The 288358-nt window shown below is 44.7% G+C and overlaps 3 protein-coding genes across 7 annotated transcripts in view; 2 read left to right on the forward strand and 1 right to left on the reverse strand.

Annotated features, from left to right (window-relative positions):
- Positions 1–53178: 53178 nt before the first annotated feature.
- On the reverse strand, positions 53179–108870 carry LOC148474285 (uncharacterized). Of its 3 annotated transcripts, none has more exons than XM_088458831.1 (8): positions 108805–108870; positions 106542–106791; positions 97333–97498; positions 74233–74424; positions 74031–74109; positions 73814–73911; positions 73557–73713; positions 53179–54443 (listed from the first exon to the last, which is right to left on the reverse strand). In XM_088458831.1, the coding sequence occupies exons 3-8, from the start codon at positions 97408–97410 to the stop codon at positions 53791–53793; spliced, it is 1257 nt and encodes a 418-aa protein (XP_088314957.1). In that variant the 5' UTR covers positions 97411–97498; positions 106542–106791; positions 108805–108870; the 3' UTR covers positions 53179–53790. The 3 variants fall into 3 exon arrangements, with proteins under 3 accessions (XP_088314957.1, XP_088314958.1, XP_088314956.1); XM_088458832.1 differs by having other exon boundaries at positions 53179–54440; positions 108665–108864; XM_088458830.1 differs by having other exon boundaries at positions 108665–108864.
- A 74-nt stretch (positions 108871–108944) lies between these two features.
- On the forward strand, positions 108945–170412 carry LOC148474286 (uncharacterized). Of its 2 annotated transcripts, XM_088458829.1 has the most exons (11): positions 108945–109064; positions 110965–111009; positions 123412–123559; positions 134195–134353; positions 134476–134554; positions 134695–134792; positions 134967–135051; positions 151406–151503; positions 151656–151919; positions 163267–163378; positions 166308–170412. In XM_088458829.1, the coding sequence occupies exons 3-11, from the start codon at positions 123482–123484 to the stop codon at positions 167030–167032; spliced, it is 1698 nt and encodes a 565-aa protein (XP_088314955.1). In that variant the 5' UTR covers positions 108945–109064; positions 110965–111009; positions 123412–123481; the 3' UTR covers positions 167033–170412. The 2 variants fall into 2 exon arrangements, with proteins under 2 accessions (XP_088314955.1, XP_088314954.1); XM_088458828.1 differs by lacking the exon at positions 110965–111009.
- Positions 170413–203848: 33436 nt separating this feature from the next.
- Positions 203849–288358, forward strand: part of RTN4RL2 (reticulon 4 receptor like 2) — an 87485-nt gene continuing 2975 nt past the window's right edge. The window contains exons 1-2 of one of the 2 annotated variants that reach the window (XM_088458802.1): positions 203849–203910; positions 211356–211852. In XM_088458802.1, coding sequence (XP_088314928.1) covers positions 203880–203910; positions 211356–211852 — 528 coding nt within the window. In that variant the 5' untranslated portion in view covers positions 203849–203879. Of the gene's footprint in view, positions 203911–211355; positions 211853–286761; positions 287026–288358 lie in introns of those variants that run through there. The other variant, XR_015872903.1, reaches the window with a different exon arrangement.

The following is a 288358-nucleotide window of genomic DNA, read 5'->3' on the forward strand; positions in this document are numbered from 1 at the left end:
TCATAGCAGAAATTGGGGCCATAATCATTGAAAATGCTTTGATAAACTTTCTGTAATAATTGGCAAAGCCTAAAAATCTCTGAATAGACTTTAATGAAGTGGGCAAAACCCAATCTTGTGTAGCTTTCAGCTTCTCCGGGTCCATCTGAAGTTCAGAACCAGAGATAATATACCCCAAAAAGGGTATAACCGGGACCTCAAAAACACACTTAGAGATCTTACCATAAAGCTTATTAGCTTGAAGATGACTTAGTACCTCTTTGACATGAATACGATGATCAGAAAGATTCCTGGAAAAAATTAAAATGTCATCAAGATTAACAATAACAAACTGATAAAGTATATCTCGGCAAATTTCGTTCACAAACTCCTGGAAAACTGCGGGGGCATTACATAAGCCAAAAGGCATAACGAGGTTCTCATAATGACCATCTCATGTATTAAACGCAGTTTTCCACTCATCTCCTTCTTTAATTCTAATCAAATTATAAGCTCCCTTTAAGTCAAGTTTAGTAAACTGTCGAGACACCTTGACTCTGTCGAACAGCTCTGTAATAAGAGGCAAAGGATATTTATTTTTTACTGTGATCTCATTTAGACCTCGAAAGTCGATACATGGATTAAGTCCACCATCTTTTTTCTTTACAAAAAAGACGAGGAAGGCCTGATGAACCCCTTCCTCAGGTTGTCTTGCACATACTCTGACATGGCTTGAGTTTCAGGGACAAAGAGAGGGTATACTCAACCTTTGGGTGGCACTTTACCAGGAATAAGTTCATTAGGACAATGCGGTGGAAGTACATCTGCCACCTGTTCAGAAAAGACATCAGCAAACTCATGATAAGGCTGTGGGAGAGAAGGTGGGACATCTACTTTTACTTCAGCCAATTGTACAACAGGGATCAAACAATTTAGTTTGCATTTAGGACTCCAAGAAAGGATTTGAGTACAAGTCCAATCAATATGAGGGTTATAAAGAGTTAACCATGGTAAACCAAGAACTATATCATACATAGAAGAAGGTAATACCAACAACTCTAAACTTTCTTTATACAAAGCTCCAACCCTCAGCTTCATAGACTTTGTTTGATGCGTTTCATATCCATTAGTTATTCTAGTCCCATTCACTGCAGAGAGGGAAAGAAAACGGGATAATCTAACAACAGGAATCTGCAACTCTTGAACCAATGAAGACGAAATAAAGTTGCCAGCTGCTCCAGAATCTACCAAGTCAGAAAACACTTGACACGAATAACCAAAATCAGGAATACAAACGGAGATTAAACAATCCTTTTTGGGGAAATACATTGAGAGAACCCCTAGTTTGACTTCCCCTCCATCAACTAGGGATGACCGTTTCTCGGTCTTATTGGACATTTAGCCAAAAAATTTTCAGAGGACGCACAGTACAAACACAAATTAGAATGCCTCCTACGTTGCTTCTCTACTTCAGATAACTTATATTTATTAATTTGCATAGGTTCATCAGTTGTACCATGAGAGGAACGAGACTGGGGAAGAGAAATTTTAGTATGCTCAGTACGACTCCTCTGAACCCCTCATTCTCGCATGCGCAAATCAATTTTAATAGTCAATTAAATCAACTCATTCAAATTCTCAGGAAGATCCTGAGTCACTAACTCATCTTTAAGTTTCTCAGAAAAAACATTCCAATAGGCTGCTCTTAATGCTTCATTATTCCACTTAAGTTCTGCCACTATAGTTTGAAAATGAACCACATACTGACCAACTGGAGATGTTCCCTGTTTCAATCGCAAAATGTCCACAGACACGGCCACTGATCTTCCAGGTTCATCAAATATCCTCTTAAAAGTATAAACAAAAGCTTGGTAATTAGACATTAAAGCATAATTTCTCTCCCATAAAGGAGAGGCCCATTCGAGAGCAGTACCAGACAATAATGATATTATATAAGCCACTTTAATATGAGGGGTGGAAAAACTTTGTGGTAATAACTCAAAATGAATCTCACATTGGTTGAGAAATCCTCTGCAGGTTTCTGGATTACCGTCATAAGAGGTTGGAGTCGGTAGACGTAAATGAGAAGCAGAAACCACTGATGTATTCGTAGCAGGTATATTAAATTTATCCAAACGTGTAGAAAAATCCTGCTAAACTTGAACTTGTGTATTTTCCTGTACTTCCAGATGGGCGGTCAAATCCTGGAGCACATGTACCCCAGTAGCCTGTTCCAGATCCGGATTCATTTTTAGTTCTGTGCAAACTGTCACGGCTATAGACACTTGAGACTCCTGGGAAGAGTCAGGTTACTAGGTAGTATGAACTGAGGTGGTTTTAGGATTGACCTTTTCATGAAATATCACTAGCATGAAATAAAAGTAGATAGAATTTATTCAAGAACAAAACTGTATGGAAAAGTTCCATATTAAATCTCAATAACACAAGGTTCTTGACATGCACTAATAGGTGCAGGGATATGCCCCTGTAAGAAACAAAGTTTGAAGTACACACTGAACTGGTGTGGGGTGAAACCCCAAGTCCAACATGAGGCTAGGGCCTCAGGATATAATGGAGGTCAATAACAGGGTTGAGCCCTGTATTGCAACGGAGGTCCGGAACAGGGTTGAGCCCTGAGATGTAACAAGATCTGGAATGAGGTTAAGCCCTAAGAAGTAATGAAGATCCGGAACAGGGTTGAGCCCTGAGACGTGATGAAGGTCCAGAGCAGGGTTGAGCCCTGCGGCGTAATGAAAGTCCAGAGCAGGGTTGAGCCTTGCGACATAATGAAGGTCTGGAGCAGGGTTGATCCCTGCGACAGGATGAAGGTCCGGGGCAGAGTTGAGCCCTGCGGTGTAATGAAGGTCCGGAGCAGGGTTGAGCCCTGCAGCGTAATGAAGGTCCGGAGCAGGGTTGAGAACTGCGACGTGATGGGGTTCCGATGAGGATAGACTGTAACAGTGCAGTTGACAACTGTAGAAGAAGTAACCCCAGTGTCCGTATGTGTTAATTATAACAAGTAAACCAAATAGTGTAGCGTAGAATGGAATAGCAGTAATAGAGCAGGATAACAACGGAAAGACAATGGCAATGCTGAGCTCTGTAGTGGGGATCTGGCAGGAGTCCAAGGAAGACCTGAAAGTAACATTGCACAGACAATGAGGCATAGTTAGTAACAGGCTTTATACCAGAGGTTTGTGATCCATAGGAAGTTCAGAACATGTGACCTGAATAGAATCAGGTTTGGAATAATAAGCAATCAAGGAATCCAACAACCTGATGACATCTAAGAAACAGAAGTCCTGACAAGCGTAGTCCTATATGTCATCCGCGGCATACATGAACCGCCGCCAATGAGGAGGTACTTCCGGCGGAAATACATGCGTTTCAGACGTGGAACGCATAATACGGAAACTCCGAGATTAAATTTTTTTTTTATTAAACAACCACTATACTGAGGTGGTATTGTGAAAATGTATAAAGACCATGCAGGATGTATGGGTATGCAATATAAGATAAGGCGTGAGCTGTACTTTTGTTTCTGATTTTATTTCTGTGGACCTCACTAATTGCCCCTAATTGAGAAGGAGGGACAATTGAGGGGATTAAGCTGGCCTCCTAGCCCCAGTAATGTACACCTTGATAAAGACTGAGGTCGAAACGCATTGGTGAATGGGCTAGGAAACACATACACTTGGAGCTTCATTCCCTGCTAGCGTGGCAGTCCGGATCTGTTCTCACTTTCTCACGGGATTGCATTCTGGGTCTAATTCAGACCCGCTTACGAGCGCTGAGCGCTCGCAAGCGGGTCGATGTTGGCCAAGTGCACATGTGCACGACGAGGGCGGCTCCGTCGTGCGCATGCATGAGACCCGAATAACGACGGCCAAGCAGTCATTATGGGTTTCGCAACAAAGGGGGCGTGCTGTCGATGGTGAGTGACAGCACACCCCCTTTGGTGGGCATGCCGGGGGCGTTGCTGCCCAGACGGAGGTGTTCCCATGGGAACGCCTACCGTCTGGGGCCGGCCCCACTGATATCACTAGTGATGTCAGTGGGAGTGCTTTTGGCTCTGATAGAGCCAAAAGCACTCCAGGGCTTGCAGCAACGAGACCCTACCGCAAGGGTCTCGTCGCAAGCCCAATGGCCATCATTTTGGCCGCTCGCTAGAGCCAGGAGGCCGCTCTTAAAATCAGAGGGACGGCCCTGATTCAGAGCGAGCGCTCTGTCAGAGCATCCGGCTCTGAATCAGGGCCTCTGGGCCTGATGCAGACCCGCTCGCGAGCGAAGCGGGTCGATGGTGGCTGAATGCGCATGCACACGACGTCACTGGCAGCTCCATGTTGTGTGTTTATTATGTGTAGTTAGAACCATGAACATTTAAATATTAGATGCTATGAAATTGTCTGTACGGGTGTCTGTATCTCTGGGCCAAACGGGACCTAACCAATATTAAGGACTGACTCTGAAGAGCTACATAATATCACTTACAATTACTCAGTTAACTGTCTATTTAAATCACCAATGTCAATGTTATGTATGACACATGCAGCAAGAATTATATAATATTCTAAGTAGCTGATTTATGTTAAATGGGTTAGAATGCTACAAGTTAGACTATTTCTGTCTTCCTAATTATAAGAATCTATAAATTGATACTGTGATATTAACAACTATTGCACAATTGCAAGATACATTGTGCTGATAATACATCTTATATAGTTATAGCACAACTAGCAATAGTGAGAAAAAATATATTTTTGCATATCATTTGAGATCTGTTACAAAACTAGAATTAAGAATATTCTCTACCTATTCATAAACGTAACTAATAATAGAGAGTTACATGCACTATCGCGGACTGAGCAATAATCGGTTATATTTAACCATCAATTGAATAAATCTGATTTAGGTGCCACAACATATTGGCAATTTGGTATAGGTATTTAAACCAATTATATTGATATGGTGGTGGGATTTTCCAGTCTCAAACTATATATCTTTCTCACATTATACCAATAAGAGTATCAACAGTAAGATACTATAATTATTATATGAGAATTTAATTTCGATACCCCATCAAGAGGAAGAAAATATCTGATAATCCAGACATCATAGCATCCAAAAGGAGTAGGAAATAAATATTACTATTATTATCCCTAATTAGAGAGACATTTAATTATACTCTACACAATAACACGTCAGTGGATCTGCCATTTTAATATATATGTATGTGTTGTTTGATATCAATCTTTTAACCTTATATTTCACTGTATATTCCCCCCCAATAGGGGATAACTATTTTAGGTAGTAACCAATAAAAGTTATATTTTAATTCTCTATTTACCTTATCTGTGCGCCCATTATTATCAACTCCTTTTCTCTTTTTTAAACACAAGTTTAAATTTAGTTGATTAGGGCTGCACCCCCGTGATTAATGATATATTGAACCAACATTATATAGGGGTTATCCAATCAATTTATTGATAGAGTGCAGATATATCTCTTTTCCTCTTCTACCTTCCCTTTGAATAACAAACACAATTGCAGATTCACAGGACAGGTGAGTTAGCACTCTCCCTCTTCAGCAAACTCAGTAATAATATATGCTGGCTGTGTCAGGACCTGCTTCACCATGATAATGGGTGAAGCAGGTCCGAACATTTACCGCCAGTTAGCGGCCTGTCATATCTCTCCCATGGTCTTCCACATTTATAAGTTCATTATTTAAGGTTTTTGGTATTACCTTCTTAAATTTACACTAGCCTGGAAATTTGATTTGAACAAACCATTGCATTCTCCTCAATGGGAGAGAGTTTCTAATTACACCCAGGTATTCACACAAGTCATATTGGCCCTGGAGACTAAATATAAAGTGTCTTAATGTCCTCAGTAGAATGTTTGCTTCTCTGCTGGATTGGTTGTTGACTCTGGGATTAATCTCCTGGGGTTGGCTACGGGATGCTGGCACTCGGGATCTCGGTGGTAAGAATCCCGAAGCCGGCATCCCAACCAGATTACCATCCCGACAGCAGTATACTACCTAACCCTACCCCTCCCTCCCCAGTGTCTAAACCTAACCTACCCCATATTGCCTAAACCTAACCTCCCCTACCTGCACCTTAAACTTAGCCCTCCCCCCTTAATGCCTAACCCTAACCCTCCCCCCTAACCCTGGTACTTACCTTTGGTATCCCGGTGGTCGGGATGCAGGCTTCAGGAATGCAATAAGTGTAGGTGTTCCAGCATGAGCATTGCGAATGCCGGAATCCCAGCTGACAGGATCCTGAATGTATTCTCTCTCCTAGGATTCCCAGGCACATTTGTGGTGAATCGGATATGTTTCCCATCGATGGCTCCCGTGCAGTTAGCGAAATTCCAACACCTTTCAAATTCTTCAGTGATGGTTTTCCACTCATCCACAGTTGTAGGAAACTGGAAAATGCTGAAAATATTGGTTAAAACATTAACATAAATTTTTTGATGATTATTTCTCTACAGACTTCCTCCCAAGAACTGGATTTGGCAGGGACTTCTGACTTGAGTCTGATTGAAGAAAGTGAGGGGGATGTATCACTTCCTCCATACCCACCAGCATCTACTACCCTCAGAAAAAAAGACATCAGCAGGGAAGCAGTGTCGGACTGGGGCATAAAAGGCCCACAGGGGAATGCAATGGCAGGGGCCCGCCGAAGGGGCGTGACCAACCTTTTGCAGGTGTGGCCATCAATTGGAGTGGTGTGGTCATCCCCATTAAATAATATCAATAATCTGTGACACTTAATTTAATTCCAATAATCCCTGCCCCCTTTATAAAAATATCAATAATCGGTGACCCTTTTATTATAGTAGCCAGGGGCGGATTGGGATAGAAAACCTACTTAGGAAGTTTATGGGCGCAGTGGGGGCAGGATCCCTCCTGATAGGGCCTGATTCTGTGATTCTGTCGGACCCAGTTGCGCCTTCCTTGCGCATTTTGCTGTAGTTATGTCTGCGACTTTATGCGAATGGTGCTACAATGCCCTTCCCTGGTGAACATCCATGCATCCGAATATGTAAGGACTGAGACGCCCAATTACAGTGTCTACAGACGCTGCAATCGTGCATGTTTAGACGCCACCATCAGTCGCACCATTGAAACTTTCACCCTATGGTAGGTACAGATCATCCATCTGAGTATGGACTTCAGTGTGAGCAATTCAGCATCTCTACGCAACCACTTTCAATAGCACGCCCGTGTCACTCCAATAACACGCCAATGTCTCTCCCATAACGCACCCGCGTCACTCCAATAACGCGCCTGCGTCACTCCAATAACACGTCCATGTCACTCCAATAACTCGCCCTTGTCACTACAATAACTCGCCCATACTATGTGACATCTGCATCTGATTAGCCAACTGCCTAGGAAGACCCAACACATTTCTAATACACTTCTGGGTGCATCTGTCCGAATTTGTACTGCAACTATGTATGAGCACCATCGGGACGCAAGCACTGATTAAAAATCACATAAAAAGAAAACACTTTAGTCTCCACAGGAAAAAAAACAAACACATCGGCCTCAATAAGAAGAAAATAAAACACAATGGCCCCGAACAGGTTAAAAAAATAAAACACATTGTCCCACATAGGAAAAAAAACTAACATTAGCCGCTGGCAGGAAAAAAAAAAACGCATTGGTGTGGACACTGTGGGGAATAATATTAATACTGGGGACAGGAAAGGTGTGGGGAGAGAGGTCCTCACACACTGCTACAGCTGCAGCAGGCAAGGGAGAAAGAGCAGCCACGCAGAGCTGAAGAGAAAGGGAAGGAGGCGGGGAGAGGAGATTATCAGGGGTATTCAATATGGAACGGAAACCTCGCTGTCGAAGATTAAGTTGCATATCGGAGATTTTCCTGGGATAAAGTATCGGGCGCGCGCCCGCTTTATCCCCGTATTCAATATGAAAACTACGAAAACAGGACCCGGCGAAGTAGGATCGGCGAAAAAAAATTTTTTTACCTGGAATAAATTGTAGGACCCCCCTAAAGCTGTAAAAACATGGGGGATCACTATGGGTACCCCCGTTTTAGCCTGCAAATGAAAGTCGGGGTTTTTAATAGCTGCGGCAGGTGTTTTTTTCCCGACATTGAAGAAGTGATGCAGAAGAGCACTTAGGTTATTTTTTTCGTTTTTTTTAAGTGGTCCCATCAAATTTGGGGTACATGAAAATGGGTACTAGCATATTTTTAAGTCCCTAAAGTCTTTTTTTTTAAATTCTGCAAATATGCACCTGCCGCTAATAGCCTATTCTAGAATACACCTGCCGCATACTTGCAGAATAGCCCTGAACCTATTTCCCTAGGTTTAAACAATTTTTTTTTAAAAAATGTTTCACCCCAATTTTTTAATTCATTTTTTGGGGTGTCCCTATTTTTTTTTTTTACTTTTTTTGACAGTTATTTTTAAAATGTCATTCCCAGGGGTGCAGGCTATTTTTTTTAAGCCTGCACCCCTAAACCCCAATTCTGCACTTTTTTTCGCCACCTATTCAGTGGTGAAAAGTTATCCCCGTTTTTTTTCAAAGACTTTTCGAACCTGCGAAAAGTCTTTGAAATTGAATACGGTGTAAAACCAAAACCTGCGAAAATTACGTCATCGGTGCGAAAACATCGCAAAAACTGAGTTTTCGCTCCATATTGAATACCCCTGTTAGGCTCACATATTGAACTTTTCCCTATTGGCTACCCTGCTTCCAGGTGCTGTCCTGTACTGTCCCGGGGTAGGCTAGTTAGCCTATCACCCTTAGTCAGAGCCACATTACGCAGCAGCTGCTCCCGGCTAGCGGCGCCAGGAAGTGCTAGCTATCTGGAGCATATGACTGCTTCCAGTTTGTGTTCCATAGTGGAACGCAAGTACTGGAAGTGCTGCTCCAGCCAACAGTGTGAGCCAAACCGAGCCAGGCCTGCCTGGCCGCAGTCAGTGACAGTGTGTGCCGGGCCAGCCGAGGAGACTATGGGACTGGCCTTACGGGAACTTACCTGCTGTCCCAATCCGCCCCTCATACTAACAATTACTGGTACCTCTTTTATTAGACTAACAATAATAATAGTTTACATATACACACACACTGTATGTGTATATATATATATATATATATATATATATATATGCTGTGTGTGTGTGTCTGTGTATATATATATATATATATATATATATACACACACACATACATAGTGTACACATACATAGTGTACATAAACAATCCTATACATAGAATACATTTATCTATGCATACACAAATACCTATACATAGAATACCTATACATACATAGACCTGGTATACACATACATGCATGCTTACACACATACATTACATATACATAGTATACACATACATACATATACAGTGTAAATTATGTATACATAGTACATAGAATAGGATGCTGGCAGGGAGAGGGTTACAAGACAAGAGGGGTCTGTTACATTCCAGAGATAAGGCTTCCAGGCATTCCAATGCAGAGAAACGGGACACGTGTAGATATGTGTACTGGGTGGTTACACTTACTAACATTTTTAATGTCCATCTATATTACCTGCAGCCATTTACTGCAGACAGGAAACAATCCATGCTGCATAGTATACAGCAGTCCCTAGCCAACCTCACACCCACAGTAGTGACTGTCAAAGTGCAGGTAACTCTGTGCAGGGAGAAGGATGACACCGCAGCCGCACTTGCAGGAAGAGTAGTGGAGAGAGAGGAGAGGGGGGGGGGGTCGTGTCTAGGAGAGACAAACATACCTTATAGGTGGCTGGTCCTGGGGGAGGGGCAGCAACTAACACCAGCCGGGTCTCTACAGTCAAGACTATAAAAAAATCCTCCTTGTGAGCAGCACGGGATGCCCGGCCATAGAGGATGTGAGACAGCCCAGTGCATGGGGGGAGCGATCAGCAGCTGGGTCAGTTAACATAACAGCCTTGCAGAGCCTGCTATAATAAACCCTGCCAATGACCTGCGCTAGGCCCCGCCCTCTCGCAAAAGAGGGCGTGGCTATGAAACAGCCGGGCCCACCGGGGATATCCCCGAATCCCCGGCACCCCAGTCCAAGCCTGCAGGGAAGAAAGCAGCCGTTGGACCACACAGCTTTTACAGATTTTACAACCTATAAAAGTTTTATTTTATTATTTTATACAATTATCAACAAGGTTTATCTTTCCCAATAGCTACTCTATGGTACATGGTGGTAATGACACTGATTGGACATGGTCACTAAACACATGGCGTAAGGACAGATTGTTGGAGGCCGAGGCTACAATGTGTATTTGTGCCATATGTTTCTAGGACTATTCAAATCAGCATCAGACCCACCATCTATCATAAAGCAGCATAGCTTTTGTGACTGATAAAACTTGTTTATAATTGCCTTTTAAATTATATATGCATTGTAACACGACCGGATTACGACCTCTCCTGGGGTAGATGGACTTCCTCTTCACACACACAGCAGCCGGAAAAATAGTACACCAGTCTGGGGTCTCATACTAGCTGGTCGGTACCAGTAGGTAGTTTTCACCAAGTGTTTCTGTCTGAGCCAGCCAGTCTGCTTGCTCTCCCAGGTATGAGACACTAGTTTACAATCACACACAGCCTATATCAGCCAGTTCCAGGTGCAGACCCTAATGAGCCTGCTATCAGGCCAAAAAGGCCAAAACCTGGAGTGGCCTGTGGATGGAGCCCTCTCTCTCCTCACATCCACACCCCCTAGACCCAAAGCGGCTTTTGAAAAAGCCGACACTCAAATCTACTTCACTGCAGACTTTTCTCCTGGGGGTTTTTAGAACACATAGGTCAAAAACCTAGGACAAATGTATCTACCACTGACAACTTTAACAGTGTTCCTATCACATATCCCTCCCTTTATTTCGACCAGTGGGGTGGAACAACTGAAGCCCCCAAGCAATGAACGCATGACAACGTGTCTGCATTGGCCAGCTGGCTTCCTGGCCTGTGTTCTACCGAAAATTTAAAGGTTTGTAGCGCCAAGAACCATCTCGTTATTCTTGCATTACTGTCCTTGTTTTCTGACATCCATTTCAGAGGGGCATGGTCAGTAATCAGTTTGAACTTTCTTCCCACCAAATAGTACCTGAGAGTTTCAAATGCCCATTTTATGGCCAAAGCTTCCTTCTCCACTGTGGCATAGTTTCTCTCATGTATATTTGATTTCCTGCTTAGGTAAAAATTAAGGTGTTCCTCACCCTCTTTGCTTTGGGACAGGACCGCTCCGATGCTTACACCGGACGCATCCGTTTTGTACCACAAACTCTTTGTCAAAATCAGGGGTCACCAGAACAGCTTGGGTACATAAGGCTATTTTTAATTCTTGGAAAGCTTTCTCTGCTTCAGGACCCCATTCCATCATGATTTTTTGTTTGCCCTTGGTAAGGTCAGTAAGTGGGACCACAGTGGTGGCAAAACTGGGTATGAACATCCTATAGTATTCAGTGATCCCTAAGAAGGCTCTCACCTGCTTCTTATTGAGGGGTCGTGGCCAGTTTTGTATTGCCTCAATCTTATTGAGCTGTGGTTTTATCAAACCTCTGCCAATGGTGTATCCCAGATATTTTACTTCCTCCATCCCTAGACAACACTTTTTCGGATTAGCTGTCAAACCTGCTTTAAAGAAGGAGTCTAGCACTGCTTGTACTCTGGGTAAGTGAGACTGCCAATCAGGACTATATATGACCACATCATCCAGATAAGCCGCAGCATATCGTCTATGGGGTCTTAGAATCCGATCCATCATTCTTTGAAAGGTAGCAGGCGCCCCATGTAGCCCAAAGGGTAACATCTTGTAATGAAACAACCCTTCTGGTGCAGAAAAAGCTGTTTTTTCTTTGGCGTTTTCGGTTAATGGCACTTGCCAATACCCTTTGGTTAGGTCTAGAGTGGTTAAATATCTTGCTGTCCCCAGCCTTTCAATTAGTTCATCCACCCTTGGCATCGGGTAGGCATCGAATTTTGAAATACTGTTCAGCTTTCGGAAGTCATTACAAAAATGCACACTCCCATCGGGCTTTGGAATCAGCACAATGGAACTGGACCACTCACTATGTGATTCTTCAATTACCCCCAATTCTAATATTTTTTTAATTTCTTTGACACAGACTCTCTTTGTGCTTCGGGCAACCTATAGGGCTTTAGGTTAACTTTAATCCCCGGGTCAGTGACTATGTCATGTTTGACGACCGTGGTTTTTCCTGGCAGGTCAGAAAATAGTACCCTATTTCTGATTAAAAAATTCCTTGACCTCCTGCTGTTTACTGGCTGACAGGGTTTTTGCCACTGTCACTTCGAGTACCATGGGACCTGGGTTCACTGGAGGGGCTTGGATGGCTGACAGTGCTGCTCTATCCTTCCAGGGTGTTATCGGGTTCACATTTATTTTATTTATTTGTTTACAGTTTCTTATATAGCGCAGCATATTCCATTGTGCTTTACAATTGTCAACATTAATTGAACAAAACTGGGTAATAAGAGACAGATATGTAGGTAGGAAGGCCCTGCTCGCAAGCTTACAATCTATAGGGAAATAGGCATTTATACACAAGGATAGGTGCTATATATTACATTTTGGTCCAGCCAGAATGCACAGTTTCTTGGTGGACTGCATGATCCATTCAGCCTGGAAAGTCGGCCAAATGTCATGAGGATGTGAGAGAAAGACGATGTGTGAGGTTGTGTGTGGACTGTGAAAGGGGTTGTAATTAGATATGGAAGCTATGAGGGTTATGTGGGTGGTTCTGGGACCTGATAAGCTTGCCTGAAGAGGTGAGTTTTCAGGGATCACTTGAAGGATTGGAGACTAGAGGAAAGTCGTATTGTGCATGGTAAGGCATTCCATAGAGTGGGTGCAGCCCAAAGAAAGTCCTGTAACTGTGAGTGGGAGCAAGTAATGCATGGGGATGAGAGCCGCAGATCTTGTGCTGAGCGGAGTGGTCGGGTAGGGAGATATTTTGAGATGAGTGAAGAGATGTATGTTGGTGTGGTTTGGTTAATAGCCTTATGTGTAAGTAAGAGTATTTTGTATTGAATACGGTAACCAATGGAGGGACTGACAGAGCGGGGCAGCAGAAGATGAACGTTTGCCAAGGAAGATAAGCCTTGCAGCTGCATTCATAATTGATTGTAATGGCAATAGCCTGTTTTTGGGAAGACCAGTAAGGAAGCTATTGCAATAGTCAATGTGGGAAATAATAAGTGCATGGATTTGAGATTTTGCAGTGTCTTGTGTGAGATATGGTCGAATTTTGGATATGTTTTTTAGATGTATGTAACATGATTTTGAGACAGATTGAATGTGGGGAACAAAGGACAGTTCAGGGTCAAGGATGACACCAAGGCAGCGAGCTTGTGGGGCAAGGTGGATTGTCGACTTATCAACAGTGATAGAGAGATCAGGTTGGTAACTGTTATTGGCCGGTGGAAATATAATTAATTCTGTTTTAGAAATATTAAGTTTCAGGTGGCGAGATGACATTGAAGATGAAATTGCAGAAAGACATTCAGTGACACGGACCAGTACAGTTGGTGATAAATCTGGGGAAGATAGGTAGATTTGAGTATCATCCGCATACAGATGGTACTGAAATCCAAAAGAGTTGATTAGTTTGCCAAGAGAGGAGGTATAGATTGAGAATAACAGAGGCCCTAAGACAGAGCCTTGTGGTACTCCAACTGATAGAGGTAGCGAAGAGGAGGCAGAATCAGAAAAATTAACAGTAAAAGAGCGATCAGATAGGTAGGAAGAGAACCAAGAAAGAGCAGTGTCGTTAAGACCTAGGGATTGTAATGTTTGTATGAGAAGAGAGTGGTCAACAGTGTCAAAAGCAGCAGAGAGATCTAGAAGAATTAGGAGTGAGTAATGGCCTTTAGCCTTGGCAGTGACCAGATCATTTACTACCTTAGTCAGTGCTGTCTCTGTGGAGTGTTGGGAATGGAAGCCGGACTGAAGTGGGTCCAATAAGTTGTGTGAGTTAAGAAAGTGTGTGAGGCGGGTGTAGACAAGTCTCTCAAGTAGCTTGGATGGACATGGGAGCTAGGAGATAGGACGGTAATTTGAGAGAGTGTTGGGGTCAGAGTTTTGTTTTTTCAGAATAGGAGTGATCACTGCATGCTTGAACAGTGATGGAAAGTTGCCAGTAGAGAGAGAGTGATTACAGATTTTAGTTAGGGTTGGGATAAGCACAGGAGACAGAGCTTTATTGATTTGTGAAGGTATAGGATCTAGAGGAGAGGTAATAGAGTAGGAGGTTGAGAAGAGGGAAGATATCTTTGTTTGTGAGATCAAATGAAGAGAATGTGCCAGAGGATTCAGGTAGCGAATTGCGCAGGTCACTAGCTGAGGAAGAGCATACCATTTAATTTCGGATCTCATCAATCTTGTCCCTAAAATAGGAAGCAAAATCTTGCACACAGATAGTAGCGTGGTTTGGGTGAGGGAGGGGTAAGAAGCAGCTTAAATGTATTAAAAAGTCGCTTGGGGTTAGAGGCTTGAGTAGAGATAAGAGATTGGATATATGTTTGTTTGGCAGTGTCCAGAGCAGTACGATAAGAGTTGTAGAAAGTCTTATATATGAGGAAGTCAGTTGGAGTATGAGACTTTCGCCACTGACGTTCTACTTTACGTGAGAGTTTTTGTAGATGCCTTGTAAAGTTAGAACTCCATGGTTGACGTCTAAGTCTACGTGGTGTGTGATGGGTAGCTGGAGTTACTTCATTGAGGGCTTTTTCTAGAATCTGGTTTAAGTGTGATGCAGCAGTCTCAGGAGAAGTGAATGTAGAAATTGGTGAGAGTCGTTGTTGTAGAGAGGTAGATAGTTGTTGAAAGTTAATAGCATTAATATTTCTGCGGGTTTTAGGAGGTTTGGTTGATTTCACTGACGTTGAGGTTGCTGTAATGGAGGAGAGTGTGCAGGTGATAAGGTTGTGATCTGAGAGGGAAAGGAGCTTTAGTGAAATCAGAGACTGAGCATAGTCGGCTGAATACAAGATCAAGGTAGTGGCCCTCCTTATGAGTAGCAGGGTCAGTCCATTGGGAGAGGCCAAGAGAGGAGGTTAGAGAGAGTAGTTTGGAGGCATGAGGAGATTGTGGACTGTCAATGGGGATATTAAAATCACCCATAATAATGGTGGAGATGTCAGAGGATAGGAAGTGAGGGAGCCAGGCAGAAAAATGTTCCAGAAATTGTTGAGGTGGCCCAGGTGGGCGATAGATAACAGCAACTAGCAGAGAGAAAGGGGTGAAAGTCCTGATACAATGTACTTCAAATGGTGTAAATGTGCGTGAAGGTACCTGTGGGAGAACTGTGTATGTAAAAGATTGGGAGAGTAATAGTCCTACCCAACCTCCTTTACAGTTACCAAGCCTGGAGGTGTGTGAGAAGTGTAGGTTACCATAAGTGCAGCAGGGGAGACAGTGTCTGATTGTATGAGCCATGTTTCTGTTATCGCCAGAAGGTTGAGGTAAGTTGAAATAAAGAGGTCATGGATGGATGTTAGTTTGTTGCTGACAGAGCGTGCATTCCATAAGGCACATTTTAGTGACTTGGAGGGTGAAGGGAGGCACACAATGTTTATGAGGTTAGCTGGATTTATAGCTCATTGTGGGTGTGGCATGTGTGTTCACATGATATATCTGTTCTGGTTTTCTTTTCCCCGGCTGGTAAACTTTATAGTTGACCTGTCCCACTTTTTCTAAGATCTCAAAGGGCCCTTGCCACTTTCTACAATGGGAACCAACACTCTGGGCCTGATTCAGACCTGCTCGCGAGCGCTGAGCGCTCGCAAGCAGGTCGATGTTGCCCAAGTGCACATGCACACGACGGAGGTGGCTCCGTCGCGCGCATGTGCGAGACCCGAATAATGATGGCCAAGCCGTCATTATGGGTCTCGCACCAAAGGAGGCGTGCTGTCGATGGTGATTGACAGCACGCCCCCTTTGGTGGGTGTGCCGGGGGCGTGGCTGCCCAGACGGAGGCGTTTACATGGGAACGCCTACCATCTGGGGCCGGCCCCACTGACATCACTAGTGATGTCAGTGGGAGTGCTTTGGCTCTGATAGAGCCAAAAGCACTCCAGGGCTTGCGGCAGACGAGACCCTACCTTAGGGTCTCGTCGCAAGCCCGATGGTCGCAATGGTCTTGACCATCGCGCCCATCATTTTAGCCGCTCGCTATAGCTGTGGGTGGTCACCCACAGCTATGTGAGTGGCCAGGAGGACGCTCCAAAAAGTAAGAGGGCCGGCCCTGATTCAGAGCGAGCATTCTGTCAGAGCGTCCGGCTCTGAATCAGGGCCTCTGTCCCCAGGAGCAAAGTTTCTTAACCGTGCATTGCGGTTATATACCCTCTGCTGTGCTAGTTGGGCCTGTTCCAAGTACTCCTTAACCATCGGCACTACAGCTTGCATCTGGGAAACATGTTCAATCACTGTTTTATAAGGACTGGACTGCCCTTCCCACGTCTCCTTGGAAAACGTTTAGTAACCCTCTTGGATGTCTCCCATATAACAAGTCGAATGGTGAAAACCTGGTGGAGGATTGGGGAACCTCTCTTATGGCCAACAGCAGATAAGGCAACAAATAATCCCAATCTTTACCACCTTTGTCGACTACTTTCCTTAACATATGATTTAAGGTTTTGTTAAACCTCTCGACCAAACCATCGGTTTGGGGGTGATAAACCGAGGTCCTTAACTGGTTAAACAGGCAGCACAACTCCTTCATAACTTTTGACATGAACGGGGTACCCTGGTCAGTGAGTATCTCCTTAGGTATTCCCAACCTGCTAAAATCATGGACCAGCTCTCTAGCAATGTACTTGGTTGACGTATTGCGTAGCGGTATCGCTTCCGGGTATCTGGTAGCGTAGTCCAGAATTACCAGAATATATTGATATCCCCGGGCAGACTTCAACAAGGGTCCCACCAATTCCATAGCTATTCTTTCAAATGCTAGCTCTATAATTGGTAGTGGGACCAGAGGACTTTTGAAATGTGGTCTGGGAGCATGATACTGGCATTCAGGGCAGGAGGCGCAAAAGTCAGATACGTCTTTATGGACACCGGGCCAAAAAAAACCTCTGCACGATTCGCTCAGTGGTTTTCTTTACCCCTAGGTGGCCTGCCGTTATATGACCATGGGCCAGATCTAACACCGTTCTACTATAAGCTTTGGGGACTATTAATTGTTCCACAATCTCCTCCCCTTTCTTAGTCATCTGATACAACAGACCCTGACATATTACCATGTGAAGATACGTCAAGGGACTATCGGAATCTACGGGTTTACCATTGACCACCTTGACATTCTCCCTGGGTTTCACCAGAGTATGGTCATTTAACTGCTCTAAGGCAAAGACCTCTCTTCTGATCTCTAAATCTGGCAGATGATCATTGGGCTCTACAACACTAGGCGAGCCACCATCATGCTCCGCATTCTCTAGTTCGCCAATCATACTAGAAAATGGCAACATCTCTGACTCTGCCACTAAATCAGTCACCCTTTCAGACGAGGCAGGGTGATTTACCACTGTGCAAAACCGGCTTTCCCACAACTTCCAGAAGTGAGCAAAGTCTCTTCCCAATATCACATCATACATTAAGCCTGGTACCAAACCTACAGAGACTACTGCGGAACCACATGGTGTCTCAATGTTCCCTACGACAGTAATATAATACAGAGTATCCCCATGTATGCATGTCACACCAACAGTTTTTCCCTTATGCTTCAAAGGGTTCACTAGCTCAGTTCTCAAAAGTGTAACCAGGCTACCAGAGTCTAACAGAGCCTCTACTCGGTTGCCTTCCACACTGAGTACACACATGTGTTTATCTGTTTCAGCCTGCTGGTCAGCAGTATAGGCTGGCTGTGCAAAGAAAGACCCCCTGCAGTTGACAGAAGCAGTATCACATTGCATGGGCTCAGAGGTAAGTGAACAATTAGCTGCTATATGGCCGAAGCCACCACATCGGAAACATTGAGTCACATTAATGTCTAGTCTTTTGCGGAGTAGGAACCTTCCTGGAAGGCCTGTCTTCAGGTTCCCCACCCTCAGTCTTAGGCACATTCCACCGCCCAGCACCCTTCTCCCAGGAACAGTCTTACCATTGTTGATGGGATTTCGCCGGTGCGCCATTGGGGCTTGGTGGGGCAGACTCATCAGCTTTTCAGCCACCACGTACCTCTCCACCAGTTCGACTAACTGGTCTGTGGACTTAGGGTCGGCATGGCTCACCCACTTGCCCAAGGATGCAGGTAGGGATTGCAGATACCGGACCATCACGACTTGTTCAACGATTTGTGGTAGCTGTCAGTGATTCGGAACACTACAGTACAGCGTGTTCCTATAGGAATCAAGGCTGTAGAAGAATGTCTAATAAAGTTTTAAATCATTAAGTGTGTCGAGTCCTGTACTTTTTTTATATCAATATTTCAGCTTTTAATGAGGTGAAATAAATATTCACTAATGCTCCCCAAACATTCACTCCCAGCATTGCATATAGACCGAGCAATTGAAGTTCAGTATTGTCATCAAAGCCTACTAAACTCAATACATTGTCCACAACTTCATACCACCTGGCATTTCTATGCTACTTTCTGCCACTGTACTGCTGATGTACTGTGTTCTCAAAAAAGGGGTGTGCAGCGCTGCATACAGTATGCCATCTAGTGCCCTGCTAGTAGCGCTATACTGTGACGCATTGAGTCGCATAGTACTGTGCATGCCCAGTGTGGTCGGGAGTCACACACAGTGCATCCCAGACTTAGATACTGTAGTGATTTAATGACTTCAGAAACTAGTAGTGGGCTCTGTTTGAAAGAGGGGTCTCTGGATTACAAAATGACTGTGCATTGTAAGATGCACACTTGTGGCAATGTCGGCTCTGTGGTAGCATGCCCAGTGGAGCCCCTCCATACACAATGTAGCGCCCTGCTAGTCACGCTATGCTGTGACGTATTGAGTCTCATAGTACTGTGCATGCCCAGTGGAGCTGATCAGGAGTGAGACAGTGTATCAGCACTATTCTGATGCACTGCGAGCAACACAACAGGTGTGACTGTGCGCTACAGGTTTGGTGATCTGCTTGCAAGAGTGGGCATCCCGGGTTTGAAACTTGGTAAGGGGCATTTTTTTTTTTTAAATCTTCACTACAGGACTTGATGTGTGAGTTCTGTAATCTCTATAAATACATATAGGTATAAATAAATGCATGTATATACATATATACATACATACTACAGTATACAGTATTGAGGGCACTACTGTACATATGGTACTGAACTGTAAAGTAGCTCCACAATGCTTTGGCCAGTGGACCCAGTGAAAAGCTTCCCCTGGTTGTGGCATTACTTTCCCACTAGAATGAGCTTAGTGCTGGTTATGGATAATACAGGGGACCCCTACACTTTTTGTCCCCCGTATATCCAAAACCAGGACCAGCTCTGAAGAGTCTGAGGCTGGTTGTGCTTTAAGGAAGGGGGGGTTAAAGGGCAGGCATGCATATATTGTGTTTATACTTACTGTACACTTATATACTATACATTTCTTTTATCACAGATGCATGGACAGATCTCACTGATCCATCTATGCATCTGTGTCTTATTGACATTTTGTTATCATACCGTAGCAGCTTGCAACACGGAACGCACTAATCCGGGCATGCATCTGTGATCTGTTTTTTTCACCGATATTTGGAGCATGGATCTCCCTGAATTGTGCTGCAAGCATCTTCTGCTATTGCGTATGATCTAATATAAAAATTGTTAGATTGTGCACGATAGATCTTACTGTACTGTATGTCACGTACTGACTTATAGTACAGTAAGATTAATTATTGTTCACTACCTTTGAGGTACTGTGTCGAACTCACTTCATTATTTACAACAACCCCAACTGTACAGTACTGTACCTTGCAATGACAGATGCACGTATTTGGCCTCAGACGCACTTAAAGACTGAAATAATTACACACAAACACCAATTTTAAAAATTAGTGACAATTCTTTTACTAAACATAAAAACAACATAATATAGTGTATGCAGTTAATCACACTTTTTTAATACATGCTTTTAGATAAGATATGAAAACAAAATGGATTTGCCAATGGTCACTGCATGATGCCAACTAGAAAAAGTAAACAAAAATGATTATTGTAAGTACTATAGGTCAAACAATACAGTAGTGTACAGTAAATTAAAAAGACATTCACTGTTGTAGTTTAACAGTATAAAACAATGGTACCCAAACTGTGCGCTGTGGCACCCTGGGGTGCCTTGGGACACTTGCAGGGGTGCCAGGTTGGTGGTCCATCACCAAATCAAATTATTTATGGTCAATGTAATGTAAATATGTGGACAAACATAAGCATAAAACCTGTCCACAACCACATAACTGAACCTAAGGATGACAGGTAAGCACAATTTACTTAATTTTACTACATTTCTCAATAACAAACTTTTGGTTTAGGGGTGCCATGAAAACAACGCTGATACTCTAGGGTGCCGTGGATCAAAAAAGTTTGGGAACCACTGGTATACAATATAGATCTACTACAGAATACATTACTGCAGTTTTTTCAGTAAGTCTTTACTCAACAACTGTATTACACTATGACATTAGCATGCATTTGTAAGAGGGGTGCGGTGCAGTGCCTGCTGCCGTGTAGGTGTACTTCTGTAGCTTGCATCGTACCCTCTCACCTTCAGGCCGTATGTTACTCCAAGCTGGACACGGAACAACTATGTAGGAGGAAGGAGATGACGTAAAAACTGTCCTTCCTCAATGCCGACCGATATGCCCTACCGGACCGAGGACTATACAAAAAGATTTGGGTTTTAAGTGAGAATCATCACTGGAACTTTTGGCCTCAGATCCCGGGTTTCACCTATAAGTGCTTGCGCACCAGATAAAGACTCAACCTCTCACTGGAGTGCAAGGTCCACTGTACGCCCTGAAGAAAGGAGGGTAGGCAGAGATGAAGACAGTAAAAGACAGACACACAGGTTCTCACCGGAGATACTCTTGTTCTTTGTCCTGCTCGATACTACACACAGGCCCCTGTAGGAATGAGAATACGCCATGCAGGGCCCTTTCCTGCTCTAACAGTGTGTCACACTAATCCACCTATCCACATTAATATTGTCCCTACCTCACTGGTCTAACAAATTATGTGTGTGGTGTAACACAATCTGCAATCTGGTAATAGGGCTACATCAAACTACTCTGCACGGCGATACACAAAACAATTCAAAGACAGTTAGATCATACAAAAGTGACCATGGATTAACACAACCTTTTTGGTGGGAACCTGAAAGCTCTTAGTGACCTGGGCCTAATACTCAGGTCACTAATTGGAGGCAATTAACTTCTATTGGGCCTAATGTCCCCTATGTAGCCTGGGCCTAGTGCCCACCTATCAGTGGCACAGGCCTAATGCCTGACTTTACCCCCACGAGGGCCTAGTGTCTAACACATGATGGTCTAGGTAGGGGTTAATGTAGGCCTCACAGAGGGCCTACCTGTTACGGTGGAAGAGGCTGCGGGGGGAGGGGACTTCTTTAGCTCTTTTTCTTTCCACCCCCACAGTCCTCTCCGTTCCTCAGCTTCTTTCTTCTGCCGCTGGCCCGTCCTCTGGCCAGTGGGACCGCCTCTTCCTCTCTTCATCCAGGCACCGTCGATCTTCCCTCTTGATTACGGCATCTTCTGGCCTCTTCCACAGCAGGAATGATGGTGCAGTCTCCAAGTTGTAATCCTCAGGGTCGTTGTAATCCTCAGGGTCAATTTCATCCGGCGTGACCATTTCCAGATCATACTGTACTGCCTGGTCATGTTTTTTCCTGGTAGGCTGGGTAGCGCCCTCTTGCCATTCTTCTTTAGTTTGCCGGATGGCTTCTATCATTGCTTCTGCAATTGTGTCCTTCTTTCAAAGTGTAAATTTTTCCTCCAGATGACACACTTTTAAAAAAAAATCTTCACTACAGGATTAAACAGAAATCACTTGGTGGTCTGTGAGTTCTGTCATTTATACAAACACATACAGGTATCTGTGTTCACCAAAAGACGCACATACAGCATTGCATAAATACCAAGCAATTGAAGTTCAATATTCTTAAGCAAGTCTACTCAGGTACAGTAGACTCTCCTCAACTTCCCACCACCTGCCATTTCTATGCTACCCTATGCCACCCAGCTGTATTTTACATGAAACTGCAATGCACTAGACATTGTATTGTACACATTGCAGCGACGTACTGCATCATGCCGTCCTGATGCTTACTCATTCCTGACAAAGTGGTGGATCATTACAGGCCATGCAGCAGGGGAGAGCTTTTGATTTTAGTCCGTTGGTGGGACAGGGCGCTTGCCAATAATTGGGAGAAACGGTGGGTGTATATGAATGCCTGCCATGATATCCTGTATAAATACTGGTGGCACTGGACGCTTTGCTCCCTGCAAAGGATATGGAGTGATCTCATGAGCAGGTGTCCCTATACAGTATGCACATTACTCTCATTATATACAGTAGCCAAACTGAATATTTATTTAGAAGTATAAATTAAAAGAAAATATTTAAAATTAAAATACCCCTTCCACCCCTCAAAAAAATAACAACCAGTACCAGGCTTTGGGGATCCAGTCTTGGTTGTGCTAAATTCAGAGCCAGTCCTGGTTGCCATAATATAGGGGTCAAAAAAACATATTTACCAGAACCAGCACTAAACTTTTTCTGGGGGGGTAATGCCACAGCCACGGGGGCCCTTTCACCGGGTCCCCCAGCTGAAGCATTACCCCTAACTGCTAGTCAGCCCAGGCTGGGGATCCCTGGGCATCCCCTCTCCAGGACACCCCGGTCCTAGGCTGATAGTCCAGGGCATTATGGGCCCGCTGGTACTTGTAGTTCCACAGCAAAACACGCCACGGCCACGGGGGCCCTTTCACCGGGTCCCCCAGCTGAAGCATTACCCCTAACTGCTAGTCAGCCCAGGCTGGGGATCCCTGGGCACCCCCTCTCCAGGACACCCCGGGCCTAGGCTGATAGCCCAGGGCATTATGGGCCCGCTGGTACCTGTAGTTCCACAGCAAAACAAATATTAAATAAACACAAGACACATACACCATAGAAAGTAAAAGTTTATTTAAACATACAGTACATGCACATACATGTACACACTATCTCACATACTGTACTCACCTATGTATTCCTGAAGCCAGCACTTCCTCTTCTCCATGTAGAATCCATAAGGTACCTGTAAAAAAAACACACCTACCTCCTCGTAATGCATGCGCAGATTATTACACGCCTCTCACATGCACTGTAGCAGTACACGTCCACTTTAACTCTGTGCTCATACTGTACTGTACAGAAGGTGTTGCTTTAACAATCTCCCTGAAATGCTTTTTCACACCTTAAAGTACAGTAGTGTTCATTCTGACACCCTTGGCCCAGAGTTGCCTACCCTCCCGATTCCTGCGGGAGACTCCCGCTTCACTGCGGAGCCTCCTGCTGTCCTGGAAAATTTAATCAAACTCCCAGATTCCCCACTGCCAAGTCGGGAAGCCGACTGCGCATGCATGAAGTGATGTTGGCGGGGCCTGGAGGAGAGGGCACCGCAGACGTATTCTTTGGTGCTATAGTATAGCCTGTTTGGGATTTCCAAACTCTCCCTTTGTTGCTAGGTCCCACACAGGATGATCTCTAATATGTCATGTGACAGGAAAGGCTGTGCGAGTGGAGAGACTCAGGGCAGCAGCAGTTCTTCCTGTCTGGAAGGGAGTGTGAGTGAAAGTAGGCAGGACGTGTCTGGATGTACTTTTTGCTGTGCCAAATGCATACTTGCCTACCCTCCCGATTTGGTCGGGAGCCTCCCAAAAATCAGGTGCCGCTCCCGACCTCCTGGGAAGGCAGGCAATTCTCCCGGCCCCGGCGATGTGAACTGTCCCAGTGCATCCTATAGCGGCCTGCACGCCTCAATGTTTACAAGAAGGATGTGGTTTATTGTAAACCTATTAGTAGACAGGAGCTAGTCATTGGAATCTCCTTATTTTCCTCTGTACAAAGCTTCACACGAGAAGTTATTGGGGCATTCCAATGTTAGAATGTGGAGAGGCCAGCTGAAAGGACAATCCAAAGCACAGGTTGTATGGAAAAGGCTAAAACAGTGTAATGCCACTCACAGTCATATTTGAACTTTGATTTTCTGGCTCACCAGTTACCACTATGTATTAACTCAACCACTGAATAAACCAGGACTTAACAAAATGTAGATTCTACATGTCATAGAGCAAGTCAGGTCCTTTCTGTGAGTTGCCTACCCTCCCGTATTAAGGTGGGAGCTCCCGCTACCCCGTAAAGTAGGCTGAATCCCCGCGTTCCTACTGCCCGTATAAAAATCCAGATGCACATGCTCGAGTCCGGAGGTGAAGGGGTCAGGGCCTGTGCTCGACTGTGTCTAGACACGGGCGTAATCACCAAGGGTCACAGATGCAGGGAGTCAGGAGTGCAGTTGCTACGGGGCCCGGAGATGCCTCCCCCCTGCACCCAGCTTACTCACCCGCCAAATACAGACAGAGAGACAGATGCTCCCTGCATTCCCTGGCCAGCCAGTAATAACGGAGGGTGGAGGAGCCAATGCTGGAGGAGTGAAGAGCTGCATGAGACTATGGGCCTGATTCAGACACGGTCGCAAGCCCTGAGCGCTCACAACCGGGTCGATGGTGGCCCAGAGCGCACGCGCACGATGGAGCCGGCTCCATCATACGCATGTGCGAGACCCGGATAGCGACGGGCAATCCGTCGCTCCGGGTCTTGCACCAAAGGGGGCGTGCTGTCGATGTTGAGTGACAGCATGCCCCGTTGGTGGGCGGGCCGGGGGTGGCTGCCCAGACAGAGGCGTTCCCATGGGAATGCCTACTGTTTGGGGGCGGCCCCACTGACATCACAAGTTATATCAGTGGGAGAGATTTCGGCTCTGTTTGAGCCGAAAGCTCTCTGGGGCTTGCGGCCACGAGACCCTACCACAAGGGTCTTGTCGCAAGCCCGATGTTCGCGATGGTCTTGACCATCGCGACCATCATCCTGGCCGCTTGCATTAGCTGTGGGTGGCAACCCACAGCAATGCGAGCGGCCAGGGGGCCGCTCCAAAAAAAAGAAGATGCCCTGATTCAGAGCGAGTGCTCTGTCAGGGAGCGTCCGGCTTTGAATCAGGGCCTATGTGTGTTAAGGTGCGTACACACTAGATGATATTTTGCCCGATTTTTACACTCCGGAACGACAAATCGTGTAAAATATGTCCACTCACGATCACTATGCTGATGTGCATCCCCATGGGTCGTACATCGCATCTTCAGATCTTGCCTACAGCAGGAAAGAACTGCGAATCTTGTTAACAAGATTCAGGTCATTGGTCAGATCATTTGTCAGATTGGACAGTTTATGCACGATATTGTTTGTCTGGCAGTGCAGGGGAGTTCATGGGAAATCGTTGACAACATCGCATCTTGTGCGAGTCGTCTAGTATGTATGCATCTTTAGAGCTCACTGTAGCTCATGCAAAATCTATCAATGTCAGTGCTGCGGGACAGGAGAAGGGGAGGAAGGGTGGGAGAGATCTATTAATGTAAATGTGACAGGGGGGAGATCGAGTGTTAATGTGAATGTGGCAGGGCAGATAACTTAATGTCAGTGGGGGAGCTAGGGTGTCAGTTTATAGGAATATATACGCCCATAGGTGGAGCTAGACACGCCCTTTAGGTGTTACAGTATGAGGTGTTCTGGTAAAGATTTGTACTGTACAGTATGGTTTTTTTGTTTCCAAACTGTTTAGAGGGAAACTGATGGTAGTGTTATTTGTCCACATGGGAGTGTGCATGTACTTGGACTCTGGCCCTGATTCAGAGCCGGATGCTCTGACAGAGCACTTGCTCTGAATCAGGGACATCCCTCTTAATTTTTAGAGCGGCCTCTTGGCCGCTCGTATAGCTGTGGGTGACCACCCACAGCTATAGCGAGCGGCCAGGAAGATGGTCGCGATGGTCAAGACCATCGCGACCATCAGGCTTTCGTCGAGACCCTTGTGGTAGGGTCTCGTTGCCGCAAGCCCTGGAGTGCTTTCGGCTCTATCAGAGCCGAGAGCACTCCCACTGACATCACTTGTGATGTCAGTGGGGCCGGCCCCAGATGGTAGGTGTTCCCATGGGAACACCTCCGTCTGGGCAGCCACGCCCCCGGCACGCCCACCAAAGGGGGCGTGCTGTCACTCACCATCGACAGCATGCCCCCTTTGTAGCAAGATCCAGAGTGACGGCTTGCCCATCGCTATCTGGGTCTCACGCATGCGCACGACGGAGCCGCCTCCGTCGTCCGCATGCGCACTGGGCCAACATCGACCCACTTGCGAGTGCTCAGCGCTCGTGAGTGGGTCTGAATCAGGCCCTCTGTTAAAATCGGCCAGTTTAAAAGGAAAACTGATGGTACAGTGGGCCTGATTCAGACCCGCTCGCGAGCGCATAGCGCTTGCAAGCAGGTCGATGGTGGGGTACTGCGCATGCACAAGCCCCAGAGCTGTTTATCGACAGCTCGCCCCGTTTTGTAGGCGGAGCGGGGGGGTGGCTACACAAATGGAGGCGTTACCAAAGGAAGCTCTCTGGGGCTTGCAACAGACAAGACCCTACCACAAGGGTATTGTCGCAAGCCCCGATGGTCGCGATGGTTGTGACCATCACCTGGCCGCCGGCAAAAGGCCAGGAGGCCGCACCAAAAAAAAAAAAAGCCCCGATTCTTAAAGAGCTTCCGGCTCTGAATCAGGCCCAGTGTTCTTTTTCCACAGTGCAGACACCACCACGGGAAGAGGAGGAGGAGGAGGAGGAGGATGAAGTTGAGAGTGGTAATGATTACAACAAATATAGACACAGTAGTGTACTGTTACTGCCTTTTTTATTTTTTTGTATAATATTTTTTTTTCTTATACACACAGATGTCCTAGTCATTGATGAGGAGTAAGAGGAGGAGCCTGCCAGGAGACAGTTAGTATTCTTGTACAGTACAATACTTCTCTTGATTTTAATAATGTACATGCAGCCCAAGCAGCATGGCCTCCCGTCCCACCCCCTTCGTCGTTCCTCGCTGCCGGCATCAGCAAGTGTGCATACACTTGATGATGCAGGCATCACTGCTGGGCCCATGGCTCATGATATCGGCTCACACATCGGCTAGTAACCATAAGCCATATAGTACAGTAAGCGGATACTGTTAATAAAGTATAATAATAGTAATAGCACTGTCAGGCTGAATTTATTGACACTTTTCCACATTGTTTTGAGGCAAAATAACATTGTTTTTTTTTTCCACAGTTCCAGAAACCAAAGGGTTTTTTTTTCAGTACTGTACAGTATGTTTCGGTGACCTATCTTAAGGGGCTTACACACTAGATGATTTTGATGAACGATAACAATATCGTTCAATGATTTACTGTACAGTTTTGTTCATATAGTCTAGTGTGTATGCAGTAAATGACCAATGAAGCGTGCTCACTCCCTCGGGTCATCAACGATATCCCCAGTAGTCTGTACATGCAGCCCAATCTGGGGATATTGTTAATTATGCCATGCTGGCGATGCAACATGGCCTCCCCTCCCACCCCCATCATCATTCCTCGCTGCCAGCATCAGCAAGTGTATATACACATGATGATGCCAGCACCGCTGCTGGGCCTGTGGCTCATGATATCGGCTCATGCACACCTCATCTAGTGTCCATGAGCCATACTGTACAGTAAGTGAATACTGTCAATAAAGTATAGCAATAGTACTTTCAGGCTGTATTTATTGACATTTTTCAACATTGTTTTTAGGCAAAATTACATTGTGTTTTTTTTCCACAGTTCCAGAAACCAAAGGGGTCCCCCCCCAACCCCAGCCCAGGAGGCCACAGCAGGCTCCAGCCACTCATTTAGTTTTAGTAAGTACTGTCCGCTACATTGGCTTCTTTCTTACTACTTGTTTTCCTTTTCACAGAGTCTCTCTCCCTACTGTACGCCAAAGACCCATCTCCATCCTCTTCTCCTTACACAGTGATTCTTTATGTACTTGTGGTTTTTTTTTTAGTTCTGTACTGTACAGTATGTTTCAGTCACCTTGTCTTATACTGTCAAAATAGTGTAATAATACTACAGTAATTATATTGTTGGGCTTTATTTATTGACATTTTTCAAATAGTTTGATGACAAAATGACATTGTGTTTTCTTTTCACAGTTCCAGAAATGGAAGAGGAGGAGGAGGAGACCCAGCCCCATGAGGCAGCAGCTGGCCCCAGCCACCCCTTTAGGATTTGTAAGTACTGTACACTACATTGTCTTCTATCTCTCTACTTTTTTCCTTTTCACAGTGTCTCTCTCCCTCCTGTACTCAAAGACCCATCTCCAACCTCTTCTCCTTACACACTAATTCTTTCTGTACTTGTGTTTTTCTTCAGTACTGTACTGTACAGTACTGTAATAATACCTGTAGTAATACTACTATAGTAATAGTACTGTTATGCAGTACTGTATGGGTCTTTTTTTTTCAGAATCAAACTGACTGCCAATTTTTTTTTTACAGTTACTCCGCCACTTGAGTTCAGGGACCCCCCTTTAGGTAAGAAAGTGGTGACAGTTAAGCTGGCTAAACATTGTACTTCGGTGGGTCTGTACCAGCTACAGTCTACTGTATATCTCTAAACAACACTGTCCACAGACATACAGTACTGCATCAGCTGTACAGCACAGTGAATGTCTGATATACAGTACTGAATAGATTCTGCAGAAATACTTTGTACACTTGCTACATACGAGTTGTGAAATCTAGGACCCTGATACAATTATAGTATGTCTTTGGGGGACAAATTCTGCACAGGTATTGTACTGTAGATTCCATTGCCTGTATCTGTACAGCCTCACCCTTGACTGTGTCTCTCAGCTTCACCTCACATGTCTTTCTGTCTGTTTTCCTACCCCCTGTGTCTTTCAGCTTTCCATTTTGCCTGTCAGCTTACCCCTCCCCCTCTGGCTATGCTTCCTCATGTTTATCAGTTTCCCCCTTGCCCCGTATTTCCCAGGGGTGTGGGGCAGAGGGGGCAGTTGCCCCTCCATAATTTCTGTTGGGTGGTTAAATACTGTGTTTTGCATGGGGATGAGTGAAATGGAAATTTGGTTGAAGAGTTACTGTATTAGAACTAGAGATGTGTGCCGACCCCCGTGTTTTGGTTTTGGATCAGTATCTCCTCTGGTTTTGGATCTGGATTGGTTTTGTGAAAACCTCCCTTCTGTGTTTTGTTTTTTGTTTTGGATCTGGATTTTTTATTTAAAAATCATAAAAACAGCTAAAATCATATAAAATGGGCCTGTTTTTGTTCCTACAGTATTATTAACCTCAATAACATTAATTTCCACTAGTTTCTAGTCAATTTTGACCACCTCGCAGCTCACAATATTGATTTTTTTCATCTAGTTAAGGGCAAAATAGTTGCATCCAGCTAGTTGGCTCAAAACTGAGTAATAAATAGAGTTAAGGACTGTGCAAAGATGATGGTTGGGTTACCCCTTGAGGATTGAAGAATTTATAGGTGATAATTGATACAGTCAGTGACTGAAGGAATTGATAGTTGATAATTGTTGCAGCCACTGGCTGAAGTAAGAATTGATAGTTGATAGTTTTCGCAGTCACTGGCTGAAGTAAGAATAGTTTATACTTCATAATTGGTACAGCCACTGGTTGAAGTAAGAATAGTTGCTACTTGATAATCGGTGCAGCCACTGGAAGAAGTAAGAAAAGTTGATACCTGATAATTGGTGCCGCCACTGGCTAAAGAATTGATAGTTGGTGCAGCCACTGGCTGAAGTAAGAATTGATAGTTGATACTTAGTTGGCGTAGCCACTGGCTGAAGTAAGAATAGTTGATACGTGATAATTGGTGCAGCCACTGGCTGAAGTAAGAAGAGTTGATACTTGATAATTGGTGCAGTCATTGGCTGAAGCAAGAATTGATAGTTGATAGTTAATTGTTGATGCAGCCTCTGGGCTGAGTAGTACTGGAATACAGAGCTATGATTAGGAACCAGTCCTGCAACAGCCTTGAGGGCTGGAACTCTTGGCAAGTTGCAGCCATTACAGCCTTGAGAGTTGGTGAGTGAGAACAGGTGGCCTTTGCACCGTGAAGCAGGATGTGGCCTATGGACCATCCTTGAGGGCTGATAACTCTTGGCAGGATGTGGCCTTTGGGCTCTGCAGCAGGATGTTGCCTTTGGGCCATGTAGCAGCCTTGAGGGCTGAGAACCCTTGGCTGAATGTCACTGTTGTGTGACTTGTGCTGCCGAGTTGACACAAGCAGCAGTTGGTTCAGAATTTTCTTTTAAAAAAATGAAAGGGGCATGCATCCCACCCACTCTTATGTTGTATATATGAAACAGGACATTCACAGTTTAACAAACCAATCACTTCAGCGACTGGGACTGCCACTTGTGGCTGAAATGATTAGTTTGTATGGACCACCCACAAAACAAGCTGCCAATGCACAGTGGAAATTGGTGGCAATGATACCATACACAAACTGGCTTTACAACATAGGTAAGATCAGATGTCGTCATCGTCATCCCCATCAGTGTATACATCCTCTTCTTCACACAATATTAATTTGTCCCTGCTGGAATCCTCCATTACAGACGCTTCTGTAGTTTTTTTTACTTAATTGCTGGTAAAGGTTTTCCTCATGGAATTTGTAATTCATTTTGATGTACATCATCTTTTCCACATTCTGGAGAAGTAATCTCCTACGCCGATCACTGACAAGGTTTCCGGCTGTGCTGAAAACTCTTTCAGAGTACACACTGGAGGGTGGGAAATTTAAGTACAGCAAAGTCAGTTTGTGTAAGGGACTCCAAATTGCCTCTTTTTCCTGCCAGTAGTGAAATGGACTGAGTGACATGCCTATTTGGATGCGATCCCTAAAAAAATCATCCACCATTCTCTGAATGGTGACCGTATCAGACAAAGTCATGGTAGACATGTCACTCATTGTAGGCAGTTCTTTCAGACACAACCAGATGTCATTAGATTTTGCTGACTGATCTGCATCACCTGGCAGCTGCAGAAACTGAAGGAAGAGATGATGCCATGTCACGTGCTGCTTGAGCTGACAATTTTTTCACCAACAGCTCTTTACATCTTTTCAAATTTATGTCCGTCGGAAAGAAAGACACAAGGTATGACTTAAACCTAGGATTAAGTATGGTCGCCAAAATATAGTGATCTGATCTCAAGAGATTGACGACTTTTGGATCCTGGCAAAGTGAATGAAGGGCTTGATCTATCAGATTTTTTTACGTGGCCTGACTTAAGCCCTGGGGCAATGGCCTTCATAGATGACATTGACAGCCTTGCATCGTCATCATGACTGCTGCCGACAGCTACAAGACTGGTATGTGGATACTGCTCTCCTGTCATGTGACTGTCCTACATACTCATTGCGGTCTTACAGCAGTGTCACCAAGCAATTATAACGCAGCTACATTGCGGCTAATGCACACAACCACACACAGAAAAAAAAATCAGACTGGGGGTGAAGAGCACCCCTGAAAGAGGCAGCAGCCGCTTGATAAATGACACAGGCATCACCCCTGTGCACCTACATTGCTGATAAGTGTGGCTAATGTGCACACACACACGCAGAAATAAAATACTTTATATTTTACAAACTGGGGGGAAGCACCCCTGAATGAGGCAGCAGCCCCTTGATAAATGACACAGGCAGCATGCCAGCGCACCTATGTTGCTGATAAGTGTGGCTAACGCGCACACACAGAATTTTTTTTTTACACACTGGAGGTGAAGAGCACCCCTGATGGATAGAGCACCCCCTGAACACAGCAGTACAGCCAGCCAGCCCCTATGGACAACAGCCAGCACCTATGGACAGAACAACAGCCAGCCAGCGCCGCCCCCTATTGTCATTATGCAGCCAGCCCTTGAGTGACAACAGTAGCCAGCCCCTATGCACAGTGTCAGCAACAGCACAGCACAGCGATCTCATTCACATCCCCCTCCCTCTTCACTCTCCACAGCCAGAATGAAAATTGGCGGAGATCAAGGGACCTTTTATACAATTCAAAATCCATGAGAATCCGACAGCGGGATGATGACGTTTTGCCTTGTTTTGAGATCCGAGGCAGGCGGGAAGTTCAGGTGGGTTCGGATCTCTGAAATCCGAACCCATTCATCTATAATTAGAACTAGCCAACTTTAGTTGTTTTTTCTGTAATTTACTGTACCTTTTTAAAAAAAAAATAAAACAGACCAAGCTACCCAGAGACAACGGGCTGATTGCCAGGGACCCCCGCTGCTTAATAGAGGTACGGTACAGTAATAATAATTGTAATGATTTTTATTTTATATACAGTATTGTAGCACTCTTTCTCCAGCAGGGCTCAAGGTGCTTAACACACAAAGCGCACACTGTGGATTAGGTACTGTACACTAATACAGAAGTAAAAAAATAAACTAGAGTGCACAATACAGTAGACGTCAAGCAGATATGATACAGACATTTTGGGTATTAACTTCCATTGACTGTACTCCACATTCCACCCACAGTGGGATTACAGTACCTTGGGTGGAATATTGTAGATTAAGCCTAAAAGAGATGACACGAAATACTGTAGGTGGTTGCAGCATCTTATTGCTAGGAGTAGAGTCCCAAAATACATAAGTCAGGTCCATGTAGTTTTTTTTATGCCATTACGAGAGTGCCAGGTGAGACAGCCATGTTGTGCGCAATGAAAAATTACTTACAATATAAGCTGTATCGATAGATCCATGTGAAGTACTGTATATCCTATTTAGGTACATTAGGTACTGTAAAGTACTAGTGAAAGACTTAATTCTGTACTTTTTACTGTACCCTATTACTGTTCTAAAAACACTACTTTTTTTTTCTCACAGAGCAACTCAGATGGCTGGTCATTCGACTGCAGGTGGCGGTTTTAAGGATTTTATATTTAATTTTATATATTTAATTTTCTTAATTTTTTTTGGTTTCATTAAAGTTTTATTGTTTTGAAACTGTTTTGCATATTTATTTCATTAGTATTAATGCAGTACTTGCATGAAGTTTATATTTATAAATATACTATAATATAAATAATAACTATACAGTAAATATAAATAGCTGTATAGTGTGTGTACATGTGTGTGTGCAGGGATGCAGTCTATAGACCGGTGGACAAGAAGCCCAGCACGGGACTTAAGATAGGCGCCGAAATACCGAACGCCAAATGACACCAGCCCGATCTAGGTAAGTCCGGGTTGCCTTTAGCATTTGCCGCTGGGGGGGCTAGGTTAGGGTTATGCACCCCCCTGGAAGGTCAGGTTTAGGGTGTGGTAAGGAGAGTTAAAGTAGGTTTAGCCAATAGAGGGGGATGATGGGATTATGCACCACTAAGGAAGGGTTAGGTGGGGGAGAGGGGCAGGGATAGGGTACAGTACTTACCTTCTCCATTCTGGCTGCTGGCGTTGGGATACTTCATACCCATTGCGTGTGTGCATGTATGTTTTAATAAACTAACTTTCTATGGTGTGTGTGTCTCTTGTGTTTATTTTAATATTTCTTTTGCTGTGGGACTACAGGCACCAGTGGGCCTGTAATGCCCCGCACGCTGGTACTTGTGGTTCTCCAAGTACCAGCATTTGGGGGAAGCTTGCTGGGACCTGTAGTTTCACAGCAAGACAATATTTGTAACTGTTAAAAATATAAAAAATAATCCCATTCCAGGTCTCAAACCTGACATGCCTACTCTGCAAAGTGGTGCCGCAAGTGTGCGTCTTACAACGCACAGTCATTTTGTACTCCAGGGACCCCTCTGTGACTCAGACCCCACTACTAACCCCCAGTATCTAAGTCTGGGACAGTGCCGCAAGTGTGCGCCTTCTTTCTGGGTTGATTTCTAGTTCAGTGATGGTTTTATGCACCACTGTTAAGACAACACTACAAATTGCTAAAACATGCCATTGCGTATTCTGCAGTACCGCAGCAACTGACACACTCATAGCGGCACATTAGTTGTTCTAGCAGATGGCGGATGGTGTCCTTGGCAATTGTCACCATTCCTCGCCTTTTCAGGACACAAGGGCATACATTGAGCTGACTGCTTAAATGGCTAACAAAGCGTCCTTTATTATGGTAATGAAAGGCTCTTGCTTGCTTTGGGGGAAGGAACCTGATGCACTGTGTGTGACTCCTGACCGGCTCAAATGGGCATGTGCAGTACTATGAGACTTCATACGCCACAACATGGCATGACTAGCAGGGCGCTACATGGCGTATGGAGCAGCTCAACTGGGCATGCATCGGAGATCCCAGCCACCACAGCGCCGCCGACATGCCAACAGTGCCGCAAGTGTGCATCTTAAAAATTACACAGTCAGTTTGTAATCCAGGGACCCCTGCTTTCACTCAGACCCCACTACTAGAGACATGCATTCACTACAGTATCTCAGCACGATGAAAGTGTGTGGCTTAACACACACAGTCAGTTTGTAATCCAGAGACCCCTCTTTCAAACAGAGGGCCTGATTCAGAGCCGGACGCTATTTGCGAACGGTCATTCAGAAAAAGGGGCCGGCTATTTAAATTGAGCGCTCGCTGATTGCGGTCTGTTGACGCCTCTATGTCTGGGTGAGCGAACGAAACATGTGCTCGCTATTTTGTAAAGACGCCCCCTGGCCGTTCGCATCATACGTCATCTCCGCTATTTATTAGATTAATCGAGTACATCGAAAGGCGTCTGAACTGCTCGCAGTGCTTGTGGTAGGTTTTACTTCCCCGCAATCACTTCGAGCAGTTCAGGCTAAAAGACAAGTGACGTGGTCGATGACGCTGCTTTGTTAATTATGCACTCCCATTAAACGCCCGTTTTGACCGTTTGGCACGCCTGCGTTCGGATCTCCACTCCCCGTTTTTAAGCACCTTCCCCTGTTACCACCCACAAACGCCTTATTCTGTCACTCAAATTAGCAGGCCCTCGCTGTTTTGCGGGCGCACGATTTCCGACCGCAATGACTGGTTGGCGCATGTGCATTATGACCCATACGCAGATGTGCGAACATCGCTCGGAGTGAACGAGCGGCCGCTTACGAGCGGCTCTGAATCAGGCCCAGAGCCCACTACTAGTTTCTAAAGTCTATAATCTAAATCTGGGATGCACTATGTGTGACTCCCGACCAGCTCTACTGGCATGCCAAGTACTATGAGACTCCATATACTCCATAGCGCGACTAGCAGGGCACTACAGAGTGCCGTACACCACTTTCTCGAGCGCACAGTGCATCAGCAGTACAGTGGCATAAAGTAGCATAGATAAGCCAGGTGGTATGAAGTTGTGGACAATGTATTGAGTTTAGTTGGCTTTGATAAAAATACCTGTATAAATTAAAATACTCATACACCACCAAGTGCTGTAGTGAAGATTTTTTTTTAAAAAAGTCCCTTACCAGGTCTCAAACCCGTGACGCCCACGCTTGCAATGTGGTCACCCATACCACTAGCCCATACACACCAGTCGTGTCGAAATCTGCACCTGTTGTGTACAGCACACTGCATCAGCCTAGTGCTGATGCACTGTGTCACTCCCGACCGGCTCCACTGGGCATGCACAGTTCTATGAGACTCTAAACACCATAGCGCAACTAGCAGGGCGCTACGTGGATACTGTATGGAGCACCGTACACTACTTTCTTGAGCACACAGTGCATCATCAGTACAGTGGCATAAAGTAGCATAGAAATGCCAAGTGGTATGAAGTTGTGGACAATTTATTGAGTTCAGTTAGCTTTGATAAAAAATACTGAACTTCAATTGCTCGGTCTATATGCAATGCTGGGAGTGCGTCTTTTGGGTCAACTGAGATACCTGTATAAATTACAGAACTCACACAACAAAGCGATTTATTTTTTAATCCTGTAGTGAAGATTTAAAAAAAAAAAATTTCTATTTCAGGACTCGAACCCCATACATGCACTTTGCAAGGCGCTCATCAAACCACTAGCCCACACATGCTAGCCATATCAAGAACCGCACCTGTCGTGTATGTTATGTGATGTCTGATAATTACAGCAGGCAATGTATACAATGCCAATAGCGGGCTCATCCTTTGTGCACTCCACCCACCCGCTGCTGTTTTCAAAATATTATACTAGTACATATATACACAGTACCCCACCATTAGAGAATAATTAATCCCGTCTCATTGAAAGCTGTGCGTGCGTCTAATTAATGTACACAGTAGTATCGGTTATACCGTCATAAGAACACGGCAATTACACTACTGTAAAGCTGTAAAGCTACTGTATGTACAGTATGTGTACTGATTTGCATCCCGTTCTAAGAGCTTATGTGATATTAAAAAGATTGGTTGTGCGAACATGCAATATGCAAATACACTTGGTGAATGTGATATCTATCCAAATTAACAGTATGGTATTCAGTACAAATGACATCAGTGGAGCACTCGCCACCCAGCGGCTAAGCAGTGTATTAAATGCCATACTGTATCTTTCATTGTAGAATACCACGGTACGCTAAAGTACAGCCATCATGTAACGTTCCATGGCGCGACACAGAGGCCTGAATGGTGCTCTATGAGCAACAAACTAGCTGGGCCCATCTGTATCACGAGAGTTTATGAAGGAATCATCACAAAATTTGGAATTCTAAGGTAACTTTTCCTCCCGAATCCAATAACCAAACCACATTGCTTTATATGCCTTACGTTTCGAGTTACGGCAAAAATGCAAGATTTTAGAACAAAAGTAAAACCGCTAGGTTAAATCAACATTAGATACCCCTCTTTTTTTTTTTTTTTTTTTTTTTTTAGGTGCTTAACAAAAAGGTATACATACTGTAAAAACCACAAAAAAAATCAGCATGGACAAAAAAAATAATGAATTTGACTTTCGATTACTGTTTTACCACATACATAATCCACACAAGAACCATGTTGTTAAAAACCATACCAAAAGAGTGACCAAAACTGATGGGAAGGAGATTCCCTTTCCAAACCGAAACTGAAACTTTACAGCGAAAGAGAGAGACAGAAAGAAATATAGTCAATCATGGCAGAAGCTCCTCCAAAGTGCACATTTGGTCATCTTTTAAATACGGACTGCCATAATACTATGTACTCAAAGACTACTGGATTACATTACTGGGACCACTTTACAGATGAAGAAAAAGAACTTGATTCTGAGAGCTGCAGTTTCAAATGCAGTAACCAGTGATTCTGGAACCTCAGTCTGCTACCATCATGAAAAGGTACTGCTGTTAAAGTATGAAGAATTTCAGAAAACTTGCTGTAATCCTTTCTTGTCTCACAAAAAAGGAGCCAGAAAAGGCTTAAGAGTTGTGTCACTGAAGTGGGCCAAAGAACATGGTGAATATCAACTTCATGCTGTTATAAAGCCAGGACAGAAACTGTGCCCAAAATGCAGATATGCCAACAGAAGAAGCTGAATCCCCGGTGACGAGTTTAACGCAAGCTGTAGAAACAGATGAGCTGAATGAAAGTATTACAAAGCTTTGATGTACACCAGTGAAATTGCATGGGGTAAAGAGAAGCCACCGATAGGCATACCGTAAAAGAAATAAAGAGCAGGCAAGTAATTTGATTCAAGAGAACGTTACTCAAATATTGTCTCTTCCTAGCACATCACTAGAATCACCCTAGAATGTAGGCAAATGTTCAGGTTGTGATGGTTTACAGAGTCTGATATATGAATTAAAGCAAAAGTGTAATGAAGCCACGACAAGAAGTAATAAAAATATTAACTCTGGCACCAAACAGCTGGACAATTAAGCAGTCGCAGAAGAACTTATATGTCACAGAATACCTGGTAAGTGGTAATACAATCAAGAAAACTTAAAGCAACCCATGGCATACTGGCAGAACCTGAAAAAATATAGAGGGAAAGCCCTTTCTGTACAAATCGTTCATCAGGTACAGCAGTTTTACCAAGATGATGAACATTTTCAGATGTGCCCTGGAAAGTGTTTGTTTCTGTAAATGTTCCAGGAGGAAAAATAATTCACAAACAGAAAACGCTACTCCTAGGAGGCTACTCCTAGTAAGAGCTTTATCTTGCTTTCAAAGACCTTTTTCCAGACTTTCGAGTTGGAATGTCTAAGTTTTGTTTCTTATGACCTCCGTGGTGTGTTAGTGTTGCTTCAAGAAGAATGCATTCTGTATGTGTTTGTGAAACTCACCAAAACATAAAATTGTTTGCTGCTCTACCACTAAAGATGTACTACAGAAACGTAACTGAAATCCTTGTCTGTTCTCAGTCTCAAAAACTTGTATGCCTCATCGATGTGACAAACGCCCACGTCTGGATGCACTATCAGAAAATAGTTGAAAATCTTTTTGATGAAAGTGACATGGATGATGATGACACAATTGTTTACAAGCAGTGGGTCCACACTGACCCTAGTAAATTGGTTACAATCACTAGTACTGTGGAACGATTCCGTGAAGTTATTTGGAGTGCTGTTGATGATGCAATAGCCCATTTGTACACAGCAAAGTCCAAGGCTGAATACCTACACCAGCTGAAGGAAACCATACAACCAGAAACAGAAGCTATTGTTTTCCTAGATTTTGCAGAAAATTATTAATTCGTGTGTCAGGATGCAATTCAAGGATTCCACTGGGACACTTCACAAGCAACACTCCACCCATTTACTGTATATTTTAGGCAAGATGATCGTGACACTTTAAACTGTGCAAGTCTATGCGCTATAAGTGATACCCGTGACCATGTAGCCATAACTGTGCATGCCTTCATTAAGGTAGTTATGAAACACTTAACAGAACTATTACCAAATCTTGAGTATGTTCACTACTTTAGTGATGGTGCTAGTGCACAATACAAGAACTGCAAAAACTTTTTGTACTTATGTTTCCATAAGGATGACTTCAACATTCAAGCAGAATGGAATTTTTTTGCCACATCTCATTGGAAGAGTATATGTGATGGCATTGGAGAGACAGTTAAACATCTAGCCACCAGCACCAGTCTGCAAGCTGTGGAAACCCATGACATCGTGACACCTTTGGACCTGTATAACTGGGCAAATGAAAATGTACATGGCATAAGGTTTTTCTACGTGTCACAAAGTAAAATACAAGACTGCAAAACCAAACTGCATATCCGTCTAGAAACAGCAAAGACTGTGGCAGGAACACGTACTCATCACAGATTTTGGCTTATTATTAATGATGAGCTACACATATACCACTTGTCATCAGACGACATAAAGACAGCAGGAACCAGGGATAGTGTCACTATGACTGCAGTCACAAAACATGTAGACAAATGTGATCTGCAACCTGGAACATACATAGCAGCAGAGTATGATAAGATCTGGTACATTGGGTATAACATGTTCCAAACAAGGGGAAAATAATGTGATTGTTGACTTCATTTATGTTTAAGTTTTTAAATTTCCTGGTTTCTGGTGTAAATTATGTATGCGGTACAAACAGTAATTGACCATGCTTATTTTTTTTTTTGTGGTACTAATGTATACTTTTATTAAGCACCTAAAAAAATTTGGATATCTATTGTTGATTTAACCTTGCATTTCTAATTGTTGCAAAAGCTCGCATTTTAGCCATAACTCGAAATGTAAGGCAGATGTAGTAATTTTGTTTGGATTCGGAAGGAAACAGTTTCCTTAAGTTTGCAAATTTCATGGCAATTCCTTAATAAACACCCATGATACTTCAAATAAACTGAATAAATAAGTCACAATTAGTAAATAGTTTAATAAATTGAAAAATCAATATTTCAGAAACCAAACAGTCAGACAGTCAAGATATTTGGCAGAAAAAGATTTTTTTACATCCTATTTTCTAAAAAAAATTGTAAATATATATGTGATGGGTGGTGGGCATTTCATATTTTTTGGGGTGATCTGATATGGAATGACCGTGGTCTGACCATGCCCCAGTATATGCTTCTGTGAGTCTCCATTTGGCACCTCTCCGACCGTGGACCTGGCGTTTCAATTAACTTTTACTTTTTGATCCATGTCTTAAAGAGGACCTTGGCTCTGCCATATATGATTACATATCTCTCTCAACAATGGTCAAGAGGTGTCCCCGGTTGCAGTCTGTGAGGAGCACCAAGTGTGTAATAAGAGGTAAGTGTATACAGTTGAGATCGCAGTTAAAAGAGGAAAAGATGGCCAGAGAGTACAACTTCTAGATCGTATTAAAATTCTTGAAACATTCCACAAGTCCTCACTCTTGGCAGATGTTCTAGGAGAACTCACAGAGGCAAGAAAGGCCCTTAATAAGCTCCTCCAAGACAGGACCAAGCATGATATGCGCAAATGTAGACATAAATATTATTTATGGGGCAAGAAACCTGGCTCGATGCTTGCTATCGTGCTGAGAGCACAGAGGATACAGTCCTATGTTCACTATCTGGGATTCTGTGGGGATATATGTCCATACTTTCCCTGAAATTGCTGAAGCCTTTCAGACTTTCTATATGAACCTTAATAGTTTAAGAGACAACCACTCCTCTTATGAACAACCTTATTTTAAGGAGGCATTTAGTTCATATCTTTGTTCTGTTGACTTTCCACATATTACTGAATAGGATATTGCTTCCCTTGAACAACCATTTACAATTGAGGGTGGCAATATGGGCAACTCCAAATGGGAAGAGTCCAGACGGCTACCCAATTAGTTACTACAAAACATACAGTGCTTCTTTAATGCCCTCTCTCTGAAATGCATGCAATGCTATTCCTGGCGACGCAACCTTTTCCCCCCCAGAGTCTTGAGGCCCATATTTCTAGAATTCTTAAAGATGGGAAGGATCCTACCCAGTGCTCGAGATGCAGACCGATCTCTCCTAAACACAGATTTAAAATTGTTTGCTAGACTTCTCATCAATCAACTGTTACTTCTCCTGCCCGGTTTGGTTCATGGGGATCAGGTGGGATTTGTCGCTGGTAGAGAAGTTAAAGATAACACTACTAAAATCATCTGACATGTTCCTCCTGTCCACTGATGCGTAGAAGGCATTTGACAGAATAGACTGGAGATTTATGGAGGGTCTTCTCGAGCACTCGGATCTGGGTCCACACTGTCTTCATTGTATATTTGCCTTATACTAGTCTCACTCTGCTAGGGTGCAAATCAATGGGGCTCTCAAATTATTTTCCAATTCGAAACGGTACCCGACAAGGCTGTCCTCTGTCCCCTTTGATATTTGTATGGAGGCTTTGGCATGGGCGATTTGGGCAAATTATGATATCAAGGGGGTTCAGGTAGGGGCAACTGAACATAAATTGCCAATGTTTGCCACCAACCTTCTTGCTTCTATTTCTAGCCCAGTGACCTCAGGCGTTTGCGTGTTTATCTAATTTTAAAATCAATTATATAAAATAGTGGTTAATATCACCTCAATGCCTGGTCCTGTCATGGAGGGTCTTCAGGAGGAGTTTTCATTCCACTGCCATCCATATCAATTTAAATATTTAGGAGTAATTTTACTCAAAGATAACTCTAACCTATTTCAGCTTATCTTTTCCCCCTTGCTAGCTAAATTTAAAGCTTACTTTCAGAAATGGTCATCATTACAACTGGCTAGGTAGGATTAATACTGTAAAAATGAATATTTTGCCAAAAATCCTTTACTTGTTCCAAACACTCCCCATTATGGTCCAGACTTCCTATTTTAAGGAACTACAAGGTATAGTAGGGAAATTTGTGTTGGCTAATGGTAGACCCAGGTTGGCATAACAGGTACTTTTTCAAAGTTGCACTAGGGGGTCTCCAACACTTGGCTAGAATTGTAGTGCTGTCTAGATGTCCAGCCACTAAACAATGGCAACTTATTGAAGGACATACCCCACCTCAGCTATTCCATAGCTTAAAAATTATTTGTTTCCGCTATCCCATAAAGGACAAAACTTAGATACCTCTGCTCATTTAATCCAGGTGTTTCGTTACTTAAACACTTGTTAAATAATCCTGACTTTCCTGTCTGGGCAGTCACCAACATCAGTATCTGCAAGACTCTTCTGCGGGTATTTCATATTTGGGACATTTGGTGGAGGGGGGTGGATTGTAGTCTTTTACAGACCTTCAAAACACAATTGGTCTTCCATCCAACTCATTTTGGGTCTACTTTCAATTCAGGCATTATGTTTCCTTGCTGCCAGCCTGTATGGATGGGTGAGAACTAACTTGATTTAAGTTGTTGTGTCATTCCCAAATGCTACATAGTCATTTACTATCCACCTTATATCAATTCTGTCTGGTTAGTCTCATGGCTTGTCACTGCATGGCATAGGGACCTGAAGAGTTGATGGGGGACCAATGGTCCCAAATATTTAGTAACACCATTGCCAGTCTTCCTCAGATGCTTGAGACACAGTATAACATTTTGTCTCGATGGTATAGACGTCCTGTACTTCTCCACCAGATATTTATGAGTCTTACTAATCTTTGCTGGAGGTGCGGTCAAGCGCCATGCACTCCGCTAAATATTTGGTGGCATTGTCCGGTCTTGGCTGGCTTCTGGTATAGTCTGTGTGATCTCAGAGATTACTGGTCTCCCGCTCCCAGACACACCTGAATTTTGGTTGTTTACCTTAAAGGACAAGTCAATTTCCCAATATAAGAAACTATTGCTCCAGCATTTAATGAATACGGCAAGAACAACCGTCCCATGCTTCTGGAGATCTCCTGTGTGACCCCCTATTTCTCGGTGGTTTCAGAGAATTGACCTTTACATGACTATGGAGGACATTACGTCTTCCTTTAAACTGACATCATCTGCCTTCACGGCCACCTGGTTCGATTGGCTGGAATTTAAGGGGTGCTCGAACTATAGTGCCTACTTTAATCCTCCCCCTTCCATTTTACCTTCATAGATATGATTACCCAACTACCCCACCCTCGGCTCTTTCTTTTCTTTCATCTTTTGTAATATCTTCAATCTGTATTCTTATTCCATACCTCCCAACTGTCCCGCATTTAGCAGGACAGTCCCGTTTTTCTGGGACTGTCCCGCCCGCGGGCCGCAGTGTCCAGTGGTGGGGGGGAAGTTGGGAGAAGCATACACGCTGCCCTGCTATGCAGAGCAGCGTGTATGCAGAGGTAGAATAGACGCTGTGCGCATGCTATTCCTTTTGTGGTATCTTTTACTTATTTTGATATTTTTCCATATTTTTTGTGATTTGAATCAGGCTGAACAACTGTTAATATGCTACCCACTTGGTCTCTATGTATACATTTTGTCCAGTTAAATTTGTTTATTCTGATTATAATCTGTATATGCCTTTATTTCAATGTCTGCTACAGATATTATTCTCTATTAAAAACAGATTGCATTAAAAAAAAACACAACTTAAACTGAGTATTAAGAAAAGCAATACTTTATTCCCAAAACATCCTTATAAACATGCAGTACACTTTTTTTTAACATGGATCATCAGAGACAAATAAGAACATAATCTTAAACATATACATGAAAATGCTATAGGAGACACAAGTAACCTTGAACCATATGTAGATATAGAAAAAGGAGTTATTTCTCCGGCACTAGATGTTCACTAAGAAATGTATGGTTAAGAACCTGGTGTATTCAAATCTTGAATTTACTGTACAAACTGTAATTCGATTCTAGGATTTAATTGACGGTACCAAAGGAATATAATAATGAGATCTTTCATACTCGCAGATAGGGAGCTGTGCATACAAATAAAAGATATTTTCTTCACTCCCAGTAACTTTATATAAATGTAATACTCACAAAATTGCCATGTTTATTGTGGTGTTTATAATACTGAAATGTTGTATATGTAGAGATAAACACAAGTACAATAAAGTAAATGTTTAGTAACAAATACATTTGAGTCTTAATACACAGTAATAATAAAATGTACACATAACTCATAGAAAATCATATTCGTAATATTAAAAAATTAATTTTTACAAAAGTATAAAAATAGAATCTAAAAAAAAGGAATCTCACTCATCTAAAGTTAGTGTAGTGCAACACGTTTCGCTTATAATGATCCACTTCCTATGTTTTTGGAATGTATGGTCTATAATGTGTACCTTTTGGCAAACACTGGGTTTCAGAGGCTCGGATGGAATCTGGCCACTTTAAAGACTTGCTCTAAAAGTCTAATTTTTACCCAAGGAGGGGGGGGGGGGGGGGAGGAGAGAGAAAGAGAAAGAAAAAAAAAAAAGAGAATGAAAGAGGAGATACCACTTCTACAATACCATAAACAAAACAATCAATCAATTATGGTAGATTTACCTAGAGAACTCCTTTTCTTCGAGGCCCATAGGGTCCACAGGGATACCATGGGGATATTATGGTTGGAGAGACCAGGCACCAAACAGTTAAAACCTCAGCTCCCAGGAAACCTCGGGTCCTCCTCCATATAAATCACCCCTAGCCACAGGACTTCAGTTTAGTTAGCAAGACTCAAGGCAGGAGAAGGAAAGAGGAGGAGAAGGAAGAGCAATCATATACCAGAAACACTCTTACACAAGATGAAGGAATCAGTGACCGAAAGAAAAAGTTACATGCAGCTAGGTGTATCAGGGTGGGTGCCCTGTGGACAATATTGACCTCGAAGATAAGGAATTATCCACCCTCATTTGTGAACACCATATAATACAAAAAGAGCATCTGATTTTCTCACAGAGTTTGTACGCTCCATATAGATATGGAGAGCACAAACTACATCTAGGGAGGCTTCACCTACAGAAAGTAGGGGTGAGCGGGTTCGGATTTCTGAAATCCGAACCCCCCCGATCCGAGTCCGATCCGAGTCAGGCTCGACTTTTCCCGCCTGACTCGGATCTGAAATCGAGGCAAAACGTCATCATCCCACCTTCCGAGTCTCGCGGGTTTTGGATCCTATATAAGGTACCCGCGTCGGCGCCATTTTCTCACTCGGCTGTGGACAGTGAAGAGGGAGGGTGGGAGTTAGGGCTGTGTAGTGTAGTGTAGTGCTACTGTTGTCCACTACTTCAAAGTCCATAGGGGCTGGCTGTGTTGTGCTGTGCTGCTGTTGTTAATAGGGGCTGTGTCCACTACTTCAAAGTCCATAGGGGCTGGCTGGACTGTGTTGTGCAGTCAGTTCTCCATAGGGGCTGTGTCCACTCCAAAGTCCTGTGCAGTGTCCCAGTCCTAAAGGGGTACTGTAGTGTTGTCCAGGGGGTGCTCTGTCCATCAGGGGTGCTCCCCCCAAGTGCTAAAAAAATTATATATTTTCTGTGTTTGTGAATTGTGTGCGCAGTAGCCGCACGTGCATCAACAAAGTAGTGCCAAGCGTGCGCCTGTGTCATAAGTAAAGGGCCGGCTGGCTTGACCGTTAAAGGGTGCTGTAACCCCCAAAGTACACTCCAGTCCAAACCAAAAAAGAAAAATATTTTCTGTGTTTGTGAATTGTGTGCACTGTGGCTGCACATGCATCAACAAAAGAGCAGCGCCAAGCGTTCGCCTGTGTCCCATAAGTAAAGAGCCGGCTGGCTCATTTCTTAAAGGGTGGTGTAACCCACAAAGTGCACTACTCTCCAGCAAAAATAAAAAAATATTTTCTGTGTTTGTGTGCGCTTTAGCCGCACGTATATATCAGTATAACATAAATGGAGGACCAAACTTTCTGCGATAAAAATAAAATAGGGAAAGATCAAGAACCACTTCCTCCTAGTGCTGTTGCTGCTGCTGGGAGTTGTTAATCATCCCAGAGAGGAAGTAGGAACACCACCACTTTTACTAAACAATTGACCCTCCAACAGTCCCTAGCGATGAGGATGAAGTACGACAGCAGTCATCCTGAAGCAAAACGTATAACTGAGGCCTTGACTGCTATGTTGGTGTTAGACGTGGGTCCGGTATCCGCCATTAGTGCAGTGGGATTTAGACAATTGATGGAGGTAGTGTGTCCCCGGTTCCAAATCCCGTCTAGATTCCACCTGCATCCTCAAAGCAGCAGCGACAAGCGTGCGTCTGTCTGCTAAAGGGTGGTGTAACCCTCAAAGTGCTCCAAAAAATAAAAAATATTTTTTTTATGTGTTTGTGACTTGTGTGCGATGTAGCCGCACGTGCAGCAACACAGTAGCAGCGCCAAGCGTGCGCCTGTGTCATAAGTCAAGGGCCGGTTTGGACATCTGGTCCGGACTGAAGGACGTGCCAACAATTTCTGACAAGTCTACTGTCACTGCATATGATACTGTCCTCAAAGCAGCAGCGACAAGCGTGCGTCTGTCTGTTAAACCCTCAAAGTGCGCTCCACAAACAATAAAAATATTCTTCTTTTTTTTTCTGTCTTTGTGAAATGTGTGGACTGTAGCCGCACCTGCATCCTTAAAGCAGCAGCGACAAGCGTGCGTCTGTCTGTTAAAGGATTACATCGGTGACAGCATCCAAGTAGGCATGTCAGACAGTCCGTACCTGTACTGGCAGGAAAAAGAAGCAATTTGGAGGTCTCTGTACAAACTGGCTCTATTTTACCTGAGTTGCCCCCCCTCCAGTGTGTACTCCGAAAGAGTGTTTAGTGCAGCCGGGAACCTTGTCAGCAAAAGGCGTAGGAGGTTGCTTCCACAAAATGTGGAGAAGATGATGTTCATAAAATGAATTATCAACTCTTCCAGGGAGACCAGCCTCCAGAACGTACAGAGGGACCTGTGGTTGTGGATTCCAGCGGGGACGAATTAATACTCTGTGAGGATAAGGATGTACACAACACTGAAGAGGGTGAGGAATCGGAGGATGAGGACGACATCTTGCCTCCGTAGAGCCAGTTTGTGCAGGGACAGATTAATTGCCAGCTTGTTTTGTGGGGGCCCAAACGAACCAATCATTTCAGCCACAGTCGTGTGGCAGACCCTGGCGCTGAAATGTTTGGTTTGTTAAAGTGTGCATGTCCTGTTTATACAACATAAGGGTAGGTGGGAGGACAATTCCATCTTGCACCTCTTTTTTTTCTTTGAATTATGTACTGTTTGGGGCCTAGTTTTTCAAACTGCCATCCTGTCTGCCACTGCAGTGTCACTCCTAGATGGGTCACGTGTTTGTGCCACCCACTCGTATCTCTTAGCATAGTCATCCAGCTACCTCGGTGCAACCTTTTGGATATAAAAACACTATTGTGAGGTGTGAGGTGTTCAGAATAGACTGGAAATTAAGGTTATTGAGGTTAATAGCATAGGAGCAGAAAAACACACAAATTCTGTGATTTTAGCTGTTTTTATGCTTTTTAAAAAAAAAAATACAGATCCAAAACACAAAACCCAGAACCCAAAACACGGAAGGGTGGTTTTGGCAAAACCAATCCAGATCCAAAACACGAAAAGTGGCCGGTGCACACCCCTACTTAAAAGCTGGAACAATTTCTTCATTCACATGAAAACGGGACATTACCTTAGGAAGGTAACCCTCCCTTGTACGAAGAACAGCTTTCCTGGTGAAAAATAAAAAATGGGGAGCGACAAGACAGCGCTGCCAAATCAGACTCTGCAAGCAGAAGAGATAGCGAGAAGAAAAAGGGTCTTCGCTGTAAGCCACTTCAAATCTACAAAGTCTAGAGATTCAAATGAGGGAGCTTGTAGCCCCTTAAGAACCAAAAGACAAATCCCACGGTGCTACCAGTGGAACAAAAGGAGGCTGAACTTGCAGAACTCCTTGGAAGAAAATTCTAACGTCTGGTAATGAAGCAATCTTTTTCTGGGACCAGACTGATCATGCAGAAACTTACACTCTCAAAGTGGGCAGGCGGAGACCACTATCTAAATGGGCTTGAAGAAAAGCCAGTAACCTGGAAATGCTGAACACCTTAGGATCATATTTCCTATGGGAATACCATTGACCAATTGAATGTCAAACTCTGTAATAGATGCGGGCAGAGGCAGACTTCCGTGCCCTAAGCATTGTTTGAATTACAGAACTGGAAAAACCTTTTGCTCTTAGGATGGAAGATTCAAGAGCCACGCAGTGAAAGCCAGACGAGGTAAGTCCAGTTGTCGGCAGGGACCCTGTGTTAGCAGATCCTGCCATAAAGGAAGCGCATACGGACGTCTACGGACAGAGGTAGGCTACTGTAGTTTCGTTGTCAGACGGGATCTGGACCGGCTTGCCTGGAGCAGGTCCTGTGCCATGACAAGTGCTTTGTATACTGCTCGTAGTTCCTGAATGTTTATTGGCAGATGACTTTCCTGATTTGTCCATCTTTCCTGAAAGATGTGATGACCTGTCACTGCTCCCCCATCCGAGAAGACTGGCGTCTGTGGTGAGAAGCACCAAATTTGGAATCTAGAACGGGTGCCCTTTGTTTAGATGGTCCTCTCTCAGCCACCACAGGAGGGAGTGATGAACCTCTGGAGTGAGATGGATCCTCTGGGACCTTATTTGATGATGCTGTCCGATCCATCTGGAGAGAATCAATTTTTGCAGAGGCCTGGAATGGACCTTAGCATATCCCACCATGTCGAAGGTGGATACCATTGATCCTAGGACCTGCATTGCTAACAAAATGGATATTATTCGCTTGCTTAGCAGCTTGCGTATTCGCAATGATAGGGCCGCAATCTTGTCCTCTGGCAGAAACACCCTGTATGCCTGAGAATCCAGAAATGCTCCCAGATGTACCATCAGCTGTGTTGGGGAAAGTGATGATTTCTTCCGATTATCCAGTCGTGACTTTGTAGGCAGGCTATGGTCAGTTGAAGATGGTTTTGTAAAACCACCGGAGTCTGTGCCAATATCAGAAAGTCATCCAGATATGGCAGAAATCTGTCTCCCTGACGCCTGAGATAGGTCATCATGACTGCCATTATTTTGGTAAATACCCAGAAGGCCGTAGATAGCCTAAAAGGGTAGAGCCTGAAATTGGTAATGTTGTTGAAGGACAGCAAACCGTAAACATTTTTGGTGGGAAGGTATAATAGGAACATGCAGAAATGCATCCTGAATGACCAGGGAAACCATGTAATCCCCCGGCTCCATTGCCCAAAAAAATTGACCAGAGAGTTTCCATACAAAACTTTGGTACATGGATAAACCAGTTGAGGATTTTTAGATTTAGTATAGGGCGATAGGCCCCATTCAGGTTCTGAACCAGAAATAGGTTGGGAATAATAATCCCTGCCTTGTTTGACACAGGATCCGGGACAATTACCTCCGCCTACAGCAGGGAGTGAATGGCTTCCTGAAGGGCCAAGGCCTTGACTACATCTGATGGAGGATCTGTACAAAAAAACTTCTGGGGAGGATGCCTCTTGAAAGTGAGGGCATACCCCTGGGAGACCACTTCTCGGACACAGGCATCTGTTGTTGTTTGATGTCAATAATCCGCAAACTGAAGAAGTCAGCCTCCCACCCTGGGATTCCCCAGGAGGAGGCCTGCCCCATCAGGCTGAGGGTTTGTTATCCGGTTTAGAAGCTGGACGTCTTGCTGGGCCAGACCTCTTAGTTTGCCTTGTGGTTTTGCAGAAACTAGGTCGGTTTAGGCAGACTGTTCCCTTGCCCATCCCTGAGGACAGAAGGATCGAAAAGAAACCCGCTTAGACTTTGTAGCCATGAATGGCAGACCTGCTGATTTTGAAGCCACTAAAGTACTGTAGCTATTATTTTATCTAACTCTGCTCCAAAAGGTATCTTTCCATAGAAAGGTAAGACTTCTAGCTCCCTCTTTGATCCTATATCAGCTTTCCAGGATCTTAGCTTCTAGAGCATCAGCAGCTTCAATAGTAGGTTAAGATTCCAGCATCTACTGCAGCTCGTCCCAGATAGGAAGCTGCTTCCCATATGTGGAAGGTATACATAATCTGTTCTCTGGTAGCATTTGGTAGAGAGTCTTCCAATGCTCTTAGCCATTCTCCAACAGCTTTGGCTACCCAGGCTCCAGCCATAGCTGGACGAGTAACAGCTCCAGATTATGAAAATATTTCCTTAATGCATACTTCAATTTTTCTATCTGTGGAATACTTCAGTGAAGATGCATTACATCCACTGTAGGAGGTACCTCCTTCTTAGTACATACAGAAGCTGGGAAAGGATACAACAATGTTATTATTTTATTCACATAAAATAGTCTATCCATTCCTCATCCATAAGCTCAGTGAGCTGTTCAGATAAGGAAACTTTGTTTTGGCCACTTTTCGGTGGTGATTAAATATCGGAGCTGGTTCATCATCCACTGTGGATGGATGGTCCTCCTCCCCTGAGCTAGACCCTGGAGAGGAATCCAGCGCATCAATTGATTCCTCTGATGATGCTTCTGAATCCATATGTTGGACAGACTGATAAAAAGATAACTTGCACTTAGGCACCTTAGTCACTACCGGTCTGTTATCAACATTAGATGGTGCCATACTCTGACTAGAATGGCCATGAACATCCTTCCAGGGAGGATGCACAGGAGGTGCAAACAAAGCATACTGTGGACATCCAAGGAGGCATAGTGGGAGCAGCCATACGATCCAAAACCTGCTTTATTACCTATTGGCATCAAACAACAACAGATGCCTGTGTCTGGGACAAAGATGAGACAAAAGATGGCTCTTTTCCCGAGACAGGTAAACCAGACTGGTAAGATGGCTCTTTAAAACAGACAACACACAGACCATCCCTTACATCCTGCAGGGACACACAGGTCATACATGAGTTACATGAAACCAGCACAGGTGGCTCCTCCTCCTGCTTCCCTTTATCTTTTGAAATTCAATAGAGGCAATGATTGTGACAGCCTTCACAAAATCTTAATGAATGTGAAGTACTCAGAGAAAAACTTCCACCCCAGAGGATGGAGAGAAAAAACAGTGATAGTTATAATTGACAGACAGAATTAAAAGACAGTGTCAATACAGCAGCTAACACTCACATAAAATACATATGTAATAAAAGTACAATCCACTCTAGATCAACTACACAAACACAAAGGAATGGTAGGATATAGAGCACTATATACCTTAACCAAGGGAGAGGTATACAGGGAGACTGACCCAAACCCTCCTGAGACCAACAGGTAGAGTACACTGAGCGTGAACCGTGAGCATCTCATATACACGTGGAGGGTAGGCGGAGCAACCCAGACATGCAAAACCATTCGCAGGAACTGTGTCTGGGTCGGAGCTGCTGGGGGAGCGCCTACCTCCCCTAAGCTGCATTAATCAGGGGGTAGGGCTTATTTTAATTAACATTGACGTTGTTGAATGCAGCCTGTGCCTCTCCCTCCCCCCGTTGTTGAATGCAGCCTGTGCCTCTCCCTCCCCGGGCCCCCGGCTCCTGCCTTTTTTCTTCTTTTTAATCTCCCCCTCCCTGTTGAATGTAGTCTGAATGCGCGCCATTTCCCCACTTACCTTTACCTTCCTCCACAGTCCAGAGCTCTTGATCCGCGGCTCCTCCAACGTCGACCTTCAGAGTCGCGCCGTGACGTCATGATGTTTTGGAGTCTGACTACCGTATCTCACTGTAAGTTGGTGGAGGAGCAGTCCGAGCAGCCTCCTCCAGCTCTATCATTTAGTAAGGGCGGGCGGTAGCAGTGGCCGCCGGTCCTCCTTTCCCCCCTGGCGGCATCCATTTCATTTAGTGTAGGACCGGACAAAATGGGGATTTGGTAGGGCTGATTTTCAGGGTACGGCTTATTTTGGACCGGGTTTCAAAAGTAGGGGTAGGGCTTATTTTCGGGGTAGGTCTTATTATCGGGGAAACACGGTATTATCGGGGAAATACGGCACCATCACCTGTGATCTCTCCCTTGAACAGGTGAGAGTGTGGGGATTCCAATACTGCAGCAACCGGTATGTTTACCACTATGGACATTCTACAGAGGACTTAAGATTACTTCATTTGCATTTTTTCCATTACTTTCACCACTATTCTTTTGATTTTTATTCTTATGGTGACAAGACCACTTGCACAGCAAGAGACTTGTACTATTTGCATCAGACATACTGGGCATGTGCATATTATATTTAAATTTAACTTTTTATACATACGGTTAATAATCATACTTATTGAAGTAAAGTATCTTATTGAATATCGCTATCTGTGTCCTTTATCCTTCATGCATGCAGGACACAAATTTTGAGCTGAGCTCAGTGACTATTCAACCTGGTTTTGCCTTTTAAAGGACTGCAACTTTAAAACAATGGGCAGTCTTGCGTGGAAGTCACCGATGCCTGAGGTACACAAACTACTACATTTACCCACTCCATCTTGGCCCTGTCTACTGAAAGCTGTATGTTCTGGGATGTCAGGTTTAGAATGGGCCAAAAGGATTCATCTGGTTTCTGATTTGATTAGCAACCCAAACCCTTCAGCTATTTTGAGAAGAAAATTACTACCACGATGAATGGCTTCTCGTTAAAGCAAAATACTTTCTTTTATCTCCAGGAAAGCCAGTGGTGAAAAAATATCTGGTGTGGACTTGAGGAGATATATATTGTGCATCCAGATGTCAGTCTCTCACCCAGGTGAGGTTGTGAAATTTAATGGCTCCCACTTCCCCATAAGAGAAGCAGAAAGGCACCCACCATGTGCATACATAGGTGAGCAGCAAACTCATCATGCCAACTATTTGTCCACAGGCTTTGGAGTCAGAAGCTGGGTTGCTCATTACTGCTGGCCTACATGAGGAGTGAAAGAGGTATTCTCTTCCCCAGGAAATTGCCCCACAATGGTAGCCAGGCCCAATAGATGAAAAGAGGAGATGCCACTAGCAATATGATGGCAGAAATTAAATAAAAAGAAAACTAAAAGTTCAGTTGGATTTGGAAGCCTGGCAAACTGTGCCTAACTCTGACATTAGTTTAAAACAACTGAGCATAGGAGACTATAGTGGTATAGAAAGAGGTGTTAAGCTTCAACATCTAAATTTAAACTGCCCGGATTCCAATTGAGCCTTTATAACACATTTCCCCTTGCACCCACATTTGTTGCAGCTTTGTAAATGACCCACTGTGAGACAATACATAGAACTAATTAATATAAACCATATCACACCATCAGAGTATGAAAAATACAATTTCAAAGTATCCCAGACCACAAATTACAGAGATAATATATTACATTAAACCTTATAAAACAATGTGATCTTGTTGGTAACTTGTGGAAATTGATATCTAATAGAATGAGCAATAAGTGAGATCTGTCTAGTCTTACAATAGGTTACTGACACACAATCCACTTATGTCTGTTAATGAAATTTAAATGATATCATGTTAATGGTCTGTATGACTAAAGCTTCAGTTGCCCTCCATAATGGAGTGGCATCTTTATAAATTTGTACAGAAAAAAAACCTATTGTTATAAAACACACATATTTTACAATTTTGAGACTATTGCTAGAACTATTTTCACATTTAACAGCTTATGGGAATTGTTTTTCTAATGTTTGTATTGTCTGATGTTTAACAGTAAGTGATTTGAATTTAAAACATTTCCCACACTCAAAACATGGACATCTTCTCTCAACTATGTGAGTTCTCTGTTGGTAGACAAGACCATCTTCGCTTGTAAAACATTTCCCACACTCAGAACACGAAAATGGTTGGTCACCGTGGTTCTTTCTCTGTTGGCTAATTAGACTTTAATAAGCTGATATTAGTGTGTAAAACATTTTCCTCACTCAGAACATGGAAACTTTCTCACCTGTGTGATGCATATTGTGCTCCAGGGATTTGCAATTTAAACATTTTCCCACATTCACGTAAATGGTGTCTCTCCTGTGTGACATCTCTGATGTCTTTGAAGATGGCATTTCTGTGTGAAACATTTCCCACACTCAGAACATGTAAAAGGTTTCTCACCTGTGTGACTTCTCTGATGTTTAACAACACTGGATTTGTTTGTAAAACATTTCCCACACTCAGAGCAGATAAATGGTTTCTCTCCTGTATGAAGTCTCTGATGTCTATAAAGATGGGAGTTCTGTGTGAAACATTTCCCACACTCAGAACATGGAAAAGGTTTCTCACCTGTGTGACTTCTCTGATGTTTAACGAGACTGGATTTGTTTGTAAAACATTTCCCACACTCAGAACATGAAAATGTTTTTTTAACTGTGTGACTTCGATGTATAACTAAAACGGAATTACATTTCTTTGCAAATTCAGAACATGAACAGCATGTTTCACCTGTACCAGTTGAACTATGTGTAGCAATTACTGTTTTATCAGGAAAATATTCCTCCTGATTAGAGCGCTCAGGTGATTTATCTGCACTGAGAACTACTGCATGTATATTTAGAGTGATGGGGTTTTCTCCTGTAGAATCTTGTCTGAGGTTATCTTCGATTTTAAAATCTGGAGACAAAACAAGTTGTCCTTCCGAAGGATTTCTGCTTGTGCATCCATCTGCTGGAAATAACAATTTCATAATATTAGTGAGTACCAGAGGTTTAGTTGTTTAACCTCTGCTGTAAGACTCATCCTCAGCATATACCTTAAGCCAAATATTGAAGGAGTTCAAAGTGGGAAGGTTGGGGATTACCTGCATTCCCGTGTGTGATACAGTAACAAAAAAAAAAGTCAGTGTTTATGTCACTACACTACATAAACTACTGACGACACATAGGATTGGTTAAAAGAGTAGTTTAAGTCCCCCATCTCCTCCAATCTGGCAGATATAAACACCAGAAGTGCCTTCGCTTGAAAGGAGTCTTCTTTCTTCTTCATGGCAGCCATTACTTGTGGGTTTACATCCCTATCCTCCTGTTAGACAGTAAGTTTTTCCCCCCTTGGGACCGCCCACTCAGGAAAAAAGCTAATGAGTAAGGGGAGGAGTGAGCCTATATACCCTGTCTCCTAGTACAGGCAGTGTGAGGAAGTTTGTTGTTTTATTAAAGCAGAGGACTTACCCCAGCGACTATCCTGGAAAGGGGTCGGCACCCCGGGGAGAGGCTGTGTGTTGCAGAATTATGGGCCCCTGTGTTGCGCCCGATTTCATTATGCCATTTGAGCTACTCGCTGTGTCTCCCCATGGGGTTTGGCGGACAGAAGTGCTGGAGATTATTATGGCAGATGGCTATGTGAGAAATGGCTGGTGTCTGATGCAGCCATTCCCAGAGTTCTATGTGTGGGCGGTCTGAACATGCATCTGTCCCAGGTCTGAGCACAGAGTGCAATGGCCCTCCACCAAAGTTTGACCTGGAGTGATCCTGTGTCTAGCAGCATGGATAAAAGCCTTCTCCCCAAAAGCCTGTATGTGCCCAGAAGAGGCAAGTCCTGATAAAGGGCACTTTTACTATGGAATACTAGTTAGGATGACAGTTTCTATCTATTCTGCTTTGTGCTCCAGCTTGGGAGCCAGGAAAAAGATTTTAAGAAAAAATAAATAAAAATCTGCATATATTTGTCCTGCATGTGATAACCGTTCTCTGGTAATCAGGATTCTAAGCTTCGCAGTAATTGTCAGAGAGAGCTACACCTGTTAATCAATCAGTCTACAGAACTTAATGGATTGCATGAAGAAAACCTTTGTTACCAAGGAAGAATTTATGGAGTTGCAGAGATCTTAAAAAAAAAAATCTAGGTCACAAACTAGTTTGGATTTTGACTGATGCTTTTTTTTTTTTTTTACCAAAATTTATGTTTGAACAGGTGCAAATTAGCTCTAGTGAGCAATCTGGTGTTAGAATATTCAACTTGGATCTTGTGGATACTGTGCTGAAAAGGTGATTTATATAAATTATAATGAAACTGTGAAGATGTGCAAGATTAACTGTTTGAAGACAGGTATAAGAGAATCAGATATTTCCCAGTACAAAAAGATTATGAAGGAGATCATGTATAAAGAATGTTGATAACATCTGGGTATCCTTTAATGACGATCAGTTTTTAACTTGGTGTGCTGTTCCTAAGAGTGATGCAGCAGATTCTGAAATTGTATCTAAACTACCATTCCTTTTGAAAATGGGACAGTTTTAAGAGATAGTATTGATAAAATAATTACATAGCTCTGCAACAGTCTCTAAAATCTGATGTTGTGATAGCCTTGGTCTCTAGAACATTTCCAAGTCTGTGTTCATAACAGATGTCCAACGTCTCAGAGAAAATTGTAAGGTAATATTTACAAAGAAGTCTCTCTATAATGTATAAGGCTATAGAATACCATTGTTAAGCCTTATTTGACATATTGGAATTATCTGCAAACTATATGGCACCAGGCGTGATACTGAGAATGACTATGGCTACATTCTTGGGTAGCTGATATACATATATAAAAAACCCTATAAAGGTTCCTTGCTTTTTGGTGATAAATTAGAAGCATGTATCCTTTGCCAACTCCAGTTTAAGGAAGCAAGAATTTATAGACCTGGGCAGCAATATAGTAGCAGTCCCATTGGAGAAATAATCCAAGGCAATGACTATCACGGATCAGTAACACACTTGTTAGATAAAGTTGTACTGCAGGGACCAGACTTTTCAAAATTTGCCAACCAGTGTAGAATTACTATTCAGGACTAATGGGTTCTGGATGTAGTGTCTCAGGGGTGTCACGGCCAGGGTATTTCAGCATGGCGCTAGGCGAGTGTTACCTGTGAGGTCATTGTGGCGCGGGCTGTCTGGTGGCGGAGCTGGTGTCTGGCGGGGGGCTTTGGCTGCACGCATTGTTGTGCGGGCCTGTTGTCACTCTGCGCTGGTAAGGCCTGGCGGCGTCTCCATTCCGTTTGGCATGGGCGCTGCCATCTTGCCTTCTGGCCATGTGATGCGGCTGGCCAATCCTGGTGAGTCACATGTTCCCTCCAGCCAGTAACAGCACGGCATGGGGTATTTAGGAAGGGTCAGTGCCTTCCTTCTTTGCCAGTGCAACGTGTATCTCAGCCTAGCTGAGAGGGAGTTCTCTGTGCTTTCCTGTTCCTGTGAATCCGCTGTCTGCCAGTCTGCCTGTCAGCTCCTAGTTCCCACTGGACTACCCCGCTACCTCCATCACCCTTGCCCATACCTGAGTGCCTGAGCCTGCTGACATCCTGCACTTCAGTTCACTATCTGCAAACCTGGCTTGTTTATTTTCAGTTTCACCATCTGCAAACCTGGCTTGTTTATTTTCAGTTTCACTACCTGCACACCTGGACTGCTCTAATTGTTTCTACCTGGACATTAACCCTTTTGCTCCCACCACAGAACTTTTGTGCACATTTATATTTTCCTGGACTTTTATTTACTGCCACATTATATGTCCACTCGAGCACTTATTAAAAATCCTAGTTTTATTTACAAATCTGCTTCTGTGATCGCTCCTGCTACCACCCCGGGTCCACAAATAACCCAGAACGTAACAGTTTGCACTGGCCCCATGGAGCCGGCCACGGATCAGGAGTCAGGAGTGGATTTGTTCAGGTGCATTTCTGGTCGATTAGAAAATCTGGAAAACATGCAGCATCAGATGGCTAAATTTCTGCAAGAGATGTCCAAGCGACAGGATAGTTTGCAAACTTCCTTTTCTACCCCTGAAATACCAGCAACTACATCCGCATCAGCGTCTGGGAATAGAGGAGGCAGATCATCTCCCCGCTTACGTCTTCCTTTACCAAATAAATTTGACGGCAATCCTAAACTCTGCCGAGGATTCCTAAATCAGTGTGACATACATTTTACCCTGCAGCCTGACAACTTTCCAACTGCAAGAACTAAAGTGGCTTATATAGTCTCTCTGTTATCCGGCCAGGCCTTGGAATGGGCTTCCCCACTCTGGGAGCGCTCAGATCCACTGCTGGATAATTACGCAGGCTTTGTGTCATCCTTCAGGAGGATTTTCGATGAACCTGGGCGTACTGTATCAGCATCATCAAACATCATGACACTGAGGCAAGGGGTCCGTCCTGTCAGTCAATATGCCGTGCAATTTCAAATTTTAGCATCAGAGCTCAAATGGAATGAGGAAGCCCTCACCTCGGCCTTCTGGCATGGGTTGTCAGACCGACTAAAGGATGATCTAGTCACTCGAGAGCTTCCTACTAATCTGAACGACATGATTTCATTGTGTATCAAAGTTGACCTACGCTTCAGGGAACATCAGGCTGAAAAAAACAGAACTGACCGGCAAAGGTCATTTACCCCCTCCATTTCTACCCGTCCCATTCCTTCTCCCACTGAAGAGGAGCCTATGCAGGTGAATCATACACACCTCTCCAAAGAAGAACGGCAGAGAAGAATGCAAAAGAACCTCTGTCTGTACTGCGGAGAGTCTGGTCACCTGCTGATCTCCTGTCCCCGTAAACCGGGAAATGCCAAATCCTAACTGACCCTGGAGACATCAAGTTAGGAGTTATGAACCCGTCTCCAAAAATTAAAGATTTCATGATTACCCTAGCCTTGGATCTTAAACCCAAACCTGTCTTTGCTACTGCTCTAATCGACTCAGGAGCAGCCGGAAATTTCATAACGTCTAGTTTCATTGATAAATTTCAGATACCTTGTTTGACTCTCAACCATGCTATCTCTCTGACCTCGATAGACGGACGCCCTCTGACTAATGGGATAGTCACCAAAGAGACTCAACCTGTATTGGTCCGAATTGGGGCACTTCATTCTGAGTCCTTAAAATTCCTGGTGATATCAGAGGCCTCTCAAGAAATTGTTCTTGGTCTACCCTGGTTACGTAAACATAATCCCAGGATTGATTGGAGTTCTATGCAGATTCTGTCATGGGGTATGGACTGTCAGAAATCCTGTCTTCCAAAAATTCGACCTGTGAGAAAGACAGTTTCATTAGTTTCTTCTGCCATTCCCAAGGAATATCAGATGTTTGCCGATGTTTTTTCTGAACAACAAGCAAATATCTTACCCCCTCATAGGGAGTGGGACTGTCCAATTGAATTGATACCTGATAAGATGCCACCTCGTGGTCGTACCTATCCGCTGTCCTTGCCTGAGACTCAAGCCATGACCGAGTACATCCGGGACAACCTGGCAAAGGGGTTCATCCGCCCCTCTACTTCACCTGCCGGAGCTGGGTTTTTCTTCGTTGGCAAGAAGGACGGTGGTCTAAGACCATGTATCGATTATCGAGGCCTTAATGACATTACTGTAAAAAATCGATACCCTCTTCCCCTGATTACTGAGTTGTTTGATAGGGTCAAGGGCTCTGTCATTTTTTCTAAATTAGATCTAAGAGGGGCTTACAACCTCATTCGTATCCGAGCTGGCGATGAATGGAAGACCGCTTTTAATACCAGAGATGGACATTTCGAGTATTTAGTAATGCCTTTTGGATTATGTAACGCCCCTGCTGTCTTTCAAAGTTTCGTTAATGAGATTTTCCGGGATCTGTTATATGTTTCGGTTGTTGTCTATCTGGATGACATACTGATTTTTTCACCCTCTGTGGCTAAACATCAAGAACATGTTAAGAAGGTACTGACCCGTTTGAGAGAAAACCACCTTTACTGCAAACTGGAGAAGTGCGTCTTTGGAGTGCCCAGTGTACCTTTTCTCGGCTATATAATATCTGGCTCCAGTTTAGAAATGGACCCCAAGAAGGTACAAGCAATTCTGGATTGGACCCGACCTCAGACACTGAAGGCCATCCAGAGATTGTTGGGCTTCGCCAATTATTATAGACGCTTCATTAAGGGATTTTCTACACTGCTGGCTCCCATTACAGCCTTGACCCGCAAAGGTGCTAATCCTGCCCAATGGTCACCTGAGGCAGAGTCTGCCTTTCATCTTCTAAAACAGGCCTTCATCTCAGCACCAGTCCTTCGACAACCAGATCTGGACAGGCCTTTTTTGTTGGAAGTAGATGCATCATCTGAAGCTGTGGGAGCAGTCTTGTCTCAACGTTATGAGGACAACCGAGTCCATCCGTGTGGGTTCTTTTCTAAAAAATTCTCTCCTGCCGAAAGGAACTACGCCATAGGTGAGCAAGAACTACTAGCCGTAAAGTTGGCGTTGAAAGAATGGAGATATTTGCTAGAAGGCGCCAAGTTTCCATTTACTGTATTTACGGACCATAGAAATCTCCTATTTCTCAAAAACCTCCAATGTGTGAGTCCTCGTTTGGCCCGCTGGGCAATATTCTTTGCCAGGTTTCAGTTCACCCTGACCTTTCGGTCTGGAGCACTTAATCAGAAGGCTGATGCCCTATCGAGATCTCTCCTCTGTGATGATCAATCTGAAAATCAAAGCAATACCCCTGTCTTGGAATCAAGAGTTTTCGCCGCATTACAACTTCAGCCTCCTACGGGAAAATCATTTGTGGCCCCGGAATTAAGGAAGCAGCTTCTCACTTGGGCACATTCCTCTCGCTTCGCAGGGCACTCAGAAGACCTTGGAGTTCCTGAAAAGACACTATTGGTGGCCTTCTATGAAGGCAGACATAATGGAGTTTATCTCTTCCTGCTCCTCCTGTGCCCAGCATAAATCATCACGACAAGCTCCAGCTGGGGAATTGCTTCCATTACCTACTCCATCACGTCCATGGACGCATCTCTCCATGGATTTCGTCACAGACCTGCCAGTCTCTCAAGGTTTCAACACTATCTGGGTTGTAATAGACCGATTTTCTAAGATGGTCCACTATATACCGTTGAAGAAGTTACCTTCTGCCCCTGACCTGGCACAGTTGTTTGTCCAACACATATTTCGTCTACACGGCCTTCCTGCTGAAATTGTCTCTGACCGTGGTGTGCAGTTTACTGCAAAATTCTGGAGGGCTTTGTGTTCTGTTCTTCAAGTGAAGTTAAACTTTTCCACGGCCTACCATCCGCAAAGCAACGGCTCCACCGAGAGAGTTAATCAAGATCTAGAGACTTTCTTAAGAATTTTTATGTCATCTTCCCAGGACAATTGGGCTGCCTTGCTGCCGTGGGCTGAGTTTGCACATAATGCTTCCTACCACTCGTCAACTAACCAAACGCCATTTCAGGTTGTATATGGCCTTCATCCTCGTGTTCCCGAATTCCGAAGCCTGCCTGTTTTCGATGTTCCGGCCGTGGAGGACACGGTGCGGAATTTTGCTGCCATCTGGACTCAAGTACGGTCTGATTTGTTGAAGGCATCCTCTCGCTATAAGACCCAGGCCGATAAGAAGCGTAGAATAGTTCCACGCATGCAAGTTGGAAGCCAGGTCTGGTTATCCACCCGGAATCTTCGTCTGAGAGTTCCTTCTATGAAATTTGCACCACGCTTCATCGGTCCCTTCTCCATAACAGAAGTCATTAATCCAGTGGCCTATCGTCTACAGTTACCCCCATACCTAAAAATCCCTAATTCCTTCCATATTTCCTTATTGAAGCCCCTGGTCCTGAATAAATTCCATAGTGCTCTACCTGCTTCTCCTCGAGTCCAGACGGAGAGAGGAGTTGAGTTTGAGGTCGCCCAGATCTTGGACTCTCGTCTACGCAGAGGTCATCTACAGTATTTGCTGGACTGGAAAGGTTACGGTCCAGAGGAACGTTGCTGGACCAATGCTCGTGATGTCCACGCTCCCACGCTCATCAGGAGATTCCATTCTGCCCATCCGGAGAAGCCTGGTGAGTGTCCTGAGGCCACCCCAAAAGGGGGGGGTACTGTCACGGCCAGGGTATTTCAGCATGGCGCTAGGCGAGTGTTACCTGTGAGGTCATTGTCGCGCGGGCTGTCTGGTGGCGGAGCTGGTGTCTGGCGGGGGGCTTTGGCTGCACGCATTGTTGTGCGGGCCTGTTGTCACTCTGCGCTGGTAAGGCCTGGCGGCGTCTCCATTCCGTTTGGCATGGGCGCTGCCATCTTGCCTTCTGGCCATGTGATGCGGCTGGCCAATCCTGGTGAGTCACATGTTCCCTCCAGCCAGTAACAGCACGGCATGGGGTATTTAGGAAGGGTCAGTGCCTTCCTTCTTTGCCAGTGCAACGTGTATCTCAGCCTAGCTGAGAGGGAGTTCTCTGTGCTTTCCTGTTCCTGTGAATCCGCTGTCTGCCAGTCTGCCTGTCAGCTCCTAGTTCCCACTGGACTACCCCGCTACCTCCATCACCCTTGCCCATACCTGAGTGCCTGAGCCTGCTGACATCCTGCACTTCAGTTCACTATCTGCAAACCTGGCTTGTTTATTTTCAGTTTCACCATCTGCAAACCTGGCTTGTTTATTTTCAGTTTCACTACCTGCACACCTGGACTGCTCTAATTGTTTCTACCTGGACATTAACCCTTTTGCTCCCACCACAGAACTTTTGTGCACATTTATATTTTCCTGGACTTTTATTTACTGCCACATTATATGTCCACTCGAGCACTTATTAAAAATCCTAGTTTTATTTACAAATCTGCTTCTGTGATCGCTCCTGCTACCACCCCGGGTCCACAAATAACCCAGAACGTAACAAGGGGTATCAGATAAAAATTTCAGAAAATCAAACAGAATTGTCAATTTTTGAAAGGGAAGGAAAGGTTTCTATTCTCCAATATTCCCTATTAGGAAAACCTTCAGGAGGATTCAGAACAATTCTGGATCTTAGACAATTCAACAAATTTGTGCAGGTGAAAAAATTTCATATGGAAACACTGAAATCCATTCTGACAGGCACAAGACAGGAGGACTTTCTGGTGTCAATAGATCTTAAAGGATGCCTATTTCCATGTTACAGAAAACATTGAAAGTTTCTGAGATTTTGCTTCCAGTGGAAAAATCTTCAATTTACCTGTCTTCCTTTCGGTCTGGCAACATCCCCAAAAATGTTTACAAAAGTCAGGGAATAGCAATCAGGCCGTATTTAGACAATCTGCTAATTGCTGGAAGCTCAGATGAAATGGTACAAAAGGCAGTAGACAGAACGATAGAATTCCTTCGATGTTACGTTGGGTTATAAACTGGGCTTAAAGCCAGTTGGATCCAAGACAGCAAATACAATTCATGGATGTGCAGGTAGACACTAAGAATTGCATCATCAGACAAATGATGCAAAAAAAAGAAGATTAACCTCTTTGATTCAGTTATGCAACACAATATTGATAAGCCATGAAACGAGTCTATTGGGAATGAGGTCTTCCTCCATAGACATAATCCCTTGGACATAATGGAGGATAAGAAGGTTGCAGTGGAACCTACTTCAATACAGCAGACAGGGGTTTCGCTGTCCTATGAAATAAGCATACATCAAGACACAAGAGATTATCTATCTTGGTGAACAAGTACAGATCTAAAAGTCCAGAATAACACCATTATCAGAAACTCAGTTTTTAGTTTTTTTAACTCAGATAATTTTTATTAAAGATAGAATTTTCAATATAGAGCATAAGTATCAATGAACAAATAAAAAAAACAAACAATGAGAGAAATTAAGAAAAATATTACATAAAGTATAAAATATACAATACAATCATAAGATAATAAAAATTAAATAGAATAAAACAGAAAATAAAAAAAATCAAATATCAAATACACCCATCTGAAACAGATATCGTACCATATGCTGAGAACAAGTGGAATAGATACATTTCCCTAGAATAGAACCTCAAACTGGGGTATGTTTTCTGTCTTCGTAGTTCACACTAGGGTTGTTGCATCAGGGTCCATTGTTCCATCTGAATCTCCAAAGCCTTCGTTTGATGGTGTGAAAATTGAACAGGAACTACGAAGACAGAAAGGACTGTTTGAACAAGTTGTACAATTTCTCATGAAAGCAAGAAAGGAAGATCCTTCAGATATCTATTACAGAATCTGGAAAACCTTTGCACTCTGGGCAGATTTGAGATCATGAAGGCTGACACGCCACAAGTGTTGCAGTTTCTGCATGATGGATTTGAAAAAGGTTTAGTGACGTCAACCATTGGAATACAAATAGCAGCATTAAATGTGTTGCTAGAGACACACTTAATGAGACAAGTACATATCCACAGAATCACACACAGCATCAATTTGAAATAGAAACATTACTAATAGGAGACGTCCTGGATACATAAGCATCACAAAAATCAGACCAGGGCTGCCATTGAATCAAAGGGGATGAAGATGAAGTTGAAGTAGAGTATTTAAACCCAAAAGTTTCCATTTCAAAGCTTCTCTGGATCTTAGAAATTATTGTCGAGAGAGGAGGGGGGTCAGGTCTCTTCCAATATTGCGCCAGAGCCGCTCTTGTGGCTATAAAAATATGTCCGATAACATATTTGTTATAAGTATGCACTGAGAGTGGAAAATAATGTAGAAGAGCAACTTCGGGCAGCTGCGGAAGAACTTCCTGAGTTATCAACTGGAAAGCTTCTGTCCAAAGGGAGAAAATTATGACACAGGACCAAAATATATGTAGGAGAGTGCCCTCGGATCCACAATTTCTCCAGCAAAACCTAGAAGAGTCGGGCCAAATTCTATGTAGTTTGACTGGGGTGTAATACAAACCATGTACTAGCTTGAACAACATTTCAGAATTATTTAGACACTTGGACATTTTAAAAATATTTGTGAATCGTGTAGACCTGTCCTCATCTGTCAGGGAAACTCAGTTTTGAGTTTTAACCACCGATGCAAGCTCAACAAGGTGGAGAGCGCACCTGCTGCAACAAAGTAGGCAAGGAGTCTGGATTACTCAAGAAAAAAAGGATGGCCTCAAAACTAGAGAGAAATGAGGGCAGTTTGGAATGATACTGAAGCTGTCTGGAGGTAAATTACCTCAGGATAGAAGAATCAATAAATTGTTTCCGAAATCAGTTAATAAGAAAACATCTAAGGATATTTTCGAACAAGGTGGCAATAGTGGCTTAACTGAAACATCAAGGTGGCAATTTCTAATGGTAGAGGTGTCAGGAATTCTGGAATGGGCAGAAGAACCCCTCAATGCCTTGTCAGCTCTTCACGTACCAGTGAAAGATAATGTTGATGCAGTTTCCTTAGCAAACACCAGGTATTATAAGGGGAGTAGAAGTTGGATGTGCAAGTCTTTTAGAACAAGCTAGTAAAGTTGGTTACCCTCAAGTAGATTTGATGGCGACACATCAAAATGCCAAGCTACCACTCTTCTTTTCCAGATATCATACCATATGCTGAGAACAAGTGGAATAGATACATTTCCCTAGAATAGAACCTCAAACTGGGGTATGTTTTCCCACAGTTTCCAATGATTGCCCATGGGAAAAGATCGAGTGGAGGTGATAACAGTACTTCCTTATTGGCCAAGAAGAGTATGGTTTCCAATGGTAGTGGGAGACCCTTGAATTCTGCTGATCACACCAGGGTTGTTGTATCAGGGTCCATTGTTCCATCCGAATCTCCAAAGCCTTCGTTTGATGATGTGAAAATTGAACAGGAACTACGAAGACAGAAAGGACTGTTTGAACAAGCTGTACAATTTCTCATGAAAGCAAGAAAGGAAGATCCTTCAGATATCTATTACAGAATCTGGAAAACCTTTGCACTCTGGGCAGATTTGAGATTTGAGGTCATGAAGGCTGACACGCCACAAGTGTTGCAGTTTCTGCATGATGGATTTGAAAAAGGTTTAGTGACGTCAACCATTGGAATACAAATAGCAGCATTAAGTGTGTTGCTAGATACAAGATCTTCTGAAGGAGAATCTTGTAACATCAAGCAATGAAAAGAATACGGCCTCAACCCCCATGGGACTTGAATCTAATTCTTAATGCATTAATAAGCATTACATGAGATTCTATTAAAAATGGACCTGGAAGGTTGTCTTTTTAATCGCTATTATTTCAGCATAAAGAGTTAGTGAACTGCAAGCATTATGGGCAGAAGAGCCCTATTTTTATATATTGCCAGACAAAGTCGTTCTGAGAACAAACACAACTTTTTTGTCAAAGTTAATATCAACATTTCATTTAAATCAAGAAACTATTTTGCCTTCGTTTTTTTCTGGAGGAAAGATTGCATAGCCTGGACTTATTGTGAGCAATCTCTGTCTATTTGGATAGAGTTAAAGATTTTTGGAAAACAAAGCATTTGTTCCCTACATACAGGTGTAAGAAAAGATGGGGCACCAGCGAAACAGACAATAACAAATTGGATCAAACAGCTAATCACGTTTGTATATGAGGAGAATGGTTGTAACGTTCCAGAGAATCTGAAGGCACACTCAGCCAGGGCAATGGCGACTTCTTGGGCTAGGAAGGCTCAAGCATCTGGGAAAGACATTTGTGCAGCGGCTACTTAGTCTAAGCGACTTTCTCTAAGCATTATTGCTTTGGATGTTTCAGATGCCCACTTTGGAAGTCATGTTCTTAAAAGGGGCATGGCATAAATAAATATAATCATTAAGCATGAAAATTTCTGTTGGACTACTGTATTATCCCTCCCTATATTATGCTTTGGTATATCCCACAAGTAATGGCTGCCATGAAGTAGGAAGAAGAAATCAGCAAATTATGTTTATCTGATAATTTTGTTTCTTCAAGATACTTCATGGCAGTCTATAATATACCCTCCCTAAGTGTGTTTTTTCCCCAGGTACAGAATCTGAGGAGACACTAAATAGACTAAGGAGGAAGGGGAGTAGTGAGCCTATATACCCTAAGTGGGCGGTCCCAAAGGGGGAAGAAAAACTTCCTGTCTAACATTGGGATGTACTGCCCATGAAGTATCTCGAAGAAACAAAATTATCAAGTAAACATAATTTGCTGTTCTTTGCCCATTAATAAATATTGTCTGATAATCAGTGTGGTCATTAGACAATAACCCCGACATCAAAAACGGCGGAAATCACCATGAAATCCAGAACTATAGGAGGATCTTCTCCATTCTGGCTTCAATTAATTCAAATCACCCTCATGTGGAGATGAAAGGGATACAGTCTTTCAAATTATGTGGCGTATTTGTGAATATTGTCTGGTGATAATGGTGACAATAATCACCTGCAATACATGTAGAGCCAGGGATGGGAGAGGGCATTTAAAGTGACCAATCTCTCCCATCCTGGCATCTGTAGATCCAGGTAAACCCTTGTTAGGGGAAAACATATTACTACTACACGTTTTATGCATTTCACTCAATTAAAAAGAGCAGGTGCAATTATGAAAACCTATTTGGAGAACACTGGCTTTTGCAGTTTTGGAAAGGTAGATTAATGCCTAAGCAAGAACCACAAAGTAGTTTTTGGTGAGAATATATATATATATATATATATATATATATATATATATACATACACATATACACACACACACATATACATATACATATACACATTGTCCAGGCACTCCCAAAGTGATGTTATTAATCACAGTGGTGCGCACATCTTGGGGTAAACAGCAAAGCAGGCAGGTGTCACTCTCCAGACTTAGTAACTCAGAAACAAAAAGCTGGTCAAGCAGTCAACGTTTCAAGTTTATTATAAACTCAACAGGACATACAAGTGAAATATCAAATTCTTGCCATATAGAAGTCAAGCCACCCCCTGGCGTCTGCCGCTCATCAGGTCGGTTTCCGGCTCCCGCCCGGCAACTGACGATGATGTCAGAAGGGAGTCGTCACATCATCACGGCAACCAGACGCCTGCACCCGTGAAATTATTTAAAAAAAAAAAAAAAACATATAAAAAGTGTCTAAAAGCAGGTTCTGGTCTGGTTGTACTGGTACAGTATATACACGATTTGAATTTCAGCTAGTGTGACAAGTAAAGAGAGTGAAATATACATAGATGGCTTATAGACAATAGGATCATTTCCATAATTTATCTAGAGTAGTATATTAGTGTACACAGGCAGCATAAAGATAGATTATATCCCCTATATGTCATATTAAACAAGAAAAAACATTATTTATGTAGCTCACAGTGACTATTTGTTGCCGCACAAGTGCATGCATATCGTAACATAGTAGGCAAATATTATAAACTATAAAGCTACTGTAAAAGGGATGTACTGGTGGTTCTTATAAAAATGCTGAAAAACTTGACCATTTAAGTTTTTCAGTATTTTTATAAGAACCACCAGTACATCCCTTTACAGTAACTTGTTTATAATATTTGTCTACTATGTTACAATATGCATGCACTTGTGCGGCAACAAATAGTCACTGTGAGCTACATAAATAATAGATGTTTTTTTCTTGTTTAATAGGACATATAGGAGATTATATATTAATATACATACACACACACACACATATACAGTATCTTTATGCTGCCTGTGTACACTATATACTATTCTAGATGACTTATGAAAAATATCCCATGGTCTATAAGCCATCTATGTATATTTCACTTGCTTTACTTGTCACACTAGCTGCAATTGAAATCATGGATATAGCAGTACATTTATTCCTTTGCACAAGTTCATCAGAGATGACAACCAGACCAAAACATCTTTTTAGACACTTTAGATATGTTTTTATAGTTTAACGTGTATAGGCCTCTGGTTGCCATGGTGATGTGACGACTCACTTCTGACGTCATCGGCAGTTGCCGGGTGGGAGCCGGAAACAGAGCTGAAGATCGGCAGACGCCAGGGTGTGGCTTGATATTTCACTTGTATGTCCTGATGACTAGTTTATAATAAACTCGAAACATTGACTGCTTGACCAGCTTTTGTCTCTGAGTTACTAAGTCCGGAGAGTGACACCTGCCTGTGTGTGTGTGTTTATATATTTTTCCGTAGATAAAAAACCTTACAGTTTTACATGTCCCATTAAGGTTTCTTAGACATGATCTGAATTTCACAAAATCTACTGAATTTGTGCCACTCAAACTAAAAAAAAGCAATGAAATTATGCCTTAATGGTGTGTTCCTTGCGCAATACAGATATGGAATGCCATCACACCCTGTTGTTAACTGCAGATTCAGCACTCTCATAGTCTGTCTTTACCCATCTGCACTGCTCTGTCTAACCATGTTCATGCCACTTTGCCCCCAACAACGTCTCTGTCCCACAAACTGTGCCACGGTTTCCCTCCCATCCACACCACTGTTTTCCACCCATCTGTATTACTTTGTTCCTCCACCCTATCCGCACCACTGTTTTTCACCCATCTGCATCACTTTGGCTACACCCCCAATCTGTACTGCTTAATCTTCCCTCCTCTACACGCGTTTTTGTCTCACCTATCCATGCTGCTCTGTCTCCTCCCTCCATCCACACCACTTTTATTCCATCTGCACAGCTCTATTTTCTGTTTAGAACTCAGTTGCATAGACTGCATGTGTGTATTCCAATGAGCACACAATTCTGTGAATTAGCAGCTCCATCATTTTGTGAGTGACAGCAATCTCAGAAAGTGCTGAATCTGCAGTTAACCACAGGGTGTGATGGCATATCATATCTGTATTGCACAAGGAACCCGTCTATTAAGGCGTCAACCTTAATGATCGTAATTTCATTTGTTTTTTTTAGTTTGAGTGGCACAAATTCAGTAGGTTTTGTGAAATTTCAGATCATGTCTAAGAAGCTTTAATGGGACATGTAAAACCGTAAGGTTTTTTGTCTATGGAATTTCATTGCTTTTTTTATAATTTATTAACCATCAGGGTTTTGACGAGCAAACAGGGCCACTTGCAGGGCAGAAGGACAACAAATAGGTACACTAACACAGGTGGAGGAGCAGACAGCACACAGGGGCAGTTTTAAGGGTGCAGCGGGAGAGACGGCTGCGGGGGCAGGCTACAGGTGTGTGGGGCAGTGGCAGAAGTGGAGGTGCGGAGCAGCGCAACAACGGGCGTGCACAGAAGCATCAGCGGGTGACAGAGGGACTCACTGGTGCTGGGCATGCACTTGAGAAAATCAAATCAATAAGACACAGATGCATTGACGTATCAGTTAGATCCATCCATGTATGGTTTTAAAAAGTGAATGTGTAATATAAAAAAAAAATAAAAAAAATTACATGCCTCCACAGCACAACCAGGATCGGGCTTTGGAGCCCCAGGGATGGCTGTGCTAAGCACAGGGGACAAACAACCTAGGGGTTCCCTGTATTAAGCACAACCAGCATCAGGCTAATCAGAGCCAGTCTTGGTTGCCAAAATACAGGGGACGAGAGACATAGGGGTCCTCTCGAAAAAGAAAAGAATTTTCCCATAGAGAAATCCCGAGGGGGCATGGTGTTTAAGGGGCTACATCTCAAAAGCTATTGGAGGTACGGTGCTGAAATTTGGCATGGGCTGTTAGAACTGCCGCTCGTTTCTGCATGCAAAATTTCAGGGCAAAAACAAAAAATTAGTACTTGGGAGTAATTTAAAATTTCCAATGGTCAGTATTTTCTGACACTCAGTTAGAACCACTTTTCTGCTGTTTTCTATTGGGGATTTTTGGGAAAGCAGAACTCAGGGTAGGGGGCAAATTTACACTTTGGGTTTGTTTTATTAGGTAGCTATTGTTCTAGGGCAGATGCTTTTGGGGTTTATGTAATTGAGAAAGTTATAGTTTTTAAACTATTACCTCACAAATCCGCCATTATAGAGACAAAGTTTCAACTTGATGAGCAGCCGCAGTAGGAGCCTCCATCAGGTGTACTCACTGTGGCTTCACTTGGGTGCACCAAGATGGCAGGTCAGTGTGGGTTGTAGTGGTGGTGGGTTCGGGGTAAGGAAGCAGCCGTAAACTGCAGCCGGACCTGGGGGATAGCAGGCGTTAGCGGCGTCGGTAGTGCAGGCGGCAGGACCTGGGGGAAGTAGCAGCAGACTGATGCAGGCTGGGATCTGAACGATCCGTGATACCTGTATTTAAATAAACACAGAAGCAGGGATAGGTCAGTGAGACCCATCAGTGCTTCTGTTTAATAAAAAAAAGTGTAAAAAAATAAATAAATGTGGCTTGGCCCCCTCCCCAAAAACAACTACCAGCATCGGGCTTTGGAAAGCCAGTACTGGTTGTGCTAAATACAGGGGACAAATGACGTAGGGGTCTTCCGTATTCAGCGCAAACAGCATTGGGCTCTGAGCTGGCCCTGGTACTGGAAATACAGGGGGAAAAAAAAATGTGTAGCGTCCCCCTGTATTTACTAGAACCAGCACAGGACTCTTTCTAGCAGGGGGGGGGGGGGGGGATGCCACAGTCAGGAGAGCCCTTTCACCAGGCCCCGCAGCCGAAGCATGACCGCTAGTCAACCCAGGCCGGGGATCCCTGGGGAGCTCTCTCCAGGGCTCCCCAGGCTGATAGCCCGGGGCTATCCCCAGCACCCCTGGGCGGTGGGTGCTGGGTTGTTTGTGTTGTGCATACAAAATATAAATATTGTCTTTTGCAGTAGTACTACAGGCCCCAGCAGGCATCCCCGCCGCATGTTGGCACTTGGAGAATCAAAGTACCAGCAGGAGGGGCATTAAGGGCCTGCTGGTACCTATAGTACCCCTGCAAAAGAAATGTTAAAATTTAAAAAAAAGACAAGTTTTTAAAGTAGTTTATTTAGCCGCACCTTCACCTGCGGAGTGTCAGCCTTTAAGCTCTTTTACATGGCTGCAGCTTCCCCCAGGACTTCTACGACGTCTTCACCGTCCGCGGTGTCTTCTTGCTTCAGCTGTCTTTTCTCCAGCTCCCCGGCCGACGACTGACTGCACGGCGCCTCGCGCTGGCTGTATATAAGCTAGCCAAGGGGGCAGGGCGATGACGTCGCGAACCGTGATTGGCTCACGGCGGACATCTTTGAATTTCAAAAATGGCTGAGGCGCCATTTTTGAAAAGGGCACGTTCGGTTCTCACCATTGAAGTCAAAGGTGCAAACAGCTCATTGGCTGAGAGGCGGAGGGCTCGCTTCTCTCAGCCAATGAGCGCTCTGCACTGGGACTTCTGAACTGAAGTCCCTGGCGAAGCTGTCATTCGGGTAGTAGTATCCTTAGAAGACACTACTAATGTAAGAGGGTCTGCGTATTTTCGTTTTTATTTTTGCCAAGACCCTGGATTGTCTGAAGAGGACAGATCCACGCATAGGAGGAGGAGAGTATGGAATTTTTATTACAGGTACGCCATTGGATTATCTACTTGGAGAAGAGGACAGATTGGCTTCAGGGATACTAGGTGAGTATGTGAGATAGTGTGTGCATGTGTGAGTACATGTGTATGTGCATGTATGTATGTTTAATAAAATTGTACTTTTCATACTGTGTTGTTTTTTTTTATTATTATTATTGCTTTTGCTGTGGAACTAAAAAGTACCAGCAAGCCTGTAATACCCCTCATGCTGATGCTTGTGGTTTTCCAAGTACCAGCATGCGGGGGAGGCTTGCTGGGAACTGTAGTGCCACAGCAAAAGCCAATATTTTAACTTCACTTGCACCACACTTTACACAATCAACCCGGCACCCACCGCCCAGGTGCCCTGGAGAGGTGTACCTCTTATATTGGGGGGGTCCCAAGCTCCCCAGGGATCCCCGGCCTGGGCTGACAGGGATGAAGCTTCGGCTGGGGGGGCCCAGTGAAAGGGCTCCCCCGGCTGTGGCATCATCACCAAACCCGCTGGTTCTGGTAAATACAGGGGGACCCTACGCAGTTTTCCCCCTGTATTTCCAGAACCAGGGCCGGCTCAGAGCCCAGTTCTGGTTGCGCTCAATACGGGGGACCCCCTACGTCATTTGTCCCCCGTATTTTGGCAACCAGTACTGGCTTTCCAAAGCCCAATGCTGGTTGTTGTTTCATTGGGAGGGGCCCACGCCATTTTTTTTTAAATTTATTTATTTTTTTTACACGCTTTTTTATTTAATTAAACACAGAAGCACAGACGGGTCTCACTGAACCGTCCCTGCTTCTGTGTTTGTTTTTTTAAACACAGATGCAGGTATTATGGATATTACAGATCCGAGCACGCATCTGTGTGCTGCTACCTCCCCGGGTCCTAACATCTGCTACACCGCCGACCACACTGCTGCTGCACCGCTGCTAACACCCGCTACCGTCCCCGGCTGCAGCTAACACCTGCTAACCCCGACCCCCTCTCCCCTGCATCCCGGCAGCAGCAAAGGCCGGCTTCCTTCCCCCCGGACCCGGCCCCTGCCAGCAAAAGGCAGCCATCTTGCTGCACCCAAGTGAAGCCACAGTGAATGCACCTGCTGAAGGCTCCTACTGCGGCTGTGCAAGGAGTTGAAACTTCCCATCTGTATAATGGCAGATTTGTGAGGTAATAGTTTAAAAACTATAACGTTCTCAATAACCTGAACCCCAAAAGGCCCTATTCTGGAACAATAGCTACCTAATAAGTCTAAATTCGCCCCCTACCCGGAGTTATGCCTTCCCAAAAATCCCCCATAGAGAACAGCAGAAAAGCCCTAATTCAGAGCTTTAGATTATTCCCAAATCCTCACTTTTTATGTTTTTGCCCTGAAATTTTGTACGCAGCACCGAGTGACAGTTCTACCCGTTCGTGCCAAATTTCAGCACGGTACCTCCAATAGATTTTGAGGTGTATCCCCCTTAAACACCCTGCCCCCCTTTCGGAATTCTCTATGGAGATTTCGGTTTTTTTCTATTCAGCCTTAATATGAGCAAAAGAAAACCGTAAAGTGGCAGCTATATGTCCCTCAAAAAGCAAAGGCAAGCTACAAAAGTTAGATTAAAGCTTCAATAGAGACAAGCACTGAACGAATAGGAGAGCAACAGGACAGTGGTAGTAAGTGTTTATTACTCACCTATGCTGATATCTATAGGGATTGCCTCCTCCTTACACTGCTGGTCACTCATCACATATGTCTCTTCTTCTCCTTCTAAATATTCTATTTTTATATCAGTTACATACGTCTCTTCTTCTCCCTCTGTATTTTCTATTTTAATATCAGTCAGATCTCCCTAAATAACACACATTAATAAAATAATACCGTAATATTATCTATTATTAATTGAAATGAAACAGTATAATATCTGTGTAAAAGACACACATTCCATCTACCTGATACTTCTGTGGGATCCTATGAATTTCCGTTGTATAATCCTGTGAATAAAGAGGATGGGGACATCTATCTGGGGTATATCTGTTACTGGATCCATCTGTAGGAGAGACACAGTGACTGAATACATTGTATTTATGCGATTCTCAAATGATGTGTGTATATAAGTGGCCCTCATACATTTTCTCCACTTTACAGTAAACTAAATTCTCCTCTTACCCAGTAACGTGAGGGGCCAGCGATTCTCCATCATTACATCCTTGTACAGACCCTTGTGTTCCTCTATATACTCCCCCTCCTGCATGGAGAAGCAGACAGTGACATTCTGACACCTTATAGGAACCTCACACACAAAAATGATAGTCATCACCTAGATATATCCACAGGTATTACTGTATAATGTCCCATTCCCAGCAGTCACCTCTCCAGTCAGCAGCTGAATGATCTTATTGGTGAGTTCCAGGATCTTCTGGTCATTGTCTCTCTCATGCATCAGTGAGTGATTTGGCGGTACCGTGATGGGGCTCTGGGACCTGCTCAATTCTCCCGACTCACGTGGATGGCTGCTGGGTGTCTCACACTTACTGGATGTCTTCTTCACTACTGTGTAATCCTGTATATTAGGGGGAGGCATTAATAAAAAGGCAAATGAGAAGGATACATACTCAGGAGATTTGGATTTTTTTTTTTTTTTTTAAATAACTTTTTTATAAAAAAAAATATAACACACAGAACACAAAAGCAAATAAAGTTTACATGGTAAGACGAAAATTCTGCAAGAAAAATTTAGAAATACAAATATTAAAAAGGACATATTATTGAATAGAGTAACAAATGCCTAAGACATAAAAGAGAACAACAAAAGGTTAGGATCAAGAAGTCACCTCAGATAACGAAAACACAAATCAAAGTTATCCAGTCATAAAAACAAAACAAAGCACAAGCTGTTCTCCAATATGGATATAAAATAAAATGAAAACAATTTCCTAAGTAGCAAAATAGATAAAAAATGGCCCAAGTCACAGTTGGAGAGAAGGTGCTCACCAGAAAGTTAGTAGTAAACCTCCAGACCTGAACCCAAAAACATTTAATGAAGGAACAAATCCAGAAGCAATGATACAGGTCTGCTCTCAAAGATCCACACAGTACAAGTGTGCACGCCTGAGATGCCAATTTGAAAACAACGATAGGGGGTGATGTAGGACTGAAGATGTATATTTCAAAATGTTTCAGTATACTTGAGCATATAAAATAGCTTTATAAAAGAAGACAAGGTTTTAAGGATTATTCCAGAATATAGAGAGGGAAAATACTACAACCATTTCACTAAACCTGTAGCGTTCTTGTCATCACCAAAACATTATCTCAAAAATACATAGTGGGATAAAATAGCTTTGGTACCCGGAAGGGACCTAGATTGCAAATAAATCCAAAACGATTATGCCAAGGCAGAAAAAAAAAAACCACATGACTCGCATAATATAGGGTTGAAGAAATTGCAATCGAAAAGGAGATATAACATTGTATCTGCCAAGTAGAGCTTAAAATGAATGATGTTCTGGTGGATGGATTTAAAAAATTTGACCTATACGACCCATTAGACTTAGATCTATTCCACAAAGTGAAGGGGTAGACCACCATGTCATCTTGGTAATGTGTTGTTTAATAAGGGTGGGTAAGGGGAGTAATGAGAATTTAACCCATGCCTCAATCTTAGAATGTGCCCATTTTTACATACTGACATATGAAGGGGATTATGAAGAAATACTGTTAACTGCATCTCAGTGAGCAATCCCTGCTCCAAGGTAGTATTTGTATAAACTTTCGTATCAGAGATCCATTCCTTGGTATGTAACTGTACCGTTAGGGTAGGCTATAAACAGCAACATTAGGGAAGTTAACCCCACCATGATGATTGTGTTGTTACAAATTAATGAGATTCAACAGAGATCTCTTATAGCCCAACAGATATTTTCAAAATATAGTCTACACAAGAATTGTCCTTATAGTACAGAAGTGGCAATGTCTGAAGGAAATAGAAGATTTAAAAATAAATAAATAAATAAATTCAAGGAGATTGGCCTGGCCCAATTCATAAATAAAGAAACATTTTCACCTCTGTCTCAGCATTGATTGTAGAAATCAATTTGGTAATATTACAGTGATATAGTATAGTAAAGATACATTTTTGGGGAGAACTAGCTACAAAATAAGGAATGGAAGCTAGTGCCCACTTTAGTGGCACGTTCCAGGATCATCTCAATTGTGTAATTCCAGGGTGAAACCACAATGCTGAGGAGTCCCATGCCATGCATAAGGAGACATATAAGCTTGGTCACTATTAAGGCCATTGACTGATAATGAGGTGGACAGGTTGTGTAAAGAAAAATGAACAAGGCTGATAGAGGATTTAGTTTAACTTTTATGTCGAAGGACAGCAAACATATACGGGCAGAAGACCGTACCAAAGGCCTTACTGGCATCTAAACCAAGTTATGTACAGTAAATGGAATAAGAGTTTGAAGAAGAGGCTGTTACTATCCCTATTGCCACATGAATGCCCCCAACTGAAGCCCAACTGATGGTTTGCCAATAACAAAAGAAACAGATTGCAGTCGAGAGTCCGATATTGTGGCAAAAAAACAAAAATTAGTAGCTTCAGGCGCTTAATAGAGAAAATCACGTAAATTCAAAGCAGAAAAATATAACTCAGTAAATATTTGTTACTCCACGCAGCTGTTACGAATGGTTGCTAGCCAATAGAAAAAACTATTACAAAAAAAAAAATAATAATAATAATTAACAGCGCTGTGGATAAAAAGAGTACTAGAAAACTGCAAATGTGCCCAATAAAATACACAATTTATTATACATGCAGATTATTTAAAAACAAGTAATAGTGAGTGTATCAATACATTTATTGCAACTGTTGATAAGTTTTGTAAGAGTGAATTTGGAAAAACATAAATAAATTAAAATCTTTTATATCCCAAGCACAAATGGATAGTTCATAAAAGTGGCTGGATGCATACATAGAAGTTCATATGGGGAAAAAAAAAAAAAAGCTACGTCCAGCTGTAGGATTCAGTTACTGAATAGAAATCCAATCGTGCGTTAAAATACTTGCTCCATAAACTCACTTGTAATGTGGATAGCATATGTATAAATCCTTATAGCACCTGCCGTCAGATACAGAGTCTCCTGTGTGGCGTCAGCAAATAAAACAAAGGGGATTTTGTCATGATTTGATCAAAGCATTTAAGCCTGCAGCCCTGCATCAAGGGACAAAATCCCCTTTGTTTTATTTGCTGCACACACATAAGTTTGCAGTATATTATTGTTAGCGCCGATAGCAAAAGTTTTTCTGTTTGTATACATTTATGGCATTAATATTGCCATGCTGCTAATACCATGTATGATATGGGTAAAACCGAGTGCGGGCATATTTCTTTTCTGTTTTGTTTCAAAATTTTGCTTTGTGCCATCATGGCAGCTTTCAATTAAGGCTATAAAAGGCCTAGTTGGGTGTGGCTAACAGCCAGCCCCTATATAGAGGTGTCCCTCTGTATCTAGGAGGGGAGTACATTTAACTGCAATGTAATGATGTGCTGGGCATATATGCCAGTGTTAGGGACCTGCAGAAAAATGGGGTCCCTTGATGCTGGGCTGCAGGCTTAAATGCTTTGATCAAATCATGACAAAATCCCCTTTGTTTTATTTGCTGCACACACATAAATTTGCAGTATATTATTGTTAGCGCCGATAGCAAAAGTTTTTCTGTTCTGCGTACCATAACTCACTTCTAATAAACCGAAGACGTACACTCAGAGATATCTTTTGTTATAAAAGTACCGTACCCAAACTCACACTGAAGGAAGGTCAAGGTTTTTTTTGAGTCCGCAAAGCTGTTCAACTATGATTCACAATGTAGTCCACACCAGGTAATACATCTCTGAATACGATGGAATCGTTCAAAAAAGTTTGTTTATTTCGATTAACACAGTCCCAAAGTCAAGTAAAAATTGATTTCTTCAATTCACATCAACGAAGCAAGCAACACAAATGTACAACACATCAATATAAAAACAAATAATAAAAAGGTGCAGTAAAAATATAAATGTTCCAGCAAGATAAAAAAAAACCTTGAGGCAGTCCGAAAAACTTTTCTTCCAAAACAATATAAATCGTTATGTTCCAGCAAACATACCTCAAAACTGGGGGAGTAAACAAAGTCACAATTCCTCGTTGTCAACGTGCGTTTCGGCTCACTAGGGAGCCTTTGTCAAGACATGAGGAAGTTGTGACCTGGAGGCGGATTTATACCCCTAGTCTCCAATCAATGTGTAACATTTGGTTGGGTCGATACACAGAACACACAAATCAGGTGTCTAGTATTCTATCCACCCAGATGACAGTAAACATGGTATCTCCTTACCTGTGAAATGCATTGCCGCCTTCCGTGGATCACTCCATGGTGACGGAATCCCCGGAGGTGGTGTCCACGTGTCACCAACTCCAGGGTGGAAATGAGTGGAGCAGCACCCACGTGCCGTCATCGTTCTCCCGACCGGAAGTGATGCTCCAGCAAATGGCAGTGATGATCGTCATTACATCCAGGCAATTCACTAGTGCATGGTGTAACCATGGTAACCAACAGTAAAATAAAATAAATAATAATATTCCTATATACAGTAAAGACATTGATAAAATATAAAAAAACGGAATTAAAAAAAAAAAAAAAAAAAGGATTTCTATGACTCTTATGAATGAGATCATCCTAGAGAAGGGATCCCATTGGATGATAGTATGCTTCTGTCCCCAGATCTTCCACTTTGGCAAGAAGATCCAAGAACCTCCTCCTTAGTCTAAATTTAAATCAGGAAAATATTGTGGAGTGGAGTGGGTGATATCCACATGGATTTGGGGAACATTTGAGGCTGCTTTGCGCAGATTAGTTGACACCCTAACATTCTTTACTCTGATATTTGTCTCACCTATTAGGGAGTGTCCCTCCCCGCAGCAATTACCATAATGTTTACATTCAGAGAGAAGACTTCTCTGAAATGGTATTTAATGAAAAGAGAGAACAGGTAGAACTGCTAGATGAAGATCTAGAAGGTATGATGAAGAAATATAAAGAAAAAAAAAAAATCTGGTGGGAGGTGGTGACGCTGGAGATTTATACAGCTCACCACCTCATCCCCAGAGGTCTAAAAATTGACAAAAGAGCATCTTTTAACACAGCAAGTGCTAATGCTAGAAAAATATGAGATATGGTAAGAACTTACCCTTGTTATCTCTATTTCTACGAAGTCCATAGGGTTCCACAGGATACCTTGGGGTATAGGCGATGGCGGCAGACATAGAGATAACAAGGGTAAGTTCTTACCATATCTCATATTTTCTACTTCAGGGTCCATAGGGTATCCACAGGATACCTTGGGGATGTCCCAAAGCAGTATCCTTTAAGGGTGGGGACGCTCCTGTGCTGTAAGGAGAATCCGCCGCCGAAAGGAAGCATCCTGAGAGGCGAAGGTATCAAAAGCATAATACCTTACCAAAAATATGGACAGATGACCACGTGGCTGCCAATCATCGCTGAAGCGCCACGTCGAGCTGTCCACGAAGGACCCACAGACCTAGTGGAAGAGCTTTAATAGAGGATGGAACAGGAAGACCTGTGAATCCATCCTGCCAAAGTTAGCGTAGTGGCAGGCCAACCCTTTTTATGGAAACCAGAAAGGACAAAACCGAGAGTCTGATTTCCTAAATGGACTGGTACGGTCAACTTAAATTCTTAGCGCCCGTACCACAGCCAAATAGGCCTCACCAGCAGACAGGACTGGGGAAGTAAAGGCAAGCACTGCCCTGTTCCTAGGAAAGATGAGAAAAAGGGAGGTCTACATGACAGAGCCTCCCATTCTGAGATCCTACTGGCCAAATTAAGAGCCAGAAGGAATACAGTCCTAGCCGTAAGCCATTTGAAATCCACTGAGCCCAGTGGATCAAATGGCGGTCCTCAGAGAGCCCTAAGGACCACAGCCAAATCCCAAGGAGCCACAGGTGGAACAAATGGATGCTGAATATAACGTACACCCTGCACAAGGTGCGGACATCAGGAAGAGTAGCAATCCTACACTGAACCCATACTAACAGGGCAGAAACCTGCACCTTGAGGTAAGCAAGGCGAAGACCGTTATCTAAGCCCACCTGTAGGAAAGCCATCCTCTGGATATCCGTAATACCCGAGGAACCTAGCCTCTAGGGTGACACCTGAAAGAAAGTAAAGTATACCATACCCAATGGTAAATTCTTGCAGATAAAAACTTCCGAGCTCTTAGCATGGACAGAGCCCCTGTTAACTATAGAGCTGGAAAAACTCCTAGACCTTAAGAGGGGAGTCTCCACCACAGACAACCCAGGTCTGGGGATCAGCCAGGATCCTGAGACAACAGGTCCGGGCGTAGAGGCAACAGCTTCGGAGTGTTAACTGAGAGGCTCCGAAGATCTGAGTAATAGTGCCATCTGGCCTACGCTGGAGCTATCAGCAGGAGCGTGCCTCCTTCTTGCTATTACTGGAGGAAGGGATAACGGAGGGACGAGGTACACAACTTGGAAGGTCCACTGGACCTGCCTACGTCTATCAGAAGAGTCTCATCTCTGAAAGGCTCCACTTGTTCACCAAAAGATTGAACACCTCCTGATAAAGAGGACATTTCCCTGAATGCACGTCTTGACGGCTGAGAAAGCCTGCTTTCTATCTGAGGATTCCTGAATGAACACTGCCGATGACGGCAGGGATATAGCCTTCCACCCAAGCCAGAATTTGGGACACCACTGTTAGTGTCGCCTGACTTCGGGAACCTCCTAGGTGGTTTACATAAGCCATCATGATGGCGTTGTCAGACTGTACCTGCACGGTATTTCCGTGGAGGACCTGTCCTGCATGCTGGAGAACCCTGAATACTGCTCAGAGTTCTCAGATGTTTATGGGAAGCGCAAAAACTACTGGTGTCCACCTGCCCTGGAACAAGTGTGGACCCGTCATGCTTCCCAGCCACGGATACTGGCGTCCGTCGTCAGAAGGACCCTGTCCGCAATCCCAAAGGGGGTGCCCCTTGTTTAGGTGTGCTTTCTGCAGCCACCAGGTCAGAGAGAGACAAACCTCCGGGGAAAGCCTATTGACTTTATCCTATGGGGCATCCCATCCGGAGAGGATCAAGTTCTTTAGAGTGAAGCTGGGTACTCTCCACCATGTCAAACAGCGACATCCTGGAACCCAGGAACCACATTGCCAAGTGAATAGACACTCGGCGACTCTGCAGGCAACTGCGTACCTTTGCCTGTAATGCAGAGATCTTTTCCTCAAACACAAAGATCCTCAGATGTTGGGATATGGAGCATCCTCTGTGAAGAATCAGAGAGGACCATTTCCAGTTTATCGGTCAGCCCTAACGTAGCAACACAGATATTGTTCGTTGCATATGGCACTGAAGTATCTCTGGAGACCATGTAACAACAGGAGGTCACTTGGATAGGGTAACAAGCGGACCCCCTGCCTCCGCAGGTGGGCTGCCATAACTACCATGACCCTGGTAAACTGTAAGGCGCGGAGGCCAGACCAAGGGACAATGCCAGAAACTGGAAATGCTTATCGACCACTGCAAACCTGAGGAAAACACTGGTGTGCTAAGAAAAGAGGGATATTCAGGTAGTCACCCTGAATATATCCAACGACACCACAAAATTCCCAGGCTCCATTGAATGATGGAATGCAGGGTCCCCCTCCCGAACCGAGGAACCCTTAAGAATTTGTTGAAGGATTCGAGGTTGAGAATGTCCTGGTAAGACCCATTGGGTGTCTGTACCAGAAAGAGGATGGAGTAATACCTCGTTCCCCTTTGGGGCAACGGAATAGGTACTATAACTCCTGCCTGGAGCATAGAGTGTAACACCCTCAAAAATTACAGGGCCTAGTCCTGAATTTGTGTTTAGGAAAGAGAAAAGGAGTTGATAATAATGGGTGCACAAATGAAGTGAATAAAGAAATTAAAATATAACTTTTATTGGTAACTACCTAAAATGGTTGTCCCCAATCGGAGGGGAATATACAGTGAAATATAAGGTAAAAAGATTGATATCAAACAACACATATATTAAAATGGCAGATCCACTGACGTGCTATTGTGTAGAGTATAATTGGAAGTAATAATAGTATTATTTATTTCCTACTCCTTTTGGATGCTATGATGTCTGAATTTATCAGATGTTGTCTTCCTTTTAATGGATTATAGAAATTAAATTCTCATACAATGATTGCAGTATCTCATTGTTGATACTCTTATTGATATAGTGTGAGAAGGATTATGGCTTAGAGCTGGAAAATCCCACCATTCTATCACAATGATTAGCTTCAATCCTATACCAAATTGTCAATATGTTATGGCATTTGGTTGATGTCGATTGAGTCTAAATGGTCTCATTGATGGAAAGCTACTTATATCCACAATTATATAAATAATTGTTCCTCATGTATAAAGGGGATCTTTAAAGTAATCAATTGTCCTTGGATCAAATTAGTTCAATTGATAGTTAAATATAGCCGATTATTGCTCAATCCACGATAGTGCAAATAATTTTCTGTCGTTAATCACATTTATGGATAGGTAGAGAGTATTCTTGTTTCTAATGTGTAACAGATCTCAAATAATGTACAGAAAAATATATTTTGTCACTGTTGCTGGTTATGCCATAACTATATACGATGTATTATCAGCACAATGTATCATGCAATTGTGCCTTAGTTATTAATATCACAGTATCAATTTGTAGATTCTCATAGCTAGGAAGACAGAAATAGTCTGACTTGCAACATTCTAACTCATTCAACATAAGTCCGCTACTTGTAATGTTATATAAATCTTGCTGCATGTGTCATGAATGATATTTAATATTTTAAATGGACACAATTAACTGAATATTTGTTAATAATATTATGCAGCTCTTCAGAGTCACTTCCTAGTATTGGTTAGGTCCCGTTTGGCCCATAAATATTTAGTGACAGTCATTCACATCTTGTACAGACAGTTACATAGAACCATGATAATTCCAATATCAGATGCTAACTACACACATTAAGCACACAACATGGAGCTGCCAGTGACGCCGACGCGCGCGTTTCACTGTGAGCAGCTTTCTCAAGGCTGAACCCGATTGCATGGCTTAGCCATCTATTTATTCTGAGATGGATTGAAGCTAATCATTGTGATAGAATGGTGGGATTTTCCAGCTCTAAGCCATAATCCTTCTCACACTATATCAATAAGAGTATCAACAATGAGATACTGCAATCATTGTATGAGAATTTAATTTCTATAATCCATTAAAAGGAAGACAACATCTGATAAATTCAGACATCATAGCATCCAAAAGGAGTAGGAAATAAATAATACTATTATTACTTCCAATTATACTCTACACAATAGCACGTCAGTGGATCTGCCATTTTAATATATGTGTTGTTTGATATCAATCTTTTTACCTTATATTTCACTGTATATTCCCCTCCGATTGGGGACAACCATTTTAGGTAGTTACCAATAAAAGTAATATTTTAATTTCTTTATTCACTTCATTTGTGCGCCCATTATTATCAACTCCTTTTCTCTTTCCTAAACACAAGTTTAAATTTAGTTGATTAGGGTTGCACCCCCGTGAATAATGGTATATTGAACCAATACTATATAGGGTTTATTAAATCAATTTATTGATAGAGTGCAGATATATTTCTTTCCCATTTTCCCTTCCCTCTGATTATTAACCTAGTCCTGAATTGACAGAAGACCTGTAACGAAAAACCTTCTGGGAGGCTTTTACCGGGAGGAAAAGACATACTTCTCTTACCCCAGTGTCCGTGGTGGTCAGACACCAGCACTGGGCGAACTGGAGAAGCCGGCCTCCGACTCTGGGGGCTCCCGAGAGGAGGCCCGTCCCGTGAGGCTGAAGGCTTATAGTCCAACTTGGGAGTAGGACGTCTTGTACTCCAAGCCTGTTCTTATGGCTGAGCAGATTTCCTGGCTACTGACTGTCTTGGAAAGCTGTATTTTAGACTTACCCTGGCCTCACAGGGCCGAAAAGACAAAGTCCCAGACCCTGATGGGACTGTAGCCGATGGCAGACATGCAGACGTAGCTGCTGCCTGCAGGGCCACAATTGCGTCCAGACGAGGGCCAAACAGGACTTGTCCCGCAAAAGGCAAAGCATTCCAAATGGAATCTGCGTCCGCTTTCCAAGAGCGCAACCACAGGGAGCGGCAAGCCGCTACTGCTGCCGAGGAGATTCTGGAAAGGAGTAGGCTATCTCATTATGAACGTGGCAAAGTCTCTGAGAATTTGCCACTATCCACCTGCTCTGCTGGAGAGTCAGTGTGCAGAGATCCAGTTACCTACTCAGTGTTCCATGGCTCTGGCCCCCCAGCACACGGCCATAGCCGGCCTGGAAGCCCCTCCAGCAAGGGAATATCGGATTTTAGATATATTTGCACCTTGCAATCTGGAACCTCCTTCAAAGAGGACCTGGAGGGCATGGGCAACGTAGCACTCCTCACTAGGCGTGTAACATGAGAATCTACCCGTAAAGGTAACTCCCATTCGGAAATGTAATTATCCGCAAAAGGGGTATGCAAAAGGTCAACCGTTTTTGAGGCTGGAACCGCTTACCCGGATTTTCCACGCCTCCTCTACAATGATCAGATAGAGGAATCACAGTGGCAACACCCTTATCCTTAAAGAAGGCATATTTGGATTTAGCCACGGGGGATATGTAATAACCAAAGCCGCACGGACTGCCCGTAGAAGGCCAGGTATATAGACTTTAGACCCAGACTACGCCTCCTTTGCACTAAGGGGCTCGTGTCTGAAAAAGTCAATAATGTCACCGTCATCAGACGTCATGTCTTTACCCGTCTGAGACCCGAAAAGCCGTTTAGAAGGCCGAAATGGTGACTCCCCCTGTAAAACGTCCATCAGGTGCTATACCATTTGGACAATAAATTCACCCACACAGGCTCCTGCGAGACCTGGGGGGGGCGAAAAACAGGATACACTGGGGTGCCATCAACTGTCCAGGGACCCCTGCATGTGATGAGACCACCACAGGCTGCGATAACCCCTTGGGGAAACGCAGGGGGCGTTGCCCACAAAGGCTGTAAGCATCTTAGCCAGCCGAGGGCGGTCCCCTTTTTTGTGCAGGCACAGTGACAGAAATGGGGCGTGATATATAATACAACATGCCCTCCATAAACCCTCAGCGTCTACATATCCCTCCGCTAACTGCACATGATATCAGTACATTATAGCTGGAAGAGGATATCCTCGTTCACTTTCCGACATGAGGAGTGTGAACGGAGCGTATGTGACCTCCCACACAGAAAAACCACGTTTACTGTGAGGTAATAAACACCCTGCGACACCGCACCGCAAGGGCTGTAGCAGAAGAACAGGGATAGGAAAAGGCTGACAGTCAGAAATGAAAGTACAGGCAAACAGCGCTAGCATTTAAGTCACATACAATGCACAGATAACATCCTGCATTACAGGCACTGCAATCAACTACACAGACCAGACCCTGGTAGGAAACAGTGCTGCATACACTGACTTTAATTGAAGGAGAGGTATGCGGGGGACCCGGACCGCAATGGCATCTGTATCAGCTTCCAGCAGAGTTTGCCATCCCCAGCACATGTAGTGAGAAAATGGCCACGAGAAGCAGAGAGAAGGCAGGGCCCGGGGGAGGAGCGCTCAGACCGCTGTGGAATGGCACTGTGCAGCGGGGGAGACGCCGGCTGTGAGACAGGGAAGGCGTTCTCCCCTGGCGTGCTATCAACCCATGGGACGCCGCGCTGTACCGCACATGCTATGGCCCGCTGTCCCTGGTGGTCTAGTGGAAGGCGCAGGATCAGTACCTGGCCCCACGCGCAGCCGGTCCCCAGGGAGCCCCCTGCCTGGGGACCAAACAGGACTGTGTTACCGGCGGGTGCCCACCGCGGGACCCCGCCGCTTACCTTGTTCCCCGTGCATCCGGCCACAGTCCAGGTAGCCGGGGATCACCGCTAGCTGTGACCCCAGCTACCTACCAGCATCCCCGGATCGGTACCGGCGTTCTGGTACCGGCGGGGTGTAGGAGTGACAGCATGGACGTCAATACTGACTGTCCTATGCTGGAGACCTCTAGTTGTGCAGCCACAGCTGCGAAGAAATATTCAGGGGCCTTAAAAAGACCCCCCTCTGTACGGTGCGACTGGTCCGGCCAGGCACCTACGAAAATTGAGTGGCCTGAGGCTCGGGGGCGGGGTATAGGAGAGGGACCCCAGGGCATCCTGGAAGGCTGAAAATTTAACTCTGTGGTGCCTGGATGTCTGCCGCCATCGCCTATACCCCAAGGTATCCTGTGGATACCCTATGGACCCTGAAGTAGAAATAATGGGATAAGATCATGAGAGTGCTAATTTTCTTTAATGGCTCTACTTGTCAAGGAACGCAGAAAAGAGTTGGGTTCATTAGAGGAGGAAATTAATATACTAAAAATCACTTGTGACCCCATTTAGAGATCAAGGATTTTAAAGAACTAGACAGTATTATAGAACAGAGTAAAAAGAGCAGAAAAGAGTCTCTAAAAAGATTAATAAATTCAATAGGTATAAAATCGAAAAATTCGCAAGAGTTTGAATCTCAATCAAATGAGTCATCTGGAGACTCAAGACCGTTACAGAATCCAATTCGGAGTCCAGAGAAAAATTATAACACTGAGAAAAGAGCTTTTGGTAAAAAGGTTAAATCCCTTGTCCTCAGAGAACTTATAAGGGATTCCCCAATTGGAGGTAGATTTAAGGAGGAGAAAACATCCCACATGAGAAAGTATACAAAAAAAAAAAAAAAAAAAGGAGGAATAGTAAAACCTTACAAAGATCTAAATCGGCAATTTACTCAATATGAGGGAGACTTAATAATGTCCATAATGCCTACGGAAGACTTTCTCCACACTGGAACTGACCCTCTCCTAGGTATGAAGAACATTCTCCTTTTTTAGGGAAAAGTTCTTATTCCAACTATAGGATGAGGGACAATCAACAGACATTGGATAATTTCTACTATAAGAGCTTAGATAGGAGAAAAGATAATGAATATAGGGGTTACCCCGAGTATTTTACTCACAAAAAATGGGTTTTCCCCTTTAAATAGAAAAAAAAACCCTCTTCTTTTTTAGAGGAGAGCCCATATCTACACCGGTGCAGATGATCCAAAAACGGAGATATAGGGGAAAGAGGGGAGGGAAATGTAGAGTACATAGAAAATCCAGTAAAAAAAAAAAAAAAAAGAGGAGAAAGAAGGCCAAATCAAAAGCTGGTACTTTAATGGAGAAGTCTAAAAATTTTGAGGATACTTCACCTCCCCAGGAATTATCTAAGATTAAAATATTTAATCTATGTTCACATATCCTACTAAAAGATGAGATCTCTCTTAGAGAAGGGTTTAAAATTTGCCCCAAATAATTGCATAAATCCCTTCAATATTTTTGCAGATGTACAGAAATGTATACGTAAACTGACCATAAAAAAAAATTTTCAGCAAAATAAACAATACAATAGGGCAAATTCAGAAGAGACATCAGTCACCCCATTCTGCCCAAAATTGGTCTTTTACCCACAGCATGTGAAGGGTCCGTTTCTAGAGACTTTTTGTGCCTTGGTTCTTGAGGATATGGAAAAGCTAAATATAAAGGGATGTAATAAAAACAATGATCAGAAGAGGAAGATGAATTTGACCTCTAAAGAGAGAGGCTCTAAAGGATTTGAAGGGGAATAAAGATTTAATTGTGAAGCCAACAGACAAGGGTGGAGGAGTGGTCCTCTTGAATACCACAGATTATGAGTCTGAGGTATACAGACAACTCAATGATACGAAGGCCTATAAAAAGTTAAGGGGGATCCCAGTAAAGTCACTATGCTGAAACTTAAAAACCTAAATAGAGAAATATGCAAAAAAGGGCATCAAAGAGGCACAATGGTATCCGGTCATTAGGTCTACATTGTCTAGAAAGACAATGTTTGGGTAGACAATGGAAGATAGACAGGGACTGAAGGTCGACACACTAAAAGTCGACTTGTAATAAGGTCGACAGGTATGAAGGTTGACAGGGTCAGAAGGTCAACACTAATATGGTCAACATGCAAATGGTCGACACATGGTTTGCTTTGTTTTTTTAGCCCTGATCTTTACCCACACCCTCCTCTTGGTGCCTAACCTTAACCGTCAGAGTAAGAGCCTAACCCTAACCATCGGAGTAAGAGCCTAACCCTAAAAAAAAAAAAAAAAAAAAAAAAAAAAAAGTGTTGACCATTTGACTATGAGTGTCGACCTACTGCCCATTGACCTTCGTAGCTGTCGACCTGGTTACTAGTTGACCCATCGGAGTATGTGCCTAACCCTAACAAAAAAAAAAAAAGTGTCGACCATTTCACTATACGAGTGTCGACCTACTGCCTGTCGACCTTGTTACCAGTCGACCTTTAGTGTGTCGACCTACTGTACCTGTCAACCTTCAGTCATGTCAGTTCATGTCTATCAATTGCCTGTCTATCTTCCATTGTCTACCCAAACACTGTAGACCTAATGATCCACACCCAGGCAAAATTCCTTGTGAATGAACAACTGGTGACTCCATATATAAAAGTCTCATTAATCCACCTGAGAGACCAATCATCGCCGAAGTGGATTTCATCTCCTCAAATCTGTTGGAGTTTATGGACTACAACTTACAACCTTTAGTAGTTCTCAATAAATCGCACTTGATAGACAAAATAAGTTTTAAAATCTTTGGAAGATATAAAATGGGAAGAGGGTTATCTTATGGTGACACGATGTAGGAATTGAGGCCGTCAAACATTTTTTGGAACGGTCTGATATATCTGACAATTTACAGAATTTTTTGCTGGAAGGAATCTATTTTATCCTTTACAATAATTTTTTCCTTGCAAAAGCTGGGTACTGCGATGGGAACCAAGTTCGCGCCGAGCTATGCCAACCTCTTTATGGGCAAGTGGGAGGAGGCGGCCATTTGGGAGTGCGGTGAGCTCGGTGTGGACTTCGTGTCATATCGCAGATGCATAGATATCTTTTTTGTTTGGAGAGGGGGTAGACTGAGTATAGATGAATTCTGTAAACATCTCAAAAATAAGAAGAAAATTATACGAAGCCGACTGATTCAGGCTCATATATTAGTAGAGCCAGCTGTCATCACAATAATTGGCTGGACGCCATACCAGCGAGCCAGCTAATGAAATGAAAAATAAATTGTTCAGAACCACAGGTCTTCCTCTCCCAAGCAAGTGAAATGACAAATAGATGTGGTTATGATTAAGTTAAAAATTAATAAATCCCTGAATATGGTTTGGAATCTAGACCGGAAAGAACTCGAGTACCGACAAGAAATCATCGGATTTAAAAGGGAGATAAATTCCAGTGGGCATTTATTACGGATTATGTAGACCAACACAAAGATGTGGAAAAGATTCTACAAAAACATTGGGGCCTCCTTAGAAAAGACCCTCTTTTAGGGGCGCACAGCCTTGACAAACCAGTGTGTATATACAGGAAAGCCCCCAACCTTAAATACAAATTGGCTACTTGTGCCCTTCCACCATCTAAGGGGGCCACAACTATTGTTTCGAAGGGATTTTATAGATGTGAGGGTTGTCAAGGGTGCAGATGTATTAATAGTGAAGGCAGCCACAAAATTGTGAATATACAGATTAATGGAAAGGACTTCCAGATCAAAGACTTTGTGAATTGCCAGAGTAAAAACTTTATATATGCCATCAAATGCCAATGCAATAATTTCTATATAGGTCGGACATCGAGACCATTAAAAATAAGGTTGGGCAAACATCTATGGAATATAAAGAAGGGCTTGGAGACACAAGCCCTTTCCTCACATTTTAAAGATGTGCATGGATGTTCGCCCAATGGAATAGTGGGTTTCTATGGCCTAAAAACTGTGAAGACCAATTTAAGATCAGGTGATACAGCTACTGCATTGGCAAAAGCAGAGATGAACTGCATATATACTTTGTTTAACCTAATGGGTGCCAACGTTTTCAAAGACTTCAAACTTAAGTAGTTTTTGTGACATTTTTATGTAAATAGCTTTTTCATCTGCTTCTTTAGTATATATGCATACATTTCTGAAGGTCATTTTTATGTTTTCAGTTTTTTAGTGTATAGTCTTGGGAATTTTTCTGATTAAATTTGAACTATGGCAAGAAAATCCAAGAATCTCCTCCTATGTGATTGGAAGATCTGGGTAGAGAAGCATACCATCATCCAATGGGATCCCTTCTCTAGGATGACCTCATTCATAAGAGTCATAGAAATTTTATTCTGGTCAGTTTTTTTTGTTTTGTATATTTATATATTTTAATCGATGTCTGTACTGTATATAGGAATATTATTATTTATTTTACTGGTGATTACCATGGTTATACTAGTGAATTGCCTGGACATAATGGCGATCGTCACTACCATTTGCTGGAGCACCACTTCCGGTCCGGAGAACTTGGACGGCACGTGGGTGCCGTACCGCTCACTTCCGCCCTATGCACCGCATTCGAGTGGCGATTGTTACTTTTAGTTGCCGAAGTGTCACTTCCAGTCGGGAGAATGCGGACGGCATGTGGGTGCCGCACCGCTCATTTCCGCCCTGGAGTTGGTGACACGCGGGCACCGCTTCCGGGGATGCCGTCACCATGGAGTGTTCCACAGAAGGAGGCAAGGCATTTCACAGGTAAGGAGATACCATGTTTACTGTCATCTGGGTGGATAGAACACTAGACGCCTGATTGGCGTGTTCTGTGTACCAGCCCCACCGATGTTACACATTGATTGAAGACTAGAGGAATAAATCAGCCTCCAGGTCACAACTTCCTCATGTCTTGACAAAGACTCCCTAGTGAGCCGAAACGCGCCTTGACAACGAGAAATTGTGACTTTGTGTACTCCCCCAGTTTTGAAGTAAGTTTGCTGGAACATAACGATTTATACTGTTTTGGAAGAAAAGTTTTTCGGACTACATCAAAGGTTTTTTTTTTATCTTGCTGGAACATTAATATTTTTACTGCACCTTTATTTGTTTTTATATTGATGTGTTGTACATTTGTGTGTCGTTTGCTTCGTTGATGTGGATTGAAGCCATCAATTTTTTCCCTCATTTTTACCTGACTTTGGGACTGTTAATCCAAATGATGTATTCAGAGATATATTACCTGGTGTGGACTGCATTCTGAATCATAGTTGAACAACTTTGCGGGGTCAAAGAAACCTTGATGTGCAAGACCTTACTTCCTTCAGTGCAAGTTTGGGTACGCTAATTTCATAACAAAAGCTACCTCTATGAGCGAACGTCTTTGTTTTATTGGAAGTGAGTTATGGTATGCAGAACACACATCTGATCCTTTAAACAACACACTGGTTGAAATGAAATTTTAAAGATACCTTTCAAGGAACTGATATCCATTTCCTTTTGTGAGTGGGGTACGCTCTTTGAGCACATGGGGGTGTTGCATGTTGATACGAACTCGCTCTCCTTTTTTATATGGTTGTTATAGGTTATTGACACACCGATAATTCTCTTTGTACATGTCATATTGCGTATGATGAGGAAAGAACATACGACTGAATCCACAGAATAACCAAAGAAAGAAAAAAAACCTTCACATGAAGAACAACAATTTTAAGGAATGTATATTCATTGCTGACTTGTGATATTCCTTTTGTCTTAAGCGCCTAGTTTTGGTCCCCCTTTCCTGATGTATGTGCATAATATTAGGAGGTCCTCCAAATATGGCAGTATCCTGACCCCTTGTCATCTGAGATGAGCCATCATAACTGTCATTATCTTGGTAAATACCCGAGGGGCTGTGCCTGAAGGGTAGAGCCTGAAATTGGTAATGTTGCTGATCTACTGCCAAATCTCAGAAAACTTTGGTGGAATCATGCAATCGGAACATGCAAATATGCCTCCTGTACGTCCAGGGAGACCATGGAATCTCCAGGCTCCATTACCAGCATAATTGACAGTAGGGTTTCCATACAGAATTTGGGCACATGGATTAATCTGAGACTTCAGATTCAAGATAGGGCGGTGTGACCAATTTGGTTTCTGAATTAAAAACAAATTTGAATAACCCTTTCCCTGTTGCGTCACAGGAACGGGGATTAGGAGTCCTGACCTCAGGAGGGCTCCAATAGACTCACGAGGACCTGACCAGGTCTAAAGGCAGGGTTGTAACAACAAACCTTTAAGGGGGATGCCTCAGGAACGTGATGGCATAACATTGAGAGATCACGTCTCAACCCAGGCATCTGTCGTGGTCTGATGCCAGGCCTGAGAAAACTGGAGAAGTCGGCCTCCAACCCTGAGACCCCTCAGGGGGAGGTCCATCCTATCAGGCAGTGGGCTTTCAATCCGGCTTGGAAGCAGGGCGCTTGGTTGACCAGGATTTCTTGGTCTGCCTTTTCCTGTGAGAATTGTGTAACTTTGCCCTACTCTGAGGGTGAAAGGACAGAGCTGACTGCCGCCTATATTTAGGGGTAGCCGTAGATGGCAACCCAGCAGATTTAGAAGTCACCAGAGAAGACACTATAGGCCCGATTCAGACCCACTCGCGAGCGGCTGTCCGCTCGCAAGTGGGTCGATGTTCTGCACTGAGCATGCGCACGACGGAGGGAGCTCCGTCGTGCGCATGCGCCAGAGGCGACGAGCGAAGGATTTTCCTTTGCTCATAGTGTCCCTTCAAAGGGGGCGTGCTGTCGATGTTGACTGACAGCACGCCCCCTTTGGTGGGCGTGCCGGGGGCATGCCTCCCTGACGGGGGCGTTCCCACGGGAACGCCTCCCGTCAGAAGCCGGCCCACTGACATCACTCCGAGCCTTGTGGTTGAAAAACTCAACCACAGGCTTTTGTACGCAGTTTCGATGGTCGTGATGGTCACGACCATCGCGGCCATCAAACTGCACGCTCGTCTAGGCTGTGGGTGGTGACCCACAGCTATACGAGCGTCCAGGAGGACGCTCCATAGTTAGGGAGGACGGCCCTCATTCAGAGCGTGCGCTCTGCTCAGAGCGTACGGCTCTGAATGAGGGCCTATGTTATCCAGCTCTGGTCCAAACAGTACCTTCCCAACAAAAGACAAGGACTCCAGGGCCTTCTTGGATCCTGTATCCGCCTTCCAGGTTTTTAGCCAAAGGGTTCTTTGAGCTGCAACCAAAGCTGCCGATACCCTAAAAGCTAAGATACCTGCGTCAATGACCGCTTCCCCCATATACATAAGCTGCTTTTCGCATCTGACAGAGGGAAGACAGCTGTTCTCTGGTAGCATTAGGCATGCTATCCTCCATATCCTCCAGAGACTTTGTCCATTCTTCCATAACCTTGTCTACAGCCATAGCTGGCCTGGTAATAGTCCCAGATAAAGAAAATATGGGTTTTAAATAGTTATCAAGTTTTCTATCCTTAACCTCTTTCAATGAGGATGCTAAAAGTGCTGGGGGTGGGTAGGGAGCTGATAAGTGCAGACAGTGTTGCGACACTACTGCAGGGCAAGGAGGGGGCTAGGGGCAGGCATGGCTGGGATAGGAGGGGAGAATGGTAGATAGCAGCTGGTGCAGTACTGGGGAGCAAGGATGGGTTTAGGGGGCTTTCAAACGTGGAGGGTTTTGGCCAAGGCAAGTGCGGGAGAAAAACCCTGGTTGGAAAAAGTCAATGGCTGATGGTGCACATCCTCAATGTCTGAATAATCCTGGATGACAGTGTGGTTTACTCTCCTGGTGAGGTAAGTAATATAGCGGCCGCTGGCTTATGGATGAGTGGGCTCTGTAAAATCAGTCCCCAGACACCAGCGCTGTGTTAAAGGGTACAAGCGCAGAGGCTGCACCGAGAGTGCTGGATCATGCAGCACCCTGACTCCCCTATATGTGCTTAATGCAAATTATATGAGTGGCAGCTTGTTACATGTTACAGGGTCAGCATGAACCCTGAGTCACTTGTATGGTGTCCACAGCAGCTACATGATATGAGAAACACACACATTCCTACTCATCACTACACACTGCATGTCAGTGAAGAGACTGGTTCAGTATATTATGTCGACGATAATCATGGTGACAGTGTGTCAACATGAGAATGTTGATAATCCATCTTGCAGTATTTTAACCCTAATGTCAACACTGCCAAGTGTATGTCACTTTAATCCTATGGAGTGGGAACGAAAGTTTGCTATGGAGCAGGCTTTATTATTGTTTATTGATCAGGGCTGATCCTTACATTATGCCATAAGGCTGATCCTACTCTAGTGTGCTGCAAGCTTCAGTGAGCAGAGTCTGCAGCGGGAGTGCCATTACCAATCGGTACTTACCACCTCCGGGAGGGATGTTAGTTTCCATGTACCGGGGTGTGCAGTGTCTTCAGAGTTGCAACTTCCGATCCCCCCAAAACTCTGTGTCATGGCTGGTGGAGGAAGGCCCAAGGGTATCAGCAGACTTGAGTATTGATGCCAGAGCATAGTAACAGTCAGCCTGCCCGTGCGGCGCAGTGAACAGGCAGCAGCTTTAATCAAATAGCGGCACAGCTCCACCTCAGAGATCAGTGAGGGGAGAGAGCCCGGCGGTGTCACGTGACCGGGAGGCGGAGGTCTCAGAAGTCAATTGGCTGATGAAAAGCTCCTGCCCGCGGTCATTGGTAGGGAGACACAAAGGGAAGTCACTTGGTCGGCAGCTGCAGCACTCACACAGCCGCGTCCTACAGGACCCGGGGACTTTTAAAGACTGGGTCCCTTAGTAAATATGTCCTATAGCGCGTATTTTGCAAACCCTGGATATGACTGACAGCTTGAAAAACAAAACACAGTATATACACACACACACAGCAGCTAGCATGAAAGTCACATACAATGCATAAATACAAACAATTGCTATTGCAAATTGACTCAATCAACTGACCAGCCCCGCTGGGGTATTGGTAGGATATAGAGCCCTATATATCAGACCCAGAGGAGAGGTATACAGGGAGACAGACCAGGCCTCTGAGACAACCAGCTTGCAGCAGTACACACAAATGCGAACTACGAGCGTCTCACACACACGAGGTGGTCAGGAGTAGCAACCCAGAAGCGGGAATCTGCAATCGGAAATTGCGTCTGGGTTGGAGGGAGCGCCTATCTCCCCTAAGCTGTGATTTTGACGGCACGGGTACACTGGTCTCACATCAGTAGACGCTAACTACTGCTACCCATCCCCAGCAACAGACGATATGGCCCCCGGCCGCCTTAGTGCGTACACGTTACAAGAGGCCTTCACCCGCCTCTGATGCATCTCCTACACCAGAGGCCTGGACTGCGTCGTGCACGATTCCCCTCACGAGGAATCGCTTACCTGCCATCTCGTGAATCTTATCGCAGTCCGAACCCCAGCAACACCGCTAGCTAAGCCTCCCTGAGGCCCGCCGAAATCCCCAGGGTATATAGCGGTAGTGGCATTTCGGGATTGGCAGAGGTAGAGAGTTGCAGTACTTGCAGCCTATTCGGCACTTAGTACCGCTAAACTGAGTTTAAAAAAAAACTAAGGTAAAACATAAAAGAAAAAGCCTGGGACTGCCTAGGCAGTCCCGCTGTTAACCAGGTGCGTCTAGATACTTGCCGCGCACCAAACAAAAAAACTGAATGCCTGTGGCTGGAGGCCGGGTATATAGGGAGGAGGACCAGTGCATGCTGGGAGCTTTAAAGCTGTAGCTGTTTGGTGCAATGGATCTCTCCAACTACATACCACCAAGGTAGATCCTGTGGACCCTGAAGAAGAAATGGAGAATTTGTACATGAAGAGGAGCATGGCACACAGAATGCTTCCTGAACTTCCAAAGTTTAAATTATGCACGCCCAGAGAGGCAGCCCCATGTTTGGTGTACAATCTTAAGAACGGTCGCAACATCCGACAAAACAGGATCTTTCGATATCGAATGAACGACTCGAAATCGAAAAAACGGGCAGACTATTATATAGGTGTGTACCCAGCTTTAGTGAGTGTATGAATACATTTATTGCAACTGTTAATACTTTTTTACATTGATACGTTTTTTATTACTGTGTCACAGATGCCTTGGTTCTTTATTTTTTAATCTGTGTATGTTGACATGTATAATAAATTGTGTATTTTATTGGGCACATTTGCAGTTTTCTAGTACTCTATATCCACAGTGCTGTTCATTGTTTTTTTTATACATTTTTACAATATATATACAAAAGAGTTATAGCGCGGTAGGATGACATCAATAAGGGATCCTTATTAGGCTTCAAAATGAGGGTTGTATAGGCTTGCTTGAACCGTGGGGAAGGATGGGTGAAATTGTAGAACATGTCAAAGAAGTGCCAACAAAACAAGAAGTAGGTCAGCTTGAAGGCATTATATATAACAGTCAGGACCCAGGGAATTTTGGAGCGACAATGAAGAAATAGCAGGTGTAATCTCTGTATCAAGTAAAACACAGTAGCCAGAGGTCAAAGAAGGTAAATTCACCGACACCAAAAAGCCATCCAGAACTTAAGGGTCTGCAGAGTCACCAGTGTAAAGATCAGAGTATCAATACATACAGTAGAATCAGGTCAATGCAGGGTAACTATAAGTTTTATTTTCCTGCTAGTACTCACTACAGTAACTAATGGTCTCCAGGCCCAAACCTCCACTGCTAAAATGTATTTTCAAGTTTGATCAATTTGTGGCTTGGTCTGGGATAGCAACAATAGTGTGACCCATCATGACCACTTTAGAGGTCTCCCAAAGGAGGATGAAGTTGTCCCAATTTAAAAAAAAAAAAAAAAATATGAAATAAAAATTTGTAGACTTGTATAAATAAGAAGGAAAACACCAAAAGCAAGAAAAAAAGGGACATGGCAAGGGAAATGTAAGCACAATAGAATTAAGGCCATGATCCGAGATAAGGATATCGCGCACCGATGCATCCTGAAGCTTCCAAATAAGGTTATCACTCAGTAAAAAACTCAATTATAGAAAGGAACGAGTGAAAAGTAAATGAGCGAAGGGATTGAGCAGTCATCATGAGTCCAATTGCCTTGTAAAAAACAAATTGTCACTCGTCTTCCAGAGTCTGTTGAATGTAAACTATGCCAGCCCTCAACCTCTTGAGGAGAGCAAGAAGTTTATTGCACTTGACAGGTGAATTTATGTCCATGACACAATATTTAAAGGAGGCGGAGGAAGGGGATAGGATCAGAAGGACTGTGTGACAGAGGAATGGTTATCCTTTTCTCTCAATAGGGACAAAGTCCCTGTATTATTACTATAGATAAGTGATGTCACTGTGACACTCCAAAATCTCCTCACCTCCCCAGCCATGTCCCTGTATTATTACCACTATCGATATCAGTGAGGTAACTGTGACACTCCCAGAATCTGCTTACCTCCCCAGTCAGCAGGTAGATAATGTCCAGGGTGAGATGTAATATCCTCTCAGTCATGTGACTCCTGCCCGTGTCCATCCTCAGAGAATCAGTGATTTATACAGGACAGGCGTCACCCTCACGTGACTTCTAATAAAGATTTTCTGGTCCCTATCAGCACAGTTATCTAGGAATAAATGTAATCATCATTAATATAAGTATCACAGAGCATTCATGTAACATACTCTTTTTCCTCGTCACAGACCTGATCAGCCTTTCTGAGACGATCTGCTGATCTCTTCTAATACTAGAGCACATAGACAGTCACACAATACTGCACTGCTTAAAGTTTAACCAATGGCCCCTGTTGTACTCAGAAGTCTTGAACCTCCCAGACACATATTTGGTGCAATTTACCCCGCTTGAAAATTGGTTACAAACACCTGAGCTGGGTCTCTAGAAAATGTATTTTCTCTGTGTTAAAATTTATTCTAGATATTGAAAGTTAATTTCATCAACTATTGAAATAAATGTAAAAGGTTTCTGATCGTCTCAAACACTGATCATTATACACTAGGATATATATAACACACCTAATAGACACAGGTCACACTGAAATACCATACTGATCAGTGATCGTACTGAAACACTAAAGTGCTTCCTTCACCCCATTTTGGATGCCTAGGACCCACTTTTAGATTCTGAGCAAATCCCTTGGAACGCGCTAATGTGCCTGGTCAATAGAAACAAATCTAGCAGCTGGTGATGCGCGCCAGCCCAGCCAAAAGGATTTCACAAACGCTGGGGTAATGTTCAGTGGCCAACAGTAGAAGTCTCCATGACTCGCAGCAGCCAATAAGAAATTCCTGAGGCCCAGCCAAAGGCTCTGCAGCACACGTCTGGAATGTGACAATGAATTTATGTCTGTACAAGGATGTAGAGATCATCCCATCCTTCTGATAGATCTGTAAGTCCAGAAAATTTACACTGGCCAATTTCACTGGACTGGACAACTTATTATGTTTCTCCATTAATTGTATAAATCCTTCCTTAGATCCTGACCAGATAAGAAACAGGTTATCTATATACCTCGCATAGAATACAATTCGTGCAGCCACCTCCTCCCTAGAAGAATATAGGGCCTCCTCAGCCTGAAACATGGACGCATCGGTGTACGATGTGGCCACATTGGACCCCATCACACAACCAATATGCTGTAAATACAATCTATTGTTATGTAGAAAGTAATTGTGTGTCAGGATCATCTCTAGCAATACCAAAATCAAATCTATATCAGGGCCCCAATATAATGGATTGTCAGCCACCAACTTCCAGACAGCAGCCATTCACTCACAATTAGGAATAATTGTGTATAAATTAGAGACATCTACACTGCACAGCCAACAGTTGGGAGATTAAATATTCCGCCGTTATTGGCGTGGAGGGCAGTGGTTGCGGCAAAAGGGGTCGACCACCGCTCCAGAAGAGACATTAGTATTTAACTTATCCACGCATCCCTTCAACCAATCTAGAGAGACTAGGGTACTTTCCTGTGGCCTATTATTTGTACCCACCTCACATATCAGTGGGATGGAGTGGGAAATTGAAAGATTTAAGTTACAGCGACAATTAAAACTTCATGAATATTTTAATGGCTCTAAGGCGACACCCTCTAATCCTAATACATCGGATATTCCTTTACAATTAAAGAACCTTTTTTTTGGGGGGGAGGGGGGGGGGTACGGGGGAACATACATTGGCCTCCACAGAAAACAAAAATAAAACACATTGGCCCCCACATAAAAACACAATTACACTGGTCCTCGCAGAAATAAAACACACTGGCCTACAAATGAAAAAAAATTAAATAAAATCACATTACCCCACTCAGAAAGCAAAATAATATACATTGCCCCCACATAAAAAAAAAACAAAAAACAAAACACATGAACACAATTACATTGGCCCCCACAGACAGCAAAATAATACATTGACCCCCTACCTGGAGCTCCCTGTACCTCGGTAGCATCTAGATGCCCTTTTACTGAGCAGGTCCTGACATCTTCAATCCCTCAGCCACGATTAGTGCAGGCTTGTAGCAGCCTATCATATTCACTGCTCATCAGCAGTGAGCAGTACTGTGCGGGTGGAACAGCAATGTGGCGTGCATGACCTATGATGTCCTGATGTCACGGCGCCATGTCTCCATTGGTACGGCCCGGGCAGCAGCTGAACCACCCGGAAGTGCTCAGCGCTGCCCGGGCACAAAATTAAGAGTTAATCTCCGGGCGTCGATTCTCTCGCGGCACACTTAGGAACCGCTCACGGCACATCGGTTGAAAAATCGCTGAAATAGATTATTACATTGTGATCCTACTGCTACCTTCAGTAAAGAGTTAACTGCTATCCTTCAATCTGCCGCATCTAATCGGTTGATATCCCATGATTTAAGTGTAGCTTTAGTTCCTAAGCACCCCATTGTATCTGTACCCAAGGTACACAAGAGTTTGGATAACCCCACGGGTCGCCCTATTATTTCGGCCCGGGGGTCGTTGTTTCAGCTCACCTTGGTGTACATTGACTCCTTGTTACAGCCCTGTGTGATGGGACACCCAAAATATTTATAAGACACTACTACATTCTTGAATAGATTAGAAATATGACACAGGACCGATAGTGCTCACCTTTAATTCTCCAGACAAGCGTTTTTCAAGATGCCCCAAACAATCTGAAAAGGGATTCATCAGAGAAAATAACTTTACCCCAGTCCTTAGCAGTCCAATTCCTGTACCTTTTGCAGAATATCAGTCTGTCCCTGATGTTTTTCCTGGAGAGAAGTGGCTGCTTTGCTGCCCTTCTTGACACCAGGCCACCCTCCAAAAAAGTCTTCGACCTGAGTCATGCCAACAGTAAAACATCCCGAGACCATTCATGTGTGGGGTTGCTTCTCAGCCAAGTGAGTGGGATTACAATTTTGCCTAAGAACACAGCCTTGAATAAAGAATGGTAGCAAAATATTGTCACAAGCCACCACAATGCGTATGCAGAGCAAGGCGAACGCCGGGCGAGCGCTCGCTGAAAATCCTCCTACCTCCTGTCCATCATGCTGGGATCTACCTGGATTGGCTCCAGCTTCTATTTCCTCCTGGTGTGAACGCTGCTCTGATGCCAGTGATAGCGTTTCACGCGTTTCCGGTTGTGGTCAGTCTACTGGTTTTCCAGTCGAGTTCCAGTTATCCTGTCTGCCTTATTTCTTGCCTGTCGTTTGTACTATCGAGGCGGCACTGACCACATAACATCTGCCACCTGCTGCTTGTGACATCTAGGTGGTACGGTGTGTATGCCATCTCCCAGCCGCTTGTGTCATCCCGGCGGCACACGGTGCACTCAGTCCGGAGTGTGCAAATAAGCGTCTTGTGTCAACCCGGCGGCACAGGTCGCACCTCAGCATCCACAGTACGCAACCCAGTGTACCAACGCTTGACAACGGCCCACAGGTCGCTTCCAGCAAAGGCATTCCAGCCCTAAAGGCTGCTACATAGCCTAGGCTGCATCTTGCTACACAGCCCAGAGGCTGCTACTTGCCAAGGATTATCAGCCCTCAAGGCAATAACGGCCGCCACTAGCAAAGTGTTCCAGCCCTCAAGACTGTAGCACGTCTATCTACCACTAATCTACCCCCAACCTACTGTATCTCCTTACTCTATCCTCCGCTCCGCACTATTGGAGTCGATTCCCTCCTGGAATCGTAACAAAGAGCAACTTCTCCCAACTATCCAAGAACAATTTGGTGACGAACAATGCCTTTTCCAGCATGCTGAGCACCTTGCCATAAGGCAAAAGTGATAACTAAGTGTTTCAGGGAACAAAACACTGAAATTTTTAGTCCATGGCCAGGAAACTCCCCAGACCTTCATCCCATTTAGAACTTGTGGTCAATCCTCAAGAGGCAGGTGGACAAACAAAAACCCACAAATTCTGACAAACGCCAAGCATTGATAAGGTAAGAATAGGCGGCCATCAGTCAGTATGTGGCCCAGAAGTTGATTGACAACATGCCAGGGCAAATTGCAGAGGTCTTGAAAGGGAAGGGTCAACACTGCAAATAATGACTATTTGCATAAACTTAATGTAATTGCCAATAAAAGCCTTTGACACTTGAAATGCTTGTCATTTTACTTCAGTGTACCATAGTTACATCTGACTAAAAGGTCTAAAAAGCAGTGAAGCAGCAAACTTTGTGAAAACCAATACTTGTGTCATTCTCAAAACTTTTGGCCATGGCTGTAGAAGTCTCTAATTTATACACAATTATTCCGAATTGTGAGGGAATGGCTGCTGTACAAGGTCTTGTGTCTGACAATCCATTATATCAGGGCCCTGATATAGATATGATTTTGGCATTGTTAGAGATGATCCTGACATGCAATTACTTTCTACATAACAATAGATTGTATTTACAGCTCATTGGTTGTGCGATGGGGTCCAATGTGGCCACATCGTACGCCAATGCGTTCATGTTTCGGGGTGAGGAGGACATCTTTTCTTCTAGGGAGGAGGTGGCTGCACAGATTGTATTCTATGCGAGGTATATAGACAACTTGTTTCTTATCTGGTCAGGATCTAAGGAAGGATTTATACAATTAATGGAGAAACAATATGTCATCCAGTCCAGTGCAATTTACATATACAATAGATCTGGCCAGTGTCAATATTCTGGACGTACAGATCTGTCAAAAGGATGGGCTGATCTCTACATCCTTGTACAGTAAAAGTACTGACAGAAATTCATTGTTACATTCTGGTAGCTTCCACCCATAGCCCTTGCAATATGGATTACCATATTCTCAGTTTATCAGAGCAAGAAGCGATCCTGGTGATGCAGTTTCCAAAATTGATGTCCTAATGACTACATTTTTGCAAAGGGGTTATGATAAACAATTATTGTTATCCGCCAAAGAGTGTGATCTAGCTATTCCTTGGGATCAGCTCTTAAGAACTAGTGGCAGACTAATTAAAAATAAACGACTACCTTGGGTCAATCACTTTAATGATAAGAGTAATAACATTAGAAATATCACTAGGAAATTATGGCCCATAGTACAGGACGATGATGATGATGATCTTAATTTAGGGGACACTACCATTATGCCTTGCTACAGTCGTGGAAAAAACATCAGTAACTGGGTAGTGAGGACAGATATCTATAATTTTAACAAAACAGAATCTGAACATTTTCTCCGACAACGTAGTGAATGCTACAAGTGTAGATACATGTATACCGGGGACTCTTTTTGTCACACACTTAGTGGTAAAAGGTATATGATTCCGTCACCGGCTAAGTGGTAAAAGCAAGTATATCGTTTATCTCATTACGTGCTTGTGCGGGCTGAGCTATATGGGAAGACGGACCGTGCTTTACGGGACCTAATGGCCCTGCTTCGCTCGCCCATCAGGCTGCGATTTCAACGGGTACTAGTGACCAGGCTGTCGCATGGCATTTTGCGAGAGCTGGCCATAACTTATCAGCTTTTAGATATACTGTATCATAATCGACCATGTCCCAGCTACATTGTGAGGTGGTAACAGCTCCCTTAAATTATTACAATGTAAATCCCATTGGATCTACCCCTTGGGGATGCTCTCACCTAAGGGGGTTAAACGAAAATTTGGGTATTCATGGTTTCTTAGGAACCTCTTTTTTCTTTTGCTCTGTTTTCTGTAGTTGCATTAGGCAGATCTCCACAGACCTGATCGATTGCCATTTTACCTATGTCTGGGGTGATTTAATATTGAGACGTTGACATGAACTACAACTACATCCATGTATGGGTTTTTTTTGCGTAATTTGAGCTTTATTGATCTACACTATTTGGTACATCATGTACTTACGGTTATCGGTCCGGGGTGCTGGTGTATTATTTATATTATTTTTTTATTTATCGATAATGTTTTTGTGAGTGTTCTGATGAAGTCTTTGTCCAATCTGATTGCTGGGTATTGATACCGGTGCTATTAGGGATTTCTAGCCTCATTATGATCGCTGTGTGTTTATAGGTCACCACGATTAGATTTTATGTGTTTACTGTACCATATTTATATACTACTGTTGGTGTCAGTGTATTATGTAATTCTTGTATATGAATATTTGTTTACACTTGTCATGGTAGCAGACTGTGAGGTGGTTGCGCTGCAACCGTGTGACTGAGCGCAAAGATTGGTGGTGCTTGGTCGCGGCTGTGACGTCATCGGGAGGGCATCCATCTCCAGCATCCATGTCGTGCACATGTTGGTGGGGATATATGGTGAGTTTTTACTTTATCATATTGCTGTACCCTGATGACGACACTCTTTATTGTATCGAAACGTTGTTTACTAACCTGCGTCTGTGACATTATTTATGACTGAGTGCCACCATTACTGGAACAATTTTATATTATAACATACACACACAGAGATATATATATATATATATCCAAAACTGCCGGCACTCAGCACTGTCACTGTGCAACTGGCCAAGATGCTAGTGTTAGCTATAATCCATGCCATCCAAAAGAACACAGCACTCCACAGGCTCCATACAAATGTCACATAGCAGTGTCTTTATTTGTCTACGTTTCAGGGCATCAGCCCTTTCGTAAGGACACACTCACAAACAGTACATAGAACACTTACCCACCGAGACTGCCATCATCCTCCCACGCGCGCCGCAGGCTGTCCAGACATCCGCTCATGACGCACTTCCGGGACCAGCAACACAGGACGCTGCTAAGCAACCGGCCAGCTTGTGGTTCACATCAGAAGTGCCCACATGAATGCGGAAGCATAACACAGCCAGCGTTAGTGGGAAAAATGTCACAGTCAGTACACCCAAAAAAAAGACAATGAAAAAACAATAAAAATACATTGAAAATACACATTGTGGCTATAAAACAACACAACAGGATAATCACTGCATCAAATCTTAACACATTCAAAATATTACTAGCAATACTCTATCGCATAGTATACTGCTACCATCAAAGTGCAGATTATTTTAGAAGGGAACAACACCATTGTTATAACAATACACCACCATATTGTCATGATTAAATAAGAGAATTCCAATTGATCTTATCATTAAGACCCCGGGGGTGGATGCTATCGAGCCTGTACATCCAGCGTGCCTCAGACCGGAGCAACATCTTGCCCCTGTTACCACCTCAAGCGGATTCTGGAACATGATCAATCATCATGGAGCGCAGAGTTGACAACGCATGACCCATAGCCTTAAAATGTTTGGCCACGGGTTGATCTATGTCCCTTCCTGACAATGATAAATTAATTGCAGACCTATGTAGGGCCATTCGCTGACAATATAATGTACACTACATGAGAAGTCAAACACGTCAACACATGACGGATCTCATATAGTTTACCATTGTGAGGATGTTTAAAGGATCTGCCCTGAATCAAGAATTTGCATGTAGTACAATTATGGCAGCTATAGGAGCCAGGGGGCTTAGTATATACGTTCGGGATCTTGGGGACACCTCTACCCGTAATGTCCGTCACCATCAGACAATCCTTAAGATTACGCCCATGCCTGAACGCAGCCACAGGTCTCAGATCTTTAAAAACTGGTAAATCAGGATCAGATGACACTAATGGCCACAATGCCTTAGTGGCATATTTAATCACAGGGCTAGCCACCGTGAAGCTACTAGACCAAGGTAGCAATTTCTGATTTTTATTGCGGCGCGCGTGGGAGGATGATGGCAGTCTGGGTGGGTACTAATAGTGGGTAAGTGTTCTATGTACTGTTTGTGAGTGTGTCCTGACGAAAGGGCTGATGCCCTGAAACGTAGACAAAGACACTGCCATGTGACATTTGTATGGAGCCCATGGAGTGCTGTTGTGTGTGTGTATGTATGTATGTATGTATGTATGTGTATATATATATATATATATATATATATATATATATACACACATATACATACACACACAGTGCTGGTCTCACAATTCTCTGCAACATAGTGTATCATGTGACACTGGTGGACCAGTGGACTGGTAAGGCAGAGGGCTGTAATGATAGATTAGAAATACAGGTTGAGTCTCCCATATCCAAATATTCCGAAATACGGAATAATTTTGGCATGACTGAGATAATGAAACCTTTGATTTTTGATGGTTCAATGTACACAAACTTTGTCTAAGGCACAAATTATTAATAATATTGTATAAAATGACCTTCAGGCTGTGTGTATAAGGCATATATGAACCATAAATTAATTTCATTTCTGTACACAAACTTTGCTTGAGCCACAAAATTATTGAAAATATTGTATAAAATTACCTGCAGGTTGTGTGTATAAGGTGTATATAAGACATAAATGCATTGTGTGTTTATTGGGATCCCATTCCCAAAATATTTCATTATGATATGCAAATATTCCAAAATACGGAATATTCCGTTATCCAAAATACCCCTGGTCCCAAGCATTTTGGATATGGGAGACTCAACCTGTAGTTAATAATTATAAATTGAAGTATAATATTACTAGTGCAGTGCACCATATGTTATTGCCAGCGACTATCTGGTTTCTGTTTTAAAGCTTGTGTGCAATGGTTGGGTGTTCTACAGATGTGACTTAGGGGGTGGTGCTTATGGGCGTGATACAAAAAGTCGACAATAAAAAGGTTGACATTCAAAAAGGGCGACATAATAATAGTTAAAAAGGTACAAAAAGGTCAACACATGCTCTTTTATTTTTCTAACCCTAAACTTCACCCTAACCCTTCCCTTGATGCCTAACCTTAACAGTCTCTCCTAACCCTCCGACAAGTGCCTAACCCTAATCCTAGAAATAAAAAAGTGTCAACCATTTCCAGGCTGACTGTTTGAACCTGTCCGTGGTTCTTTCATTTCGAACAAATCACTGTCGGCCTTTTCATTTTCAACCTTTTGTATGGAACCCGTTACACATTAATACTTATTGGGTTTTAGACACAATATTATAATTTCTTATCACTGGAATAAGAAATGACGTGTGTTGGCATGTACTAAAGTATACATGCTGGACAAGAGGGCACAGGTGTTGCCGGCAGCGCTACTATTGCGGTCACCCATAAGATTTTGGTGTCAGGTCTGAATTCGAGGGGTCTGATGAGATGCATCATTATTTGTCTGCACAGATGTGACTTCCTTCCAAGCCTTGAAGTTTTTCTATAACACATATAGTACTCACCTTATTTTCAGCTGCATTCAACCTGCCTACCAGCAACCCAGTCAACCGCTACCAGGCTCTTTCATCTAGGTCGGTGAGATTTCCAGCCATCACTGGACAGCAGAGACAGTTTGTTGCCCTGGGTATCCAACTCACTGTGGTGTGTAGCAGTTTTGTTCTCTCGATCAGATGTCTATGCAAATCTGCCTTCCAAGTCTTGAAGTTTTTTAAAACACATATACGGTCTTCATTTGTAGCTTTACAACATCCTCTGCAACAAAATGTGGAAAAAAGTGTTTAATGAAAAATAGAAACTTACATTTCCATGATTACAATACAAAGATGGTAAAATATTCTGTACAACTTGTTGTAAAGCAAAAGTGAAGAATTACTTTACAAGTGGCTGTAAGAATTTCCAGCGTGGCCCTTTACAGACAACATTTGAAGTAAATTTCAATTATAAGAAAAGTTTTTATGCATACTGCTGAAAAACAGCAGTCACATACTGATGACACTGAAGAAAGATAATTAAGAACAGGTTACTCTATGGCCATATTGGTCCCTGACAGAGCTGCAGGTAGATAGTTTCACAGTTATAGTTGTTGTAGTTAGTGTACAGTGACATACTGCAAGGCCCTGTCATATGTTAATTGCTTACATCTTTCACACTTTCCATAACATTTGAATAAAATAACATTTTATTCCCAACAGAAAGTGAATTGTATGAATTTTCCTAACGGGGTTTATTAGCACAATTCCAAAGTCTCGCAAACAACGAAAACTCTGGCAGAAACAGTTGGAGAAAACCTATCGAAAATCCAGTCTTTGGCATCATCGGTGATGATTTCTTTATGCTAATTATGTATATTACTTATGTTATCAATGAGGGCCTTGAGGAAACAAGACGAGCAGATGCTGCTTACTAATGATGTTGGTAAAGCTAACACAAATGTTGTAGCCATACTTAATCCTTAAAATAAAGTGACAATGACCGGAATAGTGGTGGCCTAGGCACAGACAGCGTCTGTCATGACGGGAAGAAGAAATGGTGTAGGGGAAAAGCTAATGCAAGAAGGTGCAATACACTGTGCTGCACATAGATGGCCTGATTCAGAGATGGAATAATCTAATGCAACAGGAGGTGTCTGTAGGAAAATTACACCTTGCTAGCTTCTGCGATCTGAGTTCTGCATTTGCAGTAATCGTCCATCTGAGTAAGCTTACTCAGAATGGGCAACGTACCTGCTCAGTCGGGGTCAGAAAGTCTCAGACCTTGAAAGATGCAGACACTGGCCCCAGCACTCCCAGAAAAGGGGGGGTAACACGCCCCCATTTCCGGAAACGCAGACCAACACCCCCCTTCGTCCCCAAATGGCCATAGCATGTCAATCATGCTGCGGCTTTGGGACACAGAATGCGAGGACGCAGGACCTCATTCTGCACCTAGGCAGAACGGGACCTGCGCATGCGCAGACCCCCAACAATCCAAAATGTAAGCAAACCATAGGTGGAGACTACTCCACCTATATAAAAATAATAATAATAACCCATTCATAATGGTTGCTGCTAGATCCTAGTTGGAGGAAGGACCTCTCTGACGTTGCAACCACGTGACGGCTTTAGCAGCGCCGGAGCGCTCCAGTGTTTCCCCCTCTATGCCCACGTGGATGGTATGTCCAAAGCTGGCGAGCGGCCATTTTTGGCCCCCTGTTCGGATCCTTGCCCCTCCCCCTTTGGTCGCAGGTCACGTGGTGATATCAGAGGTCCTTTGCGGCGCCCAATTCTAGACCTAACCCAACAATAATAGGACTCCAGAAGATGCACCCCTTGTATATTAACAGGACACCACAGGCTGCTCCTCCTGTATATTATTAACAACAACAGGACATCAGAGGCTGCTCCCTTGTATAATATAACCACAACAACAACAGGACACCGCAGGCTGCTTCCACAGTGTTATAATAAAAACAAGTCACCAGAGACTGATCCCCCTGTATAATAGTAATAATAACAAAACACCAGAGACTGCTCCACCTGTAAAATAACAATAACATGACACCAGAGCCTCTGGTCCCCCTGTATATTAATAATAATAATATACAGGACACCAGAGATTGCTCCACCTGTATAATAATAACTTTTACCTAGGTAGTGTCTACACAACACTGTCTCCCCTCTATCCTCCCTTGCTGAATCGACGTAGCCGCTGTGACTGAGAATGCCTCAGCCATAATCAAGTAGGTAGCCGTACAGGTCCTTAGGATGAAGGGGAAATATAACCAACCATTCAGGATATTTCTGTGTAGACCTTACGTCATACGGTTTCCTGTCACTAGGGGGAGGCAATTTGTGGCACCATGTTCATGTAGTACAGACTAACTAGCATTTATAGCTGCCGGTAGCCATTTTGTTGTGGTTCAACTTTTTCAGTCCTCCCCGCGTACGGCGGCCCCCAACCGTCCATACTCCGGTATTACCGCTCCTCCTGGGGAAGATAATACGAAGCTATCACATTTGGATCCGTCCCGGTTTCCTCTCATTAAGGTAATCAGTACCCTTCCCTGAGTCGGATTACAATGAAGCTTGGGCTGTGTCCTATGCAAATTTGAGGTAATGAAATGTAAGCTTTTGTTAATGGGATACATCCTTATTGGCATTTGCTGTGCTGCATCTTTATATATGAAATTAGCAGTCATTCTTAAGGATGCGATTTAATGGCACCGCGAGGTGGCTCACGGTCACGGCTACTTGGGTTGATGCCTTTGTATTTGGGACACAGGTGATATCGTTTTAGCAGATGTACCTGGAAGTGATGTGGTGTGAGGGCTGAAGTCATACTTGCCAACTCTCCCTCATTGTCAGGGAGACTCCCTGAAATAGCAGCAATCTCCCTGTCTCCCTGAAGAGTCTACCAATCTCCCTCATTTCACCTTACCCCCATTATGACACTGTTATATAAAAGAAAAAACAGAGATATATACATTCAAATGGGATCATTAGTATAATTTCCCTGCATTGGTTATAAGGCACAATGGGGAAGATGTATGACGCCCAGAAACGGTATCAGCGCACGTTATGTGCGCTGATACCGCTTCTCCCCGATGTATGATCGGGGGTCTGGGCGGTAAATGACAGGGGCGCTATGCGCCCCTGTCATTATCGGCGCTGTTATCTACAAGATAGCAGCGCCGATAGCCTGGGCTATGTATGAACGGTCAGATCGTCTGACTGTTCGGCCGGCTGTAGCTGTCGTTTTCGACAGCTACAGCCTGGCGCTAGCCTATCCCCACAGCAGAGACAGCGCTGTCCCTGCTGCAGCGGCTACCGGCTCCTGGCTGCACGCGGGGATCTCGCGATACTTGCGAGATCCCGCGCATGCTCACTGGAGCCGGCCAGGACAGAGACACAGCGCATCAGCACTAGGCTGATGCGCTGCTGTCTCTAGCGGGTAGCGCCGGAGGGGGGAGTTAACGCTCCCCCTCTCCGGCCGATGAGATGTTTATACATCTCATCGGTAGTGCTTCCTACTTCGCCTCGGTAAAGAGGCGAAGCGGGAAGCGTTATAGCGGCACGTTAAGTGCCGCTATAATACATCTACCCCAATGATCCCTATGGTTACATGTATTTTCTGAGAAGTATCAGTGTGTTTTCATCAACAAGTAGATCTTACTAACTGCTTTGGGGCTCATTTACATTTGGATGTAAGTCAGTGTTAGGACACGCAGATGTAGCAGTACACGCCCACTTTACCGCCATGCTCATAGTTGCTGCTTTCACAATCTCCCTGAAATGCTTTTTCAAAAGTAGGCAAGTATGGCTGAAGGTTCCATGCCCATAAGGGCTACCAAAAGAAGAAGTTTGTCCCCTCGCGGGCTCACTACGCTTCGGGCATGGTGGCTCGCTTTGCTCGCCACAGGTTTATATTCCCCCTCTATGTTCACCTAGATAGTAAGGAATGACGTTAGACAGTAACTGATGATGTCAGGGTAATGCTCTTTGTGATCCCACTAACGGTTTAGAGTCGGCGGCATCTGAGACATTTCTCTTTAGATTACAATCTTAAGCAAGTGGAATTGTCAGTCAGTGGCCGTGATAGTCTGATATACAGAGATCACTTATGGCTCTATGCTACTACGAATTACCCTGAGGCTACATATGGACAGAGAGGGAAATGGCATTACTCGTCATTATAGAGAATAGCAACATTACAATCCATCTAATTAATCTTATAGTATGGTTGTGAGCACAACGATCTTTCCAACACCGAAATAGCGGATATAGCAAGAAGCCGGGATAGCACGTAACATACGGTACTTGGCTGGGAATTGCACAAACAACGGGCACTCCTAACGTGCCTTTTAAATTGGTTTATGATATTTGTACCCACGTGTTGTGCATAAACAGTAAGCTCAAGCCCATCTAATTACTTGTCTCCCTGTTACAGAGCTAAAGCCTTGATGTGCGGATGATAGCACCCTGTTTCACTCTGGTAATAGATCTGCTGGCTAGGGCTAAAAGAGACTATACATATGTGATTATACTGTCATGTGATCTGTGTATGGACTATTATTAAACATCAGTGTATTGTAGAGAATAAATACATTTGCTTATTGTTAATTCTATTTTATTGTCTAGATACCACTTTTACACAACATTAGATTCATTTTTGCCTATGACTAGTAATTAATATAAGTAGGAAAAATTGCTATTTAAATGTTTTAAACCATTACAAACAAGTGTGAAAATGTACATATGTGACACATAGATGTGGATAAATAACTAACTTGTGAGACCTAACCGATAATATTAACTTGTTTAAATGAAGTCTGTGTTTTTAATACATTTCAGATATGTTAGTATTAAAGGCCTGATTCAAAGGTGGACGCAGTTGGGAGAATGCACTGCGCACACATGTAAAGCAGAGTGCGATGTAATTTGCATTTGTGTACGACATTGCTATTATTAGACAGCTCCTGTGATCCATGGGCAGTTCAGGGTAGACGCTGGGAGGTGACCTAAAGTCTTTCCAAAAAGAGGAGGTGTCATCTCGATTGCAGCCACAGTGGCTATATTTCAATAAAGTTAGGAGGGAGTCTCTGCGCCGGGCAGGGGCTTTTAGAGGAGTCGATGTTGGGACTGATGGTGGAGAGACCAGATCGACCAGCGCACTTGAGCATAGCTCATATGCAAAGTGGGTGTCGCAGGGCGTGTGAAGGCGAATGCTTAAACTCCCATTTGCATATTTTTGCACTTAAGAATCTGAGCCATGCATGATCTACGTGCACCTCAGAATCAGGCCCTAAATGCTTTGATGGGGCTCATACTGTGTCTGTGATTATCTAAATTATACAAGAGCTTAATAGATAATACTTAGTGCTATAAGTGAAATAGTTTAAAGTCTAAAATAGTAAAGGTCATTATATAAAAAAATCAAATGCTTGTAAATAATACAGAAACCCCTAGTGAATTAAAGTCAACTGAGCCGAACGCAATGCAGATGTTGACGGAGTAGAACAATTTTTTGTTTTGTTTCTCTGCAAAAATCCCTAAGCCTTCTATGGCACATGCATTAAACGGAATGGGATTGAAATGCCGGAGGCTGTTTAGCTTCCGGTTCAAATCCCGACAGTACCAGTCCGACTGGAGGAGATCCCGACAGCGGCAGATAAGTTACCTAACCCTCTCCTCTCCGCCCCCCAACCCAAACCCTCCCTTAGGGGTGCCTAACCCTAAGTCCCACTCAGGGGTGCCTAAACGTAACCCCCCCTCCCCGCACCCTATACCTAACCCTCTCATTGGGGGGTGCGTAGCCCTAACCTCCCCCCGGTGGTCCCTAACCCCCCCCTAGTGGTGCCTAACCCTAATCCCCCCCCCAACCTAACGCTAACCCCGCTAGAGCCCCTAATCGTAACCCTCCCCACCCGGGTGTGGTATAAGTGATAGACAGTTATTAGTTAGACAATGTATAGATAGACACCAGATGTCAATAGTTAGACACAAACAAAAGTCAGACACATTAAAGTTAGACATGTAAAAAGTTTGACAGGTACAAAAGGTTGACAGGGTCAAAAGTTTGACACGAAAATGGTTGACACAAAAATGGTCGTCAATTATTTTGTTTTTGGTTTTTTAGCCCTAATCTTCACCCTAACCCTCCCTCCTGGTGCCTAACCCTAACCGTCTGGGTAAGTGCCTAACCCTAAACTTAACCCTAATCCTAAAAAAAAAAAAAAAAATGTCGATCTTTTGTACCTGTCGATCTTTTGTACCTGTCGATCTTTTGTACCTGTCGATCTTTTGTACCTGTCGATCTTTTGTACCTGTCGATCTTTTGTACCTGTCGATATTTTGTACCTATCGATCTTTTGTACCTGCCGATCTTTTTACACTTTAGTGTGTCTGACTTTTGTCTGTGTCGAACTTTTATCCTTGCCTAACTATTAACTGTCTAACATCTGGTGTCTATCTAGACATTGTCTAACTAATTACTGTCTGTCTATAGTCCGGAACCCTTCGGCGTTCCGGCGTCGGGATTAACATAGGTGTCTGTATTTCGACGCCTATGTTAAATCCCTTGCCGTGTTTCCGCAGTCGGGATTGAGACCGGGGCCATGCGGCTGCCGGTCTAATAACTACATCCCCATTACACAGTGTGTACGCACAAAGGCGCATTGTGATTGGTATGCACAGTATCAGAGATGTCGTGAAAAAGTGCTGAATGTTCGTGGGCAGTTTCTGGGAGGTGGCTAAGAGACGCAGGGAGATGGTCCGTCTTATGGGCGTGTTATGGCAGTGCCGTGGGCGTGTCACTGAAAAGTTTGAGTGCTCCTAGGCTCAATATGGGCAACACAGACGGTGTAATGGTAAGCATTACTCCCTCACAGCAATGAGGTCATGGGTTCGATTCCCACCACGGCCGCAACTGTGTGGAGTTTGTATATTCTCTCTGTGCTTGTGTGGGTTTCCTCCGGGTACTCCAGTTTCCTCCCACACTCCAAAAATATACTGGAAGGCATGTGTGTGAGAATGTGGTAGGGACTATTGATTGTAAGCTCCACAGGGACAGGGACTGATGTGAATTGCCAAATATTCTCTGTAAAGCGCTGTGGAATATGTGTGTGCTATATAAATAACTGGTAATAAATAAATTGGAGGGCTCAGACAGATAATCTGCACTTGCCATAGGTTTGGTGCAGGTTTCAATGATGCGAACGAGGTTGCCCTCTAAAGATGCACAAGGTAGTATCAAAGTGTCTTCGGGAGCTCGAACCTCTGCGTCTTAACCCTTGCACATGTACACATTGGCACATGCATTACACGGAATGGGATTGAAATGTCGGAGGCTGTTTAGCTTCCGGTTCAAATCCCGACAGCACCAGTCCAACAGCAGCATTTGCATTAAGTTGCAGAGCGGCGACCGCCATAGACGCAGCTGCGGGCACTTCTGCATCCATCCCTGAGTCGGGCCCATTGTCTATGTATTGTGTCTGGTTCTATTGATCACTGAGACATTTGGAGACTTTGCTGCATTATGGGGACTCTCACCTTCAGAGGAGTCAGCTTCCGATGTGGTGTAATGGGATGTGATTTTGTTTGTATTTATCTAAGCTCCTTTGAAATGATTCCAGGCTCTTGAATTTCTTTTGCTTAGCAAACCAGATAATATATCAGTTGCATATACAGGCGTAATAAGGAGCATATAGAGGTAATGCATGTCCGCCGGATTCTTTATAATGGAATAATGTATCATATACGAGGGTTGTTCAAAAAGTAATTCCTAAATAGTCATAACTCTGAAATAATACTCAACATTTATTTGAAACTTTGTCAGTTTGTAGTTTAATATGTGTGCTAGCTATATATGTATTTTTGTTTAGATAGTCCAAGAAATAACATGGATTCCAAGATGAAACAAAGAGCTGTCATTGAATTTCTGGAAAAAGAAGGCTGCAGTGCTACAGAAATCCACAGAAGACTGAAAAAAGTGTATGGTAAGCGTACAATTGACAATAGCAATGTCAGAAGGTGGCTGAAGCGTTTTCAATCGGGAGAATCGTCCGTGTGCGACAAAACTCGTGGTGGCAGACCATCAACTGCAGTGACAGCAGAAAACCGACACAGATGCCATGATTCAGAAAGACCATTGTGTGACCATTAGAGATATCAGTGATGAACTGGAATGTAGCCATGGCACTGTAGAAACACTAATCAATGATTTGGGATTTCGTAAAGTGTGTGCTAAATGGGTTCCAAAGTAATTAACCAGGGATCATAAGGCCCAGAGGGTGGAAGTGTGCAATGACCTTTTGACCAACTTTGAAGCCAACCCTGAGATGTTTTTGGAAAATGTCATTACAGGAGATGAGACCTGGGTATTCCTTTATGACCCAGAAACAAAGGCCCAATCAAAGCAATGGAAACACCCAAGTTCACCTAGGCCAAAAAAGTTTAAATCACAGCGATCCGTAAACAAAGTCATGGCCACATTCTTCTGGGATTGCCGAGGTGTTATTCTCATTGATTACTTGGAACCAAACCAATCAATGAACTGTAATTGATACATTATTACACTTAAGAAGCTGAAAGAAGCCATCCACAAAAAAAGGTCAACAATTCGACTGTGAAATGTCATCTTACACCACGACAATGTCAGACCTCACACTTCGATGGCAACATCTGCGGCCATTGCCAAAATGGGGTGGGCAATGATGCCACATCCACCATACAGTCCTGATTTGGCCCCTTCTGACTTTCATCTGTTTGGCCCTCTCAAATACTGTCTCCGTGGTCAACATTTTGAAGACATAAAGGTTGTTAAAAACACCATATGTTCCTGGGTCAAACATCAACCACTGGAATTTTTCCAAAGTGGATTCACAGCTTGGGTTGAGAGGTGGAGAAATGGTTTGAGGGCAGATGGTGAATTTTTTGAGTAGAGTCACTCTGTTACTAAGACTTCAAAGTATTTTACTGCAAATTTTCAAATCTGTATCTATAATAAAATTTGAGTTGTGAGCATTTAGGCATTACTTTTTGAACAACCCTCGTATATGTGTGAAGAATTATAATTTATTGGCTATATTGCAGTCGTTCTAGGGCACTGGTCGGGGTACAGGGGTAAATTACCCCAAATGGGGTAAAAATGAAATTCCTGGGGGTAATGGACGGACAGCCGGGCATGCATATTAATCATTGCATGCCCGGCTGTCCGTCCATTACCCCCAGGAATGGAGGTCACTGGCGTCGGGTGCGGCGCCAGTGACCTCCAGCCCAGCGCCGCAGGGAGGCTCTTAGCCAGACTCCGGCTGAGATGTTATTGCCAGCGGGCGCCTGCCCCTCCTTCCATGCAGCGCTGCGCTAGCCGGAAGCTGGAGTTCTTTTTTGAACTCCAGCTTCCGGCTCTCCCCATGCGCACTATGGGAAAGACGTCATGACGTCTCTCCCATAGTTCCGAGGAGCAGCCGGGCGGACAGGATGGCGGCGGATGCAGGAGCGGGGATTAAGGTAAGTGTTTTTTGTCTTTTGTACAAGCGGCACTACTACAGGGGCACTATATGGGGGTACTGCTACAGGGGCATTATATGGGGGCTCTACTACAGGGGCACTATATGGGGGCACTACTACAGGGGCATTATATGGGGGCACTACTACAGGGGCATTATATGGGGGCTCTACTACGGGGGCACTACTACAGGGGCATTATATAGGGGCACTACTACAGGGGCATAACTATGGGGGCACTACTACAGGGGCATTATATGGGGGCACTACTATATGATTTCCTTCCCTTCAAATCAAGGGGGTAACGTCGGTGTATCTAAATGTATTTTGGGGTAAAAGGTAAAAAAGTTCCCTGACTCCTGTTCTAGGGGAATTTTAGGAATCATTCCTAGAGCATGTCTTGAACAAAATCTGTTAATCTGCATATAAGCATACCCCATTCTATGTATGCATCTATGCATGTACGTAATACTTATGTTCTCGGAAATAGAGTGAATAGTGTTATTTATATTTGATGTAATTGTGGGGCTGAAATTGTCAAAGTGAAATTAATAGAGAAAACAAATTATCTGGAAAGCACACTAGGCCTGATTCTGACCCGCTCGCAAACGGGTCGATGGTTGTGCTATGCGCACTCGCGGCGTGTGCAAGCCCCGTAGCAAGTGAGAAAGTCTCTCGCTCTAGGGCTCGCTGCAAACGGGATGTTGATCGACAGCTCGCCCCGTTTTGTAGGCGGGGTGGCTGGACAAACGGGGGCGTTCCTGAAGGAACACCTGCCGTTTGTGGGCGGCCCTACTGACATCACCAGTGATGTCAGTAGTGAGCTTCCGGCTCTATTAGAGTCGGAAGCTCACTGGGGCTTGCGGCAGACGAGACCCTACCACAAGGGTCTCGTCGCAAGCGTGATGGTTGCGACCATCATCTGGCCGCTCACAAAAGCTGTGGGTGGTCACAGCTTAGCGAGCGGCCAGGAGGCCTGGCGAAAAAAAAAAAAGGCCGCCCTGATTCAGAGCAAGCGCTCACAAAGAGCGTCCGGCCCTGAATAAGGGCCACTGTTCTGTCCGATGTAACTTATTTCTAGTGGTGCAAAGAGCATCTGATATGTGTCTGGGAAGAATAAGAACCCCGGCCAGAGAGGAGCATTAGTGTACCTTTATCTGAGGTGTGTTGTGTCACAGGAATGTCTGACAGATGCTGACCAGGGCTTTATGGCTAGGGGGAAAGAGGAGAATTACTGCTACCTCAGGGGCCTATGTATCAAAGCTGGGAGAGAGATAAAATTTGAGCGATAAAGTGCTAACCAATCAGCTTCTAATATACATTTTGGTTGGCGATTTATTTGTTACAATTTTAGCTCTCTCTCAGCTTTCATACATGGGCCCCTAAGTATTACATTTCTGATTATATTACATGTGTACTCTGTGATGTTTTTTATATTTATGTTTTCTACTTCAACGTCAATAGGGATCCACTTGAGGGTGAAGGTAGTGGTTAAAGACCGGACACTGCCCCCGAGCCTGAGGCAAATCAGTTTGCTTGGTGTCCGGCAGGAGTCGGATCACTGTTATGACAGTTATGCTGCCTTATGCAGCCCAAAGCTTTTATTTTATGATTTTGTATTATTTTTCTCTATTTTACACTGGGCGCGCAGCATCAGACTGTCCTCTGGACGTCTGTACTCGCCTCATCACCCCTCCAGGCGCCGCAACTTAAGCTATGACTACTTTCAGTGGGCTCTTGCTAGCTGGCCTCGCGGGAGGATTCCAGACTGCGGCCAGGGGACAGGTAAGGTGGGTTACCGCTTGCGGAAATGCAGTCTTACCTCCGGTCTCTGGGGACAGTCCGGAGGTGCTGAGTGTGCACACCTGCGCCGTCCGCGTGATCCACTAGACCACCAGGGTACATATGGTGTGGGAAGCCAGGTTCCCTGTGGTCAAAAATCAGCATGGTGAGCTCAGCCGTCCCTATTACAGCGGCCCCTCAGCTCAGGGCGCCCCCTTCCGAGGTCTAGATGCTCTGAGCTGCACTAATCCACTGGCCCCGCCCCCTCAGAGATCTCCGGCAGACTTTTTATACAGTGTAAGCTACATCTCTCTTTGGGGAAACACTGGGCCCGGTTTCCCGTACATACCTCTCCCTGGAGTCAGGTTATGTAGTGCTATAGCCTACCAGGTGTTGAATCACTGACCACAGAATCTGAGTAGTTGATTGTAGTGCCAATATTGCAGTAGAATTATATATTCTGCATTGTGTGTGACTTATGCTAGCGCTGTCTGTATGGTACTCCTATATGTCAACCTATGTATATCCTTTTTTTCGGTTTCTGTAACCCTGGCATACCGATGTATTGAGGTTTAATGTACTTGACATTGATGTATCATTAGTGAAGACTCACATACTGTTTAGTTTCACTTATCACAGTGCCAATACCTTGTGCTGTGCTCTCCTGTAGCTTCTATAAGCACAGGCTGGATCACTATACTGCATAGATACTTCTATTTGGTGAATACTGTGTCATGCCTAGTGGTTGCATATTGCTCAGTGCCATATTGTGTGTTAGTTTACTCTGCAGCTATGTCAAAGGCAAGACACCTGCACCTATTCTGCTATCATGCAAATCTTGTGCAGCAGGCTTAAATGAGGAGGCATTAATTCAGGATGGGCTATGTGCAAAGTGTTATACTACTCCAGGCCACTTAGCCCCTGCCAGAAGTCTCCCTGGGCTTCCTTTTCTCAGGTGCTAGCTACTATTGCAGATCGCCCGGCAGTAATTCCCCCTATGGGGTTGCCACAACAGGTACAGGTGATACAAGTGCCTCCTCCATGGGTAGACATACTCTCTACCTCAGTGCAGAGTTTGGCGGCTATCTATACAGACTTTCAAAATATATTGCAAGGTGAGAAGTCCCTGCCTAGTAAAACTACTAAGCATCCTGTGGTATCTTCACAGTCTACGCATCTGTCAGATACTGAGGTATCATCTGACGAGGCAGATGAAGCTGATCTTTCTAACACTGACTCTCCCACAGGGGAGGAAGAGTTTCATTCAAAACTTGATATACCTGCCTTAGTGCGTGCTGTCAGATCTATTCTCCAAATAGATGATGATATGCCTGCCCCTCAGTCTAAGCACCCACTATTTAAACAACAAAAAGTGGCCTTGGCAGAGTTTCCTCTCTCTGATCAGCTAGCTGAACACATGGCGGCAGCTTGGCAGACACCTAGTAAAAGGTTTCAGCCCCAAAGAGCCGGACTAAATACTACCCTTTACTTGCAGCTCATTGTACAAGATGGGAAACTCCCCCAGCAGTAGATTCGCATATTACAGGATTGGTCAAAAGTTCTATATTTCCCATCCATACAGCTTCCTCGCTGAAGGAACCTACGAATAGAAAAATTTAAGCTGGCCTTAAATCTGTGTATTTTCTTTCAGGAGCTATTGCTCGCCCTATAATGGCTATTGCCTGGGTGGCTAAAGCAATTGAGAGCTGGGTAGATGCCTTGAGGTGCCTACACACATAGCGATGTGCTCACGATCCGACACCGGCAGTCCTGCTCACGATTTGGCACACGATTTGGTGTATGTACAATTGATACATCGTACATCCTTTCTTTATTTTCAGTGCATCTTGTCCCAGATTGTCAGATCTGCCCTACAGCACGGCAGATCTGAAGATGCGATGTGCGACCAGCGGGGACGAAATTGTGATCGCGAGTGGGGATTCACGATTAAGACATATTTGACACGATTTGTCGTAATCGGGTAAATCCTGTAAAATATCGCTATGTGTGTAGGCACCTTTAGAAGAGTCCCTCTCATTAGATGCCTCCCGGGAGCAGATGTCATATATAGCTCACATAAGGGATGCTGCTACATATATTGGGGAATCAACCTTGGATGCTAGTCTCCTGGCCTTTAGAGCATCGGCTTCGGCAGTATCTACCTGCCGCACTCTCTGGCTGCGTTCATGGCAACAGATTAAGACTCTAAAAGGGCCTTGGAATTCTTGCCTTGCACTGCGGAGATCCTGTTTGGTCCTGAATTGGACAAGATTGTAGCCACTTAGCTGCATCAAAGACTGCTTTCCTGCCTTCAGCAACTACTGCAAAACCCCGGACGACGTCCTTCAGGTCCTTTCGTCCCCAGGGAAAGCCTAAGGGTCAGTCCTTTCCTAGACAAGAAGCTTCCACTAGGGCTACAAAGCCTAGAACCAAGCAGACTTGGTCCACCAAACGGCCAGCTGCCAAATCTGCAGACAAACCCTTCTAACGGGTTAGGCCTCCCCCTGTGGGATCCCAGAGTAGGAGAATAGCCCAAATCAGGTGTCAGACCACTACAGACATCTGGGTACAAGAAGTGGTTTCTCATGGGTACGCCCTCTCATTTCTACGATGGCCACCCCACCAATTTTTCTTCACAGGCCCCCATCAGACCCGGACAAGGCCCTGCTCATCCAGAAGGCCATTCAGTCCTTGCTGCAAGCGGGGGTAATAGTTCCAGTCGCGCTATATCAGCGTGGGAACGGTTACTATTCTACCCTGTTTCTGGTTCAGAGATCGAATGCACCTTATCAGCCTATCCTCAATTTCAAATCCCTGAACAAATTCATCAGGGTGCCCAGTTTTCAGATGGAAACCCTGCGATTTATTGTTCTAGCTATGGAGTCTGGGGACTTTATGGTATCTCTGGATATTCAGGATGCTTACCTACACGTACCTATAGCACCCTCTCATCAGAGATATCTCAGGTTTGCTGTCCTACAGCACCAATTCCAATTTCAGGCTTTGCCCTTTGGACTTTCTACAGCTCCACGGGTCTTTACCAAAATTCTGACTGTCATTGCGGCCCACCTACGTTGTCAGAGAGTCATGCTGCTACCATACCTGTTCTTCAACGACATCTGCTGTTAACCATTGCCCTCATGCAGAGGCATGGCTGGTTGTTCAACTGGAAGAAGTCAACCCTGACCCCTTCACAAAGGATGGTCCATCTGGGAGCGCTGCTGGATTCTCAGGCTCAGAGAATCTTCCTGACAACGGACAAGAGTTCCACACTTCAACTACGACTGCACAGATTTCTCCACAGTTGCCGAGTGTCAGTTCATGCAGCAATGCAGATTCTGGGATCCATGGTATCCACCTTCAACATGGTGGAGTACGCTCAGTTTCACTCCAGGCCTCTGCAACGCCTAATCCTTTCCACGTGGAACGGATTGCCGTAACGGATTAGATCTCAGACACTGGTTCTCTCATGGTGGTTACAGATGTCCCACCTAATCAAGGGTCGCCCCTTTTGGATCCCGGAATGGGTGCTTCTTACAACAGATGCAAGTCTCCGAGGATGGGGTGCTGTGACCGGTCAACACTCCTTCCAGGGTCGTTGGACACCAGTAGAGTCGACCCTGCCAATTAATGTGTTGGAACTAAGAGCCATCTACAGAGCCCTCACTATGGTTCAGAACATTCTTCGAGACAAGCCTGTACAAGTGCAGTCCAACAACGCCACAGCAGTGGCTTACATCAATCACCTGGGAAGCACTCGAAGTCGAGCAGCAATGGCAGAAGTGTCACGCATTCTCACATGGGCCGACGGTCACATCCCGGCCATCTCTGCAGTGTTCATTCTGGGAGTCACAACATATATTGAGGGGAATGGTGTCTCCACTCAGAAGTCTTTCAACTCCTAGTGGACCGATGGGACCTACCAGAGGTGGACCTCATGGCCTCACGACACAATCACAAGCTGCTGGTGAACGGGTTCAGAACAAGGGATGGCAAACCAGCCTTTGTAGAATCCTGGTCAGTGAAGTGGACCATATAGTAATCTGGCGTCTTCCCTCCAGTCTCCCTTCTTCCTCAAGTCGTTCGGAAGTTTAAGCAAGACAGAGGTACGGTCCTGCTGGGAGCTCCAGCTTGGCCCAGACGGCATTGGTACTCCAATCTTCAGTCTCTCTCCATAGATGCCCCGTTTATACTGCCTCAACGGCCAGAACTGTTGTCTCAGGGTCCCTGCCTTCATCCGGATCTGGGTTGTCTGTCTTTGATGGCGTGGCTCTTGAGACATCCCTCCTAAGATCCAAAGGGTTTTCTCGCTCTGTTGCGTAAGACGGCTTCAGCCCACATCTATCACAGTGTGGCATACATACCTTCCAATGGTGTGCCACCAGAAGTTATGACCCTCAAGAGTTTAGGGTTTCTCGAGTCCTAGCCTTCCTTCAAGCTGGATTGGACCTTGGACTTCGTCTTAGCTCATTGAAAGTACATGTTTCTGCTCTACCCATTTGGTTTAAGCGCAAAATTGCTTCTCTACCGGATATACACACCTTCTTTCAGGGTGTCCTCCATATATAACCTCCTTTTGTCCCACCAGTGGCTCCATGGGATTTGTCAGTGGTTCTCCAAGCCCTTCAGGGCCCTCCGTTTGAACCTCTGGAATCTGTGGGCTCAAGTGGATCTCAGTGAAGACTCTTTTTTCTTCTAGCAATAGCTTCCGCCTGTAGGGTGTCAGACTTGGGGGCGCTTTCCTGTCGCTCCCCATTTATAATTTTCCATCAGGACAGGTCTGTTCTTCGGACTCGCCCTGGATTTCTTCCCTCTCGTTTCCATATTAATGAGGAAATTATAGTACCAGCCTTTCAATCACCAGACCTCTCAGCAGATGAGACATCATCTTTTCTTCGGAAAACAGATACTCTGTTTGTTCTCTATGGATTCCACAAGAAGGGCTGGCCAGCCAACAAACAAACTCTGGCCAGATGGATTCGTATGGCTATCTCACAGGCCTACATACAGGCAGACCTTCCTGTATCAGCTTCTGTTACTGCTCATTGCACTCAGTCTGTGGGTCCATTTTGGGGAGCCCACCGTGGCACCTCAGCTGAACAGCTTTGTAAGGTGGCCACGTGGTCTTCTGTCCCCACCTTTCTTAGGTTTTATGCCTTTGATATCTTTGCCTCCCAAGATGCTTCCTTTTTGGATGCAGGATTCTCCTCTCAGCTCAGGAGCGTCCCCACGCTTGAATACTCCTTTGGGACATCCCCAAGGTATCCCTGTTCATCCCTATGGACCCTTCAAAGTTCATAGGGTCCAGTGGGTGCCCGCCCTGACACACCTGGCTGCTATGGGTTATGTTTATGGTAATCAGTTTCCTGTCTCATTGATGTGAGATTGTGATTATACTGTGTACCAGTCTTTCTTCTCTCCTCCTCCTCCTCCTGCCTTGGGCTTGTTAACAAACTGATTTACCTCAGGCTTGGGGGCGGGATATAGGGGGAAGGACTGGAGCATTCTGGGAGCTCAAAAGCTTAATTTTTTGGTGTCCAGTTCTTAACCACCACCTATACCCCCAAGGTATAAGTTTTACCATAACTCTCTCATTATTTCTTCCTAGACAATCTAGCTGTGAGGAACCAGTCTTTATTACAAGTCGCACGTTTTGTATTCTCACTGATTCACTGAGGATGGACAAGGACGGGAGTCAGAAGACTGAGAAGATAATACATCTCACCCTGGAGATCATACACCTGCTGACTGGGGAGGTGAGAGGGTCTGGGAGTGTCACAGTGACATCACTTATATCTCTAGTAATAATAATCAGACATGTTTGGGAAGGTGAGGGAATTTGGGAGTGTCACTGTGTTATCACTTATATCTATAGTAATATTACAGGGACATCAGGGGTGCAAATACATTTTTCATAAAAAAATTTCTCAGGGGGGGCGCAATTAGAAAGTACAGGGGCCCGGGCTGGCTTTCTACGGGCCTGCTGGTGAGAGGAACTGTGAGTGTCTCAGTGATAACTCTTTTAATAGGACTTTAATCTTAATGGATGGGTGAGGGATTCTGGGAGAGCTGTTCTACAGCCCCATGATGCCAGTCCTAGAGGTTCCTGTTCCCGTGTTTTCAGAGAGGCCACACCAACATGACTCCATCCTTGGAGTTGTACCAGTACATAAAAGTAAGCTACCTTTTATACCAGGCGTAATCATTTGTAGCTTGCAATATTTGTGTACATTTTGTGATAGGTTTTATTACAATTTTAAAGCATCTGCTGCATTTTACGGGTGTCTATTAAAAAATTTACAGTGATATTATCTTTTATGGGTTACACAAGGTATTTATTCTTACGTGGGGTTATAAAATTTTAAACTAATATTCTAGATAAGTTTATTTTTATTACAGTTCAATCGGTTTTCCTTTTTAATTCTTCTCTGCACAGTATTTCTGCATAACAGATCCCATGTATACAGCTCTGTGTCCACACTGTACACAATGTTTTGTAGTGACCTTATAATGTTTCCTTCTTGGGTCTTTTTTTAAAGTTTATTTTCCCAGTGATCCTATGCTCTCTGGGTCACATGATGACATATGTTTTCTTAGTGGTACTTTCTGCTTTGCTTCAGTCGTCTCATCTGCACATAGCGGTTCTCAGATATTAGTATCAGTTACTCAGTCAGAAGACTGAAACACTTATACTATATCTGAGAGCGGCTACCTGCTGCCTGGATCAGCACTGAACCAGGCAGCAGGTAGCCGCTCTCAGATATAGTATAAGTGTTTCAGTCTTCTGATCAGCAAAGCTATAACCATGCAGTAGGTAGATGCTATCAGATATAGGACCTGATTCAGACCCGTTCGCTAGATGCGGCCGCTCGCTCCCTGCGTATGCAAATTTGACTGACGGCATGGCAGTCTATCGCTCAGCAAGGCATAAGCACGCCCACTATGTAGTAGCAAGCGATCACTTTGTGTATGTTGACGCCCATTAGCGTATTCTGAGACGCCCACTAACGTACGTCATCTCCAGGAAGTGTATAAAAACATTGGAACATCAAGGGCGATCGCAGCTCTTGTGGTTGCCTCTACCCTACCGCAAGCACTGCGAGGATTTCAGTGTAAAAAAAAAGGCTGGTAACGTGTACTATGATGCTGCCTCTTAATTATGCACGCCTCCGAAACGGCGTTGAAACACTCAGTCACTCCTGCGTTCGCACCTCCACTCTACTTAGATGCACCTGCGGCCTAGAGTATATTTTAAAGGATCAGCAGAGCTTTGAAAAACAGAATATACGAACATATAAGAAATATAACAATTGGCTACACAAATCATAGTGTATCGAACCATTTCAAGGAATGCCATGAATCAGATCCATGTAGTCTGTTATTTATGGGCCTTGAACAGCCACGGATGAATTGGAGGGGAGGCAATCACTTGCATACACTAGACAGGACAGAAATGAGATGGGTATTTACACTCAAAACCATGACACCAAGGGGTCTATATATTGAATTTAACACCCATTCACTACTGTAAATGTGGAGGTCTGGGGTGCAATAGAGTTATTTGATTCCTCAGCATAATATCCTTTTTAATTATCTCATATCTAGTGCCTTGTAAGAGATTTAAAGATACATACCACACTGGATAGATTCAATTGCAGTTTAACATTAGTGACCATACTTGTTCGACAGTTACAATATTATCATCAGACATCAGAGTAATGTCGCATGTCATTAGACTCCACAATTTCAATTTAAGATTAATTCGTTATACACCCACTAATTAGTACTTTTTTTTTAATTTTAAGTGTTTGGTAATACTAATCGCTAGGAGTAAACCATCACAAATATATATGGCAGGCACCAATGTAATTAGATTAATTCGTAAGACATCGTTCACTATTATACCACACCCATCAATCAATTTGATTGGATACTGACAGTTCAAAAGAACAGCCCCAACACATAGTGTCATTCTTGACAAGGGCCATACAATGCTGAAATGCATTGGAGACACTCCCCCTTACAGGCAACAGGCAACTCTCTGGCGGACTATTCCCTTCTGACACTGACACAAATAATGTTATACTGGACACGTTGTGTGTGTTTTGTCTTTTTTTAACTATTTATTTTACAGTGAAGTTACAAGTGCCACATGTCTGCTGGCACTTGTAGTTCCACAAGTGCAAAATAGCAAGCATGCTGGCTTGTAGTTCCATTGTAAAGTACAATAGTCTTACATTATTTGGCCCCCCCCATACCCACCGCTCCAGGGGTATGGGGAAGAGCCCCGGGCTTCAGCGTAAGCCTGGGGTGCTCGGGAGGGGGGGGACCCTTCTTTGGGGGGTCCCCGACTCCCCCAAGATCACCGGCTTGCGCTGACCGACTTGGGGTGCTAATGCTTTGGACCTGGAGCCCCGGTGATTGGGTCTTCGGGCTGTGGCATTACACCCCGGTCAGTTGGGTCTGGTGCTGGTCTTAAATATAGGGGGTACCCCACGTCTTTTTTGCCCCCTATATTTAAAACCAGCACTAGTCCCTGCAGCCTGGTGTTGGTTTCTAAAATACGGTGGAACCCTACACATTTTGTTCCCCGTATTTTTAGAAACCACCACTGGCTGCCAAGCCTGGGGCTGGTTTGGCTTTTGGAGGGGGGCCCTATGTCATTTTCTTTTAAACGTTTATCCCGTTTTTTTACAGGTAGAAACATAACGGGAATTTTCGGAAAATATTCCAGGGGACACCCTAAAGATGTTTAGACATAGGGGATCACTAAGGGTACTCCCATTATTATCTCTTGAAGGAAGTCGGGGTTTGTAATAGCCACGGCAGGCGCATAAATGCGGCTTGGAAGAAAGTGCTGCAGAAGAGCATTTACAAGGTTTTTTTTAGAATAATAACTATGCCCATCAGGTTTGGGGAACTTGAAAATGGGGGTCAGCATATTTTAAAGTTGCTAAACGGAGTTGAAAAAAAACATGAAAAACCCGCCTGTCGCAAGCAGCTGCAATGAAAAAAACACTTGGGGCATACTTAGGGACCCCCCCAACACAACGGGAATTTTAGGGGAAAAACCCAGGGAACCCCCTAAAAATGTTTAGACATAGGGGATCACTATAGGTACCCCCATTTTTATCTCCTAAAGAAAGTCGGGATTTGTAATAGCCGCCGGCAGGTGCATTTTTGCTGCATTTTTAAAAAATTACTTTAGGGACTTAAAAATATGCTAGTACCCATTTTCATGTACCCCAAATTTGATGGGACCACTTAAAAAACTGAAAAAAAACCTAACTGCTCTTCTGCATCACTTCTTCAAAGTCGGGAAAAAAACACCTGCTGCGGCTATTTAAAAACCCTGATTTTCTTCTGCAGGCAAAAACGGGGGTACCCATAGTGATCCCCGAGGTCTGGACATCTTTAGGGGGAATCCTACAATTTTTTCCCGAAAATTCCCGTTTTTTTTCGCCGATCCAAGTATCGCCGGGTCCCATTTTCGCCTACTTTGAAATTGAATACGGGGATAAGCGGGCACGCGCGCGATACTTTAACGCCGACAAAACAGGCGAAGTCGGCGTTAAGTCCGGGCCGCGTTAAATTATCGCGGCTCTGCTCTAATTGAATACGGGCCATAGTATTAGTACCACGGTCTTCTCATCAGCAATGCTGTAACCGAGCAGCAGGTAGCCACTCTCTGTTCTAGTATCTGTTTCTCAGCCTTATCAGCACATATGTAACCATGCAGCAGGTAGATGCTTTATCATATTATTATCATGCATATCAGTGCCTCAGTCTTCTTATCAGCACATCTGTAACTGTGCAGCAGGAAGGTGCTCTCAGTAGTATTAGTGGCTCAGTCTTCGAATCTGCACTCTTTATTTTAGAACTTCAATCAATAACAATGAGGATACAGACAGGCAGCCCACTGTCCCTGCCTGTCTGCACCGCTGGAGCTGCCGGGGAGACCTCACCGCTACTGCCTGCGGTCTGCGCTGAGGTTTCCAGCTACAGAGACCTCAGTCTCTGGGGAGCCCTAGACGCGCTGCATGCGGCGCACGTCGCGGGCTTCCCCCAGCACAAACCCCGCCGCCGACAGCTATGGCTGCTGTAAGGTTAGTGCTTCCTGGCTCCCTGACTAGCGGAAGAGCCAGGACTTCAGGCGGGTACACAGTTAGAGCAGCATCCGCTAGCGCTGAAAAGGCTCCATAGTGGAGGGGGCGACTTCTGCTCCTGCCTCCCAGCAACCCCAGCGCTTCTACAGGACACTGGGGGCCATTTTAGAACAAGGGCTGCTCGTGGAGGCTTCCCAAAACGGCTGCAAATAAGGACGCTAAAAGGTTATTTTGTTTTTTTTACTGTTTATAGCTCTATTAATTAGAGCTGCATAGGGTGCATAGCAATCTCCCTCTCTGCCCCCCCTTTGATACTGTGTGGTCTCTGTATCTGTCCTCTCACTTACTGTGTGGTGTGTGTGGCAGAGTGCTGCAGCATGGCTTCCAAGGGATCTAAAGCTGCACAAAAATCCTTCTCATGCTAAAAATGTGCAGAGAAGTTCACACAAGAACAGTCTAACTCTTCTCTGCTGTGTGACAAGTGTGTGTCTCAGCCTCAGGCTGCTGACACACCATCCCAACCGTTATGGTCTGATCAAATAACTTCTGTTATGTCAAAACTGTCTGAAGAGCTTGCAGCAGCTCGCAGAGACAGGGAAGTGATCAGACAGAGATCATCTGAACCAGATTGGGCATGTTCTTTAGCCAAATCTGTGGCGGGACTTACTAAAGTTATGTCCCAGGCCCCTCCTGCTGCCTCGCCATATAATGTCCCTAATAAGAGACTTATCCAGAATCCATTGCATTGGGATGATTCGGATGACGAGGAGGTGCAGGAGCCCGAAGAGAGAGAGGTTCAAGAAGAGGTTCAGTTTCCTGATGAGTCAGAACCTATATCTCAGGGCGTAGATCACTGCAGTATGCCAGGCCTTACATATAGAAGACTCAAAGGTGACTTCAAAACTTATTTTTGGTAAGAGATTTAGACAGGCTGCCACTTTCCCAGCTTCAGAGGAGTTGGATGATATACTAACCTCAGCGTGGAAACACCCTGATAAGACGTTTCAAATTTCTAAGAAACTTTTATCTTAGTATCCATATCCACCAGATAGTAGGAAATTATGCGAAACTCCTCCAGTAGTAGATCCCTCAGTATCCCGTCTTTCTAAAAAGACAGTGCTTCCTGTGCCTGGGGCTGTTTCCTTAAAGGAGTCCTCCGACAGAAAGCTGGAAATCACGCTAAAATCCATATATACAGTGGCAGGTGTATCACTGCGTCCAGCACTGGTTAGCTGTTGGGTAAATAAAGCTGTCGAAGCCTGGGTTACGCAGCTTGCAGAAGGTCTCAGGACCGGAACGCAAACTGAAGATCTTATTCAGCTGGCCGAACAGATTGCAGAATCAGCCGCTTTCCTTGGGGAAGCTTCTAAGGACATATGTGGTCTTTCTGCTAGATCTTCGGCTTTAGCTATATCAGCCAGGAGAGCCCTTTGGCTGCGTCAATGGCATGCAGATGCAGAGTCCAAGAGAGCAGTAGAAGCTCTTTTACCGGGGACGTTCTTTTCGGGACGGAGTTAGATAAGTGGATCTCACAGGCTACAGGTGGGAAATCCACTTACCATCTGCGGCTCCTCCCCCTAGACGACCTACAGCAGGACCCTCCTTTCGTGCCCCCAGTATGCTTAGAGGATGCTCCAGAGGAGCTCCGGCTTTCTCCCGCAGGTCTAGAGGCCGCGGTAGATCTGCGACATCCTCTACATCCGGGTCCCAGCAGGACAAAGCAGCAGCAAAACCCTCCGCATGACTCTCTCCCTTCTCAGTTGGGGGATCACAGGGTGGGAGCTCGTCTTCTACACTTCAGGGAAGTGTGGATCAAGTCTTGCCAGGACGCCTGGGTCAGGGACATCATTACCCACGATCTGAAGTTGGACTTCAGAATAGATCAGCCTTCTCGTTTTTTCACAACCGGTTTACCACTGGCATCAGAAAAGCGAGTGGTTATTCTAGAAGCAATGCAGAAGCTGTTATTGTCCCAAGTGGTAGTGAATGTTCCGACCCATCAGAGAGGTCAGGGTTTTTATTCCAGCTTGTTTGTGGTGCCCAAGCCGGACGGCTCAATGAGACCCAGTCTCAATCTCAGGGATCTAAACCCTTATCTTCGAACCTTCAGGTTCAAGATGGAGTCTCTCCAATCTGTTATAGCAGGATTCGAGAAAGAAGAGTTTCTTGTGTCACTAGACATAAAGGATGCCTATCTCCACATCCTCATCAGGCATTTCTTCGATTTGCGGTCCTAGACTCGCATTTGCAATTTCAGGTCCTACCTTTCGGTCTTTCGTCGGCACCAAGAGTGTTCACAAAAGTCATGGCCGTCATGATGGCCCTGCTGCGGCTTCAGGGGGTAGTCATTATCCCATACTTAGACGACCTCCTGATCAAGGCCCCGTCAGTAGCTCGATTGTTAATAGACATTCAATTAACCCAGAATCTTCTCTTGCAACACGGGTGGATTCTAAATTTCAAAAAACCCTCCCTGACTCCGACACAACGTCTGCTATTCCTGGGCATGATATTGGACACAGTGGAACAAAAGGTATTTCTGCCCCAGGACAAGGTCTCCTCCATTCAAAACATGGTGCGCCTGATATTGCGGCATCGCAGAGTGTCAGTACATCTCTGTATCCGCCTGCTAGGGAAGATGGTGGCGACCTTCGAGGCGATTCAAAATGCGAGATTTCATGCCCACCCCTTTCATTTGGACCTTCTTTCCCAGTGGTCAGGATCCCACCTCTTTCTCCACCAGCGAGTCCTCTTGTCTCCCCAGACGTGCACACCTCTCATTTGGTGGTTGAATCCCTCGCACCTGCTGACAGGATGACGGTTCGCAGTATGTGATTGGATTCTCCTCACCGCAGATGCAAGTCTAAGAGGTTGGGGAGCAGTGACCCAGGGAAAAATTTTTCAGGGGCACTGGACTCAGAGGGAGGCAGGTCTGCCCATAAATATTCTAGAGTTAAGTGCAGTATTTTGTGCTCTCCAGCTGGCGCATCCTCTGTTACAGGGGCAGGCAATCCGAGTACAGTCGGACAATGCCACAGCGGTCGCTTATATAAACAGACAAGGCGGCACCAAAAGCAGAGCTGCCATGAGGGAAGTAAGCAGAATCCTGCTTTGGGCAGAGGAATTCGCAGTGGCTATCTCTGCTGTCTTCATCCCAGGAGTGAAAAACTGGGAGGCCAATTATCTCAGTCGGCAGGACATTCATCCGGGGGAATGGTCGCTCAATCCTCAGGTATTTCACCAACTAATTCTCAGGTGGGGTCGTCCACAGGCCGATCTCATGGCATCGAGGTTGAACCACAAATTACCAATTTACTGTTCCCGGACCAGGGACCCACAGTCAGCAGCAGTGGATGCACTGACAACACAATGGATTTTCCGCTACGTATACTTATTCCCTCCTTTCCTGCTAATTCCTCGCTTACTTCAGAGAATCAAATGCGAGAATGTCAGAATGCTATTCATAGCACCAGATTGGCCCAGACGAGCGTGGTACTCGCAGATAAGGAATCTGTTGGTAGACGAGCCATGGCCGCTTCCTCTGCAAGACGACCTCCTTCTTCAGGGGCAGTTTATTTATTAAGACTTAAGGCGGTTTCGTTTGACGGCATGGCTACTGAAAGGGACGTTCTCCGAAAGAAAGGGACCCCATCAAGTGTAACCTACTATGATTAGGTCTCACAAGGAGGTTACGACTCAACATTACTATCGTATATGGAAAGCATATGTCACTTGGTGTGAACGACGCAATTCACCTCCATCAGTATTAAAGGTATCACGTCTCCTTCTTTTCCTTCAGGCTGGTTTAACAGCAGGTCTTCGTCTGGGTTCCATAAAGGTACAGATATCCGCGTTATCCATTTTCTTTCAGAGGAAATTGGCCTTATTGCTGGATATCCAGACTTTTCTCCAAGGAGTAGTCAGGCTTCAACCTCCTTTTGTGCTTCCTACGGCACCATGGGACTTGGTATTGGCTTTTCTCCAGTCTGAAACCTTCGAGCCGTTACAGAGGGTGGAGATAAAGTACTCAACTTGGAAGGTGGTTCTCCTTTTGGCACTCGCCTCAGCGAGGCGTGTGTCTGAGCTCGCTGCTCTATCATGCTGCCCTCCCTATCTCATTTTCCACGAAGATAGGGTGGAATTATGCACACAAAAATCCTTCCTTCCAAAAGTAGTATCTGCCTTTCATATAAATAAACCAATTGTGGTCCCTGTGTTTAAGGATGAGTCTCCAGCTTCTAAATCCTTAGACGTAGTCAGAGCGCTCCGGATTTATGTCGACAGGACTGCTTCGCTCCGTAAATCAGATGTTTTGTTAGTTCGGTTTGATTTGGCCCGTCCAGGTTGGCCGGCTTCCAAACAAACTATTTACAGATGGATACGTCTGACTATCAGACAGGCTTATGTGGTGGCTTCCAGGCAACCACCGGCTTCCATTACAGCGTATTCCACGCACTCGGTAGGACCTTCATGGGCGGCTGCTCGTGGGGTTTGTTTAAACCAGCTTTGTCGAGCAGCCACTTGGTCCGGCAAGCACACGTTTCTAAGATTCTACCGCTTTGATACTTTTGCGGCCTCCACTTCAGAGTTTGGCCATGCAGTTTTGCAGGGTTCTCAGCGCTCTCCCACCCGGGATGTGAGCTCTGGGACGTCCCCATTGTACAGAGGCTCCAGTGTCCCCTAGTGGATGAAGGAGAAATTAGGATTTTGGTACTTACCGATAAATCCCTTTCTCTGATTCCACAGGGGACACTGGACACCCACCCTGCGGTGCTCTTCCTGCTATTGTTACTCTTTTCCAGATTCAGATGGTTGTTTATATTCCTGTTGTCTGATTGGAATGTTGGTTTGTCTTTTGTTAAACTTCTTTAGATATGAATGCTGTGGCTTCTCTGTCAGCTTCTCCTTTCTTTCCAGCTCCCCTCAGGCACAGTTGTTTAGACTGACCTGGAGGGGGTATAGAGGGGGAGGAGCTAGTCACCATTCAGTTTTTTTTATTAAAGGTGCCAGCTCCCAGTTAACCCACTTCTATACCCATTGTACTGAGGCTTCAGTGTCCCCTGTGGAATCGGAGAAAGGGATTTATCGGTAAGTACCAAAATCCTAATATTCAATTTCAAAGACTTTTCGCCGGTGCGAAAAGTCTTTGTTAAAAGACGGGGATAACTTTTCTCCATGTACTACATGGCGAAAAAAAGTGCATAATTTTGGTTTAGGGGTGCAGGCTTAAAAAAAAAGAGCCTGCGCCCCTGGGAGTGTCCCCTAAAAGAATTCTGTGTCCAAAAAAAATTAAAAAAGTCCTCAGGACACCCCAAACAATGTACTTTCATTTTGGGGGCGGAACAAAGTTTTAAACTAGCGAAATTGATTCAGGGGGGATTTCCCATGTATGCGGCAGGTGTTTTCCAGAATGCGGCTGGTAGCCGCAGGTGCATTTTTGAACAATTTTTTTTAAATGACTTTAGGGATTATGCTTGCACACATTTTCGTGTACCTCAAATTTGATGAGCACAGTTATTTAAAAAAAAAATGCTATTCTTCACAGGCGCATTTATGCACCTGCCGCGGCTATTAAAAACCCCAAATACCTTCAGCAGGCCAAATCGTGGGTACCCATACTGATCCCCATGTCAGACCATCTTTAGGGGGGTGCCAGGAAAAATGACAGGACTTTTCCATACTTACCTTTCCGCTGGGTCACGTTTTCGCCGGATCCAAATTGAATAATGGGATAAGCGGGCACCACGCCCCCGATACTTTATCCCCGCAGAAACCTCCGATGATGGCGAAAAGTCCGAGCTCTGACTTTTCGCCTCTAATTGAAAATGGCCCATAGTATTAGTGTCTCAGTCTTCTCATCAGCACAGCTGTAACCGTGCAAGAAGTAGATGCTCTCAGATATAGGGCTATATGTAAAAGGTGCAAGACTGCACGATATTTAGAAATAGTGATTTAAAAGGCAAAATCAACTTGGTTTCGCCTTTTACGTGACTGCTACTTTAAAACATGGGGCAGTCTTGCACGGGACTCGCTGATGCTCAATGTCCGCAGCCTATTACATATACCCCATGGTATTAGTGCCTCGGTTTTCTCATTTGCGCAGCTGTAACCAGGCAGTATGTAGCCGCTCAGATATCAGTCCCACATTTCTCACAGGAGCTAGGACATGGAGTTTGTATTTGTAAAATAGACCCTTGTGTATAATGCACAATTAACTCCAAAAAGAAATACAACTCTTTATATGATGAGTTTAATATAGCTTTTTATTTTTTTCTCGCAATACAGGATTACACAGTAGTTAAGAAGACCTCCAGTAAGTGTGGTACACCCATCAGCTGTTCCTCCATCACGGTGCCTCCACCTAACCCACTGATACGTGAGAGAGACAATAACCATAAGATCCTGGAACTCATCAGCAAGATCATTCAGCTGCTGATTAGAGAGGTGACTGCTGGGAATGTCACATTATACAGTAACACCAGAGGCTGTGCCTGGGTGATGACTGTATCATTGTGTGTGTCAGGTTCCTATAAGGTGTCCGGATGTCTGTCTATTTCTTCATGCAGGAGGGGGATTATAACGAGGAACACAGTGGTCTGTACAAGAACGTGATGATGGAGAATCACCAGCCCCTCGCATCCTTGGGTAAGAGGAGACTATAATTTATTATAAAGGGGAGAGCAGGCATGGGGGACACCTATAATCACATATATACACAACATATGTAAACAACACCTGATAATCACATAAATACAATGTACTCAGACACTGTGTGTTTCCCACAGATGGATCCAGTAACAGAGATACACCAGAGAGATGTTCCCGACTGCTTTATTCACAGGATTATACTGAGGAAAATCGCAGGACCCCACAGGAATATCAGGTAGATTGCTATTTGGTGGCACCCTAAATGCCACGTGACTTTCCACTTTTTGATGTCACTTTTTGATGTTTAGTGCAGCTGTGTGTGTCTTATACAATGATATTGTACTGTTTAGTCTCAATTAATAAAGTTGGACATTATTAAAGTGTTATTTTTTTTGTGGGGGTTATTTAGGGTGAAAATCTGACTGATGTTTTGGTAGAAATGAAGGGTGACCAGCAATGTAAGGAGGAGGAAATCCCTACAGATATCGGCACAGGTGAGTAATAAAATCTTCTTACAGAAAGTGTCTTCTTGCTCAGTCACTACAGCAGTCTCTTAAGCTGGCCACACATCTAAAGATTATCTGTCCAACCATCCAACTAGTTGATTGGTTGGAATGAAAATCTGGTAAGGTATGAAAGCAAATGACAATCAGCAATTTGCTCCCAGATGCCGGAAAATGGACAAAAACTGTTTTTTGAACAAATTGTTTAGCTCAAACATTTAACAAACTTGTCTAACGACCATTTTCATCTGTTTTCTGGCATTTAGGAGCAAATTGCTGATCATCATTTATTCCTATTCCTTACCAGATTTTCATTCCAATCAATCAACTAGTTGGCTGGTTGGACAGATAATCTTTAGATGTGTGGCCAGCTTTATTCTACACCCTTCTTTGTCAGTGTAAACTAATGAGAGAAATATATCTGCCAAGTGGGGGAGTTTGGAGACAGAGGCCCGTATAAGACTCCTTACATTATTTTGCTGTGTGTTACCAGCCTAGAGATGTTACAAAGTCTCCCCACACTCTCTGGTGTATGTCATCCATCAGGAGCCATCAGCAACTATTAGACTTCTGCTCTCCAGCATTTTAACAGTTGGAAAGCAGCACTCGTAAAACCATATTGTGATGTGACGGCTTCCTAAATCTATTGGCATTGTCACGAATATGGTAGATCATCTGTTGCAACAGATGGTGTGATTCTGTCTCGGGGCTGATCCTATGCTGGGAGGTTGCATTGTTGTCACTGCCATCATCTTCAGCCTTTTCCACTATACTACAATGCAGTGAGTAGCCATTGGCATTATCACTAGAAATGGTAGGGCACAATGAAGGTACCGAACACCAGGTGCTCCCCTTTTACCCTCTGGCATGCAGAGTTGGTGCCAGTTATTTGGAAACCACCAGTGGATCCTCCCTTATGCTCTGTACACATTGACTGATATAATTGAACGGCAGATAAATTGTGCGTTGTCGGCCAGTGTGTACAGATGATATGTCTGTAAGCGACATTGTTCACAGACATATCGTGTTGGCTGTGAAGCACAGCTGATGGTAGATATATCTGCTCATTGTGCTGTGTGTACAGGCGGTCAGCCGACTGCCCATACACTTGCTACAGAAGCTGCCGGCAGCAGATGAAGGTTCAGTGTGTATGAACAACCGTCATCTGCAGATCACGTGATCTGCAGATATATCTGTCAGGTGTGTATCCAGCTTTAGTTTCAGTCAATCGTAATGGCACCAGTTGTACCAATATCACCCATCCGGTAACACATTCGGAGTGATGGCACCAAGTGAAGTCAGCAACGTGATCAATGACTTGCCATCACAGGGAGATGACCTTTCTGAAGAGAGCCAACCAATACGAGTATACACTGAGTAATTAGTCCTCTGTCTTACTGGAGCCGCTGATGGTTACTTCTCAGTTTCCCCTCTTCACACTTTGTTATTAAGGTCAATCAAACATGTACGTGTTATTTGTCTACAATTGTTCACATTTTAATCCTCACTAATTAATTTGTTTGCTGAGTCTTGGACAAGGTCAGTACTGCCGTGCGATACATGTTTATCTGCAGCGTATTCCCGGCTAAGGAATGAGTCCTCTTTTCCTCAAATGCTGTTATTGTCGCATATATAGATAAGAGATAGCCATGGCTCAAACGTCTACCATCATTACAATTTCCCTAAAGAGGGCTAGTATGCATTGTGTTGTAGGTGATATGGCCCCAATTCCACCCATTATTTACTGGGATCAGTTGGGATTTGTTTTCTCTTTAGATCACAGATTCTCAAACTCTGTCCTGCATGTTTTCCAGGTCTCACAGAATCACAGGTGAAATAATTAGCTCCACCTGTGGATCTTTTAAAATGTGTCAGTGAGTAATGAATTCACCTGTACACCTGCTAGGTGACCTGGAAAATGTGAACTGTATGGGGTCCAGAGGACCGAGTTTGAGAACCACTGCTTTAGAACAACAGAGGGTTATTCTCTCCGGGTTCCAGATAGACCGTAAAAAGGACGACAATGTCTAGCTAGAAACCAGATGTTAAGAGGCATACATATGAGACGATATCTTTGAACGGGGATGTAGCCGGCATCTTAGCGTTAGGGTTATGCACCGGGGAGGGAGTGTTAAGATTAGGGTGCGGAGAGGGCGAGGTTAGGTTTAGGCACTAGGGGGGGAGGTTTGGTTTAGGCACCGGGGAGGGGGTCTTAGGTTTAGGGTGCGGGGAGGGGGAGGTTAGGTTTAGGCACTAAGAAGGGTTTAGGTACCGGGGAGGGTTAGGGTAGGGCTAAGGAAAATACTTACTTGCCTTCATATGGGTGTCGGGATGCCGCTGTCTGTATTCTGAACAGTTCATACCCAACCCCTTTGGACGAAAACGATATCGTTCAGTGTGTATGCAGTGAACGACCAACGATGCGCGCTCCCGCTGGACGATAACGATATCTTTGGTCGTCTGTACATGCAGCCCTACCTGGACAACATCGTCAAGAATTGTCTGTTCAGAGATGTGGCGGGATGACTTCACTGAAAGATATCTTTCAAATATATCTTTCAGTGTGTACACCCAATATCGTTTGTCCTGCACTACAGAAGGTTCAAGGGAAATCGTTCAACGTTATCGTTCATTAAACAGATCGTATCGTGTGTATGCAGCTTTAGACAGTCAATAGGTCGACTAAGACAAAAGGTCAACACACTAAATGTCGACGTGTAAGAAGGTCGACAGGTACAAATGGTCAAATGTTGACTCAAAATTCTTTCTTTGTTTTTTTCGTGTTAGGCACACATCAGACCAACTTTCCTCCAACAGTCCAACTTGTCAGTCCAACTAGAGGGGCATACACACGAGGCGATATCTTTGGACGATATATTGTTCATATCGTTCCGTGTGTATGCAATGAACGACCAACGATTCTCGCTCCCACTGGACTATAATGATATCTTTGGTCGTGCGTACATGCAGGCCAATTTGGACAACATCGTCAAGAATTGCCTGTTCAGAGATGTGGCAGGATAACTTCACTGAAAGATATCGATCAAAGATATCTTTCCGTGTGTACACCCAATATCGTTTGTCCTGCACTACAGGAAGTTCATGGGAAATCTTTCGACGATATCGCTGAGTAAGCATATCGTTCCATGTGTACCTGGCTTAAAACGTTTGTACCACACACCTAACCAACTTTTCATCCAACCAGCCAAGCTGCCAACTTTTTTATATCAGACCAGCCAACTTCTGTCCAACTTGTGATGTCACAGAAGTAGGCGGAGAGTGTCTGCCTATTTCTGCAAATTTTGAATAAATATTTGTTTTTAAAAAAAAATAAGGGGTCTATTTACTAAGCAGTGCTAGGAGACAGAGTAAAAAGTAATAAGGTACCAGCCAATCAGCTCCCAACTGTCATTTTTCAACACAGCCTGTGAGATGGCAGTTAGGAGCTGATTGACTGGCACCTTATCACTTTTCACTCTGGGCCTGATTCAGACCCGCTCGCAAACGCTTGAGCGCTCGCGAGCAGGTCGATGGTGTGCTCTGCGCACGCGCAGCGGCCGCACTGCGCGTGCGCAAGCCCGGTGCGAGAGAGAAAATCTCACGCTCCGTGGCTCACTACAAAAGAGGCAGCTGTCGATGTTGATTGACAGCTTGCCCCGTTTTGTAGGCGTGGCCGGGGGCTGGCTTCACAAACGGAGGCGTTCCCAAGCGAACGCCTGCCGTTTGTGGGCGGCCCCACTGACATCACGAGTTATGTTAGTGAGAGAGCTGCCGGCTCTATTAGAGCCAGAAGCTCTCTGCGGCTTGCGGCCACGAGACCCTACCACAAGGGTGTGTACCCATCACGAGTGATGTCAGTGGGAGAGATTTCGGCTCTGTTAGAGCCGAAATCTCTATGGGGCTTGCGGCAACGAGACCCTACCACAAGGGTCTCGTCGCAAGCCCGATGGTCGCGATGGTCTTGACCATAGTGACCATCTTCCTGGCCGCTCGCTATAGCTGTGGGTGGTCACCCACAGCTATGCGAGCGGCCAGGAGGCCGTTCTAAAAAAAAAAAATAGCCCGGCCCTGATTCAGAGTGAGCGCTCTGTCAGAGCGTCCGGCTCTGAATCAGGGCCTCTGTCTCTTAACACTGCTTAGTAAATAGACCCCTAGAACTAGCATTTCTATTTCAGTGAAACGGCTTTTTTTTTTCTCTTCCACCCCAATACATTTATGAAATAATTTTTTTTCTTTTTTTTTTTTTTTTTTTTTTTATAGTATATAATAAATAACCAATTAACTGTCGAATTGTTTTACTCAAAACCACACAGAAATGGTCTGCTTTTTTTAAGTTTAAAAAGTATTTTTAAAAACATAAATATTTATTTGAAAAAATATATATACCTAGTGATTGTTTTGCACCCCCCCTTCAATTCTAGTGTCCATAGGCCTCCATTGTAATGAAGTCCCCAGTGTAGTCCACCCCCATGTGTCACTATGTAAATATGTATCATATACATACCCCGTATGCCCTCAGCCCCATCCCTTGTACAAATACCCATATACACCTGCTCCATCCCCTGTACGCATTCCCCTGCCCCATCCCCTGTACACATGCCCAACATGAACCTGCCCTGTTCCCTGTACACATAACACTATACAGTAGCCCCATCCCCTGTACACATACTCTGATACACAACCCCTTTACACCTGCCCCATTCTCTGTACACATACCCCTATACAGCATCCTCTATACACTTGCCCGCTCCAGTGGTCACAAACATGACATAAAACAAGGGTAGGAGAGGATCATAAGAGAATCGGGGTGTTAGATTAAGATGTCACCACATCTTTGTAACTACCATTGCCAGTCTTCCAGTCCGCGAGTGGGATCTTCAGCAGAGGAATTGCAGACAGGAGACCAGCTTGTGTATTTTACTGTGCCCTGTGGCCGGAGCTTGCCGCACTTGTGATCCCTGCGGCCAGAGCTGGATAGAGCGCTGTGATAACGTCCCTGGCACCTGTGGCATGCGGCCAGAGCTTGGGTAGACCGGAATGCGGCCGCAATGCAGAAAGACCGAAGCAGAAGAATTACCGGTGGCTCCCCGAGGGACTGTCATGAGAGGGTGAGTGTGACAGAAGTAGGCGGACACTGCGATTGTGGCCCCACCCCGGTGTGACCTCACACGGAGGGTGCGTGTCCTGCACCAGACCCGCAAATAATATTATATATATCAAAGTGGCCCTCGGCAGAAAAAAGGTTCCCCTCCCCTGCACTAGATGATTATCATTCCAACTAGCCAACTAGTTAGCTGGTTGGAATGATCTAGTCCTGGAATGTGGCCAGCTTTACCCTGAAGGTTATGCTGGGTACTCATTTAACGATGTGTACCCAGCCGACATATCGTGCGGCTGGACCCGGTGTGCGTACACACTTGCCAATGGCGGAGAGCGACGGCACAACAACGGGGCCATGCTGGCCCCCGCTGACGATATCGCCCGTCAGACCTGCATACAGCTGACAACGTGAGGGAGTGCGCATAGTCAGCGACATAGCGGGGGTACACTCGCCAATGTGGACGATATGTCGGTTGATATGCCAGTGTGTACCCAGCTTTAGGGTTAGGCACTTACCCCAACGGTTAGGGTTCGGCACCTGGAGGGAGGGTTAGGGTCAGACACTAGAAGGGACGGTTAGGGTCAGGCACCAGGAGGGAGGGTTAGGGTGAAGATTAGGGTTAGAAAAAATAAATGTGTCGACCATTTTTGTGACGACGTTTAGTGGTTGACCATTTGTCCCTGTCGACCTATTGACTATCTAACATCTGGTGTCTAGCTATACACTGTTGACCTGTTTTACTATATATCTTATAATGACTTCCACTGGGCATTCTTTAATTATTGCAGCTGCTGCCTCCCCTAACCGTTCAACAAGCTGTTATAAAGTAACTATATATTCCAAATTAGTGAGGTTTCAGCAGCTCTATAACCTGTATCAGGATCCTTAGGCCTGTATTCAATATGAGGCGAAAAGTCCAGACTTTTCGCCTGCTGGACTTTTCGCCTCCTTCGCCTGTTTCCAGGTGAAAAGTATTGCGCGCTTGCCTGCTATTCCCCGTTTTCAATTCCAAAGTAGGCGAAATCGGGAACAGGCAAAACTTGGATCGGCGAAAAAATACAGGAATTTTTGGGAAATAATTGTAGGACCCCGCCTAAAGATGTCCAGACCTCGGGGATCACTATGGCTACCCTCGTTTTTACCTGCAGAAGAAAGTCGGCTTTTTAAATAGAGTCGGCAGGTGGTTATTTTTCCCGACATTGAAGAAGTGATGCAGAAGAGCACTTAGGACCACTTTTAAAAATGAAAAAAAAAAACTATCAAATTCGGGGTACATAAAAATGGGGGTAAGCATATTTTTAAGTCCCTAAAGGTAATTTTAAAAATTCTTCAAAATACAGCTGCCGCTACTCTGCGCAATGGAAAAAACATCTGCCACATACTTGGGGACCCCACCAGAATTAATTTTGTTAGTTTGGCATTATGTTTCCCTATTTTTTATTGTATTTTTTTCACTCCAAAATTTTGAAACTTTTTTTGGAGTGTCCTGATTTCTTTAAAAAAAAAATTTTTTGCACTTTGTTTTAAGGGGGCATTCCCAAGGGTGCAGGCTTTTTTTTTTTTAAGCTGCACCCCTAAACCGCAAATCTGCACTTTTTTTCACCTGCTATAGGTAATTGAAAAATTATCCCTGTTTTTTTAAAATGACCCCATTTACGAAAAAAAAACTGGAATTTTCGGGAAATATGCCTGGGACCCCCCTGAAGATGTCCAGACATGGGGGATCACTATGGGTACCCCCATTTTTGCAAGGTGCAATTTCCGGCTATGAAGAAGTGGTAAAGAATAGCACTTAGATTTTTTTTGGCTGGGGGGGGGGGAAATAACTATTCCTATCAAATTGGGGGTACATGAAAATGGGGGTAAGCATGTTTTTAAGTCCATAAAGTTATTTTTAAAAATCTGCAAAATTGCAGCTGCCGCATACATGGGGACCGACCTGAATTAATTTGGATAGTTTGGCACTTTGTCCCCCTATTTTATTTTTTTTTTACCCCCAAAGTTAAACATAATTTTTTTGGGGTGTCCCGAATATTTTTAAACTTTTTTTAACGCAGTTTACCTTTAGGGGACTGTCTTAAGGCTGCACGGGCGTTCCCGCAATGTTGTACCCCAAAACCGCAATTCTGCACTTTTTTCATGCGCGAGACCCGGGGAGCGACGGGCTTTCCATCGCTCCGGGTCTCGCACCAAAGGGGGCGTGCTGTCGATGTTGATTGACAGCACGCCCCCTTTGGTGGGCGTACCGGGGGCGTGCCTGCCAGACGGAGGCGTTCCCATGGGAACGCCTACCGTCTGAAGCCGGCCCCACTGACATCACTAGTGATGTCAGTGGGAGTGATTTTGGGTCTGATAGAGCCAAAATCACTCCAGGGCTTGTGGCAGGGAGACCCTACCGCAGGGTCTCCGTCGCAAGTCCGATGGTCGCGATGGTCAAGACCATCGCGACCATCTTTTTGGCCGCTCGCATATGCTGTGGGTGGTCACCCACAGCTATATGAGCGGCCAGGAGGCCGCTCCATTTTCATGGAGGAGGGCCCTGATTCAGAGCGAGCGCTCTGGACAGAGCGTTCAGCTCTGAATCAGGCCCTAAATTCTCATATCTACCTGAAGGAAGTAAGAACTCTTATTTAAAAAGAAAAAAAAAATATTTAAAACCACACAACAGTCCCAAAGTAGTAACCTTTTTCTTATATTCACAGATTTTTTTTTTGTGGCTTGCATAGAGGGTTCGATTCAGACCCGCTCGCTAGATGCATAGGCTCGCACCCCGTGTATGCAAATCCAGCAAAGGCAGGCGATCGCACGCAAGACATTAGCACGCCCACTATGTCTTGGTGTGTATGCAGACGCTCACCAGCCTGTCTTAAGACGCCCACTAATGCGCGTCATCTCCAGGAAGTGTATGTATGCATCGGTACCATCGAGTACCATCGGATGCGAACGCAGCGCTTGTGGTTGACCATACCCTACCACAAGCACTGCGAGTGCATCAGTGTGAAAACCAACCAAATGACATGTACTATGACGCTTTATGTTAATTATGCACGCCTCTTAAACGGTTTTTAGACGCTCAGACACGCCTGCGTTTGCACCTTCACTCCCCCGTTTCCATTGACCAACCCGTTACCACCCACAAACGGCTTGTCCTGTCACTCAGTCTAGCGAGCAGTCTATCCGCAGCGAGCGAACACTTCCCGATCGCCTGGACTAGTTCACCCACGCGCACTGAGATGCATATGCATGCGCAGGTTGGGAACCATCGGCAGCTACGAGTGAACGCAGCCTATCGAGCGGGTCTGAATCGGGCCCAGATTTCATTTTCAAAGTTGATATATCCAAAGATATACAGATATATCCACTTTTTTGATGGGAGTAATATTTGTTACCACATAATAAGTCCCAAATGTGTTATTAACAACTGATTCCAGTCAGAACATCAACAAGATTGTTTCCTTATTGGCAAAAGCAGAATCTATTAAAGCAGCCCAAAGTCAGGGGCCTTATAACTCTGTAAGCTTGTATTACTTCATTTAGAGCAGATAGATTCTCTCAAGTTGTATTGTAGCAGTATAAATCCAACAAATTCAATATATGCAGCACTGCAGTTTTACAGACAAGTCTCTTAATAATGGGAAAAAAATGTGTAGCTTCAGCTAATATTTCAGTTTATATTACATCATGGCCATGATAAAAATCAATAAAAACAATTGTTTGCCACGTCCTTTTATCTGTGCTTTCCAGTAATAATGCTGGCTGACAATCTTTCAGGTTTTCCATGCAGCCATATCTTTAGATTAGGGCTGGGCAGTAAGCGCTCCCTCAGCTGTTGTAGTACTTCACATCCCAACATGTCCTGCCACAGTTTTACTATTTGGCCATGCTAAAACTGTTGCAATGCATGCTGGGATTTGTAGTTCAACAACAGCAGGAGGGCCGCTTATTGCCTACCCCTCCTTTAGATCCTCAGAGTAAATCTGGAGATATTGCAGAGGTTTTCAGGCTGTCAACGGCTTCCTTAGTAAGTATAACACTTACTGAAGAGGCTGCTGACAGTTGGTACGGGCGGGAAATCGCCTTTTATTACCACCACACCAGCTGGTTTTATACTGGTGAGCCTGAAAACCTTTGCAATATCTCCAGATTTACTCTGAGGATCTAAAGATATGGCTTCTTGAAAAACCTGAGGGATTGTAAGCCGGGAGCCTATCAGCATTATTACTGGAAAACACAGAGGAAAGGATGTGGTAAACAATTGATTTTTATCATGGCCATGATGTATTACTTTCTTAAACTGAAATATTAGCTAAAGCAACACATTTTTTTCCATTATTAAGCGACTTGTGTGTAATACTACAGTGCTGCATATATTGAATTTGTTGGATTTATACTGCTACTATACAACTTGAGAGAATCTATATGCTCTAAAGGAAGCAATAATAGAATTTCGGTACTTACCAGTAAATCCCTTTCACCGATTCCATAGGGGACACTGGAGTGAATACACTGGATATAGACGGGTGAGAGAGTGGAGCCTGACACTTTAAATTTCTTTAGAAATGTAGTTGGCTCCCCTCTATACCCCGCCAAACCTCAGTTAAGATTAACCAAGCCCGAGTGGAGACTGATAGCAGAACCACAGAGGAAGGAGAGACAAGGAGAAGGAGAAACCAGCTAAACAACGGTTGAAGACCGAAAACCGCTAACAAAAGCAAAAACAAAACGACACGCTGTCGACAACCAAGGAACAGCTGAAAACTCACTAAAGAACCATGCAGCAAAAAACAGCGCTGGGAGGGCGTCCCATGTCCCCTATGGAATCGGAGAAAGGGATTTATCGTTAAGTAACAAAATCCTATTTTTGCTAATGGTTGTAACACATCACGATTGCAAAGAAAAACGAAAGTAGGGAGAGTGATTGGACAGCGCCTCAAGCCCAACCCTGCCAAGCGAAAGCGCCGCAGAATTTTCGTCCAGGACCAAACCTAAGGTCCACCTTGTCGAGGAGCTCAAATCTATCCGACTGCAGAAATCAGATGGGTTGGGTTGTAGGAAAACGCCAAGTTGAGATCTCATAAGACAGGAGGAGGCCCCAAGGTGACTGGACCCAACTGATGTTGAAAAACAGAAGGAGAAAGCAGCAATCTATACCCTCTGTGTTCCCAGGTGAAGACCAGCATCTACTCCTGCCAGGAGCTAACGACAAAACCAGAATAGACAGAAGTAGAAATGTGGGGAAACCCACGTCGTGTAAACTAAACAGAAGACTTCCCATGTGATAGGAAAACAGATTCTGGGAAACCTTTGTGCCTCAGGATCGTGGCTGCCACGAAGATGCAGTAGGGCAAGAAATGTGAACGAAACCTCCAGCCAACAGGGTAACAGCCACGGGTCACTTGCAAGAAAAAAAAAAAAAAATACCTAAATTCCAAGTACTACACCTGGCAAGGCTAATCCAGAGGATTTGCAGGAAGAAAAATTCTAATGCTCAGGCAACTGGACACTGGAATCACATGTGTACCAATAAAATTACAGCTGTCGCCAGAGGAAACCAAGAAGTGGACTAAGGAACCCATCAGGACCAAAGAACAACAAGGTTAGGTAGCCATTTGACGTGTTCCAAGGGTGATCTTTAAAGTATGCAAAGCAAACCAGACTGCAGCAAGAACCCAGAAGAACCCTTAATGCTCTTTTTTCTTTTTTTTTTTTTTTCTTTCAATATCTGGAAACGCTAAACCAGATGGCAACTAGGCATGGGAAGAAGACCGTACATATGCAGTAAATCACTAGGGAAGAAACTGAACGACCTATAGAGCAATAAATACAATGTATAATGACCCAGGAGAGGTGAGTCAGAATAACAAAAATAAACCTCACCCTATTACATGCAGTAAGGAAAGTACTACTGATTTTCCACATGATTGATTAGTCTGGACCTTTAGCACACTTCTGAGGCCTGTCCCCCAAGGCCGAGTAAGAATGCGTCTAGAAGAAGATGTGGCTCAGCAAGGATACAATAATCGAGACTGGAACTCCCGGTGTGGCTAATACTGCCTTAAGCACAACATGTACCCTATTATTGAGCCCCACACTTGGTAATGCTGGTAGAATGAGACAACACCACACAGTGTGTGTCAGTCAATTAGTTTCGCTCCATGAAGGAAAGATAATGGCTGTGGTAGCACCATGCACACATAGGCACCCTGTATAAAGACCTATCCGTCGATAGATGAGCTAAGAGGAATAAATGTCCGTAAGGAGATATGGAGCATATACAGGAACCAAAAAATATAAAACCAGGATTGTCTGACCAGGTTTATCCGACATAAGGGGACAGAGAACTAGTGGAACAACTAACACAAAAGCGGGAGAAGTAGATTCTCCAAAGGGGATGAACATATACGTGTGTATGTATATGGATATATATATATATATATATATGTGTGTATATATATTACACACACACACACACACACACACATACACACACAAAACAAGTCTGTCTACACTGATCAATCTATTTGCAAAGAAAGATGTAGTGGCCAATATTTACAGCACCAACCTACTGTCTCTCACTCACAACCCCTTGTAAGTTCCCATACTAATTACAGTCCTTTGGAAGACATGTAATGTAGCTTAGATAACAGTGAACCCACCTGAAGGAGGATATTGATGACAGACAAGCCATAACCCCTGTAAAGGACCTACCAAGATTTCTCCCCTAAGTTTTATCTTAAAAGCATTTATCGACGAGAGGCGTGAACTCCCAACCTTAGCAGTGCTTAACGTATACTCACTTATAAGTACTACGTTCTGTCATGGATTTCCTTAGAAACTCACGCAAGCACAGGGAGATTATATATCAACATAATGTCCGGGTCAAAATGGGAACCGAACGTCTGACCCCAGAGCTGCGAAACAGCAATGTCAACCCGTACACTAGCTTGTGCTTGTAATTGACTAAATGAGCCCCAAGAGCGCACACAAATGCATATACACCCAGATATGCATACATAAATATATACATATAAACACAGTCGAGTCACATTATTATGACCACCAGCTAATAGCCAGAGTAACCGCCGTGTGCAGCACGGACAGCAGCTAGATGGGCTGGGAGTGACTCGGTAAGGTGCTGGTAGGTTGACACAGGCATCTGGAGCCATGCTGACTGCATTGCATCCAACAGCTGCTGCAGGGTGCGTGGTGGAGTATCCATAGAGCCAACACTGCGATCGACGTGGTCCCATACATGCTTAATTGGGTTCAAGTCCGGGGAATTAGGGGGCCGGGGAAGTACTTGGAAGTCTTGGTTGTGCTCGTCCAACCACTGTCGGACATTTCTAGCCGTGTGACATGTCGCATTGTCTTGCTGGAAGATCCCATCTGCCTCAGGAAAGGCAATCCGCATGTATGGGTGCTCTGCAAGGATGGATTCATAACCAAATCGGTTAAGGGTGTCTTCCACATGGATGAGTGGGCCCAGAGAATGCCATGAAAACATTCCCCAGACCATAACGCTGCCACCCCACCAGCTTGTGTTCTTCCAGCAATGGTTGCAGGGTGTTTATTCTCCAATGTTTTTATCGCCTGACATGCTAACGTCCATCCATTCGATGAAGCAGAAAACGTGACTCATCAGAGAAGGCAACCCTTCACCAATCAGCGGAGGTCCAATTCCGATACAGGTGTGAAAAATTATTTTCCGCCAATGCACCTTCGTTAGCATAGGTGCAGTGACATCCTTTTGTTTCTGAGCCCCATACGCAGCAGGGTTTGCTGAACTGTTGTTTTAGACACACGCCTGGTGGCCCCCAGGTTCATTTTGACTGTGAGCTGCTCCACTATAACGTGTCGGTCGGCCCTCACGTACCTTTATAGCCGACGTTCACCTCTCACATCGATGGCACGTGGTGCTCCGCAGTTTCCACAATGGTTATTCACAATGGTGCCATTTGTCCAGTCACGATACACCTTCACCACAGTAGTACATGAACAGTTCACAAACTGCGCTGTTTCCGAAATACTGCCACCCTTGGCCCAAAAGGCAATCATCCTTTTTTGCAACTCTGATAAATCGCCCCTTTTACCCATGACAGCAATGAGTGATGTGTGCAGACGGCCTATCGCACACCCACCAAGCCAGTGCACGCACGTGACGTACTTCATGGGCTACACGCTGCCAATGTCAAATGTAGGAGGTGGTCATCATAATGTGACTCGACTATGTATATATACACACATACATACGCACACAAATATGAAAATAGGTGTGCTACAATAAGGACGATAAACATGGCCTTTCTGTGCCAATTGCAGTCTCTGCTCATTCTACTCGCTCTGTGGGTCCCCCATGGGCAGCCCGGTGTGGTGCCTCAGCTGAACAGTTATGCAAGGCGGCCACCTGGTCTTCTGTCCACACCTTTCTTAGGTTTTATGCCTTTGATACGTTTGCCCCTCAGGATGCTTCCTTCGGGCATAAGGTTCTCCTATCAGCTCAGGAGCGGTCCCCCCTTGAACTGCTTTGGGACACCACCTAATGTTTCCCAGTGGAGCCCTATGGACCCTGAAGAAGAAATGGAGAGTTATGGTAAAATTTACCTTCGTTAACTTTTTCTTCTAAGTCCATAGAGGGTCCACAGGGCACCCGCCCTGAGACACCTGGCTTCTATGGGCTTAGTTTCCTAGTCACTTGTTTCCTTCTCTGTGTGATTGTGTGATTCCTCGGTGTACCAGTATTCCTTCTCTCCTATCCTGCTCCTGCCTTGGGCTTGTTAACAAACCTGAAGTGCCCTCAAGCTGTGGGCGGGGTTTAGGGGGAAGAACCAGGGAACTGCTGGGAGGAGGACGCTAGCCACATGCAGTAATTGTTTGAGGCTGTAGACAGCACTGCGGAGACTCTGATGGGCATACAGACACAACGCCAGACCCAATAACTGGATCCTGGAATCCAGCATGTGACATTAACATAACTCAATCACCTTATTGAGTTTCCTATGTGCTTTTTACTTTATGTAGTACAGGATGTCAGTGAAATACTGGTGCACACAAATGTCTTGTGACCTCTCCCAACTTTACAGCCATGGCCAAAAGTTTTGAGAATGACACAAGTATTGGTTTTCACAAAGTCTGCTGTTTCAGTTTTTATGAAGGCAATTTGCATATACTCCAGAATGTCATGAAGAGTGATAAGGTGAATTGCAAAGTCCCTCTTTGCCATGACAATTAACTTAATCCCAAAAACAACATTTCCACTGCATTTCAGCCCTGCCACAAAAGGACCAGCTGACATCATGTCAGTGATTCTCTCGTTAACACAGGTGAGAGTGTTGACGAGGACAAGGCTGGAAATCACTCTGTCAAGCTGATTGAGTTAGAATAACAGACTGGAAGCTTTAAAAGGAGGGTGGTGCTTGAAATCATTGTTCTTCCTATGTTAACCATGGTTACCTGCAAGGAAGCACGTGCAGTCATCATTGCTTTGCACAAAAAGGGCTTCACAGGCAAGGATATTGCTGCTAGTAAGATTGCATCTAAATCAACAATGTATCGGATCATCAAGAACTTCAAGGAGAGAGGTTCAATAGTTGTGAAGAAGGCTTCATAGCGCCCAAGAACGTCCAAGCAAGTGCCAGGACAGTCTCCTAAAGTAGATTCAGCTGAGGGATCGGGGCACCACCAGTGCAGAGCCTGCTCAGAAATGGCAGCAGGCAGGTGTGAGTGCATCTGCATGCACAGTGAGGCGAAAACTTTTGGAGGATGGCCTGGTGTCAAGAAGGGCAGCAAAAAAACAACTTTTCTCCAGGAAAAGCATCAGGGACAGACTAATATTCCGCAAAAAATACAGGGATTGGACTGCTGAGGACTGGGGTAAAGTTATTTTCTCTAATGAATCCCCTTTCAGATTGTTTGGGGAATCTGGAAAAACGCTTGTCCGGAGAAGGAAACGTGAGCGCTACCATCAGTCCTGTGTCATGCCAACTGTAAAGCATCCTGAGACCATTCATGTGTGGGGTTGCTTATCAGCCAAGGGAGTGGGCTCACTCACAATTTTGTCTAAGAACACAGCCATGAATAATGAATGGTACCAAAACATCCTCCAAGAGCAACTTCTCCCAACCATCTAAGAACAGTATGGTGACGATCCATGCATTTTCCAGCATGATGGAGTACCTTGCCATAAGGCAAAAGTGGCTCGGGGAACAAAACATTGAAAGTTTAGGTCCATGGCCAGGAAACCCCCCAGACCTTAATCCCATTGAGAACTTGTGGTCAATCATCAAGAGGCGGGTGGACAAACAAAAACCCACAAATTCTGACAAACTCTAAGCATTGATTAGTCAAGAATGGGAGGTCATCAGTCAGTATGTGGCCTAGAAGTTGATTGGCAGCATGCCAGGGCGAGTTGCAGAGGTTTTGAAAAAGAAGGGTCAACACTGCAAATATTGACTCTTTGCATAAACTTAATGTAATTGTCAATAAAAGCCTTTGACACTTATGAAATGCTTGTAATTTTACTTCAGTATACCATAGTAACATCTGACAAAAAGATCTAAAAACACTGAAGCAGCAAACTTTGTGTCAACCAATACTTGTGTCATTCTCAAAACTTTAGGCCATGGCTGTATACTGTAAACTACTGAGACTGATCTTATACAGTCACTTTTTAGGTGTTAATTCATTAATATAAAAGATATTCCACAACTTATTTGCATTTTCCAGTTAGTCTTATCTGGTTGCTCTGTCTTCTCCTAAACATGGAAATAGTTTCCAGTCCCCAGAATTATTTTGAGTTTCTATATATAGGATCAGACCCTTATGTATGATAAATTCTGGGATTTCTGCTGTTGATACCTTGCTGGATTGTGTTAGTAATTGGAAAAAATATTCTTGGGAGGCATCTTCATATAGACAATGGTCTCATAAATGATGTCCTTATTAATATACAGTGCCCCTATCGGTAGTGAGGTGTGAGAGGTGGATCCGCATTCCTATGGTGCAGCCCATAATGTTCCCCTCTGCCCTGTCATACTGCATGTGTGGACTCAATACATAAAGTGTCACAGATCTGTTCTGTCACACTGCCAAGGTTGTGGGGACCCTAGACATACACTGTCAAAGATCTGCCCTGTCACACTGCTGGGGATGTGGGGACCCTAGCTATACATTGTTCTGTCTTTTAGGAAAGTCTTAAAAGCAAATATAGCCATCATCCTATTACCAAAAAATTTATGTCTCCCACAGATGGACCTAGTAACAGAAATACCCCAGAGAGATGTCCCCATCCACTGTATTCACAGGATTGTACAGAGGAAAATAGCAAGATCCCACAGCAGTATCGGGTAGGTAGGATTTAGGATTTCCCCAAATACCAAAGTGACTGTAACTGTAATGATCTGTAGATATGCTGTGTATCTCACACTGATCTTCTTTTTAATCTCCATTAATGAAATTGGACAATATTAAAGTTTTTATTATTTTGTGGGTTATTTAGGGTGGAGACCTGACGACTATTAAAGTAGAAAATATAAAGGAGGAAGAAGAGACATATGTTACTGATCCAAAGGCAGAAGATACAAAGGAGGAAGAAGAGACATATGTTACTGATCTAAAGGCAGAAGATACAAAGGAGGAAGAAGAGACATATGTTACTGATCTAAAGGCAGAAGATACAAAGGAGGAAGAAGAGACATATGTTACTGATCTAAAGGCAGAAGATACAAAGGAGGAAGAAGAGACGTCTGTGACTGATAATAAGGTAGAAGATATAGAGGGAGAAGACGTATGTGCCTGATAATAAAGTTTAAAATATAGAGAGAGAAAAAGGGACGTATGTGAGGGGTGGTCAGCAGTGTAAGCAGGAGGAAATCCCTACAGATATCAGCGCAGGTGAGTAATAAACACGTAACCCAAAATAAATAGAATCTTGTGTATTAGTGCTCCCTATGTGAGCAGAAGCCATTTATTAGACACTGTAGTATCAGCCATCTATCAAAAACACACAGTGAGTAAAAACATGTCCAAAACTGATGGTACCACACATCGCCATTAATGTATCTTTAATGTAATATATCATTAATGGTTTTAAAGGGAAAACTATTTTTGTTTTTAATTTCCCCAAAAAGCCCCTTTTGCAGTGTACGCCGAGAATTCTGTGATTTGAGAGCGTCTTATCAAATATAAAATGATGCAGACATCTTGTCGTCTCGTACTTTTTATCTTTAGTACTTTAGAGAAAATAAAATGTCAGTGACTTCCAACCATTGTGCTGGAGCTCAGGGCAATATTAAATGCCATGAGAGGAGAGCTCAGTCTGTGATTCGGTGCCTGGTCGATCCAGATGCAGATGGAATAATGCCACAGCTGAGGAATATATAAATCATTGGGTGGGCAGAAGGGCTGCCCTGGCAGTGAGGTAGTCCTTCAGGATTTTAGGATGGGCAGAATGGTTTGTGCAATCAATATCAGAGTCACTAAATACTCCATCCTCACAGGAGAGTGATCTCTCCATCCATATGTGTTCAGCCTCTTGGTGGAACGTTGGTGGCAACCAGAGATAGATGTGATGGCTTCCAGAGAGAGCAACAAAGTAGACAGCCTAATTTAGGGATCAGAAAGCATCTCTAGTGCACTAACTGTTCCATAGGCGTTTTAGCTGATTAATCTCTTTATCCCTCCCCCATTGTTCCTTTGGGTTCCAAAGAAGGTGAAAAGGGAACATGTTCTAGTAGGTCATATTTCCGCAAATGAACCAAGTAGAGCCTGGTAATCTATTCTGCTAGGCATGGCAAAAGGCTCTGTGTGGCGCCTTCCTCAAATTGACTAATATACTTACCTGTCACCGCTTACTGAGGCGAGCGTCCGGGTCCCTGACCTCAGCACACTCAGAAGTGACAACCTCAGTGGAGGGAGTAGTGTGTGCTGGAGACCCGCCGCAGCTGCTTATGGCTGGGACCAGGTCCCGCGCGGTCCGTCGCACACTGACGGCATGGCGGAGGTAAGTACAGCAAGCCTTCCCCAATAGCAGGGGAAAGGCTGGAGTTTTGCCCTGCGGAGGAGAGGGAAGCGGCCATTGAACACTGGCTGGCTGCCAGTCATCGTGGGGACAGAGCTCCTACCCAACCCGGGGAGGCGGACATGACAGAGCGCGCTCTTCTGGATTTTCCCGCACTCCGTTCCCGCTCTAGCTGGCCGTTTCTCCACAGGTCAGGACTCCTCATGCTGCAGCCTGACCTGGACACAGATGGGACTCTCACTGACATCCAGCACCTAACCAGCGTTGGCAGCACATCACCAGCAGAAACCTGTCTATAACAGTGGGGACAGTGAGTTACTGGTGGGGGCACTGGTTATTTAGGAGAGCCATTATTGAGGGGATTTGTGTGGCACTCCTCCCTCTCTATTGCTGTGTCTTTCTCCCCCCTCTCTCCCTCCACTTCACTGTGTGCCTGTGTGGAGTGGAAAGCTGTGGTTACTGTCTTCTGTGTCAGTATGAGAGGCAAAGGTGCTGCCTGTAATGCTTCACAGAAGCTGTATGCCTGCAAAAAGTGCAACACTCTGGCTCATTCAGAGGGAGCTCTACTATGTGAATCTTGTGATTCTGGGGACCCTGCTCCTCTGGGAACTTCCCAAGTCCAGGTCCCCTCTCTTTCTTGGATAACCACTTTAGCTGGTGTCATATCAGGTATTTCTGCGGAGCTAGCAGAGTCTCGCAGGGAGAGGGAGGTTTCAAGGGAGACAGCGGAGCCGACCTGGGCTCAGGCCTTAGCTTGCTCCATGAAAAGTTTGATTCTGGTGGTGAGTACTACCTCGCAGGTCCAGGTGTCGCCACCACAACCGCAGCCCAGAAAGAGGGCACTGCCGGCGATTTTGCAGTCCGATAAGTCGGAGGAGGCCCGGTTGTCTCTTTTGGAGGAAGGAGACCATCTTCAGGACTCTGAGGAGGAGCTGCTTCCGGAGGAGGATCCTCAGGAGTCGGATGTAGGTCCCCAGGAGTTGGAGGCCCTCATCCTCGCGTACTTAAGCTAATGGACGCTGAGTCTCCGGTTCCAATGTCCCTCTTTGCTAAACAACAAAGGTCTTCTATCACTTTTCCTATTTCCCAGGAACTTGACGACCAAATGGAGGTTGCTTGGAAACATCCGGACAAGAAGTTCCAGATATCTAAGAGTTTTCTCTCCACCTACCCTTTTCCTCCAGAAAATAGGGTCCGATGGGAATCACCTTCACCGGTGGGCTCATCGGTTTCCCGTCTCTCTAAAAAGACTGCCCTGCCGGTTCCTCTTATATGGAACGCTTCTGACCATAAGCTGGAAACAACATTAAAATCTATATACCGTAGCTAGGGTGCTCCTCTGCCCTGCGCTGGTACATTTTTGGGTCAATTAGGCTATAGAGTGGTGGGCAGTAGAGCTAGCCAATGGCTTGCGTTCGGGGACACCAAGGTCTGAACTTCTTATCCTAGCGGAACACATCAGAGAATCAGCCATCTACCTTCGGGAGGCATCCAAGGATGTAGGCTTGCTTGTCTAGCGGATTTCAGCTTCGGAGGTTGCTGCTCGCAGAGCCCTATGGCTTCGTTCCTGGCAGGCTGATGCAGATTCCAGATGATGGTTAAATCTTCACTTGGTGTTTTACAGATTCAAGATAGAGTCTCTTCCCTTCGGTTAACGTGAGTTTGGAACCCGGGAAGTTTCTGGTGTCCTTGGATTTCAAGGACACTTACTAACACATTCCCATCTGGGAACCGCATCAGGCTTTTCTCAGGTTTGCAATCCAAGAGTCACACTATCCATTTCAGGATCTCCCTTTCGGACTCTATTCATCCCCCAGAGTCTTCACTAAGGTCATGGCTACCAAGGTACCGTATCAGGACGATCTCCTCCTTAAGGCTCCTTCTCCAGAAAGACTCCTACAGGATGTATCGGTTACCTACCATCTTCTTCTGCACACGGTTGGATCCTAAATTTCCCGAAGTCTCAGTTGGTTCCATCGCAGCGCCTCCTGTTTCTGGGGATGATCTTGGACACCAATCTACAGAAGGTCTTTTTTCCAGAGGACAACTCCACTGCAATTCAGGAGCTAGTCCGACTGGTCCTCCAGCCTTGGCGAGTTTCTGTGCATCTCTGCATCCGCCTGCTAAGAAAGATAGTAGCGGCTTCTGAGGCCTTATAGTTCGCTCGCTTTCACTTGCGGCCCTTCCAGCTGGATCTCCTGTCCCAGTGGTCGGGGTCTCCTGAGATGCGCATTTCCCTTCTTTGGTGGCTACAGTCCAGCTATCTGCGGGCCAGCCAGCGTTTTGGTCTTTGGGATTTGGTCCTTCTAACGATGGATGCCAGTCTCAGAGGCTGGGGGGGTGGTAGTGATGGGTCATCACTACCAGGGCCGCTGGTCGCATTAGGAGGCCCTTCTTCCAATAAATATCCTGGAACTCAGAGCCGTTTACAACACCCTGAGGGAGTCTTTTTCTCTGCCGCGAGGGCTGGCCATTCGGGTCCAGTCAGACAGTGCCACAGCGGTATCAATCGGCAGGGCAGAACTCGAAGTCGCGGCGCCATGCGGGAAGTTTTGCATTCTCCACTGGGCAGAAAGACATGCCACAACGCTGTCGGCGGTATTCATTTCAGGTGTGGAAAACTGAGAGGCGGATTTCCTCAGTCGCCAGGATCTACATCCGGTGGAATGGGCTCTCCATCCTCAGATTTTCCAGTAGCTGGTTCAGCTATGGGGCAGGCCCCAGATCGATCTCGTGTCGTCCAGATACAACCATCAACTTCCTCGTTATTGCTCCCACTTCCGGGATCCAGCAGCGGTAGTGGTGGCTGCACTGACAGCTCCGTGGCAGTTCCAGTTTGTTTCTGTTTCCGCCATTCCCTCTTCTTCCACGGTTGCTCAAGCGCATCAAGAGGGAACAGGTTACTGTAATTCTGGTTGCCCAGAACTGGCCGCACAGGACCTGGTACTCAGACCTGTATCTGCTCCTCGCAGATGATCCCTGGCCTCTGCCTCTCTGGTCGGACCACCTTACAGCGGCTTCGTTTGACAGCGTGGCTTTTGAAACCTCGCTGTTGAGATGTAAGGGCATTCCATGTGCGGTTATTCCTACGGGCTAGGAAACAGGTGACTTCAGCCCACTATCATCGGATTTGGAAGTCTTATGTGGCATGGTTTGAAAGACGGGGGTTTCATATTACGTCTTTTGCGTTTTCTTCAGGCGGGCTTGGATGCCGGCCTTCGCTTGGGATCTTTGAAGGTCCAGGTGTCAGCCCTGTCCATTTTCTTCCAGAGGAAAAAAGACTGCTGCACTAGTCTTAATTTCTCTTTTCTCAAGGCTGGGGTACACTGGACCATGGGGTTGTAGGTGGGAAGGTGTGGAGCTGGCACTTAACAACTATAACTTTAAACCCAAGCTCCTCCCCTCTGCAACCCCATGATACCAGTGTAGTTTAAGTGCCTGTGGAAGTAAAGGCCCCCACACATCAGAGATTGGAGAATTGCCACAATCGATTGTGTATAAAAATATTTCCCTTTTTCAATCGATTGCAAACTGCGTAGCAGGCCTTTTTTAGCTTGGGGCTATTTACTTTAAGCAGCGCACAGCGGGAGTGCAGTCCCCCCCCCCCCACCCCCCCTAAAAAGTGCGATGGCGCACCCTAGTAGAGGGTGCAGGTAGTCAGCGCTGTCCTGGATGGCGGCGCCATCTTGCCGGGCTTAGTGTCGGCGGCTCCTGCAGGGAGAGCGCCGGCTATAGGCTGCCCGCGTCCAGGGCAGACCAAGCGTTTTCCCCATAGAGGGGAGTAACACCTGCTTGGAGAAGCCTCAGGCGTTCTCCGTACAGCAGGTGGCGGAGCCATGTACTGCTAGCTTCCCCCCCGATCTCCAGCGGCAGGTGGATGGATCCTGCATCTGCGTAGGCTGCTCCCAGTCTCTGCAGTGGGTCAAGCCTGGAGGCCACGTAGGAAGGACAGGGACGAAGCCTCAAGCTCCTTTCCTCTGTAGGGTTTAGCTAAGTGGCTTAACATTATTATTGATATTTATGCCTGTTGGGGAGTTTTGGCAGCGCTCATTGACGCACTATATATATAGATAGATAGATAGATTTTATTATATTTTATTATTGCTGGGACTACCTGCCGCAGCAGGGTAGTGCAGGTGGGGCTAAGATGACGGACAAAAAGCCCGCCAAGGTGCAAATTTCTACGATGGCGATATTTTTTACATGCGCCCAGTGTCATGCCAAATTATCATGTGGACAGCTGGACGCAGGGGCACTGTGCGTGGATTGCCAGCTGGGGCCCACTTGTGCGCAGCCAGCTGGTGGGACCACTTCTGTCCCAGATGAACCCGTGTGGGCTCAGGTTATGAACCGCTCGCTCTCTGACTTGGTGAGGCTCATGGTTCGTCGGAGAGAGGAGCAGGCTCAGGCAGCGCCAGTCCCTATCTTGCCTTCGCCTCCCGCAGCAGCGGTTGTCGGCCAGCAAGGGTCTGATCCACCTTGGGTACGTAACATGGAGCGCACAGCGGCGGGGTTTGAGAAGGTCTCCTCTTATATGGAACGGTTCTTTGAAAATCCTAAGCTCCACACTGCGCATAAGCGTCTTCCTTCCTTTAGGGGCCCGTTAGACGTGCCAAATCCCGAGGAGGAGGGGGAACTCCCAGAAGAGGAGGTTCTGCCTGAAGAGGAAGGTTCAGAGCCCACGTTATGTCACGGCGTGGAGGTCCTTATTATGGTGGTACGACAGTTTCTGGACTGCCTAGACCTTGATGCATCAGCAGCGGCGGAGGGGCCGTTCAAGCGTAGGCGTAAGAGGGTAGTTTGTTTTCCGGCTTCTTCGGACCTCTCGGATCTCGTCAAGAAGGCGTGTTAGACCCCGGATAAGAAGTACACCACTCCTCGTAAGTTAGCAGCCATTTTCCTGCTCCCGCTGGAGCAGGTCTTCAAGTGGGAACTACCTCCGAAAGTGGATGCGGCTGTGGCACGTTTGGCCAAACACACGGCTCTTCCGGTCCAGGGTTTGGCTTCCTTTAAGGATCAGCTGGATAATAAATTGGAAGGATGCCTTCGGAGCATTTTATGGGCTCTGGGGTCGTTATTCGCCCTTTGATGGCATCTGCATGGGTCACTCGGCCATGGAGATGTGGGCTGACAGACTAGTGGCGGGCCTTCAGGGTGACTTATCCAGAGAGGCTTTGCTGGAATTGACAAAACGGATTCGTGTAGCAGCAGAATATGTGTGTGAGGCCGTCCAGGATGGTGCGCAGGTTTCCTCCAGAGTCTCAGCTACGGCGGTCGCGGCTCGCAGAGCACTCTGGTTCCGCGCCTGGGAGGCGGTCGCCGAATATAACGTTCCTTAGAATCTCTCTCTTTTTGCGGAGGAGTCCTGTTTGGCTCTGAGCTAGATACCATCATAGCCCAGGCGACCGGTGGTAAAAGCAGTTTCCTTCCCGTAGTGCCCCAGAAGCAATGGGGCCCACACTTTCGGGTTTTCCATTCTTCCTTTCGAGGGGGAGGACCAGTTAGAGGTCAGACGGCCCGAGGACGTTATTTCCACAGCAGAGGTTCTGCTCCATGGGGCAGGTTTTCCAGTGCATTCAGGCACTCGGGAGCTAAGGCGTCCGAAAAGATGAGTACCTGACGGGGTCTTGGCCCAGTAGCGCCGTCGGATTTGCCCCTGGTTCTTTCTGCTCTCAAGCGTGCTTCTTTTGAGCCATTGGACTCCGTTGAACTTTGTTTCGTCACATGGAAAGTAGTGTTTCTTATGGCCATTGCCTCGGCTCAGCGGGTCTCTGAGTTAGGGGCTTTATCTTGCAAACCACCGTTTCTTGTTTTCCATGACGATCGAGCTGTTCTTAGAACAATTCCTTCCTTTCAACCGAAGGTTGTTTCTTCGTTCCACCTGAACCAGGAGATTGTTTTTCCTGTTTTCTCACCATCAGAAACTTCCCGGGACCCGGACGTCCTGTCGCTATTGGACGTTGTCTGGGTTTTGTGAATTTACTTAGACAGAACTTCAGACTTACGTCGGACAGACTCTCTACTGGTCCTCTACGACGCCCACAAACGTGACTGGCCAGACACAAAGCAGACCATTGCACGATGGCTCCGCTCTGTAATTTCGGGGGCTTATTCTGATGCGGGGCGCCCGGCACCTGCCAAGGTGTCGGCTCATTCCACTCGGGCGGTGGCGGCCTCCTGGGCAGCGTGTCACGGGGCCTCAGCTGAACAAGATTGTTGCGCAGCCACCTGGTCCTCTGTCCAAACGTTTGCTCAGTTTTACAGGTTTCATGTTTTTGCCTCCGGCGACGCCCACTTTGGGCATACAGTTCTCCGTTCAGGCAACCTGAGTGTTCCCTCCCCTGGGGGCGGCTTTTAAATGTCCCATGGTCCAGTGTCCCCCAGCCTTGAGGAAAGAGAAAAGAGTATATTTGATACTTACCGTTGAATCCTTTTCTCTTAGTCAGGCTAGGGGACACTGCGTTTCCTCCCTTACGCTCAGTCGTGTTGCGTGTTAGTTTTACGAGTTGGTTCCTAAAGGACCTTCTGTTTAGTTTTTCGGTGTGACAGTGTCACTGAGTTACTGCTTCTCCTTACCAGGCACTTTTAAAGTTGTACTGGAGTCATGGGGTTGCAGAGGGGAGGAGCTTGGGTTTAAAGTTACAGTTGTTAAATGCCAGCTCCATACCTTCCCACCTACAACCCCATGGTCCAGTGTCCCCCAGCCTGACTCGGAGAAAAGGATTCAACGGTAAGTACCAAAAATCCTCTTTTTCAAGAAATCACCTATACATCAAAACCCCATATATAAATGCAATTTCGTACTGTCAAAAATTCCTATTATCCTATCAAGTATATTACGTTGGGGGTGCTGCCTATCGACAACAGATTGAGATAATCTATACACAAAAAGAAAACTGAAAAGAGTTGTTGTCTTTTACATGACGCACTGATTCAAAAAATAAAATCTAACTTTTATTCCATCTTAATAAGATCTGAACATGAACAGCAAAATATTAAAATAAAAAAGTTTTAATATTTTGCTGTTCATATCTTATTAAGATGGAAGTACAAACATTTTTGCAGAAAATTTTCCGTCTGCAACCTCCTTTTGTTCCCCTGACAGCTCCGTGGGCTTTCAACCTGGTGCTTTCTTTTCTCCTGTCGTCTGTTTTTGAACTATTGGAGTCTGTGGATTTGAAGTACCTTTCCTGGAAGATGGTGCTTCTGTTGGCCTAGGCTTCGGCTAGGAGAGTTTCGGAGCTTGGCGCTTTTTTGTGTCGCTCTCCTTACCTGGTCTTTCATTAGAATCGTGCGGAGCTTTGTACTAGCTCTGCCTTCTTACCTAAGGTGGTTTCCTCTTTTCAGATCAACCAGCCTATTGTGGTTCCCGTTCCTTGGATGTGGTTCTCGCTTTGCGAATCTTTGTCGATTGGACGACTTCCTTGCGTAAATCATATTCCTTGTTCGTCCTCTACGATGCAGTTAAGTGTGGGTGGCCTGCTTCCAAACAGACTCTGGAGCATTGGATTCATCTGACAATCCGTCTTGCTTATTTGGCTGCATCCCTGCCTCCACCAGAATCGCTTTCCGTGCATTCTACGTGCTCTGTTGGCCCAGCTCTGTTTCCCAGCTCTGTCACGCGCCCACTTGGTAGGAGACTCACACCTTTGTTAGTTTCTGCAGGTTTGACACCTTCGCCGCTTCTGAGTCTCAGTTTGGCCGTTTGGTCTTACAGGGGTTGCAGTGCTCTCCATCCCGTGGGGGTAACTTTGGGATGTCCCCACCGTGTTAGCTCCAGTGTCCCCTGTTTTCTCCTACATCCACAGGGGACACTGGAGCTAACATGGTGGGGTATAGATGGGTGTAGAGTGGAGCCGGCACTTTAAGAAATGTACAAGTGTGACTGGCTCCTTCACCTCTATGCCCCTCACCTCCCCAGTTGTAGAAACTGAGCCGAGAGGAGACAGAGAGAAGAAAATTCTAGAGAAGGAGGAAGAACAGAACAAACAGAAACAGTTACACAAAAACAACAACAACCTGCAACCAGCAGCAGTCACACCAGAACAACAAAAGTGGAGAGCAGCCAGGGTGGTCATACAGTGTTAGGGGACCTGTGGAATCGGAGAAACAGATTTAACTGTGAGTACCAAAATCCTGTTTTAAAGGAAATTAGCTTTCATTCTGGAGGTTGTCTTTTGTGCAAGGAGTTTTGCATATTCAGCCTCCATATGTTTCTCCCTTGGAGCGATGGGATCTATTTTTCAACATTCTCCATTTGAGCCGCTGGAGTAGATTTGTGTATTTTTGACATGAATATTGAAATTTCTTTTTTTTAGTTGCCACTTTTCTAGTCTTTTATGACCATAGTGCTGTGTTACGCGCTAACCCAGTGTTCAGCCCAAAGGTAGTATGTACATTCCATCTTTATCAGGAAATTATTGTTCCTGTTTTAAAGAACTACTGTTCTTAAGTTAACTTACTCTTTTGATTGTGGCTAGAACAGTCAAGCTTTACCCCACTAGGACTGCTAGCCTACGTAAAGCAGAGAGTTCATCTTGTTTTGTGCACAGGACAAGGGTTTGTCTAAACAGGCTATATAGCCAAGTGGATTAGATGGACCATTCAGCAGTTGTATTCTGGAGCTGAGTGCTCATTTCACCAGATCATTTGCTACTTCCTGGATGGCTAGTGTTGGTGCTCCCGCTGAAGTTGTGTCCGGCAATTACTTGGTCTTTTGTCTACATATTTGCCAAGTGTTTTCAGTTTCTGGTCTCGGCATCCAAGGATTCTAGTCTTGGTTGCAACTTTTTTTGTGTTTAGCAAAGTCTGACCGTACTTCCCTAGAGATGGCTTTGGAGGGTCCCTGTTTTTGCAGTGGCCCCATATAATAGAAAGAGAAAAGGATGATTTTTAGTAATTACCTTTCAATGCCTATTTCTGAGTCCATCTGGGGCACACTGTGGGCCTTATTCAGTATGCACTGCTGAACACAGATTCCCGATGCACAGGTGCCTGACCAGCTCTGCGCATGTGCAGAATGGGTCTGCGATCCCGCACGCAGACTGACAGCAGACTGTCATTGATAGTCTGCTGCAGTTTGTGGCCGGAGAGGGGCGATGGCCTCCGTTTCCCAAAACTGAGGCGTGTCGCCGCCATTGCGGGGGGAAAGATGAGACCAGGATCTCCATCGGCTGACGGAGATTTCATGGCCTCTTCCTTTCATCTGCGACGGCCGACTTGCATGACCCCATGGGTCACCTTAGCCAGCCGATGTTTCCGCAGAGTATCCAATGCTGCGTTGGACAACGCAGCTCGGATAAGTAATGCAGCAGGAGGCGTGATGCTTCCTGTGCGTTACCATATCTGCAGAGATCACAATTGCAAAGCTGCCTACGTGCATACATCATATATCTATAGCCTGCGTGCATACATCATATATCTATAGCTTGCGTGCATACATCATATATCTATAGCTTACGTGCATACATCATATATCTATAGCCTGCGTGCAGCTTTGCAGTTGCTGTATTTGCTTAATCAGGCCCTGTGTTCCCTTCGAGACTTCTCGTTTTGAGTGTCTATTCTATGGAGTGTTGGAACTTGAAAAGTAAGGAAGGGTAGAGTGCTTTATACTTTAAAAATGTAACCTTTTAAGTTCCAGCTCCTGCACCCTCTGCACTACCCCATGGAGGCAGTGCCCCATATGGGCCTGGGAAAATGGCTGTAACAGTAAGTACTACAAATACTGTTGCTGCTGTATTGAAATAGCTTTGGAATATATAAGGGGTGACTTTTTTAGCACAGGGAGTCCATCCTGTTTTCCATAACACGCTATCGGCTGTTTAGGTTATTGCACACACATCTGATTATCACATATATACAATGTACTCAGTCACTGTGTGTTTCCTACAGAGGGGTCTTATTTATTCACAGGGTTGTACAGAGGATAAATCACATGACCCCACAGGAGGATCAAGTAGATGAGATTTAGGGTCACACCAAGTACCATAGGATCTGTAGTGAAGTTGTGTGTTTCCTATACACTGATATTATACTGTTTAATCCCTGTTAAATAAAATCATACATTATTAAGTATTGTATTATTTAGGGTGAATACCTGACTGACATTAAGGTAGAACCTATGGAGGAAGAAGAAGAGACGTATGTGAGGGGTGATCAGCAGTGTAAAGAGGAAGAAATCCCTCCAGATATCTGTACGGGTGAGTAATAAACACTTTTATTACAGAACAGAGTAACATATTCTCCTTGCTCAGTCTCTACAACAGTCTTTTATTCCACATCATCCTCTGTCAGTACAAACTAATGAGGGCAATTTATCTGCCCAGTGGGAGAGTCAGGAGCCATCAGCCCTCATTAGACTCCTAGGGGCAGATTTATTAAAGCTTCTAAATATGAAAAGTAGTGGTGTTACCTATAGCAACCATTCATATTCTGTCTAACATTTCTCAATTGCATCCTAGAAAATTATAGACAGTATCTGATTGGTTGCTATAGGTAACACCACTACTTTCCTAGTTTAGAAGCTTTAGTAAATCTGCTCCCTGCTTTCCCTACTCACATCATATCACTGTGTGTTACAGACCGAAATATGTGACCAGTCTCCTCCCCACACTCTTTGGTGTATCTTCTACATCAGTAGCCATCAGCCTTCACATTATGTCACTGTCTGCTGTAACGTCAGTGTTTGTGTGTGAGGACAGTTGCTGGATGGATGCTGTGGTTTAACTTGCTAATAAGGCAGCAAGGGTGTAACTAGTAATTTATGGGCCCTAAAGCATCATATGTAAAGGCCCCACGTACCACCCAATGACAAGAAAAAGCACATTAAAACATGGGACAGACAAGAGAACCACCCCTTCCCCCCTCGGCTATGGGCTCCATATTATCTGCTTCCTGTTCTATGACATTGGCTGGGCAAGGTCTATACCTAGGGTACTATTACAAATCCCAAGCTCTAGGTCGCCTTGGCAACTAAAATTTTAGTCCTGGTGACCAGATTTTATAAGAGCCACGTAATGTGAAAAATAGAGATAATTGTTAAAAAAATTATAATAATCAGATACAAAGCACTCCCATTGGTGGGGGGATATTGCGAGTCTGTCACCAGGTGGAATACATGCCGGCCACAATTAGTCACTATGGCTCCTCCCTTCTGCCCGTAACATCATAAATGCTGGGCGTCTGGAGTCCAACTTTGGTCCTTCTCCCTGCAACACTGCCAGTGGAGAGGAGAGGGAGGTGCATCACTACTGGCGCAGAGAAGAGTGACTGTCAGGGAGCTGCATCACTATCAGTGCAGAGGAGGAGAGTGACTGCGGGGAGCTGCAACACTTCCAGTGAGGAGGACAGTGAGCACGGGAGCTTAATTATTACAGGTGAGGAGGTAGAGACTGACTGCAGGAAGATGTATCACTACTGTCATGGAGAAGAGTAATCATTGGGTAACTACAGCACTGCCAGCGGGGAGGAAAAGAGTGACCATCAGGGAGTGGCAGTACTGCCAGCAGCAAAGAGAAGAGAGTGACCACCAGGTTGGGGTAGAAGAGTGTGTCCTGTCCTCTGGGGAGCTGTACAAAGCTGGGGGGTATTTGGTTTCATTAGAATTAACTCCCACTATAATAATAATAAAACCTTGCTATGTTAATCACCAGTCCCCTAGTTCAGATGTTACACTCTGAGTGTACCTGGGAGGAGGCAGCACCCCACACCACTAGTCTTGATGGATGTTATCACAGCAATTACTTCCTGTATGCCCGTCCAGAGATAAAACTGTGTTCTGCAATGTTTCCAGTAGAAGTGGGAGGGAGATCCCTTGTCCAGCCTAACAACACCACTTCCCACTGTAGTAGAGTCCTGTAATATCATCCTCCTGGCAGGAGATGAAACTCCACTCTCCAGTATCTCCTTGTAGGAGCCTAAACTCCACATCTCAGAATATATTAAATAGTACTTCATCCCAACCTCCTCCTATCCTGACCTTTTAAAATAGCTCAATTTCCACAATGTTAGTATACACCCCTATCCAGGTAACTCAGTATGTTCCTTGGTATTGGGTATCCCTGCAGAGGGCTGGGTGTGAAGCACAAGTGCACTCCACCTGTTTACTAGCTACCCCCGTTGAGTGATTGCTGTAGGGTATATCCTCTTGTTATATCCTCCTAATCAATTGTGACATCACGTATCCTCCAGCTGTTTAAAGCTTACTGCCTCAAAGAGACCGCGAATACATAGCCACATATAGGCTTCCTCTAAAACCTTTGATTTTTGTAAATGTGTCATCTTTGTTGTTTTGTAAATGTATCATGATTATTTTGTAATCTAAAAAAATAAATAAAACCACTAAACACTGAACTTATTAATAGAATGAAGATTTGTTCCTAGTTCAGTGTTCCCCCCATGCTGTTTTCTGCAGGCACATCGCCAGGCAGAAACGGCCTGCCGCTCGGCACTTTTCCTCGCCGACACCCGCTGTGGAACGCTGGCCTCTGAAGAGACCGGAGGCTAATGAAGCCTCCGATCGCTTCAGAGGCCAGCGTTCCCAGTGATGCACTGCGCGGGTTACATCATGACGTCACCCGCGACGTGAGGAGCCTGCCCCGCACGCCTGCTGGATCTAGTTAGATCCAGTCAGCACGAGGCAGCGGGAGCGGCCAGCAAGTAAAGATAAGTGCTGGGCTGGGGCCAGGACCAGTCTGGGGGCACTATTTAAGTCTGGGGGCACTGCATAAGGGACACTATTAAACCTGGGGGCACTGCACAAGGGGCCTGCCTGGGGGCACTGCATAAGGGACACTATTAAACCTGGGGGCACTGCATAAGGGGCCAGTCTGGGGGCACTACTTCAGCAAGGGGGCATTGCATAAGGGCAAAGTTAAACTACAGGGGGCAATGCATAAAGGGGAAAACTACAGGGGGCAATGCATAATGGGCACTTTTGACTGAGAGCCAGTGGGGAAGCAGCCTGAGACCTGTTGGGCTGGATTGGTAAGGGAGATACCCCTTTTCCCGGAGCGCGCATAATTGCGAAGGCCCCAACCCGGCTGGGAAAAAGTTCTGGGGAGAACACTATAGTTAAATAAAACAGAAAAAAAAAATCAATTTCCATACATTTTATTTTCTTTCCAACAGATAGATGCACAAGCAGGAATACCTCAGAGGAATGTCTCATTTTGTCTCCACATTTTAAAACCGAAGATAACATCACAGGAGACATCCCCATTGCTCAAAATATACATTCAGTAGCTCACAGTGCAGAGATATCATCTGATACCTCTAATTGGGAGAAGTGCTCCCCTGCTAACTCCAATATTGCTACACAAAGTACAACTCATCGAGGTGATAAAAACCTTAGCTGTTCTGATTGCGGGAAATGTTTCACAAGGAAGTCACGTCTTATTAGACATGAGAGAAGTCACACAGGTGAGAAACAATTTCCGTGTTCCGAGTGTGGGAATTGTTTTACACAGAAATCCTATCTTGTTATACATGAGAGAAGTCACACAGGTGAAAAGCCGTATCCATGTTCTGAGTGTGGGAAATGCTTTACAGCAAAATCAAGTCTTGGTAAACATCAGAGAACTCACACAGGCGAGAAGCCGTTTTCATGTTCTGAGTGCGGGAAGTGTTTCACATTGAAATCACGTCTGGTTGTACATCAGAGAAGTCACACTGGAGAGAAGCCATTTTTATGTTCCGAGTGTGGGAAATTTTTTACGCAGAAATCTGGTCTTGCTAAACATCACAGAACTCACACTGGTTTGAAACCATTTTCATGTTCTGAATGTGGGAAATGTTTTACACAGAAATCAAATCTTGTTACACATGAAAAAATACATAAAAAAAAGTTGAGCTAACAGATATGAAACATAATACTGTAAATATTGCAAAAGCTGCATATGTTTTGGTAACCCTTTTGAGTACCAGCAATAGCATGCTACACAATACACAGTGCCATCAGTAGACAAAACACTAGTACATTTTCCACACAACAATCAACCTGTGATAAAGGGAGTATATATTACACAGTTATGGACAACAGGAGGGAACAGATAAAGGAAAGAATAGAGAGGGAATGATTATGTGTTGCAGACCACATCTAAAAGAAAACTAATTCACGTGATCAGGGAACATTTTATGACAGAAGGGCTCCAACACCAACAAGACAGTCATTTGTAGTAAGCGACAAATATACAAAACTTAGGAAACTAATGTGGGAATTTCAAAAATCTTTTTCCATTGTTTATCATCGACCTGAAGGTTGCATTGTTGATGCCATTGGAGAGTAAAATCCAGAATGGTACTGAAAATGATGTTTCCCCAAAAGTATGTAAATGAATGTCATGGTGAGCCTAAGAAGAACACCAGGACTCGGTTAGTAAGATCACTCCTCAACCCGTTGTCTCTAACTAGGGAAAGTACATGTTGTTTTATCTGGCAGTAGGTGCAGAATTTCTTCACTTAATCAGTCTTGCAAATACGTAAAGAAACAACATTTTGCCTCAAGGATCCGGCCAAAGCTAAAACTCCCATATCTATTCCTCTGCTAACAGAGTCATACAGACAGCCGGGAGGGAATTGTGAGTTATACATAAATACATATTATTAAAAACACATTAACTACACAACATGGGTGTCTGAGCGGGGGAAAGTCTGGAAACCATCAGAATGCCGGCCAAGGTCCATACTGTCGTGGACCATTGTTTCAGCTCAGCTGGGCATGACCACTTCATTATTATGTGTAAGTGAATCAAATAATAGTAATAGAGGAAATTAGGGAGTTGGAGACCACCTTGATATTTCCGCTTGCACAAACCAAATCGCTAAGCCTAGCTGTCTGACTACTCCAGACCAAGTCACTTAAGAGGTTCCTTATAGAATCAAGGGGAACCTGAATTAGTGTTGTTTCTAGCAAGCAAAATTTAGGAAGAACATAGTCTTATGGTAAATTGAGTTTTAGGCCATTGACTAAGTGGTCCGGAGTGCAATTCATGGCCACCAATATGGAGTTGTTGTTCTAAAAGTTGGACAGCAGGCTAAATCTTTGAAATTCCAGGGAGAGATGCAGCGTAGTGAACAAGGGACACCCATGTTTTGTGCCTTTACACTAGTAGAAGGGCAGCTATAAAAGAGGATAATAGCACAGCACATAACGCCCCCCCCCCACCCAAGACCAAGAACATTTAATCTGTATCCTCACGCCGGATTGCTACATTGCGCGTTATACCCAGAGTAAACTATTTGCCAAACAAACTATTGTTAGACAGTGCTGCTACATCTGTATCATTGCAGTTTTAGATGGTGACCAATACTTTTTGCCACTGTAGCTAAGACACCAGATGTGAACCTTCCATTAGTAATTACTGTACATACTGATATTTTGCTGATTATTGTGCATTTGGAAACATGCTGCAAGTGCAGTGACAAGGTAAGTGACTCCTTTCTCCTGAAGGGTGAGTGTTTTAGTCTTGGAACTCCCTGCATAGGTGCCTTCACAGGTGTGTGTGCAGTTATTTTTGGCTTTGGTGTGTCTGCAGTGGTTCAAATTTCATTTATTTTTATTTGCACAGCCTGTTGCTTAAATGAGGTACAAATGCTGAAGTGCAGCCTTAATTAGGACCCTTCTGGCCTCCCCTCCTCTGCAAGAAGACTGGAATTATAAAAACATGCTAAGAGGTGATGGAGGTCATTTAAGTAGGACATAAATAGAAAAGCAACATTTATAGGAACATAAATACACACAACCTAAAAACATTCCATCACACAAGATGCAAACTCTGCGCTAACAATCTGGTGCCACTAAATACCACTAAGGTGGTCACCTTCACCTGTAAACTTGGATATCAATAAACAGCAATGTGGTGCAGCACTTCCAAACCTAGGGTTTAGAAATAGTCTCTTATTGTTCAAATGAAGAGTCATACAGTTGTTTTTCCACCGATCCCTTTAGAAGACAAAAATAAAACATAATGTGTAGAAAATAAATTCTTCAAAGAGGAAAATTAGTGTAACTACTCACAAAGTAGATTCTTGAATAGATACATATAAGCTATGTTTCTCAAGTTGGTCCTTTTGCTTGAGTATTCTTGCCCCAAAGATAAGCACAACACCAATTAATCAGAATAAAATATCATGAAATACAGAAATTAATTCTACCAATGGCTGATGAGAAGGCGTACTTGATAATTGAAGAAAAAGAGCCATAATACATAGATGACACTCCCTTCCAGGGAGAACAGGAGGTCCTCAGTATTCCAGACAAGTTCTCGAAACACCTATCTTCCTCACCAGACTTTCCCCCAAAGTGTTTCAAATTGATAAGTCGTCTTCAAGTTGAAATGCATTTATGGAGAGTGGTGAGAAAGGGATATCTACCCAGAAATGTGTTGTCCAAAACACTCAAAAGGATCACCTCATCTTCAGCTATTAATGGGGATTTGCTGTCTGATTACATAGGGAACCAGTATCCAGGATTTGTTCACCTATTTTATGTTATATGCTTCAATTTCAGCATAACTGGTAGGAGACTGGGGGGAACATTGGAGGAGATTTTTGTATTTGAAGCCTGCATTTGTTTTTACTCTTGTGAGTGCATTTATGTACTGTGTGTTTCATAAATTCTATATTATCAAGGGAAAAGGGGTTGGGAAATAGGATCCTTGCACAGGATTTGTATATGTAATGTCTAATATATAATAACCAATGATAAAGGATGATACAGGTTGAGTCTTCCATATCCAAATATTCCGCAATACGGAATATTCAGAATTACGGAATATTTTTAGTATGACTGAGGATGTGAAAGCTTTGCTTTCTGATGGTTCAATATACACAAACTTTATTTAAAGCAAAAAATCATTAAAATACAGTATACAATAACCTTCAGGCTGTGTGTATAAGTTGTATATGAAACATAAATGAATTTCATGTATGTACACAGACTTTTTTTGATGCCTAAAATTATTAAAAATATAGTATAAAATGACCTGCAGACTGTGTGTATATAGAACATAAAAGCATTCTGTGTTTAGATTTGGGTCCCATACCAAAGATATTTCATTATGATATGCAAATATTCCAAAATATGGAATATTCCGATATCCAAAATACCCCCGTCCCAAGCAATTTGGATATGGGATATTCAACCTGTACTCTGGATTTTTGTCCATGTTAATGATAAAGTGTTTGTGGTGCTCCCAGGAATTAATATATTTCTATATCCAATTTTGTTTTTTGCACAGGCAAAAATAAAGAAATATTCCCTTTGTGGGGCACTCTTATGAAAAACTAGTGTATTGGTTATGGTACTTAAAACTTAGCTTTTATTAATGCATACCTTTATAAAATAAATTATTTTAGGTTCAAATAAAACTTCACAAATTAGGCAAAAATATTTAGAAAAAGTAAACTTTGATAATAAATATATATATATATATACACACACACAAATAATACTTAGAGGGCGCAAGTGACTTAAATGTCTTTTACGACACCAATTAATGGTACATGAATAAATGTCTTTTAACAGTTCAAAATTGGCACCAATATGATGTCCAATAGGGATTTGCAATCCGGTTCCCAATTTACTTGTGCACAGGTTCTCAAACTCGGTCCTCAGGACCCCAAACAGTGCATGTTTTCCAGGTCTCCTCACAGAGACCCTGATTCAGAGCCGGACGCTCACTCTGAATCAGGGCGTTTTTTTTTTTTGTTTTTTTTTGGAACAGCCTCCTGGCCGCTCGCATAGCTGTGGGTGACCACCCACAGCTATTGCGAGCAGCCAGGATGATGGTCGCGATGGTCAAGACCATCGCGACCATCGTGCTTACGACGAGACCCTTGTGTTAGGGTCTCGTGGCCGCAAGCCCCAGAGAGCTTCCGGCTCTAATAGAGCCAGAAGCTCTCTCACTGACATCACCAGTGATGTCAGTGGGGCCGCCCACAAACGGCAGGCGTTCGCTTGGGAACGCCTCCGTTTGTGAAGCCACCCCCCGCCACGCCTACAAAATGGGGCGAGCTGTCGCTCAACATCGACGGCCGCCCCTTTTGTAGTGAGCCACGGAGCAAGAGATTTTCTCTCTCGCCCCGGGGCTTGCGCACGCGCAGTGCGGCCGCTGCGCAGGGCGCACCATCGACCTGCTTGTGAGCGCTCAAGCGCTTGCGAGCGGGTCTGAATCAGGCCCAGAATCACGAGTGAAATAATTAGCTCCATCTGTGGATCTTTAAAATGTGTCAGTGAGTAATGAATACACCTGTGCAGCTGCTGGGTGACATGCAAAACGTGACCTGTGTGAGGACTGAGTTTGAGAATCACTGCTGTTATTCTCACATCTAAGTAATGCATAGATCTCATAGAAATAAATAAGGTTTTGTTTTATTATACTTTTTATTGCAGCATAAGCCACAGACTTTACAAATAGTAGATACTACATATGATTGATATGGGTATATTGATTACAATAGTACAGTGTAATAACAGGTCATACAATAAAAACTATATATGAGAAAAAGAAAACAATGCTAGACACAATAAGGATGTTTGCTTGAGAAAACTACAAATTATACAAAATAATGACTGCACTGAACGCTCAGCTTCACCACTACTATTTCTAATATTTTCCAACCAAAAAAAAAAGATGGGAAGCAACTTGTTACGTCTTGGGTAGATAGGATGCAACCCGTATTCAGGGATTGGCATGACCTATTTCCGAGGCGCGCAGTCTAATGTGCTGGCAGTATTCACCAGGGACCCTCGCAAGAAGGTATGGACTTGGTTGCGTCCAACACACAGGTCGCGGCCCTCAGAATAGGTTCCCCTATACAGGTGCTGGCGAACTCTGGATGAAGTGGAGAAGACTTGTAGTCTAGTCAACAGGCCAGGTCAGAACCAACGGGTATGACGGTACCACTGGGCCGGATTAAGGCCCACATGGGCCTGGAGCTGAAAATGTTCAAGGGCCTATACTGAGAAGGGGAAGAGCTGTGAACGGTGCTGTGTGGCTGTGGTCAGAGTCACCTTGGTGTATACACCCCCTAAACTATGACCACAATGTATCCCTAACTACATAGAAATAGAAAAATTGCATAATTTAGTTTTTTTGGGGGGGACGGGGGACTAGAAAAACTTTAACTACTAACAATAGTTAAGTAGTTAACAGTATGCATGCCCAAAGTACGCTATTTTAACACTCAGGCATGCCTGCATTCACACCACCACTCCCCTGTTCTCCAGGACTTTCCCGTTACCACCCACAAACGGCACATTCTGTCACTCAAATTAGCGGGCAGTCTGTGTGCTCTTTGCGATTGCTTCCCGATCACAATGACTGGCTTGCGCACTGCAATGCATGTGCAGATCGCGCAAATCGGGCGGCTGTGTGCGAACGCAGCCTAGCGAATGGGTCTAAATCGGACCCAGTGTGCTCTGCAATAAGTAGGTACCATTGTGCAGATGTATAGTTGCACTGGTAGCTGGGAGTTTCAAGAATTGGGCTTGGACAAGGCCAATATTACCATGTGCCCCCACATCCCCAGTGAGTAATAAAAGGGCTTTGTTCTCCTGCAATGTTTCCGACCGCCAATCAGATGCTGAAACTTGGGTTAATGCTGGGAATAGTGGGTTAAACATATTTTGCCCCAGTCCACAGTAGGTTATTGGGTTCAGTGCCTCTGTCAGTACCTTCAGCTGCAAAATAAATGCCATGTCTGGGTCATGTTGAGGAACAAACAAAATCTTGGAATCATTTACCCCCTGTTCCTGTATATCATAGCAGGTTAAATGGTCAGATGACGGGGTCAGAACACGGTCAAAAGAGGACATTAAGCAATCAAATCATTTATCTAATTCGGGCAGTAATAGCCTAAGCAATTCTGTCGCCAGTTTGTTAGCCATTAATGTAGTATCAAACAGTGATATGTTGGTACACAGAATTAATTAAACTGAGCAAGTAATGACTTAGAAAAAGATATCACTATTAGATATAATATCTTTGTGCAACACTAGGTGGCAGTAATACAGCATACAATATTAGAATCACACTTAAAACTATGTAATACAGATTTTACAAAGCTATGTGAATGAAAAGTACAAACTTTGATAGTAATCAGGTATACACAGTTATTATAATAACAATTACTGTGCTATGAAATTGATGAAACAAACGCACACAAGGACTATCGTAAGCTGCTGTAGATGGGTCCTGAATGTACAGAGGGGAGTATTGTTCTGATGTCAGAGACGTCTCTCAGATTATCAAAGTCCTCACTGCTGTCAGGGAAGTTTTAGCCCAGTTTAATCAAGGATCCCCGCTGAGATGTCCTGTGAAATAATCACACAATGAACGCAACCGCAGCATCCCGAGTCTCCGAGCAATCTCCTGGAGTATAAGATTAGGGTGTGGTGGGAGCCTCAGTCGTAATGGCGGCCTTGCGTAGAATCTTTCTCCAAGCCTCTAGTGATCCAGCTACCGCAGAGCCGGTCATACAGGAGGCAGCTCCCCCTCCACAGGCAAGGGTAAGGCTGACATGTAACAGCCGCTGGGACCATGATGCTTCAAAATGGAGAAATGGTGCAGAGCCAGTCCAGCGCTAAGTGTACCAGCTGTTCCGGGTTCGCAGGCAACCACAGGTTACATCAGATGGTTCAGCGAGAGGAAGCAGGAGGCGATGCAGGTAAGAGGAGAGAGGAGGTCACCCCTCAACTAACAGCCCCACTGCCGGAATGGCAGTTTCCGCGGTTCCGGGACTCAGGTGGTGCCTGGGGCCGGCTCTCTGGGAACCACCGCTGGGCGGAAGAAGAAACACTGTCCCACGATCCTGGAATGAGGAGGACACCGACAGGGTCAGTGTCTGGTGAGTAGCTTGTACCGCGAGGAGACCGGAGGATCCCAACTAATTGCACTCCGTGTTGGGTAGCCAAGACCTCGTGGTAGAGCAGACAAAGCCGCTGGGTGGGATTAAATCTCGGGAGTCCCGGCAGTCAGGAAGGCTCCTTGAAAGTGCCTTTGAGTCACTTCACCACTGGACCTAACAACTGGGTTCAGGGGTCGAAGTGAATAGACATACGGAAAGCCACTCAAGGGGAGACCCCGATAGTAGCTTTAACGTCCCATGCCAATTTTCACACCTGGAATCAGGAGGTCATACAGTCCATCAAATCAAATGGCCAGACTCTGGTGGAAAAATGTGTCCCGCATAGGAAATATAGATATCATGCAAATCCTCTCCACCAGGACAATATGAGGCAGGTTTGTGAAGTTGAAAAAGCCCCAAATTTGGTGGATTGGAATGGATTTTTAGATACTCTTGAAGGAGATGAGCTAAAAGGCGCCCATGCTAGATGCCCCGCCCACCGGATGTCACAAATAAGGTTTTTATCTTCATATATCAATATATTAGGATGGTCCACAGAGACACTTCAATCTTATTACTTAATCATTCATAGTTGCTATATAGACCCTTATTTGTCAAAATGAACATATTATTGACTCCATATTCAGTGTGAACAGGTAGGTCAAGGTAAGTATGAATAAGTATAAGTGAGATACCTTAGTGTCCCCCACTTCTGCTTTCACTGGTTGAACGATTACCTCATATTGAACTGGTGATGAGAGAGTGGGGAGGCTCGTGTCTATAGAAAATAAAGTATAGTGGTGGTATATATATATATTTTTATTATTTATATATATATATATATATATATGTTTATTTAAAAAATATATATTAAGGGTCCACAGGGAGACATTGGGGTGTAGATGGGACCTGGAGGAGCGGACACCAACAGCAAAGCTTTTTAATCCCAGGATGCTCCGGTCCTTCCCTCTATACCCCGCCCGCAGCCTGAGGACATTTCAGTTTCATTGGTATTATAACAGGGGACTGCATTAAACATTAAGCAGCCCAGGTTTTATGTTATGATTTATTTTCTATTTTACTATAACAGGCAAGCAGCACCAGACTGTCCTCCAGACGTCTGTGCTGCCGCCCCATCACCCCTCTGCGGTGCTGTGACACCAAGCCTGGTAGGGCTCCGAAGGGGTCTAGCTAGCAGGCTCCCAGACTGCAGCCCGGAATTCAGGGGACAGGTAAGGCGGAACCCCATTCGTGGGGACCCACATTTTTGTGCAGTCTTACCTCCGGTCTCCGGAGACAGACCGAAGGCGCTGATGTCGACACTGGTGCACCTTTAACTCCACTAGACCACTGTGGCATATATACTGACGCAGTGCATATGTAGAGGCTAGGGGACCCAGGTGTTAATGTCAGCAAGGGGAGAAGGTGCTCCCAGCAGCCCCGCCAGGGTGCCATTCCACTGCAGTCTTGGTTTTCCCTGGGCTGCTCCTCCCTCACCCTCCGCCCCCTCAGAGATGTGCAGCTAGTCTCTGGGAATTCTGGGTCCAGTCTTCCTGTATACCTCCCACGGGCCAGGTTATACAGTGCTATATCCTACCAGCTACTTCGGTTTGTGTAGTTGATTTTAGTGCCCATTGCAGACAAGTAATGTTTTTCTGCATTTGTATGTTACTTATGCTAGCGTTAATCTCTACTTTCTATATTGTCAGCTTATACCTTTCCCTTTATTCTACTATACCCTGACATGCTAAGGTATAGGGGGTTTATTGTACCTCACATCTCCTATATAATTGTGAGGGCTATCGCATACTATATAGCATGGTTGCACACTACGCATACACATATTACACATACTGCAGGGTGTACTGTATTACACTGTATATTTTATTATTCTTGTGGCTATGTCTGGCAGAGAAAAGAATAACAAGCAGCCTGATGCTGCTGCTCCTACTCTGCTGTCTTGTAAGTCCTGCTCAGCAGGCTTAGCTCCAGAGGACCTCATTCAGGATGGTCTATGTACTGATTGTTACACAGCCCCTCAGCCTCGGTGTCTCTCCCTCAGGACCCACCCTGGGCTGCCTTTTCACAGATGCTGGCAAAACTTGCGGACCACATAGCAGTGTCTGTGGCAGCTCCCCCTGTGTGATTGCCACAGCAGGTACTCCCTGCAAATCCTTTGCCTCCCCCATGGGTAGATGTACTGTCTACCTCAGAATAAAGTTTGGCTAATACCTCTACGGTTTTTCAGCAAATTCTGCAAAAGGAAAAGCCTTTACCTACAGCCTACTAAACATGCTGTGTTATCTTCCCAGTCCACACAGTTATCTGATTCTGATATATCATATGGGGAAGCAGAAGATGCAAACCTCTCTCCCTCTGACTCCATCTCAGGCGAAGAGGAGCCACCCTCTAAACGAAATATACCTGCTCTTGTGAGAGCTGCAGAATCTATTTTACAAATAGAAGGGGATAATCCTCCCCTTAAAAAAAAAAATGCACTTTTTAAATGACAAAAGGTGGTTTTACCATAATTCCCTCAATCGGATCAGCTATCTGATCACATGAGCGAAGCATGGAATATGCCTGGTAAGATGTTTCAAATCCCAAAATGGTTCAGATCCTTTTACTCTTTTCCAGCTGCTGATTGCACTAAATGGGAAGTTCCCCGAACATTGGATTCTCATGTAACAAGTCTGGTTAAAAATCCCACATTACCATTTCATTCTGCAATCTCCTTGAAAGAGGCTACTGGTAGATGCATAGAGGCTTGTCATAAATCCATTTACTCTCTTACAGGAGCTATTACTCGTCCTGCTAGGGCTACGGCCTGGGTGGCGAAAGCCATTGAGAGTTTTTCAGAGGCCCTAGAAGAGACATTTCCCACTGATGCTTCAAGGGAACAACTATACTTTATTAGGGATGCATTAGGGATGCAGCCTCCTATTTGGGTGAGGCAGCTATGAATACGGCTCTCCTGGATTTCAGGATATCTGCCATTTCGGTAGTGGCCCGTCGTATTGTTTGGCTCCATTCCTGGAAAGCAGATTCAGACTCAAAACAGGCACTGGAGTCTCTGCCTTATTTTGGAGACATCCTATATGGTCTAGAATTAGATAAAATTGTGACTACTTTGGCAGCTTCCAAGACGGCATTCCTGTCCTCTGTATATACTACAAAGCCTTGGACGTCATCCTTCCAGTCCTTTCACCCTCAAGGAAAAGCCCAGGGTCAGGCCTTTCCATGGCAGCAGACATCAGCCAGGGCCTCCAAGCCTAGAGCCAAACAAGCTTGGGGTACTAGACGTCCACCTACCAAGTCTGAGGACAAGCCTACAGCCTGATGGGGTGGGCCTCTCCCAGGGTGGGAGGCCGACTTCTTCAATTTGCCCAGGTTTGGCATCAAACCACGTCAAATGCCTGGGTAAGGGAAGTGGTCTCCCGTGGATACGCCCTCTCATTCCTGAGGCTACACCCCCAGCAGTTCTATTGCACAGGGCCTCCATCAAACCCAACCAAGGCCCTGCTACTAATCTTAAAAAAAACGAACTAACAAGAGTAACAGGACACTATTGAAAGAGGAAGCTGTAAACTGATGGTGAAATGTGTTCAGGACACTTCCTACAGCCTATGGAGGACTACTTACTCTGATGGCACTTTTATTGCTTTAATTATATTGTCCCACTATTTATACTTTTGGTTATTTAATTTTGAATTTTTTCTTATGTTCTCTTTTCTTATTCTGTTACCTGCTTGGCACAACCTCACTTTTCTATAGACATGAGCGGTTTGGTTTTGACTCAAATCTTCCAGATAAGATCAGATCTCAGAACAAGGCATCATTCATGGACATCTGTACCAAGATTTCTGTGAAAGATTACTTTTCTACATACAATCTGCACTTACCTACTTGTGTACTGCACATTACTGTATATCCTTCACTTAATGAAACTCATCCCATATTGTTAGTACATAATAATTTATCCCAATCTCTCTATCCCACAGGTCTCCACCAGCTACACTTTCACAGCTTTCCCATCCATATTATGACTCCCTCGTACATAGTAACGCCAACATCTCTTATCCATCACATTGACCCCCCACTTGCCTTCCAACAATTTCTGTCCTATTTATCTATTCATGTAACCACACCCATCACTAGTTCCTTGTCAGCCTTAGACCATACCCAGCCCTGTACTCAAATTGGGTGAGATGTAATAAGAGGTGGTAAGTGCCAAATTCACTGTAACCAGCGCTATTTGACACTTAAACTGAACCGCGGTATGTATGAAAGTAGATGATGTCATGAAAAAAGGAGTTTTGGTAAAACTTCCCCTTGTTAGCTCTTTCTTCAAAGTCCATAGGGTCCACAGGGAGACAATGGGGTGGTACTTGGAGGACCGGACACGAACAGCAAAGCTTCTTTTCAATCCCAGGATGCTCCGGTCCTTCCCCCTATACCCCGCCCACACACTGAAGGCAACTCAGTTTTGTTGCCAAGCCCAAGGCAGGAGCAGGATAGGAGAGAAAGAAGACTGGTACACTGAAGAATCACACTCTCACACAGAGAAGGAAACAAATGACCAAGAAAAGAAACCCATCGAAGCCAGGTGTATTTTGAAGAGTGAGTTAACAAGGGTAAATTTTACCATAACTCTCCTTTTCTTCTTCATGGTCCATAGGGCTCCACATGGAGACAATGGGGATGTCCCAAAGCAGTTGTTCAAGGGCGGGGATGCTCCTGAGCTGAGAGCAGTACCTGGCACCTGAAGGAAGCATCTTGAGAGGCAAATGTATGAAAGGCATAGATCCTAAGAAAGGTGTGAACAGAAGACCATGTGGCCACCTTGCATACTGTAGCCAGCACAGGAAGGCCAGTCTGCATGTAAGCCTGTGAGATAGACTCTGGCCAGATGGTTTCGCATAACTGTCTGTTAGCTGGCCATCCCTTCTTGTGGTATCCATATAGGACAAAGAGGGAGTCCGATTTCCTGATGGAACTCGTACAGTCCACGTAGATCTTCAGAACACAGACCACATCCAAAGAGGCCTCACCTGCCGAGAAGTCTGCTGATTGAAAGTCCGAAACCATGATTTCCTCATTCGGGTGGAAACGAGAGACCTCCTTTGGAAAGAAGCCAGGGCGCATTCAAAGAACAGCCCTGTCCAGATGAAATATCAGAAATGGGGAGCAACAGGAGAGCACCCCTAAATCAGATACCCTACAGGTAGATGCTATAGCCAGAAGTCTCATTTGACATCTACTAAATCCAGGGGTTCAAATGGAGGTTCCTGAAGTGCGTGGAGAACCACTGACAAATCCCACAGCCACAGGAGGGACAAAGGGAGGTATACCTAGAACACCCTGAAGGAAGGTGTGAACATCTGGCAGAGGAGCGCTGGAACCAGATAGAGCAGAGATGTGCACTTTCAGAGAGGCTAGGCGGAGTCCGAGATCCTATCCAGCTTGAAGAAAGGCAAGGATTCGAGAAACCCATAAAATCTGAGGATCATAGTTTCTAGTAGCACACCACTGGAAATATGTATGCCTCTCCCAGTGATAAATCCTGGCAGAGGACGGTTTACACGCTCTGAGCATGGTCTGGATCACAGAGCTAGAAAACCCTTTAGCCCTTAGGAGGGATGTCTCAAAAGCCAAGCTGTTAAAGACAGATGGGCCAGGTCTGGATGTAGACAGGGACCTTGAATCTCTGGTCATAGAGGAAATTGGAGAGGAGCGTCTATGGATAGACTTTGAAGATCAGAGTACCAATGGCACCTGGGACCAACAGGACCATGCCCTCTTCTTGCTTGAACTTCCGAAGAACCCGAGGAAGAAGGGAGACTGGAAGAAAGAGGTACGCCAAATCTTCCAACCTTCCATCCACCTCACAGATAATGCATCCATGAAGGTTGCATCGGGGTCCTTTGTCCTGGCCCCGTACACTGGAAGCTTGTGGTTGTGTCTTGAGGTCCATGTTCGGTAGACCCCATTTGTCCACCACAAGCTGAAAGTGTTCTGGATGTAGAGACCACTCCCCTGCATGCATGTCATGACGGCTGAGGAAATCCACTTCCTAATTTCGAATCCCTGGGATGAACACTGCAGAAAGGCATTCGGCTCATGTGAGGATGTGGGACACTTCTGCCATCGCTGACCGACTTTGAGTGCCTCCTTGGTGATTGAGGTAGGCCACTGCTGTGGCATTGTCGGCCTGCCCTGAAGAATATCCTGAGCCAGAGTGAGGGCTTTGTAGACATCTTGGAGTTCCAGGATGTTGATTGGTAAGATCGCCTCAGCTGGAGTCCAGCGTCCTTGGAAGGAGTGCTGGCCGGTCACTGTGCCCCACCCACGGAAGCTTGTATCCATGGTGAGGAGTGCCCAATTTGGGATACAAATGGGGCGACCCTTGTTTAAGTGGGACATCTGTAGCCACCAGGATAGGGACAGGCAAACCTCTGGAGAGAGACTCATCCTCTGGGATCTGAGCAGATGGGGTAGCCCATTCCACCTGGAGCGGATCATGTGTTGTAGGGGCCTGGAGTGGAACTGAGCGAACTCCATCATGTAGAAGGTGGACACCATGGATCCCAAGGTCTGCATTGCAGAGTGAATTGACACTCGCCAACTGTGGAGACTTTTTGGTGCCCTGTGCCAAAGAGTGCCCCCTCCCCATTTTTTAAATAGGGACATGAGATCGTGCACCTGAAAAAGGGCCATGGCCTCCTGGGAAAGAGACAGGGAAGAGATAGGGGAGGCCAGGAGATGCTGGGGATAAAAGAAGAGGAAGCTACAAGTGAGAATGATAATAAACAAGAAAATTGACAGGCCCAAACAGCACCCCCTGCCCTGCGGTGCCCTGTGTCATGGCACTGGTTGCACTACCCTAGTTACGCCCATGCTGTGGAGTAACCTGTGCACTCAGTGCTGTAGTGCATAGATTTTGTCTGCTCTCAGGAAGATTTTCTGAGCCCGAACACAGCTCGCTTAGTAGGTTTACTAGGTAAGGGTCTCTCCTTTTGCAACATTTGTTGAAAAGCTGTAGAGGTAGCTGCCAGACTCTGCACTGAGGTAAAAAGTACCATGGTTGTGCATGTTAGAGAAGTAGCTTCTTATCTCTCTGAAGCAGCCATAAATTCATGAATTTTAACTTTTTTGTGGTTCTGAAATTGCAGCCAGAGAGCACTTTGGCTGTGCTCCAGGACAGCATACATGGAATCCAAACAGGCCTTGGAAGCCCTTCCCTATCGACGTCCTGTTTGGTCCAGAATTTAATCAGTTGTCACACCAAGTCCTAGGGCATCTGTCTCTCATTTCTTTCGTCCACTAGCCAGAGCCAGAGTTCAGTCTTTTCACAGAAGCCAGGGTTCGGCCCCTAACAGTTCCAAGCACAGAAGTAAGCAACCCTGGTCCATTAGACATCCGGCTGCCAAGCCAGTGGACAAAAAGCAAAAAGGGAAAGATGAGTTGTCCTGGTGCACTCTACGAAATAATTCACCACAATAATTATATGGTAATTCTAGATTGTCCTATATAGTTAAAATTTAACCTTTAATGATAATATTCCGGATTGGCTCTGGTGGGTGTGGTATGCAGATAAGCTGGGCCATTCCATAGATGCCCTTCTGCGTCTTCCACTACAGCTGGGCCTTCTGTCTCTGGGCCCCTGCTTCCATCCAGATCTTGCCTGGCTCGCTTTGACGGGTCTGGCTTTATGTCAGGGGTACCAGAGAGATCCACAAGTTGGACTCTCTGTTGTCTTATATGTTGTTCATATGAGTGGTGGGCTGGCTACTAAGCAGACCTTGGCCTACTGGCTTCGCTTTACCATTTGCCAAACTTCCTCCTTGGTGAACCTTAATACCCCTGCAGTGGTGACGGCCCATTCTACCCAGTCTGTGGGGATTTCATGGGCAGCACGCTGTGGGGTGTCTGCTGAATAGCTCTGTAAGGCTGCCACATGGTCATCTGCTCATACCTTCATTGTGTTTTATACATTTGATACTTTTGCATCCTCGGACGCCGCCTTCAGGCATTCTATGCTCATTGCAGCTCGGGATCGTCCCCGCCCATGGGGGACCGCTTTAGGACATCCCAGAGTCATCCCTGTGCCCCCTAGTGGAGGAAGAAGAAAATGAGCCTTATGTGTTACCTGTTAAGTCTTTTTCTTCAACTCCATAGGGGGCACAGGATGCCCACCCTGATGCACCTGTCTGCCAGGGGGTGTTTCCTTGGTGACCAGTCCAGCTGTGCTTTGCATGGGGTGTACGGTTCTATATGTATGCTGGTCTTCCTTCTCCTCTTCTGCCTTGCTCCTGCTATGAGCTTGCAAACTAAACTGAGGTCCCGGGAGCTGGGTGTTGGGTACAGAGGAGAGGAGCCTGGGCTTGTGGGTAAATTTCATTAATCGGTACCCAGACTCTCCTCTCCCGGCTATATCCAGAGTCATCCCCATAAGGCTCATTTTTTAGTACAGTTAATCCCCAAATAACTCCAAATAGGTGGATTTTTCATTTTATCTTTTTATTGATATTCCCCTCATTACACAGGGTTACACAGTAGTGAAGAAGACATCCAGTGAGCATGAGAGACCCAGTACCCATTGCTGTGCATCTGAAGAACTGAGCAGGACCCAGAGCTCCATCATGGAGCCTCCACCTCACTAACTGATACATGAGAGAGACAGTAACCAGAAGATCCTGGAACTCACTAACAAGATCATTTAGCTGCTGGAAGCCTACCCTCCAGGTCAGATATCTTGGTTCTACAGGTGGCCATCTGAGAGGATAAGTGAGGTGAGATCCTCAAGATCAGATATGCAGTGTTCAGCCTCTCCAACTCTTTTTCTCATTTTCTGACAATCATGCCGAATCAAGGTAATGTCCACCTGCCAATCTTATCTGTTACCCTCTTCTCAATCAGTTTGTTTGTGGGGGGGGGCTGCAAAGTGTTCCATCTTAGTGGCAGCCCCAGAGGCATGGCCCAACTTTGGTTAACAGTAAAGTCCCCAAAATTATTCACTAGTGGAGAAAAACTAAAAATAATCATGAGCAACAAATAGAGCCAGGAGTAATAGAAGAGAGATATAGAAGAGTGCTCCACCCCACAGCAGAAGAGATGGAGCAGGAAGCACCAACCTGGAGGAGCTGGAATGTGGAGGCTGGAGGAGAGACACACATAGTTCCAGGAGAGATCCAGGCACAGAACTCACAGCAAAAACAGGTGGAAATCCAGGAGGAAGTGGCACCTGGAGGAGCAGGAATGTGGAGCGGACCAGGAGGCAAAAGGGACACACACAGTTCCAGGAGAGGTACTGGCACAGAACTCATAGCAAAGGCAGATGGAAATCCAGGAGGAAATGGCACCTGGAGGAGCAGGAATGTGGAGCGGACCAGGAGGCAGAAGAGAGACACACATAGTTCCAGGAGAGGTCCTGGCATAGAACTCACAGCAAAGGCAGATGGAAATCCAGTAGGAAATGGCACCTGGGGGAGCAGGTTGCTGTAGGAAGGCTCAATTTTCCAGCCTGCAAATTAGGGTGCACACTTTAAATAGAGACCACGCAGACTGAAACATCTATCAGAATATGCAATATGTAAATAAGATAAAACTTAACTTTTAATACAAGTAAAGGGAGACTTACCAATGACATTAGTTGTACATGGATCAGGGTGCCTGTATTGTTCTCATGTGAGTAAAGCCATACAATTTAGCTTTGACTAATATATATATATACATATATATAACACAGTATATCTTGGTAACATTAATACACATAGGGCCTGATTCAGAGATGTTCATTCATCCGAGGATGAACGCACATCTCCAATGGTTAGGGGTCTGCACCTGCGCATGACCCATTCTGCACATGTGCAGAATGGGTTCTGCAGCATGATTGACATGCTATGGCGTTTGAGGGGCAGAGCGGGGGCGTGTCTAGTCACCGTTCCCAGAAACGGGCGTGTCACCTTCATTTTCCGAGAGGGACGAAGCCAGGGTCTGCGTCGCACCCTGACCAAAGTAGCGACGGTGATCCCAGCATGCAATGTTGGTCACAGTGCTGGGATCGCAAATGCAGCAAGGAGGTGGGCGGCTCTGCAAATCCATGCATCTCTGATTCAAGCCCATAGTATATAACATATGCCAATCACCGTTTTCAATAGTAGTCTAGCTCAGGTATTAATTTTGATTCCAACTGAGAGATTAATCCCAATATAGTTACAGTATATGGGATATATATGGGATGAAATATAGGCAGTAGAGGGAAACCGCAAAACAAGAGATTTATGGCCAGCTGCTCTTTTGCACTAGGCAGTGCAGGACATCAATACCACTTACCTCTGATGCAGCTCCATCTGTGTAGTGTCGAAGCCGGATAATTGGCTGAGACAGAATCGGTTTAAAATTAAATCTGCACGACGCCATTTTGCGAATGGCAATGAGACACCATTTTAGTGAATCTCGCACATTATAAGTACATACGGCGAAGCTATTATTTAGCATCGTGTGATTCCCATGCAATAGAAAGATGTTAAAAGTCCTCATTAAATAAATACAGACCGTCACTAAAACATATAAAATGATCAACCCTGCAAAACACGTAGCATGGTGTACTCCACAAACACGTAGTCCCTAACTAGCATCTTTTCTCAATACCCCAATACTTACACACTGCACACTTACATAAAAAGGTTCCCTAGCATTGAAGTGTAATATTCAAGGTTTATTCAGTATTAGTAATGTTGTGAAATAAATGTTATTTGTTATCTAAGGTTTAGTACATGGTAAGTAGACTGTGTTTGGTGTCATTATAAACCACTGTGTCTTTGCAGATTTCCGGTATCATCGGTGAGGAGATCGCAACATGTGTCTGCAAACTATGGAACATAGAGAGTTAAACATTAAAATGTACTCTGTAATGTAGCCAGCTTAGATTTATTATGCAGCGGGAAAATGGACACAAAGAGCTGTTGGAGGCTGGATTGTGACCATACAAACTGACCTATGAACTATACTGTAACAGAAGAACCAGGAAGAAGAACCAATGGAATCATGCCAACCTGTTCTATTGTGTTGCCTATCTCTGTAAGGGTATATATGTGGGCTCTCTGAAACTGGATCTCAGTCTTCTTGCTTTGCTGTTGATAGAGGTTTCATCTTTGATGTTGGGATCTGGATCCAGAGCGCATGCATATGTAATAACTGTACCTTGGGTCTGTATAATATATTTGCACTAATTGTATTTAGATCACAGCGTGTAACTATCTGTTTTTATGTTGAATAATAACTTTTTGTGCTTTGAAACCACAATCAAAGTCTGAAAGCAATTATTTCTTGTGCGACTCATAACGCTAAACAGCAACAATTTTTAGAGTGTATAGATAGGTTGGAATCGATAGTTGGGGGCTCGCAGTGTGAAATCACGCTACCGGTCACTCGGTCAGCGATCTCTCAGCAAAAGGATGGAGGCGCCATAGCAGGAAAGAACGCATTGTGCCTTCGAAAATCTGCTACCACTTTTTTACTGTGAGTCCGCTACCCGTTATTGTGTGGTTCAAGGAGCGCTGATTAGAATCCAGAGACAAGGGAGGAAAAAGTTTGTTTTCCTTCATTGATAGAATTTCATGTTAAAAAGGGGAAGTTGCACAATAGCGTAAGGGTAATAATACGTTTTGTGTAGAAGTCGCATTATTGTGTATGCGACTAGTCGCACATTAGCGTATTTCCTGTATTGCTGCCACGTGTTTTAAACAAAGCCGTTGAGATTGTAATTGTGATATTGATAGATAGCATTGTTGTAAATATCTTGATCAGTGTTACCATAATCTGTGTATTTTTCTGCGCAGAAAAAGGATATGTAACAGTGAACATTTGTTGGTAACATGTTCCCTAGTTAAGGGTATTGTAGGACCCTTAAGTGCTAGGCGCCTGGTGTCGGCCTAGTGGCTCGGTATAGATACCGCAGGTGTAGTTGTTGTCTTTGTTGTAGGTATCGGCTCTGTGATTGCAGTATTCAGTGATCAGTTAGGGTTATTTGAGCATTGTAATTGAACCGCACAGTTGTGGCAAATTGTGATTATGAACTGAGTAGAGGGTGGATGAAATCACTGAAAAGGGTAGGTGTTATTGGAATGCCTAAATGCCAGCAGTTGAAAGGTAGTCAAAAAGGGATTAGGTGCGTGGAAGAAGCCTGGTTATTCTTCCATAGGTGTGGGCGCATCCTGTTAATATCGTCCACAGGTAAGTGAAAGTAGCTTTGACGTTATTTCACCGGTCTAAATCTCTATTGAAAAGCTTAGGGTTATTTTCCCAGAATGGGAGCCAAGCAAACGGTAGAGATGTTAGATGATGTGCTACTGTTGGAAGCGCCGCTTGGGTCGGCACGGCATATTATGCATACTAGGTATGGTGCTTATGCAACTAGGTACTGTGATGTATGGTTTAAAATGATGAGGAAAAGTGTTAGACCATTCCCCAGAATCGGCAGCTTTGATGAGGAGGTATTGAACAATGGGCCTGATTCAGAGCCGGACGCTCTGAACGAGCGCCCGCTCTGAATCAGGGCGTGTTTTTTTTTTTTTTGCGAGGCGGCCTCGTGGACGCTCGCATAGCTGTGGGTTACCACCCACAGCTTATGCGAGCGTCCATGAGGATGGTCGCGATGGTCAAGACCACCGCGACCATCGGGCTTGCAACGAGACCCTTGCGGTAGGGTCTCGTCTTCCGCAAGCCGTGGAGTGATTTTGGCTCTATCAGAGCCAAAATCACTCCCACTGACATCACTAGTGATCACTAGTGATGTCAGTGGGGCCGGCCCCAGACGGTAGGCGTTCCCATGGGAACGCCTCCTTCTGGGCAGCCACGCCCCCGGCACACCCACCAAAGGGGGCGTGCTGTCAATCACATCGACAGCACGCCCCCTTTGGTGCGAGACCCATAACTACGGCTACCCTGTCGTTATTCGGGTCTCACGCATGCGCACGACGGAGGCGCCTCCGTCGTGCGCATGCACATTTGGGAAACCGACCCGCTTGCGAGCGGGTCTGAATGAGACCCAATGTCCGAGATAGCATCTGTATGGTGCACTCTCGAATTAAAAAGATAAAGTATAATGAGTGTTTAAAGTTGTGGCAGCATGAGGGGGGTGCGTGGCTTAAAGGTGTGCACGCAATGCAAACTAGCGTCACTAGCACGATACAGGTGAGTGCACACGCAGCACTAAACTGTGGTCACTGGCGAAAGGTGAGTTCTGCAGGTATATTGATGCACATGATTGTATGGAATATCTAAATCAAACCTTTACATCAAGACCTGACATACGGGATACACCTTTAGAAAATGTAGATGTGACATTATACACGATGGGAGTTGTCATAGACAAACTGATACTGGAGAGTTATGTACAGGTTATGCTGTGGTAAATGACGAAGATATCATAGAAGCCGAACATTTAGATCCACCACACTCGGCCCAAGTGCCGAAACTGGTGTCATTAAGGAGAGCGTGTGAATTAGCGGAAGGTAAATCTGCTAATATCTACACTGACTCTAGGTACGCCTTCGCGGTGTTACATGATTTCGGCGCTCTATGGCATCTGAAAAATGTTATGACAGCAGCAGGCACACCAATTGCACATTCCAGAAATATAAAAGGACTACTGACAGCAATCCAATTGTCTAAGGCAGTGGCAGTAATTAAGTGTAAAGCCCATACATGTATAACATTAAATAATATGTCATAATGTAAACCTAAATTAATTTTAAAATCAGAGTATGATAGCATGTTGTTTGCTATCAAAGGGTGGACTGTCGAAGCCGGATAATTGGCTGAGACAGAATCGGTTTATAATTAAATCTGCACAACGCCATTTTGCGAATGGCAATGAGACGCCATTTTGCAACTGGCCGCCCAGTGCCATTTTAGCGAATTTTGCACATTATAAGTACATACGGCGATCTAATATTTAGCATTGCGTGATTCTCACGCAATAGAAAGATGTTAAAAGTCCTCATTAAATAAATGCAGTCCGTCACTAAAACATATAAAATGATCAACCCTGCAAAACACGTACCATGGTGTACTCCACAAACACGTAGTCGCACAACGCTAACTAGCATCTTTTCTCAATACCCCAATACTTACACACTGCACACTTACATAAAAAGGTTCCCTAGCATTGAAGTGTAATATTCAAGGTTTATTCAGTATTAGTAATGTTGTGAAATAAATGTTATTTGTTATCTAAGGTTTAGTAAATGGTAAGCAGACCGTGTTTGGTGTCATTCTAAACCACTGTGTCTCTGCAGATTTCCGGTATCATCGGTGAAGAGATCGCAACATGTGTCTGCAAACTATGGAACATAGAGAGTTTAACATTAAAATGTACTCTGTAATGTAGCCAGCTTAGATTTATTATGCAGTGGGAAAATGGACACAAAGAGCTGTTGGAGGCTGGATTGTGACCATACAAACTGACCTATGAACTATACTGTAACAGAAGAACCAGGAAGAAGAACCAATGGAATCATGCCAACCTGTTCTATTGTATTGCCTATCTCTGTAAGGGTATATATGTGGGCTCTCTGAAACTGGATCTCAGGGCCTGACTCAGAGCCGCTCGTAAGCGGCCGCTCGTTCGCTCCAAGCGATATTCGCACATCTGCACATGCGTATGGGTCATAATGCGCGTGCGCCAACCAGTCATTGCGGTCGGAAATCGTGCGCTCGCAAAACAGCGAGGGCCTGCTAATTTGAGTGACAGAATGAGGCGTTTGTGGGTGGTAACAGGGGAAGGTGCTTGAAAACGGGGAGTGAAGATCCGAACGCAGGCGTGCCAAATGGGCAAAACGGGTGTTTAATGGGAGTGCATAATTAGTAAAGGAGCGTCATCTACCACGTCACTTGGTTGTCTTTTAGCCTGAACTGCTCGCATGATTGCGGGAAGTAAAACCTACCACAAGCACTGCGAGCAGTTCAGATGCCTTTTGATGTACCCGATTAATCTAATAAATAGCGGAGATGACTTATGATGCGAACGGCCAGGGGGCATCTTTACAAAATAGCGAGTGCATGTTTCGTTCGCTCGCTCAGACATAGAGTCGTCAACAGACTGCAAAGAGCGAGCGCTCAATTTAAATAGCCAGCCCCTTTTTCTGAACGAGCGAGCACAAATAGCGTCTGGCTCTGTATCAGGCCCTCAGTCTTCTTGCTTTGCTGTTGATGGAGGTTTCATCTTTGATGCCGGGATCTGGATCCAGAGCGCATGCATATGTAATGACTGTACCTTGGGTCTGTATAATTTATTTGCGCTAATTGTATTTAGATCACAGCATGTAACTATCTATTTTTATGTTGAATAATAACTTTTTGTGCTTTGGAACCACAATCAAAGTCTGAAAGCAATTACTGTATTTCTTGTGCGATTCATAACGCTAAACAGCGACAATTTTTAGAGTGTATAGATAGGTAGGTATCAATAGTAGTGGAGACAGGAACAGATTGGGATGGAAAACCAGCCCGGTATCTGTTGGGGAGCAGGATCCCTCCTCATAGGGTTAGGCTAGGGGAAGAGGGGTTTAGGGTTAGGCACCCCCCTGGGAGGGTTAGATTTAGCGTGCGGGAGGGGTGGTTAGGTTTAGGCACCCCTGAGGGGAGGTTAGGGTTAGGCACCACTAAGGGAGGGATAGGGGGGAGGGAGGGGTAGGGATAGCCTACTTACCTCCCCTGTCGGGATCTTCATCTGCCGGCCTTCCGGCATCAGGATTTAAACCGCCGGGCTACAGTCCGGCGGTATTACATACCCAACCCCTATGCACAACCACTTTCAGCAACACTCCCATACTATGTTACATCTGCGTCTGATTAGCTAACCCCCTGTAACATCTGGGTGGTTTATCCCTGGGGTGGGTGGTGTTTGGGTTGAGTCCTTTAGCCCACTTGGATCTAGCATCTACTGTGGTGTTTGTCCCTGGGGCCAGGGGGTAGGGCAGGCAGTGTATGTCCCTGGGGGGAGAGGAGCCAGGGGCTGTGGTGGGTTAGCACTTAGCCAGAGCTGGACTGAGTCTATTGTTTTGGTAAGCGAATATAGACTTTGGCTCCCCTTGGAGGACCTCCATCTCAACTCACTCATAGCACACACTGACCCATTCACTGGCCACCTCACAGCACCACTTACTGCCCCCTTCACAGCACCACATAATGCCCCTTTCACAGCCACCTCACAACAGAGCACCCATCATCACAGCACAGCATCCACCCACAGCTCAGAAAAAACCTCTCCCCCCTCAGCACAACACCTCACACCACAGCCCTCCTCATTACAGTTATCCTCACAGCACAGTCCCCACACAGCACATCCACCCTCATTACAGTCACTCACACAGCACAGCCCTCTTCATCACAGTCCCCCTAACAGTACAGCCCCTCACGGCACAGCCCTTGTCACCACAGTCCCCTTCACAGCACCATATACTAGCCCTTTCACAGCCTCCTCACAGCAGAGCACCCATCATCACAGCACAGCACCCCTCTTCCCATATCACAGCATCCACCCACAGCACAGAAAAACCCTCTCCCCTCACAGCACTTCTTACAGCCACCTCATTGCACAGCCCCTCATGGCACAGCCCTCCAAATCACAGCCCCTTACAGTACACCCCCCCTCAGTACAACCCCTCACAGCATGGCCCTCCTCATCACAGTCCCCCTCACAGCACAGTCCCAACACAGTACATCCACCCTCATTACTGTCACTCACATCAGTCACTAACAGCATAGCCCTCCCCATCAGTCCCCCTCACAACACAGCCCTCATCATCACAGTCCCCTTCACAGCTCAGCCCTCTCATCACAGCCCCCCTCACAACACAGTACATCCACCCTCATTACTGACACTCACATCAGTCACTAACAGCATAGCCCTCCCCATCACAGTCCCCCTCACAGCACAGCTCTCATCATCACAGTCCCCTTCACAGCTCAGCCCTTCTCATCACAGCCCCCCTCACATTTGCAGGCCCCCTCTTCACAGCCCACCTCATCCCAGCTCCTCACATCATAGCACCCTCATCACAGCCCCTCACAGTACAGTCCCTCTCTTCTACCTGACAGTAACAACAAACTTAACTCCTGGCTCCTGCAAAGCGGTGGACTTACGACGGCAGCGCCTGAATGTTCTGCACATGTGCACAGTGTAACCAGTATTATATTTTACCATTATACCATTGAATGGTTACGATGTGATGGCTAGTCGCATTCACATAATTGGATTTGATGCCGGAAGCCTGGCAACCATTCAATTCCAGGTTTCCGATTTCCATCCCTACTCTGGGACAATGTATATTGTGTTAATTTATAATCAAATTACAGCTATTTTAGCTATGGATGGCTATCTATTCTAACCTTTGATGGTAGAAACCACGCTGATGGTCGAGAATTTTAACATCGATGGCAAAGGACCATCGATGGAAACCATGGGCACACCAACCAGTGTTTTTGGGTCTCTTTTATACTTGCACTGCAATACAGAGCTACTAGGCAGTCAGCAAGTAGTAGCCCTGCACCATGGCGCCACCACCAGGCTCAGAGTCCTCAGCGCAAATTAAGCCTTATACAGTTCAATTCATCAACACTCACTCTGTCTATTGTCAGGATTGGTTGGCCGTTGGCCTGCCGCCCCACACTTCTAGCTGTGTGCATTGCTGACTTGATAAACCCAGCTGTCAGTCAGAATCCCTGTCCATTATCTCTATGTTCATAGGCGGGAAAATAGGCTACTCACATCCTACCTCGCCTCTGTGGGTATGTGGGCTCCCTGTCTCACACTCAGCTGTTGCTGTGTGCTGCTGGGTCTGTAAGCTAGCTTACTATCCCCCTCCTCTCAGCTGCTGGTTCTGTCAGACACAGAGAGTGACTGCAGCTGCACATATATTCTGCGGGAATTTGCACATGCACAAACTTCGATGGTAGGAGCCATCCATGGTACAACATTGCATAGTTTCATGCCATCGATGGTTCATATCTTGTTTTCCATTGAAGGTAACAATTGAAAACTATGGATGGTCAACAACCATTGATTGTTAACCACCGATGGTAGATGGTTTTACCATAGTGGAGATGAAATGGTTCTTCAACATCGATGGTACAAAGTACCCCAATGATTTTTTGTTTCCTACTCGGCACCGGGACACAGAGACTATCACCACCCCTGACGCCACCCACAAAGCCCTTGCCCAGAACTCTGATTGGGCGGCGGCCGGTTTGTAAAAGAGCAGGGCTGACCATCGGTGGGTGAAACCATTGATGGTTCCCCTGTGGATGATTTCATACCATCGAGGTTAACCTCCAATGGTTCCGTTGATGGTGACCATCGAGGTTAACCCGACGATGACCATACCTATGGAGAACACACTGACAGCCATCCCTAGTTTTGTCAACATAAATGGTATAGAAAAATTCCAGAAAAATACTGTCTTTGTCATTGATCACAGGTGAGTAGAGGTAAGAGCCCATGTGGTATATTATCTATAGGAATATTATTTCTAGGCTGTGGAGACCTTTAGCAATGGTTTTGTAGGATACTTGGTTTTATTACATTATGACTACACTGCATCCAAATGGGTGTAGTAGGTATTACTGCCGGCCGCATGGTTCAAACCTGACAGCGGAAGTTCAGCAGGGTTGAAGATCCCGAACGTCAAAAGGTAAGTATTAACTAACCCTATTCTACCCCCTAACCCTCCTTTAGGGGTGCCTAACCCTAACCTCCCCCCCAAGTGCCTAACCCTAACCCCTCTCTAAGTGCCTAAACCTAATCCCCCCTTCCCTGCAGCCTAACCCCAAGTCTCCCGGAGGAGTGCCTAACTCTAACCTCCCCCGGGGGTGCCTAACCCTAAACCCCCTTTCCCTAGCCTAACCCTAACCTCCCAGGGGAGTGCCTAACCCTAAGTCCCCCCGGGAGCCCCTAACCTAACCCTCCCGCCCCGAGGCTGTCCGCACCTGGCGCCCGGCTTACCTCCGATTGGTAAGCCAGGTGTCGGGCTCCCGGTGAAGGTCTAATGACAGGCATCGGAATTTCGACGCCTGTCATTAGTACCACGGTGGGATTAGAAAGTTGGGAAGCCGGTGGTCGGGATTTAGGGCCTGATTCAGACCCGCTCACGAGCGCTGAGCGCTCGCGAGCGGGTCGATGTTGGCCCAGTGCGCATGCGCACGACGGAGCCGGTTCCGTCGTGCGCATGCACGAGACCGGATAGCGACGGGCAAGCCGTCGCTCCGGGTCTCTTACCAAAGGGGGCGTGCTGTCGATGGTGAGTGACAGTACGCCCCCTTTGGTGGGCGTGCTGGGGGCGTGGCTGCCCAGACGGAGGCGTACCCATGGGAACGCCTACCGTCTGGGGCCGGCCCCACTGACATCACAAGTGATGTCAGTGGGAGTGCTCTCTGCTCTGATAGAGCTGAAAGCACTCCAGGGCTTGCGGCAACGAGACCCTACCACAAGGGTCTCGTCGCAAGCCCGATGGTCAAGGCGATGGTCTTGACCATCGCGACCATCTTTCTGGCCGCTCGCTATAGCTGTGGGCGGTCACCCACAGCTATACGAGCTGCCAGGAGGCCGCTCTAAAAATTAAGAAGGACAGCCCTGATTCAGAGCGAGCGCTCTGTCAGAGCGTCGGCTTCCTGACTACATCCCCATCCAAATTTATGAGGGACACATATTCCTAATTATGGTACAATATATATTGTATGTTATTTGGGGTAATATTTATTTGGTATCAAATATGCTATTAAACAAATAAATAAATATTTTTTGTGACGAAAAAGCTTTACTCTCATGCAACAGAGGGCCTGATTCTGACCCGGTCGCAAGCGCTGAGCGCTCGCAACTGGGTCGATGGTGGCCCACAGCGCATGCGCACGACGATGTTATTGATTATGCAATGACTAAAACATTATTCTATGAGTTTGTTACTGTATGCTTACACGGTAATCTATACAATGTATGCAGGGGCGTATTTATAATGGGTGCAGGGTGTGCGATGCACACGGGCCACTGGATCCAGGGGGGCCCACACATTTTTTTTAATACTTACCCCTCTGAAGTCCTGGGTCGGCTGTAACGCTGCACAAAACATCTGGAAAATGGCCGCTGCGGCCATTTTCCCGGCATTTTCGCAGTAGAGAAGTCACCAGGAAAATGACGGCCCTGCCACTTTCCCAGTGATGTGCACATGTGCAGTAGACTCTGGGCACAGACTGGTGCCCAGAGTTTACTGCTGCGGTCAGTGCACGGCCAGCCGCATCGGAGAGAGGAGGGGGCCCCGGACGGGGAATGCACATGGACCCCCTCCTCTCTTAATACACTTCTGAATGTATGAGATGTGCTCTACTGTACATTAGAGATGATATATTACCACACTGTTTATTGAGACGATTTCTCGCTGTTTTGTAATTGCCTTATGTTAAAATTTTAATAAAGTGATTTAAAGAAAAAAAAGTCTATTACTAAGAAAACCCACCATATTTTATGAGCCATGGGCCTGATTCAGCAGTGTACAAAATTGTGATCGCAGCTGCAATTTCATACGCAACGCAGCTGCGAAAATATGCTAACGCTTGCAAAAGCACTGCCGGCATACGGACGCCCACTGCTGCTTTCTCATATCCATCCAACCTCACTTTTCTGCATATACATTGGTAACATTGACGCAAATCGGCCTGTCGCGTAATATTTACAGCAGGTCTGACCAGCCGCAGAAACTGCAAGACTCGACGCATGCAGTGAGTACTCAAGCTGCGTATGCAATTGCAGTGGCTAATTTATGGACGCCTATAAATCGTTCAAATGGACAGGCGCGCCTGCGTTTTTCTGACCACTTCTCCGTCACCATCCCCAAACGCTGACAGCCTGTCACTCACTTTGCGATGGATACCTTTGTGCATCCGTAATTGCAATGTGATCGCTGCGTATGCAGTGCAGCTTTTACGCATGCGCAATGACAAACAATCGCTTGACTGCGTCCATAATCGCTATTGCCTACGCTGCTAAATCAGGCCCTTTGGGCCATATTCAGTTTGGAGCGAAAATTCGAAAAGTCTTTGTAAAAAAATGGGGATACATTTTCACCACTGTTTAGGTGGTGAAAAAAGTACAGATTTGGGGTGCAGAATGATAAAAAAAATAGCCTGCAGCCTTTGGAATGTCCCCTTAAAGTAATCTGTGTAAAAATAAAATAAAAAAAAGTTCCTCAGGACCCCCAAAAAGGTACTTTCATTTTGGGGTGAAAAAAAATATTGGGGGACAAACTTCTAAACTAGTGAAATTGACTCCAAAGTTCCCAAGTATGCAGCAGGTGTATTCTAGAATGCGGGTAGTTGCGACAGGTGGATTTTTGAAGAATTTTAAAAAATCACTTTAGGGACTTAAAAATATGCTTGCACCCATTTTCATGTACCCCAAATTTAATGGGACTAGTATTTTTTCCAAAAAAATAAAGCTAAGTCCTATTTTTCACCACTTCTAAGACGCATTTATGCACCTGCCGCGGCTATTTGAAAACCCCAATTACCTTCAGTAGGCCAAATCGGGGGGTACCTAGAGTGATCCCCCATGTCAGAACATATTCTAGGGTGTGACAGGCTGATTTCCAAAAAAGTGACAGGACTTTTCGATACTTACATTTCTGCCGGGTCCCGTTTACGCTGATTCCTAATTGAATACGGGGATAAGTGGGCACGTGCCCTATACTTTATCCAAGGAAAAAACGGCAACCTGGGACTTTTCGCCTCAGATTGAATATGGCCCTATATGTCTAAACTTGGAAGCATTTATACGATGTTATTTCAGGGTGATTGTGAAAGCAACACCTATGAGCGTGCGGTAAAGTTGTTGTGTACTGCTACATCTGAGATGCAAGCCATAAACTTGATTTGCATCCAAATGTAAATGAGCCCCAAAGCAGTTAGTAAGATCTACTTGTTGATGAATACACATTGATACATTTAGAAAATACATGTAGCCATAGGGATCACTGTGCCTTATAACCAATGGAGGGAAATTATGCTAATGATCCAATTTGAATGTACATATCTCTGTTTTTTTTCTTTTATATAACAGCTTCATAATGGGGGGTGAGGTGCAATCAGGGAGAGTTGGCAAGTATGATGGTATATTATCTATAGGCATACTTTCCAACTCTTCCTGATTGTCAGAGAGACTCCCTGAAATAGTAGAAATCTCCCTGAAGAGTCTAGCACTCTCCCTGATAGCACCTTTCCCACATTATGTAGCTGTTATATTCCCGTATACATTCAAATGGTATAATCAGTGCCATTTCCCTGTGTTGGTTGGCTACATTCATTTAAGGCCACTTATATGGAATCCCTTGTAAAACACAATACATGAGCAAGCCCTGAAAAGTATGAGTGTGTTTTCATCAACAAGTAGATCTTACTAACTGCTTTGGGGCTTGTTTGGGGATGAAAGTCAATTTTATGGCAGGCACGCCTCTCAGGCGCACAAGTACACCTCCACTTTACCTCTGCGCTCATAAGTTGCTTTCACAATCTCCCTGAAATACTTTTACTAAAGTAGGCAAGTATGTCTATAGGTGAATTGTATATGTAGGATGTGGAGACCCTTAATGATAATTTTGCACAACACATGGTTTTAATCCATTATATGTACACTGCATTCATATGTACAGAGCCCGCCCTAGGCATAGGCATTATAAGCAAATGCCTAGAGCATCTGAAATGCCTAGGGGCATTCCAGGACTCTGCTGCTACCCTTCCGGCTACTACTAATAAACAAATTCCTTTACCGAGCTGAACAGCCCCTCGGGAAACAAAACAGGCGGCACTCCTCAGTAGTTGTAAAAAAGTGATATATTGTCACAAATCACATAGGTGCTGTTGACGTTTCAAGACCCATTTGTTTTTTAATCAGAACATGTCCTAATGAAAAGACAGATGGGTCTTAAGAAGTCGACAGCACTTACTAAGGAGTACCGTCTGTTTTTTCCTGAGGGGCTGTTCGGCTCGGTATGGGAAGTTGTTAGGGGGCACCAGTCAAAATTTTGCCTAGGACACCAAATGTGAACCAGTATGCAGCCAACTTGGCTCCGGTGCCTCAGTTACGGTGGCCATTCTGAGTGACCATAGACTCACTTAAATAGTCATTGTTTGTGTTACAACTCATGGATAGGTAGTGGATGCTAACCTGTATTTCGGGATTGGCGAGACCTCATACTGAGGTGCGGAGTCAAACATGGCGGCAGTATTCACCAAGGACCCCCGCAAGGAGGTTTGTACGTAGCTGCATCTGACATGCAGGTCACGGCCCTCAGACGTGATTTCCTAATACAGGTGCTGGCGTACTCTGGATAAAGAGGTGTACAAACATAGTTGAAAGGCAGAACCAGTGACAAGATGTACCAGGAATCGGACAATATCAAGGTCAGGAATGAAGCCAAGGTCAGAACCAGAATACCAATAGCAGTACCAGGGAGGAGATGCAATCAGTACACAGACAAGCCAAGGTCAATAACGAGCAGGAATAATCATGGATAGAGGAACGCTGACTAAAGTTTGGAGCCTATACTCTGGCACCAGAGTGTCCTCAGGAACCTCCTTATATAGAAGACTTGAATATGGCGTCCATGTGACGTCACCCACGGCGTGCCTGGCCCTTTAAGAATATTTAATACCGGAAGAAGAGGGAACAAGCCGCCAGGACCCCACACAACATGCCCCGGGCGGCTGCAGAGCAGGGCAGCCAGTCGGATATTGAAGCAGCGGGAGCTGGGAACCACCCGCCCGCTGCCCCTGTAGAACACCAGTGCTTCCAGACCCAGTAGGTAGATGCCAGGATCCGGTACGCTGTGACAGTTTGCATGATCTGTGACAAATGCTGCGTATGTGTACGCAGTTGTGGACAGCAGCGATGGCTCCAGTGGGTGTCTCAGTATAAGTCTCAGCGGCAAAAATTGCAGCTGCAGGAGCAATAGTGCACAACTCTGAATCAGAACCCAATGCTCCTCATTAATTTTTAAGGAGACTAATTTGCCCAAAGTCACTGAGGCCTATAGAGATATCTTATCTACAGGTATCACGGAAACAGAGTTGACGGACACTATTTCTTAGTTATTACGACACAAAACTGCAGGTCCCAATGATTTTGATGGACTGTATTTCAAGCTTTTACAACTAGACCTAACACCAACTTTATTAGAAATATTGTAAATATTGGAATAGAATCATAAAATAAAATTCATAAAGATAATTACTCCTATTCTTTATTCATGACATTCATTACTGAATAAAAATTCATAAAGATAATTACTCCTATTCTTTATTCATGACATTCATTATTGAACCTAGGGTATGCGTTCGGCGTCCCGGCAGTCAGGATGCCGATGCTTACAATGCCAGCGCCAGAATACCGACGCCGACCAGAATTCCGGTGCTGGCATCCTGACCGCTGGGATGCCGAAGGTAAGTAATGGGGTTGAAGGGGAGGGTTGGGATTAGGGGGGTATGTAGTCAGGACTTCCCGACTGTGAAATCCTGGCATGGGACTAATGATAGGCATCTAAATACCGATGCCTATCATCAGCCCCACGCCGAAATCCCAACGCCCGGCATACCGATCGTAGGTAAGCCGGGTGGATTTAGGGACACCTGGGGGGATTTAGGGTGAGGCACCCCCCCCGGGAGGGTTAGGATTAGGATAGAGGAAGGGGGGGTTAGGGTCAGGCACCCCCGGGGGGAGGTTAGGCACCCCCCTGGGCGGGTTATGTTTAGGGTACGAAGAGAAGGGGTTAGATGTAGGCACCACTGGGGGGAGGTTAGGGTTAGGCACCCCTAAGGGAGGGTTATGGGGGAGAGGGAGGGTTAGGATACTTACCAGGCACCGTCGGAATCTTCATCTGCCGGGCTTACGTCCGGCGGTATGTCATACTGATTCCTTTAGGAGTTAGGCACTAGGGGGAGGGTTAGGCAATAAGGGGGAGGGTTAGGTTTAGGCACTAGGAGGAGAGGTTAGGGTTAGGCACCAAAGAGGGTGAGTTAGGGTAGGGAGAGGATTAGGGCTTGCATACCAACAAGTGTCGGTATGTTAACCCTGTCGAGATCCCGGCATCGGGATTCTGACAGCATGGATCCCGACTGTTGGTATTTCATACCGATTCCCTGGTAAAGATCTCTATAAATAGAATGGACCAATTTCTCTCTAATACAGATTTCAATATTATCTCCAATAAAACAGCAATGAGACTTGAGATTCTTCTTTCTTACCATATGGAGTTTGTCCATAGCCATAATTCAATGAAGGCTGTATGCACATCAATAGCTGCTGTTGCATGCTTTTAAGCTTGGACAGTCACAAAGCATTCAATACTCTTACATGGCCTCATTTATTTGTGGGTTAGGAACAACGTGAATTTGACCCAACTTTTGTTAGTTAATTAATTGGGTAAAAGGGGGGTATGATACAGCTCTATTACTGAACTTATCAAAACCATCCTCAAGTGTTGTTTTGATTTAGGATGTGGATTTTATTTTTTAAATTATGTTTTTAAAAACAGCTAAAATCATGCAATTTTTGCAATCCAAAACACGAAATTCAGATTTAAAATCTGAACTCAGAACCGCTAGAAGATCAGTACAGCGATTCAGATTTATCTGGATCTCCTCAGGAGTTTAGAACCACGACTCGGATCTGTCCAGATTCACGAAATTCAGGTGGATTCGGATTTATGGAAACCCGAACTGCACATCTCTAATTCAAACAATTAAAATAAAATAATTGTGAAGTCTGAACAACATAAATGGAGTTCAAAAGTCCAATAAGGTTTCTTTGCAAGTTCAATGTAAAGAGTGATGCCAAAACACAAAGCACAAGTGTGGTTGATATCAACTAAAGGCTTCAATAGTGAACGTATTGTGGTCAGTGTGGTACAATTTAAAGGCTAACATTCAAATAGTCCACTGGGAATAAAGTCATTGGATACAGGTAAAGATCTGTGTATACTCAACATCAGATAGGTCAGGAGCTTCTCCTTTGTCCTGTGGCTAGACCTTGATAGAGCCTGAGGGTTCTGCTGAAGAGTAACCCATGCTAAATTTCCTTAGTTTTACAGTATACAGTTGTAAAGTGTGAGGGGACGAAACCAATTTGAGGGACGAGGACATATAAACATTACATGTGTAAACTCCTAAGAAATGGGTCTACAGACATTATATACAACAAATACAGTTAATTTAATACACAGAATATCCCCAAATTGTACACAATATACCCACAGAGCTACCGATTGCAAGCACCCTCATCTGTTCAAAACTTACTTTTTTCTGTATAACTATTTCACAATACTTAGGCAGTACTCTTCCCACTGGTACCTCTATTGTAACACTCAAATATCCCATATTCCCATAACCAGATATGTTCTTCATTTGTTTATCAATACTCCTTTGATTTATTAACCTTTTCCTTATTTATAAGTTAAGTGAGGTCATCTTGGGTACCTCCCCATCTATATCTCACAACAGCTCTATCAGACACACATCCAGGCTGTTCCACTTCGCTGTCAAAACAAAAAAAGATCCTGTAGAAGAAAATCATAACAAAAAGAATAACACAAAAGAGATTGGTGACTGTCACTATTATTCTGCAATGGTTATTTCTCTCCTTTTGTTCAAATCCTTTTGTCTAGGTTTCCTGGAAAAAGGCTGAAGCTGTGCAAGCACTTCTTTCTCTTGTTCTAGATTCTCTTTAAGTTCGGTTAACCTTTTGTAATGTTTGGACAAGATCTAGGTGTCTCTTTCAGCAACTCAGATGTCCGGTGGACGGCGCATCAAGATGGCCGTCTTTTAGATCCCCTCCGCAGCCTCATCCACGATCCTTTGTCATCCTTAGTTTTAGAGTGGTCTTCTTTCATACATCAACTTTGGACTCTGGTGACCGCCTCCAGCGTGTTCCTCTTGCCCCTCATTGTATCTTTTAAGTGGTTTTCCAATATTTGATTTTGCAGAAGTTTTTTTCTGTGGTTGGATGTTCGAGCCGGTAGCCACTGGTTCAGATAAGTCTCCAGCTGTTGGCATATCTGGAGACACAAACTGTAGTTAAACATTACATTACAGTAATGTTTAACTACTGTACAATTTATACTGTATAACTGTTACAGTATTTACCACTGCATTACCTTAAGCCCCCTCCTCCATCTCCTCTGTCCTCATCTCTGACAAGGTGATCAGAGTCTAATTGAACAAAACAAAGAAACATACTGTACATACTGCTGCATAATTGTAAAGTAAGTCAAGAACTGTTTAGTAGTGTGTCCATAACAGCATACTGTATACTGTACAGTTGGCATTTAATTGGTTTTATACAGTATCTGTTGTAATATTTAAACAGAAAAAGCCAGAACCATTTTATGTTACAGTATACCAGTGGTTCCCAAACTGGGTGCTGTGACACCCTGGGGTGCTGCAGGACACTTGCAGGGGTGCCATGAGTTGGTGGTTCAGGACCAAATCAAATTATTTGTTGTCCATGTGATAGGCAAAACCAGAGCTAGTGGTTGGCAATCATAAAATATGTGGACAAACAGAATCACAACCCTGTCCACAATCACTTAACTGAACCTAAGGATGACAGGTAAATAATTTTTTCAAAATATCTCAATAAGAAACCTTTGACATAAGGTTGCCATGCTAAAAATGTTGATACTCTAGGGCAATGGGATTCAAGAAAGTTTGGGAACCACTGCAGTATACAGTGCAATATTATACTGTAATGTTGATATGGCAGTTTTACAGTATATTGTACATTACTCGGCATTACCATCTTTATCATCTTTCTCCTATTGCTGGGCCACATTCTCAGACCCTACTCGTGTGACTGAACTTTCAAAAGCAAAATTGAGGTACAGTGGGTCTGATTCACTACGGATCGCTATTGTGATCACAGCTGCGATTACGCACTCAGTTCTGCGAAAATATGTTAATGTTTGCAACTGCTCACCTGGCATAGAGACATCCACTACCACTTGCGCACATCCAATCGACCTTGCAATCCTGCGTATACATATAACATCGGACCCTGGTCTAACATGTCTCAGAAATTGCAACTCTCGTCGCACCCAGTGAGTACTCAAGCTGCGAATGCCGTCACAGTGGCTAATTTATGCACGCCAGGGCCGCAACTAGGGGGGGAGCTAGAGGTGCACGTGCAGCGGGTGCCGGAATGCAGGGGGTGAAAAAAACCTGACTTGCGGTGGCTTGGGGGCTGCAGATTCAGAAAATGGCCATCCAAAAATGGCTGCCGCCAAGGAGAAGACAGATGCTAGAGGTCCTACTGGACCTCTAGTGTTTGTTAGACCAGCGCAATCCACACAGCGTTCCCAGAAGTGCAGAGAACACTGGCGCTGCCGGGAGAAGATGCTGAAAGCTGCATCTTCTCCTGTTAAATCCCCTGGCAACGAGCATAAACCCCATGGCAACAAGCATGTAACCCCTGGCCACGAGCATGAAACCTGAAACCCCTGGCAACGAGCATGGAAATGGTAATGAGCATAAAACCCCTGACAACGAGCAGGTAATTTTAAAGTAATTAGAAGCCTTACTGTGGGGCATAAAATGGTGTCAGGCAAATATGTAAGTGGCACTTTGGTAATAGGCATTACAGTGTGGCATAATGTGTAATGGGCATTATGGTGTGTGGAATATTGTAAGTCACTATACCAGGGACGTCTGAGTAGTGCACTGCCTTATGGAGGAGCAAGGACAAAATCCAGGTAAAGGAAGGGAGGGGGCGCAAAATTGCTGCTTTGCACCGGGTGACAGATATCCTAGTTTCGGCCCTGTGCACGCCCATGAAACTGCATCCAAATGGACAGGCACGCCTGTGTTTCTTCACTCCCCAGTCACCACCCCCAAATGCCGACGTCCAGTCACTCACAGCTATGGCTTTGTATCTGCGTATGTGATCGCAGTAAGATCGCAATACAGACCTGCGCACACACAGTGCGGTGCATATGCATGCTCAGTGTGCACCATCGTCCAATCTGCGTACGCTGTTGCAGTTGTGATCTGAGATGAATCAGGCACAGTACTGTAATAATAAATTATTATTATTAGCTTTTAGCTGTACAGGGTTGGCCACCTGTCAAGGCTTGCTATAATGTAGTGCCGTCTCCATCCACTGCTATTTTCTTCACTACTCCCAAAATGGAGGCATGTCGTCTCCATTTTGTGGAAGTGCTGAGGCCATTGCCTACGTCTTCTGATGCAGAGTTATTGGCCGCAGCTACAGAGATAAAACACCCATTCTCAGTTGCCTTAGGCTTACTCAGATGGCCGATGGTGATCCGATGCTGTGTCTTCGAAAACAGCGCTCTGATCTGTCATGTCGGCATGAGCTCTTTCCACTGCTGATGTCGCAGCGTCCAAAGACACTGCAGCAATGCAAATAGCGTCCATCTCTGAATCAGGCCCAAAGTGACAAACACTATAATTTTGGAACTTTTATATTTAGTTGTTTAAAGACTTTATATATTGAGTCAACCTGTATTATCCTAAAATGAGGAAAACCCTATACAGTACATTCACAGACTCACACAATAGCTTTAGTACTGTCACTTTGATAGGATATCTGATATAGCTGTATAAATAGCAATCATCACTGGAACATAGATGCAGTGCATACATATACAGTGGTACACCACATTAAAATAAGCTTAACAGTACAGATGCATTGTGAGCTCCCTGCTCTTTCAGATACTGTCTCCTCCCTCATTCCTGTTGCTGTCATATCCATCTCATCTTACCGGGCACTTCTCAGTCACTCCAGAGACAAGGATGCGAAAAGAGTGCGAGACAACCCTGCGAGGTAAGAGATATGCTTGATGCACTTTGAACATGGAGAAATTAAATGATACATGATAGTAACGAGAACGTGAGAGTGGATGTCATTGCCAAGTGTGATATACAGAATAATAGCTGCAATACTGTGCAATGCCAGGATAGTACATAATGCAGATCTCTAACAGAAATGTACAGTAGTGGTCATGGGAGATGGATAAGTATGTACAGGGCAAAAAGAGACTTAATCTGATATTTTGTTTGTTTGTTTTTTTAAACACTGTATGGAAAACAAATGGGTTAAATAAAGTGTTAGAGGGGCAAAAGCAAAATTCTGAGCAATATATGAGAAAGACAAATGCACACTAAATCTGGTGAAGGGTATCTAGTCTAATAGAGAAGAGTAAGGGGGTGTGGGGGTGGTACAGTGAAGGGCTAGAGGGGTAAAAGTGTGTGGAGAAATGTAAAGGTGAGAAGGGAGAGGAAGAGGAGATATCGCCAACCCGCTGGTAAATATTTCATGTCACTGGATCGAGTTCCAGCAACTCGGAATAGAAGGTCTCTCAATTCAAAGTTACAGCACAAATACATAGTGATTCTCTGCAATTGGAGTTAATATAACAGTTTTCCCTAAAAATCAGTAATAGTATCCTACAACAGGATTATTAAACAGTTAATATTATTTATACTGGCAATTTTCATAAAAATGTAATTCTCTTACGCCTTTCTTTATGCAATTATAACATGTTATGAAAAAAATAATTGGTAATATCCAGAGAACAATGCAGTCACCTTATGCAGTAAAAATACTATTCAGGTGCATGGTAAATGTAGCTTAAACTGTCATAGTGTGTAACATTCTTGATTGCTCTCTAATATTAACACTTCCAGTAAATTTACTGAAAAACATAGGTATTATGTATTTGGTATACAGTACATGATAACTGTGTACCAGGTAACTATGGCCCTCATTCAGAGCCGGACGCTATTTGCGGTCGTTCGTTTAAAAACAAGGGGTGGCTATTTAAATGATCCGTACGCACATTGCAGTGTGTTCACACCTCTAAGTCTGAACGAACGAGCAAAACATACGCTCGTTTATTTGTTAAAAACGCCCCCTGGCCGCACGCATCCTACGTCATGTCCGCTATTTATTAGATTAATCGAGTACATCGACCAGCGTATGAACTGCTCGCTATTCTTGTGGTTGGTGTTTGCTACCACAAATTTGCGTGCAGTTCTGGCTATAAAATAACCCAGTGACGTGGTCAATGACGCTGCTGTTTTAAATATACACACCCATAAAACGCCCGTTTTGACCTTTAAGCACGCCTGCGTTCGGATCTCCACTCCCCATTTTCAAGCACCTTCCCCTGTTACCACCCACATACGCCTCATTCTGTCACTCAAAATAGCAGGCACTCGCTATATAGCGTACAAAGGATTTTCGGCCGCACTGACTGGTTCGCGCATGCGTACTAAAAAGCGTACGCATGCGCAGATGTGCAAACATCGCTCGGAACGAGCGTACTGCCGCTAACGAGCGGCTCTGAATGAGGGCCTATGTCCCCAAAGCTGTTGATTTTTTAAGTTTGAAATTATGTAAATAATAGCTGTTTAAACCTGGTTCAGTGTAATATTATGTTACCATTTGCACCTTAGAGGTGTGTACATTGCACTGCAATTTATGCTAGTGTAGGGACTTGTGAGGTTCCTTGATGAAGGGCTGCAAGCTAAAATGTTTTGATCAAAATATGAAAAAAATACCCATGCGTTTATTTGCTAGATACACACAGGTTTGCAGTGCTTTAAATAACATTTCAAAGTGCTAACAACTTGTAACTGTTTTTCTGGTTTTATATCCATTATTCTAAATTGTACACATAAAAGTTGACACAGTAAACTCTTTTTTATTAACTGTTGAAACAGTGAAGACATAGATTCTCTTCTACTTGCAGGACTACATTGTAGGGATGGCCATCGATGGTTAATACCGATTGTGGTGGTCTTAACATCAATGTCGGAGATCCCATGGCACAGAGCCCTGCAATGTTTTTTTTTTTCTTTCTCCCTGGCAGTGGGACACAGAGACACAGAGCCTAGCTCGCCCCCTGATGTGAACCACAGAGTCCCACCCACCTCTGTTTGGCCTGCTGCCCCATATGTAATAGATCAGGGATGAACAACGGTGGGTGAAACTGTGCATGGCTCCCAAGTTGATGGTTTCATACTATCGAGGTTAACCACCAATGATACCTTCGATTGTGACCATCAGGGACTGACTGGGGCTCTTAAGTAGTTTAAAGCTAACTGGGGCATGCCGTGAGGCATGGGGGCCTGGCCTTGCGGCACGCCCACATCTTTCAGTATCCCGGGCCAAGCAGTGCACTAGGAGGCGGAACTGCTTGGCCGGGTTTCAGACCAGACCGGCTTATCATGCCATCAGCCCTTCTGAAATTTGCCAGAAGTGCCAGATGGCCAGTCCCGCCCTGGTGACCATTGATGGTTAACCCACCGATAGCCATCCCTACTTCATTGCTGCCTGGATGGTGGACAATCCTGTTAGGATCACCAACCATCACAGTGAGGCTGCAGGAAGATTGTCTTCTGGCTGCTGTAGTTGGGTAATCCTGTTAGAATTGCCCTTCTATGGCCAAGGTGGGGGGAGGAGACTGTGGAGATGCCATCGGGCAGTTCTGAAACAGTCGCATTAGGGAATGAGGTGGTGTCATCTGATGTGACCACAGCAGTCAATGTGTCTCATTCTCGCTCTCGGAGGCCAACATAGGATTTTACCAGGAGGGGGAGCTAAACTATTTTATTTTTAAGAAAACTGCACAGCATGTGTATATATAAAATTGTGTTTTACCTAAAATTTCTTATAAATAAGCACAAATGTTTTTTTATTGGCTGTTAGTGTAGGAAGTGTACACACATGGCACTAGCCGAACCCACACAGGCCCTGAGTAGTGCAGCTGCTCATCAGTTTAGTTTCTTATATCCTGTATATTTATTAAGACCATCATCACAGCAAAAAAAAAAATCTTTCCGGCTGTTAATTAAAAAAAATAAAATAAATAAACTCCCCAGCGACACTGACTGGAAATCTTACCACTTTGCCAGGCCAGTTAAGTATCAAGGATTGCATGATTGAGCCAGCTTATTGGCTCCCACAGTTGCACCAGAACTGGAAGCCCACCTCAACTCCCAGTTTTCAATTTAATAAGAAAAACATTTTTGAAAAGAAACAAAAGTTTATTTTAATAAAAAGCAGTTTTCCATGGTGGCAATCATGGCTTGCAATAACCATGACAAATAGTCTTAGCAACCGAAAGAATGGCAATGGTTTTCACCAGCGTGGGCTTCGATAAAGAAGCTCTAGACATCTTGTTTGTGGCTTTTTGCTATGACAAATAGACCTCCTAATACCCAATCTAGAGCTGTATTCAATTTGAGCGGACCCGCGATACTTTTCCGCCTCCCGGACTTTTCGCCCACATCGCGTGTTTTGTCCACGTATTCAATTTGAAGTACGCGAAAACGGGACCTGGCTAAACTTGAACAGGCGGAAAGTACTGTCACATTTGGGGAAATCAGCCTGACACCCCCCAAAAGATGCTCTGACATGGGGGTTCCCTATGGTATCCCCCGATTTGGCTTGCTGAAGGTATTGGTGTTTTTAAACGGGCTCAATAGCTGCTAAATAGCGTTTTTGTATAAGTGGTGCAGAATAGTATTCAGGAGTATTTTTGGGAGAAAATAACTTATCCCAGCAAATTTGGGGTACGTGAAAATGGGGGCCAGCATATTTAAAAGTTTCTAAAGTTAAGTTGAAAAAAATTGTGAAAAATTCACCTTGCGCAAGCCCCTGCAATGAAAAAAACACATGGGGCATACTTGGGGACCCCCCCAGAGTCAAGTTCACTAGTTTTTAACTTTGTTCCCCAACATTTTTTTTTTCACCCCCAAATTCAAAGTGATTTTTTGGGGTATCCTTAAGTTTGATGCAGGTTACCTTTGGGGGACTGTCTGAAGGCTGCACGGGGGTTCCCGCAACGTTGCACCCCAAAACCCCAATTCTGCACTTTTTTCCGCCTGCTATTCATAGGCAAAACTTTTTCTCCTATTACCTTGCATTGACTTTCCACCTAGGCGGAAAGTCTTTCAAATTGAATACGGCGATGCTTTTCCGCCTGGCGAAATGATTCCGGCTTTTCGCCTCAAATTGAATACGGGCCCTAATATGAAATGCTTCTTACCTCTGGTACCTGTAATGCCCCATGAAATCATCTATAAAAACAATTGATCAATTTACTTTGTAAGCTTGGCCATATGGAAGGATCTGGATAAATGAATTCCCTGGAACAATATAAACTTGAAATATGAGTATGTATAACAAATGGAAAATACATCGTACATGTGTTCTGCAATACAGAGCAAAAAAATAAAGCATTAATATATATCCCACAGGCAAACTCACATTCTCCAAACCAAATACACAACCAAACACCAAGCCAAAGACAAGCATGTGTAGATTGCATGTCAGAGGTAAAAAAAGAACTATACAACATAATGGCCACTTTGATGCCAATAATGGCACAATGCACGCCTCCTTTAAGGCTATGATATAATATACAACCCATGATGCCCATTATTACACAATAGAAGCACCTGTAATGTACAATGCACTGCCCGATCTAATGTCTATTACACAATGAACAAGTCTCTCTTACCAAGCAATGCAGAACCACCCTGTGATACACAATGCAGAGACCCTTCTATTGTCTACTGTATTATATAATACACAATGCCTCTGAACATATATTTTCACCATACCAGGCATTGTCTGCCGTCAGTTCCCTTTGACTTGTCACAGACTGCTGTGGAAACAAAATGCAGGAAAGGACATATGTTATCACAGTAGCTGCAGGAAATTATCTGCCTGAATTTGGTCAGTGAACTTCAACAGAGATTCTGAGGAGGGATGTTATTTTACTAAAGGTCAATTCTGATAATTTAAAATCGATCAACATTGATGTTTTGTTTCTGAAGCTAAATCACACATTTACTAATACTTAAAAAATAAATAAAAATAAAACATTGGCCCTCATTCAGAGCCACTCGCTAGCGGCAGTACGCTCGTTCCGAGCGATGTTCGCACATCTGCGCATGCGTACGGATCGTTATACGCATGCGCGAACCAGTCAGTGCGGCCGAAATTCATGTGCTCGCAATATAGCGAATGCCTGCTATTTTGAGTGACAGAATGAGGCGTATGTGGGTGGTAACAGGGGAAGGTGCTTGAAAATGGGGAGTGGAGATCCGAACGCAGGCGTGCTTAAAGTTCAAAACGGGCGTTTTATGGGTGTGCATAATTTAAACAGCAGCGTCATTGACCACGTCACTGGGTTATTTTATAGCCAGAACTGCTCGCAAGATTGTGGTAGCAAAAACCAACCACAAGAATAGCGAACAGTTCATACGCTGGTCGATGTACTCGATTAATCTAATAAATAGTGGACATGACGTATGGTGCGAGCGGCCAGGGGGCGTTTTTAACAAATAAACGAGCGTATGTTTTGCTCGCTCGTTCAGACTTAGAGGTGTGAACAGACTGCAATTTGCGAACGGATCATTTGAATAGCCACCCCTTGTTTTTGAACGAACGACCGCAAATAGCGAACGGCTCTGAATCAGGCCCATTGTCTGTTAGTAAATGTGTGATTTAGCCCCAGAAATACAACATTGATGTTGATCGATTTTCATCAATTGTAAATAGATTGACCTTTAGTAAATATAGCCCCTGGCTGGGGAAAAAAAGTTATAGTCTGTAAAGTTATACCACAAGTGAGCATGCTCAGTTGCCCGTTTTGCATTTTCTACAAGTTACACTTATTTTTAACTATATTATTAAAGTGTACAGAATATTTTCACATGGATATTTTTTCATATATATATATGTAACTCAACCTTCAACTACCCCAATTAAAAAGATTTAGGCCCACTGTGCGTTGCAGCCTTTGACGTAACACACATAGCATAGGGGCTAAGATATCTCTAATTTATCAGCCAATTAATAGTCTGTACATAAAATATAGAGGAAAGTTAAGATTTGACTTTCTACTTCTAAACTATACTAAACATGTCATTTTCGGGACTTATATTTCAAGTGAGTTCTATTGCTCCGTTTATTTTATCATGTCTGTAAAATACAGTAATTGTCTCTATTATTTTTATTCAATTGTCAGCAAAACGAACATAGATGACCCTAACACGAGTGAATCACCCACAGAAAAACTGGGGCTTTGAGAAATGAATAGGCAAAAATCACATTAAAGGTCCCCTATTCCTCTTTACAAAAAACAAGGGGAAATGTTATGGTCAGGATGGAATTAAGGTTTTTGGGCCAATGTTTAGTGGGATTAACATTTAATTTGGCTCAGATTTAGGACTTGGATTGATGTTAGGGATATGTTATGGCTACAATTAATATTACAAGGCCACAGTTATTATTATTTTTTACAAGGATACCAAGAGGCTGAAATGTAGTAGAAGCAACTTTAGGGCTTCTCAAATCCAGGGGTTTATGTGGGGATATGTTCAGAATCTCGATAGCGGGGATTCCGGTGTTCAGAATGCCAATGCCAGAATCCTGACACTTATTACAATAACGACCACCAGGATCCCGAAGATAAGTAGCGGGGTTAACAGGACGGTTAGGCACTAAGGGGGGTGAGTTATGTTTAGGATGCGGAGATGGGAAGGTTAGGTTTAGGCACTAGGGGGAGGTTAGGTTTAGGCACCGTGGAGGAAGGGTTAGGTGTTAGGTTAGGGTTACTTACCTAGAGCCTTCAGGATTGTAACCTGGTCAGGATGCCAGTGTCAGGATTCTGACCGCCGGGATCCCGTACCCATCCTGTTAATCTAATAGGGTGCACCTTGCAGCCGCTGCGGGAACTCCTGCGATTCTTCCTGTATTTTTAGAGCGGCAATCATTTTAAAAGCAACACCAGCTTGGTTTTGCCTTGAAAATGATTGCCGCTTTAAAAATATGTGAAGACTCGCAGGAGTTCCCATAGTGGCTGCAATTCGCAGTCTATTACCTAAGACCCCCAGTCTATCGTTGACCCTGATATGGTGGGCCTGGGGAAGCCATTTTTGCCCATCATGCCTAATTACATATACAGTCATCACACTATAATGTGGCTATTCTGTTTGCGGCAATGTACTTTCCAGGAGATTTACAGTGTATAAATTGTTGTTGATAAATAAATGTCTGTTTGCGGCAATGTACTTTCCAGGAGATTTACAGTGTATAAATTGCTGTTGATAAATAAATGGTCATATTACAGATGAAACATACTAATCTGTGTTCTCTATTTTTTCTTTCTTTTTTTCCTTCTTTATCTGTCTTCCATATCATTTTGAATTACTTGTGTTTTACCCACCGGTGCCTTACGTTTGCTGTCATAGGCTTCCTCCAGTACCTCCTTGGTTTCTTCCTCCTCCTTCCCCTTTCACTCTCTTACCCTTTTTCCTTTTCCCCGTGCCCTTCCCTTTGCACGTGTTATCCCTCTCCCCCAACAGCCAGCTGCCAATCCCACAACCTATCCCGCGTTCCTTCACCCCTGCCCAATCAGGCACGCAGAGTCTTCCTGCAGAACAACCAGATCTCGGAGTTGAGTCCTGGGCTCTTTTCTCCTTTCACATCTATCCTTTGGCTTTTCTCTAATCGCATCTCTGTCCTGCATCCTGGGACATTCCAGGGCCTGGAGCACCTTGAGGAGTTGGACCTAGGCAAGAATCCATATTTGCCACCCCTCCAGCCGGACACCTTCAGTGGCCTCAGTTCTTTGCTCTCCCTGCACCTCTATCAGTGTCATATCCACAGGCTGCCAGCTGACCTTTTTCGTGGCCTCCACTCTCTGCGCTACCTCTACTTACAACACAACCGCCTGACGGGGCTGCCGGTGAGACTAAAATTGATCTACTGTAAATATGGGCCTGATTCTGAGTTGGGAGTAGAGAAAAAAAAGCACGTAACTGTGCACCTGGACAAATCATGTTGTATTACAATGGGTGCAAATACATTTATTTAGTTTTTGCATGCAGGGCTGCTGTTACATGTAGCCCATAAATGCTGGACAGCTGTTTACCCTGCAATTCAGTTTAGACACTTCCCTGCCTGCAGTGCAATAGTTTTAATCCACATGCACAGATACTTGCACTTTTATGCTTTACGCCCTCCTCAGAATTTTGTAATATAGCCTTTAATATCTATGCACTGAATGTAAGTTGTCATAACCAATACAATGGACGGGATGCATAAATAATCACTTTCGGGATGCAATGCATCCCGTCACTCTTTCTGTGCATGCCGGTGTTTATTACGCCGGTGTGCATGAAGATAAACGCAAAGGACAGCTCTCTCGGTAAGACCTGTCCTTTGCATGTGTGGGACTTCTATGACCCAGAAGTCCCTCTGGCATCCTTCTGCGCATGTGCAGAAGGATGCGAGCCGTGGCTGGTGCTGGGAGGGATTTGATTAGATCCCTTCCAGGGGGGAAGCCACAAATAGAAGTCCATAGGCTTCTATTGGGCAACGCCATCTGAAGATGGCATTGCTCACCACATCAAAACATTTCGGGGCTTGATGCATATGAGATATCCGGTCAGACCCCTGAAAACTGCATTTTTGGGGGTTTGACTGCATTTTTTGCTTTGCTGCATCTCACCCAAAATCAGCCTGTATATTGTTATACACGTGATATACTCCCAGATTAGGGTGACATGTTCGAATATAGACAGTGACAATCCAAGTTGTAAAAACAATCACATACACATTCCCTACCCCTTTATAATACATCCATGATTACCTCTTATTTTTTATACCTTGCTCCCACATATCTTTCAATCCTGCAGTCTTGCACATTGATATGGTAGTATAAGTGTTTTCTTACAGTGCATGCAACTTTGAGGTGACATTCAAATAAAAAGAAACTTAACTAGTTTGACGTAGTTTTTCACGCTTATGGGTCTATTCATCATCACTTAATTTATACAAAAGCGGGTGAAAATGAAAATGTTCTCCTACTTTTGTATAAATTAAGTATCTGGGCCATTCATTATAAAGGTAACGCAGGAGATATCTCTTGCTTCCCTTTCAGCCCCGATCTGGCCTGCTGTCCCCAATCTCCGAAAAGACTAAATGTTCTGACTGCTTGACTGTTTGTTCGCACACTCTGGGTTGCGAAGAGGGATTCGAAACGCCCCTGTTTGTCTCCTTCCGCCAGATGCTGGGGCTTTCTGCGCCTGTGTGAACCCCAGTTCACGCAGGCGCACTAACACTGCACTAACATTGCTGAGACAGACTCGGCAGTGCTAACTTTACCGCTACTTTAGTAGCTATCTACTAAAGACACTGCTGCGGCGTTCTCGACGAGTCAGAATGCAATTATCAGCGGCCGCCCAACCCCCTGATATTTAACATAATGAATAGGCCCCTTGGTAGCATATGCATCCAGATTTACATGGCAATCCTAGTCATAGGGCTTGCAGTGAGTTTTACTTCCCCTAAGAGAGGAACATTCTTCCCCCCTTGCTGTGCCATATATTGAGGACAAAAGACAGAGAATAATTATATTTTTGGTAAGCAACACCTTAGCTTGGATAACAGAAATATACTGACAAATTAGGAAGTTTGTGAAGGGGTAATATTATCATATATATGTTTCCAAAACAAGCGTCCAATTCTTGTAACCTGCAGTTTTAAAAAAAACAAGAGCAGCCTGAAAAAGATCTCTTCCATAAGTCGCATAGTTAAAAACTGAGAACTCAAGGATCGCCCTTGAAATACTTTTATCTATTACTTAAATGCTACACCAACCATATTGAGGCATATTCTTCTAGATTTGCATTTTAGACCTGGTAATTAAATTTTCTATTCACCACGTCATGCAATCAGCAATTAATTATTGTGACGGTGTGTCACAAAACACATACAGAGACACTGGCTCCAATAGGAGCCCATCCCTGAGATGTATAAACGTAATGCGATCACTTATGAGCATGCTTGCCGACATTCCTCGGCAGCTTTCCGGGAGCAGCAGGAGGGGACCTGCTGCTCTCATCTTCGGGGGGAGTGGGACCAGACGATAGACTGCATTAGACATTTGCCCCCTTTACAGAAAATCCCCGCGATTCGCGGGTCCGTGAGGAGGGGGTAGGGCCAAATGATGCGATTTGCACCATTTAGTCCCGTCCCTTCCCTACAGACCCGAAAGTTCCAGGTAAAATCTCCCCATCCTGCCCACTTCACTAGGAACTGGACGGGATGCGGGAGATATGCCCACTTTTCTGGGGGTGCGGGGGGTTACCCGAAAAATCGCGAGCCTCCTGCGATTCCCGGGAGAGTAGGCATGTATGCTTATGAGATCACTGTAATCTTGGGTTCCGTCCCTTTGTTATTGCTGTGCATGTGCGATCATTGGGTTCATCATCTTTCCTGTGTTGTGTTTTTCTTTTTTCTTATTCTATAACTCCCAACTTTTATGTTTGAAAATACGGGAAATGCAGAGCAGCGGTGTGTGCTCCCCCCAACTCACCCCCCCTTACCGTGGGACACTGCAGCTCATCGGTGGGATAACGGGACAGTCCCGTATCTGCAAGCGGCAATAAATGTAGAGAGACTCTTCTGTTTAGAAATGTAGCCCATAACCTACAATGGTTAGCTATCGGGCCCAGATCTGAAAAGTGTAGCTTTTTAAAACTTGGTACTGTACATTTCACAATTTAGCAACCTCCATACAAACTATGGGAGTTATTTTTGCAATTTCATAATCTCCAATATGTGCTCCGTTCACCCCTTCATACATTATTGGTATACTTAACAGGGCCGTAGCTAGGGTAGTGCGGCCGGTGCCATCGCACAGGGCACCACAGGTCAGGGGGCGTTGTTTGGGCCTGTCAAATTTTTGTTTATTATGATTCTTGCTTGTAGCTTCCTCTTATTTCATCTCCAGCATCTCCTGGTCTCTCCTATCTCTTCCCTGGCCCTTCCCTATGAAGCCATGGCCCTTTTTTGGGTGCATTATGACCCATTAAAAAATGAGGGGGGCGCCAATGCTCTTTATGGCACAGGGCACCAAAAAGTCTTGCTACGGCTCTGATACTTAAAACTAGAACGGCAGAATTGTCAAAATGACCCCTACCTTTAAAGTTTCTTCAATAGGAATGTTTAATCAATTCAGAAATCTTCTGAATATAGCTGTTTTCAGAGGATTTCCCACAATTAAGTGTTAATAAATATGTCCCATAATCTTTATAAAACCCTTCAAGTAGCAGAAGGAAAAGAGTCTCATGCCAGTATCTGCTACAGTCATGAAATAAATCAGAACTCATTTTCCCTTTATCACTAATTGAGGAAAAGTGAGGTTCCAAGAAGTTATTGTAGAACCGCTGGGGTTTGTGCATAAAGCTGGGTACAAATTAGTAGAGATGTGCGCCGACCCCCGTGTTTTGGTTTTGGATCTGGATCTCCCCTGGTTTGTTTTTTTGGATTGGTTTTGCCAAAACCTCACCTCCGTGTTTTGTTTTCGGGTTTTGGTTTTGGATCTGGATTTTTTCTTAATAAAATAAAAAAACTGCTAAAATCACATAAAATGGGCATTTTTTTGTTCCTACAGTATTAATAACCTCAATAACATTTATTTCAGTCATTTCCAATCAATTTTGACCACCTCACAATATTATTTTTTTCATCTAGTTAAGGCCAAAAGGTTGCATCCAGCTAGCTGGCTGACTAAGCTAAGTAACACAGTGAGCGGCACTAACATGTGGCAGTTCAGCTTCCAATTTCCAACACAGATACAGTGTGTTATACAGTGTGGGTTGGATACACCAATAGTGCACTTACTGTGACAGCAGTGTCGGCAGAGCGGGATTGCTGACGGTGTCCTCAGTACATGGAATGGCAGTGCTGTGGTGCTGGCAGTGTCCTCAGTACAGGGTATCGGCAATGTCAGCAGAGCGGGGGTGCCAGCGGTGTCTTTAGTACAGGTTTGCTGGCTGTGTCGGCAGTGCAGGGGTTGCTGACTGTGTCCTCAGTACATGGAATGGCAGTGCTGCCGTGCTGGCAGTGTCCTCAGTGAAGGGTACCGGCGATGTCAACAGTGCCAGTGGTGTCTTTAGTGCAGGTTTGGTGGCTGTGTTGGCAGTGTGGGGGTTGCTGACGGTGTCCTCAGTACATGGAATGGCAGTGCTGCGGTGCTGGCAGTGTCCTCAGTGAAGGGTACCGGCGATGGCGGTAGTGCCAGTGGTGTCTTTAGTGCAGGTTTGCTGACTGTGTCAGCAATGCAGGGGTGTTCTCAATGCAGAGTGTCGGCAGAGCGGGGGTGCCAGCAGTGTCCTCAGTGCATGTGTGCTGACAGTGTCGGCAGTGCAGGGATGCTGGTGGTGTCCTCAGTGTGGGGGTCGCTTACGGTGTCCTCAGCACATAGGGCAGGAGTGTCGGCAGTGGTGGTGTCGGCAGCGGGGGATGCTGCCAGTGGGGGTGCCGGTGGTGTCAGGCAGCGGGGGATGGCGGGCACCATCTTCTTTTGCTTCCTGACTGTGTGCTTATTAAATGGGCTTAACACTAATTGGCTGAGAGCCGTGACAGACGGCTCTCTCAGCCAATTAGCGTTAAGCCCGCTCAATACAAAACCATGCGACCTGACAGTGGGATCCAAGGTTTTGCCTCGATGAGGTATCCGGGGTAGGCAGGGAGATCCGAGCTTTGCTCGGATCGCCCCGGATCCCCGAAATTGGGTGGGTTCGGTTCTCTGAGAACCGAACCCGCTCATCCCTAAAAATTTGGCAATATATAGTTCGTACAGCCGATATGGTTTTGGCAAAACCACCCGCAAATGTTATGTTTATGGTTTTGGCAAAACCACCCAAAAGTGTTTTGGTTCGGTTTTGGATGTCTTTAAAATTTATAAAAACAGCTAAAAATCATGTAACCTGTTTGCATGCAATTCAAAACCCACAATCTGTTTTTTGGATCTGAGATCTGAACTACGGGTAGACCCGAGCTGGAACTTTGTTCTTCTCAGAACCCCAACAGTGATCCGAGCCGGGATTTGATTTGACTCAGAACTCCAAAGTTCGGGTGTGTTCGCTTTTCAGCAAAACTGAAATGCTCATCTTTAGTAGAAAGCATTTTGTACATATTATTGTTGACAGAATGAGAGTAATCTTGTGAAGTCCATATAGGATTCCCTGTAGACAAATGAAAGATTGTACATTTGAGGTTAAAGTTTTGAATTATATTGACGGGTGCTTCACCTAACCTTAACATTAACTATATATTTCCATTATGCAGTACTTAGTGAAGTAGAAATACTCACCCCTGCTACTCTGGGCATTTATGTGAAAAGCCTGTGTCTCCTGCCACTGCTAAGCTGGTTTCATGCCTGTTTGAACTTGGAATTGATGTACCATCTGCTAAGAATGTGGACCAAGCTAAAATAAGTTTAGAATCCTTTTAAATTTCACTGATAAATAATTACGGAATGATTAAATGTGGCAGTAAAGCTCATTGACAATTATGATCATATAGCATATACTGGCTATTTAGTATAGACAGACAACTATGACTCAACTATGAAGGTGCCCCGCCTTAGAATTCCTAGTAATGAAGTCTAGATGGCTCATCTTCTTAGTAATCCTAGATGATCATCAGTTATGTTGTCCTATGGTTGCAAATACAATTATTAAAATCAAATTGGACAATAGACTAATTGGTGCCTAGGGGCGTATCTATAATGCGTGCAGGGTGTGCGGTGCACACTTGACCCTGGGTCCGGGGGGACGCACACCACACACCCTGCACCCATATATTCAATACTTACCTATCCGGAGTTCCTCGTCAGTGATAGCATCACTGTACAAATCACCTGGAAAATGGCTGCCGTGCCAGTTCCCCAGTGACCAGAGCATGCGCAGTAGACAGAGTATACTGCTGCGCTCAGTTCGCTGTCGGAAACTGCACACAGGCCCCATCCTATCTTAATATGCCCGTTTCTGCCCCTTTATTAAAAGTCAATGCTGTCCTATTTGTGCTTTTCTCACCAGAGCAGAGGTTATATTCTACCATTCTTTGTCTAGCACTGGTCCCTGTAGGGCATTTTACTGGTCACCAAACAAAGGAGAAGCAGTCATTTGGATTCATTTGGGTCCATGTCCTTAAAATTGAGAACAAATGGGCTGAAGTCTGTAGGAGGGTTCAGGGATTAAAGTATGCAGTAGAGTTTTGGGGGCAGTGGGAGTGTTAAATAGTGTACTATTAAATTAGTATGATCTGAACCTTACCCAGAAAGCCCAAAAGGGAACTGGTCTGATAAAATGAGTGGGGTAAAGGTTTCTTTTCCAGCAAGCAAAGTCTTAAAATATGGAACAGGTCATTTAAGTAGCAGGAAAAATGCACATGCAGCCCAAAGAGGTATTATCTTGGTGGCACTAGAAAGGGCTGACATAGCAGTTTATGTGGTCTACTGAAAATTGGGTAATGCTTTTCTTTAGGGACAATAAAGATATAGCATTAGCATTCAGGTGTAAACATGGCTGCTACAGACATTCGCACTTGCGATCACTTTACGCCTGGCTCTAAGAGAGGGCGGTGATTGCTAATACAGTGCATTAGATACATTCAGAAAGGGTTTTGCTAACTTTGGGATAGAATATACTAAATTGAGTGGTGTAATACTGATCCAGAGAGAGACTGCTTGCTTATCCTGGAGTAAAAAATATATATATTTTACCTATTGGATCTAATATTTTTGTGAAAGATTGGACTTAATGATGTATTTTTCCAACCGTATAATGTTTCCCTGGTACTTGTGCTTTGAATGCATTCATAGATAATACCTAGGAAAAGTAATGGCTGTACTCAGAGCAATACAGTTATTAGATTGGATATAGAGAAATACTTCTCTTTAGAATTGCATGTAATTGCATGCTTATTTCACTTTTATCACACTCTTTAAGTTTAGCTCATTGTATTGTAGAGTAGTATTTTATTTATTTTACCTGTATGATTATTCCTGGATTGAAAGATTACATTTAATGTTCACATGGACAATCAATGAAATTTGTGTGATTTGTACTTTTTGAATTTGTGAATTTACTGTGCAATAATGAATGCAGGAACTGCTGAGATATTACCTGCCTTTACTGTATATTGATTGATATTCTGTGCCATTTTTAGAATTCTTATTTTGCTACAATGGAAAAATCATGTTGTGATGCATCCAGCTTTGTTCCTTAAACCAATATTGTAATTTTTCACTCTCAGGAATCAATTCCCTAAAATCATAAGAATTTGACTTCTGTTAAAATATCTACTGCAGGTTACATTCCCAGGGCGGGATGTATCAGTCAATCAAATGTGGTGAAACCTCCAAAAACTGCTATTTTCAGAGGTTTACCACAATACATATGGATCCCCATATGTATTAAAATGGTCCGAAGCAGATATTGGAGGTACAGTAGTCTCCGCTGCAGACTGCCACCACTGCAAGCACCACATAATTCTACGGGGGTGTGATGTGCGGGTATGCAGCAAGCAAGTTCCGAAAAGCAAAACTTTCCAGAGCTTCTGGAAAGCTTATGTGCTTGTTTATGCCTATGGACTTCTTCAAGCACAAAGCCCCGTAGAGGGATTGCTCTCCGTCCTCTTAAAGATTACACTTGCGTAGCCTACGCAAGCAGTTGGTCGCACATGCCCAATAGGACTCCTGGGTCATGAACCCGGAAGTCGAAACTTTGTAAGCTCTGATTAGAAGAGCTGTCCCAGGAGGTAGGTATTCAAATGCTGTTATTAAATGCTGTATGCATAAATACTTACCTATGTATACGACAGAGGGCATGATAAATCGAACAGTATATATGATACATGACATCTGGGAGTTCATCTCACTGTGTATAATGATTATTTCACAGATATAGCATGTAATTGTTCCTGCAATATGTGTTTATTTTACAATTTATCACGATGTATAATAATTTTTTCTGAAATCGATGCAATTTATAGTGTAGCTATTACTGCAATAAACTGTATTTTTTTCCTTTCTCTGTGGATGTTCTCTGCCAAGGGACAGAACTATCGTGATAATAGGGGTTGCAGCTGCTTGAGGGGCCACTGTTGGTTGGTGCAGCCTCCCATGTTAAGCCGGGTACACACTAGACTATATGTCGTCAGATCCGGCAGATCGGACGACATATCATCCACATCGCCCACTGTGTACCCACTATACAGCTGACAATGCGGTCTGCTGCGCGTCGTCAGTGACATCGCCCGTCGGACCAGCATGCATATTATCTGATGTCATCCAAATTCATCCAGTTGAAGGCCCAGAAGAGGTTCCCTGGTTCAAAGATCTGCTTGCTGCACTTGGTCCGACTGGGATCCCAACCACTCCATTAGGCATCCCAGACCAAATGCCCACCCCTCTGTGAAGTTTTTATCCATATCCATCCAGTGTAAGGCCCAGAATAGGATCCCCAGGTCAAAGTTCTGCCCAGCGCACACCAACGGGAGGTCCGACCGGGACCTCAACCCCCTAGTATGTCTTCTGGGATCCAATGTTACCACTCTGTGAAATTTTCATCCAAATCCATCCAGTGGAAGGCTCAGAACAGGCTCCCCAGGTTAAAGTTTTGCCCAGCATACACCAACAGGAGGTCTGACTGAGACCCCAACCGCTCCATTAGGCATCCCAGACCAATTGCCACCCCTTTGTGAAGTTTTCCCCCAAATCCATCCAGTCGATGGCCCAGAACAGGCTCCTCTGGTCAAAGTTCTGCCCAGTGTCCCCGGGTCAAAGCTCTTCCCAGTGTACACCAACGGGAGGTCCGACCAGGACCCTAACCCCCTTAAAACCTGGCCAGGATCCAACTGTACCACCTTGCATTGGTTTCATTCCAATTGGTGCAGGGGTGTCCGAATGTATAACCTGACAGACAAACAAACAAACAGACCAATGTAAGATTTGCTAACAGGAAGATGTGTACACTATGCTGGTACAGTTTTGTTATTTTGTATGTTAGGAGAAGTATTATATTTGGTTTGGTAAAGTGCAGAGATGATACAGACTTTCCAACATGACCTCTTCCACCAGGGTCGTTGATATGTCTCATGGGGGCAGATGTATGAACCGCCGAAGCGGCATCAGTGCACGTAATGTCTCTCATGAGTTAGCTCCAGCCCGCTTTTGCAGTGGACACAGCAGCCAATGAGAGTCTGTCTGACTCTCATTGGCTGCTGCTTAACACACACATCACCGCCGCGCGACGGCGATGTGTGTGCAGCAGCAGCAGAAGCCAATGAGTCTGTCTGACTCTCATTGGCTGCTGGTTAACACACACATCGCCTTCCACCCTCCACCTGGCGCTATTGGGTAAGCGCTCAGGGGAAAGGAAGGGGCTCAGCTGTGCAGCACAGGATCGGCGCTGGGCGCAGGGAAGCCTAGCGCTGATCCTGTGTATAATATGTAGTGCTGACCACACTCACTGCGGTCGGCACTACACTGGCTAACTAAGATTGGTATGCGCCGCCGGTCCTATGGTGCCCAGGCCACACGCCCTGCTCGACCCCCCTTAGTTACGCCACTGCATCTGAGACACCACTGCCTCAGAGAGTCCCCAGAAACATACTGCCTGGACTACTGTGGGCTCTGAAAGGCAGAGATTTCCAGAGGGACACAGACACCTCCCACAAGCTGTGACACTGCAAAACTCATATGCTGCTCTTGCAGGGCTGGAAGGTAGAGCAAATATAGGCAATACAGAACAGGAAGATATGGGGTCTTCCACTGACTATAGAAAAAGGAATAGGAACAGGAAAATTACATCTGCAAAAAGGACTACACTTCACTTGGAAGATTCCATTATTAGAGTTCCATTACATCTGGGAAACACTGCTGAAGTAGAGAGGTAAGCTCCAAGGGATAAAGGACCTCATTCAGAGTCGGTCGTACGCATCCCATGTTTCCAAACCACGCATGCGCACGGTTAGTTGTGCGCATGTGCGTACGAGGCCTTGCAATCCAAAATGCTCTAGAGCATACGGCTTACGAGCAGGAAGTGGCTTCCGATAGTTGATTGACATGAAAGGCCGTTTGTGGGTGTTGATGGGGGTGGTGGTTTGAAAGCGCAGGCGTGCCTCAGCGTTTTGAGGGCGTTTTAGGGGCGTACATAAACTACCTGCTACGACCAACATAGAAGGCCGGAAGTAGTACAACATCACTCTGCGAGCAGGTTCGAGGCCTGGCTGATCGTACAGCTTGAGGTTGGGTGCATGCTCTCGCAAGCCTAAGAGTACAATCGATACTATCAAATGTTACTGATGTTAGGATTGATGTTTCTGTTCTGAGCCATACAATGCAATCAGCTAATAATCGTTTGTTGTAGCTAATAACACTGCTAATTGGCTTGTAATTGATTCAGTTGCGTTTGCATTAGTGAATAATAAGAATAAATACATTTATAAATAAAAGCTGGTAACAAGCTGATCAAAAGAGCATGGAAACATGATATGTGGGCATCAACACAACACAAGCGGCCACAACCATCAGAAGAAAATTAACATACAGCGACTGACAACGATTGACTCGATCGCTAGCTGCTATCACTCGCTAGCTAGAGGAGGTGCATTGTTCACGTATGGGGCTCACTTTGGTTGCGACCAACCAGCCATGCGATTTCAGTTTCTCGGTCGTTAAGCGTACGACCGAGCGGCCGTTTATGACCGACTCTGAATGAGGTCCAAAGAGTGCATGCTGAGAATTGTGAAGGCAGCAAGAAAAAGATGGAGAGGTGGATGTCATTGTCCACCAAGGGACAAATGACCTGGCCAATGCTGAAGTCATGGCAGTAAAAGATGAATTCAAGAAGTTAGGGACTGTTCTAAAGCAGGTGGCAACCACTGTAACTTTTTCAGAAGTATTACCAGTACACAGAGGGGGAGATATAAATCACTGCATCAGAAACTTCAATGTTTGGCTGCAGAATATCATCAGACCCCACCAACATGACCCCATTCACCAGGTACAAAATGCTCTACTCCTGGAAATGCCACTTAATTTATGATTTAATAAAAATAAAACACACCCCAAAATACCATAGTAGTTTTTTGGTATGGAGGCGGGGACCGCAAATCCTTGGAAGACCCCCCGCATTTATGATCTAGAGGAGACGATATGGAATACATGGAGAAAAATGCCATATTATGGATGAGTATGTTGCCCTCTTGGAATGTATAACAAAACATGGCCGCTGCTCTGGAACACAATACTAAATAGGGGCACTTTTTGGAATGCAAATGGAAGTGGCGTGTGGAATGCATGCGTCACTTCCGGTCGCAGCACACAGGAAATTGAGCCGAGAAAGGCACCTGGCTCAGTGATATAAAGCCCTGGGAGATGCTAGCAGTGGTTATCCATTACTGAAGAAGGAGAAAATTCGAAACACGTTTATATGGATCATCAACTGAGACCTTGGACGAAATTACATTGCTCCAATTCTGGCCCTGAAAAAGTCTGACTGCGGTGGTGCTGAGCTCTTTTCTATGGCCCAGGACCTCTTAGCTTCATTATAAGCAAGCCCACCGCAGCCCTTAAGAAGGGAGAGATAAAAAATCTTTAAGGACTTGATATCCAATGGTCTATTTTGATTTTAAGTGATTTATTTTAAGTGATTTAAATGCTTTTATATGTTTATGCAGTGTGCTGTTTTTGGCAATAAATAATATTGGAACATCCATACATACCCACTGTTTAATCCCTATTGCATTAAGGGTTTTTTACAAGGTATATGGTATTAACCGGTTCATTTAACATCTGCATTAGACCCAGCGCTGGTCACATGGTAATCTTTTTTTAGTCTGACATAATTTATTATTGCAATCACCTGTGTTATCATCACCCTTCTCATTAATTAGTCAGATCAGCCCAGGTGCCTGCCATTGTAAATGTAGTGGGAAGTCCAGGGGATATATTGCCCATAGCTACCAATCAGAATCTACATTTAAATAGCACCTTCTAGAGGATAATATCTAGAATCTGATTGGTTGATATGGGCAACATCTCCACTTCTAAAAACTCTCAGTTTGGTAAATATAGCCCTAGGAGCGGAGAATTTTGTACAGTACTCGGTGAATGGCAGGTGCACCGAAATGGGGGGGCAGGTACTAATTACCCTGGCCGAACCATTGTTGGAGGGGCTCGAGTCAGCTGCTGATAGGGACAAATGTCCCCCTTTGCAGTACTGCATACGGCTTTTGAAAAATTTTATTGGAGGGCACAGCCACGTCTCCCAGATTTGGCATGCCCCCACTATATGGGTCCATGGGAGGATATGTATTATAGCAGCACTTATCGTGGCACTATAACGATTCCTGCTTCACCTCTTTACTGAGGCAAAGCAGGAAGCACAACCGATGAGATGTATTACCATCTCATCGGCCGGAAAAGGGAGTGATAATTCCCCCCTCCGGCGATCTCCGCTAGAGACCACAGCGCATCAGCCTAATGCCGTCTCATGACGTCTCTCCCATAATTCAGAGCACGTCAGCCTGGGAGGACTGACGTGCGGCGGCGGGAGCAGTGGCCAGAGCCGGAGCGTGGAATCAGGTAAGTGTATTTTTTTCTTACTTGTGTTTGTCTGCACTAATCGTAGGGGGGGGGACTACTACTACTGGGGGCACTACTGGGGGGGGCTACTACTGAGGGCACTGCATCGGGAGGGGGGACCTCTACTGGGGACTACTACTGGGGGGGACTACTAATGGGGGGACTATATAAGGGGCTTACTACTAGGGGCACTGCACTGGGGGCACTACATTGGGAAGACCTGGACCACTACAGGGGGCACTGTATAAGGGGCACTGGATAGGGAGGATCACTACTGGGGGCCTGCATAAGGGGGACTACTACTGGGGGCACTGCCTAGGGGGGACTAATACTGGGGGCACTATATAAAGGGCACTGCATAGGGGGTATAACTACTGGGGGCATGATATAAGGGGCACTGCATAAAGGGGACCTCTACTGGGGGCACTTTATAAGGTGAACTAATGGGGGGCTGCATAAGGGGGACCACTACTGGGGGTACTGTATAAGGGGCACTACTGGGGGCCTGCATAAGAGGGACCACTACTGGGGACATTGCATACTGGGGGTACTGTATAAGGGGCACTACTGGGGGCCTGCATAAGAGGGACCACTACTGGGGACATTGCATACTGGGGGTACTGTATAAGGGGCACTACTGGGGTTAAGGTGGAAAGGAATGTTCAGAGTGTAGAGAAAGGGCGTGTGTCATGTTGACACGCCCCATTTTAAGTGACCACACCCCTTGTGACCACACCCATTTTTTTGCCGTGCGCACATAGGGTGGGGGGCCTCCATTTTTAAATTTGCCCTGGGCTCCAAATACCCTAGTTACGCCACTGCTCAGATGTAAGTAGTATTGGAAATATGTGTTAGTGTTTGTGTACAATAACTCACTTTTTTCTGTACTCTAGCTCACCTGCTTCTGATTCAAACTCACAAGTCACTTAAGTATTCAAGCTTATCTCAATGAGCAAGCTCTTAATGAGTCTGAACACTTTTTAAATAGCCTCTCAGGCAAAGAGTTGGTGTCAAATGTGCAATAACCAGAGATAGTTGACACTCATTCATACATCTGCATGAAAGCAGAGAAAAGCATTTTCTTTACAGTATCTGCAAACATTTTACAGTTTTGCTGTCACCATACTGTTGTACAGAAATCGTGCAGATGTTACTACTAGTACATGTTCTGTCCAAAAGATGTCCATCTGCAATGTTTGCAAGATCTTGCACATGTGCATTGGGGCCAGCCAAGAGGCAAGATGCAGTGCATCAGCACTAGGGACTTGTACGGATTGTCAAACGGGGAGATTTCTGTGTCCTACTCAGGTGGCCATTACTTACCGGTTGGTCCATCTGCTTCCAGATGTCTTGCATGCAATATTGTCTCCAATGTGCTCCAGGTCTCGGTGCCAGCACCCCACAATCTTTCCCGCTGTCTCCACCGCTTGCAATCAGCTGACTTCAGTCAACCCAATTGCAAGCCCTGTAGCGGTCAACTGATTTGCTCCACCAACAGCAGTGCAGCAAGGGGGATAAAAGGACATCTAGTGTTCCCAGCAAATTGCCAGAGCAACGTTGCCATTACAGCTGCATCCCTTAGCTCCAGACTCCGGTGTACAAACCTTGTTCCAGAAGCTCTGTTCCTCTGCGTTAGAAATCCACATATTCCAATCTGCTCCATTACACTGCCAGTGTAACCTGTGCTTTGTCCCAGCAGTATGGAGCTTTTCCACCATACTCTGCATTCACTGTTTACTGATGGCTTCCTGTAGACTCCATTCCAGCCGGTTGGAGTCCGGTCCAAGTGCAAAGTCAGTTCAAGCGTTACTCAGACTCTGTTCCAGCTGGTTCCAGTCCGGTCCAAGTGCAAAGTCAGTTCCAGCCTGACTTAGGGCCTGATTCAGAGGTGGACGCTAATGCAACCGCAACTGCGTCTCTGTACGCAACGCAGTTGCAAAAATATGCTAATGTTAGCAAAGATCAACCGAGCATAAAGACGCCCACTACTGCCTTCTCACCTGCGTACAACTACGCATACCTACTTAAACATCGGTACCATCAAAGTACATCAGTGGCCATTGTACCCTTACAGCAAGTCTGACGTGACGCAGGCCAGGGAGATGCATATGCAATTGTAGAGGCTAATTTATGCATGCCCACATAACGGCGTTCAAACGGCCAGGCACACCTGCGTTTCGCTAACCACCACCTGTCTCCACCCACAAACGGTCACTTCCTGTCAATCAATCTGCAATGGGCCTCCGTGGTCTGCGTGAACGCACAGCGGATGCACTGCTGCCTGGAGCACGCGTACTGTGATGCATGCGCAATGGCAAATAATCGCTCGATCTGCGTGCAAATTGCAGTTGCGTTTATCTCTGAATCAGGCCCTTAGACTGGACTCGAACTGGCTGGAATGGAGTCTAAGTCAGGCTGGAACTGACCTTACACTTGGACCGGACTAGAACCAGCTGGAATGGAGTCTAAGTGCAAAGTTAGGGCCTTTTGCGGACGTTCATTCAGGAAAAGGGTCTGGCTATTTAAATGAACCGTTCGCTCTTTGCGGTCTGTTCACGCCTCTATGTCTGAACGAGCGAACAAAACATGAGAACGTAATTTAGAAAAAAACGCCCCCTGGCCGCTCGCATCCTACGTCATGTCCGCTATTTATTAGATTAATCGAGTACATCGACCAGGGTATGAACTGCTCGCTATTCTTGGGGTTGGTTTTTACTACCACAATTTTGCGAGCAGTTCTGGTTATAAAATAACCCAGTGACGTGGTCAATGACGCTGCTGTATTAATTATGCACACCCATAAAACGCCCGTTTTGACCTTTAAGCACGCCTGCGTTCGGATCTCCACTCCCCATTTTCAAGCACCTTCCCCTGTTACCACCCACAAACGCCTCATTCTGTCACTCAAAATAGCAGGCATTTGCAATTTAGCGAACAAACGATTTTCGGCCGCAATGACTGGTTCGCGCATGCGTATTATGATCCGTACGCATGCGCAGTTGGGCAAACATCGCTCGGAGCGAACGAGCAGCCACTTGCGTCCGGCTCTGAATCAGGCCCTTAGTTCCAGCCTGACTCAGACTCCATTCCAGCCGGTTCTAGGCCGGTCCAAGTGCAAAATCAGTTTCAGCCTGATTTAGGATCCGTTCCAGCTGGTCCCCGTCCGGTCCAAGTGCAGAGTCAGTTCCAGCCTGATTTAGGCTCCGTTCCGGCCGGTCCCAGTCTGGTATTTCAGTTTTCGGAGTTTGCTGAATATCAGGTGGTCCTATCAGAGTCTTAAATACTTATCTCGGACTGCAACTCACTTGCCATGGTCCCTACCACTCATGTTGTACTTAGCTGAAATGAGACAGTTAATGAGGGTCATGATATCCCCCTATGTCGTACCTGGCTGTGGTGAGACAGTTAATGAGGGTCATGATATCCCCCCCATGTCGTACCTGGCTGAAATGAGACTATTAATGAGGGTCATGATATCCCCCCCCCATGTCGTACCTGGCTGAAATGAGATGGTTAATGAGGGTCATGACATCCCCCCATGTCATACCTGGCTGAAATGAGACGGTTAATGAGGGTCATGACATCCCCCCATGTCGTACCTGGCTGAAATGAGATGGTTAATGAGGGTCATGACATCCCCTCATGTCGTACCTGCCTTAGGTGAGACAGTTAATGAGGGTAATAATATCCCCCCATGTCGTACCTGGCTGAAATGAGACAGTTATTGAGGGTCATGACATCCCCCCCCATGTCGTACCTGGCTGAGATGAGACAGTTAATGAGGGCCATGACATCCCCCCATGTCGTACCTGGCTGAAATGAGATGGTTAATGAGGGTCATGACATCCTTTCATGCCGTACCTGCCTTAGGTGAGACAGTTAATGAGGGTAATAATATCCCCCCATGTCGTACCTGGCTGAAATGAGACAGTTATTGAGGGTCATGACATCCCCCCCCATGTTGTACCTGGCTGAGATGAGACAGTTAATGAGGGTCATGATATCCCCCCCATGTCGTACCTGGCTAAGATGAGACAGTTAATGAGGGTCATGACATCCCCCCATGTCGTACCTGGCTGAAATTAGATGGTTAATGAGGGTCATGACATCCCCTCATGTCATACCTGGCTGAGGTGAGACAGTTAATGAGGGTCATGACATCCCCTCATGTCGTACCTGGCTGAGATGAGACAGTTAATGAGGGTCATGATATCCCCCCCATGTCGTACGTGGCTGAAATGAGACTGTTAATGATAATACATTATAGTTAATGGATGGATAAAAAAGTTAATAAGAATTCAAGTGGACTAGAGCCCTAAAAACGTGACGAGAGGCAGACAGAATTTTTTCTATTTTATTTACAACAACCTTAGTGTGAAACATTATTTATTTGTGTTCCTTACAGTGTAATAGACTTCTCCTGCAGTTTTTATGTATTGAAATAAATGAGGCTGTTTGTCATAGATCAGAGGCAGTGATCATTAGCAGCTTTATCCTTTACACTTACACCCGGCTGAGAGGTGGCACAAGTCAGACCCTTTCAGGAGGCTGCGTTTGAGACTTGGCCATATTCTCAATTTACGAATGCACGCACACACCACACCCTTACTGTAATTTCATTGTACAGTCACATTCACGCTCACTTCCCACAAATCCACGCCAATTCCAGCTCTAGTCTCAGTCCCTAGTTACAAAGAGGGGTATTCAATATGAAACGTTAACTTCACTGTCGAAGTTAACGTTTCATATCGGAGTTTTTACCTGCGTTAAAGTATTGGGCACACATTAGAGGACACATAAGTCAGGGACACGTTTAAATAAATTCATCTTACTTAGAAAATATTAGATATTTTTATTTTTGTTACATAACTGATAAAAGACATGTCCATCTTCATCCTCATAAACCTTGTCCAATTATTCTGACCCCATATTACCAATTGAACCCTAGCCTAGAGGAACATACTTTATTGAGTTATTAATGCCAGTAGCCCTCTATATTCTGTTTTGTTGGAAAATGTTCAGTTCTCTCTTGAATGTTTTAACAGTTACTGCCAATACTAATTCTTGTGGGAGTACATTCCATAGTTTTGAAGCTACAATTTTACTCTACAGAACTGTTCTGCAGCTGGAGATTTGGGGCCTGATCCATAGTTTGATGGAAATTAGGCATATGTGCTCCCATACTGCATGCATGGAAATAAATACACATATTCTCAAATTTGTAGAGCTGTATCGTATGCATCTTTAGGGGTGCAGAGAGGGAGGGCAGCAGGTACTAATTACCCGGGCCTGCTGTCCCCCGTCTTACCTGTCCGCAGGGCCGTAGAGAGCCAGCCGGGGAAAGGGTGTGGCCTAATGGTGGGAGACGTGGCCACGCCGCCTTAGAAAGATCAGTGTGATCGCTCCCCCCCACAGGCAGAGGAGACTGCTGATGCTCAGCAGCAGTGAGCAGCCTCCTACTGCAGCCCAGCACACAGCAGCGTGCAGGGCCAGATTAAGGTGGGGGCGACAGGGGCGGTCATCCCTGGGCCCCCACACACAGAGGGGCCCCCACTAGCAGCCGTGAGCTGTCTGCACCCGCCGTTAGTGTCCCCGCCGCTTAGTGTAGTGTAGACCGCGCAGTGAGCGCGGCCACACTACACAGTTACAAACACACAGCCGCCTCCGGTGTGTTTGTTACAGCAGCCGATGAGAGTCAGACAGACTCTCATTGGCTGCTGCGTCAACGGAGGGAGCCGGCTGGAGCTCACTCATGAGCTCCGCCTTCTGGCTTCCCCTGCAGCATCTGATGATGGGAGAGACGTCATGACGCTGACGTCTCTCCCATAGTGCAGGAGAAGAGCCGCCAGTCGCATCAGGAGCAGGGATTCAGGTAAGTTGTGTCTTTTTTTTTTTGTTGTGTGTAAGGGGCACTGCATCGGGGGGTGGCCACTTCATGGGGGCACTGGGTGGTGCTACTATGGTTAATGCATAGGAGGGGACTATTACTGGGGACAGGGCATAGGGGGGGACTATTACAGGGGTCACTGTATAGGGGGTGCTTCATGGGTGCACTGGGGGGGTGCTACTAGGGTCAATGTATAAGGGGGGACTATTACTAGGGTACTGCATGGGGGGACTTTTACTGGGGGCACTGTATAGGGGGGACTACTACTGGGGGCACTGTATAGGAGGGGACTACTACTGGGGGCACTGTGTAGGAGGGAACTACTACTGGGGGCACTGCATAGGGGGGGATTACTACTGGGGGGACTACTACTGGGGGCACTTTATAGGAGGGTACTACTACTAGGGGCAATGCATAGGGTGGGACTACTACTGGGGGCACTGTATAGGAGGGGACTACTACTGGGGGCACTGCATAGGGGGGGATTACTACTAGGGGCACTGTAGGAGGGAACTACTACTGGGGACACTGCATAGGGGGGATTACTACTGGGGGCACTGCATATGGGGATTGCTACTGGGGGCACTGTGTAGGGGGGACTACTACTGGGGGCACTTTATAGAAGAGGACTACTACTAGGGGCAATGCATAGGTGGGGACTACTACTGGGGGCACTGTATAGGAGGGGACTACTACTGGGGGCACTTTATAGGATGGGACTACTACTGGGGGCACTGCATAGGGGGGGATTACTACTGGGGGGACTACTACTGGGGGCACTTTATAGGAGGGTACTACTACTAGGGGCAATGCATAGGGTGGGACTACTACTGGGGGCACTGTATAGGAGGGGACTACTACTGGGGGCACTGCATAGGGGGGGATTACTACTAGGGGCACTGTAGGAGGGAACTACTACTGGGGACACTGCATAGGGGGGGATTACTACTGGGGGCACTGCATATGGGGATTGCTACTGGGGGCACTGTGTAGGGGGGACTACTACTGGGGGCACTTTATAGAAGAGGACTACTACTAGGGGCAATGCATAGGTGGGGACTACTACTGGGGGCACTGTATAGGAGGGGACTACTACTGGGGGCACTTTATAGGATGGGACTACTACTGGGGGCAATGCATAGGGGGGACTACTACTGGGGGCACTATATAAGGGGTACTGCATAGGGGGGGACCACTAGTGGGTCTGGGGGCACTTAAGAAGGGGCAGTACCGGGGGCACTGTATAGGAGGACCACTACTGGGGGCATTATATAAGGGGCATTACTACAGGGGGCACTGCATAGGGTGGAATACTACAGTGGGCACTGCATAGGGGGGACCATTACTGGGGGCACTTCTACTGGGGACATTGCATAAGGGGCACTACTACAGTGGGCTTTGCAAGAGGGGCCTTACTACTGGGGACATTAAGGTGAATAAAAAAGAAAAATAAATGTTCCTAGGGTGACAAGAAAAGGTGGTATATAGAGGCCCCCACAAGTTTGTTGCCCAGGGGCCCCCACAGACCTTAATCCGGCCCTGGCAGCGTGTGCTGGGCTGCTGTCAGGTAAGAGGGAGGGCGGCGTCGGACCCAGGCCCCTCCAGCAAGCCTGGGTAATTAACCTTCCCCCCTCTTGGCACCCCTGCCTGTCCACGACAGAAGCCTCTCTCCCCAAGGCCAGCACATGCTGCAGTGTGCTGGGCTGCGGTATCACTGAGCAACATCAATCTCCTCTGCCATCCTGCTATGTGGGAGGAGCAATCACACTGTAATATGTAATGATATTTTTTTGCTAACTTTGTATGTTCAGTTTGCGCTGTTATTACACTGGCATATCCACCTCTTATTCATCTCTGTAGTGTAATGGTGCATTCACGCGTAGCGATCTGCCAGCGATACGATATCGCTGGCAGATCGTATTGCACCCTCCCTGGTATGTTAGATGATCTATATAGATCATCCAACACACCACCACCTGCCAGCAACTATAGCGACCCGCAATCAGCGATCGCGGGTCCCTATAGTAACCTGCTCGATATCGAGCAGGTTGGCCAGCATGCAGGGACGATGGGCGATATTGCTATCGCCCATACGTGCCCGTGCATCGCTGATCGAAGGTAAGTTGGTAGGGACCATTTAAAAATGACGATTCGATAGATAACGGTAATGATTACGATATCGTCCTTTTAAATCGATACGTGTGTATGCACCATTACACGCATCAAAAGATTATCTATCCAACCAGCCAACTAGTTGATTGGCTGGAATGAAAATCTGGTAACGTATGGGAGTAAATGATGATCAGCAATTTGCTCCTAAATGCCAGAAAACAGATGAAAATGTTTTTTGTCCATTTTTCGGCGTTTGCGAGCAAATTGCTGATTGTCATTTGCGTTCATACCTTACCAGATTTTCATTCCAACCAATCAACTAGTTGGCTGGTTGCACAGATAATCTTTAGATGTGTGGCCAGATTAAAGGGGCCTATCCACTAGGCGACCTGAAAGACTGAACGTCTAGCGTTCAGACCTTCAGGTCGTCGTGGTGTGGTGCCCGCACTGAAAGGCGTTCACTGAACGTCATTCAGTGGAGGAGTCCGACCTCCTATCTCTGAACATGCCAAACCTGACGAGCACGCGCATCGCTGGTCCTTGCTGGCTATCCATTACACGACTTTGTGAACAATGCGACCAAAACCTCCTGGTTTTGGTCGGATTGTTCACAAAGTCGTGTAATGGATAGGCCCCTTAAGTCTGACCTATTGGTTTGTCCAGTCTCCCAAAGGCTGCAAGTGCCACGCCTGCTTTTGAAACACAACATGGGATCAATGAATAAGCTGCACAAGTGCCTGGTAGTCATGTTCATGGATCGTTCTGAGTAGGGATTTATAGAAATTACAAAATGTATAAATATGACGGATGGAGGGATAGGATTAATGCAAAATGAATATACAGCAAATTTGCAAAAAAAATTGCTTTTCTTTTTAACAAATAGGATTCTTAACCCTTTACATGCAGATGACGATTGGGACTCATCATCAGCATATACACCGCATTACCTTTCAAACACACCATTGGCCTAATGTGATCACACTTATCACTCCAGCTAGTTCCTGCACACACCTGCACCGCATCATCATTCAGCAAGTCCCTGCACCGCATCACCAATCAGCAAGTCCCTGCACAAACCTGCACCGCATCACCATTCAGCAAGTCCCTGCACACACCTGCGCCGCATTACCTATCAAACACACCATTGGCCTAATCTGATCACACTTATCACTCCAGCTAGTTCCTGCACACACCTGCACTGCATCACCAATCAGCAAGTCCCTGCACACACCTGCACCGCATCATCATTCAGCAAGTCCCTGCACACACCTGCACCGCATCATCATTCAGCAAGTCCCTGCACACACCTGCACCGCATCACCATTCAGCAAGTCCCTGCACACACCTGCACCGCATCACCATTCAGCAAGTCCCTGCACACACCTGCACCGCATTACCTATCAAACACACCATTGGCCTAATCTGATCACACTTATCACTCCAGCTAGTTCCTGCACACACCTGCACTGCATCACCAATCAGCAAGTCCCTGCACACACCTGCACCGCATCATCATTCAGCAAGTCCCTGCACACACCTGCACCGCATCATCATTCAGCAAGTCCCTGCACACACCTGCACCGCATCACCATTCAGCAAGTCCCTGCACACACCTGCACCGCATCACCATTCAGCAAGTCCCTGCACACACCTGCACCGCATTACCTTTCAAACACACCATTGGCCTAATCTGATTAAATTTATCACTCCAGCTAGTCCTTGCACACACCTGCACCGCATCACCAATCAGCAAGTCCCTGCACACACCTGCACCACATTACCTTTCAAACTCACCATTGGCCCCATGAGTCACCTGACCACACCCCCACCCCCAGAAGTGCACTACATAAGAACCTCAAAAGCATTGATCCTCTCACACCTCCTTGAAGAAGGCACCTGTGCCGAAACGCGTTGGAGACTCTCACATCAAACCTGACACCGGTCCAGGCTGACCTCTACTAAAGATCCCCATCCACACCAGGAACCACCAGTGCAGAAAGCTCTCAGCCCATCCGCCCACTGGTCCGCAACGCTCACACCTCCAGTGACCGGCTCTACCCTGGACCGGCCTCTCTCTCCCCCCCCCCAGGCGTGCTCAGCAACTGACTCCTGGCCAGGGTTGTCTCCACCGTCGATCCCCATTTCCACGAGGGACCGTCAGTGATAAGAGCACCCCGCACATCCGGCCGCAAGTCCGCACAGCAAACATCGCCAGTAACCAGCTCCATCCCGGTCACACCTTCCACATCCCCCCCTCCTCCCTGGCTTTTTTTCAAATCAGATCCCGGGCAGACCAGCACACACGCTGCAACCCAGCCTCCCAGCGGCTCACCCATCCACACCTCTGGGTCTGCACCACCAGCGGCACGACCAAGAGCCAACCTCAGCTGCACACTTCGGTCGCTGAACTCTGCAGACCAATCAGAACAGCCGTGCACCTGCAGCAAACCAGCAACACGCTGATCCAGCTCACCAACAAACCTGCAGCTTCCAACCTATCTGCAACAGCCGCAACGTCGACCTACATCACCATAACAACAAAACTACCAGAAGGTAAGTACTAGCAAGACTCACACCAACACGCGGGACACCGCACAGGTGTTTCAACTCACTTTGCAAATCCCACCACCCCCCGAGACAGCCTAGACTGTTGACCATAGGTCCAGCAGGGGTGATGTGCAAGGTCACTGAACAGCACGGGAAGGAGCCCCCTAAAAGGGTTCACCTATCTCCCCAGTCTCATCACCACTCATCACTGAACCCCACCCACCTGCCCGGGATCTCAACAGAGCAGCATTGTGACTACCCAATAAAAGATTTTGCCCCAAATTACTGTATCTCGCTGGCCTCATTTTGATCCTATTTTATTTCCCCAATCACACCCTCCTTCTCACTCCCAAAACACCACCAGAAGAAAAATTCCAACTAACACCACTCACAAACACACACAAGTCATCACCATCACCACTACTAGCAGGAAGAGCCACCTTACCCCCCCTAGTCAATACCAAAAACAAAGATCGATTTGGAACACCTACTGATTAATTATATTTAAATTTACATTACTTACATTAATTTAAGTTATTTATACTATATATATATATGTATATATATTAGGGATGTGCTGTATCTGTATCTCCTTGGATCTGGATTTGGTTTTACAAAACCACCCTTGTGTGTTTTGGTTTTGGATCTGTATTTTTTCTAAAAAGAAACAGCTGAATTCACATAATGTGGGCCTGTTTTTGTTCCTACAGTATTAATAACCTCAATAACATTTATTTTCAGTCATTTCCAGTCAATTTTGACCACCTCACAGCTTACAATATTGATTTCATTTAGTTTAGGCCAAAAGGTTGCTTTGAGCTAGCTGGCTGACTAAGCTAAGCGACAGCAGTGGATCGGAACTAACATGTGGCAGTTCAGCTTCTAACATGGCACAGAGTACCACTGCAGTAGCAGACAGGATGACAGTTATACAATTAGAAATGTCAGGCAGCAATGCCTCAAACAGCACATAATGCAAAGAAAAGAGGTGCAAGATGGAATTGTCCTTGGGCCCTTCCCCCCACCTTTATGTTGTATATAGTAAACAGAAAATGCACAGTTTAACAAACCAATCACTTCAGCAACAGGGACTACCAATTGTGGCTGAAGGGATTGGTTTGTTTTGACCCCCACATATCAAGCTACCAACGGGCAGCTGACATTGCTGACAATGATCTGGAGGGTGGGCAGTTCAAGTTAAGCAAAGTCAGTTTGTGCAAGGGCCTCCAAATTGCCATTTTCTCCTGCCAGTAGTGTAGTGAAACGGACTGTCTGACATGCCTATTTGGATGCTACTATTAAAATAGTCCTCAAGTATTATTTAAATGGTGACCGTATCATTGAGTCACGGTAGAGGTCTCATTAATTGTAGGCAATTCTTTTAGACTCGACCACATGTCAAAACTTGGTTGTGTTGACTCATCTGCATCACCAGTGGGCCATTTTTTGGCACAGTTTAGTTTTTTCCTGGCAGCCGCACTTGCCAGAGAAACTGAAGGAGACACCATTGCTGCATCACGTGCCAATTGAGCTGACAATTTCCTTACCAACAGCTGTTTACATCTCTTCAGATCTATGTCCGCTGGGAAGAAAAACACGATGCATGACTTAAAACATTGGATCCAGCATGGTCGCTAAAATGTATTGATCCGATTGTAAGATCCTGACAACCCTTGGATCTTGGCGAAGCGAATAAAGGACTTGATCTACAAGTCCGACATACTTAGCGGAATCACTTTGTTTGACCTCCTCCTTTAGTTTCTCAAGCTACTTTTCCAACAGTCTAATTAGGGGAATTACCTGACTTAAGCTGGCAGCGTCTGAACTCACTTCACAGGTGACTACTTCAAAGGGTTTCAGCACTTTGCACAACATGGAATGTATTTTTCACTGAGCTTGAGTAAGGTACATTCCCCCTCTTCCTATGTCATAGTTCGTTATGTAGCTTTGAATCGATTTTTGCTGTTCTTCCATCCACTGAGACATATAAAGGGTGGAGTTCCACCTCGTAAATATCTCTTGCTTTAGCTGGTGACAGGGCAAATTCAACATTTCTTGCAGGTGCTGCAAACTTCTACATGCACCTGCTGAATGGCGAAAATGCCTGGAAAGTTTGCGGCCCACAGAGAGCATTTCCTGCACAGCCCTGTCATTTTGAAAAAAAAAAATTGCACCACCAAGTTGATTGTGTGAGCAAAACATGGGACGTGTTGGAATTTACCCTGCTGTAATGCTCTCACAATATTGGTGGCATTGTCAGAAATCATAAAACCCGAGGAGAGTCCAACCAGGGTAAGCCATTTTGCAATGACTTCCTTGAGTTTTTCTAAGTGGTTGTCAGTAGTATGCCTCTTGGTGAAACTGGTGATACACAGAGTAGCCTGCCTCTGAATAAGTTGCTGTTTCTTAGATGCTGAAGGCATCACCCACCCAGTGGGCTGTTACAGTCATGTAATCTTGCATTTGCCCTATCCAAGTGGACAGTGGGTACAACGGCAGTTTGGAGGACACTATTTAAGTTTTTTTAATGTCCCTGTACAGGCTGGCAATTGCTTTTCTAGTGGAGTGGAACCTAGATGGGATTTGTTAGTGGGGACACAGGACCTGAATTAACTGTCTAAAGCCCACTGCACTAATGGCGGGTATCAGATGAGCATCTAATACCAGCATAGATGTTATGGTGTCAGTGATCCATTGTGCAACTGGGTGACCGCTGTCATACTGTACTTTCTCTCCCTTGCAAAGGATTGTTTAACAGTCAATTGTTTTTTAGAACTACTACTAGTCCCTTCCTAGTCCCCTTCTGGGATGAAGATCCACTCCCAGCAACAGCAGCAGCAGGCGTAGTGCTCAAAGATTCTTCTGAGGAATCCACGATAGGGGAGGACTGAGTTAGCCTTATAAAATTGGATGCAGGACCAGTTCCAATCATGATTGAGGATACTGTTGATGAAGGTGTTGGTGGTGAAGATGCTAGGTGCTTGGATCTAGCAGAGAGAAGGGAGCTGGCTACACAGGACCAGTTGCGGGCTGGGCCGGGGGGCAGGGTGCCATGTGCCCCCCGGGCCGCAGCATCATGTGGGCCGCGGGCAGTCTGTGTCACTCACTGTGACACAGACTGCACCGCGTGTGTAGCACTGACCGGACGGAGTTCGGTCAGCGTTACACAAGTGACAAACACACAGGCTCCGGCAGCTGTGTGTTTGTTTTGATCAGCAGCCAATGAGAGTCTGTCAGACTCTCATTAGCTGCTGCTGTACCCACTGCAGGAGCCGCTCCATCTTCCGGCTCCCGCAGTGGGCAATGGGAGAGGCGTCATAACGTCATATGACGTCTCTCCCATAAAGCAGAGTGGCCCGGCCCGGGAAGGACAGATGGAGGAGCGGATGGCGACAGCGGGAGCGGGGATTCAGGTAAGTATTTTTTATTTTTTTTACTATGTGTGTCTACTGGGGGGGAGGCTGGCACTACAAGGGGGAGACCACTACTGGGGGCACCACAAGGGGGGAACCACTACTGGAGGCACTGCAAGGGGGGGACTACTACTACTGGGGGCACTACAAGGGGGGGCTACTGGGGGCACTACAAAGGGGGAACCACTACTGGGGGCACTACAAGAGGGAGGGACTACTACTGGGGGCACTATAAAGGGGGAACCACTACTGGGGGCACTATAAGAGGGAGGGACTACTACTGGGGGGCACTACAAGAGGGAGACCACTACTGGGGGCACTACAGGGGGGACACTATTGGGGATTATAACTGGGGGCACTTCAAGGGGGGGGACTACAACTTGGGGGACTACTACTGGGGGCACTACAAGGGGGGTGACTACTACTACAAGGGGGGACTACTACTGGGGCACTACAAGGGGGGGACTACTACTACTATGGGCACTACAAGGGGAGGGGACAACTACTAGGGGCACTGCATAGTGGGGAGGGGACTACTACTAGGGGCACTACATAGGGGGGAGGGGACTACCACTGGGGGCACTGCATCGAGGGACCACTGCTGGGGGCTCTATAAAAAGGGCAATACTGGGGGTACTGCATAGGGGGGAGATTACAACTGGGGCCACTATTTAAGGGGCACTGCATAAGGGTTACCACTATTGGGGGCACTGCATGGGATGTGGACTGCTACTGGGGGCACTGTATAAGGAGCACTGCATAGGGGGTACCACTACTGGGGGCACTATATAAGGGGCTTACTACTGGGGGCACAAGGGTCACTGCACAGGGGGGACCACTGCTGGGGGCACTGTATAAGGGGCACTGCATAGGGTGGATCACTACTGGGGGCACTACTGGAGGCCTGCATAAGGGGGTCCTCTCCTGGGGCACAGGGGGGCACTGCATATGGGCACCACGACGGGGCTGTCCCTAATCTTTATTTTTACTTTACATTAATCCCATATGGCCAGCCTCCTCCCTGGAACACTTGAGGGGGGGCGCCGTAGCATGCACGTTCTTCGGGCACCCTGGCTACATGCTACTCCTCTGCCAGGGCCGCCTGCATGCATTTGCCCCCCAGCATAAAAGTTGCCAGCCAGCCCCTGCACAGGACTGCTTGTTGTTACTTTTTTAACCAAATTTTGCAAACACTGTGGATGGATGTGCTGTAGATAATGTAAAAGGGAGGAGGTTCCTAGATGGTTAAGGTCCCTACTTCTACTTACTCTGGCATGACAATGTGTACAGATGGCTTGACAATTGTTGTCTGGATTTGGGTAGAAATGATTCCACACATAAGAAGTGGGGGGGTTTTTTCAATGCCCAGGCATGACAATGGGCTTTTCTTTATCATGGGCAAAAACTGTTTCCACTGGGGCCTGCTTTACACAAACAACATCCACATCAGCATCCTTATTAGCGTCAGCTACACAAATATCCTCCTCATTCTGGTGCACTTCCACAGAAGCATCCTCAATTTCTATGTCAGCATGTTGACTTGTGCTGCTCATCCCCACATTTGCAAAGGAGGCACAAGTGGTGGAAAGAGACTCCTCTTTGCATACAGTTGTGGAAAGGTCAGGCACCCGCCGACACACTTGGACTCATTTTTTTTAAACGTCTACAGGGAGAAGGGCTTACATCATCATAAGAGGCAGAATCACCAGTCATAAATAAAGGCCAAGGCCTTACCCTTTCCTTGACACTTTGTGTGGTGAAAGGCATGTTGCCAATTTATGTCTTTCTGCAGCTAACTTCCCCTCTGATGTTTTTTTACTTTACCACAGTAAAAGATTGCTTCTTTGATATTAGATGCCCTGACTTAAGCCCTGTATGCCCTTGGCCATCGGCTTTAGTAGATGACGTAGACGGACTAGTATCATCATGACTGGTGGCACTGGCAGCAGCTCCAGCACTAGTATGTGGTTCCTTGTCTCCTCTCAGCTGATCGTTCTCCATATCAACAAACACTAACGAAGTAGGGCACAGCACACACATCAATTTTTACCAATTTTAAATATTACACTGCGGTATCAATTACCTACAGTCTCACAATATTTTTATGAATAATACACTGCGCTACCTCTTACAGTGTCACAAAATTGTTTATGAACAATAAAGAAGGTATCACAGAAATAAAGGGCACTGTGGTGAAAATAATAGAATCTAAATGCTGCTCACCAAAAGGGGTGGCTAACCCCTAGTTGGAAGAAGATAAATACCACTATTCTCTGGTTAAACCCTTTTCAATTATTATCGGTTCTACCTGGATATTATTTATATAACTAACAATCAGTGCAGGGACATCAATAAAGAAAGCACTGGTTTATTGCCTGAACATATTAACAGTGTCTGGCTTATTTGAAGTCCACTCGGAAACTGAACTATCCTACTTTTAAAGTGACTCATTATGACACTCACTATTTTGGGATAATAGTAACAGTGTACACCAGTTTTGCATTATTGTTACTTATTAACAATATTATCCATTGTTTTATTGATCTCATTATATGTGAGGTTAATTTGAGGTTGATGTGAGATCTGTTAAGATACTTTTGTGAATTTTATTATTGTTGATTTAATACGACATATTTCTAATTGAGTTTTATACAATTTTTCTAATAAATGTATATGAATTCTTTTTGCGCTCCCTTTTCTTGTATTTAGGAATAATACACTGCATTTCCACTTACTGTGTCACAATATTTTTTATGGATACACTGTGCTACCACTTACAGTGTCACAATATTTTTTATGAATAATACACTTAGCTACCACTTTTAGGTATATATTCAATTGGGCGCGAGGTTTAGCGAGGAACAAACCTCGCGCCCCCTTTTGGATTACCGCAGGTATGTGCCACCATAGGCGAAACTAGAGATCTGGTAATGGGTGGTCCCAGTTTTAGACCCGTGTCAGAAATTTGTTTCGACACTGTTATATGTGCACGCCTTTGGTGTGTGTGTTCCTAAGAAAGAGGTGTGCCCTCACTGCAAGGGGCATGGCCTTGCAGGATATACTGTCCCCACGATGGTGACAGGGAAAGGCAGCGAGTGAGGGGGAAATAAGGACTGAGAGGCTGTGGGTGAGGGTAAGAGGCAGAGGATGACGACAAAAGGTAGATGGGGAGAGGCTGTGTGTGACTTGGAGAGGCAAGGGTGACAGGTAGAGGGTGCTGTGGGATATGGGGAGAGGCTGTAGTTAAGTAGGATAGGTTGTGGGTGACTGGGAGAGGCTGTGGATGATGGCGAGAGGCTGTAAATATTGGGAGGCCTGGAGGGAGAGTAGGGTAACTCATGCTGCAGGATGACATGGTGAGTGTGTGCATGACTGTCAACAGCAACAGTTTGTGTGAGGTTGTTTTTGTTTGCTGAGAAAGTGATGAGATGGGTCATGTTTTGGAAGACTGTATAGAGGAGTTGCTGATTGTTTGCTATGTCGCTTTATAACATGAGTTACCATGGAATGACCCAGCAGTAACAGAGGCTGCGTCGCTAGGCACAGAACCTGTAGGCAGTCAAAGATGATAGATCAGCAAACAGGAGGGCACCCTAATCAGTCCCACAGCAAAAAAGTCAGGGGGTGGCACAGTCTCCAGCAATAGGGTCAGTCAGGGAGTAGGTGCAGCTAGCAGCTGGCCAAATGCTGTTAGGATCAAAAAATCCGAAGAGGGAAAGTAATTCCTTTATGGGGCACTCATGGACTTATTACTGAAAAACTTTTCTGTAAACAATATGTCGACTGTTATAGGAAGATAATTGTTGTTTAAAATTTAACCTTTATTGGTATTATAATTAAAATATCCGTGAAATATTGAAACAAATGAATGTGTCACAATAATAAACAATGTGAAATTAAAATTCAATTAAACAATTTTAACTACTATAAGTTTCCTGTGTTTGATATTCTTTAATAAATTATATATTACTCATAAATTATTCGGGTGTCTGTAGATCTGAGGACATATCCATTGTTATATGTGACATATGATGATTATGAGACTGTAAGGCATACTAATTAAGAGGGGTGCATGTGCAGACAAATGACTATTGGGCATGTATAAAGTGATACAACTTATATATGGACATTTTGTTGCAAAATAGCACAATAACTGTGTGATTTAAACCTACTATAGCCAATTTGATTTATGAGGGATGTGAGTTTGGATAAGCAGATACAACTAGTGGATAAGTGCTCACTCATACAATTTGGATACGAATACCATATATGATCTAAGGGACATACAGAAACACGCCATCGTATTTAATTTGAAACTTTTCAAATGGAATGAAACCATAATGAATTATATTAATGTGAAATGAATGCACATTATAAGTGTTAACGTTACCTCTCCTGATCCTGTGCCTATGACTACCAATATTGTGTAATTGAACATTACATGAAACATAAGGGACAGTACTAATCATATACTGTATTTTGGGATATACAACAATCCCTAAGTAGCAATTACATATTGTATGATAAAATCTACAAATAAAGTTATTATTCGACACAATATAGTTGGAATAATTCCTTAAGAGATACAAAAGCACAGGGATTGTGTGATACAGTATTAGTTCAATCGGAGATTTATCTCATATTTATTATTTTCCAAAGAGTGAAACTATATGTTCTCTATATGACATATTGCGAAGGGAAAATTGCACAAACATTAAGCTATCAAATTATTTCCTGAAAGATTGTAATACCTATACCCTATTTGTCTGCAATACATACCTTCTCATTGAATGATAAAATTGATACGGGAAACTCAGGATAATTTTTAGTGGTATACGAAAATACAATTCTCCTTTATACATATATCAATGGATATGTCCTCAGATCTACAGACACCCGAATAATTTATGAATAATATATAATTTATTAAAGAATATCAAACACAGGAAACTTATAGTGGTTAAAATTGTTTAATTGAATTTTAATTTCACATTGTTTATTATTGTGACACATTCATTTGTTTCAATATTTCGCGGATATTTTAATTATAATACCAATAAAGGTTAAATTTTAAACAATAATAATCTTCCTATAACAGTCGACATATTGTTTACAGAAAAGTTTTTCAGTAATAAGTCCATGAGTGCCCCATAAAGGAATTACTTTCCCTCTTTGGATTTTTTGATGCTATTATTTTTATTCCAGGGTGCACCTCCTTCATTACTAAAAATAATAATTTCATTTATTTATTAAAAGTGTATAAAAATGTTTTGTTTATTGTAAGGAAAGACTTAGAAGAGACTTATACATCTTTGCGGGTAATCCCACTTTCAAGTTTAACAAATGCTGTTAGGGTCAGAAGAGAAATAAGCGTCAGTACCTGAGTCAGGCTGAGGAGGTCTGGATTAACAGCGATGGTCCCTCAGGGAGGAAGCTGGAGGAACAACGCACAGGGAGATCCCGGGATGAGGAAAAGAGAGTTGTTCCGTGCCTGCACAGGAGACCACCAGCTGTGAAAATCCAACACCACAGCAACTGTAGCCGCTATATAATCGGAGCAGCAAGCGGCACCAGGCAGCCCTCCTGGCAGTGGAGAATACCTGAGTTGGAGGAGAGGGAGGTCACTAGCAGATAGGAGGAGGCGCTGGTGACTCTGGGAGGGATTGGGAGCGAAAGGGAGGGCCCTTCTCCTGCTGGACAACATCCCTTCTGTGCTACAGTCTGCAGCGAGCCCCTTTATTGTGGCGGGTGCTAGTCAGTGGAGCCCAGGGTGAGAATTTAGCCTCACACATAATCACTGCCCCCTATAGCCCCACACATGCTGCCCCCATAGCCTCTCACATACACTGACACAAAGCCTCACACATGCATGCTGCCACCATAGCCTTAAACAGCACCTCCATACAGATCACTGCCCCACCTCACACAGCATCCCCTTACAGATCACACTGCCCCCTAACACAGCACCCCCTTACAGATCACACTGCCTCCTTTCACACAGCACCCCCTTACAGATCATACTGTCCCCCTCACACAGCACCCCCTTACAGATCACACTGCCCCCCTCACACAGCACCCCCTTACAGATCACACTGCCCCCACACAGCACCCCCTTACAGATCACACTGTCTCCTTTCTCACAGCACCCCCTTACAGATCATACTGCCCCCCTCACACAGCACCCCCTTACAGATCATACTGTCCCCCTCACACAGCACCCCCTTACAGATCATACTGTCCTCCTCACACAGCACCCCCTTACAGATAACACTGCCCCCCTCACACAGCACCCCCTTACAGATCATACTGTCCCCCTCACACAGCACCCCATTACAGATCATACTGTCCTCCTCACACAGCACCCCCTTACAGATCATACTGTCCTCCTCACACAGCACCCCATTACAGATCATACTGTCCTCCTCACACAGCACCCCCTTACAGATAACACTGCCCCCCTCACACAGCACCCCATTACAGATCATACTGTCCTCCTCACACAGCACCCCCTTACAGATCATACTGTCCTCCTCACACAGCACCCCATTACAGATCATACTGTCCTCCTCACACAGCACCCCCTTACAGATAACACTGCCCCCCTCACACAGCACCCCTTTACAGATCACACTGTCTCCTTTCACACAGCACCCCCTTACAGATCACACTGCCTCCTTTCACACAGCACCCCATTACAGATCATACTGTCCTCCTCACACAGCACCCCCTTACAGATCACACTGTCTCCTTTCACACAGCACCCCCTTACAGATAACACTGCCCCCTCACACAGCACCCCCTTACAGATAGCAGTGCCCCCCTCACAGATCACACTGCCCCCTTTCACACAGCACCCCCTCACAGATCCAACTGCACCCCCTTACGTATAACACTGCCCCCTCACACAGCACCCCCTTCTCACAGTTTACACTGCCCCCTCCCCCCTCACAGATTGCACTATCCCTTCAAAGAACACATTGTTCCCCCTGACATAATGCACTTGCACCCTCACAGATTACACTGGCTCCCACATCAGATCTCACTGCATATCCCGTCCTTCCACCTCTTCCTCTCACTGATCGCACTGACATCTGAGTCTCCTGCCCACAGATCGTAGATAACTTCCTCCTCTCCCCCTCACAGGATCCCAGCCTTTCTCACTGGCTACACAGTCCACGCTGTGCAGCCTGCGCGCCATGCCGCTCCACGCCCTTGACTCTGTGATTGGCAGTTTTGTGATCTGCCAATCACAGCACACAAAACATCAGCCAATCAGGAGCGGCCGCTCCTCATTTGCTTGCGGCCGGCACTGTTTCACTATGCAGGCTAGGCTGCAGCAGACGCCCGGCTCAACTAGGTACTGTTGTCTAAATTAAATATGGTGGATTGGGCTAATGGGTGGTCCAGTGCACCCCCAGACCCAGTTTCGCCTATGTGTGCCATCCCAATACCCGCGGAATCCAATTGGTAAGGGAAGATTTTAGAAAAATAAAAGTAGATGTTGATAAATTCAATTGTAACCTAAACCACACAGAAAAACAAGCAGTAAAGCAACTAAGGTCTGATGAAATGTTGGTCATCAAGCAGGCTGACAAAGGGGGGGCAGTTCAAGATAGTAATTTATATTTGACAGAGGCATATAAGATCATAGGAGACAGTACTACTTATGAGAAATTAACTGGAGACCCCACAAAAGCCTATCAGGAGGAACTTACCATCTTACTAAATAAAGCCAAAAGAGAGGGTATTATATGTGACTAAGAGTATGAATATCTAAATATGAAAAACCCCCGTATCCCCATCTTTTACCATATCCCAAAAGTTCACAAAAATAAAGACTGGGTGATAATGCAAAAGTGACCAAAAGTGGGCTAACTTGCTGTTAAAGAGCTCTTACTCCTGAAGAGGAAGGACATCAAGTTATTAACATCTAGCCCATATAGGCCACTCTGCATGTGCTATGTAAGATTTTTAACCTTTTTAATTTTTATAATAAATAACTATGAATCAAGTATACAGAAACTGATTATTGCATATTTGGGTGAACTCTGGTGTGAGGGTCTCATTGTAGAAACAATAAGAAGAACCTTATCCTCCAACTTCGACAACTAAAAGAATACTGAAAGACTTAACAGGACAACTAAGGCGTTATTGAACTATTATAAACAAATTGTGTTGGTGCACCTTAAGACCCCCCAATCCATGGAATTTTTTGTTCCTGACCTGGCAAAGGACTTGACTTGGGGTAGCAGCCTATACTAATATATAGAATTTATTGAATTATTTTGCATAATTTCACTATTTTTAGCGCATTGTGTTGTGTGTGTGTGTGTGTGTGTGTGTGTATATATATATATATATATACACAGTGTGTATATATATTATTATTTATATATATATATATACACAGTATATATATATATATGTATATATATATTTAATTCTAATTAATTACATTACAATAGAAAGCAATTTACAGCTCCTGTAATTACAGCCAACTTACGGTACAAAATAAGCAATACACTACAATGTACAAAATGTTAACTACTAAATAAAAGAATAATAGAATAATGTTAATGGCAAAACTTTTCCAGGCACGTATGCAAAATGTTGGACTATCTCGGTAAATTTGGTAACTGTGAAATATAAGCTTGTAGCCTAAACAAGAAATGGTAGGAATAAAATAAAATCATAACAAAGAGCATTCTTGATGTGCTGCAAACTTGAAAGCACGCGGTGTGCTCATATACGTCCAACACATTGAGGAAAACTCTAGACCAAAATATATTTTTCTTTGTCATTAAAAATGTAACAGTAGATGTCTTTGTTCCTTACACACACCTGAAAGGAGAGTAATGTTTCCATTTAATTTATTAATAACCTGTGATGCTAGACCTCTGAGCAAACGGCTGAGCTAACTGTACTGAAGAACAGGTTCCTTTTTGTTTAGTTATCACAAATTTCATTCTATAAAAGGTTTTATATATTTAAGTACACCATATACCGTATATAATCGAGTATAAGTCGACCCGAATATAAGCCGGGGTACCTACTTTTACCACAAAAAACTGGGAAAACTTATTGACTCGAGTATAGCCTAGGGTGGGAAATGGCAGCAGCTGGTAGTGCCCCCAGTAGTAATTCCCCCTGGTTGTGCCCCCAGTAGTAATCCCTCCTGGTAGTGCCCCCAGTGGTAATCCCCCCTTTCAGTGCCTCCAGTAGTAATCCCCCCCTGGTAGTGCCCCCAGTGGTAATCCCCCCTTTTAGTGCCCCCTGTAGTAATCCCCCCTGGTAGTTCCCCCTGTAGTAATCCCCTCCTGGTAGTTCCTCCAGTGGTAATAACCCCTTTTAGTGCCCCCTGTAGTAATCCCCTCCTGGTAGTACCCCCAGTGGTAATCCCCCCTTTCAGTGCCTCCAGTAGTAATCCCCCCCTGGTAGTGCCCCCAGTGGTAATCCCCCCTTTTAGTGCCCCCTGTAGTAATCCCCCCTGGTAGTTCCCCCTGTAGTAATCCCCTCCTGGTAGTTCCCCCTGTAGTAATCCCCTCCTGGTAGTTCCTCCAGTGGTAATAACCCCTTTTAGTGCCCCCTGTAGTAATCCCCTCCTGGTAGTACCCCCAGTGGTAATCCCCCCTTTTAGTGCCCCCTGTAGTAATCCCCCCCTGGTAGTTCCCCCAGTGATAATAACCCCTTTTAGTGCCCCCTGTAGTAATCGCCCCCTGGTAGTGCCCCCCTGTAGTAATCGCCCCCTGGTAGTGCCCCCTATAGTAATCGCCCCTGGTAGTGCCCCCTGTAGTCCCCCCCCCAGTAGAGAGAGACGTAATAAGATTAAAAAAAAAAAATCACTTACCTGAAACTCCCGCTCCTGGTCCCGCCGCTAACAGCTCCTCCGGCCGCTTTGTATGGGAGAGACGTCATTACTCATCAGTGGGAGCAGCAGTAGCCGCTGAGAGTCTGACAGACTTTCAGCGGCTGCTGATTACCGAACTCCGTCCGGTCAGCGCTACACTTCACTCGAGTATAAGCCGAGGGGGTACTTTTTAAGGACAAAAAATGTGCTGAAAAACTCGGCTTATACTCGGGTATATACGGTATATATATATATATATATATATATATACATACACAGTCAGGGGCATAAATATTGGGACATTGACAGAATTTTCATATTTTGGCCTCTATTCACCACCACAATGGCTTTGAAATGAAACAAACAAGATGTGCTTTAACTGCAGACTTTCAGATTTAATTTGAGGATAATTACATCCAAATCAGGTGAATGGTGTAGGAATTACAACGGTTTCTATATGTGCCTCCCACTTTTTAAGGGGCCAAAAGTAATGGGACAAACTAAACAATCCTAAATCTAACTTTCACTTTTTAATACTTTGTTGCAAATCCTTTGCAGGCAATTACACCCTGAAGTCTGGAACGCATAGACATCACCAGATGCTGGGTTTCATCCCTGGTGATGCTCTGCCAGGCCTCTACTGCAAATGTCTTCAGTTCGTGCTTGTTCTTGGGGCATTTTCCCTTCAGTTTTGTCTTCATTAAGTGAAATGCATGCTCAATCGGATTCAGGTCAGAGGACTGACTTGGCCATTGCATAACATTCCACTTTTTAGCCTTAAAAAACTCTTTGGATGCTTTTGCAGTATGCTTCGGGTCATTGTCCATCTTCACTGTGAAGCGCCGTCCAATGAGTTCTGAAGCATTTGACTGAATATGAGCATATAATAATGCCCGAAACACTTTAGAATTCATTCTGCTTTTGTCAGCAGTCACATCATCAATAAATACAAGGGAACCAGTTCCATTGGCAGCCATACATGCCTACGACACGGAGTGGCAAGGAATGGCTAAGGTCTTTCCCTATGTTCATGACTAGTGGTTCAGCTTCACATGTCGATGGAAGCCCTCCTCCCACTGAAAAAATCAAACGAGTTAAGCTGGCAAAAGCACAGCGAAGAACTGTGCGTTCTAAGAAGATATCACAAATCCCCAAGGAGAGTCCAAGTGTGGTGGTGGTTGCGATGCCTGACCTTCCCAGCACTGGACGGGAAGAGGTGGCTCTTTCCACCATTTGCACGCCCCCTGCAAGTGCTGAAAGGAGCACCCACAGTCCACTTGCTGATATGCAAATTGAAGATGTTACTGTTGAAGTACAACAGGATGAGGATACTGGTGTAGCTGGCGCTGAGGAGGAAGTTGGCGAGGAGGATTCTGATGGTGATGTGGTTTGTTTAAATCAGGCTCCGGGGGAGACAGTTGTTGTCCGTGGGATGAAAAAACCCATCACGGTCATGCCTGGGCAGAAGACCAAACATTCCACCTCTTTGGTCTGGCAATATTTCTATCCAAATCCGGACAACAACTGTCTTGCCATATGTACCATATGTAAAGGTGGAATAAGTAGGGGTAGGGACGTTAACCACCTAGGAACATCCTCCCTTATACGGCACCTGCAGCGCGTTCATAAAAAGTTACTGTCAAGGTCAGAAACTTTGGCTAAGACCGTAAGCAGTCCAGGGACACCTAAATCCCTTTTTCCTGTTTTATCCAAGGAATCGGTGGATGAGGAGGATGAGGACGACATCTTGCCTCCGTAGAGCCAGTTTGTGCAGGGACACATTAATTGCCAGCTTGTTTTGTGGGGGCCCAAACGAACCAATCATTTCAGCCACAGTCATGTGGCAGACCCTGGCGCTGAAATTATTGGTTTGTTAAAGTGTGCATGTCCTATTTATACAACATAAGGGTGGGTGGGAGGGCCCAAGAACAATTCCATCTTGCACCTCTTTTTTTTCTTTGCAGTATGTACTGTTTGGGGCCTAGTTTTTCAAACTGCCATCCTGTCTGCCACTGCAGTGTCACTCCTAGATGGGCCACGTGTTTGTGCCACCCACTCGTGTCGCTTAGCATAGTCATCCAGCTACCTCGGTGCAATCTTTTGGCCATAAAAACAATATTGCGAGGTGTGAGGTGTTCAGAATAGACTGGAAATGAGTGGAAATGAAGGTTATTGAGGTTAATAATTGCATAGGAGCAGAAAAACCCACAAATTCTGTGATTTAAGCTGTTTTTATGCTTTTTTAAAAAAAAATACAGATCCAAAACACAAAACCCAGAACCCAAAACACGGAAGGGTGGTTTTGGCAAAACCAATCCAGATCCAAAACACGAAGAAAGATCCAGATCCAAAACCAAAACACGAAAAGTGGCCGGTGCACACCCCTAGTTAGCACACAGGATGAATTTGCCAATGCCAAAATGAGTTAACAGAGAATAGTCCAGTGCACAGGATATGGGAAAATGCTGGAGCAAAGCTGTGAAGCCTAATACTCTGGCACTTTCGTGGTGTCACTGTGATTTTAAATAGGCATTAGATTTTGTACCATAGTAATGTCAACAGTCACATGCCCGCAGGTAAAAAGTTACAGGAGAGATGCATACCCACCCCTTTAGGCGCAAACCTGACTCTGGCGGACAGGTAAGCACATTGGGGGTAGACTAGAGAGTAGATGGGGAGTGAGAGGATGGCAGGTGCCACAAAACACAGCAGCATCTGACCTGGTCAGTGCCCACCGGGTTCTATTGCTGCATTACAAAAGGTGAATGTACCAAAAGATGCACACCAATATATGCATGTTTTATGTGCACAAAATGCAGCAGCACATGTGCCTGATTTCCATCCAACACAGCATCATGATCTAAATGTATTCGATAACATCTTTTGTGTGCAGAAATATTTAATATGTACCACCTTTATGTATTTTATTGTTTTTAGACTTTTAGCAAGACATAATACACACTGAAACCCTCTGAGGTACTCCTGAGTACACACAGACCATATAAAGCCTAATTTAAACTAGATACTGTACACAGATCTATTTGTAAAAAAAAAAAAAAGAGGCAAAATTGCCTTTACGATATCGCCGCTTTGGCGGCATATCGGAAAAGTTATTTAATAAGATGTTACTGACTGGACCAAGTAGTAACAGTCTGTCCCGAAGACCCAGGTGGAGACTTCTTTTGCAATTGTGAAAGATGTCAGTAAGAGCTCTGTGCATGGACGCATGCGCAGAGTGGCTCGCTTCCCATGAAAGGTAATTTAAACACCCAAATTAGGGGATTAGAATGATTCCGAGTCTCAACTCAGGTCTTCCCACCAAGTTTGGATCCCAACCAAAACAAGGCAAAACATCATCTTCCCGGCATTCAGCCTTGGACTGGGCTGCTGCGGAATTGGGTAATTCTCCAGTGGGCCTTTCAATGAAGGGGTGGGGCTTAGCGGGCCTCGAACGGGGGTACGCTGCCATCAGGGCCTAACAATAGGCAAGTGAAGCTCCAGACCCCTGCCGTCCAGAGCCTCGCCTATGGCCAATTAAGCTCCGCCCACCCACTTCCAGGGTAAAGTAGGATCCGACCATTTACCCCGTGATGTCACGCGCAGCCACCAGGGGGAGGAGCCCAGGCTGCTGCAGGCGCTCACTAGTCACTACACAACACAGAGCAGAGGAGCCACATCCATCCATCACTAAGAGACATATCCTCCCTCTGGGCACGTAAGTGTGACTGGTGGTGTGAAGAATTTTTTAGTGTTCTCTAAGGGGGTTGGTATATGAGAAGGAGTGGGGAGAGGGGTGGATTTGTTTTTCTCTGGGGGATGCTGTTTTTTAATATTGTCTTATTGTCTATGGTGGTGTATTAATGTTGCATGTGTGTATTGGGGTGGGGTGTATTCATATATGTGTTATAAGTAGGGGTGAGCGGGTTCGGATTTCTGAAATCCGAACCCCCCCGAGCCCCCCCGATCCGAGGCCGATCCGAGTCAGGCTCGACTTTTCCCGCCTGACTCAGATCTGAAATCGAGGCAAAACGTCATCATCCCGCCTTCCGAGTCTCGCGGGTTTTGGATCCTATATAAGGTACCCGCGTCGGCGCCATTTTCTCACTCGGCTGTGGACAGTGAAGAGGGAGGGTGGGAGTTAGGGCTGGCTGGGCTGTGTAGTGTAGTGTAGTGTAGTGCAGAGTAGTGTTGTGCTGTGCTGTGCTGCGCTGTGCTGCTGTTGTCCACTACTTCAAAGTCCATAGGGGCTGGCTGTGTTGTGCTGTGCTGCTGTTGTTAATAGGGGCTGTGTCCACTACTTCAAAGTCCATAGGGGTTGGCTGGACTGTGTTGTGCAGTCAGTTCTCTATAGGGGCTGTGTCCACTCCAAAGTCCTGTGCAGTGTCCCAGTCCTAAAGGGGTGCTGTAGTGTTGTCCAGGGGGTGCTCTGTCCATCAGGGGTGCTCCCCCCCAAGTGCTAAAAAAATAATATTTTTTGTGTGTTTGTGAATTGTGTGCGCAGTAGCCGCACGTGCATCAACAAAGTAGTGCCAAGCGTGCGCCTGTGTCATAAGTAAAGGGCCGGCTGGCTTGACTGTTAAAGGGTGCTGTAACCCCCAAAGTACACTCCAAACCAAATAACAAAATATTTTCTGTGTTTGTGAATTGTGTGCGCAGTAGCCGCACGTGCATCAACAAAGTAGTGCCAAGCGTGCGCCTGTGTCATAAGTAAAGGGCCGGCTGGCTTGACCGTTAAAGGGTGCTGTAACCCCCAAAGTACACTCCAAACCAAAAAAATAATATTTTCTGTGTTTGTGAATTGTGTGTGCAGTAGCCGCACGTGCATCAACAAAGTAGTGCCAAGCGTGCGCCTGTGTCATAAGTAAAGGGCCAGCTGGCTTGACCGTTAAAGGGTGCTGTAACCCCCAAAGTACACTCCAGTCCAAACCAAAAAAATAATATTTTTTGTGTGTTTGTGAATTGTGTGCGCAGTAGCCGCACGTGCATCAACAAAGTAGTGCCAAGCGTGCGCCTGTTTCATAAGTAAAGGGCCGGCTGGCTTGACCGTTAAAGGGTGCTGTAACCCCTAATGTACACTCCAGTCCAAACCAAAAAAATATATATTTTCTGTGTTTGTGAATTGTGTGCGCAGTAGCCGCACGTGCATCAACAAAGTAGTGCCAAGCGTGCGCCTGTGTCATAAGTAAAGGGCAGGCTGGCTTGACCGTTAAAGGGTGCTGTAACCCCCAAAGTACACTCCAGTTCAAACCAAAAAAAATAATATTTTTTGTGTGTTTGTGAATTGTGTGCGCAGTAGCCGCACGTGCATCAACAAAGTAGTGCCAAGCGTGCGCCTGTGTCATAAGTAAAGGGCCGGCTGGCTTGACCGTTAAAGGGTGCTGTAACCCCCAAAGTACACTCCAGTTCAAACCAAAAAAATAATATTTTTTGTGTGTTTGTGAATTGTGTACGCAGTAGCTGCACGTGCATCAACAAAGTAGTGCCAAGCGTGCGCCTGTGTCATAAGTAAAGGGCCGGCTGGCTTGACCGTTAAAGGGTGCTGTAACCCCCAAAGTACACTCCAGTCCAAACCAAAAAAAAAATTATTTTCTGTGTTTGTGAATTGTGTGCGCAGTAGCCGCACGTGCATCAACAAAGTAGTGCCAAGCGTGCGCCTGTGTCATAAGTAAAGTGCCGGCTGGCTTGACCATTAAAGGGTGCTGTAACCCCCAAAGTACACTCCAGTTCAAACCAAAAAAAAAATATTTTCTGTGTTTAGCCGCACGTATATATCAAATCGATATAACATAAATGGAGGACCAATAAAATAGAATAAAATAGAGAAAGATCAAGAACCACTTCCTCCTAGTGCTGAAGCTGCTGCCACTAGTCATGACATAGACGATAACATGCCATCAACGTCGTCTGCCAAGGCCGATGCCCAATGTCATAATAGAGGGCACATACAATCCCAAATGACAAAGTTCAGGAAAATGACCTTGAAAAAAACATTTAAATCATCTGAAGAGAAACGTAAACTTGCCAATATGCCATTTACGACACGGAGTGGCAAGGAACGGCTAAGGTCGATCCCTAGTATGTTCATGACTAGTGGTTCAGCTTCACATGACGATGGAAGCCCTCCTCCCACTAAAAAAATCAAAAGAGTTAAGCTGGCAAAAGCACAGCAAAGAACTGTGCTTTCTAAGAAGATATCACAAATCCCCAAGGAGAGTCCAAGTGTGGTGGTGGTTGCGATGCCTGACCTTCCCAGCACTGGACGGGAAGAGGTGGCTCTTTCCACCATTTGCACGCCCCCTGCAAGTGCTGAAAGGAGCACCCACAGTCCACTTGCTGATATGCAAATTGAAGATGTCACTGTTGAAGTACAACAGGATGAGGATACTGGTGTAGCTGGCGCTGAGGAGGAAGTTGGCGAGGAGGATTCTGATGGTGATGTGGTTTGTTTAAATCAGGCTCCGGGGGAGACAGTTGTTGTCCGTGGGATGAAAAAGCCCATCACGGTCATGCCTGGGCAGAAGACCAAACATTCCACCTCTTTGGTCTGGCAATATTTCTATCCAAATCCGGACAACAACTGTCTTGCCATATGTACCTTATGTAAAGGTGGAATAAGTAGGGGTAGGGACGTTAACCACCTAGGAACATCCTCCCTTATACGGCACCTGCAGCGCGTTCATAATAAGTTACTGTCAAGTTCAGAAACTTTGGCTAAGACCGTAAGCAGTCCAGGGACACCTAAATCCCGTTGTCCTGTTGTATCCAAGCGCCTGCAAACCACACCGTCAACTCCCTCCTCATCAATTTCCTCCTTAGTCAGGATCGGAAGTAGTCCTGCAGGCCATGTCACTGGCATGACTGACTCTCCTATCCCGGATTCCTCCGGAGGATCCTGCATTGCTACGCCTCCTGCTGCCGCTGCTGCTGTTGCTGCTGCTGGGAGTCGTTCATCATCCCAGAGAGGAAGTAGGAACACCACTACTTTTACTAAACAATTGACCCTCCAACAGTCCTTAGCGAGGAGGATGAAGTACAACAGCAGTCATCCTGAAGCAAAACGTATAACTGAGGCCTTGACTGCTATGTTGGTGTTAGACGTGCGTCCGGTATCCGCCATTAGTGCAGTGGGATTTAGACAATTGATGGAGGTAGTGTGTCCCCGGTTCCAAATCCCGTCTAGATTCCACTTCACTAGGCAGGCGATACCGAGACTGTACAGAAACGTCAGAAAAAGTGTCCTCAGTGTCCTGAAAAATGCCGTTGTACCCAATGTCCACTTAACCACGGACATGTGGACAAGTGGAACAGGGCAGACTAAGGACTATATGACTGTGACAGCCCACTGGGTAGATGTATCACCTTACGCAGCAACAGCAGCAGCATCACCAGTCGCAGAAACGCCAGCTCGTTCCAAGGCAGGCTACGCTGTGTATCACCGGTTTCAGTAAGAGGCACACCGCCGACAACCTCTTAGAGAAACTGAGGGAAATCATCGCCCAGTGGCTTACCCCACTTAGACTCTCCTGGGGATTTGTGATATCTGACCACCAATATTGTGCGGGCATTACATCTGGGCAAATTCCAGCACGCCCCATGTTTTGCTCACACAATAAACTTGGTGGTGCAGAATTTTCTGAAAAGCGACAGGGGCGTGCATGAGACGCTTTGGGTGGCCCGAAAAATTTCAGGCCACTTTCGCCATTCAGCGACTGCGTGCCGAAGACTGGAGCGCCAGCAAACACTCTTGAACCTGCCCCACCATCACCTGAAGCAAGAGGTTGTGACGCGGTGGAACTCAACCCTCTATATGCTTCAGAGGATGGAGGAGCAGCAAAAGGCCATTCAAGCCTATACATCCACCTATGACATAGGCAAAGGAGGGGGTATGCACCTGACTCAAGCGCAGTGGAGAATGATTTCCGTGTTGTGCAAGGTTCTCCAGCCCTTCGAACTTGCCACACGTGAAGTCAGTTCAGACACTGCCAGCTTGAGTCAGGTCATTCCCCTCATCAGGCTTTTGCAGAAGCAGCTGGAGAAAGTGAAGGAGGAGCTAAGAGGGAGCGATTCCGCTCGGCATGTGGGACTTGTGGATGAAGCCCTTCATTCGCTTTGCCAGGATTCCAGGGTGGTCAATCTGTTGAAATCAGACCACTACATTTTGGCCACCGTGCTCGATCCTAGGTTTAAAGCCTATGTGGTGTCTCTCTTTCTGGCCGACAAAAGCCTGCAGAGGTGCAAAGACCTGCTGGTGAACACACTGTCAGCTGAAGCGGAACGTGACACGTCAACAGCTCCTTCTTCATTTTCTCCCGCAACTGGGGCTGCCAGGAAAAAACTTAGGTATCCTAAGCAACCCGCTGGCGGTGATGCAGGGCAGGCAGGACCAAGTTTGGACATCTGGTCCGGACTGAAGGACCTGGCAACAATTTCTGACATGTCTACTGTCACTGCATATGATACTGTCACCATTGACAGAATGGTGGAGGATTACATCGGTGACAGCATCCAAGTAGGCATGTCAGACAGTCCATACCTGTACTGGCAGGAAAAAGAGGCAATTTGGAGGCCCCTGTACAAACTGGCTCTATTTTACCTGAGTTGCCCCCCCCCCCAGTGTGTACTCCGAAAGAGTGTTTAGTGCAGCCGGGAACCTTGTCAGCGAAAGGCGTAGGAGGTTGCTTCCACAGAATGTGGAGAAGATGATGTTCATCAAAATGAATTATCAGCTCTTCCAGGGAGACCAGCCTCCAGAACGTACAGAGGGACCTGTGGTGGTGGATTCAAGTGGGGATGAGTTAATACTTTGTGAGGATGAGGATGTACACACTGAAGAGGGTGAGGAATCGGTGGATGAGGAGGATGAGGATGACATCTTGCCTCCGTAGAGCCAGTTTGTGCAGGGACACATTAATTGCCAGCTTGTTTTGTGGGGGCCCAAACGAACCAATCATTTCAGCCACAGTTGTGTGGCAGACCCTGGCGCTGAAATGATTGGTTTGTTAAAGTGTGCATATCCTGTTTATACAACATAAGGGTGGGTGGGAGGGCCCAAGGACAATTCCATCTTGCACCTCTTTTTTTTCTTTGCATTATGTACAGTTTGGGGCCTAGTTTTTCAAACTGCCATCCTGTCTGCCACTGCAGTATCACGCCTAGATGGGTTACGTGTTTGTGCCGCCCACTCGTGTCGCTTAGCATAGTCATCCAGCTACCTCAGTGCAACCTTTTGGACATAAAAACACTATTGTGAGGTGTGAGGTGTTCAGAATAGACTGGAAATTAGTGGAAATTAAGGTTATTGAGGTTAATAATAGCATAGGAGCAGAAAAACCTACAAATTCTGTGATTTTAGCTGTTTTTTATGCTTTTTTTCAAAAAAATACAGATCCAAAACACAAAACCCAGAACCCAAAACACGGAAGGGTGGTTTTGGCAAAACCAATCCAGATCCAAAACACGAAGAAAGATCCAGATCCAAAACCAAAACACGAAAAGTGGCCGGTGCACACCCCTAGTTATAAGTGGGTCACTGATATATGTGTTTTCATATATGGGTGTTTTCATATATGTGTTATATGTGGGTCACTGATACTTTCTGTATTATATCACATCCACTGCAACACTATTATATAGTGAGCACTGCAACACTCTCTGCATTATATGGTAGGTACTGCGGCACTCTCTACTAATATGGCGGTAACTGCGGCACTCTCTGTATTATATGGAGGTCACTGCGGCACTCTATAAATATATGGTGGTCACTGCGGCACTCTGCATTATATGGTGGGCACTGTGGCACTGCATTTTATGGTGGGCACTGCAGCACTCTGCATTATATGGTGGGCACTGTGACACTCTGCATTATATGGTGGACACTGTGACACTGCATTATATGGTGGGCACTGTGACACTGCATTATATGGTGAGCACTGTGACACTGCATTATATGGTGAGCACTGTGACACTGCATTATATGGTGAGCACTGCGGCACTCTCTGCATTATATGGTGGGCACTGCGGCACTCTCTGCATTATATGGTGGACACTGTGACACTCTGCATTATATGGTGGGCACTGTGACACTCTGCATTAAGTATATGGTGGGCACTGTGGAACTCTCTGCATTATATGGTGGGCACTGCAGAACTCTGCATTATATGGTGGGCACTGCAGCACTCTGTAAATATATGGCGGTCACTGCGGCACTCTCTGCATTAAATGGTGAGCACTGCGGCACTCTGCATTATAAGGTGAGCACTGCAGCACTCTGTAAATGTATGGCGGTCACTGTGGCACTCTGCATGATATGGTGGGCACTGCGGCACACTCTGCATTATATGGTGGGCACTGTGACACTCTGCATTAAGTATATGGTGGGCACTGCGGCACTCTGCATTATATGACGGGTACTGCAGCACTCCCTGAATTATATGGTGGGCACTGCAGCACTCTCTGCATTGTATGGTGGGCACTGTGAAACTTGATTATATGGTGAGCACTGTGACACTCTGCATTAAGTATATGGTGGGCACTGTGGCACTCTCTGCATTATATGGTGGGCACTGCAGCATTCTCTGCATTATATGGTGGGCACTGCAGCACTCTGCATTATATGGTGGACTCTGTTACACTGCATTATATGGTGGGCACTGTGACACTCTGCATGAAGTATATGGTGAGTACTGTGACACTCTGCAATAAGTATATGGTGGGCACTGTGACACTCTGTATTATATGGTGGGCACTGTGACACTCTGCATTATATGGTGAGCACTGTGATACTCTGCATTAAGTATATGGTGGGCACTGCGGCACTCTGCATTATATGGTGGGCAATGTGAGACTCTGCATTATATGGTGGGCAATGTGAGACTCTGCATTATATGGTTAGCACTGTGACACTCTGCATTAAGTATATGGTAGGTATTGCGGCACTCTCTGTATTATGTGGTGGGCACTGCAGCACTCTGTAAATATATGACGGTCACTGCGGCACTGTCTACATTATATGGTGTGCACTGTGACACTCAGCATTATATGGTGAGCACTGTGACACTCTGCATTATATGGTGAGCACTGTGACACTCTGCATTAAGTATATGGTGGGCACTGCGGCACTCTGCATTATATGGTGGGCAATGTGAGACTCTGCATTATATGGTGGGCAATGTGAGACTCTGCATTATATGGTTAGCACTGTGACACTCTGCATTAAGTATATGGTAGGTATTGCGGCACTCTCTGTATTATGTGGTGGGCACTGCAGCACTCTGTAAATATATGACGGTCACTGCGGCACTCTCTGCATTATATGGTGTGCACTGTGACACTCTGCATTATATGGTGAGCACTGTGACACACTGCATTAAGTATATGGTGAGCACTGTGACACACTGCATTAAGTATATGGTGAGTACTGTGACACTCTGCAATAAGTATATGGTGGGCACTGTGACACTCTGTATTATATGGTGGGCACTGTGACACTCTGCATTATATGGTGAGCACTGTGACACTCTGCATTAAGTATATGGTGGGCACTGCGGCACTCTGCATTATATGGTGGGCAATGTGAGACTCTGCATTATATGGTTAGCACTGACACTCTGCATTAAGTATATGGTAGGTATTGCGGCACTCTCTGTATTATGTGGTGGGCACTGCAGCACTCTGTAAATATATGACGGTCAATGCGGCACTGTCTGCATTATATGGTGTGCACTGTGACACTCAGCATTATATGGTGAGCACTGTGACTCTGCATTATATGGTGGGCATTGCAACTCTCTTTGCAGTATATGTTGGGTACTGCAGCACTCTGCAGTATATGGTGGGCACTGTGACACTCTATATTACGAATATGGCGGGCACTGCGACAATCTCTACATTATATAGTGAGCAATGCGACAACTCTCTGCATGCGGCACAAATTGCAGCAGGCGCTGGCACCTTAATGTAACGGGACTAACAATGGGTTTTTCCCTCACCGTACATACATTTCAGACTTTACAGTGCTGATAGCTGTATCCAAGCTACCCCAGGGTGACTAGAGCTACAGCTTCTAAACCCTATACCTTCAGGAGACTGACGTAAAAATTATTACTTACCTGGTTTTAAACTATAACTAGAATACCAGATTCAACATTATTGTTGTTATTTTTAATTTGGCTCTGGACCTGTGCATTTTTTAAAAATGTTACTTATGCTCCACTGCTAGCTAGCCACACCCCTGGCTGGCCACACCCCTTTAGCTTTGCACCACCTCCCTTCTGTGGGCCCTTCATGTACCAATCCGACACTGCCGGCGTTGGATGTCGTATGTTTTGGAGTGCATATAAAAGTCCCTCCCTTGTAATCCTGTACTGCCTCCCTTGGGTGCTATTATACACAGGAAAGTGGAGGGAGAGGGTGTGGGACAGAGCTCTGCAAAAAAAAACCATCATTAGCATACCTCCCAACATTTCAAAGAAGAAAGGAGGGACAGGGCACGCGCCGAAGGTGCGCGCCCGGAAAGGGGGCATGGCTTCTGAAAAAGGGGCGGAGTCAACTGAAAACAGGGCGGAGCCTTGTGGCTTCCTCCATTTTCGTTACTATGGGGACGTGCCCAGCACTCTCCGAGATGCTGGGCAGCCCCCAGACAGTCCGTACACAAGAGAATAGATGCCGTGCGCATGCGCACGCCATCTGTTCTCCTCTTGCCCACCTACTGCTCTGCAGAGCAGCGGCATGTGCTCTCCCCAACTTCCCCCCCACCGCGGGACACTGCGGCGCACGGGTGGGACAGTGGACAGTCCCAGAAAAACGGGACTGTCCCTCTGGTAAGCGGGACAGTTGGGAGGTATGCATTAGCACGCCATTAGCAGGAGTTTAGGTAGGAGTGCAAATAGTTTTCATAATTAATAGTAGTTGTAGTAGCTGAAGTAGGGACCTGGAAAGGGTGACTGCAGCATCCTCTCATTGGATGTGTTTGTTTTGTCACACACTGGCTGCATACTCACTCACTGCAGTGCAGTTTTTTGGTTTGTTAAAGTGAACCTGTACTTATTATACTATATTGTTTATCTGTCCAAAAAATACTGTACTGTGTCTGAGGCTGCTGCACCCCAAGAAGACCTATTTGTTTTGAGTTTTTATCCTGTAATAAAAAGGAATACAAAAATAAAAACAGACCATACTTTTCTAATTGAATGTAAAAATAATATTGTATATTTCCATATCCAGAAATGTGTGTCCAGATGAGTGACACAGCATATATTACTGTTCTGTGTGTGGTGGTATCCCCCCATCACCTGGAGCCCAAAACAATTCTCACAAAGGAGACCTGTTCCTCCTAGTGCGTGTAAACAATTGCCAGTATTTGTGTAAAAAAAAAAGAAATTATTGAAAGAAAAATTGCATAGTGTGTTTTCCTTCCAGTGTAAGCAACGGTGTTTGTGGTGGTAAGCAGAGCTCATCATATTAATATTATTTCTGTGTACCAGTGGCGTGGTGGATTCTGACTATTAACTGTACGCAGTACATTTCTATAAAGTGATTTCAAAATAAATGGGACTTTGGAGAATCACCTTATTTAGGGATATTCTATGAAGGACACCAATAGTTTCTAAGCAAGTTTTTGATATATGATATATATTTTGAATGCTGGTATTAGTTATATCTTTGGAATGGGATGTAGTTATGTAACCGCCGGTCACAATACCGACTGCTGAATGCCGGCAACGGATTCATGATAGGCGTCAAAATACCGACGCCTATCATAATCCCGATGCCGGAATCCAGGAGGACGCGTGACCTGATGAGGTAAGTACGGGCCGTGTGTCCTCTTAGCCGCGGGGGTGGGGAGGATTAGGCAGTTAGTGGTGTTAATGTTAGGTTTTGGGGGGGAGGTTAGTATTAGGCAGCCCTGGGGGGGAGGGTTAGGCACCCCCAGGGAGAGGTTGGGGTTAGGCACTAGGGGGAGTAGGTATGGGTTAGGCACCACTAAGGGAGGGTTTGGGTTAGCGGGAGGGACAGGGGAAGTTAGAGTACTTACTTGCCTCTGTCGGGATCTCCATCCTGATGGGCAGCCACCGGCATTTCAATCCCATTCCCTTTGGAACATATCAGCATATTTGCTCTGCAATTGTAATATAGCAGTATGAGATTACTGATTAAATCTTTTTTTTATATGTGCACAATATTTGCATTTATATATTTTTATTATGGATTGGTTGAACCTTTTTATTTCACCCTATCAGCTCTGTTGTTTTTCCCCATCTATTTCCCCTCAACTCTCTACACTCCCTCCTACTACACTTCTGCTGTCTAAGGAATGTGGAACATGTCCATTGGTCATGGGGAATGTAAATGATGAAGTCAGATGGACGGGTCAGCCTTTTACACTGTGCTGAGGATTGCTGATGTTTACTTCCAGGGGAAGTTCTTCCTCCCACCCTGGTGTCTGCTGGGAATTGGCCTGACCACTGACTGGGTGCCATTTAAGAATCTGCAGTGTCCCTGTTTAACTTCCACTAAACCAAACAAAAGAACCACCCTGGAAGGTTAATTGGCTCCAAACTAAAATTAACCCTGTACACATGGTAGGTAAAATAGATTGTAAGCTCCACTGGGGCAGGGACTGATGTGAATGGCCAAATATTCTCTGTAAGGCGCTGCGGAATATGTATGCACTATATAAATAACTGGTAATAAATAAAAAGTACATAAACTGCTCTTGACTAAAGGCTGTCCCTTGGGGAACTGAACACATAGGGACAACTTGCAGCAAAATATGTAAAACCACAGCCAACTGGGGAATGAGGTGAATATATTGTTACATTGCCAGGCATCTCTGTCCTATTGTTACATTGCCAGGCATCTCTGTCCTATTGTTACATTGCCCAGCATCTATGTCCTATTGTGACATTGCCAGGCATCTCTGTCCTATTGTTACATTGCCAGGCATCTCTGTCCTAATGTTACATTGCCAGGCACCTCTGTCCTATTGTTACATTGCCAGGCACCTCTGTCCTATTGTTACACTGCCAGGCGTCTCTGTCCTAATGTTACATTGCCAGGCGTCTCTGTCCTATTGTTACATTGCCAGGCGTCTCTGTCCTATTGTTACATTGCCAGGCATCTCTGTCCTAATGTTACATTGCCTGGCATCTCTGTCCTATTGTTATATTGCCAGGCACCTCTGTCCTATTGTTACATTGCCAGGCACCTCTGTCCTATTGTGACATTGCCAGGCATCTCTGTCCTATTGTTACATTGCCAGGCGTCTCTGTCCTAATGTTACATTGCCAGGCGTCTCTGTCCTATTGTTACATTGCCAGGCGTCTCTGTCCTATTGTTACATTGCCAGGCGTCTCTGTCCTATTGTTACATTGCCAGGCGTCTCTGTCCTATTGTTACATTGCCAGGCGTCTCTGTCCTATTGTTACATTGCCAGGCGTCTCTGTCCTATTGTTACATTAAAGGTGTCTCTGTCCTATTGTTACATTACCAGGCGTCTCTGTCCTATTGTTACATTGCCAGGCGTCTCTGTCCTATTGTTACATTGCCGGGCGTCTCTGTCCTATTGTTACATTGCCAGGCGTCTCAGTTCCCATGTTCATTCTGCAGGACCATAGACTCACTCAGGACTGCAACAACTGAATGATCTGCGACCGATGTTGCGTTTTTTACGCAGATGCTTGGATTTGCAAAACGGCAGGTGGCCGTCTCAATACATATCCCGGCGGCTGCAATATTATATATGTTTGCATTGCTGCTGCATACACATACGCAGCAGCAACTGCATTAGCATAGATCTCTGAATCAGGCCCTTAGTCTGCGAAGACGATAGTAGAGCTAACCAGATCTAATTGCTTCTTGCTGAATGCAGACTATCTGCACAAACAGGTATTGTATTGTGTCAAAATGAAAAAAAAAAAAAGGATTTTGTGCAAAAATAGTAAAAAAACACAAATATAACACAATAAATTATAATATTAATAATATTAGTAATGTATTAGGATAAAAATAGAAAAGCTACAATTAATTAATCAGGCAGTCCAAAAGTGATAGTAAACACAATTTTAAGTACCTTTCCTAGTTTGACAACTTATGTATTTTCTCTTAAGGGCCTATTTATCAAACCTAAATGCCATATTAATCATACTGAAAAAGCAGGTTCTGCTTGACAATCACTAAAATGAGTAAAAAGGCTATTTTTTTTAACCACTTGCCTGGCATGGTCCCATCAGATGCAACCACACCAGACTCTGCTTTCCCTGACATGGTCGCATCTGATGCGACCAGTCAGAAGTGCCCACTGGCGGCTGCGGGAAGCTAACCTTCCCACAGCCACCTATGTCAGAGGGACCTACTGGTCTCTTTGCTTCCACAGATTCTCTGTCAGTGTGTCCCAATCACTGCAGGCCACAGTGATCGGGCAATCAGCGGGTCATCAATAGAAGCAAGCAGCAGCTGCGACTTCTGATAGCCATGGCTGCTGCCGGCATGAACCCCCTCGCGGCACAGCTTCCCTGCTGTCTTCCCGGGCCGAGCAGCCAGCAGGACTACCACCTCCTTCTTCCCCGGTGTAACTGTGAGCCACGGCTACTGCTCTGTCCCCGACCGCTCCAACCCCCTTCCTTCCCCTGCGCGGCTGCCAGTGTTCTGTCCCCAGCCCCTCCTTCTGGCTACAACTCCGCCCCTGTCTATCTCCCATGTCCCGATCACTGCTGGACACATTGATCGGGCATTGTAATTTGTATTAAAAAAAGAATCACACACATACATATATATATATATTTGTGTATATCGCGATGTTCGCAACGGAGTGCGAGGGGGTTCGGCAGAGGGGTGTGGGGTGGTTCGGCAGGGGTGTTGAAGGGTCTAGTGGAATCCACAGGGGGCTCCGGCGCTGTGGAAGAGAGGTTGCCATTGAGAGAGTGGCTGCAAAGCCACTCCCACACCAGCAGTCGTTGAGCAATGACGTCATGACACCAGGTCACGTCATGAACGTGACGGCACTTCCAAAATATTACAGTATGATTTACGTTTTAACATTGATGTAATAGGTAATTTTATTTTTAATATGGCGGTCCTGTACAATCAAGACTCGATACGGGGCCTCCGATTAGGGATGGTACACTAGGAATAGCCACGACCATCGATGGTTTGCAAACCGATTTTAAGGAAACATTGCTGGCTGTGGTCTTAAATAATTGATAGTTTCTATTGATGGTTGAATCCATCGGCCATCGATGGTACAGTTGTCAATGGCCATCATTAAAGTATACCATAAAAATTGCTATTTTTCTACTTTTCTCAAACGTGCTGTTTTCCCTCAGGAGACCCATTGGAGAGCTGGGGATGATTCCACCTTGAGAGATTCCTGGATTGGCAACTGCATTTCTGCCCCTTTCAGATCTAAATCACGGGGAGTGGCGATTTTGCATAGCCGACATATACCATACACTATCTCTGACCAATACATAGATCCCAACGGGCGTTTTCTTCTCATAACTTTAGTTATATACTCTATCAAATATACACTACTGAACATTTACGCCCCTAACAGTCCCTCTGATTTTTTGCGAGAGCTTTCTCAGTTTTTGTCTCAAAGGGAGTCCCCGAATGTGATAATAGGAGGTGACTTTAACACAGTGGATGATGCAAGAATTGATAAGTCCTCTTCTCCTGCTAGGCCGCTTTCTTCGCCTTGGCAACTTATATCTAGTTTAAAGTCCCTTCATGGTCTAGTTGACCCTTGGCGCTTATTTAATCCTACAGACCGGTCTTACACCCACCTCTCTGCGGTTCACTGCTCACTTTCTCGGATTGATTAAATCTTAGTAGCGGACTCTCTCTTCTCTTTGTACAAGATGCGACTCTGGGAGATATTGTGATTTCTGACCAATGCCCAATTAGTATTTCCCTCAAGCACCTGCTGAAGCACCCTGCTCTGTCCTCCCGTAAATGGCGTTTCCCTTCCTATCTTTCGCAGTCGGAGGATTTGAAAAATTTCTTAGACCTCAAATGGAATGAATTTGTGGACGATAATATACACCACTGGGATGATTCTGTCCTTTTTTAGGAGACATCTAAAGCGTTGCTGCACGGACATATCATAAATTATGTTTAAAAAAAGCAAAGAGATGAAAAGGACCGTTATGAGTCTTTACGTGAAACTATGGCATCTGCCTTTAATCATTATATTGCTCAACCGTGTGATGAATCCTTTGACTCTTATAGACAAGCCCATCATCTGTTGGAATCTTTTCTCTTGTCCCAATCCAAAGTTAAACTAGATTTTATCAAAAATAAATATTTTCACTGGGGCAATAAGCCGGGTAAACTGCTGGCCAATATGACAAGGGGTTGGAAGAGTCGTAACTATATTCATACTCTCAGAGACCCAGTTACAGGTGTGACTACGACTCAATCTAAGATTATTGCCACCCAATTTCAACAATATTAAGAACAGTTATATAGTGCAAAATCTGTGAATCCTGCTCTTCAGAGCAGGCTTTTGGATGAAGCCAGACTTCCCAGGTTATCCTAGGTCCAGAGAGAGCTTCAGGAGAAAGAAATCTCTATGTCAGAATTGACTAATACCATCGCTGATCTCCATTCTAATAAAGCCTCGGGCCCGACGGCTTCAAGGGAGAATATTAATAATTACTATGTCATTACATTTCCCGTATTTTGCTAGATCTCTATCGATCAATGCACAGGCAATCCCCATCTTATCCCTCATTCAATAATGCCCACACCATATTTTTGCCTAAGCCAAATAAAGATCCTCAATTGGTAGCCTTGTATCACCTGATTGCTTAATATATACTTTAAAATATTAGCTACGATAATGTCCAACAGGCTACAGTCCATTCTTCCCGATCTTCTTACATCACATCAGTTAGGCTTTGTCAAGGTCGACATTCGGTCAGAGGCATTCGTACAGCCATTGCTGCTACCATAGCCTCTAACCAGTCTTCCTCCTCTTCCAATATGTTTCTCAGTCTCAATTCTCATAAAGCTTTTGATACTGTATGACATTTTTAATCGGCACGCTTTTGGTCAGGATTTTATTGGTTTGATACGATACTTTTATTCTTCAACTTTGACTTCGCTATTATTGAATGGTATGCGGGGAGGTGACATAACTATGAGTAGAGGCACTCACCAGGGTTGCCCCTTGTTTAATCTCTCTCTAGATCCCTTACTTTGTTTAATTCATCATTCTCCAGTAATAAATGGCATTAGAATAGGCAGCAGAGAAATTAAGATTACGGCGTTCGCCAATGATGTTTTGCTTTATCTTTCCCATCTCCCGTCCTCTTTGCAATATTCTATGTCCTTGCTTAAGGACTTTGGGGCGATCTCTGGTCTAAAGATCAATTTAGAGAAATCGTCGCCTTTTATTTAAAACCAGGCTTTATACGCCCTAGTTGGCATGCTACAACTCCCTATGAGTGGGGAAGGAAAAGTTTTACTTATTTGGGAGTGCAAATTTCCAAGAACCACTCATCTTTATATTCTTTGAACATTTCTAAAGCTTAGGCATCCATGATTTGGAATCTCGATGGGTGGCGTCAACTTCAGTAATTTTTCTGATACGGATTGGGATAATCCCTTAGATAAGATTTTGTCCTTTCCCACTCCTAGTTGTAAGGCTATCTTTCTTCACTATGATTTTTTACGTGATAATATAGACTATACAAAACTTCAATCAGGCCTACCTAGGTGGTTACAGCAGTTCCCAAATTTACAGATTGACCAATTGCTCAAGGCCCTCAATGATTCTTGTTGTCTCCTTCTTATGACTTCTTATAGGGAGTTATTTCTAAATGTTTTCCATAGAACATATATTAGTCCCAGAAGGGGCTTTTTGATGGGCTCTTCTCATACACACAATTGCCCTCGCTGCGGGGATGATAATGCAGATTTGTACCATTGTTTATGGTCTTCCCTTTGGTTAGAGCCTTTTGGCTCTTTTGGATTCGTAGATTTGCCTTGGGTCATTTGGTCAATTTTGTGCCCTTTAATCCTGAATGGGCCAAAGTAGGGAATAAACTCTTGCTTGCTTTGAGTGCGGCTGCTAAAAAAACCATACTACAGGTATGGATCCAGCCAAAGATGCATCCCTTCTCTTTATTTAAGGAAAAATTGTTTTATTTGTTTAGAATGGATTGGGTGGAGGCTTCTCTGTGTAAACAATCTAAAGCGTCAACATTTTTCAACATTTGGGAAAGATAGCGACACTCCCATCGCAAACTCAACGGTTGCTCATTCAATGCTTTTCATCCACCTCGTGGTATTTGATGCGCTTAATAGATAATGACCCTCCTGTATCACTGTCAGGGGTTCCCTAGTACGCAAGACATTATTAATTATTAATTGTTAGGTAATATGTATTATTTTTTTGGTTTTGTTGTTTGTTTCTTTATTTCTACAATGTTTTATTTTAGTTTTATGTTTGATTGATTTAATGATATGTCTTGTCATTTGCCCAATATGTGATAATTATATCCATGCTTGAATTTCTATGATATTTCATACTGTATTGATCTGATTTTTGTCTTTTTCTTGTTAAAGATGCTTTTGAATCAATAAAATACATGTTTAAAAAAAAAATTAACTTGCTATTTTTATGGTATACAGTGTTTAAATAATATTTTTTTCTAAAATCGTGTTGGATAAGTTTTAAAAAAACGTTCTTTACGTTCAGTCATTAAAAAAAACTACAATTTTGGAATGGTTTTTGAAAAATTTTTTTGTCAGTTAAGTGGTTAATTGAGTAATATTTATTGAGTTATTAGAGAAAAAAATACAGATAATTAAAACATCAAACGAACAATATACAGGATGCATGCAAAGTATCACATAAAGTCAGAGTAAGCATAAAATCCAGTGACATCAGTTAAGAAGAATAATAGAACAGCATGGTACGGAATGTTAAGCAGAGTACTACATATACCAACAAATTTAACAATGAGGGGAGGCATCACAGTACTACAAGATGTATAAGTCAGTCATACTTGCCTACTCTCCCGGGAATCGCGTGAGTTTTTTTAAGATTTTTCTGGTAACCCCCTGCACCCCCGAAATGTTGGCAGATCTCCCACATCCTGCCCACTTCCTAGTGAAGTGGGCAAGATGGGGAGATTTTCCAAGAAATTTCCTGTCCGTAGGGAGGGAGTGGGGCTATATAATATGAATTGAGTAATTTAGTCCCTCCCCTTCTCACAGATCTGCAAATTGTAAAGGGCTTTTCCTGTAAAAGGGGAGTGGCCTAATTATGGATATAGTCTGGCCCCGCCCCCCAGCAGCTGCTCTCCGGCTGCTCCTGGAAAGGATTCCAGAGAAGTCGGTAAGTATGAAGTCAGTACTCTCAAAAAAGCTTAAAATAAATAACAATCCCATAGCAAGTGCCAGAAAGTACCCAGAGGAGCATTACATTTGGGACATATGGAGTTATACCAGAATAATAGGGGGGGCATTGGGGAACGGAACTGCCAGGTCATGATGGAGCTGTAAGTAGCAATAAAACTGGGTGGAGGAAATACCAAACTTTAATTGAAGCAGAGCAAATGATTTAAGAACACCAGTGAAATATAACTGCCCTATTGAGACCACTCCCCACCTGCCCTACGCCTCCCAGGTCTGCAGCACAGACAACTCAAGAGTCATCCAGTGTACCACAAAGGCGTAGCTGGATCCAAACCTTGGGCATGAAGAATTGTAGAGACTAAATTACAAATTCTTAAAGCTTGATGAAACAAGGGGATTCCAGGTCTAGGCTCCCTCTTACTGAGCAATGCCCTAAAAGGGGTGTGTTCAAGGTACACCTGAGCTACCATCTGGTAATGTAACGTGTTATTGTTACAATCTTGGACCCATAGCCATAGATGAGCCAACTGAGAAGCATAATAATAGAACCTAGAGTGTGGTTATGCCAGGCCATACATCCCGCATGACATATTGAGTACATTAATTTGAAAGCATGCACGACCAACCATCCAGTCCAGAAAGGAGACAAGGCTGTCAATAATCCAGGAAATTCTAAGGGGAGGGTAAAATGAAGACTGTTTTAAAAGACGTATAGGGGCTAAATCATAGTTTTAACTACAGTAAGTTGAGAGTCCAGTGAGAGAAAGAGGGAATTTACCCCATACTCGAGAACAGAGAAGGTGCCAAATTGGTTTATTAAATGGAGAGCATTGGGTAGAGAATTAGGATAATCTGAAATAAAAATAATAAATCATCAGTGTATAACTCCACCTTATCTGTTCTGGAGCCTAAAGCAAGACCCTTGATACCTTGATGAGCCCATATGACTAGCCAAGAGTCCAATTGCTATGGCTAATAAAGCCAGCGATAGGGGGCAACCCTGTCTCATACTCTGGGTTAAGGGAAAGGGGTGGAAAGCTGAAGCGGAATTTAGGAGCCGTAAATATTCTATTTATTAAGCCTATAATGTACTATGTATCACAGATATCTCTTGTGTTACTTTAATATTTGGACCAAACCACAATCACCATACAATGTATAAGGACGTTGCAGTTGTGCTATTTAGCTAAAATTTTCAGAGCCTGACTGATGGCTAAATCCATCTTCAGACGGCATTAGCGCATTCTTTTCTATTGAAAGAGCTCCTGAGAGAGGGGAACCTGGGGGTACTCGCCCCCTGTGCCCCCCCCCTCTGCCCTCCCCTTCCAGGCTCCACAGTGCTCATGAATTACTTACAGATGTGTCCTACTACACATGTGTAGCATACCGTATCTTTATTTATATTTTGTAGCCTAGTCGCATCAAAGATTCATCAAAAAGCCACTCATAGTGCTGCAACTTTAACCACACAGCATGTGTCACCCAATGGAACTTGGTGTGAGGAAATGCTGTGGCTGCTCGCACACATACAGTATGTACAAATGTTGCACACCCTATTGATCAGCATATGCTAGCAATGCAGTTCAGATGCTTCCAGATGTTTTATTCATGTGAATAAGACACAAATTTAGTGGCAAAATGATGCTCAGTGCTACATCCCATGGACCTGGTATGCCAAGAGGGGCTATTTGGCACAACTTGAGCAAAGGCCAAATATGTAAGGTTGTGTATGTCCGGTAACATTACCAGGACAGAACCCAGCAGAGTCAAGTTTCGCCGCTGCTATGAACAGCAAAAGTACACATTTATTTACGCTTCTCCAGGACAGCTGCTTTTTGGAGCAGCAATTTCTTGCACTTTTTGTTGCATGATGCTTTAATCTGTATCACAAAAACATGAAGAGAAAAGTAAGTAATTTCGAGGGTGCACTGGTAATACAGATGTAAATGCATTTTTACCACATCTACACTAATGACCGAAGAGGCAGAAATAGGGTGTGATGGGGCGTTCTCACATAAACAAAGCTCTGTGAAGGCTTGTATATGCAAATGCGAGATATACAGACCAGCACATAGGTGAATAAGACTGATTTTGTTATTCAGAATCAGATGACTCACAGGATCTGAACATTTTTATTTTTCAAAGTAGCGTCTTTCATATTCAATAAATTTTTTTGCAGCATTTCAACAAAGATGTGCAGTAGACTGTTTTGTGACATCACTTGTGTTGCAGGTGTGGCATTTTTCACTTCATCATTTGTTGAGAACTTAACTTCTTTTGGCACAGTTGTTTTTTCAGGGTTGGGAATGCCCATAAATCACAGGGTGCTAAGTCCAGCCTATATGGAGGTTGTTCCAGTGCTGTCTCATTAATTTCAGGCAGTGCTGCCAATGTAACAGCAGTAACATGTTGTCAGGCATTACCTTGGAGCAAAAAACTCTGTTTCTTCAGCAAATGTGGTCTTTTCTTCCTCATGGCTCCACACATATGGCTTTTCAGGACGTTTGCATAGTAGTCACCATTAATTTTCTGTCCACGGAGAACCCAGTGCTGTAGGATCATACCATGTGCATCAAAGAACAGCAGAAACATGACTTTACATGCTAAAGGAATCACACTGAAGTTTTTGGGTGGAGGCGAATTTCCGTGTTTTCATACACTGTATTGTTGTTTGGATTCTGGAACATTATGACGAATCCACGATTCGTCACACGTCACAATCAATGTCAGGAAGTCAGGTATCATCTCTGACATTCGAACCGTGTTCTTGCGCGACTCAACTCGTCGTCGCATTTGCTCTTCTGTGAGCTTACTGGGTACCCACCTGGCATACATTCTATGCATTTTCAGTTCCTTTGTCACAATATGCTGAACCCGTTCAAATGAGATGCCAAGTGAAGCCAAAAGTTCGCGTAAAGTTAACCTTCTGTCATTTTGCAACATCTCTGCAGCTTTGCCAATGTTGACATCTATAACCGCGGTGGATGGTCTCCCAGAAAGCGCTTCTTCAGTACCCTCTTTGAAGTGCTTCCACCACCGAAATACTGCAGCATGGCTAATTGTTTCTCCACTGTATGCTTGCCGTAAAATTTCCTCAGTTTCATTTCCGCTTTTTCCAAGTTTAACACAAAATTCAATCACACATCTCTGACGTAATGTCACAGACACGTCATCCTCATCCGCCATGACGAATTGTACGAAGATCTCCCATTCACTGTGACCAAATAAAGGAGACTACGGCTGTCCAACCGCAGGTTCAGACACATTGATGTATGAGCTTCACAATAACCAGCAGTGTTGGCACGTCTACCAAAAACAGGCAGTCTCGTTACTTTTCAATCAGCCCTCGTATAAACAATTTATTTCCAACTCTGCATAAGCCCCAACATGTGGTTATAAGTGAACAGCTAAATATCATATTGTAGACATAGGAAACATATACTTACTCAGCCCTCAGGGCCTCATATTGTTCAAGTCTAAATATAGTAATCTTCCAAATATTTTAATCTAATACAGTCTCAACCTGACAATTCAACTAAGTGACACAACATATATTAAGTTTACTGTAAAATTTTATCACAAATTGTTTATTCTTGTATGTCCAACTTGTACTCCATGGGATCTATTTAGCAAGCCAATTTTCACTGAAAACATTTGGAAACAAATGTTTCCGTATACTAGGGATAGTGAAAGAACTTCCAGGAGTATATGATTACATGCTATATTTTCAACACTATCTGGTACGCAGTCCTAATTAATATTTCCACAAATTCTATATGAGAAGTACTATACCATATTTTGTTCTATTGCCCATAAAAGCCCCTTTAAGGTCTCCAGCTTACGGAATCCAGAATCTACCTCATCTATGGCAACCCCATTATTGGAATTTAAATAAGCCTTAAAGATTTTATATTTGGTACGCACATTTTATTCAAGCAATTCACTGACCAGCAGGTACTGTATTAACGCGCCTGCAGCAATGTCCAAAAGCTGAATCCCATATTACTGTTGTAAGGACAGGATCATCTGTTGCCAGAACAACCATGGAGATGCAGGTGGACAGTAATGGAAAGTGGTGTACCCCAGTCAGGACTGCGTGAAAGTTCTCGCTGGGCCTCTCCCCCCTGCTGGGCCGCTTTACACTGACTGACCAGCCGGAGGCTCTAACAGCCGCTACAGCGATCAGAGCTCAGCTCCAAACAGGCAGCGGTCATGAATAAACTTCTGCGCATGTGTGATGTTGTGCAAGTTGTGCCATGATAGTCATTTAGGTAATGCCTAGGATGTGATGTGGATATAATTTTATGATCACATCATGTCCCAGGCATCACCTAAATAACTATAACAACTTGTGGGATGGGATGTGACATCTATTTTTTTTTATTTATTTTATATTTATTTTTTTAAGGTGTCCCATGTGTTTGTGTTACTTGAATATCATGCACACTGACATTTCTGTAAGTTGCACATGTGGTAATTAGTTATTTAGAGGTGAATATGCTATTTATAGAAAATGTGTGTGTATAGAGAGATCTATCTATCTATCTATCTATCTATCTATCTATCTATCTATCTATCTATCTATCTAACTATCTCAAACAAATAGTGCACTAATTTAGATCCTTACAAAATGTCAAAATGGACAGGTCCCAGAATTGATTGCTGTAGGTGTGAACAACTCACCATATCAGTCCTAGCATGGACCAAACAATTTTGTGGCAGGTGTCTTTCCCAGTAATTTACCCGAATCCAGTCGTGTCACTGGAATGTCACGGCTCCAAGCGTGACTTGGCGTTGTGACGTTGCTGCTGACAATCCTGTGAAGTGTTTGCCCAGAGAACCTGATGGTATCACTGGTTGCCTAACCCTGACCCTTAACCCTCCCCCTAACCCACCTTTCCCGCAGCCTAACCTAACCATCCACAGCCTAAGCCTCTCCCCCACAGCCTAAAGCTGGGTAGACATTAGACGATGTGTACCCAGCACGATTTCGTGAGCAATAGTAAGTGCATACACACTTGCCGATGCCGTCAGCAAAAGAACAACGGCGGGGGGTAGCAGGGGCCATGCTGCATTCGGCAGCATGGCATCGCTAGCAACATCCTCAGATCTTTCTGCATGTACAAAAGATTTGAGGATGTGACGGACGACCAGCGGGAGCGCACATCGGCATCGTGCATACACACTGGACAATATGAATGATTTGTTGTTCTGATGTGTCAGAATTGGCCAAATCGCTCAAGATATTGTCTATTGTGTACCCAGCTTAGTCCCAACATCCCCCCCCGCAGCCTAACCCTAAGCACCCCCCCGCAGCCTAAACCTAGCCCCTAACCTTAAACCTAACCCTCCCCCTAAACCTGATACTTACCGTCTGGATTGTGGCGCTGGTATTATGAGCGCCGGCATCCTGACCCCAAGGGATGTCAACTACATCCCCTCTGTATTAATCTACTATACTAGTTGTGGTTTCAACTGCCAATATTGGCACGCATGCCGTTTGTCAGTGTTTTATTATTGCAATAAATTATTCTATGATTTGATGCACAATATGGCACCCCCTTCTTGTGCTTTGATTTTAGAATATATAATAATTGCGTCCAACTCAGAATCAGGGCATATGAGGAGGAATCCTGCCCCCCTCGATAGTACCCGTCCCCTCATCAGACCACGCCCCAATTAGGGCTGCTTCCAGAAATTCCACGGGTTGGTTTCCTATACCAATCCGCCCCTGAACCCAACTCTCTGACCGGTTTTGCTTCTATATGAAAGAATTATCAAAGAGTCACAACAGCAATATCGGTGCTTAACAGTTTTGTTTATCAACGTCTGTTTTTCTTTGGGAGATTTGCCCAGCGTACACCAACCTCCCATCCAACCTGGACTTAATCTTCAAATTATTAAGTTATGCATCCCAGACCAATTGCCAGGCATCCCAGACCAATTGCCACCCCTCTGTGAAGGTTTCATCCAAATCCATTCAGTGGAAGGCCCAGAATAGGCTCCCCGGGTCAAAGTTCTGCCCAGCATACACCAACGAGAAATCCAACCGGGACCTAATCTTCAAGTTATTAAGTTAGACATCCCAAGCCAATTGCCAGGCATCCCAGACCAAATGCAATCCCTCTGTGAAGTTTTCATCCAAATCCATCCAGTGGAAGGCCCAGAACAGGCTCCCCGGATCAAAGTTCTGCCCAGTGTTCACCAATGGGAGGTCCGACTGGGACCCTAACTCGCCTAAAACCTGGACAGGATCCAACTGGACCACCTTGCGTTGGTTTCATCCCAAACGGTGCAGGGGTGTCCGAATGGATAACCAGATAAACACACAAACAGACCAATGAATTTTATATATTTATCTTCACAGTATATATATATATATATATATATATATATCTACAGTATCTATCTATCCACCTATCTATATATACATTCCCTGTCTGTGTGACCATGTCCTCATGACTGGATAGCCCACTGCTGTTCCAAGAGGCAGTCCTGATAGAGCAACAGGCAGTGATGGCTTTGATGGACTCAGGTAGTGAAGTCACTCTGGTGTCCAGGACTCTGGTTCCAGAAGGACTGACGGATCAGCTGCCGCTAGTAAAGGTCCTGTGTACCCACGAGGCCACTGAGGAATATGACTGGGTCTGTCTTCACGTGACCATGAGGGCACAAACGGTGCAAGTGGTAGCAGTAATAGCACCGAGGTTACCATATCCCCTTATTCTAGGGCGAGAGTTCCCCCTGCTCTGGGAGATTATACTTGACTGGATCGGTCTGGACATCCCAGCAACTGAATTACCGGCCGGACATCCAACCCTACATGATCCTGTTATTCACATTCTGGAACCGGAGAGAGAGGTCAGAATGCCAGGCTTTGGCTGCAATCAGATCAGCATCACCTAGCGTTAGACGCGAAGGAAGCCTGCTTAAAAAAAGATGGGAGGAAGCTGAAATCTGGCCAGCTGGTGGAGAAGACTGGTCTTCTGTGTCCAGGACTGTAACACTCCCAGACTTTACTAGAGACCAATCAGCGGCCCATGTACAGCCCAAGGCAGAGCATTTGGGAATGGAGAAAACTCTCAATTGGATACTCCAGAGGTGTTACTGGCATAGCGGTTAGGAGATACTGCCAAGCTTGCACAGTCTGCCATTCCCCGGATACCCCTTCCTGTAGTCCCAGGTTCAAAAGTAAAGCAATGCTTAAAGGGGGCAGCAAAAGAGGGATTCTGACACCTGAGCCTCCATACGCTACTATAATGCATGTGACAAGGGGTCAAAGAAGTGGCGGAGGGCGCTCCTACCACCCACCCGCCACTATTGCCAGACAAAGGGGCCTCCTGTCCGACGCCCGTCCACCGAAAATGTGGGCCCCCGGATGGTCCGCCCCCCAACCCGCCGCTATTGCTTCGCCTGGCATGTAAGAGGTACCTGTTCGCATGTACAATAAAGTTTTTATTATCCGGCTAGCGTGACATCATGATGAGGCAGAAGGGGGCTGGCTGGAACAATCATGTGTGCAGGCTGCAGTGAGACAGAAAAGGGCTGGAGAGACAGAGGAACTATATATGTTATGTGTATATATGTATATGTGTGTGTGTGTGTATGTATATATATATATATATATATATAAATATATAATGTGTTTTTATATATCTGTTTGGAGGCATATCATTGGCATCTAGCAGCAGCAAACCAGGCACATATGCTGCATGTGTAGTTACATATCTATATACAGGGCCATAAGGAGGGGTGTGCAGCCGCACAACGCGGGATCACCTCAGGGTGGTACTAGCCGTACCTGTCGTCGGCTCACGGTTTCTGTACTGTACGGGAATGGGGGGCCCTGCCTATTTTGTCAGTCCCGGGCCCCACAATTTCTGATGGCAGCCCTGGGTTTGACCAAAATGGCAAATGGTGTGCACATACGCCAGACCCATGTAAAGTGATAGGGTTCTGTAGGCCCTATCATCCTCGACAGCTGACACCTCAACAGATTACAGAAGAAGGTGACCAGAAAATCAAAACTGGGGCTTCCCAAAATAATGTCAGTGCCCGCTCAAGAAAGTTTACACTTCACAGATGAATCGCCAAAGTTGGGAAAAGGAAAATCCTTTTCAGTTAAAGGGTCTGCTTCACCAAGCATGGCGAGGCTAAGGGGAAGGGTATGTGGCAAAGAGGGTTCTTTGCCCTGCTCTGCTCTAAAGAACAGAAATCATTCCCTGAAACAAAGAGGCGGGATACCTCTAAAACACAGCTGCACTACATGGGTCTAATTGGTGAGTGTCATGCATAAAGGTTCTGGAACTTAAGGGAAAGGTGCTCCTGATGCTGAATTAGTCGGCCAGGTGATAGTAAGCTGCTATTGTCTATCTTAGTGTCAGGGAGCCACATGCTGGATGAAAATGTGCTGATATAATATTTAGCATCAGTAAAAAGTAGAGATGAGCGGGTTCGGATCTCAGAGATCCGAACCCACCCGAATCTCGGGGAGCCAATCAGCATTAAGCCCATTGAAAATGCACTAGAAGAGAGGAAAAGATGGCGCCCGCCATCCCCCGCCACCTGACACCGTCGGCACCCCCCACTGCCGACACCGCCGGCACCCCCACTGGCAGCATCCCCTGCTGCCGATACCACAGCTGCCGACACTCCTGCACTGCTGCCCCACGTACTGAGGACACCGTCAGCGACCCCCACACTGCCGACACTCCCACACTAAGGACATCCCCTGCACTGTCGACACTGTCAGTACACATGCACTGATGATACCGCCGGCACCCTGCATTGAAAACACCCCTGCACTGCCGACACAGTCAGCAAACCTGCACTGAGGACACCGCTGGCACCCCTGCTCTGCCGACACAGCCAGTAAACCTGCACTAAAGACACCGCTGGCACCCCCGCACTGCCATTCCATGTACTGAGGACACCTCCAGCAACCCCCGCACTGCCGTCACAGCCAGCAAACCTGCACTAAAGACACGACTGGCACCCCCGCACTGCCAACACAGCCAGCAAACCTGCACTAAAGACACCGCTGGCACCACTCACTGTATCACTTAGCTTAGTTAGCCAGCTAGCTGGATGCAACCTTTTGGCCTTAACTAGATGAAGCAAATAATATTGTGAGGTTGTCAAAATTGATTGGAAATTACTGGAAATAAATGTTATTGAGGTTAATTATACTGTAGGAACAAAAACAGGTCAATTTTATGTGCTTTTAGCTGTTTTTATGGTTTTTTAAGAAAAAAATCCAGATCCAAAACCAAAACACGAAAACAAAACACCAAGGACAAAAATCCAAAATCAGATTCAGATTCAAAACCAGGGGAGATCCAGATCCAATACCAATACACGAGGGTCGGAGCACATCTCTAGTAAAAAGCCATCAGACAAGTACAACTGCTATCAAGTGTGTTTTTTGTAAGGACAACCTTACTATATATCTATATATACAGTCAGGTCCATAAATATTGGGACATTGACAGAATTTTCAGATTTTGGCCTCTATTCACCACCACAATGGCTTTGAAATGAAACACACAAGATGTGATTTAACTGCAGACTTTCAGATTTAATTTGAGGGTAATTACATCCAAATCAGGTGAACTGTGTAGGAATTACAACGGTTTCTATATGTGCCTCCCACTTTTTAAGGGGCCAAAAGTAATGGGACTATCAACTCAAAAGCTATTTCATGGACAGGTGTGGGCTATTCCCTCGTTATTTCATTATCAATTAAGCAGGTAAAAGGTCTGGAGTTGATTCTAGGTGTGACATTTGCATTTGGAATCAGTTGCTGTCAACTCTCAATATGAGATCCAAAGAGCTGTCACTATCAGTGAAGCAAGCCATCATTAGGCTGAAAAATCAAAACAAACCAATCAGAGAGATAGCAAAAACATTAGGTGTGGCCAAATCAACTGTTTGGAACATTCTTAAAAAGAAAGAACGCACCGGAGACCTCAGCAACACCAAAAGACCCGGAAGACCACGGAAAACAACTGTGGTGGATGACAAAAGAATTATTTCCCTGGTGAAGAAAAACCCCTTCACAACAGTTGGCCAAATCAAGAACACTCTCCAGGAGGTAGATGTATATGTGTCAAAGTCAAAAATCAAGAGAAGACTTCACAAGAGTGAATATAGAGGGTTCACCACAAATGCAAACCATTGGTGAGCCACAACAACAGGAAGACCAGATTAGAGTTTGCCAAACAACATCTAAAAAAGCCATTACAGTTCTGGAACAACATCCTATGGACAGATGAGACAAAGATCAACTTGTACCAGAGTGATGGGAAGAGAAGAATATGAAGAAGGAAAGGAACTGCTCATGATCCAAAACATACCACCTCATCATTGAAGCATGGTGGTGGTAGTGTCATGGCGTGGGCATGTATGGCTGCCAATGGAACTGGTTCCCTTGTATTTATTGATGATGTGACTGCTGACAAAAGCAGCAGAATGAATTCTGAAGTGTTTCGGGCAATATTATATGCTCATATTCAGTGAAATGCTTCAGAACTCATTGGACGGCGCTTCCCAGTGCAGATGGACAATGACCCGAAGCATACTGCACAAGCAACCAAAGAGTTTTTTAAGGCTAAAAAGTGGAATGTTATCCAATGGCCAAGTCAATCCCCTGACCTGAATCCGATTGAGCATGCATTTCACTTGATGAAGACAAAACTGAAGGGAGAATGCCCCAAGAACAAGCAGGAACTGAAGATATTTGCAGTAGAGGCCTGGCAGAGCATAACCAGGGATAAAACCCAGCGTCTGGTGATGTCTATGCGTTCCAGACTTCAGGCTGTAATTGCAAGCAAAGGATTTGCAGCACAGTATTAAAAAGTGAAAGTTAGATTTAGGATTGTTTAGTTTGTCCCATTACTTTTGGCCCCTTAAAAAGTGGGAGGCACATATAGAAACCGTTGTAATTCCTACACCGTTCACCTGATTTGGATGTAATTACCCTCAAATTAAATCTGAAAGTCTGCAGTTAAAGCACATCTTGTGTGTTTCATTTCAAAGCCGTTGTGGTGGTGAATAGAGGCCAAAATATGAAAATTCTGTCAATGTCCCAATATTTATGGACCTGTGTATATATATATATATATATATATATATATATATACACACATCACAAAAAAATCCTAGACTGCGCTATTTATATAGGTTACAGCAGCACCCTTCAGTAAGTCCTCTGTTAGAAGGACTATTATACAAAATGAACAAACAAATTACTGATGGGGCGCTCTTAATAGAACACAACTTTTTATATAATAACATGCAAAGCACTCCCTCTTAAAATTTATGTCTTCTATTCTTTTTGAAGAGACAATTTCGCTGTGATTCCTACTTGTTTTTCAACTCAAATCAATTAGTCCAGATAATGAGCTTGCTTCAAATCCTCCTCGAGGTTCTATAAAAAGATACCCTCGTACCAAATCACCCAGACAGTTGGCCCAAGGCCAATATTAATAAACAAATTAAGAAACAATTAAAATTCTAAAATGATATTATTTCTTTATTAAAATTCCAACAATATAGTAGATGAACATTTCTTACATAGTATTGATATTAAGCAACCACCGATCTTTAAAGAAGGATAATTTTCACCTTCCAATCGGAAAAATGTTTAGATGTAGTGTCCACCTTTCTTTTAAAACCCAACGCGTTTCGTCTCTTTATGAGACTTCCTCAGGGTTGAATCTAAAATATACAATTTACAATACATACCTGCTAGGTCTTTTGAAAAAAACAACATCAATAGAATTAACAAGATGGTAATTAAATGCTATGTATCTCTTTCATAGCTACGTACCTCAAAATAGGTGTACACACTTGTATTTAATGTGAAACCAAAAATTATTATACGGTTCTCTGAATCAGATGTTGTAGAACCTATTATAACATTAAAAAATATACAAATTCTCAATGCCAGTTATTTTATCAAAGTCCTATTAAGAACAATGATCTAATTTTTTATATAACCACATTACATACCTCATAATTGGAATGCATAAACCTATGCCCGTGGTTTATGATTGACCATCTAATAGTTGATTCATAGAAACGTAAAAACCTATTTGACATTAAAACAAATATTTCAATACCAAACAGTAAACACCTGGCTTATCCAAATATATTAACTTTGTTCCTCACCATATATTTAATTTACATAATTTTACTTTTTTTATATATATATATATATATATTTGTTTACAATACAATTACAGTTTTCCAACATTCCTCCACAAAACTTTTTTTTTTTTGTCTTATAAAATATAGACAAGGAGATAACAAGAGGTTATATATAAACTAATACAAGGTATTTGCGAGCACTCAGCGAGCGGGTTGATGTTACCCAAGTGCGCATGCACACGAGGGAGCCGGGTCCGTCGTGCGCATGCGCGAGACCCGAATAACAACGGCCAAGCCATCGTTATGGGTCTCGCAGCAAAGGGGGTGTGCTGTCGATGTTGAGTGACAGCACGCCCCCTTTGGTGGGCACGCCGGGGCCGTAGCTGCCCAGTGGCGTTCCCATGGGAACGCCTACCGTCTTGGGCCGGCCCCACTGACATCACTAGTGATGTCAGTGGGAGTGCTTTTAGCTCTGATAGAGCCAAAAGCACTCCTGGGCTTGCGGCAGCGAGACCCTACCGCAGCTATGCGAGTGGCCAGGAGGCCGCTCCAAAAAGGAGCAGGGACGGCCCTGATTCAGAGCGAGCGCTCTGTCAGAGCGTCCGGCACTGAATCAGGGCCAGAGTCCACATGTGACGGGTGCGTCACTGTGAGCTTTGCCGGGTATAGATCGGGAGCCGGCGTCTGTAACCATGACGACGGAAAACAATTCATGTCGGGTCCACACGTGACAAGTGATGTCACAGTGAGCTCCGACTTACTATTGAAATCAGTCAACAAATGTAACCTTAGTAACAGTAGTGCCGAGCGGATGTTATCCTATCACATGGGCAATTTAAACCAATAAGATAAGGGACTACAAAAACAAAATGGATGTTGGGGATTTTTTTGATTAGTGTTTGCCAATTAGGTGATTCTGAATAAGTAAAAGAGATTACGCCATTATTGATCAAGCGGATATCAATTATAGTTAGTTTTGAGTAAAACTTTATATTCAAAACTAGCGTTTTCTAAATATTAAGGTAACTTTATGTATCCTCAACTAACCTCCAAAGAAAAGTAGGAGGAAGTGATGACATGGCTGTAGGTGGTTAAAAGGGAGGAAAAAATTAGAAGGATCATTGTAGCAGTTGGATTGAGAAGCATAAGCACGTATCTAGTAAGTAGGGAAGTGAATTCCCAAAGGAATCTTTCCAGTTATTTCTAAGAAATGTTTGCATACCTTGTATTAGTTTATGTATAACCTCTTGTTATCTCCTTGTCTATATTTTATAAGACGAAAAAAAAAAAAAAAGTTTTTTGTGGAGGAATGTTGGAAAACTGTAATTGTATTATAAACAAATATATATATAAAAAAAGTTAAATTATGTAAATTAAATATATGGTGAGGAACAAAAAGTTAATATATTTGGATAAGCCAGGTGTTTACTGTTTGGTATTGAAATATTTGTTTTAATGTCAAATAGGTTTTTATGTTTCTATGAATCAACTATTAGATGGTCAATCATAAACCACGGGCATAGGTTTATGCATTCCAATTATGAGGTATGTAATGTGGTTATATAAAAAATTAGATCATTGTTCTTAATAGGACTTTGATAAAATAACTGGCATTGAGAATTTGTATATTTTTTAATGTTATAATAGGTTCTACAACATCTGATTCAGAGAACCGTATAATAATTTTTGGTTTCACATTAAATACAAGTGTGTACACCTATTTTGAGGTACGTAGCTATGAAAGAGATACATAGCATTTAATTACCATCTTGTTAATTCTATTGAGCTTGTTTTTTTCAAAAGACACCTAGCATGTATGTATTGTAAATTGTATATTTTAGATTCACCCCTGAGAAAGTCTCATAAAGAGACGAAACGCGTTGGGTTTTAAAAGAAAGGTGGACACTACATCTAAACATTTTTCCGATTGGAAGGTGAAAATTATCCTTCTTTAAAGATCGGTGGTTGCTTAATATCAATACTATGTAAGAAATGTTCATCTACTATATTGTTGGAATTTTAATAAAGAAATAATATTATCATTTTAGAATTTTAATTGTTTCTTAATTTGTTTATTAATATTGGCCTTGGGCCAACTGTCTGGGTGTTTTGGTACGAGGTTATCTTTTTATAGAACCTCGAGGAGGATTTGAAGCAAGCTCATTATCTGTACTAATTGATTTGAATTGAAAAGCAAGTAGGAACCACAGCGAAATTGTCTCTTCTAAAAGAAGAGAAGACATAAATTTTAAGAGGGAGTGCATTGCATGTTATTATATAAAAAAGTTGTGTTCTATTAAGAGCGCCCCATCAGTAATTTGTTTGTTTATATTTATATATATATATATATATATATATATAGTGATAGGATCACTGGTAAAGTGGTCAGTGATAGATATGTTTGCCCTAGGTTTCTGACCTATGTGTTTTAAAACCCCCAGGAGAAAGTATGCAGTGAAGCAAGCTTGAGTTTCGGCTTTTTGAAAAGCCGGTTTGGGACCTGGAGGTGTGGGTGTGAGGAGAGGGTGGGCTCCACCCACGGCCACTCCAGGTTTTGGGCCTTTCAGCCTGGTAACAGGCTTATTAGGGCTTCCAGCTGAGAGTGGCCAAGATATGCTTGGTTTGTTTGGGGCTGAGTGTCTCACCTGGGAGAGCAGGCAGGGAGTTTGCTCAGAGACACTTGGAAACCTAGCAGTGAGGACTGTGCTGTGCTTTTGTTGCTGGTGAGGGTATTAGGCCCTGCCAGGTTCTTGTAGTGAGGGAAATCACTTGTAAAGTTAGAGCCCAGGCAGGGCTAGGATTTATGTTTATGCTTTCTTTATGTAATTTCTGATATTGTACAATAAAGACTGGCGCCGACCAGCTTGTACTCGCATCTAGACTGGTGTGCTGTTTCCCGGCTGCTGTGTGTGTAAGGAAGGAGTCCATCTATCCCAGGAGAGGGACCCCTAACCCGACTGAACGTCACAATATATAATTGGAACACGGGGTGTATAAATATGGACTCATGACAGGCGGCCCAGGTCTTTGGGCCTGATTCAGCAAGGAACACAGTTGCTAATACGCACACAATCGGCCGATTGTTGTGTACTGCATATGCATTGCAGTGCGCATGCATGAACCGGCCACTGTGATCAGGGCTGCGAGAAAGAGATGCTTCTTTCATTCCCCGTAAGCCTCCGGATCTCCTCCAGCTCCCGGCACTGCAATCTCACCTGCCAGTACGGTAGAGGCAACTCCTTCCTACCAGCAGTGGTGGCAGACATTTCTCTTTCCTGCCCTTCCCTCCGCTGCTGCCAGCCTGTCACTCAAATAGGAAGTTCCGCCAACCACCACCCCCCCTAAGCAACACGAGGAACTGCTGTTGCAGCTGAATGGAGCCAGGTAAGGTATGTCTGTTATGCCTTTTTGTTGCTAAAGCATTAATGTGTGGGTGAGTGAGTGTGTGTGTATGAGTGCTGACAGGTTAGTGTGTGTGTGTGTGTGTGTGTGTGTGTGTGTGTGTGTGTGTGTGTGTGTGTGTGTGTGTGTGTGTGTGTGTGTGTGTGTGTGTGTGTGTGTGTGTGTGTATGAGTACTGGCAGGGTTAGTGACTGTGTGTGTATGAGTGCTAACAGGGTTAGAGTGTATGGCTCGCTAACAGGGTGTGTGTGTGTCTGACAGGTTAGTGTGTATGAGTGCTAACAGGGTTAGAGTGTATGGCTCGCTAACAGGGTGTGTGTGTGTCTGACAGGTTAGTGACAGTGTGGGGGTGTGTGTGTATGAGTGCTGGCTGGGGGAGTGTGTGTTTGGACTAAGGAGACCTGGCAGGGTGAGGTTTTTTTTTTCTAACGCCATGTTCATACCCTTGGCACTTGTTGATTATCTACAGTATGTTGACCAATTGTATCTGAATACATATGGGATCAGAATTGCCACCTGAACCAGACTATTAGGAGTATAAAGCTGGGTACAGATATATTGGCCGATCAATTGAGCCAGTGTGTACCAGCGATATGTCTGTGAACAACGTCATTCACAGACATATCGCATTGGCTGTGCTGCACAGCCATAGATGATGGTCGTGTGTATGGGCGATCAGTGTGTACACATGAGGCAGCAGCTGCAGGGAGGAGACCCGCCCCGCCCCCTGGGACCCGTGGCTGCCTGGAAGATGATGGTCGTTCAGTGTGTATGAACGACCGTCATCTACAGATATATCTGCAGATCACTCGATCTGCTGACATATCTTTGCAGTGTGTACCCACCTTAAGGCACTATAGCCTCTGTGCATATTTTCTTCTGATTGTTAGTGGGTATTTAGAACCCACATATGCTAACTAATATGAAATAAGGAAAACTAACTAACACTAATTAATATATTGATATTGATATATATTCACCTACTTGAGTGCATTTTTTTGCACAATATTAACAAAGGTACTTAATTGGGATGACTTTTTTCCTTCTTTTATACTTTCTACCAGTACACTTTGGATTGTCATTTTTATGGGTATGATATTAAATGTTAAATTGTATTCATTGTTTATTGATATTATTCAAAAAAAAGAGGAGAGGGGTTATTGGGAAGAAATTCTGCACAGGAGAACAATGTGTTTTGAAAAAGTTCTTTTTATAATTGCAGAATAAACCAACCGTAGTGTTCAGTAATTGGAAATATTTGACAAAAAGGTAAGTATTGTTGGTGGTGCAGCCTATAGTCAAAAAATTACAAATTGCAAGCAAATCCCTGCACAGGCAGGTAGAAAGAAAACAATCAGTAAATGACTGACGACTAAATAGTGCTAATCTATGGTTGGATCTGGGACACATCAATCAGATATGGCAGTCCCTGATAGGCCAACCTACGTATTTATGCTGTCACAGGGAGCTCTCAGTACACTGGGCGTTCCTTTCTATGTGAACAAGCCTCCGGGCGAAATGCGCGTCAATCCAGGCACCTGTCAGCTGACCTAGTCACATGACCGCTACTGTGATCCATTGCCGGCTTACACTCTTTCCGAGTTGGACTTACTTACCCATGGGTTGCAGAAACATAGCGTCTCTCTGGATACCTGCCGGCTGAATGCGATCACGTGACGGCCACCGCGTGACATTGGAGCCGGACTATTCGGCTTGTCTGTGGATACAGACACGCGGCATCTAGCTGCTGACAGGTTTGAGCAAGCTAGCTAAACACAGTGGGTTATCCTTTCCCTCTTACAGTACAGTTCACACTGGATAAATAAGTATATTTTCTATGTCTTTCTCTCCTGGTGGGGAATTGATTGTTCCCGGGCGCATTTATCCCTGCAATGCCTTATGGTAACAGAGTTTATCTAACACCTGACAGAACCTTAACAACTTCCATCAATGCTGTTGTTTCTATAAAGCACTAGTCCCCACTCTCTCATTGCATGGCCTGCACACCCTCCATGTAAAAGCAGAAGTGGAGAGACATTCTTCATAGTCTTTTCTTTTTTCATATTCACTAATACTTATTAACTAATTATATACTATTGATTATAGCTGATCAAGCATATAATTCATGATATTGCACCAGGATTTATATGCATTTATAAGATAAAGGATTATACATTGGTGAAGAGCTCATATATTTGACATCCTTTTTAATTTATGCTGAATTTACATTTAATTGGCTGATCTTTATTTATTCAGGTGACAATTTTCCCAAGCATTCATATGATATAGGGGATACTTTATCTCTCTTAAAGCATTATTTCTCTGATATCACACTAAGGGGTATATACAATTACCCGCGGGACTTCTCCTGCGAGTAATTGGGGCTCGAAAGTCCCGCGGCGCGGGGTTAAGCTATTCAATAAAATAGCTTTTTCCCCGCGCCGGTAAATGTGCCCTCGCTCGCGGGAACACACTGTTTCCGCGAGAAGTGCGGAAACAGTGTGTTTTTCTGACGCGCGCGAGGCCGACAAGGGCGGCTTCGTGCAGCTGTTACCTCGCACCTACATGAGGTAAAGCACAACAGCGTTAGAGTGTATTATTAGTTGCGGGGTAAACCTAGCGGCTAATTATATATACCCCTAAGATTTAATGTATCAATAAGATATTGAAGTTTCAACTGTTGATCTCTTATTTTTTGAAAATATCTTATATTTATGTAATATTTCTTTAATGTTGAATTTGAACTCTATCTGCTGATCTATATTTACCCAGGTGACCGTGCTTTTGAGTACTTACACAATATAGGGGATACTAGACCCCTTACAAGTGTATAAAATGTATGTACCAGCGCTTTTTTAGTGTCTGCATGATAAAGGATTGTATACTAGTGATGAGCCTATACATCTGACATTTTTTGATTAGTATTAATCTGTTTGCTGAAGTGTGTGTATATGTATATGTATGTGTGTATATATATATATATATATATATATATATATATATATATATATATATATATATATATATATATATATATATACTCTCTCTCTCCTATTATTAAGGAACTAGAGACTTGCTCTATTAATA

The sequence above is a fragment of the Taudactylus pleione genome, unplaced genomic scaffold (genome assembly GCF_031769625.1).
Source record: "Taudactylus pleione unplaced genomic scaffold, aTauple2 ptg000854l, whole genome shotgun sequence".
NCBI lineage: Eukaryota > Metazoa > Chordata > Amphibia > Anura > Myobatrachidae > Taudactylus > Taudactylus pleione.

Coding starts and splice junctions, on each gene's coding strand:
- LOC148474285 (XM_088458831.1), bottom strand. CDS start 97,410: ATGGACACGGGCAGGAGTCACATGACTGAGAGGATATTACATCTCACC. Junction 74,425..97,332: donor TCTACCTGCTGACTGGGGAG/GTAAGCAGATTC, acceptor CCTAATATACAG/GATTACACAGTAGTGAAGAA. Junction 73,912..74,030: donor CTGGCCCCTCACGTTACTGG/GTAAGAGGAGAA, acceptor TCTCTCCTACAG/ATGGATCCAGTAACAGATAT.
- LOC148474286 (XM_088458829.1), top strand. CDS start 123,482: ATGGACAAGGACGGGAGTCAGAAGACTGAGAAGATAATACATCTCACC. Junction 123,560..134,194: donor TACACCTGCTGACTGGGGAG/GTGAGAGGGTCT, acceptor CTCGCAATACAG/GATTACACAGTAGTTAAGAA. Junction 151,920..163,266: donor CGTCTGTGACTGATAATAAG/GTAGAAGATATA, acceptor TGTATTATTTAG/GGTGAATACCTGACTGACAT.